Raw genomic sequence first — 244,102 nt, 5'->3', positions numbered from 1 at the left:
CTATGTACTGAGACTAATCCTGACCATCCTATCTATAGAGAGTGTTCCCTCACCCTGTCATGTGTGTCCTGTGAAATAGTTCACCTTACTTATTAGATTCCCACAAAATGAGGAATTTATATATCCAAATCAATGTAATTACTTTCAATCTGCTACATTGTCCTATTAAATCACAATTCTAAAGTAGACTCTATATTCTTTAAATTTGTGTTAGGAATAAAATAAGACAAGAAACTTTTAGTCAATAGGATATGTTCCTTAAGAGTAAGTTATGTTCAAGGTAGATGGTGATCAGAGAAACTGTTTTCTGTCATCCCTTAGACTGTCTTTTAAAAGGCAAGGGACATGGCCTTCTGTTCTGTTCTTCTTAGACACTGGAGAGCTGAAACTGTTATTACTTTCAACTCTGAAATGCCTTCTTTGAAGATGAATATACCAAAACATTAGGAGCTTTATTCTTTTTCGAATATTGCTTTTTAGAATATTGCTTTGATGTCTTTAAACATTCTATTTATGTTAACATGAGCATCTAGTTTGGTCTTTGACCTACTTTAGAAAAGACACATCATCTCCCTCGTTTTCCTTCACAGACAAAACCTGGCTACAATAAAGCAGAACATACTCCAGTTACTTCTTTGGACAACAACCCTACAGATACATCTAATTCAGGTAAATTCACATTTAATTCCTGTCATTTTTTTTCTTCAATTACTCTTTCTCAATGATGAATTCATAGTATGACTTTCAATAAGCCTTAAAGAAGAATATATTATGCTTTTCTTTTTCCTTCAGTGAATAAAAGAGCAAAATGAATGTATTGCTTGGTGCTTTCTGTTAAATGTTGACTTTTGACTGAAATTTATTTGAACACAGAGTTGAAATTTTAAGAAGTACATAATAATAATAAATTTTAAGAATTGTGTTATAATAAATGCCTGTCAAGTTGTAATAGTTAATTGTTGTAATCAAGTAATGAAAGGCTTTTATAGTCAAGATGTGACTTATTGCCCCTTTACTGAAGTACTCATGAGATATACGACTGCACCTTAGAAAAGACAATATAGATGAAACAGAACTGAAGAAAAATGGTTGTTTGTTTTAGAAAATATTGTATGAATATAAATTAGAAAGCACAGACATACTGACTTTGATACTGTTTTGAATTACCCTAAAATGACTTGGTGATTTTTTAAAAAATAAAATACAATAAAAAATGTCTAAGCTACATATAGAAAAGGATTTTTATCAAACCATGACCTTATTGTCTCAAATATCAAGAAAAAATTCCTCCACTGAAATTAACCCAGAAAGTTAAAAAGACAATTTAGAAACTGTATTTAATATAACTAAAAGGCTAACTAACACAATATGCTAAGTTATTATTCAAAGTGAAACCCACATGTATTAATTTTTAATGCCACTATTTTTGCTAAGAATTGCAAAATAAAGAGAACTAGTTTAGATTAGGTGCTACTAGGACATGGACAGATGGTATAGTTTAGTAGACGAGTACATGCTTACCAGGCATGAAGCCCTGTATTCAGTCCCCAGCACCAAAAAGAAAACAAAGAAAAGAAAAGAAAGGAAAGAAAAGAAAGGAAAGAAAACAGCCACCATCAGTCTTCACGGGATCTGTGCTGCGTTCATCATGTTTCCTCTGGTTGGGAGAAGTATTTTCCAATTGGTTAGTAATTTTTAACCAAAATAATATACCTTTTAATTACTGAGCTTTAGTGATTCTTGCAAATACTATTAATTAGTATTCCTTTGACGTAATTAATGTTCAGTCTCTTGATAGACTGTTTTTATTTTAAATTGAGAATTCACATGGAAAGAAGAAGATAGATGAATAAAGCAGGTAATCCAAGATGTAAGGTCAGTCCGAGTTGCTCCATGATGAAAGTCTGGGCCCTTGTTCCTTGATTATACTGTAAAGCCTTAATTATGAAACATGTGTGTAATAAATTTTCAATTTTTAGAGTAACCAAACTAATTAGTCCCTTTAGCCATTTGTTTAGTGTACATTTGCTAAATGCTACCTAGTTAGCAGTGAACACAGCACAGCAGGAATTCCAGAGAGATTTAGGATCTTTCTGTGAGTTACTTAATGTTATTGTAAAATAAATGATGAAGTTAACATCCTCAATGATGAGATTAACATCCTCATTACTCAAATCAGAAAACATTGAAATAAATATATATTTCTCCATAGATTTGCACATACATATGGATTTTCTATTGTACACAAGTAATGTAAAGACATCTACAAAGTAGACTAAGGAGAGTGTGAGCAGGAAGCTCCAGGAGATATTCAATAAAAACAGCCAGTGATTTGCATTTTGTACAGGAGAACACAGGAGCAACCGGGGAAGTCTTAGCCCTTGACCCTGGTTTCTTAGCTCCCTGACCCTGAACCAGTTGCCATAAGGGAAAGTTACAGATTAAAGATCGTTCATATCAAGCACTTAGCATTGTGATTGCTACATAGTATATGCTCAGCACTATTTTTATTATTTATTATATTGCAGAAACGTAAGCGACTATATACTTCAGATAGCATTCCAAAGTAAGAACATGGTTTTAGAGCAGAAGTGAGGGCTTCTTGTGGGTGAGTCGATTTTATGTCTTCCCTTCAACCTCCAAAGCTGGGATACAGCAAAGGACTCATCATAGTATGAAAAACCTATTAAGAAACTTCAGCTTCCCCAAAATCAGACATTCCCTAAGTCTTAAGGGAAGCAGGCAGAAGACCATCCTAATTTAAGGAGTTCCCAAGAGCAGGAGCACAGAGCCCAGAGAGGTGAGATGCTGGAAACCCTGAGAGCCAGCTCTGATGAGAGCACAGATCTGGCAATGGTAAGTAAAGTGAGAATTACACAGTGACCATAAGAAACTATGCTCAATTTTGGAATAAGAAAGTAGTTATTGAGAAATATATTTGAGTAAGTCATTTATAAAATTAAAATATTAACATAGAATATTTTTCTAGGATAGGAATAGCATTAACTCAGACCCACATTTTTATTTCTACATAAATGCAATAGGCGAGATTTACTGGATGGTGTTTTACACAGGACAGGAGGAGGACCCTCAGAATTGTCTCCACATAACTTACACATGTGTGGTTTCTCTGGTATAAGTCCATCAGCATAGATGTCCCATATCGGATCCTTAAGCATCACCATCTAGACTCCTTTAGTCAGTGGGTATTCATGTTAGTTAGTTTCTCTTTAGTGGACCAAATACCCGATAAAAGCCACTAAGAGATGACAAGATGACTTGGATTGATGGATCAGAGGAATAGTCAGCATCATGGTGGGAAAGACATGGCTAAGGAACTCCGTGACTGGAGCATGTGGCAAAACTTCTCACATGGTTATCCTATCAGGCTGCAGAGAAGGCTGAAAGCAGAACTGAATGTAAACCATCAAAGCACACACAGCCCTCCTGACTCCCCTCCACAAGCTAGGCCCCAAACACCAAAAGCTTCCCTAACTTCTGTACCTCCCCAAATAATCCCAACAGCTAAGGACCAATTATTCAAATTATGAATCCACAGAGATATTTCACATTCAAACCATTGCAATATTTATTTTAAAAATTTAAACAAGTTTTAATATTAACCTCAACAAAAATATATATAAGATGGCTCTTCTGTTTCATCTCAGAGTTATTTGCAAGTGTAAAATTGGTTTAGAATATTTAAGATCAGCATTATATATGAGTATAACTTGAGATTATCTGTCCATTATATAAATTAGTCTGAGAATTCAGAATTGTTTATATATGCAGTAAGTTGAACAATAAGCAAGTTTGTGAGTGAACTGCAAATAACGGAAGCTATTCTTACTTAGGAAGTAAGAAAGGGTGTTAGCCGGCGGTGGTGGCGCACGCCTTTAATCCCAGCACTCAGGAGGCAGAGGCAGGCGGATCTCTGTGAGTTCGAGGCCAGCCTGGGCTACCAAGTGAGTTCCAGGAAAGGTGCAAAGCTACACAAGAGAAACCCTGTCTCGAAAACCAAAACCAAAAAAAAGAAAAAGAAAAGAAAGGTTGTTATTATGTTAGCAATGTGACAAGACTTCATTCCTTTACACTCAGTTCTTTAAAACTCAACCAGTGCTGATGGAGAAAATGCCTTCTAAGGCATTTGTGTAAAATTTAAAAATTATTTTACAGTGTTGATCATATTCTTATAAAGCATTTCCTTTCTTCTCATCCTAAAAGGAACAGAAATAGAGGATCCCCAGAGAGAGAGCAAATGTGAGGTTGAGGGAGAGAGAGAGAGAGAGAGAGAGAGAGAAGAGAGAGAGAGAGAGAGAGGAAGAAAGAGAAAGAGAGGGGGAGGAAGGGAGGAGTCATTTATGGCTTAAACAACCCTGAGCTGTCCACAGGCACTGATGTTGTGCCCTGCCTCTTCAAGAATGAACCTGAAGTCAGTGTAGAGGAAGGTAGGCAGAAGATATCAAGCTTTGCCAAGGCACGGTGCTTGCTAGTAAACCAAGGTTGCATAGTTTTACATTACTTCCCCTTTTCTCTTCACACAGTGTCTCTTTTTCAGTTTTTGTAGTTCCCATGGCTTTACTGATTTTTGCCTTTATAGTCCTCATCAAGTATCAGCTTGAGTCTTTGTGCTTTGATGAAAATTTGATGATGAAAAATGTAGACTCATAGCAGCACTGGTTTTTGAGTCACTAGAGATTTAGACCATAGCACTGTGGCCTGGATATGAACCTGGGTCATTCTTTACCTTGTCAGTCCTGTTTTGGGGTGAGAATAACAACACCTATGCCATTGTGGTTATTATGAAGATTAATGAACTCCTCAAGTCTAACTCATTCACTATCAGCCTAGAGGTAAAAATAGAACTAACGTTATTTCCACCTTTTACCATGCCAGATTATTACACTGAATCTGTCAGAAAACAGTAAAAATGTGTGCCTTGTGTATGTGGCTGTCATGTGTGTCCCCTTCTCTCTCCTCTGCCCATTGCTTTCATCTATTCCGTGACACTTTCACACACTTGAATTGAGTCGTTCAAGCCAGTTAGTTGGGGCTGAACCACAGATAGGTTGGCTAGAGTTCACCTGAGGTTGGTGCCCTTAGTTGTAGGTCAGCCCCAATTTGAAAACAGGTCTCAAGATGCAACCTTCAAGTCGAGAAAAGGGCTCCTTAACTCTTCGATCTTCCGTTCCATTTCAGCCCACGATAATCTTTGCTACCACACTGCAAGTTCGCTACAGACTTTCTCTTAATACTTCAAAATAGGATTTCATCTTTATTAGCCTCGTGGCCAACAATTAGATGTCATGATAACAAAAGAGTCTTTCTTGCTGTTACCAGAATTGTAAAAATTCTGTCACACTAAAATCAACCCTTCTCAGGGTTTAATTCCATTTGGAGCTAAAAGTCAGTGACAATTTTTTTTATATATACTCTTAAACACTATAAGCTATATTAAAGATTTGCATAGAATGTTGAGGATGTGTTAAAGGTTTAGAGGAAGACTCTTATTTTCATATGTGCTTCTTATGTTTCTTAAGAAAGAGAATGCAAATCATTCTGTACTTAGAGACAGATGCTCTGAGAAATTAAAAAAAATTAAAACACTGCATAAAGATGTGACATTTCAAAAAGTTTTTTTCTCTTCCTCTTGTTTCTATGTAGAACTAGTAAAATACCATTTAAGAGTGTATTTAGAACAGTGACAACTTAGATAGGAAGATTGACATAAATTGCAGAAATTTGTCTTTAAAAATGTGACATATTAAATCGTTCTCAAGGCTGGTCTTGGTGCACCTAATTTCACATTCCTCAAACACAAAAAGCATATCTGCATAATTAAGCTGTATTGAAAACATACAGAGAAATGGTGAGGAGAGTATTTTCTTTAACTCTTAAGAGTCCACTTCTATTGCTAGAAATCCAGTCCTTCTGTAAAATGGAATGGGATTTTAGCTCAGAAAGTTGCATGTCCACATCGTCCTTTTATGCGTAAGTGTTAGAAGTTACACTTAGAGGTTTTCTAGACTACTGCCACCAGTTCCTGTAGTGTACTCTTTTCCAGTCAAGAAATATCATGGTCTTTCTGACTTGCTAATATTGTTTCACTTGCTTGAACAGCGAGGCCTTTGCCTTACAGTTACCAGGCATTGTGGTGAGCATCATAATGGCTAGATATCGTCTTTTAGGCTAACATTTCCATGAGACTTCATAATGCGTAATTTACTATGCTGTATATTATATCTTTTAGCACTCAAGTAAAGCTGATTTATATATACATTTTAGACTTACAGGGGAAAAATTCATAAAAACAAAAGTAAGACCTGCCAACTGTTTAACCAGAATTATTTTTGAACAGCAGGAGCCCAGAACACAGCTTGTCAAATGAAAGTTCTATTTCCAATTAGATCTCCAATTAATGTGCCCACCTGTTGTCTTCTAGAGATTGCTCCTGCCTGGACTGATGATGATTCTGGACCTCAAGAAAGAAGATTTCCCTAATCCTTCTGTTCGCCTGAAGCAGAGAAACTGGAAATGGTAAAATCCCTTAAAATTTCATTTTCTTCACAAGACAGCAGAAAGAGCTGTGTTGTGGAGCCATTGGGTTCTTGGAGTAGCTTAATTTAATTAAATGAGTGACAGTTTGGGTTTCAATTATTAATAACATTTCAATTTGGAAGTTCATACTAGTTCACTAGTGTGAAATACAACTCAAACCTTTGGTTACTAAACTGACATGCAAATGAGTTCTTTCTCTTTGGCTAGGGTAATGGCTCAGTGGGTGTAGGCTCGCCATGGAAGCGTGAGAAGCGGAGTTCCATCCTCCAGAACTCACATTTTAAAAAGCCAGGCTTGTGGGAAGCGCAGATACGCAGATCTGGAGTCCACTGGCCAGTTAGTTTACTGGTTGGCTTTTGTGGTGACTTGACACAAGCTGAATCATCTGGAAGAAGACTCTCAGTTGAAAACAAAACACAACACAATTGTCTTCTCAAGTTGGTTTGTAGGCAAGTTTGAAGACATTTTCTTGATTAATGATTGATGTGAAGGGTCCAGCCTACAGTGGGTACTGCTAACCTCGGCAGTTGGTCCTGGGTTATATAAGAAAGCAGACTGAGCATGTCATGGACAACAAGTCAGTAAGCAGAACCCCTCCATGGTCTCTGCTTCAGTTCCTGATTCCAGGTTCCTGCCTGGAGTTCCTGTTCTGACTTCTCTCCATGATATCATTTGACTTGAGGTTGTAAGCTGAAATAAAGTCTTTCTTCCAGAGTTGCTTTTGTTCATGTGTTTACCATAGAAATAGAACCCCTGACTAAGATACCAGCTTAGTCTATTTTGCAAGCTCCCAAGCCAGTGTGGAAGGGGACTGAAGAGTAACAGCCAATAATACCCTCTGATGTCTCTGCAGAGATGTGTGCCCATACATGTGTTACTCCCCACCAAATATAATATATACACACACACACCACACAATACATATATATGTTTTAAAGAAGAAAGTAGTCAGGTCCACATGAAATGTAAAGCTGAGGCAGTGCCCTAGGGACTAACAGGAGAGTAAAGCATTGAGCGCATCATGTACAAAAAACAGAAGACGATTAAAACAAAAGAAATTAAAGGTGAAAAGCACTTGAAAATGGATGAAGCTCCTGAGGAGCTAAGAAGAAAACTCTACCACATCTGGATGCAGTGCTAGAAACTCGACACCCCATTTCCTGTGAGATTTATAATACTGACTTTCATGTTTGTAGAAGAATATGAAACTGCATAGCTAGAATAAACACATTATAATTAGAATAAACATCATAATTATTCCCAGATCTACCTTTGCTCCAAGTTCCAAGTAGTACCTTCCTCATCACCAATTTAAATCTTCCTGTTGTTTAAATGATGGTCAAATCTACCTCTTTTCCCAGAATTTCCTGACTATGATTGCTTGGGCAAATACTGCCATATTTACATATTGTAGCACTGAACTACCATGCTGTACTGCCTTCCAATCTCTTTTTGTTTCTGTTTATATCAGTGAGATTGAATATTTCTTCACCAATAGTACCTACCTGCTTAAGCCCACATTTTTTGCCATCTAGACAAGAACATGGGCCTTTTCTCATGTAACTCATTTTTCAGGCATAATTACCCTAACGAAAGACAATTCAACAAGAGGAAACTATGGGTTTTACTTCTCACAGAAGCCTTCAGAAATGAATACCCAAATAATCCGGGAAATCTGTATACCATTTATGATTAGTTTAGAGCAAAGAGTGGCCAGTGTTGTAGGAATGACTAGGCAATGGGAATATGTATATGACCTAATAGTAATAATAGCGGGAACTTTGAAAGGCTCATTCAGTTAACAGTTACTATTAGAAACAAATTTCCAAAAGCATACAATAGATGCAAAATATACAACATGGTAAGCTGTGATAAATTTTTAGATACAGATAACTTTTAAACATTGTATAGAGTAAAACTTAATTGTAAAAAAAATATATAATAGTTGTAAGTTTATACACAGGCACCATATTCAGAGGAAAAAAATCTGGAAAACCATACGAATTGGTAATAGCGATTGTTCCCAGAGCAGTAGTTCTCCACATCAGGAGTATAATCTTCTTCCTCAGATGACCTTTAGCAATATCTACTGTTTTGGTTGTCAGTAGTGAAGACCAAAATCCAGATTCCCAACCAGGACTAAAACTACATCCTAAAACTCTATGTCCTGAAATTTAAATAATATTTCTAACAATAATGAGTCAATTGTTGCTAGCAAACATACAAAATGTGTCTCATTTTCTTGTAACTAGAGAATTCAAACTAACATATTTCTGATATCATGACAAAGTGAAGATGTGAAAACAACAAATCTGTTAAGAATGTAAGAAGTAAGATTGTTTCTATGTTGCTGGCATATTTAATGAGTACCCATATTCAAAGAACAATAGAGCGGTAGTAAAGATGACACTGCCTGTGGCTCAGCATCTCCTCTTACATGCATTACAGTAGAAAAATTTACATGCATCTATAAGAGGACATGTGTTGGCCCCATAAGGCCCAGGCATGAGGCCCAGCATAACTTCCTGAGCCTAGCTTGAGTTTGATGCCTGACCTGGACATGACTTCCACATACTAGTGACTCAGCACTACCCAACCTAGAATTGCCTCTGCCTGGTAACTGCTGAGATGGCATTGTCTCAGTGGCCCGCTGTCCTTACCCTTCCCCCCATCACCCCAACCTATATAAGTCCACTCCTGATGCAATAAAGCGAGTTCCTGCTTTGACAAAGACTTCTGGCCCAGTGTGCTTCTGTCCGGTGGAATGGGGTCTGGGCTATCCGACACTCACCATCCCTCTCATCCCCAGGGAGAGAACTGCTGGACCGGTCCTGCCTCTGCCCTACCTGTTGGTCAGACTGACAGACATGTATAGTGTTTTGTAATAAAATGGTGAAGTAATTATAAATGTCTATCAATCAGAGAATGGATAATAAATGAAATACCACAAAATAAAGTAAACTATGTAGGTAGGCAATACTGAACAACTGCAAAATCATTAAGTTAAGATAAAATAAAAAAATTGTAGTGATCCTTTTAGGTTACATCGTTGAGTAAAATTTTAAACGCACAAATTAAAGTGACATTATTTAGGGACATGTACTTGCATACTAAGTAATAATGAAGAAATGACAAGAAGAATGTAATGACCATTAGGCCAGCATTTACTCTGAAGATCCGTAGAGGAAGCTTTCAACTCAATCTCTAGCCTTATTTCTTGAAAAATATGTGTAGATTTTAAACAAATATCATTAAATATTTTAATATAGCCAAAGTACTTAGATGTTCTTTGTATTCTTTTAAAAAATATTTGTAACTTTTTCAAGAATGAAAAGAATACACAAATGCTAAAAAAATCTTTCTTGAATGTATGTAAACAGTACTTTTGGCTTTGATAGGTAGATGGATGGTTCTAAACCAACCTTAAAAACACTTTAAGAATCTTTTCTTGTCCTCGGCCTTCTTTCTGTTTCCTCCACTGTGCCCAGTCAAATTGTGTGCCATATATGTAAATGCTTTTAGTGATAGTGTGTCCTCTGTGCACTTGTATTAAGTAAAACATTGTACTTACTAAGATTATTTGTACATTATTTCTCACCCTAAAGACCATAAACTTTTAAGAATAGAGATTGTATTTATTTGTCGATATCATTGTGCAGAGGGTATGTGCCTGACAAATAATAAGTACCAAATGAAGTATTTGGTTCAAGAATTGGTGACTATTTGAACATATTCCAAATGGTGTAGATATCTGCCAGTATCTTACTCCTTTAACAAATTTTGTTTAGCTTAATGTGACTGACATTGTATCACTCTTGCTAGAATCCAATTATAGGCACCCAGACAGTTTTTATACATTAAAATTAGTTTGGAGTATATATAACTAGAGAATCCCAGGTAGCATTGGAAACTTAATGTTCTTACCATAAAGTCCAGAAGAAAATAACCAGGGAGAAGCCAAGAGGCTCCAAGTGTCAGGGACCCACATCCCAGCCATTCAGATAGACCACTTCTTCCATCATTGCTGAGGTTCCTGGTAGAGCGCCTATTCCACCATCATTGCTGAGGTTCCTGGTAGAGCGCCTATTCCACCATCATTGCTGAGTTCCTTGTGAGTCAAGATACCTGATCACTTCTCTTTCCCTTCTCCCTTTTTCTTAAGGTGAAAGGGAGAACCTCTTTCTCTACTTTTTTAGGAGACTTCCTGCATGCTCTCTAGCACCTCGCTGTTGTCTAGCACATATATAGCCCAGACCTCATCAAAGGGGAAAGTGGCTGCAAAGGTCTTTTAGCTGGAAATTATGGTTGCTTCTATTTAAGGCTAAAGATCATGGAAAAGACAGTAGAGTACGAGAAGGAGTATCTACACATTTTATTTTAAAGACAGAAGTTATTTACCGAAAGAGAAGAGCCTGATGGAGAAAATGGGTGTCAGAGAAAACTTTTCTTTATTTTGTTTGTGTTATATTTAACCCTAAACTAGCCAAAATTAAGAATATTTTCCATTTAACACAATTCTATCAACTTCATTTCTATCCTCAAGATAAACAGCTGAATGTTTTTCATGTTTTTCGAGTGTTATCTATAAACTTGACTTCAGTAAAATTTTTCTGTTATATTCTTCTGCAAAAGTCACATAGACTAGAAAATAATTTTATTTTTGGTCCTACAGCCATGTTTGTAAATATGGCATTTAGCCAAGATATTTGCTGTGGGGTCGGGCATGGCAGACTTGGGAAGGTAATCGTTTTTAGTAGTTAATCTACAGTCAGCAGACTTGCCATGGGATCTAATTCTGGTCACGGTTCCCCCTGGTGATTTTAATAAAATATAGTTCTAGTGAAATGTTTTACCCTTTAGAGGTTTGAAAATTGCTTCTCATAAGACCATTTCCTTCAGGCTCTCAATTACCTCGGTATTCAGCCAACAAAGGAACAACATGAAGCCCTGAGACAGCAAGTCCAGGCTGACTCAAAGGGGACAGTGTCTTTTGGAGGTAATGTCTTCAGTGCATCATGTTGTATTATCACAGACAGTTGGTGAAAGTTATTGTGACCCATTTTCATTAAGAGAGCTTGTTCCTCAGAGGGAGAATGAAAACTCACACCATGCTACTTGCAAATTCCTTAAACAGGTACTTTAAAACAGCTATTGATACTAACCTGGCTGGATCAGCAAAAGAGAGACCTGTATCAGGACCCATTAGCTCTAGATATCATTAGTCTATCACGTTCTTTTTCCATGTTTTATTTGCTGCATAAACATTGCTTTAATAATAACAAAAGAAATTAGTGCAAAATATACAAATTTTTAATTTCATACTAATTACATCTACTTCCTTTGCTTTCAACTAGTGGAATAAGAAGTTTTTACTGTACTGAGTAATTATTCTTAGAGATGGCATAATGCTCCAAGGTTTTATACACTTGGATATTGATGGTTTCTCAGTAGCTATTATTACAAATCTATATTTATTGCAGCTTTTATAAATCTGCATTTATACTTTCAAATTAGCAATTTCTTCTCTTTTGTAATAGGATAACCTCCACAATGGTTTGGAATTTCAATATCTATCACTAAGTTATTTTCCAAAAAACTGTTTCCTATTTGTATATTCTACTATTTGAATGTAATGTCTAGCATTTGTTCTATAATACACATAATAAATGCTACATTGTATCATTTTAAAACATCTCTATTAAAATAAAGAAATTCACTTTTTATATTTGAAATGAGGAAAAACATATTTGGGTCCCATCTCCTCTTGAAAATCACCCCAAATAATAGTAATAAGAAATAGAAATATACATACCACTATAACAACAACAACAAAAAAAAAAACCCACAACTTGTAAGGACAGAAGAGGGGTGCAGAGAAAGCAGTACCTACATTAGTGTGCAGAGGCCGGTGAAGCCCAGGCATCTGAAGATGGAGGACTATATGCAGGCAAGCTAGCATAGAGTACCAGTATGACTCTAGGCTGGTTTCGTCTGACATTGAAATCAGAGTTCTTAGAAATGCTGATATGGACATTTATCTATGCTGCCTTTTCACTTTCTCAAGCAGTGGAGCACCTATTACTTCCTTAAACTGTAGCACAAATCTTAAAAGGTCTTATTAATAAAATCAAACCCAGAGCCAGGTATTGGGGTGAATTATCAGAGAACCAGAACAACCACAGCTATCTCACCTCGCCAATTCCTCAGCTGATCCTGTTTCCTCAGTCTGGAAGCCTCTGAGTCCTCATCTGAATGGGTTTCAGCTGAACTGCTGCTAAAAGCCTGACTAGCCTACTTCCTGGTCCTCATGCCTTATATACCTTTCTGCTTCCTGCCATCACTTCCTGGGATTAAAGGCATGAGTCACCATGCCTGGCTGTTTCCAGTGTGGCTTTGAACTCTCAGAGATCCGGATGGATCTCTGCCTTCAGAATGCTAGGATTAAAGTTGTGTGTGCCACCATTTTCTGACCTCTGTATCTAGTGGCTGTTCTGTTCTCTGACCCAGATAAATTTATTAGGGTGCACAATATTTTGGGTAACACAATATCACCACATTAAACTTCCTGGAGAAGTACATATTTCATTGATAAATTAAACCAGAGACATTGTGAAACTATACTTGTTAGCAGCAAGGGAATTGGGGTTGTCTGTGGTGAGTCATTGCTCAAAACATGTACCCAGATGCTCACTGACATTTGCATCCGTGTTTTATAATCATAGCAGGGGATTTAAGGCGTGTCTCTGAGAATCTAAACAAAAATGTCAGCAGACACCAGATTGTTTGCCTATAATAAAATAATCCTTCCAGTTGACAAGGCAAGTTATGCACACATAATTTCCAGCCAACTTTTTTTTAGTGTCTTACTAATTGTTAAATAAAACTCAAAATCAAGAGTTGTGGACATTTGATAAGATGACATAAAATATGGAACCAAAAGTATCAGATAAACAGAAAAAAGAAAAGAAAAAAATGGTGCGAGCAGAAGAAACTTTAGATAAACTAATTAATACCCCTAGGAAAACAAAAAAAGATGATGCACCATGAAGTATAAGCAGAAATGGGTAAAGTCAGAACAGAGAACATTTATAAGGATCCTTTGAATTACAATGTAATAGCTACAGTTAAAACTTACTAAGGATACATAGGTGAGTAGACATCACAGTGTCTTTATGTTATGGATTGCTCTGATGCTCAGCTTGACAAGTGGCCTTGATAAGTTGAAGAAAGCCTGTCTTCAGCCCTAATTTGCTCATCTGTAGAGTAGAAGGAGGACCTGCCTCAAAGGAGGTGAAGAATGGTGTGAGGATGATACCTAAGCACATACAGCTGTTACATAAACTGGCTGTTGCTATTATGAAGCCTTAGATTCTTTAACCCTGAAAAGCCATGTCATAATATTGCCTTTTTTCCCCAGAAAGCATTGTATGCATAATGTGAGAATTAGAGAATTAGATGTCTGTGATATGTGTTTGCTTTATTGTTTCTTAACTGAACTATGTGACAAAGCTAAAGGAAGTGTGATAAAAAAAAAATGGCTTCTCTATTATTTAAATTTATATTTACCTGTCACTTTGGTCAATACTATTTTAGGATAATTTGTGTATGTTAATCTGAAGTTCATAATGTTAACTTCCAGAGAAGAAAGTAATATTTGTTTAGATGAAAACGAATACTATTTTCTTATCAAAATTTGTTAATTTTAGATTTTGTCCAGGTTGCCAGAAATTTGTTTTGTTTGCAGTTGGATGAAGTAAATGTTGGTGTCCATGAAATCTCCAGCATCTTGGACTCACAGGTAGAGTCAGCTCTCTATGTTTTATATTTTATTCGAACGTAGGGCACAATTCTTGAATGTTGGGGTCGTATGTGATGCCCTTTCTCCAGTTTCCACTGGCTTTTAATTTCTTAAATTATTTAGTTATTACTCATGTGGATGTGTAGAACGGAGCTTGGGTCTCTAGTACTCACACTCTAGTACTCACTCTAGTACAAGAAGTAGGACTTGAGCACCCCTAATCACAGCCCTCAGTAGGCAGACAGGATCTCTAGGACTTGCTGGCCAATTTGAGCTGAGTTGATGAATGCCAGGTTTGATGAGAGACCTGATCTCAAAAACAATGGTGGAGAACAGTTTAGAAATATACTTGATGTCAGCCTCTTATTCCATGTGCACACACATGCATGTGTGCATATATGTGTACACAGGTTCACAAGATATAAATACAAAAATTCTAAGAACAGTACACATTCTTTGAAAAATATGTAAAACTATAGATTAATCAGAAGTTTTTTGTCTCCTCTTTTCTCAGGCTCCTGTGCTATGTTCCACCCCTCAGTTCTGCAGCATTGACAGCCTGCCATGTAAAAAGGCATGCATTATCATTAGCTAGCAACACATAGTCGTGTGTACCCATTCGAATCTGTCTGGAATCATCATCATATATGCACAGAAAAGTGCCTATAAGTGCATAGCCTTTTATGTATTACAATCTGAACTATTCCCATGAGACATAATGTTAAGGACATACATTACTAAACCCACAGCTACTCTCCTCCATGTGTGTTCCCTTTCAGTTACTTGTGACAATCCCCTGCTCAGAAGTCAGGGCAGCCACACTTGAGCTTTCTAAAATAAAATAGTTTTGCCGGCTTTTATGTCTTAGTAAGATAGAATTATGAATAACACTTCATCAGTCATTTACTCTACAGAACTTTGAAATTTACCTCGTCAAATCTTTTAGTCCTTTCTGTTGTGGATTGTTGGTATTTATTGTTTAAGGGAAACATTCAGCCCAAATATATGCTATATGTAGTTTACACATCTCATTAACCCAGAATGTGTTCTTGTTTATGGATGTGTAACTTCTTGTCCTTATTCCACTATCGCTTAGCAACCTATCCTTCCCTGATTCTCCTGTTGACTTGAAATGCAAACTTAAAGATATAGCAAATAACTAACTATATGTAGATGTGTTCTTTGTCCCACTCTCTGTTCTATTCATTTATTTCTCTCCTAGTACATTATTTTTTAGTTACTTAATACTGGGTTCATATTAGTGAGCTAAGAATTTTGTTATTAGCTTCTTACTTTTGATCTGAAAATGATGTTTTAAATGATTTTGCCATGATATCAAATAAGCTATATCATAGCATTGAATTTATAGAATGATTTTTTAATTAACTAAGTATAACTTACTTTCCCTTATTTATATCTTCGTTCTTGTTTTGAATAGCAAAGAATATGACATGTTTCATATACATCTCAAATATTTCTATCAGTTTAATTGCCAAATATAGTATACTTTGTGATATTATTATAAAAATAATTTTTATTTTTCATTACAAGTTTTAATTTTACATGTCATGAGAATATACTGTTAGATGTGTATATTATATGTGTACAAATATTGAGTGTCTCCCTCTTTACAATACTTTCTTGTGTTTTCCTAACCTAACTCAATGGTATATTATCCTCGTGTTTTTTGGTTTCCAGTAATAACACTTTTGTAACACTTTACAATACATCTAATAGAATCCAAACACTAGTTTTTAGTACCTAAAATTGTTCTTTTAAGTTTATACATCACTACTTTATACTCAGAAATTGGTCCATTTTATCTGTTAGCTCTTCCATTCTCTACTCTATACACCTTGACTGATACCCTGGTAATAACTTTATATTTAGAAGTCTTATATTTTCTATTTTAGTTAAAGTTTATAAATAAGAAAATTCCCTTGTCTTTTCCTCTGAAAATGTGTACACCAACCCACTTTTCATAATTATATTTAGAGCTCTAACTGTAGTAGTGCATTTTTTTGTTACTATAATGAACTGCCTAAAGCCGGTTAGGTTAAGAAGTTTCTTTAGCTGCCAGCTCTATCATCACAGGTCAAAGTCCAAAGATTGGAGAGGGTCTGTGAAGGGACCTCGGGTGCGGGGGTGGGGAGGTCTCTAGGCAGATGGCATCACAAAGGAAGGAGCCCTCCTGAGAATAAGTGATCACATTTTGAAAACCAAAAAGCAGTGACCTTTCACTAGGCTTCACCTCCTGAAAACCCTCCATCTTATTACTGCACCATCAGGATCATGTCTCCAAAACACGAATCCTTTAAGAATGAACCACATTCAAACCTTAGTCTGATTGCTTTGAAATAATAGGTCTTATTGATAGGGAGCTTCAATACTGGTATTAGTTATGTTTCTAGAAATACACAGTGTAGCTGCATGACTAATTTATTGGTAAAAATAAATCTGATCCTCTCATTTAAATATTACTCATGCCACATTTTTTTTTTAACATTTCAAACCCCCTTTTTAATAAATAATTTATTTTACCACTGATCATTTTACTCATCACAGTCACCCCAAAACCTAGCTGCTCAGTTACTCTAAGGAGAGTACCTGGCTTTCTCAGAATGAAGGCACAGACTTATTAGAAGGAATCCTGTGGCATTTAGCCAAAACTGAACTGTAGAGCCCTCTTTGCTTCTGCAGATGTGGGTCTTGTGCACTTAGCTACGGAACATTCCAGGCAGATCTGTCTCTTACTGCTGCCAGGTTGATGTGCCCATTTCTCGAGCGAAGGCAGTGCTAGTTCATGATGTGCCAGTAATGTAGGGGCCTGTATGAGCATGCAGAGCTTTTGGAGCAGCTGCAAAGCAATGCACATACTCTGATGAGTAATTTGTTTCCTTCTTAGCACCAGGATTTTAGGGCAGATAAAGAGTGTAGTCAATCTGCAGTACTTTGAAAGCAAAAGCACCACACAGTTGTGCAAGATGCTCTGTGTGCCAGGATTTCCTGTTGAGGCTGTAGATCAAAACGTTGTGCAATAGTCATTATTAATTTATGAAATTCTATTTGTTGCCTTCTGCTTATCATCACACAGAAGGTTTTATTGTCAAGTGTAAGCTTTCCTTTTTTCTCCAATTGAATCCATAATAAGAATACAGTTTCCATCAAAGTAACGTGTACAATGAAAGACGTCTCTCAAAGCACACACTGAATTCTCATTTAATATTATTGAATTCTATTTCATTAAAAATTTCATCTTGCAATTCATGAGGGGATAAAAAATCACAATTTTAAAAGCACTATAAAAGTCACTGCTTGTTAAGTAGCTCACCAAAAACAAATAAAAACCAAGTTACTGTTTCATATTGTAAGTCCCACAAGTATTTAAGTTCAAGAACAGTGGAATGCCTACTCTGAAACAGTCAGTCTGTGTTAGGTGATGCTGACTACCTGTGAAGGTGGGGAAATTCCACTATGCCCCCCCAGCACCCTTAGTTTCACAATAATAGGGTCAAGTTTATACTTATTTTATGTGGGATGCCTGTGTTCTCCTTTTGTGGGTGATAAAGATGTTTGATGCATTTCTTCCCTTTTTGTGTGAAAAACAGAGAGAGAGAGTTTTAGTCAAAGGTGGCACATTAGGAAGAACACATAAAGGGGTCTAGTGATTCCCAGGTCCATCTTCCGGGTGTTAGAATGAGCTTCTGATTTGAATAGAGCAAGAATTGAATCGTGGCCAAGAGGTATAAATAGTTCAGTAGTCCTGGTCAATGCCTGAGCCTGCCCATCTGTGCCTGCCTGAGCTGTAGTACTACATGGTGGTCCTTGGACATCATCAACCTGGGAGACTGGTTGCTATAAGAGAATCTCCGCCGGGCGGTGGTGGCGCACGCCTTTAATCCCAGCACTCGGAGGCAGAGGAAGGTGGATCTCTGTGAGTTCGAGGCCAGCCTGGGCTACCAAGTGAGTTCCAGGAAAGGCGCAAAGCTACACAGAGAAACCCTGTCTCGAAAAAACCAAAAAAAAAAAAAAAAAAAAAAAAAAAAAAAAAAAAAGAAAGAAAGAGAATCTCCACCAGAGCACAGGCTCTGTATTTCAGGTAGTTGTTGTCATTCTGGGGTGGTGTGTCCTGTATGTCCATTGTTGCTTGGGAGTAGATTTAGTCCATTGTCCCTGGGCTGTAAGGCATTTTAAAAGGAAAGGTTAAGGCAATGACTTATCTCTGTACCTTCAGCCTTGAAGAAGATAAACTAGTTTAGGTAGGCAAAGTCAAAAAGGCATCTGAGCTAAAGTAGTAGATGCAGAATAAAATGAAATAAAGAACGAAAGACACATACACGCTTAAGCCTAAAAGTGGGAATATTACCAAGGGATATAGAGTCCTCTTTTCAGGTTCTTAGTCTCATAGCTAAAAGAATTTTAAAATGGACTCAGAAACTAAGCTCAAGGTAAATCTCACTGGCCTCTGAGAGGGAAAACACAGAGCAAGTGTATTGGTGGAAGTATTAAGGCAACTCCACGTAGTTAAAAGGGAAGTTTATTTTGTGGGGTAACTTACAAGTGAAGGGATAGGTTACAGGGTCCAGGAGAGGTGAAGTGCAGTCCAGTGGTGTTCTCTGGATCTCAGATCTTAAGGGCTCCTGTGTTCTCTGGATCTCAGATCTTAAGGGCTCCTGTCTCAGCCCTGCCTTGTAGGCGTGACAGTTACCAGAAGCCTCAGTGGGGGTAGTACTTGCAGGTCAAAGCTGGAACAGCTACCCGCTACACAAGTGAGTTGCAGGTCTCAGCTGCCATAGGGAGAGAGATGGGTAATAGAAGGCCAAAATGCCTTGACCTTCCACTAAGCTTCACCTCCTAAAGGAGTCAGGGGTCACAGAATTGGGTGTGGGAGAGCCTATGAGAATGAAAATGCCCTGAGTATCATGACAATGAGGCTTGGGATTCTGGCCAGTATCTAGAGAAGGGGGATGGAAAGGGAGCAGAAGAAAAAGTTATTGCTCTGTGAGTCAGAACTCAGAAGGTGAAGAAGCATGGCAGTGAGGGTCTGCAGGCAGCTGGTTGAAGAGGAGTTCATGGGGTATGTGAGTATGTATCTCATTAAGAGGATGCTAGTCCTCCCATTTCTGCCATGCCTCCAAGTGTATGTTTCTGACATCAGGGTACCCATCTTGAGGTTGTAAAACAGGGTTTTTCCCTTATACAGAAGGTCTACTGGCCTTGACTGGGCAAGGGCTTTTGCTGTCCACATCAAAGGGTATTGTCATCCTCTGATCAAACTGTTTGTAGGTTTACAATTAGAGAGTGTTACTGTGTTGGTATCCATATGTCTCAAAAGGGGTCTCCAACATAGGGCATACTTGCTGTGTATATTAGGAAAGATGTTACCACTCATGGATTATACCATTTTACCAGAGAGTTGACAGAGATATGCAAATTTTGTAATTGGAGCTGGAAAAGCTGATGTCCACAAATGGTCCTTTTCAGTCCCTTTCTCTCTACTTGTCATTCTCTACAGTTCCTCCTTGAGGAATAAGGACCTTCATAATCATAGAAGAGTAGGTGGGAATGTTCAGTTCTTCATCTCCGGCTGAGTAGCACTTTAGAATCTTCCTACTCCTTGCTAAATAAGAGTGGACCACAGGAGCAGAGGAGTAAAAGGCAGCCCATTCTCTCTCTATCCAAAGTAGACTTTGTCCCAGGGATGCAAGGATGATTCAACATAGGAAAATCTGTCAATGTAATATACCATATAAACAAACTGAAAGAAAAAAAAAAAACCACATGATCATCTCATTGCATGCTGAAAAAAGCCTAGAGAGATCAGGAATACAAGGAACATACGTAAACATAATAAAGGCAATTTACAGCAAGCCAACAGCCAACATCAAATTAAATGGAGAGAAACTCAAAACGATTCCACTAAAATCAGGAACGAGACAAGGCTGTCTGCTCTTCCCATACTTATTCAATATAGTACTTGAAGTTCTAGCCAGAGCAATAAGACAGCAAAAGGAGATCAAAGAGATAGCAATTAGAAAGGAAGAAATCAAACGTCCACTATTTGCAGACAATATGATAGAATAAATAAGTGACCCCCAAGATTCTACTAGGGAACTCCTGCAGCTGATAAACTCCTTCAGTAATGTGTTAGGATACAAGATTAACTCACAAAAATCAGTAGCCCTTCTATATACAAATGACAAATGGGCTGAGAAAGAAATCAGAGAAACATCACCCTTTATTAATAGGCACAAATAATATAAAATACCTTAGGGTAACTCTAACTAAGCAAGGAAGGACATGTATGATAAGAACTTTAAGTCTCTGAAGAAAGAAATTGAAGAAGATATCAGAAAATGGAAAGATCTCCCATGCTTATAGATAGATAGGATTAACATAGTAAAAGTGACAATCTTACAAAAAGCAATCTACAGATTCAATGCAATCCCTATCAAAATCCCAACACAATTTTTCACAGACGTAGAAAGAACAATACTCAACTTCATAAGGAAAAACAAAAAACCCAATATAGCTAAAACAATAAAGCAACCTCTAGAGGCATCATGATCCCTGACCTCAATCTCTACTATAGAGCTATAGTAATAAAAAACAGCTTGGTACTGGCATAAAAACCAACATGTGGACCAATGGAATCAAATTGAAGATCCTGACATTAATTCACACACCTATGAACACCCAATTTTTGACAAAGAAACCAAAACTGTACAGTGGAGAAAAAAAAAGTATTTTCAACAAATGGTGCCAGCATAACTGGATGTCAACATGTAGATTTCAAGTAGACTCCATATCTGTTGCAATGCACAAAACTCAAGTTCAAGTGGATCAAAGACCTCAACATAAATCCAGCTACACTGAACTTGATAGATGAGAAAGTAGGAAGTAGTCTTGAATGCTTTGGTACAGGAGACCACTTTCTAAGTATAACACCAGTATCACAGACACTGAGAGCAACAATTAATTAATGGGACCTCCTAAAACTGAGAAGCTTTTGTAGGGCAAAGGACATGGTCAATAAGACAAAACGACAGCCTACAGAGTGGGAAAAGATGTTCACCAACCCCATATCTGACAGAGAGCTGATCTCTAAAATTTCTAAAGAATTCAAGAAACTAGACATCAAAATACTGAACAATCCAATTGAAAAATGGGCTACAGAACTAAACAGAGAATACTCAACAGAAGAATCTTAAATGGCTGAAAGACATTTAAAAAACTGCTCAACATCCTTAGTCATTAGGGAAATGCAAATCAAAACAACTCTGAGATACCATCTTACACCTGTCAGAATGGCTATGATCAAAAACACTGATAACAGTTTATGTTGGAGAGGATGCAAAGCAAGGGGAACATTCCTCCACTGTTGGTGGGAGTACAAACTTGTACAGCCAGTTTGGAAATCAGTATAGTGGTTTCTCAGAAAATTGGAAACCAATCTACCTGAATTTGTTCATCTGTGGCACTGACTATATTTTTTGATGCATCATTATCCAAAAGTTGGGTTTTTTTGGATTCTGGTGGGGGCATTGGTAAATACAAATGCTATCAGATAGATTAACAAAAAGTCAAAATGATGGATCCTTGGTTCACAAATTCATTTATGTGTCAGAAGTCATGTAAAATAACCTATTCTGAGAAAATCTTCTTCAGTTCTCTTCTTGTGGCCCACCAAACAACAGTATAGAGTAGGAGACACAGGATCCCTGGTGCAAAGTCTTTGTTACAAATAAAACAATGTAAAAATGGATTCAGAAGGAAAGTTGAGGACCTTTCTAGTAGAGTTCAGAGAAAGCAACAGAGCAGGCTAACTGGAGATTTGGTAGCTTCCAGAAGGGAAGTGAGTAAGAGGATGAGGAAGTTAATGCTTTCGGAGTTAGAGTCAGGACAGCAGAGAGGCTAAGTGGAGGTCTATGATTGCTGTCCTGGGGAAGAAGTCATCAAAAGTGAATATTGCTAGTGTTAGGGCAAGAAGGACTAGGATTTATGTTATACCGAGGAAGGGAAGGAGAAAAGAACAGAAAACGTTGCAGGGAATTTCTGCTGGCAACTATGTCCTAGTTTGTTGTTTCTTAATCCATTGTTTTATTTTTATTAGTTTCATTTGATTTGGGGATTTTTTGAGAAGCTCTCATATAGCTCAAGCAGGCCTCAAATTCAGTATGTAGCCTAAGCTAGCCATGAGTTCCTGTTCATCCTGGCTTTACCCTCAAGTGCTTGGATTACAGGCATGCACTACCACATCCAACTTCCTAATATTTTTAATATCTATATTGAGCTATCATATGTATATATATATATATAATATGGTATATATTTTATATTTATATATATATATATAATGAGGTACAATTGTGATAAATTTACAGCTTGCTGGATAGTGATCATGTATCTCTTTGTTTTGTTTTCTTTTGTTTTTTGAGACAAGGTTTCTCTGTATAACAGCCCTGACATTCCTGGAACTAGCTTTGTAGACCAGGGTGGCCTCACAGAAATCCGCTTACTTCTGTTTCCCAAGTGTGGGAATAAAGGCATATGCCACCAATCTCCCAGCCCTGTCATGTATCTCATGTGAAATCACCACTCAAAGTCTCTCATATAGTTTGAAGTCAGCTTCCATTCTCACCTGGACATGTAGCCACTGTTTTGTCCTTATAGAGATGGAGTCCATCATTCTTGCACTTCGTAACTAGAATCACAGAGTGTGTGTCCTGTAAGTAGTTCTAACAATCATTGCTTTCTCTGATTCAGATGTCTGGCTCTCACCTTTGTAAGGAGGAATTGCTGAGTCAGTGTATGTCAATACTGCTCTTGTTTATTTGACAATGAACTTTTGGATTTAGGACAATGTGACATTTAGAACCCAAAATATAAGTTATCTTGCTGTGATTCTAATAATCATTTCTATATTAAAACTTCACACAGTGCTACACCTGCTGCCATTACAAGGTCATACACAGAAAGGCAAGGTTGGAGCCCACATCCATACCCAACACAACTCCAGACTTGGCAGCAGACTGTAGTCCATTAGAGTATGATGGCTGTATCAGTCTAATCAAGTATCATGAATGGATCATTTTCAAAGAGCAGTGAACATGCTGTAAATTCCCAAAAGTATATTTTTCAGTTTAGGCTCTTGTTAGTTTGGTGTATTGAGACTGTTATTTTAACAAATGACATAGAACTGAATGAAAATATCAAAATGAGTTATATGTGATGAGACTGTAATGTTTTGCTTACACTGGGTTACAATATAAATGGTAATTCACACTCTGTTTATCAATAAACTCCTTATGACTTCTAAAGACTCATGATATCAGATATGTACTGATAAAATACAATGTTGATAGCATTGTGTTGGGTGTCATGACACATGCTAATTAAGACAGATAAAATTTGCTTTGTATAGTTTATCAGGAAGCCAAGTACACAAATAATTACAATTTTGTAAGTGCATTATGTTGTAAGGCTAGAATAGTAAAAGAACTTAGAACATTCAGGGGAGGTATATAACAAGTTAGTATTTGAATTTTTTTTTTTTTTTTTTTTTTTTTTGGTTTTTCAAGACAGGGTTCCTCTCTGTAATTTTGGTGCCTGTCCTGGATCTCACTATGTAGACCAGACTGGCCTCGAACTCACAGATATCCTCTTGCTTCTGCCTCCCGAGTGCTGGGATTAAAGGTATGCAACGCCGCTGCCTGGCAGAATTCATTTGTAAAGAAAGGTTGAATTTAGTCTTCCCAGAGGTGACCAAGCAGTTCAGAATGAAGTTAGGTGTAGTGCTGTATGCTGTACTCAGCACTTAGGAGGTTGAAACAAGTTCATAACCAACCTGGGGTACATGGTGAGACTCTGTTTCACTACTGCATGTCACCAATAAAACTGTTAGAATAAAACAGAAAAAAAAAAGACAAAATGTGATTGTTAGCAGAAGGTATTCTTCAAAATGATAATTATATACATAAAGGTTATATGTTAGATCTTAAAGGGCCTAATCTAATATTTAATTTTATATGTTAATCAGTAGCAACAATCCAAGAAAAAGAATATTGTGCCATAATCAAAGTGACTTTTTAGAAATAGTAACTTTGGGAAAGGAAAAATTGGGGTTAAGATGTAGGGAGGGAATGATAGAGAAAATTCAAATACTAGATAGAAAGAATTAAAGTTACAGCAATTGTATCAAGAATGGATATGAAAGAGTGACAGATCTATGATATGAGCACAAAACAAGTATGTCATCAGTGATCTTGCTGATCACTGAACTTGCTGATCATTTAGATGTGAGAACCAGAGGAGAGGAATAAGCTAACAATAACTCCAGTTTTCATTAGTACGCTTATGAATGATGAGACCTCAGTATGTATAGGGAAATAAGAAACCCTTACTTAGGAGATTAAATTAGATGGATGGATGGAGGGAGGGAGGGACGGAGGGACGGAGGGAGGGATGGATGGATGAAAGAATGGATGGATGATGGATGGATGGATGGATGGATGGATGGATGGATGGATGGATGATGGAAGAATGGATGGATGGATGGATGAATGGAAGAATGGATGGATGGATGGATGGATGGAAGAATGGATGGATGGATGGATGGAAGAATGGATGGATGGATGAATAGATGGATGGAAGGATGGATGGATGGATGGATGGATGGATGGATGGATGGGTGGAAGGATAGTTGGTGCTTTAGAGCATGCAAGTTAAAGATCCTGACAGGTACAAACAATCAAAGCTATTTGAAATATCTGCATAGCAGGAGAGGGACTTGAAAGGTTTCTGAAGAGTCATAATTGGAGCATAATAGTGATTTTGGCCCCTTAGTTTATGGATGAAAGGGGGCTATCCCACTCCTCCCCTAGTAAAGGTGTAGGGCTAAGAACCCACTAGACCAAATGTGGAATTCCAGAAAGCACGTGAGACAGCGGCTAGTTCTCCATTTCAAGACAGTTTGGGTCTGGAGATGGTGTAGTGGTTGAGAGCACTGAGTTCAGGTCTCAGCACAAACATGGGGTGCCTGTAACTCCAGTTCCCCAGGATCCAGTGCCGTCCTCTGGCCTCCACAGGCACTGCACACATGTGCTACATACACATAGCCACGAACACATACACATAAAATAAAAATATACATATTTAAAACATAAATGCATATCTCTTAGTCATATAAATTCTAAGTAACAACAGTATAAGGTAAAGCTTAAGAGAGAAATCACCCCATACGTTAGTTTTCTTTTACCTAATCAGACAACCCCAAAGTAAAACCTGAATTTTGTCATGATGCAAAAGTTCAAGGGTAGGGAAAAAGGAATTTCAGTTTTCAAGGTTAGCCCCTGATACGTAACTTCTGTATTTTGATGTTGACAGCTTCTTCCCTGTGATTCTCTAGAAGCCGATGAGCTGGGAAAACTTAAACAAGAAAGGGATGCTGCTCGGGAAGAAGTGAACGCGCTGAAGGTACCCGCCTCTTGGGCTTCCTTACTTCTCCTTTGAAAAAGACGTGACTCCCGTACTGGATTTGGGAGGATTGAGGCTCATTTTGTTTTTAATTCAAGTATGTTAGTACCAAATAGGATCAAATCGCTTGTTTAATTGTCTTTAGAGAGCTATCTGATGGTTCCCCACTCACTTCTTTTCCCACTTTGTGATACGCACGTAAGATCCGATGTGCACGGTAGTTTTCCTCTCATGTCTGATCCGGCTTCTCTTCCTCCTTCTCTTCTCTCATGTTGGTGGCAACAGCAGATGTAGCTGAGGAGCCAACTAAGCAAGCTGTGACAATTTTGAATCCTCTGATGTTTGTAGGAAATACATTTTTTTCCAGGTGCAGGGCCGTGTCTGAGGGTTGATGTGTTTTGCTAATGCAATTTGAAAATGAAGGCACTGTGTTTTCAGAACAAATCACATATGCTCCAAATACACGATAACATTTTAATTCACTCTCTATAGTGGCATTCTGTTCTCAATGGAATATTGGGTCTAAGTAAGATCCTGACTTTTACCGGAAGTCATTATATGTTCCAAGGAAAGCAACAAAATTTAAATTATTTTGTTAGGTGATGGCCTCTAGTTATTTAATTTAGTCTAGTTATTCAAAAAAGAAGCACCATTTTCTTTCTTCTGTTGTTTTATAATGCCAGTCTTTAGAGAAAGCAAACATTAAAAATTTTTTAGCATATCTTCTCAGAGTTTCTGAAGATAGCCCAGCCAAACCACATTTTTAAAAATAAACATATATGTGCAGGGGTCAGAGACATGTGGGAACTTCTGTACCATTCTCTACCTTTAACTACAACCCTAAAACTGCTCCAAAAAGTGAATTCTTTAAGCAATTATAAAGAAGTGGATATGTGTTAACTCACGCATAGATTAGTTCTTATAGAGCCACTTTATTACAGCTCGGCTTCTGTTTCTCCCATGCTTCAAGATGAGTCACAGCATCTTCTACCATGGCTCTCCCGTGTCTGCCTTGGTAGAGACCCCCTACACCAGCTATTCATCTTACGGGATTTTAAGCCAGTTCTCTGTTAATGGATATTTAGGTTATCTCTAGTTTTCCGTAATCAAAACTAACTCCAGGGACTGGAGAGATGGCTTAGCAGTTATGAGAACTTTTTCCTAGCCCAGAGGACCCGTGTTAGTTTCATAGCATCCATGTCAAATGACTCACAGCTTCCTATAACGCCAGCTCCAAGGGATCCAACACCATCTTCTGGCCTCCAAGGACACCCACACATATATGACATACACACAGTAGATATACACACATGAAAATGAGAAAAAAGTAAGTCTGTAATGATAATAATAATAATAATTCCATTTTTAGTAACTTTGTAGATGTGTGGGTGGGCAGTTGTGAAAGTTCACAGTAAATCTGTGAAAATGGAATTGCAATATTAAAGAATACCAGTATAAAACATTCTGTATATTTCTCCCAATTTCCTTTCATAAGGCTTTAGTAATTTGTATTCCTTCCAAATATAAATGAACTTCCTGCAACTGTGGTTATATTTCATAACTCTGAAATCCCCACCTTTCCATGAATTTGTGTATCTATATGGAAATGCAGAATTCATTTTTTAAATCATTAGTTTCTTCTTACTCTTTTCGAACAGTCCTATAGTGTTGGTCATGTTAATAAGACAGAATTTTCTATGTGATTCATCTTTACACAAATAAAATCCACAGATATCAGCGGTTTCAGAGGTTCTTGGATATTTTTCCTTTCCCTAAATTTTATCACTGTTAGATTTAATGATATATTTTGTTTTATTTTAATGTCAATATTAACTGCTAAGATTTTAATTTGAAACTGTGTGAGCCATACTCATGTAACATTTAGACAAGGTCCCCACGAGGAGCCATTTAATCAAGATCACCTTTCAAGTTCATGAACTGTAATTGAGCATATTTTAATGTTGCAAAGCCCTGGAGTCCCAGAATAAAACAGACTCTGTTTTAAGTTTCCTCTGCATTAAATCTTTTCTCTGAGACCCATTCTCCTCTAAAGTTTTATAAGGGCTGGAGGGCTGTCTCAGTCGTTAAGAGTGGCTGTTGTTCATATAGAGAATCTGGGTTCTATTCCCAGCACCCACGTAATGGTTCACAACCAACCATAACGCCAGTTCCAGGGGATCCTATGCTTTCTTTGACCTCTGTGGACACCAAGCACATATGTGGTGCACATACATACATGCAGGCCAAACACGTATACACATAAAATAAAATGAATAAATTTATTTTAAAAGTAGTATATCAAGCAATAAATATTTTACTTGAGATAATGTTTGTATTTTCAGTTATTATACCTGTTGTGCTACAGGTGTGTACACACACACAGGGGTATGCACACTTGGACACACAGAGCAGCCGAGCTTGTAGAATGAGGATTGGAGCAGAAATGGTCTACTCCCACTCATCATCCTCTGACAGCTCTAGTCTCTGTGTCTCACTTGAGGTACAAATAGGCCATGGCTAATTTCCATTTTGCAGAAGTGATGCATCATAGTGCGTTGGGAACTTTTTAACGAAGCCTTTCACAGACTTCAGACCGCTCCTGCTTTTCAGAGAAGAGTGGAAATGTAGGTGCATTTCCCGTTTACAGGTGCAAAGGAACACAGAGCAGAGCGCCGAGCGTGAAGGTGGCTTGAGAGCATAACGCCACACAAGGACCCAGGCTCTCCGCTGCTGGCCTGGGGCAGTCATGGGACTACTCAGTCACACTCACTTCACTTGCCTTTATTTCCCCTCCTCGACCAGAGCAGGCCGAGTTATCCAGAGGTCAGGTTTGGCCTCTTCTAAACTCGGTGATGTTGCCATGAGTCTTCACCACTCCAAGGTCCAAGTAGCCTGTTCACATTTTCCGGAAGCTGGCTCCTGGGTCACTAAGCATTTCTGACTAGACCACTCAACACGGTGGGACATCTCAGAGTACATGCTTAATTTAATTTTAGGTTCCAAGATGGTAGTATTTCACCTTTATGTCGTAGACAACTATGTATTTCATATTTTGGCATAATATTTGTCTCCTTTTTGTGAGTTAATTGTTCGAAAATGGGCTAAAATTACATTAGGAAACTAAGAGTCGACCCAGTCTTTCTTTGGTATGATTAGAAGGTTTTTTTATGCCTAATTCAGAATAACAAGGCCTTTTGTCTGGTTGCTCTTTGGTAATAACAGCTGTCACTCAAAATTTAGTTGCTGTTTACCCATTTCAATCCTGACTGATTTCTTTTGGATCTCAGAATTTGACATCATATAACATTAAAGCAATAAAGAATGTTTTCACCAGAATTATACTTAGATAGCTAAGTACTAGAGAATGATATGTGAAACCAGAAAATGAGCAGGAATTGCATTAGGAGATGTTAACAGTTTGATGTTTGGGGAATAAACTTTGAAACAGAGGACTAAAAATCATGCTTGGTGTCACGATGACATGCTATTAATTCAGTGCTTTTTAAACACAGGAGAAATTACTTGAATCAGAGAAACATAGGAAGGAGCTAACAGAAGAACTCCAGAGTGTGAAACAGGTAAGTCTGTGTGGGGGTAGGGTGTGGGGGGATTGGGGTTCGTGAGGGTGGGTGCATGGGTCTACCCAAATTTTAAAGCGGTAGTGCTTCATCATATCTCAGAATCTGCTGCTGCAAACGACCCAGGAGAAAACTGGAGAACTCTTAAAAAAATGAATGTTTGGAATTTATACTCACTGGAGTCCTGATCTGTTACTCAAACAGGTTTTAAAACTCTGAAATGGCCTTCATGAACCAAAATGACCATCCCGTTGCTTTCCTGTCCTTTCATTTCCCTTTTCTTTCTGTCCTCCCTTTCTTTCTTTTATTATTTGTACTTCAAGATTTTATTAAAGAAAAACAAAACAAGCACTCCTCCCCAAAACTACACCACAGAGCATTGTTACAGTTAGTTGTTAATAGTGAATGATTAAGAATTTGCTTCCATTTTCCATAGTCTTCACCAAATTGGAAACAGATTAGAACAAGACAGATAGAAATATGAAAAAGTAGAAGCACAAACAGTGAATCCACTCTGAATGTTAATACTCTGAGTAAGTGTTTCTAGAACCCTGTTAGAGACCTGTGGTGGTTGCTTGCTTCTGAATCCCTGTCACACTGCCCTCATGGAAAGCATTAAAATGGCCGAGAAAACAAACGGAGCCACACGTGACTCCTATCCTCAATATGGCCACGACAGAGACCAGAATAAACCTCCAAAAGTACATATAAGGAGAATAAATTATTTTCAAAGTAAATCCTGAAGCTAGCCTGCCACTCAAACCCAGGCTACCTAGAACAGAGAAGGCATTAAGGACTCTGAAAAGAGTAGAGAGACACAAGAATCCATGAAATAGAAGTGAAATCAGCCCAGAAAGAGAAGGTGTAGTAATCAATGCCCAAATCCCAGACATCTGACAGGACTTGAAGGCTCTCAGCCTGGATTCAGAAGAGTGTGCCCCCCACCCCCGAAGTAGCAGCCACTGAGAGTCAAAGCTTCTGGGAAGAATCAGGTAAATTAGTTAACAGAATACAGTGAGACCAGGCAGTTACACACACACACAAAAAAAACCCAAGAGGAAAATGACGGATCTTACAGAAAGAGAAGACATATCAATCTGCCTACTTCTCACCCTGTTTCTATCAGTAATATGACCCATAATGCACCTACACAGAAGATGGTGCTCTTGACCTAAGACCTGTCTATGACATAATATTTTTAAAAGAAAAAAAGAGAAAAAAATTCAACATCATTACCAAACTGCAAAAGTTAATGTGAATTAAAGTTCAGTCCTGGTAAAATGTGCACAGCAATTGAGTAACAAAATGGTAGACAGCTGTAACGCAACATTCCACATTCAGCCAAATAAGTATTTGGAGCTAAGAGAAATATGCCTCAAATCTGAAATTTAAAAAGAAGAAGACAAGAAAGACTAGGGCCAGTGAGATGGCTCTTGGAGTCAAGGTACTTGCTACCAAGCCTGACAGTTGTGAAAATTTAGTAAAGAAATAGAAATGAAAATTAAATTTCCAAGATTTATATTCAAGTGCACTAGAAACGGGACAATAAATTGTAGAATTTCTTGGAGAAACCAGTCAGAACAACAACAACAAAAAAGGCTAAAATTGAGAATTATCCAGTCAAACTTTCCAGAATTAGAAAAGCTGCATCAAATGAGCAGCCCTCTTGGAGGGTCCAGAACCTCCTACCACCACATGTGTACACGCCCAGAAAGATGATGGCATTTTCAGGGCCAAGGGGTAAGTTCAGTTACTCCTCGAGCAACGTCACAAAGTAGGAAGTGCTCGAGTTGACAGAGCCACACCATGAGGAGCTGCCTGACAAGGACTTCTGTGCCTGCATCTGGATGAACCAGGACACCAAAGCATTAATCATAGTCGTAAATGATGCACCGTGGAATAATGATAACTCACAAGCCCGTACCATGTATAATTAGATTAGCTAATAGATGGGGAGAGAGCAGCACTGTGGCTCATGGTGATTGTAGAGTGCAGACTGGAGACAGCAGCAACACTGCTAGATTTGGAAAGAAGCATTTGAATGTTTTAGTAAGGATTGAATTAGGGAACAAATTAAGATGCTAAATTTAGGAGGAAATTTTAATGAACAAGATATCTACATAGTTATGTGGTTTAAAAGTAACTCTCCAAACCACTGCTAATTATAAGGGAGAAATAGTAATTATGCAGTGGAAAATTGAGAAAAACAGTTTGATGCTAAAAGTTGTCCTCACCAATGAAGAAGTCATCGTCACTCCAAATGTGATACCCTGAAAAGGACACAGTGTCACCTGTGTGCTATTCTGACTGAGAGTGTGTAGCCTAAGTCTAACCTCAGGGGACATCTGGGGTGTGTGTGTGTGTGTGTGTGTGTGTGTGTGTGTGTGTGTGTGTGTGTGTGGTATTCTTCAGAACCACTCACCCTAACCTGATACATGCTGGACATTAAGAGGAGTTAAGAAACAGGAAATCTAAACAAATGCCTGACCCAAGGCTGGATCCTGTACTGGGTGGGGGGAATAATGAAGGACATTACTGAGTGATTTGCCCAATCTGGAATGCAGAAGGTAGATCAGATTGATAAAAATATTGACTAGAATTTGAAACTCCTAAATGAACTATAGTTACATATCTTTATTAGGAATACTGTTGTACTTAAGGGGAAAGGGCTATGATTTATGTAATTTACTCTACATGGTTAAGTAACCATATGCATGCATGCATGTTACATACACATACATATACATGTTGAATATAGGGAGGTTGAAAACATAGTGTTTTTGCAACAGCTTCTAAATATCCATGCTTTATAAGAATACCTTGTATCTCATTCATCAGCATATTGACCAAAGGCTAAATCTGGTATGGTTGGGAAATCTGGGTGGAGAATATAAGAACATTCTTCTTCTTCCTCTTTATTTTTCTTTAAGTTTTATTAATTTATTTTATGTGTATGAATGTTGGCCTACGTGTACATATTGCAACACATGCATGCCTATTGTCCAAGGTCAGAATAACCCATGGATCCAGTGGATCTGGAGTTATATATGGTTGTGAGCCACCATGTGGGTGGTGAAACCAAACCTGGGTCCTCTGCAAGAGCAGCAAATGTTCTTAACCACTGAGACATCTTCCAGAATAATGCTATTCTTAGACCTATAAAAAAAATTATTATTTTTTTTGTTTAAACTTTTTCATTTTTACATACCACCCACTGTTCCCCTCCCTCCCCTTCTCCTGTCCCCCCATGTCCCCCAATCCCACCCCCTATTCACTCCTCAAAGGGGTCTAAGGCTTCCCTTGGTAGTCAACACATGCTGGCATACCAAGTTGGGGCAGGACTAAGCCCCTCCAATATTAAATCCTCTATAGTTCAGCAAGTTTTCAGACTTTTGTTTTGAGATAGCCTTACTCTGTAGCCTGGGTCAGCCTCAAACTAATCACAGTTCTCCTGCCTCAGCCTCCAAAGTGATAGAATTACAGTTTAAACACTCTTTTTTGTTGTTTTAGTTTTTAATTAAAGTGTATGTGTGCACGCACACCTGCATGCACATGCACACACACATACATGGTGCCTAAGTGCATATGGACAACTTTAGAGAACTAGTTCTTTTCATCCTGCCTTTGGGTTCTGGAAATGGACTGGCTCATCAGGCCTGGCCATGGACATCTTTACCCTCCTAGCACCTAATTGGCCCCAACCCTTATTTTATGAACTATTTGATGTTATGCCTTTTAAGTTTTTTTTTTTTTTACTTCTATGTCTTTAGTACCTGTACCTTCAGTATGCTTTACATTTCAGTGTTTCTTTGTGTTCTGAAAGTGGGATTTATGAATCTTCCTAGTTAAATTTATGTGTAAAATAAATTAAAGGATGTTCTCACTACATTTAATTAAAACTTTCTGTCTTCCTAAGTTCTTGGGGTGCATTAACTGTTGATTACCAACTATGTTTGATGTAATCGTTACACTAAAGCTGACAGAAGACACAAATCTGAGAAAGAAAGGAAGGGCGTAAGGAAAGGAACCAGCAGGTGTGCTGTCTTTGCCCGGCAATACCTACCTGTGCACATAAGGCCTTCTGGTATTTATTTCTCTGAAATGATTATTGTCCATTATACAAAAAAACATCAAATATATCAATAAGTCATCTGTATCAGAACTTAATATGAATAAACAGGGAAACAAGATAGATGAAAGTGTGAAGAGTCCAGATTCTTACTCTTCTATGATGGGTGAATGTGCAGAAGCACAGGTGTAGGAGATAAGGGGCTACTGAATGCATGTGAGAATTAGACCATGTAGGTTTGTACCCCCATCCTTCCTCATGTTAGCAGGTGGCCTCCAGCAAGTTACTTTGCCTTCCTAAGTCTGCGTTTGATAATAGGATCCGTCCCAAGAATGTCAGAATTGAGTGAGAGTAAATCCATACAGTATGCTGTATACCACCCATAGTAAACACTCAAGTATTATCATGACTGTTAGAAGTCATAGAAGGAATGTTAAAAGATGGCTGCAATTTGTTTTAGCCATTAAGTTTAGAGGGTAAATGAAATTCTAGCTGAGGGATTAGAGAACTTCTCATATTGGGCTATAAACAGTGTGAACATTCTTTCATAGCAGGAAGAAGCATGTCTGTAGGGCCAGAGGCCATTTTTGTGTTTGTAATTTTCACTGTGTTTGTTTCTTTGTGTCTGATGAAGTAATAATAAAGTCAACCTGTAATTTACCCGAGGACTTCAGAGTTTCAGTGTGATAACTTGTCAGCTGATCCGTAGAAAACAGCAGTTAAGTATTCTTGTAATATCATCACTGTAATTACTAAATAGAAACATGGAGATAAAGAGGACAGGAAATGACATTTAAGTTAAAAATTTGAGGCCAAAGCACATAGGTCGTTGAATACTAACCTACAGATTCAACAATCAACTGCCTCCAATGAGAAAAATGAGCATTTCCTCCCACCCTTAATCTGATCACATTCTTTTTCACGCCACATCCAACATATTATCCTTGTAGAATTTGAGGTCGGCTGAATGTTTTTTAATTGAATGTTTATAATTATAGTATTTACCACTCTTTAGCACTGCCCTCTCTGTTCCAAGCCCATCTTCCTGGTATTGTCAGCTTCCTTCTATATCATACTTCTACCCTTGCCTCACCCCTGAATAGTCCAGATTAAACGCTTTAAAAAAAAAAAAAAAAAAAAAAAAAACTTAACAAAAAAACTGTAGGTTTAGGGTAAAAGGGCCAGCCAAAGAGACATACATAGTCTGGCCCTGAAACCAGAGCCAGTGAAAGAAACACCCCAGCCCTGAAACCAGAGCCAAAAGCCTAAAACGGGCCAGTGAAAGAAACACACCCTAGCCATGAAACCAGAGCCAAAGAAACCCACTCTGCCTCTGACCAACTCAGCACCAAAACCAACCAATCCCGGAGCAGGAAAACCAACCAATCTCTGAGCTCGAAATCCAGCCAACCTCTCAGCTTGTCTAAACTCAGGGATTGAAATCTGACAGTTCCCACCCTGAAAATCTTCACCCTGGAAAAACTCTGCTCCTGAGAAGCCCTATATAAGTAAGCCTCTCTCTGCCTGTTCAGTTGGCCTCTGCCGTTTTCTACCCTGACGGAGGCAGCCACTCTCCTGGATTCTTCCCTCTCAATAAATCTCTTGAGTGAGGTTTGAGTGAGACCTTCTGTCTCCCAAATGGAACGGAGCAGGGAAGTAACAGCTTTCCCTGGAGCCAGAGCAGAAAGGAACAGAACTGTAGTAACTTCGCTGGGAAAACCTTCCCCTAGCAGAGCAGAGTTGTTACATTGGGGAAGCCTTTCCCTGAAGCAGGGCAGTAAGCTCCTTCGTTTGAGGTGACTTCATGGTACTCCTTGGCTCCTGACTGCCAGGGTCCCTTTCCATCTGATCAGCAATGCTTACAGTAGGACTTACTGTCATATCTAGTAAAAGCCAAAAATCTACCAAATAGATGCCAAAGCTGACAAGTTGGCCAACGGGATCTGCCATCTTGCCCAACCGACTCCTCTCATGCTCTCCTCACCTCCACCCCGCTGTGTTTCTCCATCCCTTCTATTCCGCTTTCTCCAGGCCCCTGGTCTCCTGTACCACCACCTACATGGTGGGCGGGAGGATTTTTGAGTAGTGCTAATCTCTTTTGCTCATCCTTTACAATGTACTTGTTAGGTTTTTCTTCATAGCTTTATCTCCTGAGATGAGAGTGTTTCTTGGGGACAGTGACCTCTGATTTCAGCAACAGCTGCCACAGACTATGGCACAGGTACTCCTATGTTTGGGAAAGTGAGGAAGGGAAGAAGGAAAAAAAATGAGAGATTAATTTAACATTGGGGTTAGGAAGTAACTGAAGAGCAAATAAAAGACTATTGTAAAGGTCCAATTTAATACCATCCAATAGAAAAATAAAAGCCACTTACAGACAGTTAAATTGGACTAGCAGAAAGAAACAATAAAATTACATATATTTAATCTGTTACATATAAAATATTTTGGCATGCAACAATGTTAAAATTTTTTAATGAGATACTTCATATTTTTTGCACTGTATCTTTACAATAGTATTATTTTCCACTTTTAGAGCATCTTTATAATATTAAATTTTGATTGGAAATACTGGACCTGTGTTTTAATAAAATTTATGTGAAAACATAAATTCATGTGCTCAAATTTCTCTAAGCTTACTTTAAAAGTTTCTTATAACTGAATTAAATCCCAAAGTTTTATAATATTTTTATCCATGTTCACATAACTTTTTTAGAATAATTTATTTTTTCATAACTACATCCGCTTAAGAATATTGTATAATTCTTTTCAACTCAGTAATATAGCTTCATTTTCCAGGAAATGACATACATTGGTCATAGCACTAAACAGTATCAGCTGCAAAACATTTTAAGATCCTTTTAGTTTTGTAGCCAATTCATATAATATCTATCAATAAGTAGGATTTACCTGTTGATACATATGAGGAAAATATAAAGTAATTAAAATTGTTTGTTATTATTACCAATTTCAATGGCAGTTTAAGTTCTGACTGTTTCATACTTCAGAATTCAGATCTCCCATTTGTAAGAGTTTCATGTGAATTAGTTCATTCATATGCAGTGTGATATTAATGAGAAAATGTAAATTGTACTGCCTTTGTTGTTGTTGTTGTTGATTACTAGATAATGGGACTAAAACTGTGCCCGCAGCAGTTTTACACAATGAGCACCAGAAAGCTAAGCACAGGTTTGTGGGGTTTTTAACCATATGTATCTTTCTTATGGTGTAATAAAATAATAAAACGCTTGTTTAAAAACATCAATAAATTCAGTGTTTTGCTCTGACAAAGCTGGAATACCATCTGCTGGAATAACCACTTGCTTTTCATTATCTAGCTGAAATATTCCTTTAAAATATCTATTCTAAACATTTTGAATTTTTTTCCTCAGCTAAAAATTAACATTTCACCAAAACTTTGGAAGTTCTTTGAGATAAATGATCTTGAAATCTCAGTCAGCTATTTTCTCTTTTGTTACATCATGTACCTGAAACTATAGAAAAGTAATTGGTTTACATATTTTAATTCTGCAGATCGCTAGTATTGTTAGAAAGTTTCTAGGGTATGTGGGAATTTGTTACTTAATTAAAGAACTATATCTATATTTACAAAGTACTTTTTTCTGTCCTTATCATAACTGAAATTACCAGCTTAATTTAAAAAAAAATGGTTTCCTTTGTTGCATAAACCAAATAGGTTCTCCCGCTGCCAGGGTTACAGATGTGGGGCATTTCCTTCTGAGTTAACGACGAATCCATTCGTTCTTTGCTGGTTATTTAAAAAAAAAAAAAAAAAAACTTTCTAGCAAACTCATGGTGCACTTACAAAAATATGTTTCACTATTGCTCAGTTTTTATATATTAAAAAAAATATTGTACTCCAAATATCTTTGTAAAAATCATGCTCAGTCTCTTTTTTCTGTCCTGGTCATATTGCTAGTCAGTTTATTCTTCATCAGTAGAATATCCTAATTGTATTCTTCTTAATATCTTGATATATTCTTTGACAGTATCCTACATGTGTGTAATGTATTGTGATCATTTCCACCCCCAACTCCACTCCACTCCGTCGTCTCTCCCCTTACCCTTTATACTTCCCCATCCCACCTTAATGTGTCCTCTCTCTCTCTCTCTCTCTCTCTCTCTCCTCCTCTCCTCTCTCTCTCTCTCTCTCTTTCTTTTTATAACCTTCTGAGTCCAATTAGTGACGCCTGCATGCTTGGTGGTTGTGGGGTCCTCCACCTGCCAGTGAATGCACCCCTGAAGATAGTGACTCCACCTCCCTCCGCAGCCATCAGTTGGGAATAGCTCCTTAGCTAGGACAGTGCCTTGTGAGCCCCTCCCCATGCATGCCTGAATCCCGGGGACCTTGGGTAACTGTAGCTGCTGTGAGTTCATGAGTACAGTGGCCATGTCGTGTTCTGAGGACAGCATGTCACAGCACTTTCCCATCCTTGGTCTCTGACATTCGCTGTGCTCTGCCTCCTCAGCAGATATTCCCGGAGCCTCGAAGGGGTTGATAGAGATGCTGACTTTAGGGCTGAGCACTCACTCAGCAGTCACTGAGTCTCAGCTCTTGGGTCAGATACAAGGCTCTACAATGACTGCTGCTCCCCGGGAAAAGGAGATTCTCTAACCAGGGATGAAAGCAGCACTAATCTGTGCATTGAAACAGATATTTAGCAGGCATCTGACACCGTGTGCGTTTAACAGAACAACATTAGTAAGCTCCCTCCTAAGGCCTATGGCCTCCCCAGCCATGTTTTGTTTTGTCTGTTTGTTTTACCAAAGTTACACCAATTCTTCCTGTACAGTGGGCCTCCAATCCAGTCAGAAAGTGGGCGGCTGTGCCCATAACCGTCATGCTGCTGCCGCACCAGCAGACACATAGTGTCCGGAAGGTGGGGTTGTGGCAGACAGGGTCCACTACTACTGGGGAAGTCCTCTGATGCTCTTCTCCCTCAGTCGCCTGCATGGCACCTCTCAGCACTATGGAAACTAGCCAGGGGGAAGTTTCTAGGTCAGCTCAGCTGGGTTTCTCTGTGTCCTACAAGCAAAGTGTGTTATGTCTTCAGCCATAGCATCTTACAAACTAGTTATGGTAGGGAAGCAAGGCCAACGGCAGTAGCATGTGGTGTTTGGGGGGCAGGGAGCTCTGGGGTCTCGCTGACCAATAGTTCATGGGGAAGGTCCCTTTATTAATTCATTTTGAGACTGTATCTTGTAAAATGATGAACCAGTCCTAAAAGCATCGTGGTTTCTCCTTTCAAAAGTTCTTCAGCTGTTTTAAATTACGGAAGCGGATTTACCTTTAGTGTAGTGACCTAAAAAGAAATCAGCGAGTAACTAAGGGGAAGAGAGGAGTAGTGGGCAAAAGGCAGAGAAAGAAAAGATAGAAGAACAAGCTTTAGGCATCGGCGTCCTTTTTCACTGAAAGGGTCTGGCCCCTTGTTTTTCTTCAACCAGGGATCACCATGACACTTCATACTCTTGCTTCTGTAATGAATTGACTGGTTTCTGAAACCCGGCCTTTTTTTTTTTTTTTTTTTTTTTCATGCCCTACAGAATAGCCCAGCCCTGCTGTTTAAATTATGAGGACAGTTTCCCATGAAGTTTTACTTGTCATTTTTTTCTTTCCTTCAAGTTCTAACAACTTCTAACAGGCATGAGGCGGTCCTGTAGCATCTTCCTTTGATCAACAACTTTCTAAAACCCACCCTCACACTCAAGCTGTTTTTTAAATGTCCTTCCAAGGTAGTGTTATGACCTCGGGCAACATGAATTGGTGAATACTCCAACGCCAAAATACTTGGCTTGTCTGAACCGGTCTTTGCCTGATGGAACACGGGAAGTTTGTTTATTTGCAGCTTGGCTAGGATCAGATACCTGGTCCACTTGTAGTTGTCTCACCTGTGCCGAGTTTGGGCTGACGACTTCAGAGGGGCAGGAAATAGGAGGTCGAGTAAGTTCAGGATTCTCTGGCGTGGACTTGTCCACAGCACACACTGCTGGCAGCTCTCTCTGGGTGTGTGGATGAGGCAAGACTGACAACTTTGAAAACAAGTTACCGATCTCTAAAAAGAGCGTAGTCCCAGGCTGGAGAGATGGCTCAGCCGTTAAAGGCTAGGCTCACAACCAAAAAAGAGCATGGTCCCAGTCCCACACTTCTCAGGAGTGTTTCCTTGTGGCTTTAAAAGAAACAAGGACACCTCTAATTTTTACATGTGGGTGACCTCCGGATATCGCCTTAGCTTTTGGTAATTTGAACTTTTAATAGTTTTTCTGTAGCAGTACTAGTAGTTATTCTAAAATACCATCTCATCATTGGAGGGAAGAAAATAAGAAAAATACAGATGTTCGTTGTATCAATCCTTCCTCTTCCCAAAAACATGGTATAGTAAAATGTTCCTCCTCTTAGACTGATAACTTCTGCTTCCTCTAAAGACCTTTTACAGAGAGATGCCTCGTGCTGCTCTTTTGGGCCGTGGCCACCTCCTACCTCACACTCTCCTCATACCTGACAACTGCTAATCTATTGTCCACTCCACGTTTTGTCATTTGGAAATCCTATACACATGGAACCATATATAGCAAGCCGCTTTTCATCATCTATTTTCACTAATCTTAACTCTTGGATCCATCTGGAATGTTGTAGCAATCTACAGGCTGCTCTTTTTTGTTGATGAGAGCATTATAAAACTAGTTTTCTCTAAGATGTCGGTGGACTGTTTCAACGTTGCCTTCCTGGTTGTGATTTTCTACTGCTAGCATTCAGGATGTGACTACTAGGTGAGATTTTATGAACATGAGATCGCTGTGTGGTATTATAATTGTGACTCAGTACTAACCTTAGAAAGGCATTTAAGGCTGGGTGGTGGTGGTGGTGGTGGTGGTGCAGGTGCACGCCTTTAATCCCAACACTCGGGAGGCAGAGCCAGGCGGATCTCTGTGACTTCGAGGGCAGCCTGGTCTACAAACGAGATCCAGGACAGGTACCAAAACTATACAGAGAAACCCTGTCTCGGGGGGGGGGGGGGGGGGGGGGGGGGGCATTTGTGATTCAAGAAGCTTATGAAACAAGTAAACTTGGATATATTTTTCAGCATTAATTCTCTTTTTTTTATGATCAGAAAATGACTTCTCTTTTCCCTACCATTAGACTGTCCTAGACACTGCCTAAGGTGAGGAAAGCTTACTTGACAAAAGGAGCAGGAGACGTGCTTTCCCAGAGTCCCAGTCATTGTCCTGTTTATACCTGGTGATTCACTTGAAGTGAATGCAGCACTCCAGGCAAGCTTTAACAACTCAAGTGTTGCTATGGCTACAATATGGATGAAGTATCTCCTCAGTTTCCTGTTGGAAGGCCGGTGTTCAGGGTAAAGATACAAACAGGCGATAGAACCATTAAAAACTAGAAAGACCCTTAGGTCATGGGTCACACACCCTTGGATGTTCTCCCGGGACCCTTTCCTCTCCGTGCAATTGCTCCTTCTCACACATGCGCCATGTCACTTGTACTTCCACCATAACACCATCCACCATGATGTAACACAGCCAAGTGACCTGTCAGTCATCATGCTGTTGGGAACTAACTAAACCTTTCTTTACAAGTTACCCCACTCAGTTAGTTTATAGCAGGAATGACTAATACAAGCATCTACCTCAGAATTTCCATTAGAGAAGATCTTGGTGTCTCAAGGACTCCAAGAGACATTTTTTTTTCTGTCTTGTCTGTACTATAAACTTATTTTAATTGTGCTGACTTTATTAGAGACCATTTTCAGTGTTGGAGGAACTTGGACAGAAAGTGATGGTATGGAGACCTGCAGTTAATTTGGTTATACCATTACCTGTAGGAGGTTTCCCTATGGGAAACTGGTGAAGAGAGCATTCCATACAATACGTCTTTTATGGTCTGGCTCAGCAAGGGACAACATGCCATCCTCCAGCCATCACTTTGCACATGCCTATAGTAACTTGCAAGAGAGAACTGACAGAGTCCTTTTAAATCATGTATTAAATATGGGTTTTATAGGAAGGTACCATGAAGGCTAACACATACAGCCTTTAGCACTGTAGGGAGAAAAAAAGAGTAAAATAGAGCAAAACCATCACTTCTAGTGAACTTTTCCTAGTAGGGACCTTGAAGCTGGTGGGTTGTTGAGACGTATTGTATACAAACAAGTGGTTTTGTAGCCTCACCCTCCATAATTTTCTTTATTTATCTAAGAACAAACAAATACATACCTCTAAAAATCCATATCATTTGCTGATGGAGCACCTTTAGGTTCCACTTTAGACATCTGTGTAGATGCCAAATTTTTTTAAAATATCGAGCAATATATAATAGTTGGACTGACAAACGAAACATTTGATCCAAGGAGGAAGTAGTGATAAGGTGGTTGGTACTATAAAAGTCTTATCTTGCTGTTCGGTTGTGAGAAACACCTTCAGTACTCCTAGTGTCATGTGGGACTCATGACATGGTACTAATGATTTATTCACAAATATTGAAGAGCTACAAAAAGACTCATCTAGTCTTGGCTGACCCACATAAGTAAATTATTCTATTTTAAAATGTACATTGGAGAGATTGTCTATGCCTGAGTTGGAGACTAACGAGATCTCCATTGTAGTTCTTGAGTGTTAAAGGCAGCACTTGCACTTGGTGATTCACTTGAAGTGAATGCAGCACTGTAGACAAGCTTCAGCAAACTCAAGTGTTGCTATGGCTACGATATGGTTGCAGTATCTACTCAGAGTTCCTATGTTGAGTGTAAGCCTGGTGTTCAGAGTAAAGATTAAATGAGCGATAGAACCATTAAAAACTAGAAAGACCTTAGGTCATGGGTCACACCCTTGGATGTTCTCATGGACTCTTTTCTTTCCAGGCAATTATCCTTCTCACCATGCTCCATCTCACTTGCACTTGCTGATGTGGCAGAAATGACATCTACTGGTCTCCACGAGCCTTTGTCTAACTGCTTCTCCTTTCGTGCCTTTTTATCTTTTTCTCTCATACTCTTAAGACCTGCCTCATCCCATTTCCCCCATAGTATATGAGATCCCTTATATGGTAGGTACCGACTCTTTTTTATTGTTTGCTTTTGGTTTGGTTTGGTTTGGTTTGGTTTGGTTTTTTTTTGAGACAGGGCTTCTCTGTGAAGCAGTCCTGGAACTCACTCTTATAGACCAGGCTGGCCTCGAACTCACAGAGATCCGTCTGCCTCTGCCTCCCGAGTGCTGGGATTAAAGGTGTGTGCCCCCATCGCCCAGCCTAGATATTGACTCTTATTTCTCCCAACCCATTTTAACCTGTGCAAAACATCCCTTCTCTCGTTGCATGAACATTAGTGGTTTTGTACTGTCACTTTAATGTTACTATCTTTTTCTTTTTAAAATCTTTGAAGAACTGTATTCCTGGCCATATATCAGATGCATATTTACCCAGATCCCCATCCTACCTTTATTTAATGCTGAAAATATTCTGTCAGCATGTAGTGGAAGATGAGAGTATACACTTTTCCCCCAAGTGGTTTCCTGTAGCAAACATTTATTGTTTTTTTGTGGTATCACCCTTAGTTATAGACTCATTTTTACATAGCCTAAAGTTTGTTTCACCTATTCCATCTTTACAGTACTTTTTCAATAATTATTTGCTAGGCAAGTGACTATTTTATTTACCTCATTGACTAGAATAAGATATTATAATTATTTATATGTGAATTACATCCTTAGGCTGTGTCCTACATTGTACCTCCCTTCTGAACTTCAAGATCTTAACAAGATTCTCATTCTCTCTCTCTCTGTCTCTGTCTCTCTCTCTGTCTCTCTCTCTGTCTCTCTCTCTCTCTCTTCTCTCTCTCTCTCTCTCTCTCTCACACACACACACACACACACACAACACACACACACACACACACACCAAAAAAAAGTTTAATAAATTTGTATTTCAGACTTAATTTGAAGTGAATGTACTTCTCTTTAATGACAGAGAGCCACTTAAACCCTAAAGTTTGGAAGAATTCTCCATGGTTATTATCTAAAGATGTAGCCACTGAGCTGCATTGTGTCTATAAAAAGAGTTTAAACTCTTATGAAAGGTTTTCAGTATTATAATATTCTCCTTGAGCACATTTGTAACTAAATGGCACGTAGATTTTTATTTGTCAACTTTCAGTACACTAAAAAAAAATACATGTTCAGGGTTAACCATTCTGATGTTAAAACATGGTGTTAAACTAGTTAACATTATATGTGTGTGGTGTGTGTGTGTGTAATATATATATATATATATATATATATATATATATATATATATTAAAGATTATCACTTGGTACAACTTACCTGAGTTATGTACTTACATACCTGTCCTGACTAGGAACTCCTCTTTGTGAAGGAGATTGGAAAGTATTTTCTTTGCTGTCCAAAGGCAGAAAATGGGTTTTGTACCTCTTAGAGTGGTAGCTACAGGTAAAGAAGTTGGCAACCCTAGGAAGGTTAATTAGAGCTAATTATAATATGATTGACCTAATTTTCCTCCAGAAAGTTTAAGTGATTCTTTCTTTGAACAGTGAAGATTTATTTTTCATATACACTAAACCCTGTTTTCTGAACTTACAATTATCAATCTTATACGCTTACAAAACAAAAGAAGTGTTGCTTCCTACATTGTAGAATAAGGATTAGGTGGGTTGGAACAAACCTTTAAGATTTTATCATCCTTGACAGCATTTACTGTATTAATACATGTTGAAAAGGGAATATAAACAAATATTTGTAATTTTAAATCTTTAATGCAAAAATAACATAATTGTCAAACAGTGGAAGTATAACATTTCTTTTAACTTTGACATTTGCTTCATTTTATTTAGATTTTATATAATCTCATTTGCTTGATAAATACCATAAAATGTACTTTTAATTTCTTATGTAGATGTGTATTAGGCTATGTGTGAATCTTTATGTGTGTCATCATGGAAGACAGTTTAATTATACTAAAGCTAGAAGCTCACTTGGATGCTGCTAGTGGAGACTTTGAAATATGGAGAGGAGGATATATTTTACTGTGGCCCATATTTGTTACTGAAGCTGGAACCTGACTGCTGACTGATAAACTGATCCTTCAGCAATGTGGAGAGCACATTACAATGACAGACACAGGAGGCAAGTCCCTTAGGAGTTTCATCCCGTGCACAAGATGGTAAAAACACAATCTGATGAGAGGATACAAAGGAATTAAAGAAATGGCTGCAACTGCATCATAAAGATCTCACAAGTGTTTAATGGCTGATCAAGTAAGGTGCTACAGTCCTTAGACCTGGATTGCCCATGAAGATAGGAAGAAAGGTGGGGGCGTAGAGACAGGTAATAAGTTTTCTGTGAGTGGTCTTGGTCTTACATGCTCTAGTCTAGCATTTCAGATGCTGAGGCGGAGTATCAACTCAGTTTGAGACTAGCCTGTTCTACACTGAGTTTCAAGTCCAGCTTGGGTTACATAGCAAGAGGGTGTCTCCAAAGTGTTTTGTGAATTTAAAGTCTTCTCTAAATTCATTCATGTTTATTGGGTGTGTTGTCCATTCATTCATGAATATATCTGCAAAGCACTTTGAGATCATCCTTTCAGACAACTAAAAAGTAAGTCAGATACACAAATTAAGGAGACTGGCCATAACTTGTTTTTAAACAATTCTCATTCACCGAACAGCCTTCTTCCTGCAGTAAACCTTAATTTTTTTTTTTTTTTTTTTTTTTTTTTTTGAAAAACTGTAAATGGGCCCCAAGACTCAGAAAGGCTTTCCAGTGAGCAAATGTCGGAAGCTGATGAGAAGCGTTCTCGGGGCTTGGTGGTAGCATAACTTACTGAAGACATATCTCCTTGCAATCTGCTGCTTTCCCCTGTCAGCCACTGACATTTGAAAGATTTACTGATTAGCTTATAAGTTATAGAGCTTGTAAGTGTTGTGGACTTCTGAGCTAATTGCACGTTTGCAACAGCAATTAATGCTTCTCCTACTTTAGAGAGCTGTTAGCACTCATACCTAGAGAGAGGATAGTTTCATGTAATTTTTTTATCATTAAAAAGACATGTGCAAATTACATTTCCAGACAGCTAGTATTACCAGTTGAGTACTTCAAGAAAGCCTTTACTTAATAAATTAGCTTGTCAGGCTGTATAATGGCATACATGATATGTACATTTTTTCCTGAAATAGTACAAAGAAACAAAAGGAAAAACTGTAACAAGGATGGTAATAATTCTTTAACCTTCTTGTGAAAGTTATTATGGTCTTGTAATTGTTAGAGCTCACTATATAGATGAACATGCTGAGTCTTAGAGAATTATGTAGGCAAAATGATAGAAAGTAGATCTCAGATCTAAGATACTGACCTAGCTAGGACCCATCCAAAGCATATGCTTTTGTACTAAGCAAGTGTTATTGTTTTGTTTTGTTGTAGATCATGTTACTTTGTGGGCAAAAATGCTACAGGTGTGAAAACATACAGCACAGTGGCCTTTAGCTAAGGCCTACAAAGATTATCATCAGCTTGAATTGTATTTTCAAAGAAGAATTTGGTCTCTCTTTCCTAAAGATTCACTGCAAAGTTGTGGGGAGGCAAACGTTTGTTTAACAAAGAGGCACTGTGAACTGAAGGCATTTTCTCATTATTGCCCCTAGAAAAATTCTGATTGTACTTCACACTTCAGGATTATACTAATTAATACTTAAAAGCATGTTTTTAGCTGGGTTTCCTGGCCTGCTCTTTTGTCTTTGTTTTCTTTTAAGATCTACCTTTGTAATCTCCATTTACCTCTAGCTCACACAAAGTGTATCAGTAAAAGGCTACTGTATTTGTCCTGACTGGGATTTCAGGTTGATGGCGAGGCACTGAGAGAATTCCAGCTCAGCTGTTACTGACATAGGAGGCTTTGCAGTTATTTATTAGAAGACAGCCTGGGAGGAAAAGAGAAAATGGATTGTTGTGATCCTCTCTGGCTAAATCCGGCCCACTGCGGTTATCTTTTTCTTCCTGCTTTCTCTAAAAGGCATCCTTTCGTGCACTAATCTTTTAAGCAGCCATTCAGTGGGAACTGGGCTAGAACCCTGCTAAGGGGTCACATTCACCAGCCTGACAGTTATACATTTACAAAAGAAATGGTATGAATTTATTCAGCATCAAAACCTCTGCATCTCTTACCACCCAGCCGTATTTCACACCGTATTACCGTCGCTGCGCTGCAAAAGCTGCATAAATCCCATCCAGATTCTTCATTTAATTAACCAGCGTTCTTTGAGCAAAAATAAAAGTGCTGTTTTTATAGAGGAATAAAAGCTGCACGACGCGAGTGTGAAGAGGACAGATCGTCAAATTAGTGATTCTTCACTGCAGCTGGGGTGATTTTCCTGCCCTTCCTCTCTCACTTCAGAGGCTTTTTTTTTTTTTTTTTGATTGAATAGAAAATGGGGAGCAGTGCAGTGTCCTCAAATGTGTTTGAGAGTCTGTTGTTATAACCACATCCTAAGTTAGTGCAGGGCTGGTGCTGGTGATAACTGGTACCTAGAAAGGATTTTTTTATAACATTTCCTGTAGTGACCAGATAGTGTGGACTAGCAACCAAGAGCGTAATCTCTATTAACTAAACTGTGTGAGTTCAAATCCCAGGCCTGCCACTAAGCTTTCTGTGCTTTGGTGCCCTGTCTTTGAAATGAGGATAATTCTAGACATACCTTATACTACCATATGCAGTTAGCTGGCTTGACACATAAACCTTTAGGACAGGGCTCTTATAGTGAACTGTTACCTCCTGTGTGTGCAGCAGCAGTCTGGTGTGAAGTTGACCCAGGTGTGTCACTAGGAACTTTCCTGGTCACCCGGCTGGACTGACAGGTGCTGGCAGTAGGTACATCCCCCTTTCTCATCACATGTCCAAAGGCACCCTTCTAGTATAAGACAAGTGCTTTCAGATACAAAGGGATAAAATCTTTGAGTGACAGGTAGAGAGGGCAGTTGACTTCTCATACCACTCCATTTTACACCCAGCTGCCAGGTTTACCTTTTAAAAGTAAGTTGATTAATTCATTTGTTTATATGTCTCTTCTAAAAACAAACAAGCCAACAAAAAGTTGTCTTCCAGTAGATCCCTCTACCTCAGTCAAAACCCGCCTGATGTCATTTCTCACAGGCCACATTCCCTCTTGCTCATTTGTCCACATTGATTTGATTGTTTTATCTAACACTCCTTACACCATTTATCTACATCACACCTTATGCTCTAGCCTGAGCCAGAAAAAGTATTATTTACCCCTTTATACTGTATTGACATGATATTCCCACAGTCGCCTGTATGAAGTAGATGCTAACTTCATGTTGATGACCTAGTCTGTTGCTCTACTCTCAAACTACTGGAGCTCTACTGCTTCATCTGTCTTCTCTCCTACAGCCACCCTGGCCAACCACAGTTGGCTTTACTGTTCCCTTCCCCCCTCTTCCTGCACCCACCTGTGTCCTTCCATACAGTCTGTTCTTAACTGAGTAGTGAAATGCACCCCCTGAAAACCTAAGCCAGTTCATATCACTTTCTCTACTCAAAAGCCCTCTGGTCACTTCCAACCTCGCTCTAAGGGAAATCAAGCTCTTTCAAATGGCCTGCTCTCCAGCTCATCCTGTCTCCACACTCACTGTTACGTCTGCCCTGGTATCTTCCCACTTCCCTGTCTTTCCCATACTGCTCACTGCTTCTGTCTCACTGACTGCCTTGATGTTCCCCCAAGATACAAAGCCCAATCCAATCCCAGGACCTCTGCACATGTGCTCCTTTTGCCCAAAAATCTTCTCTTCAGGAAATCATGGCATGGTCCCTTTTGCAGGTCTCTAGTCAATTCTTCTCATGGAGATCATAACTCATGCCTAAGCAACTGTCTATCTCCCCAAACTAGAATGCAGATTTTGAAGGGTGAGAGTTTTCCATATATACAATGCATGCATATTCCAGAGATTGACATATAATAAGCAATTATTTTGATGCTGAATGAAAACGGGCCCTTGCGACTACCCCACACGCTCTCCTTCTCTCAGTACTTCATGCTCCAACAAAAGCAAATGCTCCATAACAGCTTCAAGACATCAAAATAGCCATAGTTTAATATTAGCTATAGCAATTGGAGCAGAAAGTTCCATTACAGAGAAGAGAGATTCCTGCACCCTCTAAAGAAGAATTTATGCTATAATACTTGTCATGTTAAATTATACAGGTGTCCTAGGGACTGTGACCTAGCACCAAGGTACATTTTGAGAGAGCAAATGGCTTTTGCCACCCTAACCTTCCAAAGTGGAAAGTATAGCCAGTATTTGAAGCGTTTTTGTTTGTTTGTTTGTTTATTCTGTCATCCAAAGACAGTAAAGTGATGAAAAGAGATCATTAGTATTAAAGCCAAGCAGACCTGCCTGGGCTCAAAATTTGTGTCTATATGCATTTGATCACCTTGTTTATTCTCTAGGTCTCTCATTGCTTATGTGTAAATAGTTTTTAATCCATTTATCTGGACATTATTCCAAAAATTGAATGAGCAAAGACAGATGAAGCACACATTGTATATTTAGTAATTGTGTCTTGAACATTGTATCCAACAGATAAACAATTAGATATTATGCTACTACCAAAACAAGAAGTAACAGTCTGATGTCCAGGAAGAAAGCTTTGCCTCTGGTGCTCGTCGAAAGCCCTGCCGCACTATAAGCCCCCCCCCAGCCCAGCATCTGATGAAGCTGCAGGAGCCTTCTGAGAGAACCAGCCCCTCCACCTACTTGTTCTTCTGTAGCTTACTTTTACCTTTGAATCAGTTCCTACTCATCTATTTTGGATTTTCAGTTTTCTTTACCTTCCTTCATTTTTCCAAAAGTGATGCTAGATAGGTGATGCTAAAGATTCATACAGAATCTTTATACAGAAAAAAAAAAATATACAAAAAAAATTTTCAGGAAACCAACAAAAGGCAGGGCAGCTAGTTCATATAATGAGATAACGTGCTCACTAGTTTTAGGTGGAAGATAAAGCACACAGAGATGTAAGCTTTGGAAGCACAACTGCCAAAATGAGAAAAATACTTTGTATAGACTGCAGACATATGTTTTGCATTTTCTTCACTTGACATAACTTTTAACTTCCTTAGGAAGCCAAAGCTGTAGCTGAAGAAACACGAGCTCTTCGAAGCCGGATCCATCTTGCTGAAGCTGCACAGAGGCAGGCGCATGGGATGGAAATGGACTATGAAGAAGTGATCCATCTGCTAGAAGCTGAGATCTCAGAGCTAAAGGCTCAGCTTGCTGATTATTCTGACCAAAATAAAGTAAGCAAACAGCCCTCTCTAGTTACCATGGTTTCCTTGCCACTGTCGTGCCCTGTTTTCATTTTTTCTTTTCATCTGCACGTCTAAACTGGGTCAGTGTTTGTCTTCTGTTATTCAATGATAGGACGTTGTGTCGTGAAGAGGGTGGTGTGGAAGTTGTGAGCCTGCCCTTATCCAGAGAGCTTGGAGATGGAAAAGAAAGCACAGGCCCAGAATTAATTGGGTCGTTGGTCACCATTGTTCCATTCAGCCATTCAGGCCTGGAACTATTTAACATTTAATTGATGGCACTGGTTTTTTCTTTCTGCTTTTGAGCTTGCTAATTTGTTTTGTGGAGGTGGAAGGAGGCGATTCCCGGATGAGTTTTTGTTCTTTGATTAGAGAACTTGGGGCAGTATAGCAGTAGACACGTTAATGAATTGTTACACGAGACCCATGATGACCAATGAGAAGAAAACCAAGCTTGAATTTGTTTTGTTCTGTTTTGTTTCTTTCAGTGTAAGGAGCACTAAACTGGGCTCTTCTAGAAGAGCTCTTAATTGCAAAACATGAATACTCAGTACTTGCAGGAAGCAAGCTGAACATCTCTATGTGGAAAGTGTCCACAGTATACTATCTTTAGTTATGACTAACCTTCAAAAACCATAGTGTGTGTGTGTGGTGTGTTGTGTGTGTGTGTGTGGTGTGTATGTGTGCCAAGTATAAACTAGAATGAATTGAAGCAGATATTTTATAGCTTTGTAGAAATTCTTCAATTAATAATGAGTGTTTATATATATAACCCATTCAGCCTTCAAGAGAATACAAAACAAATTTGAGCTATTTATGAATATTTGAGCATATAAGGCTTATTATGTTCTTTAACCTACCAATAAAAATGAAACTAGTTTTAGAAAAGAAAATTCTAACAGAAAATGTGATATTTTCTTTGCTCGGCTCTAAAGAGCCCTTGACATTTCCCCAATATCTGCTCATTTAAACCAGCTCACAGAAGGCTGGAGGACCCACCCAGCACTGAGGAGACCATCAAGGAGCACATAGCACCTAAGAAAGCAACAACACTTAGGAATTTGTTTATATGTGTGCATTTTTCAGCAGCTGTGGCTACGCCATGTAAGACAAATTGCTAAAGGGTCTTATTAATAAAAGCCCAGAGCCAGATATTTGGGGTAAAAAACTGAGAGATCAGAAAAGTAGAAAGAAGCCAGCCATGTTCTTACCACTTGGAAATCCTCAGCCCAAAGAGAGCTACTTCCTGTAAACTCACACCTGTATGCCTTTCTGTTCTGCACCCCACTTCCTCACTCCACCCAGTGATATCACTTCCTGTCTGTCTGTACAGACCTCCAGACCTTTATGGTTAACTAGTGTTGGAATTTAAGTCGTGTGCCACCATGCCTGGCTCTGTTCCCATTTTGGCCTCGAACTCACAGAGATCCAGACAGATCCCTGCCTCCCGAGTGATAGGATTAAAGATGTGTGCTACCATTGTCTGACTTCTGTGTTTAATGTAGTGGCTGGCTTTTCCTCTGATCCTCAGATAAGCTTTATTAGGGTGCACTATATATTGGGAGACATAATATATCACCACAATGCCATGTAACTTTAACCTAATTATGAGAAATTGTAGAAATTACCAAATATTAAAAATAAAACTTTTAATAAAATAGTTACTTTTAAAGCAAAAGTTGCCAGTATTTAATAGTTTCAAATTTTTGCTATTGTTTCCTGTAGCATTGGAGATTGAAGCAGGACCTTGTATGTGTTGGGCAGTGCTCTCTTTTTGAACTCTCAGTGGCCCTGTATTTTGAAAATATACTTGTAAGAGGTTTACATAAAATTATCCAGTGGTTTTGTTAGTTTTTAAATATTATCAGCGTTTGTGTGAGGGGATATTTGGAGGTGAGAGGGCATGTGACCCAATGTGCATGTGGAGGCCAGAGGACCATGCTGTGGAGTTGTTTCTCTCCACCAGCCTGTATGTAGGTTCCTGGGAACAGACTCCGATCCCCAGGCTCATGCAGCAAGCACCATTACCCACTGAACCAGCCCTCCGGCTCCCAGTGTGGTGTTCTGTTGTATAAAGTTTAGGTTATTACATTCTCTCTTCTCCTAAGTTGCCTGGCAATATAATCATTCATGTTCTCCCTCTTTGTAGCTTTATGTGGGATCTCATAACATCCCTTTTAATAAGAGCCTAAACTACCTCTCTAAAATCAATTTTCTTTATTTTTTATTTTGAAAGAAGAGATATTAAATGTTAAACATCTCAAGATTCAGTATTTTCCAATTTTGATACCAGTGGGCGAAAGTAACCTTTTCAACTGTGCGTAAGACTGCTTAAGATCTGTTGACCTAGGTACTATAGAACAAGATTCAAATATTTAATTATCTTTATTTACTTATTTGGGAGGGGCAGAGTACATATCAACTGGCGTGTGAGTGCATGTGTGTGTGCACTTGCATGTGGAGGTCAGAAGTCAACATCAGGTATCTTTCCTAGAGAGCTATCCATCTTTTGGGGGTGGGAGGAGAGGAGTGTTCACAGAGATTCACACTGGGACCTGCACTACTGAGCGCCTCTTCTGGTCACCTTTCCAGAGAAGGATGACGCATGCGCGCCACTCCACCTGGCTCCTCACATGGGTGCTGGGAGGGAACTTGAGCCATAGAGTGCACAGGAAGCACGTTACCAACTGAGCTAACTCTAGGGCACCTAAATATTTATGTTTTAGATATGGATTCTTTCTGTCATAATGCTTTTATTTATTACTGTAATTTCCCTTAAATTATCAATATGTTCTCAAATTTGTATTTGGGCTTTTGAAAAAAATGCATCTGGCACATAAGAAATAAAAATATTCTTGGTACTGGAGAGATAACTCAGTAGTTAAGAGAGTGCTTGCTGCTCTTGCAGAAGACCCAGGACCTGTTCCTACCACCCAGGTGACTAGCACAACCTGTAACTCCAACCATAGGGGACCTAATGCCCTTTCTGACCTCATGGGCAACCACACCCACATGTACACTGCACATGCATATATAACACATAAGAAAAAATAAATATTTTTAAAAAACAAAATGAAGCATTACTAATACCTATGAAGGACCACAATACCCCTCTTCAGATTGCATCCACTGCCCTTGCTCACAGAGTGCGCTCCTTTCTTGGATTTAGTGTCTACCGTTTTATTGATAATTTTATTACTTGCATATCTACTCCCTGTTTGTTTAGTTTTGCCTGTTTAAGAGGTTGATTTGTAGCTAGTTAGTATCTTTTTCCGTCTTTATTCCTCATTGCAGGAATTACCACCATGCAGCTATCCATTCTGTATTTAATGGGAAGTCTTATTATTTCTGTATTATTCTCTGAATCATGCTCCTGAGAACATTCTGATACATATAACTTTCTCAACATGTGTAACTGTTACCTATGAGAAATAGTATTCCAGGGTGAATGATAATTGTATGTTCAGCTTTATAAGTAAATGCCTAATTGTGACTGAAAGTATTTTTAACTAATTTGTATTCCCATGAAGAATGGAGCAGAATTACCATTCACCCCTTGCTGATCCTTGGCTTTCTTTCATTTTGAATTTTTATCCATCTGGTTGGTATAATAATTGCTATGCCAGTATGGTTTAATTTGAATTCCCCTAGTTACTAATGACTAACATAGTGGTATGCTGGGACCCATAGACACTGGCTCATGAGAACTTGTCTCTTCTCAATGCCATGTTCACTGATGGAGGTTGGAAGCTTGAAATCAACCATGATGGAGTCATTTATATCCCCAAATGCCGTAAACCTGCAATTTGCCCTCCCTGCCTCAGATAACCAGTTGAGCATATATTTATGCATTCAATAGTCACTTATTTTTCTCAGTGAAATGTGCTTCTGTATCTTTCACTTTATTTTCCCATTGGATTATTTGTATTTTGCTTAGAGACATGCATTGATCTCTTGGTTACTAATACTTTATTAACTTATATGTTATAAAACTACTCTCTCAAACATGTGGCCTGCCTTTTCTACTCTATAAGGAAATAGAAAGGAGCTCTTAATTTTCATGGAAACTTATTGTCTTAGTTACTTTTCTATTACTGTGCTAAGACACCATGACCAAGGCAACTTATAGGAGAGTTTATCTGAGGCTTACAGTCTTAGAGGTTTGGAGTCCGTGACCATCACAGTAGGTGGCATAGAAGCAGACAGCAGGAATGGAATGGCACTGCAGAGTAGCTAAAAGCTTACATGCTGGTCCACAGGCATCAGAGAAAGCTAACTTGGAATGTCCTGAACTTTGAAGACTCCATGCCTGACCCCAGTGACACACCTCTGCAACAAGGCCACACCTCCTAATCCTTCACAGATGAACAGTTCACCAACTGGGGACTAACCATTCAAATATGAGCCTATGGGGTCATTCTTAATCAGACCACCACATTTATCAATTGTTTCCCTCTTATGTGTTTTCAAAAGTCCTTCAAGCTCCAAAGATACAAAGATATTTATTTATATTAGCAATATATATATATATATATATATATATATATATATATATATATATAATATTTGCCATGCCAGCCAGGTACTTTTCCATGTAGTTAACAAGGTTGAGGACATTAGGGCTTCAGTTCCTCTCCATTCATAGTAATGTCTTTATGTTCTTAAACCATCAGTATTCATAGAAACATTCTAAATATCTCTCTTGGGGTTTCCTTTCTTTAGTATTGTTTGTATATTTTGAAACAATGCTTTTAGATACATTAAGGCTTGAAATTATACAACCGTCTTTTATGAAAATGTTAGGATTCTATCTGTAAATCGTACCCCTTACAATTATGTTCTATTTTCATTAAAATAGCTACATACTTTGTTTGATATTTATTTATATATTTTTAAAATTTTATTTACTTTCAACTTTTTAGTTTCTATTTATTTCAGTTATGTCTGTGGCAAACATGAAGTTGGAAATTCCTATCCCTGCCCCCAGCACACCCATTTCTTAATTGTTGAGCTTTAATTAGAAATAACTTTCTATTTGTAGACTTTCACTTATTAAAGCACCTGGTTAGTCTTTGTTCTCTGACTTGTTAACTGCAGCTGTCCATGTATTTAAGATATTTAACTGGAGTTTTATATTAATTCAGATATCTTCTGTGTACCTCTGCCCAATTACATGTAATTCTCTTTGCTGTTTTCAAAATTATGTACGGTCTCCAATATTTTTTTTATTTAATTAATTTATTTATTTATTTTACATCCTGACTTCAGTTTCCTCTTCTTCCTCTCCTTCTACCCCACCCCACCCCAATCCACTCCTCTGTTTCTGTTCAGAGAGAGGCAAGCCTCCCTTGGGTATCAAATAAGCATAGCATATAATGTTGCTGTAAGACTAAGCACCTCCCCCTTGTATTTAGGCTGGGCAAGGCAACCCAGTATGAGGAATAGATTCCTAAGTGCCAGGGAAAGCATTAGGGACAGCCCCTGCTCCCATTATAAGGAGTCTCACAAATAGACCAAGCTACACAACTGTCACATATATGTAGAGGGCTTAAGTCAGTCCTATGCAGGTTCCCTGGTTGTTGGTTCAGATTCTGTGAGCTCCTATGAACCAGAGTAGCTGATTCTGTTGGGTTTCGTGTGATGTCCTTGACCCTACAATTCTTTGCTCCTGCAATCCTCCCTCCCTCTCTTCAGCAGGAGTCCCCAAGCTCAGCCTAATGTTTGGCTGTGGGTCTCTGCATCTGTTTCCATCAGTTACTGGATGAAGGCTCTCTGATGACACTTGGGGTAATCACCATCTGGTCACAGGAGATAGCCTGCTCAGGCTATGTATCCACTATTGCTAGGTGTCTTAGCTGGGGTTACCCTTGTAGATTTATGGGAGTTTCCCTTGCATCATGTTTCTGCTTGACCCCAAAAAGCACCCTCCCCCTTTCCAATCATCTCTTTTAGTGCTCTCCTGAGGTGGTATTGTGTAGCAGGAATCTTTAAAAGTTCTTATTAATAAAATCAAACCTGGAGCCAGTTATTGGGGTGAATACTGGAAGATCAGAGAGACAGAACAAGCCACAGCTAACCTCACCTGGCCAACTTCTCAGCTGGTCTTGTTTCCTCAGACTGGAAGCCTCTTTGTCCTCATATCTGAATGGCTCTCAGCTGAACCGTACTGTTCAAAACCTAAAAGCTTAACCAACCAAATGCTTCTAGTTCCTGGTCTTCACGCCTTATTTGCCTTTCTGCTATCTGCCATCACTCCCTGGGATTAAAGGCCCCCGCTTTCTGGGATTAAAGGCGTGTGTCACCATGCCTGGCCATTCCCAATGTGGCCTTGAACTCACAGAGATCCAGAGGGATTTCTTCCTCTGGAGTGCTAGGATCAAAGGTGTGAGTGCCACCATTTTCTAGCCTTTGTATCTAGTGGCTGTTCTGTTCTCTGACCCCAGATAAGTGTATTAGGGTACACAATGTGTTCCCAAAATATTGTGCACCCTAATAAACTTATCTGGGGTCAGAGACAGAACAGCCACAATATTAAACATAGAGGATAGGCAGTGGTAGCACATGCCTTTAATCCTAGCATTCCAGAGGCAGATATCCATCTGTTCAAAGGATACAGCCAAGCATGGTGACTCATGCCTTTAATCCCAGAAAGCAAGCCTTTAATCCCAGGGAGTAGTGGTAGAAAGCAGAAAGGTATATAAGGCGTGAGGACCAGAAACTAGAAGCATTTGGCTGGTTAAGCTTTTAGGTTTTGAGCAGCACAGTTCAGCTGAGAGCCATTTGGATATGAGGACACAGTGGCTTCCAGTCTGAGGAAACAAGATCAGCTGAGAAGTTGGCCCGGTGAGGTTAGCTGTGGCTTGTTCTGTCTCTCTGATCTTCCAGTGTTCACCCCAATAACTGGCCTCAGGTTTGATTTTATTAATAAGAACTTTTAAGAACCCTGCTACACTCTCCCCCTCTACCCACTCGATGCTGGCACAGTGGTCAAGGCTGTTTGTCCTCCTCTGCAGCCACAGAGTCTTGGGCCTCAACTAAAGGTGGTGAGTGGGCATCTGCTTCTTTGTGTGATAGACACCTTCCAGCACATCTGTGCTTTGGATGCAGCTTAGGAAGGAACTCCTTCACTTGGGGCACTATTTTGGCAAAAATACTGTTATAAACCACCATGTGGTTGCTAGGAATCAAAACTGAGTCCTCTGCAAAAACAGCCAGTGCTCTTAACTGCTAAGCCATCTCTCAAGCCCTGGGTCTCTAATTTCGTAATGATTGTCCTGGAATATTTGACATTTTGTATTAAATTGTTAGGAAATTCATCAATAATGTTTCCCCCATCTACATATTAAAAGCCCTTTTGAACATAAGCCTAATCACCTCCCCTCCTTAATTTCTGTTGCTGGTAGATTCTAGTTCTGTCTTGACTTTATTGCTTTTGCAGTTTGGTTAATGTGGTCCAAGTTGGTCTGGATAGACCCAGTGCCTGGACCTTTTGTTCATAATTCCTTATTACATCTCAGGCTTTCTTACTTCCTTAAACAGTTGCTTCAGATTCATTTAGTGAAGTTCTGCTGATGATAAACTCTCCATTTTGTTTCTCTGAAAAACATTCTGATTCAACTTTGAAAAGAATATATTTAGATACATTTAGAGTATTGTGTTACCATATAACTGTCATTGTTTTTATTTCATGCTACCATGCCAGCCATCAGTCATTTGTAAGGTATTTCCTTCTGAATGGTTTTAAGACTCTTTGGCTTTGATATCAGTGTTTTAACCCCGTGTTCATTTGTTGATCCGATCTACTATAAATTTTGCTGTTTGGGATTCATCCAACTTCCTCATCAGAGGATCACTATCTTGTCCTTTCTAGAAATCCTAAACCGTTCATCCTGATTTTCTCCGTCCCTCCTCCCTCCCTTTCTCTTTTCTCTCCCTATTCCCTCCTCTCTCCAGGATCTCACAATGTATGCCAGCCTACCCTTGAATTCATACAGGTCCCCTTGCCTCTACTTCCTAAGTATAGGATTAAAGGTGTGTACCACAATCCACAATGCTCACTTTTTTTTTAAGATTTTCATTTTGACTGCAGTTTCATAGCCAAAAAATTTAATGGAATAGGCCTGATGCACCACTTATATCAGAAACCAATGCCCACCTTTTAAAAAAAATGTCAATTTATTTTAAATGCATGAGCATTTTGCCTGCATGTATGTATACCATGTGTGTGCCTGGTGCCTGCTAAATCAGCAAAGGATGTCAGATCCCTAGAAATGGAGTTACAGCCAGTTTTGTGCTGCCTTGGATGTTCTGGGTACTGGACCCAGGTCCTCTGTAAGAACAGAAAGCAATCTTAAGCAAAAAGCCATCTCTCCAGCCCCCAGGATGTTTCCTTTGATTCTTTCTGGTAGTCTCTGTGCAATCAAGAGACTCGCCTGTGTTCTCTTACCTCTTCTTCATTCTTAGTTCAGATTTTATTTCTGTTTAGTCCTCAGAAATTTTACTACGTTTGTTTTCTAGTTTCTCCATTTTCTTTTCAGATGTATGAAATTGAGCATTATTGTGTTCTAACTTAATAACTATATTTTTTTTTTTTTCTTTTTTTTTGGTTTTTCGAGACAGGGTTTCTCTGTGTAGCTTTGCGCCTTTCCTGGGACTCACTTGGTAGCCCAGGCTGGCCTTGAACTCACAGAGATCCGCCTGGCTCTGCTCCCGAGTGCTGGGATTAAAGGCGTGCGCCACCAACGCCCGGCCTTAATAAACTATATTATTAAGATGACTCTGTCATTGGATCTATTTTGAGTTTCTTGTCCTTTTATATTTTCTTTATTTTGTTTTATTATTTATTTATTTATTTATTTTGGTTTTTCAAGGCAGATTTCTCTGTGTAGCCCTTGCTACATGGCTATCCTGGAACTCACTCTGTAGACCAGGATGGCCTTGAACTCAGAGATCGGCCTACCTCTGCCTCCTGAGTGCTGGGATTAAAGGCCTGAGCTACCACCACCTGGCCTATTATATTTTCAATTCTGTTTTTTAAGCCCACTAAACATAATTATCTTTATGTACCAGATTAATATATACATTGTTTTAGATCTAATGGTTAATTATCTGATTGTCAATTAATAAAACATATTTCTTTATGTTTAAGTGATTTTTTTTTAATTCTAAGTTCATGTTCTTTTGACACACAATTAGGGAAATTCTATGAAATCCCAATTTAAAAAATAGCTTCCAGAGAAGTTTCATTTTTGCTTTTCTTAACCTAGTACCAGTTAAGTAATAATTTCAGGTTATGGATTTTCATGACATCTAAATAATATAAATTCAGCCCCCAAATGTCCTTCTGTTTCTCTAGCAATCATTGTTTGAGCTTTACTGGGTAAGGACTTACACTTGGCAGTTACTCAGGACAGACTTTTTTTTACCAAATCAGAGTACCTGTTCTATGAAATCATATCACTCATTTACCCATCACAGCTCAGCATGCCATGTGTGTCTGATGAAACCCCCAATGTGGACCTCTAGGATCAGGATGTGCCTTAGAGCAAATGATGCTTCAGAATTCCCCTGCCACTGCGGCTCACTGGAACTACTGCTGTTCTTCATAGAATGCTTTTACTTCTCTGTTGTTAATAGTTTGACCTTACATTGGAGTGTGTGTGTGTGTGTGTGTGTGTGTGTGTGTGTGTGTGTGTTTAGCACTTTGGGCTGTGCTATCCATAGGCTTTCTGTTACCCTGGATTAAAACAAGTTCTTAAAAAAACATGTAAGCTGAATGTAAGTCACCTAAAAATCAATAAAAGTCATATGCAGTGTGTCATAGAACTGAAAGTATCTATGAGGAAATTAACTTTTAAATATTTAATCAGTTATATTCCACCTCTCCTCAAAATCAGAAACCCTTTGTAAAAAGTGAGACAATAAATGAAATGGTAGTATCAAATACTAGTGTATGAAAACTAGAAATGGGCAAAAATGTTACAAGTTGAAGAAATGTGAACAGTGTTGCTTCTGCCCTCTTTGTCCAGGAAAGTGTCCAGGACTTGAGAAAGAGAGTCACAGTTCTTGACTGCCAATTGCGAAAATCTGAAATGGCTCGGAAAACTTTCAAGGCGTCTACTGAAAGGCTCCTTCATTTTGTAGAGGTAAGTTCCCTCTTACATTGACCCTCTCTCTCCTTGGATTCCACACCAGTGAGTTCAGCTAAGCATGCATTGAAGAGACCCAGGAACAAAAACTCCAGGAATTCCCATAAAGCGCAGCAAGCTCTATGCCGAGTCTGTGTGAATGAAGCGGTGTAGTCACACCCGACAAGAGCACCATTGTCCTTCTCCAGTTCTCTCTAGAGTGCCAGTCACCTTACTTCTCATTTGTGTACTATGTGCTCAGGCCTGAGGTGGATGTTTCAGTATGAAACAAGGATAAAAAAAACTCGGGTCCTTATTTTGAATATAATAGACTATAAAACTATTTCCATAAAAGCTCTACTGTCTTATTTATAAGTCATTTAGAGATGATTTGAAGAATCCATAGGCTGTGTATAACACATGCAGACCTACTAAACCACTTGTGCATCTCTGGAGTTTTACTGTGGCTAATCATAGACACAGCGATCCTGAAACCAATCCGCTGTACTTAAGCTACTGAGGGATAACTATATTACATTGTTTTTTTATTTATTTATTTTTTGTTTTTTTGTTTTCTGTTTTTTTTTTTTTTTTAATCTTACCAGACCTGAAGGCACAGGTTGTAATCCTAGATTCTTGGAGTCCTGAGGCTAGAAGATAACAAGTCCAAGGCTATCCTGGCAACTTAATGAGACCCTATCTCAAAAGAAATAGTTAAAAAGAGGGTTGGAAATATACTTCTATGGTAGACTACTGGCCTGCCATCTGAGATCCTAAATTCAATCCCCAGTATTGAGAGAGGGAAAGAGGAGGAAGGAAAGGAGGGAGGAGGGGGAATAAGCACTGTCACAGAAAAAAGTTGTGGTGCTGGTAACTACAGAAAGATCTATTTCAAAACAGGAATTCTAACTTACAGTCAGATTTAGATTGGCCTTGATATATGAAAAGAATAGTTAATACTACATAGGTAGTTAGTGATAAATATACATATAATAAAATATTCTGTGTTTTAATAAATACTCTCCTAAAAATCCTGATACCATGTAAGCATAGTTTGGTAACTATTTTTGCTATCATGAAGTGCTAGAGAGAAGGCTTACTTTACCAGAGAGGAATGCTCACTGCTCTTGTGAAGCGTCTGAATTCCGTTCCCAGGACCCACATCAGGTGACTCACAACCACCTTAACTCCAGTTCCAAGGAACCCAACACACTTTCTAGCCTCTACAAGTATCTGCACACATGTACACACACACATACACACACACACAAATAAATACAAATATTTTAAATAAATAAATATCTTAATGATGTCCAAGTAGAATTTCATGTTAATGTAATTGATTCACCCACCATAATAGGAGCATCTGCATACTCAATGAAGGAGAAAATTGTAAAATATTAATCAAGCAGAGTTTTTGTTTTTGTTTTTAAGCTATTAAATGTACAAATCTCCTTTACCATTTTGTTTGTCACTAGGCTGCTCAGGAAGACTTTTGGATAGTTCTGCTCCTTTATCCAGTTTAAGGTAAGATTGCATTGCTTTCCACAGCATATGAACACTAATTTCTTTGTCTATAGTTGTTGCTAAAATACTCTAGAGTAGTTTTAGGATGCTGTGTGATTCCCATTGAATGCTCATTTTCACTTTTTGGAAGGAAGTGTACAAACATACTCTTTGAGTTCCATCTCCCTAAAAGAAACTGCTGAAGCATTTAGACAGCCATTGTGACTTTGTACTCTTAGATTGAGGATTCACACATCCTGTCTGTGTGTGGGTAAGCTGCTGGCGGCAGATGCACTACTGAAGACGGTCTCAGCATGGCAGATGCGTTATGTCAAATAGGATTTTGCAAAACATATTCACACAATCAACTCCTTTCATTTTCATCATTCGGTAGATATAAATAAAGAAGTATGTTTGTAGACTACACCTTGATTTGTTATTATTCACAGCATGCTGCTGTCTTCCAGATTCCTCCTCGGAGCTGCAAACATACAAATGTTGGTTTGTCTCAAGCCACAGCTTCCCATTCACTTTGATACATGATGAAGGGTGTACACAGAGGCAGTATTCCTACCGGTCTATGTTCAAGTACTTGTTTCCTTATGACTACCATAGTTCATACTGTGTCCATCTCCACCAGCACCACTTGCAGAAACACAAACTACCATTACTGTTGAGAAACACAGCTGTCCAATAGAGAAATAAGATCCACACACAGTGGCTTCTGCCTGTAATACCAGCACTTGGGAGGCTGAGACAGGAGGATCTCTGTTGAAGTCAAGACCAACCACCATGGCTACAGTGAGGCCTTCTCTTTAAAAAAAAAAAAAGAAAAAAGGAAATAATGTCTACAGTTGCTGACTTTTGTGTTCATTTTAATGTTTCATTTCTTATTATGAAAGAATCAGGCATTTTTGTTATTAACTGTTGCTTACAATATAATTCTGTGAATTCTATGAATATTGTTTTAGTAGGGATTTTTAAAACGCTCAGTAGCCATATTTCCATTTTACATGTTAAGTGTGCCACACCCCTTCAGTCTCATTTTGACCTTTACTAATTCAAATTTTTGGTACTAAATACCAAGTTTAAAAATAATTAGTTAAAAGCCAAAAGCCAATCCTTACCCTAAAAACACTTCTTAGAAGAAGAAGGGAAAAAAAAGGCTACTCTAAAAGCTACAGTAAGCAACTTTTTGCTGTGTCTTGAAAGTTAGACACTGCTACAGTCTCTTCTTCATATACTCCACCTTCTGTATGGATACTGGCCCTTGGTCATTTAACACAGAGTAAAGGCTGTGTGTCTGATTGGAGATTTCTTAAGTTTATCCTTGTGAGTTTATGTCCTCATGGTTAAGAAGATGGGCTGTACACACTGATTTTTTTTTTTTCAATACAAAGTCGTCTGTCTTTTTCAAGTGAAAACTTTAGTGTAATTTTTTTGAGGAAAACGTTTCATTTTAAATTATGTCATAATGCATTTATTTCAGATGATACCTTAGTTAAACTTTGGAACACAAAACAAAAAGTAACAAGTACAGCAAAGAGATTTACAAGTGAGAAAGGGCTGGCAGGTGGAGGTGAATAAGAAGGATGGGGGAGCATTACCAGAATGTACTATATATAGGTATGAAATTATCAGTGAACAAAATGTATTAATAAAAGGTAAAATCAAATGTCATAGTACAAAAACATATAAAGCCTTTAAGCTGTTTTGTAATTAGGAAAAAAAGGGGAGAATTTAAACGATAATTTCTTAAGTAAATATACATATATTGAATTGATATTTAATATTAGTATAAGCAATTGAAAACATCTGTTTAATAAACTAAGGTTTATATGTTTAGTCTGAAATTTTACAAAATGAAACAAAAAGACCCAGCAAATTATTTAGGATGTAGGCTAGCCTTCATTTACTACCTTCTTGTCTGTAAAGTCAAATATCTCTAAATATGCCTATTTCCTATATAATAAACAATAGGAAGAAGAGATACTACTCTGTTTGATTGAACTCTTGTATAACTCTATGAATGTAATGTTTCTAGAATTGTACAAAATACTTTGGTACAAAACAAAACGACACACACTCAGGTTTAGCAAAGGTGCCCCAGGGTCACTTTGCTGGCAGTGTGCTCAAGGCCATTTCCTTGCCCGTGCAGCGAAAGAAGAGCTGGGTTTGCATCACAGACATCGCTCCCACAGCTGGGAAGGACGGACGCAGCTTCCAGCAACGCTGCTTCTGGAATCCAAGGAGCTGGTTAGATCTGTTCGCCATCCTTGATATGGACTGTAAGTTATCCTCCTTTGTTTTGCACCTTTTTGATAATTCATTAAACAACGCACAACTACTCAGTTCTGATAGTTTAATTGCATAAAATGCATTTGTCTGCAGTAAAATTGATAGCTACTCATTTAAAAGCATTCACATGCCGATTATGGAAAAGAATATTGGCATCATTTAAAGTGCTCAAGAGGATGTCTAACTGAAGAGAGCTAATTAATACATGTCTTTACTTCTGTTTTCTTCCAAAGTATCTTTGACATTAGAAAATAATATCAAAATAAATTGCACTAGAAACCTGAAGGGTAAACCAATGCTGAGGAGGATTTCAAAAATATGCAACAGGTGTAGTAACATTGACAGGTTGAATGAGGTCTAATGGTACAAGGCCATAACACAGACCAGTGCAGACCGACTTCAACAGAAGGTGCCCAACAGCAATGAAATAGAAAGGACTGATGAGACATAGCCTGCCATGGTGGCTTCTAACTAAAATCTTAGCTCTTGGGAGCCTGAGGCAGGAGGATTTCTGTGATTTTGAGGCTAGTCTGGGCTACATAATGATTACTAACACAGCCTAGACTAAGTATTAAAGACCTTTCTCACAAGACCAAAAAAAGAAAAACAAAACACAAAAAACCTATTGAATCGTAAGTTAAATAAACTATGAGGGGAGGGGGGAAAAAAGACCACAAACAGGAATAGCCAGAACAGGTCTTGCAGCAGTGAACAAGGTAATTAATGAAAAGGCTGTGGAGAATTGGAACCAATTCCCTGCTCTTCAGAGCTGCCAGCTTAGGTGTCTCCTCCTGAGTGGGGGTCGAGAGAGTGCCACTGTGGAACTGTGTGATCAGTACTAGTCAATACTGCGGGGTCAAGAGAAGCAGACCAGTTTCTAAGTGACTCCCCACACCAAATGACCGGACATTTCTACTTTTCCCTCATCGTGTCCTCAGGCGCTTCTGCCTCTTCATGAGAATTTCAACTTTAATAACTATTTTCAACATACCATTTATTTTCCTGCAATGAAAATTATAGGTGATTCTTCTAACTCTTAACATTTATAGAAATCATAATAAATGTCCAAACTATAAACTAGAGGAAAAATAAGAGGAATGTGATTCATGACAGAATGATCTCAATAGCTGAAGTCTTGCCCAGCAGCACTAGGCGATGTGACGATGTAATGCTCTTACCTACACGTAGAGTCGCTACAAAAAAGTGAGAGCCATGGGGTTAGATTGACACAGCCACCTTAGGTTCTCAGTTTTAAGTGCACAAGTTCACTGGATCTGTGACAGGGTTGTCTAAAATGGTGAGCAATTCCCTGCAAAGTTTTGAACAAAGGAAGATGCTATGTTTATTAATTTGTTCAGTGGTTCCAAGCTTGGAACAGCAAGGACATATTTAAACTATGCAAATGTATTATGTTTATCTAAAAACAAGATCATATTCCCAGATCATGTAGCTTAAAATTTTTTAACAGCATGAATTTCTTTTTTTTTTATTTTTTTTTCCTTTTATTTTATTTTACAATACCATTCAGTTCTACATATCAGCCACGGATTCCCTTGTTCTCCCCTTCCTTCCCCTCAACCCTAACCCCCTTTCCACCTCCTCCAGGGCAAAGCTTCCATGAGGACTGAGATCGACCTGGTAGACTCAGTCCAGGCAGGTCCAGTCCCTCTCTCCCAGATTGAGCCAAGCGTCCCTGCATAAGTCCCAGGTTTCAAACAGCCAACTCAAACAACATGATTTCTTATCAGACATTTGAACATCATATGAGAAAGAATAATTCTTCAATGCTCAGGATTGTCAGATGTATCTGATATGTTAGACTGGGATGGGAATCTGACATCCTTCCTCTAAACACTAAAGTGTGCCCCAGCACTTTGCTCATAAATAATGCCTCGTGCATTCCCATAGATGCTCTTGTGTGACACCATGCTTCAGCTGAGACCCTGATACTCATCAGCCCAGAGTCACCTAGTAACAGTCCATAGGTGGACAGAGCTGTAATACAGAAATTTTAGACAAAGAGAAAAAATGGTCACCAGGTAAAGGAAGATAATATGACATTCAAAACATAGCTACTAATGAGTTATTATACTTAAAGATATGATATCCATTATACAAGAAGCATTTGCTATTAAAGAAACAAAATCCGAAGAGAACTTTATTTATTCCTGAAAAGGAATATTAAATATCTTTTCCTATTACATAAAAATAATACCCATTCAAAAACAAACATTTTGTGAAGATTTAAAAAAGCATTACCCATACTAGATTTCCTAGCATAAAACTTGATTTTAATTTAATTTTTTTAAGTTTTGAGGTTCTATATTATAGAGTAAATATTTACTAATAACCATGCCCATCTAACAATGATGGAGACTGAGGTCAAAGATGTTAGGTAAATACTGAAGTCATTCTTTAAACAGTACATATCAGGATGAGAATTTCAAACCTTGATATAAATATGATTTCACTTCATCTCTCTATCTGTCCACTGAAATAACCTACTACACTACTATTGTTCTCTTTTCCAATGTGAAGAAATGGGTTAGCCAATCAGGCCAATCGGCCTCTAGTCACACGATCAATTAGTATAAAGCAAGGATCTATAAGCAGCTATGACTCATTTCAGAGGTTATGCTCCCCTTATCCTTCAAGCTGGGAGTTCTGTTAGTTAAGGGTTCCAGATAGCTGATTCTTGCAGTGGTTCTCAACCTCCCTAATGCTGTGACCCTTTAACACTGTTCCTCATCTTGTGGTGACCCCCAACCATAAAATTATTTTATTACTACTTCATAACTGCAATTTGTTACTGTTACGAATCGTAATATAGTAATATAAATGCCTGACATGCAGGATATTTGATATGTGACTCTTAAAGGGATTGTGACCCACAGGTTGAGAACCACTGCAGTAGAGGATCTTACTGCTCGACACCATATTAGCAGGCAACATGATTGCATTTTAAGTTGCACACACTTCACAACTGTGAATATACAAACATAAAAGGTACAATGAAGACTAATGATGAAATGGAACTTTATACAATGCTAATGTTATCATTAACTATCCTATTAGTCATTACTCTATAGCAAATCACCCCAAAACTTGATGGCTACAACCTTTTGGTATTCTGCCTTATGGCCTATAGCATACCAAGGTTTGACTGGACAGTTCTTTTTAGGGAACTCTGATGTGGTTACAGGCAGCTGACTCCTGACATTACAGTCATCCTATGATTCTACTAGGCTGGACATCTAAATGGCAACTCAACTTGGGATGTCAACTCTAATCCCTGTTCCTTACACCTCTCTCCAACATGAGGGGCCTGAGGTAGTTGAGTAGTTGAACATACACCGTGGCACAAAGCTCCCACACAGATGGTTAAATGAGCATGTGGGAACTGCATCTCCTCCTTTGGCTTAGCCTCAGAACCTGCACAGTATTGATTCCACCATATTCTGTACATCTGTGCAGATGATTCCAGGGAGGGGCTAGGGCTCCACCCTGGATGAAGAGGTACCAAGATCACATTTTAAAAGATAGTGCAGGCAGATGTTAGTTTTGTGGTCACCTTTGAAGAATATGATTTTCAACATTCGAATATATATCAGATATAATTAAGTTGGTCATGATGGCTACATAACATCATCCTTGTGTCACTTAATATGTGGCATTTAGCAGAAGAGCATGTGGCCTTTGTTTCTGTCTCTTCCCTTAATATCACTACCTGCTGTTTGTTTTGCTCCAACATTCCACTGTCCATCCTATTCCCTTCTGATCGTCTCTAAGCCAGGAACCAAATGCATAAAAGGTGGATGGATGAATGACTGAATGGATGGTGAATGAATGATCAAGGTAGGAAGGATGCACAGATAGACAGATGAAAGGTAGGTAGGGATACAAAAAATAGCTAAGGAAACAGATAATTTCCTCCTAATTGTCAAAATATTAAGTTGTGGATACAAATCTTCTTAGTAAGTAGTATTGCTTGGCTTGATGAACTAACATTCACAGACCCTTTGGTAACTTTTGACTTAAAAGATACATTTTTTTTTTTTTTTTTTTGGTTTTTTCGAGACAGGGTTTCTCTGTGTAGCTTTGCGCCTTTCCTGGAGCTCACTTGGTAGCCCAGGCTGGCCTTGAACTCACAAAGATCCCTGGCTCTGCCTCCCGAGTGCTGGGATTAAAGGCGTGCGCCACCACGCCCGGCTCTTTTTACATTTTTTTTTTTTTTTTTTTTTTTTTTTTTGGTAAAAGATACATTATTGAAGATTGGAAACCATGCCTCTAAAATACTGTCTGTTCTCTTTATATGATGAATGTGTGTTTAAATTTCTATGTAACCTAATACATTTTTTAATAAAGTTATATGTCAAGAAAACATAACAATTCATTATGTAGAGAATTTCTCTATGTATTTTAGAAAGGGCTGAACCCAGTCGCTTCTAATAAATATGTGTAGACTCGGAATTCTGTGTATTAAACATTTTTATGTTTAGGTGGGAGCAGTAGAGGGAAACACCTGCATAGACATCGCCCAGTGGACATTGCTGCCATTAATTTTAATTACCTCACTAACATTAACCATTATCTCTGTCAAACATGATTATTCAAAAGAAAATATTTGAAATTCAGCAGAACTTCTTTGGAAGAGAACAGAACACTAACGTGTGCACTTTTTATCCTTTGTAAGATTATATGTGCTTTGATGTTGAAACCAGAAAACAGTTTCTACACTGACTGCTTATTTAAGGTATAGCTGCTAATGTTGGCATATTTTGTCAGTATTTTTCAACTTTATAGGCCTAGCTCTTTAGGTTTAATGAGTCTTTTTTTCTGTAAGCAGTGATTTTTTCATGTATATAATAGGAAACAGAAAATTACTAGAGTGAGGAAGCTCAGTCAGCCAAAACCCCAACCTCATTTCTTTTGCCCTTAGTTACCTGCATAGTTCAAGCAATGATTTAAAATATTCACTTGGGCAATTGGGTACAATATAAATACACTCTAGGATGTTACACTCAAGTTTTCCTCGAAAATCTGTAGGATAAGTTCTGTTGGACCTTTCAGCTTAAAAACAAGCTCAGAAGACTGTGTGGAAGATTGTGTCCCACCAGCCAGCCCCCAAATAATGACACACAGACTTCTTATTAATTATGAAGCTTGGTCTATAGCTTAGGCTTGTTCCTAACTAGCTCTTATAACTTAAATTAACCCATTTACATTAATCTATGTTCTATCATGTGTACATTACCTCTCTTCCATCTTGCAGCTCAAGTTTCTTATTTATATCTTCTAGTGTCTCTCTTGCGACTAGCTTCCTCCTCCTCTTCCTTACTCTGTCCAGAAATCCTGCCTGTACCTCCTGCCTAGTTACTGACTGTTCAGCTTTTTATTACACTAATCACAATACACCTTCACACAGTGTACAAATATACCACAAGAGAAGACAATCCTGAACCTGTTCTGGATTCTCAATTCCTGAATTCTGGTGAAATCCCCCTTCCAGAAATGTCAAATAATTGCATTTTGCATCCCATTTTTAGAGTATTCCTGAAACCTAAGCTAGGATCCCGTATGTAGAATCACAAGGATCACAAATGCTTTCTCCAGAATTGTAAGCATGGCCATCCCATCTCATCAGAGTGCCTGTGGAGACAAATGTCAAGACATGTGATTCTGCATAGACTGGAGCTCTGCAGGGTCTCTGGGCTCTCTTCCTGAGAGGTGCTCCAGTGAGCACAGGGGCTGTCTATCCACTCTGTGGGACAGATGACTTAGCCCTCAGCTCTGATGCGCATATCAGAAGTGGAGGGTATGGAATGCATGGAAGTGCTCCATGGGAGCTGGAGCTGGAAGATGGTCCATACCAGATAATGCTACTGTTGAGGTGACGGCTGGTGTTACATGGTGATGATGTACAGCAAGTAATCTAAATTCCCTTTCTGTCTGGTATTTGGTAGTTGTCTAGAGCCTCATTCAAGTTGGATACATTTGGAAAGGAGGTAGATGAGAGCTCTTCTGGATATAAAGCATTTAACATCACTACTGTGATGAACGTGGGGAACTGCAGCGAAGTGTCTTCATCGGCACCTTATCCTTCAACTATCTGTTGGTAACCATGACGGTCTTCAGCCTGTTCTCCTGTGTTTAGTAAAACAGTGTGGAGGGAACATAGACATCTTCAGTGCAACCCCGGAAACACTCTCCCAATCTCTATCAATATCTGCAAGGCCAATATCACTGTGGTAACATAGTATAATCTTCATGTGCACTAACTGCTGCTTCCTATGTTTGATTGACATATAGATTGACAGAAATTTATGAAGCAGAAGCAAAAACACCCAGGTCTGACTTAAAATAACTTTAAAACTTCTTGCCTGTTATCCCATAGGAAACCTTTAATAAAATGAGAGCTCATTGGGTTTCTAGTGTATTAGTGTAAGAACAAGCATTTAGGGCTGAAGTGATGGCTCAGCTCCTAAAAGCAAGGCTTACAATTAAAGAAGAAAAATCATTTAACTTTCTGCCTTCAAGATTCTCATAGAAATGAACAATAGGTTATAAAAAAGAGAAAAACTTACAGAGGAATCCTCATACCTTTTCAGGGTGGGTAGATAGGACCTCACAGTAGGAGAGAGCAGGAAAGGCTAACCTGTTACTCCCTCTCTTGAACAGTAGAATTATGGGAAAACTGGGCCCCTGGCAGGAATGTACTCCTACTGTGTTCTGGATGGAAAGGTAATGAGTAAAAGTAAAAGGTGCCTGAGGGGTGAGAAACTGTTGTTACTGTTCTGTTTGATAGTCTGTGGCTTCTTTGAAATCTGCAGACTTTACCCAGATTCTTTGTCAGTAAGAAGACCAAGTAGGTGTTGATCTTTTGAGAAGCACAGACAATGCTGTAGGTCCAATGTACATTGCACTATTAGTGTAGAAGGAGCTAGCACCAAGTGCATATGACTTTACACAGTCACCTCTGGTCCTGCCAACTACTCATGTATACCATTGTGTCATTCTTGTGTTCACAGCACAAACACACAAAGCCAACTCCAACAACCTGGTCATGTGTTTAGATACCCAAGAAGTCCCTACATCCTTTCAATAGTCAAAAGCCAGAAGTAGAAATATGTAACATAGTTACATACATATCTCATTCAAGCTCTTACAAACAGATATATACGACTATGTGCTTGTGGAAAGGCCCACAGCATTAAAACAAGAAAACATAGAGACTTGGGAGAGTTTAGAATTAAGATTGTAGTTGTGCTAAAGCTTCCCATTCTGTCTGCATGCTTCAATTGGTATTTACAATTGGGTGTGTACTTTAAAAGATTGAAAGAGAGATGTGTCTATACAAGAAAAAAAATGAATATATCATAGCTGGTGGCTTAGGCTTGGCATTTCACAGAGCTGAGATGCAGTTGGGGCTCAATTTTCTACACCCACAAGGACCTAAATGATGCCAGAAAAGGAAGCGAAAGGCATGGATCATTTTGTAAGGAATACACTTTCTTCTCTCTTAAATTACTCATATATTAGGCATTTAAAAAAAAAAAAAAAACTTAGGAGCCATCTGGGCCTACCACTAATTAAAGTTGAAAGTAAACATTCCCATCGACTACAGGTGGGAATGTAATTTGGCACAGCATTCTTGAGAATATATATAATAGATCTTTTAAAAGATCTTTTGAAACGTTTTTTAATGTTAAAAATGTTTTAATGTATCACATATTTTAACTCACTAATCTCAATGATTGGTATTTTTACAAAGCAAGTAATAAAAGATATATGTGTAAATATTTTGATTATAGAATTTCTTATTAAAAACATGAAGGTCCAACTGTTACAAATTGGTTGACTAATTAAGTTTTACTGAGCCATCTGAAAATAAGGAGAACCTTGACTTTATGAAGTACTGACCCTCTGATGATATACTTGTCTATGCAATAATCCTCCATCAGTTCTGCTGTATCTATCATTAATTAGCAATAGTTTAACTATTTTTTTAAATTTACTTGTATTACAAGTATATAAGTGTTTTATCTGCTTGTATGTTTGTGTACCTGTGTGTGTGTGTGTGTGTGTGTGTGTGTGTGTGTGTGTGTGTGTTACCCACTGAAGCTAGAAGAGGGCATCAGCGCACCTGAAATAGGAATCACAGGTGTGTGAGTGGCCATGATGGTGCTGGGAACTGAACCAAGTCCTCTGCTGGAGCAGTGGAATGCTTAACTGTTGAGCTCTCTATCCAGCCCAGGATTTGAACTCTTAAAAGTAGGATGTCAGTTTAGTATGTCTTTTCTTTATGTTCTGAGACAGTAACTAACACCCTTTGTCAAGTTTCAGAGCATCCTTTCCCAGATCAAAAACCAATCCTAGGAAGATAACTCAATAAAAAAAAAAAAAAATGTGTAACACCTATTGTATAGAAGCTACATGAAAGCTGCTTAAGCGATGAGAAAATGTCTCATGAAGTGAGGGAGAGGCAGTGGTGTGATATCTTAAATGCCCTCATGATTTTTCCTTGAGATTCCTCCCCTCTCTCAGATCCCAAGTTCATACTTCACATCTTCTCATTCCCACCATTCTGTGCCTCACACTCCCATCATTATTTATATATTTCTCCTGAAAGCATATTTTTATGATTAGCCTGAATTTGTCAGAGAAAAACCATGTTCTTTTAGTGGGAGTCAAACTATACTATTCAAAATCAGCATTGTGCTATTTGCCTGCCTCAGGGTAGTCACATGGGTTATCACCTGCTTTTCTTGGATCTGGCAGAAGTATGTTAGGGAGTGCTTTATTGTGTGACTGTGTCAGCTGAACCAAAAAATAAGCTGGTTTTGCAGAGTCAGTTTCTTCTCTGATGACTTCATTTTTTCAGAGTCGGTATTTAAGTCTATTGATAGTCATAGACTCTAACCATTCTAGAAATGGTAAACAGATTCTGCTGTATTATTGCAAATTGAAAGGTCAGTACTGATGGTTCTACTAAGACAATGCATCGAATTTAATCTTGGACAATTTAATTATTGTTAGCTTCAAGAAAAATAACTTCATTCTGAGTTAAATTTTACTTCCAGAAAAAAAGAAAAAAGCAAAGAGAAGCATACATCCCTTAAGAAAAGGCAAGCATTTAGATCACTTCATTCTTTCAAACTACTGAGTGTCTACAGTGGGACAGACTCAGATCTAGGCACTAAAATTACAATATAAAACACAGAATGTCTAAAGTATTATTCATATTTCCTTGCTGTCCAACAACCTAGATAAATGTACCAGGGAAAGATGTATAAACCAGTGATCAAATAAGCAAAATAACATAATTCCAGAAAGTGGTAAATGATATACACATCAGGAAAGCAAGTAAATGGAGATGCTACTTAATACTGGTAGACAAAGGAAGTTCTTTTGAAGAGGTAGGACTGGAGTCCCAACTCAAGTAGAAAAAAACCTATGGAAGTGCTTCTCCAGCCCAGTACAGAAGTTCTGTGGTAGTAACGACCTTGAAAGTGTGAGGGACAATAAAAACTAAGCTGTGTACCCACCAGATATGAGCAAGAAGATGAGGACTGTAAGATAAGGCTGAAGATGTAGGGCAACCGCTAGATCTTGCAGGCTTTAAATGACATGCAAAGGGATTTGTCTTTTATTTTAAGAGTCACAGGAAGTCATTGATGGTTTTAAGCAGTGATAAAATAATATGACCTACATTTGCAAAAGTCTTTTAGAAAAATCTTACACTGAAGTATAAGAGTAACAAGAATGAAGGAAACAAGACTAGTTGGATACAGTAATGAGAGTGGAGATGATGGTCACTTTGAGTAGCAAAGACACTTTATTTTAAAGAGAGACACTGGTGCTGCTCCATCATGCTTTAGATGTTAGAAAACCTGAAATTCACTATTAATGTTTCAGCTGGGTATTCATGTGTGTTACATTAATGAATGACCTAAAGCCAGTAGCAATAACACTTATCCCCTATCACCTTGTCTCTTAGATAACTACATGCCTCCCTGCTGATCCATCTGTGTATCAATCAATTGACAAATATTTGCTTTTTTTTTCATAAAAAAAATCCTGAGAAATTGGATGCTGAAACTATTCAATACTATCAGATCTATAGCAGCAATCCACAATTTTCTGTTGCGACATAGGAAGTAAATATAAGTCTTTAAAATCACCAGAAACCATCGTGTTTCTAGTATTTAATATATGCAAACCAATTTCTACTGTGAGTCAGTCCCAAACCTACCACAATATGATGGGTTTTCATAGAAGATCATTTCCAGGAATTTTATCTTAAATCTATACTTTAATCATGTATACTGTCAGTAGCCTCAAGTTATGAAGACATGGCTAGACCAAAAAATTTCATTTCTCTCTCAAGGCAGGAGTAAGGTTGTCAAGGGAATTGCAGGATATGCAAAGTCTAGGATTTAATCAAGTAAAAAACCTATAGGCCCTACTATGAACATGGCTAACGGATTTTAACATGAACTGGGTTCAAACAGAAAGGGAGAACAAATGCAGAAACTACTCCTAAGATCACAGAATGCATTAAAGGTTCCATGTTGATAGCAATAGACAGAGAAGAATCGCTCTTCCATGAGATGAAACACAATTATTTTCACAAAACTAATTTTAATCACAGAATGCCTAAAGTATAATTCATACTTCTATCTTGTAGCTAGAGAGACTGTAAAATGATGTCAGACAGAAATGGTTTTCCCCAAGACCTGAAAATGTCTCCATTGAAACTGAAGGCATTCTATTGGAATAATATTAGATGTTCTCCAGAATTTATATGAGGACAAAGAATTAGCAGTTCATCTAAACAGGTGGCAACTGTATTAAAATGTGTTCAGTAACAGCTTTCATAATGATTTAACATAAGACAGTTCAATTTAGACCTTAAAGTTCAGACCCTACCTTCATAACAGTATTAATATTATCATTATAGATATTACCTTTGAATCTTGTGACATCAATATAGAAGGTTTGTTAATGTTATAATTTATAGTCTTACAATTTAAGAGCTAGTTTTATTCAATACAACCTAATAGCAACCCCTTGAGATAGGTGCTATTTCCAATTTAGAAGAATGAGTTAAGAGTACTTGCTGAGCAAGTATGAGGATCTGAGTTCAAATCCCTAGTACCCACATAAAAAGCCAAGGCAGGTCTGTATAGATTCTATAGCCTTGGTGCTGGGGGTAAGGAAGAGATAGTGACAGGGGGATTTCTGGGAGTTGCTGGCTCACAGTCTAGCTCAAGGCTTAGGGAAGAGAGACCCTGCCTCAAGAAGCAAGGTAGAGAATGCAAGACACTTAGTTCTTCCTCTGGCCTCTGCAAACAGATGGACTCGTATGCTTGCACTCGTGTTGTATACACAACATACACTCACACTTTCATACACAGACACATCATAAAAATATGAAAAAGATTGAGGCTCAGAGAATTTACTTCAGTCACAAGCTTAGAACAGTGTTTTAAGTCTAGGGTACCTGATAAGTCCTTTGACTGTCACAAGGGTATAGTTAACAAAGTATGTCCCAGTTGAGTTGGTAAGATTTTTGTTTGTTTATGGTTGTTGTTATGGGGTTTGCTTTTGTTTTGATTTTCATTTTTAGAACTGTATAAAATTATATGGTCTTAGAATCAACGGCAGCTAAGAGCTGGAAAATACTATGAGCTGTCTCCATAGTCTAGTTTTTTGACTCCAAAGAAGGGACATCATCTTCATAAGGTCATCTCGAGGATTAAGGGACTTGGTATGAAAGTGCTCTGCAAAATGTCAAGCACTCTGTAAGATTGCATTGGAGAGAGGTTTCTAAATTAAAGTCCGTGAACAAAAGAAAGTGTGTCTAATTTTCATGACTTAGATGCCCATGCCCAGGATATAGCAATAGGTGACTCTGCTCTGACACTTCGGTGGTGTTAGATCCGATGCAAGGTCTCTAACTCAGTAATGATAATTGGCTTTCTCGGGAAGGAGGAGTGAAAGACTATTTGTTTTGTTCACCTTGGAAGCTTCTGAACTTTTCCTTAAGAGAAAATCATGTCTTATGTCTGCAATGTAAAAGCATCTCTTTAATGTAAAAAAAGAATTAAAACAGCATAGAAACCTCAGAGCAAGACATAAGTAACACTTTGGGGCCGTGTATGTGATCCATATAGAGCAGTGGTCCTCAGCCTATGGTCACGACTCCGTTGGGGGTCACATGACCATCAGAAAGCATAGACATTTACATTGTGATTCATAATAGTAGCAAAACTATGGTTATGAAGAATCAATGAAATAATGTATGATTGGGGTCACCACAACTGTGTTAAAGAGTCGCAGCATCAGGAAGGTTGAGAACCACTGATGTAGAGGGAATGGAAAGAGTGCCTGTGGGACACTCATAAAACTGAGAGAGAGGATGCAGAGCCACAAGGAATTCTTCTAGAATGTTTGCTGAAAAAATATGACTCTATACTCGCCAGATTTACATGCCATTCATGTTTAGGACCATCCTGCTCATTTCTTTTATAACCCCAAATGTTAATGAAAATTAAAGTTAGAATAGGAGAACAGGAAATTGAGGAAATCTGCTTCCTGGAGAAGATCATTCACAACCTTAGACAAAAAACTAAAACTTGCTTTTTATACATTTGTAAATTTTTAAATTAATGCATCTGGCTTCCTAAGCATCATGGGATTAAAAAGATTTATGACAGTTGCTTTTACTTCTGACATAACAATTAATTGTTGATGTTCTAAATGACATCTTTATGAAATTCATTTTTTTTTCTTTTGAGAGGCAGGGGGAGCATAATGATGGAAGACAGTGTGGTACAGGGTTCAGATTCCAGGCCTGCCACAGGTAGACAGGTGCTTTGGGTTTCTGTCAGCTCCCCCAGCCTCACTTCTTTCCCTGTGAAGAAGGAGAGAACAGTAACTCATGTTCACCATGAGGATTGAAGATGATGCATCTGAGGTGGGCAGCTGCTGCCACCCAACAGTGGCACTGGCTACACGCTCCTCCTCAGTCTCCATTGCGGCTTCCAGTGAGTCAGAAGCAAATCCCTTCTTTTCCCTTCTCTTTTTGTTTGCCCTAATGAGACCTAGAAGCCTTGGAAAGCAGTGAGGGTGTGTGTGAACACAGATTGTCAGGAAAGCAGTGAGGGTGTGTTGAACACCAGATTGTCAGGAAAGCAGTGAGCGTGTGTGTGAACCACAGATTGTCAGGAAAGCAGTGAGGTGTGTTGTGAACACAGATTGTCAGTGAGACAGTGAGGTGTGTGTGAACACAGATTGTCAGAAAGCAGTGAGGGTGTGTGAACACAGATTGTCAGGAAAGCAGTGAGGTGTGTGTGAACAAGATTGTCAGGAAAGCAGTGAGGGTGTGTATATGAACATAGATTGTCAGGAAAGCAGTGAGGTGTATATATGAACATAGATTGTCAGGAAAGCAGTGAGGTGTGTTGAACACAGATTGTCAGGGAAAGCAGTGAGGTGTGTGTGTGTAGCAATTGTGTGTGTGTGTGAACACACGATTGTGTAGGTGTGTGTGTGTGAACACAATTGTCAGGAGGGTGTGGTTGTGTGTGTGTGTGTGTGTGTTGTGTGTGTTGTGTGTGTGAACACAGATTGTCAAGAAGCAGTGAAGCGTGTGTGTGATTGTTGTGTGTAGGTGTGTATATGAACACAGATTGTCAGGAAAGCAGTGAGGAGGTGTGTGTGAACACACAATTGTCAAGAAAGCAGTGAGGGTGTGATGTATGAACACAGATGTCAGGAAAGCAGTGAGGGTGTGTGTGTGTGTAACACAGATTGTCAGGAAAGCAGTGATGGTGTGTATATGAACACAGATTGTCAAGAAAGCAGTGAGGGTGTGTTTGTAAATACAGATTGTCTGGAAAGCAGTGAGGGGTGTGTGTGAACACAGATTGACATAATCTATCATATCACACTCCTCCTCTAAGAAATGGATGAAAAAACAAAACAAACAAACAAACAAAAACCCTTGAGACTAACATTTACTTCCTCAAATAAAACTCCATGGAAGAACAAAATCACCTCTCTTACATCTGTCCATCCCTAGCTGGGTACCCTGCCCTGTGTGCTGGGCTTTCCATACAGCATGTCTATGGAAGGTTATGCCAGTTTTCAAAGGAATAGATCTGATAGAATGAAGGTAAGAAAGACCTCAGACAAGGGTTCCTGAGCAGAAAGTCGAGATGTGAGTAGATGATACGCCAAAATAGCACCCACTCATTTCTCCTCCCTAAAAATGAGAATAAACTCATTTAATCCAAGTTTTAAAGAAATACAAAACAGGATAAAACAATCCTGCTCTTGAGAGTCTGTGCTCTGTATTTGGATATGTCTATTATTAAATGATTGCCAGGCCTGCATGTTAAAAGCGCTAAAGACCTTCGTGATTAGGACGGCCTGGCCGGCAGGAGTTAGCAAATGACCCATTTGGGGATTTGTACTGTTTGTCCCAGTCCACTTGTTGTTTCACCATGGTCATTCTTTCATGAACTTAACATGTTTAAACAACTGAGCAAAAGATGAGCAGGAAACAGCTAGTCAAGAATAAACAGTGGACAAAATACGAAAGCTGGGATTGACTTAGTAGCATACTAATTGCAACACAATTAAAAATAAGCATATTTGAAGTAATGAAAACAGGTAAGTTCTGATGTGAAAAAAGTCTAAAATGATGTGTTAGACAGACAGTTTGGGTGGTTCTCATGGCCTGTGCTTCCTGTGTTAATGGTCTGATAAAATCCCTCCCCTAGAACATGCTCAGGACATGTAGTCTGTTGTACCTAGTAGAACACCTTCCAGGTAACAGGATGTGCCTGATTGCATTGCACATGATTTTAATGCCTGTTTTATGCTGGGCTTTCTTGCTCCTGGGATGCTTCAGAGTTGAACTGCTATGTTGGGAGACTGCATGGCCAGGATCTGCAAACCGTCTGGCGGCAGTCTTCAATCTTTCCTGAGACAAGCCACAGATTAGACCTCACTCATGCACTCCACACAGTAGGAGAGCCTTGTGAGAGCTTACAGAGAGGACTGCCCTGGGCCACTGCCAGCCCCCTTCACTGCAGAATGTGGAAAGACCATATATAGGTATTGTGTTCAGTAGCTGCAGAGTAATAATTGATTACACCACCAAAGGAAATTAATAGCACAGGACACTGTCATTTCCTTCTAACTCCCTAGCGAGAAATGACCTTTCTAAGCAAATACTGAATTTTCTTGGGAGTACAAAATTTCTCTCCTATTGCAATAAGAGACAAAATTATATTCTTAAAGCTTTGAGTCCAATTTCAGACTCATAAGTTACAAAACACCTCTCTATTCCCCTGGCCCTCACTATCTAATCAAGGGAAGTATGAGAAAATGAGAGAAGGTTGCCCCTCTCCAAGTTTAATTAAGACTGTAACCTCTAGAAGCAGACAGCCGCTGCTATATGAGAAATGCTGTCATGAATCTTCTCCGGAGACCCAGCTTTCCGCCTCACCATGTGATGTTGTCTCAGTCAGCTCAATCCTCCAGTACCTGTCATGGCACTTGACACATAGTTGATGCTCAGTGATTGATGAATGAAGTCCTTAATTAAGTTATCTCACCCATAATAAGGAAAATGGAGAAAAGTCACCTTTCCTACAAGGACACATCTCCTTATAACCCAGGGAGAGGAAAAACTATTTAAATTCAAGAAAAAAACAGTGACTCCAACTGTGAAAATACTGAAATGATTGGTTTGCTTTCTGCAAACGAAAAGAATTTTAATTCTCTAATATGAAAGTGAATCATTTCACAGTTCTCTTTATTCCTTTTCAGTCTACAGAACTGTGTTGACTTTTATATGGGCTTTTGCTTCAAATTAGTGGATGCCGTGAGCTTGTCAAAGTTCCAAATGATACTGGCAGGTGGGCTCATTCGTTCTGTCTCTGTTCTGTGCCTTCTCATCATACGAAGAAGGCACAAAGCTTTTATAATCTGACAGTCATTGAAATCCCTTTATCTTTTATTCACGTTCATTCTCAGTGCCCTCCTTTGAAGACCCCTACTGGAAACCAAATTCTTAGCATTTTTCATTTGTGTTCGCCACAGTGAATGCCTGAGTGTTATACCTCGCTATTAGAAGTTTTGTGAATTCTTAACAAATGCTTTCTTTAATTATTCCTAATTGCTTTGTTGGACATTGCTGATAACAAAAATATACCTCCAAATTTGGCCTCATGCACGTGACCTGTAAATAGAAAGTTGGCAAAAATATGTCATTGCTTTTGCTGTCAAATCATTGAATTGTTTTTGCTAAACTAGCAGAAATACACTTTAACTCATAGTGTGTGTTTGTTCAAAGCGTTCATTTTGGAGAGTGAGATGACAAGTAACTGATGACCATGTGTAACTAATACTATTGTAATTTTTTCTAATTTTCCAAATTTTATTATAGATTTTAAGAATAAGTTCTCATTTCCCCCAAATAGTTGAGGGATATAGTATTCAAGTCATGTGGATATTCTGATTGCTTGACCTTAGCCTATATGCTGCATTTATACATTTCAAATTTTCCAAAATACTAAACATTCATTAGTTTATCACTTCTTGATTTCTTGCTCTGGACAAGGCACTGTGGTTGTCATATAATGGATGCAAGGGTAAAATGAGCTGTATGTTCCTCCCTTATGGAGCTAGCCATTTATAGATAGAATCAAAATGTATATGAATATATATAACCATAGCATAGAAGGGCCCCAAAGAGTTTTAGATGTTGATGGATTTGAAAAGAGGGAAAATATTGTATAGTTCTGGAAGTAAAAAAGTTCAAGATGGGTCTCTTTAGGCTAAAACTGAGGTTCAGCAAAAAAGCTTTGTGCTCTTCCAGGGGTTCTTGAGGGTTTTGTTTTGTTTTTTCATTTCTTTCCTCATAGATTCTCTAGCTGCTCACATTGCTTGTGTAGTGTGAATTCTAATTGGTCTTAATAATAAAAACCCAGAGTCAGATATTGGGTAAATGCTGAAAGATCAGAGAAGTTAAGGAGCCAGCCACTAGAGAAACTTCTTACCTCTACGGAATCCTCAGACCAAAAATGCTGAGCTCCTGTCTCCACCCTACCTTATCACTTCCCGTTTCCTCCTCCCAAGTGCTGGATTAAAGTTATGTGCCTCCCAAGTACTGGATCAGAGGCATAAGATCCTAAGTGCTGGGATCAAGGTGTGTGCCACCACTGCCTGACCTCTAGTGGCTAGCTTTGCATTCTGATCTCCAGGCAAGCTTTGTTAGTTAGAGCACAAAGAAAATATTACCATGTTTGGCCTCTGGTCTTTCCATCCTCAAAGTCAGCTGGCCAATCCACCTTTTCTCATATCACTTCATTCCCAGTACTGGACCTCTATATCCCAGCACTCATTGTTAAGGCTCTCTGTCTTTATTTTGAGCCAACACAGTCTTGCTAATTTAAGGTGAGATGACTAGCAACCTGACTTCTCCCTTGCATATAATGTAGTGTAGAATAGGTTCTGTGGATTAGAGTGGGAACAGCTTCAGGGAGACATTATTCTACTTAACATAGGAACGGAAGAGAAGCTCATGAGGAGGGAGATGATCCTTGAAGGATGGATAGATTATAGGCTCCTGAAGGTAGACGGAAAAATACAGAAATTTGCTTTGTAAATGAAAGAATAATAAAGTAACAGGCTAAAACATCTAAAGTGAGAAATAAGTAAGAAATTTTAAATTATTTGCTTTAAACTTGGTTCAGCAAAATATTCCTTAGGTTTTGTATCCTAAAAACAATGTCCCTATGTCTGTGTTGCCACTGTTCAACTCTGCCATTGTGGCAGGAAAGCAGTCATTAATAATAAGAAATGGTTGAGGTGCATTCTGATACAACTTTATTTGTAAAATTAGGTAATAAGCCAAATTCAGTCCCTAGACTATAGTTTTTTCAAGTGTTAGTCTTCTGCACAAATAATATGAAAAGAAAGTCATTGAAAATAGGTTAGGAATTGGTGGGGATGATGTAAACGCCGGCAAAGTGTTTTGAAGGATTTGTGTTTTAATAGACAATGAGGAGCTATTGTGCCTTTTGAGCAAGGAGCGGGTATAATTGGAGCTGTGCTTCTGCTTCAGGAAGTTCTGTCTGCTCAGCGCTGGGTACTGAATGGCTTTATTAGGCCTTCATTTTGGGCCTTAACAGCTATTTGATGTCTTTGTCACCCTGATTACTCACTAGCCATATTCATCTTTCTGTAGTCCTTCAGACATGTCAAGCCTGCTCCAACACCAGATCTATGACACTGGCTATCCTGCCTGCCCAGAATAAAATCCCTCCCTTAGCAGAGCTCAGTGACTCGATGTCACCTTTCGATCATCGCCACTGTCAGTCACTCTTGAGCTGCTCACTTACTCTGTCTTCCCATTAGAACTACTTCTTCCTCACTGCAGATCCAGAATGTACCTTAGCCATCATTCAGTAAGGATTATTGAATAAATAAATCAGTAATTTCACAGAAGTGATTGTGTCAGAGCAAATATCAACTGAAAGAAAAACTGGATTTTTCATCTGGATTCTTGGAGATTGCAAGACTTGTAACAATCGAGGATGTCAACAGGAAAGACATATTCGGGAAGAAGGAAACACAAACCCTGGTCAGAGAAACACTGAGGAGCTTAGATGTCCAAAAAGGGTTTGGGAAAAGGTCAGGTATGAGCTCTTGATAAGAGAGAGGGGGTATGTCTATTCCTAGTGATTGCTGGAGCCCTGACATTGCTGAAAGAATGTACCAGAAGGAGAAGTCCTTTGAGACAGCTCAAAGAAGTAGAGGGTCCAGACATGGAGCATTCGCTGACAGAATTAAATGAATATCTGATTATTGGGGATGAGGATACTAGAGAGGAGAGAATTTCTAAAGAATGATTTCAGTGCTAAGTGCTGTTCATCAAAAGACGCATGAGAAAGGCCTGACATCGAGAGTGAGCATTTTGACCTACCTGTAAGAGACAAGTTCCTGTAGATTGCTAAGGGCAGAAATACATTTCACTCCAACACTGTTTTGAATGTCAGTTTAATCTTCTGTGATTCATTAAGTATTTCAGTATCTGCTAGGAATTCATTTATAAATATCAGCTGTGTAACTGTCGTTTAAAAGTTACAGGTAAAAAAAAAGATAAATTGCATATTGCAAAGTTGTATTCTAGATGCTTCACACACATACAATACAAAAAGGGGCACATACATTATTTCACTGTATGCACATGTCAAAAGATGTCATACATCATAAATATGCACAATAAAAAAATAAAAGAAAAGTTCTAGAAGATTCAGCTGAATCTATCCTGTGATCCTATAATATATGTTGAAAGCTACTTAATTGTAACAAATTCCTGCTGGTGTCCAGGTTCCTGTGACTCCAGAGTGCTATCTAGCGCTCTGACAGCTGTCAACGAGTTGACATTCACTGCATTCACACCCACTTCTAAATAGAGAATTGCTGAAATAAGAAGGAAAAGCTTAGGCCAGCAATATTTTATTTTGTTTTCTGCCGACAGGTAAATGGTGTTAGACTTTTTGTTGAAAGATTACAGAGTAGAATGAACCAGTAGAAAACTTGGGCATAGCCTACCACCAAGAGTCAGTCATGGTTTGTGACCTTTGGTCCTTGATTTCTACTTTTTAAAATATATTACTGGGCTTCTTTTGTTGCTGTTGTTGTTGTTGTTGTTGTTGTTGTTTGTATGATTTTAAAAAGTATGGTGGCTAATAACTTAAGACCCAAAGGCCTACTTTCGAATCCTGCTTCTATCTCTTAGGAGTTACATGATTCCAATGAGTTTCTTGATTTGTCTCTACCTCTGTTTTCTCATCCATAAAATGGGGAAACTTTAGCCAGCATGCAGACAGAGTTTGGGGCCAGGGAAATGGCTTGATGAGTAAAAGTCTTGCTGAGCACGTCTGAAGGTTGGAGTTGGGGTCCAGGAGGCCATGTGAGATCTAGACAGGACGGTGCACTCTGTAATCCTAGCACTGTACAGTGAGATAGGAGCAGAGACAAAAGAATCTCCTGGGTTCTTTGCAGGAACTGAGCCTGGTGTACAAAATGTATCAGCAAAAATCCTGCCTCAAAAGGGAGGAAGGAAATGACCAAACATCTAGGGTCGCCCTCTGACCTCCATGTAGATGCTGTGGCAAGCTCATGCCCACACACACCCACACCCACACCACACCACACAATCAAAAATCAATACTTTTTTTTTAAAAAAACAAAGCTGATCCCTTCTTCTTCCCACCTTTCCAAACTTCATGTCCTACTTTTTCCTTACCGGCCATTTTATTTATTTAGAAGGTTTTACATCTCATTTGATATTTATGATCTTTTGCTTCCATGTTGTCCTGTGGGGTTTTTTTTTACCATTTTTTTTCTTTATTTAAAATTATTAGACACAAATTTATTTACAAATATAATCTAGATTGGGGCCACCTTAAGAAAGCAGGAACCCAGTTTTCAGAGCAGCATCACACTGTGCCCTCATCAAAAGTCAGATATGGCCTGGATCTTTCTCAAAAAAAAAGGGGGGGGATGATAAACTAATTAAGGCATTTTATTGTCTGTATCAGAGTTATTATCCTTAAGAAGCCATTAACCATACAATGATAATCAAATGACTGGATGGGCCGTTACAGTAATATGTCCCTAAGGGATCCACACTGCACTGTGTGTGTGCCGGGCGCAGACATGGTGATAAAAGTGGCTCTGAGACTTCAGTGTTTCGCTGATGAAGATTCCATGGAGGAACAGTTTTCTCCTTTCGTTTGTCTCCTGAAAGGCTTAACATGGATTTTAAGTACAATGTCTTTAAGTAAAAGGGAGATTAGGAGAGATGGTCTCATGGGCCTTTTGGTTAAAACAACTGGTCAAATAGCATTAGACATCAGAACATGGCTATCAAAGACGATCTTTTCAGCTTCATGGCTGAAACAAAATAGTTTTCCCCATCAAACACAGTGGGTTCTTAGGGTTGGACAGTGCTGTGTTACCTATTGTCCCAAATCAACCTTGTTTTGAAGTGTTCAAAGAAGTCTATAATTCTCCTTTGTTACTGGGGAGGGATACCTATTTTTAAAGAGAACTGATAAAAAGTGATAAGAGGTCAATACAGAGTTTTGTTAACCTTAGCCTGTATAGAAAGCAGCTTACTCTACCCTGGCCCTGCAGTCAGTGATGTCATTTGAAGTTGGGCCTTCTGTATAAGGTACTGACAAGGTTCTGTGGCATGTATTTGTAAACTATACATTTTGTTTCTTTCTAAGCTATCATTTTATTACTCAGGTAGATGGTGAATTGTCATCAGCTTAAGAAAATAGACCACTGCAGGTTTTCTGAGTATCTTGCAGTAAATCAACTCCTAGAGACTTCCTTAGGAAACACATTGACCCTTTTAAAAAAATAAGTGTGATAGGCCCGAAAATAATTTTTTATTGAAAATAGAGTCTTCTCTCATACAATACATTCCAACCACAGTTTCCCTCCCTCCACTCGTCCCAACCACAAAGCCCTTTTGTAATCCAAAGATAAGAAGACTGTATCAAGATGAAATGTGGTTTGCTGTGTATTTGAAGAACACTCAGCTTAGATATTCCCCATGTACAGTGCTTTGCACGCTCTCACTTAGTGCTTTGCACACTCTTACTTAGTGCTTTGCACGCTCTCACTGCTCTGCCCACTCTCACTTGTACGAGATTGACTAAGAGAAAAATTACATGTGTGTGGCATCTTGCCTCTCATCATCTTGAAGTTTTCTTTTAAAGGAAACTAATTACATTTCTTCCCAAATAGAAGTGCAGATTTTGTTCATGCATTTTCTGAATTTTTAACTATACCTATATTTTTATCTTTGGGAGTAGAAACCATTATTTTTGTCTTTTACAAAATGCAATGACATATCATGAAATATCACAGGGAATGGAATGGCAAGGGCAAATGCAAAGCAGTGGGCCTGGAGCAAAGGCTGAAAACTAAGCTGGACCAGGAACACATGTTAGGATGCAAGGATGCTGCTGTCCTCCAAAGCTCAGACTAGTTCTTTAAATTTACAAGCAAGATTATGTCTGAGCTAAATTTGACTAATCAGACATGATTCATGGGCTAGATTTAACTGTAATAGGAAATGACAGAAAAGTCTTCACTTTCCTTCATGTCTTTTCTGAATTGCTGAAAATTTTAGTCTGACTAGGTGTCCAGTCTTAGTAATCCAATATAGACATAAATACAAGCTCTAGAAATAATGCCTGGTTGCATCATTTATATATCTAACCGTTATACCTTAGCCCCTTTTGTCTCAGGACCAGAAAAGCCCAATGAGCATATATATATTTTACCAAAGTTGTTTAAATGTTCAAAGGAAATACTACCATTTCCCAACAACCTGATAAATGCACTCAAAACAGCACTTTGGACATTTGCGTGGGGTCTGCAGCCATCTGAGTGTGGCACTGCAGTTAGTGTTGTTTCTGAAGGCTGTGAGTGCCTGACCACAGCACACAGTTATGCATGTGTCCTGCTGTCAATGCAGAAACCCATGAAGGCAAGGAATGTCCCAGGAAGCTCTTTCCTGTTTAGTTATTGACTTGACATGTGACAAGTCAGCATTACGGAAACTTAATTGGTATATAAAACTATGTTGGGGCTTCCAGATCTAACTGTTCACAGAAACGTAACTATTATCTAGCTTTCTGTCTAGTGGTTACCCTTAGGAGACACTGACTGTAAGCTTTCTTACAGATCTGACGAGCTTGTTAAAATCGTAAAAGGTCCAAAGATAGCTATGATAATAGATTGTTCTCATATAAGTTAACCAGATATAATTGCAGAGTAAGTCATTTTTCATTGTTGTTTAAACAAGATTTTCTTATCTTAGCAATAAGCAGCGGCAGCGGCGGCTAAGTGGGCGTTTGCACTCTTCTCTTAGAGCGGTGGTGTCTGACCTAGATTTCAGATCGCTGTAGTATTTCCTGTAGAAGACCAATGCCTTCTCTCTGTGCACCGACCACTAATAATAAAGCTATGTGTCAGCAGATAGAGGAGCTGTCTGTGTAAGGTGTTTAAGCAGTCCTTTTATTAATGAAAAACAAGTGCATGGTTTGTTACACTGCACATGAGTTAATCAGCTAAATAAAACCAGGAATATTTCTAGAGCCATTTCTTCATGGGAAATATTTAAACGCTCAGTCCTCTTTTCTTAAAATAATAACAATATGGTTTTTTATCTACATAAGGAATTTTTTTAAACAGAAATAAAATGCTAACTATTCATCAAACATTGCTGATGGCCTACCAGATAGCAGGCATTGACCAGATTCATGGTACATGAGAATGGGTGGGTATTTCATCCCTGCCCTCGTAGAACTTCTGGGGAGAGTTGGGAGAACAGATAGTAAACAAGAAACCAGAAGGTAGCATCTGAACGTGAGAAAGTGCTACGGATAGTGGACTGACTGCCCTGATAGAATGGAGAGGGTCAGCAAGGCCTGTCTGCAGAGTAAGATGGTGAGTGAGACCACCTTCTGGCAAGTTACGGACATGAGCCTTTCAGCACAGAGCTCCTGTTCAGCCAGAGGAGGTTCACTTAGTGACACCGGGGAGATGGAGAGGAGGATTGGAGACATCCATTAAAGCTTAATCTGGAGAAAGTCGTCTAGGCTGCCTAAGAGGCATCAAAGCGGAGGTGTTCTCACAGAGTCACTGTTCCCAAGTCTAGATTAAGAAATGGCTGGATTAGAGAAATAAATCTGAGAATCTTTGACATACATGTGATTTTTAAAATTATGAAAGTGGTGGATTCTCAGAGAATGGAAGTGTAAGTAGAGAGAAAAAGGATATTCAGACAGAATAACACTGGGAATATTTAGGGGTCTATACAAAAGAAGGTGCTAGACCAAGAAGTTAGCAGAAAGAAGGGAAATTCAGCAAATACATTTTGGCCTTTTGGAAACCAAGAAAAATATAATGTTTTTAACTGTATTTGTCTCAGTCACCCTGATAGTACTTTTATTTCTCGATAAATACTGAAAAACTCCATGGCTCTAATGTTTTCCTTTCTCTTCCACCTCTCTCTTCTTCACTTTCTCCAAAAAAAAAGGTGGGAGCAAGCAACTCTATGTTTAACCCACTTTGCCCATCTATTCACCTCACCAACTGTCTGTCAATAATATATGGACATGGCTCCTACCTGCATCAAATAAGCTTCTCACTACTTGTCATTAACTTTCCACAGCTCCTGGTTAAAGTGTTGGTTCCACTCCTTATAAATTAGTTACATATATTAAGTTGATGAAATAACATTTGGAAAACTTGAGACATTCTAATAATGACTGAAAAAATGCCACTGATAGACTGAAAAAATGCCACTGATTGGTGTGAGGAGTCATCTGGAAGATGCAGCAATTTATAGAAGTCTAGATTCTGCCCTGGATTGTTTTCATAGCTAGAATCTCAGTCCACTCTAAAGCAACCAACACTCGGAATAACACCCACTGTATCCTAAGTGGGGTTCCATAAGAGTAATCCAGAACCCCAACAGAGTCCCAGTCAGAGGTCTAATAGCAAGAAAATTATGTTGGCCTAATGATTAACAAACATATCTATATATTTAATTTAAACTAAAACATATAAACCAAAGTATACCCATCATTGAATAAAGTGGAATTTTCCAAGGTTAGTTTGCTCTTTCTTTGGTTTTTGATATTCACACCTCAAATAAGGACAGCAAGTCTCTGATAATTTCAGTTTTCTAGGTTACAAGTACTCTATTTCTGAAACTAGCCTTTCTTTATTGCCTCAGTTTCACATTGACTTTTTCTGTCTTTTTTGTGTTGTTCTATTGGTTTTTTGTTTGTTTGTTTTTTTTGTTTTTCAAGACAGGGTTTCACTGTGTAGTTTTGGTGCCTGTCCTGGATCTCTCTCTCTGTAGACCAGGCTGGCCCCGAACTCACAGAGATCTACCTGCCTCTGCTCCCGAGTGCTGGGAATAAGGCATACGTGACCACCACCTGCTCATGTTGACTTTTTCAATATATATATGTGACTTGTCCATCAGAGAAATCAACAATGTAGTCTCACTTCTATTATTGATGAATAATCACACTGAAGATAATAAAAGCATACTTTTTTCAAAGTAGAAAACATAAATATAAGGGTTCTTTCCCCAATTTCCTGAAGCTCTCTTTAGAATTAATTTTGAGCCTTTCTTAAGATTCTTAGAAGACAATGAGAAGCAGTGGTGTTTAATAGCCCCTTTCATGTGCCAGTTCATATTTTCTATAATTTAATCACTAGCATTTAATTACTTTTACACTCAAGTTGAATTTTTCATACCTAATATAACATCAGTGAAGAATGTAGAATGTCAAGTCATCCACGTCAATCCCAGAATGAATAGGTGCTAGAATGAAGGACAATAGAAGGTGATCTAATGATCTAGTGTGGAAGAGTAAAGGGGCATTCAGTCTCCATGTTATTTTCATCATATTCTTAAAGTAAACTTGATTGGTTGAATTAGTGGATCATTATATGCTGTTCTATTATGTGTGTTGCTTAGGAGGCTACTTTTTGCCAGAGACACAAACAAACAGGGATATGAGTCGTTATTATTATATCTAGCTATCTAGCACCAGAAATTATATTTGGGGCCCACAGAATCAGTATGATGATAAATTTTATCTCAAATGTGCAAGGAATGTGAAGTTCTGGTTCCATCACTGTTTTAAAAAGGCAAGAGAAATCAAGAAAAACAGTGCACACAGAATCAAAAGAAACTTCTGAAATCCTCTCTGTGTGGCTGCCACAGAGCACCTTCATTCTGTGCAATAAGTAGAACTGAGGAGTGTACACTGGGAACCTGAGTCCAGTCCTGATTGACTGCCCAGCTGTGTGCTCTGGAGCAGGACAGCATCCCTCAAGGAGGAGTGGAGCTACAGAGATGGCTCAGATGGCAAAGTGCTTATAAGACCTGAGTTTGGGCCTCAGAAGCTGTCTTAGTTAGGGTTACTGTTGCTATGATGAAACACCATGACCAAAGCAAAATGGGGAAGAAAGGGTTTATTTGATTACACTTCCACATCATAGTTCATCACTGAAAAAGTCAGGAAAGGAATTCAAACAGGGCAGAAACTTGGAGGCAGGAGCTGATGAAGAGGCCATGGAGGAGTGCTGCTTACTGGCTTGCTCCATATGGCTTGCCCAGCCTGCTTTTCTCATAGAACCCAGGACACCAGCCCAGGGATGGCACCACCCACAATGGCTGGGCCTCCCCCACCAATCACTAAGCAAGAAAATGCCTTACAGATTCACCTACAGCCTGATCTTATGGGAGCATTTTCTTAATTAAGATTCCTTCTCTCTGATGACTCTAGCTTATGTCAAGTTGACATTAAAACTAGCCAGACAGGAGCTATGTTTAAAATGCTGAACACACACTATAATCCAGTGTTGGAGAAACAGAGACAGGCAGATCTCTGGGGCTTATTGACCAGCAAATATCACCTCTCGGGGTTGATTTCTGATCTCAAATGTTCACATACACACATGGATTTGCACACACGTGTATACATGTCTTCACACAAGCATAAACAAACACACAGAAGTGGCTTCTTTACATTTTTCGCAGAAGGACCAATACAACAGTCTAAGTTAACAAAAGGAAATGAATGAAGTATTCTATTCAAAGAATCCTCTTTGAAAACTGCTGTGTGTGAGCATGATTTAGGGTTCTAATCCTCACAGAGCAAGCAGTCTAGGCGAATGGGAAACAAAATGATTGTAAAAGTAATCATAAGGCAAAGTTTAATAGATTAAATATATTGTCTATGATACAAAGTAAAAATAGCTCAGGGGAATAATGAGGGAAATTATTTTTAAATGGGGAAATGTGTATGAATATAGAAGAAACTGTTACAGATCTGAGCTCTGAGCGGTTTTACATGGCAGTGATAAAGCCAAAGTCAAATGGGAGTGAAACCATCATAATTTAAAAGCATGTGAGATTGAAACTCGTGTCTTATTTATGCCATCATAAGCAACCACCATCTCAGAAATGTCTCTCTCAATATGAACTACTCTCCATGTACCCATTTGTACTGACAGGTTGTGTTCCCCAGTGACAAACTCCTTCTGACAAACTCGGTAAGCTGAACATCTCCTATCTAGTATCAGGTAACCTTCAACATTAGGGTTACTATCCACCAACAAAGAGCTTTTGTTTTTCTTCAGTTATTAGTTGAGATAAGCAGATGAAATCCAGACTTATTTCGGGATCCTAGTACTCAGATGGCAATTTAAAGTTAAGGAATTATTGATGGGACTGGCCTCTGACTGTTTTTTGGAATGGTCGGCTGTCTATGTCTTTCTAAGCAAATCGGTATGCAGAACTAAACATGGCTGTTCATAATTTCTTTCCTTATACTAAATTATCAGTAACTGTCACTGATCAACCGAGAAGGGACTTACATTTTTTCTTTGATATGGGTCCACTTTGCTAATGGCTATCATATAAGGAGGGGGGAAAGAGGGTGTTGGAATGTCGAGATGGAATATTCCTTCTTAGGATGAACTAAGATGAACAGCCTGACCACATCTGGGGCAGACAGCAAGGAGAATGATAGAAGATAAAAGGACAGGGTAAAATGAGAAATCTACCATTAGGTTCTAATAGACAATACTCTCCCTCTGTTTACAGTGCATCTTTGTGTCTGTTGATACCTTTTAGTTGATAATTACGTGTTGTGAGTGGTTGTACACACAATACTATTGCTATTTCATGACTTGGCATGACTATATTGGGTTGGCATAAGGATACTACAGGAAAATTATAGGCAGGTCACCTTTGAAAAATCTAACCAAGCATAGTTAGGCCCCACTGATATAAAATAGATCTCCAGGTTTTGAATAGTAGACGTTTGGCAAATGTCAGTAGGAAATGTCCTGAATGGAATTTCTGACAGTTCCAGTGTCTGGACAGATGAGGGACTAGAACAACTGCTCCGAGTGGACCGGAGTTTTGCCATGGCAGACTTGTTGGGGAGATTTTGGCCAGTATTCCAGAAATATCTGGGATGAGAGTTCACAACTGATTGGGAGGTAAAATCAGGAAATGGAGTCAACCATTCAAAAACTCACTTGAGCTGCCCAAGTGTACTATCCTCCAGCTTAACTTCTGATAATCCTAGTTATTTTTTCTTTCTCTTTTCCTTTTCAGTCCATAATCTGCACACAACCATTTTTAAAGCCAATTCAGTTAAGAGCCATAAATGTTTTAAATCTCTTTCCCTACCTTCTCACCCTTCAGTTCCTTGTTTACCTCCTCATTTTCTTCCCGTTTTTATCACTACCTTTCTCTCGTCTACTAACCACGAGGATGGAACAGAAACCTTTTATTCAATATTCTGGATTTATTGTTGGGGGAGTTTTTATAATTCTTTGACTATTTCAAATTATATACTTATTTAATGTTTTATGCCTCTAAAGAAAACACAAAAGTTAGTTATGAAGGTTTTGTTGTTGTTTGTATGTGGTTTTTCACAGTGTTTTTCAATGACATGTCCCTTCCTGGGGACAAACATAGAAGGTTCCCTTCTCTGATCTGGACACTATTTGAAGTAACATGTGAGCACTTCAATAGACAGGATTCTAAGGCAGCCCTTCAAATTCCTGGCTCCTGGCAAACACACATGTACACACTAGTCAGTGAACTACTAGCCTAAGTGTGCCTGCAATGGGGACCTGTCTGTAATTAGTTAACCTGGAAACAAAGAGGTTCCCCTTGTGGATGTGACCTCCACAAGCTTTTAAGACCTAGATATCGGAGCCCTGGAAAGCCCATTGAAGTATAAGGCTAGTCTGAAGGTTGAAGGAGTCATATAGCAAGCAGTGCTCCCCACTCCTAGGCCTGGCAAAGCAGGTCTGGGGCAGCTCATGTTGTACAGCTACAAATTGAATTCTGTCAATTACAAGTTAATTTAGAAGCACATAATTTCCTAGTTCATCCAGAAAAAAAAGGTCTCCCAAGGCAGTATTTTCATTTCTGTCCATAATGCTTTGAACAAAGGACCAAGTCATACCCTGCTACACATCCTCCCGTGGAGCTCTGTGCTGATACATGTGTGTGCTACCTTTGTGAGAGTTTGCTATGCAAGAGGGGAAAACTAAAGAAGTGTGCACAGGAAACATATTTTTCTTAAAGGCTGATTTTCAAAATAGTTTTTTAATTATCTCTTTTTCCATACTTGAGCTTGGGATATCTGATGTGGTATACTCTCAGATGGAGAGTGAGGCAATCGACAGTGACACTCAGTAGAGATACTAGCATAGTCTTCTTAGCCTTTGAACTAGTTAACCTGTCTTCTTGGATAAGTTCGCCTCTACATGGTTACTCTCCAACAGCCTGTTGGCTGCGGAAGACTCCGTCTGTCTGTCTGGACTACCCGCCATGTTGTAACAACTACTCTGTTGTTACTCCTCAACAGAGACAGTGAAGCTTGCTGAAGAGCAACATTCAACCTCTACTCAGCAAACAAAGTTTCCCTGAAGGGAACTAGAAGGAGAATACACAGTTATCCAGGTGTCATCCCCTTGCCCTGAGTAGACCCACTAACTCATGTTCAGCAGCCACTCACCTCTTCACATCTCCATTATGCTAGTGAAACAGTATTTTTAAAGGAATCTTGCTTATCTTTGTCAGAACTTAGAACCAGACATGGTGGTGCATGCTCTAATCCCAGCACTTAGGAGACAGATACATGTGGATCGCTGTTGAGTTCAAGAATAGTCTGATTTTATGAGTTCCAGGCCAGCCTGGGCTTAAATAAAAAGACCTGCCTGAGAGAGAGAGAGAGAGAGAGAGAGAGAGAGAGAGAGAGAGAGAGAGAGAGAGAGAGAGAGAGAATTGAAACCTCTACCTTTCCCCTTCTGCTCTGTAACCTATAAAGAAGAAACTGTCAACTCATAGGAAAAGAATACAGATCATTGAGTACACCCTTACAGTACCACTTTTAAATTCTTATCTTAATTTAGCACCCTTTCAACACCTTTTTCTAACATCCTATCCTCTCATCTTGTGTCTGATTAAATAGTAGGTGTTTGTATTACCATAGACATTTGGCATAGTAAACATTGATTTCTTAATTCAGCAAATAGCAATTAAAAATCGTATATTGCACAATACTGCTGGCAGTAGGGTGGGGAGCAGAAACAAGGGGGGTTGGGAAAGAAGGAAAGCTGGTTAAGGCAGCTAATGTGTGCCAGAGGTGGCAGAGAGGGCTGTTTTATATTGAATGACCAGGAAAACACCACTGACTCGATGACAAACCAACCCCTGAAGGAATCGGCAGAGTGAGCTGTGGATGTGGGTGGGTACAGCTCTCTGGGCTGTTGTTAGCCATTACTGCCCTTTACACTGATCAAGTCAGACGAGTTGACTGGTCATGAGCAAAACTTGTCAGAACATGAAGAATTTTGAAAGGACCTTTTAATCCCTTTACTAGCCTGTCTCTTTAGGCTGGTTATACAGAATGAGGTCACATAACTTTGCTAGGAAAACGGCAACAATCCTTATACTGAGTTTGGTCAGTGAATAGTATAAAGTCTGCTGGATATTACTTGTTTTAAGCAAAGCAAACCCAAATCCCCAGGTGGCTCCCCTAACATTGAGTAAATGCCCAGGGACAACTGTGAGTGGTGTTCTACGTTCTCACCTACAGTTTTGGGCATGGGATGAGAGTGAACAGCAGAAGAAAGGACACTCAAGCTGGCTTGCCAGTTGTCGGCATGTAGGAGTTCAAGACGCTGAACCCTAACTGGGAGTAAATTTTAGGAAAATGCAGATTAAATGTGTTGAAAGGGAAATGTGGGAAATGGGTGCTAGCCTTCTCCCCCTCCACTTTAAGTGCATACTATTCTAGAATATATTTATTTGCCAAAAGAAGCGACACCTACCCGAGGAGGATTATGGACAACCAGGTTGCTTATGAGTGTATTTTCAGTGTTTTCCCTTCCATGTAATCATAGTCTTTCTTGGGTGGATGTGTGGCTTCTAATTTGAATAATGTAACATCTACATTGACATCTATAGGTGCAAATTCTTATCCCTGCTCCCCAGACAAGGGCAATATGTAACCAAATCACAGATGCAAAATCATGCCTACTGTTAAAGCATTTATACAAGTCTAACTATCAGGAGCACTTAGAGCACAGTTCTGAAACTTAGATGGTTCTTTTGGAAATTATTTCCTTAGAATTTTTTTTGCCCTTGAAATACTGAATTATCTGGTTATTTATAGGTCACAACCATCATTTAGAATAATAGATTTCTCTTTCATAGGAAAATTAAGTGTAGTTCCTTTAAAATTGGCATCACAGTTTAGACCTACAAATTAACTTGAACAATCCTAAAATCTAACAAAAATGACTCTAAAATAGACCATTTTGTCCCTGAGCCTAGAATCTAGTTCATTTCCACCTAAAAGATTATTACTTGGCACAGTAAAAGATAGATTGGGATGTTGGGGATTCTCTTTCTCTTCTTGTTCTAGTGAGTTAGGAAGAAGTATTAGTTAATCATTTTGCTGTTGGCTGTTAGCAATGCAGAGGCTGAGGCTGTGAAAACAGACTAATGCTTTAGTGACTGAGTGCCAGTGTCAGGGTGTCAGGTCACACATGATCAGACAGTGATTGCATCATTTACTAGCAACGTGACAATGAAGCAGAGACTGTAATCCCCTACACTGAGGGAGTGTGGGAAAAGTACGACTTCCTCTTAATCAAACTTGTCCCATAGGTATTGAAGTTTTTCCTGTGTTAGATGTCTGTATGACATCAATAGAGTCCTGGGCAATGAGGAAGCTCCTGTTTTGTTGCTATTAATAATAATGGCCTCCTTTTGCATATAATTGTATCATTATATATTAACTAATAATAGTCTCATAACTCCACAAGCTAGCGGGATAGCTGTGATCATTACTCATATAAATGAGAAAGCTGAGGCCCTGCACAGTTATTACCACGTTCTTCAACTTTGAGTCAAAAGCAGTGCCTGTGGATTTAGATTTTCTGATTCGAAATCGATTGAATATTCCTTGGATGGGATGCATGTCATAATCTTTAGTGAAGCTTTGCCTACTTATCTCAAAATCTCTCCCTCCCTTCCCCCTCCCTCCTCCCTTTCTTTCCTGCCTGGGATGTCCCATGGCACTGGTTGAGTCTCCTTGAGCTGATGAGGACACTAGAGCTTTGCAGATGAACTGGAGACCCCCTGCGGTGTGGTCCTTGTCAGTGTCTGTTTCCCTTGGCTGACTGTTCCAGCTCCTGCCTTTCTCCATCCAGACCTTTCCCCTTTCGGTTCCTTTTGTCAGGGTTTCTGTGCCCTCCTTCTGAAGCCCCTTCATGCCCACCATGAATCTTGGCAGCAAGAGCGCCCTGCTGACTCACTCAGACCTCACATCTTCCTAGATTACTACACAGTGATCGTCCTCACCAAGGCAGTCTACTCCTCCACCTCCCAATCCCTGTGTCTTTTCTCTCCATTAAAGGGCTCTGGTCCATTATTCCAGTCTTTCTCACAATCCCCTAAACTCACTTGGCCTTCTTTCTTTACACCACACCATTTAACAGGATTCCAGGCCTCGATAAATGCAATCACCCACATTCTGCATGGGATATACAAACAAAAGCATTGCTGTATTTTAATACACACTCTTATACCCATAGGCAAATGTGGCTCTCACTCAATTGGCTGTAGCTCTTCATCTAGGATTGGGCCTTGTGAAATCTCCACCATCCACAATGCCATGTCAACTGGTGTCATTGTTATGCAGGTCTTGTTTATGCAGCCATATTCTTGAGATATCATGGGTACAGCATCCCTGTCAAAGTATTGGGGGCCAAGAGCTGTTTCAGGAGGACAAGTGTGCTTGTGTTTAGAGCTCCCAGAAGCGCTAAGTTATAATGGTCCATAATCACATCACAAATGGGTTAGTGTCCATTGCTTTCTTGGCCATCTTCCTGGCAGCTCTTCCTCTCCTTTGCTCTGTCAAGAAAGAGTGTGTGCATTTTCTTCTCTCCCTGCAAGGCTTACTTCCCCTTGAAATTCAGTCAGGTAAAGAACTTGGGCTCTGTGGATCTCAAAAAAAAATTTTTTTAGATTATGTGGCCTTTTCCCAAGTGTAATGGGGCAGCGTTCCCTTGCAGCTCCTTCATCCTCAATGGGAGCAGGTCTTCTCTTGTTAGGAAACTGCCAGTTCAAGGTCACCTGCTCTACATAGCTGAGGCTATGAGACCCTGTCTCAAAAGGGAGCGAGGGAAGGGGAGGGAAGAGGAGAGAAGAGAGGAGAGGGAGTCCCAGACAGTCCTGCTGCAGCCTGCAAATCCCGGTGTAATTATGTTTCTGCACTTGTGGGGAGGCAGCAGGTCCCTCGGTTCTCAACGTGCCAGGCGGCCTCCGCCACGGGCCTCATGACTGTGTTCCAGCTACCTAGAGTATCCCCAGGTCTCATATAGGCTGACCTCAAGCTCCCTGTGTTGCCATGCATGACTTTAAACTGTCTCTCTCTCTGTCTCCCCAGTGTTGGGAATATAGGTGTGCACCAGCGCACCCAGCCCCTGTTCATGAAATGCTGTCAATCAGAGCCAGGGCTTTTTGCAGGCTAGGCAAACACTGCACTGACTGAGGTCCATCCTCATCCTTATTTTTAAAGCTCTGTGAGATCAAGGTGCATGTTTATTTTCCATCGTTATATATTGAACACTGTAGATGTAACCAACCGTCTTATTAAATAAGAAACACAGAAACAATGTAAAAGAGAAAGTCGAGAGGTCAGAGCTCAGAGCTAAATCTCACCCTTCCTTCTGCTGTCCCAGCTTCGCGAAAAGAGAGCTACTTCCTGTCGGTTAGTTTTTTTTAAAGTATGTTGTTCTGCCTTCTCATTGGTTGTAAACCCAAACACATGACTGCCTCGTCACCGTCTGAATGTACAGCCCCCTAGGTCTTAAAGGTATATGTCTCCAATGCTGACTGTATCCCTGAACACACAGAGATCTTATGGGATTAAAGGCGTGTGCCACCACCGCCACACTCTTGCTATGGCTCTAATAGCTCTGACCCTGAACACACAGAGATCTTGTGGGATTAAAGGCGTGTGCCACCACCGCCACACTCTTGCTATGGCTCTAATAGCTCTGACCCTGAACACACAGAGATCTTATGGGATTAAAGGCGTGTGCCACCACCGCCACACTCTTGCTATGGCTCTAATAGCTCTGACCCTGAACACACAGAGATCTTATGGGATTAAAGGCGTGTGCCACCACCGCCACACTCTTGCTATGGCTCTAATAGCTCTGACCCCCAGACAACTTTATTTATTAACATACAATCAAAATAATATTTCAGTACAATTAGATTACCACCACATTTCCCCTTTTCTATTTTAATAAAAAGAAAAAAAGCAAAAGGTTATAACTAACAAAAGAAAAACTATATACAAAAGTACAATAACTATATACAATATATACAAGTAATAAATACCTAAACAGGTATTTGACAAATCAGAGAAAATAATTCCATTTTCTATCCTATTTTGGTAAATCCAAGATGTATCTAATGCATTTTCTATCCTAATTAATTTTCAACTATAACTAACTGATCTTCAACCATAACTAACTAATCTTCAACTCCCTCAGAGACCCAAGAAGGGAATAATATTAGCTAACAAAAATAAAAACAGGAAGTGCATCCAAGCAACTTCCAAAAAATTTTGTGAGTTGACAGAAACAGCCAGCTGCCTGGGCAGTCACCTGAGGTTTCTCCACAGTGTTGGGGCATCATCTTCAGCCTATAGGCTTAGTGTATCTGACAGACTCATTTGTGAAGTAGGATGTACACAAGGTCAACAGTTCAACCTCACATTGGGTGAGAGCAGTCCACGTACCAGAAACACCTGAATTCCACTAGTGTCCTGTCATGATTCAGGATTTTAAATTCTGGAAATTGTTGACAGTTTTTAAATTCAGTTGTCCATTCTTCTTGGCTGTGTATATATGGCTTCATCTCAGCATCCCCTTCTTCTCCACATCCCTCTATTAAATGTCAGTCTACTTTCGAGAGGCATGAGCTTTCAGCTGCTGTTCCATTGTACAACAGAATCCATCGGCCCTCTGCCTGTTAAGCTGCTTTGAAGAAAAGGGCACCGTACCTTTTCCGGATGCGAAGCCCATTTCAGGGATGGGGCCGTATTGTCCTGGCCTCAGAAGATGCCTTTTGATAAAGCCATAACCACACTTGTTTTGGCAAGAATCAGTAGTCCCTTGTTTCGTGTTCTGTCTGTCCATTTTGTCCTGTTGATTCGAGGATACTTTGTTGTCCAGTGGCTAACTTTGGCCACAAGGAAAGTTGACTCCATATGCAGTTTCTTCAATGCCCATATTTTCTCTGAAGTAGATTAGTACTGCCAGGAGCTGACATGTCTCAAAAAAGAAAAATTTTCTAAGTTATTAAAACATTTTAAATGCCATATTCTGTAGATCTCTGAAGGGTTTGAAGATGACCTGTCTAAAACATCTCTGCTTAATTTTTTAAAACATATCTAATATGACTACAAGTTCTATTGTAATGTCTAACTACTAACTTTCATTTCTTTATATCCTAATAGTTGATAATAATAACATTCAAGGATCAGAAATTTGCATTACATTGTTAAATGGATGGAATAAATACAATTAGAAATATACATATAGCATTTTCTAACAATATCAGTTTCAAATTTGTATACAATATAAAACAATCCAATCCAATGTAAAGTATTTAAAATTAGTAATTGTCTTTTTCTTTTCTTTTTTTTTTTTTTTTTTTAAACAAGAACCTTAAATCTAATCTCCTTTGCTTAGCCTTTTTCCTAACCCTTGACAATAACTTGTAACCAACCCCCCTAAATACTGAAAATTATCCCAGACCCAAAACCCATTAAAAAGACCAAAAAACCACCCGCCCCACACCACCTCTTTGGGAATGTGGGCGTCGTATTCTTAAAATTGCTTCCTGCTGGGTATGGGCGAAGTTTTCTTTATCCTGAAAGAAAAATTTTAGGTTAATTGTCAAATTCTAGGAGAGGTAACTATATCCTTCATTATCCAGTCTGTATATAATGCCAAAGTTCAGGGTTTATCTCAAGTCCTTATTCAAGTAGTCTTTGAGACTGGATCATCTCAGCTAGTCATCTCAAATTTGCTCTGAGCACCTTGTAGTTCAAAGCTGATCTATGGATGATGTTTGTCAGCTTAATGATATTATTATTGTCCACGTGGAATTGTTGTTGTTGTGGGGCCCCATCTTCTTTCTGGAGACTTCAGTTGATGTTAGGCCTGGCCGTGATTTCCTGCAGAAAACTGGTAAGAGACTCGAGCACAAAAACATATATATGCAGCTAGCCTTTTTTCTAGAATTAGTTAGTACTCTATGTGACCATTCATATCTTAACAAGTTTAAAATGTATATATATATATTAATCTTGTAAATTTTGATATAAAATTTATACTTTGAGAAAAGTTTAAAGAATCAGAATAGAATCAAAGAGTTGAGATTAGTAATAGAATAGTCCCTTAATTAATTTTGCTTTTGTCCTGTACCATAGCAGAAGATGGCTCTTATTCTGGCATGATACAGGGAGTTTGCATTTTCCTTTTAACAACATGCTTGAGTTTAAAGAAGGAGAGAGCCATTCTCCAACTCCAAAGTCAGCTTTAAATTTTAATTGAACTGGGACTGTTAGAAGACCAATAGTGTTAAATCTTTAGAGAAAAGCAGAAACAAACATTTAGGAAGACATAAAATTTTTTAGATAATATATACCCATACACCGTTTCATTCTGTTTCTTGGGATAGATGATTTGTCACTTTTCTTCAGTTGTCTCATTTGTCCAGTGTTCTTCAGATTCCTTAACCTTCATTTTCCTAAAAGACAAAAACAAAAACCTTTCCCCAAGACTAATTTTGGGGATGTTCCTTTTTCGCAAGTTATTATCTGATTAAATGAAAAGGCATGTTTTATTGATACAAGTTAGTTTAAATTGGATGTTCATGCTGGTTGATGAACTATCACCTCCTCAATTAAGAGGTCTCTCTTGTTCAAATCGAACCTTTATCAATTTTGATGGTACCCACAGCTTATCTTCTCCTGTGGAAACAAAAGCAAAACCACGTCCCCAATGTAATACATACCCTGGTTTCCATTCTGAGGTCAGCACATCCTTAAAGTATATAGGCTGATTTAATTCTGTAGTTTTTTCTATTATCCAATGTCTCTCTGCAGCTGTTGTTCCTTTCTCATTGGCATTCAGAAAATTCAAAGTTAGAAGAGCATTATGTAGTCTATTTCTGGGGGTTTTTGTTACCCATTTCTGTTTATTTAGCATATCCTTTAGAGTTCTGTTTGATCTTTCTATAACTGCTTGACCTGTAGGATTATGTGGTATGCCTGTAATATGCTTTATATTGTAATAAGCAAAAAACTGTTTCATTTTAACAGAGACATATGATGGAGCATTGTCAGTTTTGATTTGTGCAGGTATACCCATGATGGCCATAACTTCTAGCAAATGAGTGATTGCAGAATCAGCCTTTTCAGAACTCAAAGCAGTTGCCCATTGAAATCCTGAATAAGTATCGATAGTGTGGTGTACATATTTCAATTTTCCAAATTCTGCAAAGTGAAACACGTCCATCTGCCAGATTTCATTTCTCTGAGTACCCTTTGGGTTACATCCTGCTGGTAATGGCGTTTGATTGTAGACGGAACAAGTAGGACATTTCTTTACTATTTCTTTGGCTTGTTGCCAGGTTATGGAAAAATCCTTTTTTAAACCTTTACTATTGACGTGATGTTTTTTATGAAATTCTGAGGCTTCCAGCACATTTCCTATCAATAATTTATCAATCTCATCATTGCCTTGTGCCAGAGGGCCTGGCAGACCAGTATGGGATCGAATGTGAGTTATATATAAAGGATGATCCCTTTTCCTGATTGTATCTTGTAATTGAATAAATAGTGAAGTTAATTCTGAAGCATCAGGGATAAATTCTGCAGTCTCAATATGTAACACCACTCTTTCAGCATACTGAGAGTCAGTTACTATGTTGAGAGGTTCTGAAAAATCCATTAATACCAACAGAATAGCATACAATTCTGATTTTTGAACTGAATTATACGGACTTTGAACCACTTTACTTAAATTTTCTGATTTGTAACCAGCCTTTCCTTCTTTGTTGGCATCTGTATAAAATGTACGAACTCCAGATATGGGTTTTTGCCGTACAATTTGAGGCAAGATCCATTCAGCTCTCTTTATAAGATCAATTCTATTGCTTTTGGGATATTTGCTGTTAATTTCTCCCAAAAAATTACTGCAAGCTCTTTGCCAAGGTTCACTTTCTGTCCATAATTTTTCAATGTCCTCCTTAGTTAATGGTACAACAATTTCTGCTGGGTCTATGCCTGCTAATTGACGAAGTCTCAGTTTTCCTTTGTAAATCAAGTCAGAGATTTTTTCCACATAAGTTTTTAATTTTTTATTTGGTTTATTTGGTAAAAATATCCATTCCAATATAATATCTTCCCTCTGCATTAATATTCCAGTAGGAGAACGCCTAGAAGGTAAGATAACCAAAATGCAATCCAGCTTTGAATCAATACGATCCACGTGTCCTTCATGCACTTTCTTTTCTACCAAGGCCAATTCTTTCTCAGCTTCAGGTGATAATTCTCTTGGACTATTTAAGTCCTTGTCACCTTCTAAGGTTCTGAACAAATTAGTCAGTTCATCATTTTTTACCCCAACAATAGTTCGTAGATGAGAAATGTCTCCAAATAATCTTTGAAAGTCATTAAGAGTCTGTAGTCTATCTCTCCGAATTTGCACCTTTTGGGGTCTAATTTTTTGTAGCTCTATTTTATATCCTAAATAATTAATAGAATCTCCTCTTTGTATCTTTTCAGGAGCAATTTGTAATCCCCAGCAAGGCAAAATTTTCTTTACTTCTTCAAACATTATTTCTAAAGTATCTGCATTTGAGTCAGCTAGTAAAATATCGTCCATATAATGATAAATTATAGATTTAGGAAATTTTTTACGTATCACTTCCAATGGCTGTTGTACAAAATATTGGCACAGAGTTGGGCTATTCAACATTCCCTGTGGGAGGACCCTCCATTGAAATCTTTTAACCGGTTGAGAATTATTATAAGTAGGCACTGTAAAAGCAAATCTTTCTTTGTCTTTTTCTTGTAAGGGTATTGAAAAGAAACAGTCTTTTAAATCAATAACTATGAGAGGCCATCCTTTTGGTAACAGAGTAGGCAAAGGCATCCCAGATTGTAGAGAGCCCATTGGCTGAATTACTTTGTTAATTGCTCTAAGGTCTGTTACCATTCTCCATTTACCAGATTTCTTTTTAATAACAAATACAGGAGAATTCCAAGGGCTGGTTGATTCTTCAATATGCTGAGCATTTAACTGTTCTTCTACCAGCTCTTCTAAAGCCTGGAGTTTCTCTGTTGTTAAAGGCCATTGCTGGACCCATACAGGCTTGTCTGTTAACCATTTTAAAGGTAGAGCTGTTGGTGTCTTTGGAAGGTCATCAGTTATTGTGCCCTGTTCTTGTATAATATGGATGGCTGGTGACCACTCATTAGAACAATATCTTCTAATATTTCTCTCAGTAACATGTGCTAATTTATGATTTGTTTCTGAGATTGGAGGGATGTTAATCTGAGTATTCCATTGTTGCAACAAGTCTCGACCCCACAGGTTCATAGTTATGTTAGCCACATATGGTTTTAATTTTCCTCTCTGTCCTTCTGGACCTATACATTCGAGCCATCTTGCACTCTGTTTCACCTGAGATAATGTCCCAATTCCTAACAGTTGAACGTTTACCTCCTGAAGAGGCCAAGTTGGATGCCAAAATTCTGGTGCAATTATGGTAACGTCCGCACCTGTGTCTACCAGACCAGACAACAAAACACCATTTATTTTTATTGTTAATTTTGGTCTTTGTTCATTAATAGAAGTTTGCCAAAAAATTTTCTTTATGTTTTCTCCTGAATTTTTTATTCTCTCTGTTTCATCATCCTGACCAGCATGATTTATTCCAATAGGCATTTGGTTATTTAATCGCTCTCCAGAGCAGGCATTTCCTCTATGGCTGCAGGAAAGGTTTGAACTGGATTTGCACTGGGGGCCTGCCTGAGGCCCCTCTGGGAGTTTCCCGAAGACTGAGGCAAAGGATTACCCTGTCTGTCCTTTGTTGATCTACATTCGTTGGTCCAGTGTTTTCCCTTACCACACCTTCTGCATACTCCAGAAGGAAGGGGCCTTCTGTTGCCATTGTTCCTTGAAGAAACATTGTTTCTGGGAATGACCTGTCTACAGTCCCTTTTCAAATGTCCTTGCTTTCCACATCCAAAACATCTAACACTCCTCAAACCTTTTGAAATTACTTCTCCTACCCATGTATCATCATGCTCATCAGCTTCAACATTAATTGTTTCTCTAATCCAATCTTCCATAGGTGCAGATCTTGCCCTTAATGGCCTGATTATTGTTTTGCATGCTGCATTCGCATTCTCAAAGGCCAAAGATTCAATTATTGCCTTACTAGCTTCTGAATCCGAGACCATTCTCTTTACTGCTGAAGCCAGTCTTTGTAAAAAATCTGTAAAAGACTCTTTTGGGCCTTGCTTCACCTTTGTAAATGACTCAGATTTTTTTCCTGGTTCCTCAACTTTGTCCCATGCATTCAAGGCTGCCGTTCGACATAAAATTAGGGTTTGGACATCATATAAACATTGTGTTTGTGCTGAAGCATATTGGCCTTCGCCCATAAGCTGATCCTGGCAAACTTGTATTCCTTTATCCCTCCATTGTTTTTCTATGTTTTTAGCCTCCTCCTTAAACCAAGTCAGAAATTGAAGTCTCTGGCTGGGTTCCAGAACACCTTGTGCGAGGTCCCGCCAGTCCTGTGGTACTATCCTATTATATGTTGACCAAGAGTTTAACATTTGCTTTACATATGGGGAATGCATGCCATAAGATACTATTGCCTCCTTAAACCTTTTTAAATCCAACATTTCAATTGGAGCCCAATTATTTTGTGTAGCCATTTGATCAGGCATCTGCTGTACGGTTACAGGATAAATTAAGGGTGACTGTGTGAAAACAGGCTTTCTTTCTGCAACCTTATGATCCCGACTTGAAACAACTTCACCGTTAATTTCTTCTGTCTGAATTTTTACAGGTTTAGCAAGTTCTTCTAAAGCTGTTATCCTGGCACTTAAATTGACTATCTTTTTAAATATTAAAATGTGGATTATTATAGTGATAAGGTGCATAATTCCACCAATACTAATATTATATAGTTGTTCCATTGCCAGACTGCCTAAAATTTCGAACAAAAACCAATTTTCTTCCAATGTACACATAAAACCCATTTTTTTTAAACGTGGAAAAAAATTCTCTTTTAGATAGTTTCCTTTAAAATATCTGATATATTATGACTTACCAAATCTGCGTAGAACAGTAGAAATCCGAGGGGATTTTCAAAACAGCCACCTAGTGTCCCAGGTGTAAATCCAAAGAGAGAGAGAGAGAGAGAGAGAGAGAGAGAGAGAGAGAGAGAGAGAGAGCAAGAAAGCGTAGCTGGCTAAAGTTTAAATGCAGCCACGTGTTCCCTCTTGTGCCGAATCAAGGCTTGGGTCTGGCTTCCTTAAGCTCCGACCACGTGCGTTGGCTTTACAGGCAGGGCCCTGTTCGGCAGGGCAACTCTGAGTTGTTTGTAGCACTGGCTTTAAGCAAGCAGGATTTAAGCAAGCAGCTCACCGATAGTCCAGCCTGAGGTCAAGCAGAACTAGACCCAGGCTCGGACTAAGAAGCCGATCGCCGCCGGCCGCCGCGTGCCACCGCCGCCGCGGGCCGCCTGCCGCCCTTGCGGGAAAGCGGACCTGCCGCCAAGCCAAGCAGTTTTTAATGGATTCTTGTCACGTTGGGCGCCAGATGTAGATGTAACCAACCGTCTTATTAAATAAGAAACACAGAAACAATGTAAAAGAGAAAGTCGAGAGGTCAGAGCTCAGAGCTAAATCTCACCCTTCCTTCTGCTGTCCCAGCTTCGCGAAAAGAGAGCTACTTCCTGTCGGTTAGTTTTTTTTAAAGTATGTTGTTCTGCCTTCTCATTGGTTGTAAACCCAAACACATGACTGCCTCGTCACCGTCTGAATGTACAGCCCCCTAGGTCTTAAAGGTATATGTCTCCAATGCTGACTGTATCCCTGAACACACAGAGATCTTATGGGATTAAAGGCGTGTGCCACCACCGCCACACTCTTGCTATGGCTCTAATAGCTCTGACCCTGAACACACAGAGATCTTGTGGGATTAAAGGCGTGTGCCACCACCGCCACACTCTTGCTATGGCTCTAATAGCTCTGACCCTGAACACACAGAGATCTTATGGGATTAAAGGCGTGTGCCACCACCGCCACACTCTTGCTATGGCTCTAATAGCTCTGACCCCAGACAACTTTATTTATTAACATACAATCAAAATAATATTTCAGTACAATTAGATTACCACCACAGAACACCAGGGCAAAAATCTGAACACATAATAATCCATAAATATTTAATAAATTAGTACATGGGCCAAACATAACAAAGAGAATCTGTGGTGGCGAATGGACTGGGGAAACAGAGAGGAAATCATTTTGTGTGGAAACATGATGAGTTTGAATTTAGATATGTTGAGTTGTAGGTGACAGCCAGGATTCTAAGTTCAATATGTTCCAGACTTTCACTCTGGCAAGATACTCATGCAGATTTTGGAGTCATCACCATGAAGTTTGTGATTAGAAACAGATGATCTCTGGTGGAAAGAATGTTATGTGAGAACTCACAGACAAACACTTCCAATCAGAAACAATTGCAGGTGCTTAGAGTTGTCAATAACAGTTTTTAAAAAAATATGAAAAGGAAGAATTAGAAGCAGCGTATATTTACATGTGAAGATTTTGTAACTATAGAACTATTTCCTTATTTGTAACAATGATTATTTCAAGATACTTATATTCTGTTATAATTACTTCCAAATCATTATGAAGAAATAAAATCATTACCATTGTGAATACCAAAAGATCTCTTTTATACGAAGTAGGCTATTTGTATGTCTGTCTTTAAAGTAGACAGTGATTGTGTTTCTATTACTTAGATATCATGGGGAGATTAATTACTGTCAGCTTAGTCTCCAGTTCTGTTTACAGATGATGTTAAGATGATTAAAATAAGAATCTTTGGTCTTTTAAAAAAATAGGCATTTGCTTTTTTCAGGTCAGAGAATGTCATTTTCATTTTTATTAGTTTTGTTATTTGACAATTTTATATATGGTATATAATGAATTCTGATTGCTCTCTCCCCCACACTATCTCTTGATTTCCTCTTCTTATCAATAACCCTGCCCATTCCTTATGAGTCCCTTTCTTATAATCATAACTTTGGGGTGGTTTTGTGACCCATTTTGTTTAAAAGTAGGGCCATTTTTATTATCACTGGATTGAAATTATCCAGTAGAGCCAGATGGGGTCATCAGTGGGCATACAACAGAAGGCAGTGACACCCCCTTCCCCGTCTATCTTAGAAAATAGCTCAGCAATGAAGGGTAGGGTTTCCTGAGCCCCTCCTCCATCCGACTGTGTATGGCCATTCTTTTTTTTTTTTTTTTTTTTTTTTTTTTCTTTTTTTCTTTATCTGGTTTTTTGAGACAGGGTTTCTCTTTGTAGTTTTGGTGCCTGCCCTGGATCTCTCTCTGTAGATCAGGCTGGCCTCAAACTCCCACAGATCTGCCTGGCTCTACCTCCTGAGTGCTGGGATTAAAGGCTTGTCCCACCTCCTCCTGGCGGGATGGGCTGTTCTTATGCAGATCCAGTGCAAGTATCCACAGCTGCCATGAGTTTCTTGCTGTAATGGCTATGTCTTTCCCAGAAAACAACTTTTTTTTGTTTTTCTTTTTATTAAGATATTTTCTATTCGTTTTACATATAAACCACGGATTTCCCTGTCCTCCCTCCTCCCACCCCCAGCCTTCTCCCCAACACAACCCCCATTCCTACCTCCTCCAAGGCAAGGTCTCCCCTGGGGTGTCAGCAGAGCTTGGTACATTCAGTTGAAGCAGGTTCAATCCCCTCCTCCTGCACCAAGGCTGAGCAAAGTGTCTCAGCATAGGCCTAGGTTCCAAAAAGCCAGCTCATGCACTAAGGACAGGTCCCGGTCCCACTGCCTGGGGGCCTCCCAAACAGTTCATGCTAAACAACTGTCTCACTTATCCAGAGGGCCTGGTCCAGTTCCATGGGAATTCCTCAGCTATTGATTCACAGTTCATGTGTTCCCACTAGTATGGCTAGTTGTCTCTGTACTTTTTCCAATCATAGTCTCAATATCTCTTGCTCATATGATCCCTCCTCTCTCTCATCTATTGGACTCCTGGAGCTCCGCCTGGGCTTGTCTGTGGATCTCTGCATCCGCTTCCATCAGTCACTGGATGAGGGTTCTATCATGACAGTTAGGGTGTTTGGCCATCTGATCACCAGAGTAGGTCAGTTCAGGCACCCTCTTGACCATTGCCAGTAGTTTATGGTGGAGTCATCTTTGTGGATTCCTGGGGACCTCTCTAGCACTCTGATTCTTCCTATTCCCATGGTGTCTTCATTTATTGTGGTATCTCTTTCCTTGTTCTCCCACTCTGTTCCTGATCCAGCTAGGACCTTCCGTACCCTAAGCTCTCTTTTCCCCCCGACCCTTACCTCCATTACCCCTCTCACCCCCAGTTTGCTCATGTAGATCTCATTCATTTCTCTGTTGCTGGGCAATCCCTGTGTCTTTCCTAGGATCCTCTTTACTAGCTAGCCTCCCTGGAGCTATGAGTTGAAATCTGGTTATCCTTTGTTTTACATCTAGTATCCACTTATGAGTGAGTACATACCATGTTTGTCTTTCTGAGTCTGGGTTACCTCACTCAGGATGATATTTTCTAGATCCATCCATTTGCCTGCAAACCTCAGGATGTCATTGTTTTTCTCTGCTGGGTAGTACTCAATTGTGTATATGTACCACCTTTCTTAATCCATTCTTCAGTTGAAGGGCATCTAGGTTGTTTCCAGGTTCTGGCTACATTACAAATAATGCTACTATGAACATAGTTGAGCATGTGTCCTTGTGGTATGATTGAGCATTCCTTGGGTATATGCCCAAGAGTGGTATAGCTGGGTCTTGAGCGAGATTGATTCCCAATTTTCTGAGAAGAAAACAACTTTCTGTAGCTTTTCTTCCATTCTTCCAGTTCTTATATTCTTTCTACCATCTTTCTTCAATATTCCTTGAATTTTAATAAGGTAGTATAAATATGTCTTCTTTAGGACTGAGAAAATGAATTCTCAGCCAACTCAATTTTAAATTGAACTCATCATTAAAAGACACAATGTTGGGCCTGCCAAGGTTGCTTGGGTAAAAGGGTTTCCATGCAAGTTTATGGCCTGAGTTCAGCTTCTAGAACCCACATAAAGGTGGAAGGAGATAATTCCACAAAGTTGGCCTCTGACCCCCAACATGTGCTGTATGTACAAGCCCACACACACATGCATCCTGCACATACACATTCATGATGATAAAGTCTAAAAATTTTTTAATAAAAAAGACTATCATTAAAGTGTACTTCTTTCTTCTATTTTATTAAAGAATACCTGTGACTTGAAGAATTGGGGAAACATATAGAATTGTACCAATCAAACAATTCACCCAGCAAATGAAAACCTTAGTCACATTAGGACAGCGGTTTGATTTCCCAGTGTTTACTATTTTACCCAAACACTAATCAGAGGGTTTCTGTCATATAAGCAAGGTCCTTACAGTCATCAGTCTTCTTTGTAGGCAAAGGGGCCCATCACTGTCAGATGAAACGATCTATTTTTTTTAAATGTGCACAAAGTGTAAAGACAGAAAGTAAATCAACTCAGTCTTGTAGCACAGCAACATGTATCATGGATGATCAGTGGACATGAAAGAACACATGCACAAGATGTCACTTCCTGTGTCACAGGATGTCACTCCCAGAGTTTTGCTTATACTGAGTTCTCAGAAGCTCTGAGTACTGCTAAAAGTAGGAATATACATTCATGAAGAAAGGATAGAGACCCAAGATGGCCTTGTTGATATATGGAAGAGACAGTTATAAAATTGTGGCCCACAGTCTTGGACTAGACTCAATATAAAGTCTTTCATTTGTTTTTCTTAAACAGACACACACACACACACACACACACACACACAGAATAATAGCCTCTTCTCAAAGAAATATATTCTCTAAGAATTAAATGGGAATGAGGTAAAGTTTTCTTTCATCCATATTGTTAAGTTTCCTTACAATCCCACCCTTGCTGATATTTATAGGAACGAAAGTCAAGTATTTGTTGTTAAGGCTCACTTACATTCCACATTCCACAACAGTAGCTGCCTGAGTAATGCAACCTTTTAAAAATGTATTAATGTATTTTATACCTATCAAAAGAGCTGTGATAACCTAATGTCATAAAACTTTTTGGAAAGGTCAGTTAAAATTTTTAGCAATAGCAGTCTATAAGACATACCCCAGTGATAGAGCAGAAATGGGTAAAAACCATTGCAGTCTAAAGAGATGCCGCCAACAATCTAGATGTAAGAAAATATGGCAGCCCAGCCCACTGACATAGACCTGTGATTCCAACTAGTCAGGAGACTGAGGTAAGCGGATCTCAAGTTTAAGGCCAGCCTGGGCTACAGAATTAGTCCATGGCCAACCTATGTAATCTAGTGTGACCCTGTCTCTAAAAAGAAGAAGCTGTGTAGCTCAGTAGTACAACACTTACAAGTGTATGTGTAAACGTTGGTTGAAACCTCCTCAGTAAACGGAGGAGAGAGGAAAAGCAGAACTCCTAGACAGAATATGCCCCCATGTTGCCTGCTTACTTCATTCCATATCTCTTTTTAGCTAACTATTCTCAACCCCATTACAGAAATGGAAGCTAAGTTTAGCAAATTGTTTGGCCTTTTATGTTTAGTGCACAAAATTCTTAATTAACAAAGTAAAATGCCACCATCCATTGTAAATCACTTTGCTAAACTTTCAAACTTAATAAGGAGTCTTGTCTTGTCCAAAAGCTACTTTCAAACCCCTGCTGATCTGGCACTCATGCCCGATTCCCTGTGGAGCTGAGTGAAAGAATGTAAAGGGAGCCAATTAAAGAAACTTTGAGCCAGAATAGACAAGCAGAGGCCATCTTGTCCATCCTTCTGCCTCCAGGCAGAAACCATCCGCTGCAAACACAGATTTCTGCGTGCATCCTGCTGACAAAAACGTTCACCACATGTAAATGATAAGTCATAATCCAGTTATTGCAACTAAAGCAGATTGTTAACTGTTCGAGACTTTATTTATTGGCTTGTAAAGATGCTGAGTCCCAGAGCTCATCTGAATTGTCTTAATTCTCCCTTTCAAGAAAATAATTTTGTGCAAGAAATGCACTCAGATAATTGTCAACGTGGGGGAGGTTTGTGTCCAGAAAATAAAGTTATCTTCATCATCATATTAAGTGTATTTTTGGTTTCCTTTCACTCTAGGCTTACCTTACGGGTGGGAGGCAGCTTACACAGCAGATGGAATCAAGTACTTCATCAAGTAAGTGCAAGCAGCTCGACCAAGTAAGCAGTTTTGCTCACATCTGGAGAGAACCTGGAAGTTGCAGAATAATCAGCAAAACCAAGAACCCCTCTTGGAGGTTACAAAAATTAGAACAAGAAATGAAGCCTCACCATCTTCATTTCATGTGATTTAAATGCTGATATCAGATGTCACAGGAGGGGGTAAAACCCTAGTAACAACTTCTAGGGAAAGATCCAAAAACTGGAACAGAATTGTGATTTGAACGTGAATGTTGCCTGCCTGAATTCACTTGCAGGATGATATCATTACCATTCTTAAAAAGTTAATATCTAATTAAAAATCTATTTGTCATGCCCTAAAACAATACCAACAGCAGTCACTGCCTTTAAATGCTGTACAGTATACACAGATAATTTATTCTGGAAACAATGTTTGGTCATTTCTGTTTGCCTGCAGTATTCCTGGTCATTAGCAGTGAAATATATAGACTGCATACCTGACATCATGCAATTCATGTGGCCATAAGAAATGACAGACAGTAAATAGTCTAAGATATAAATAGGACGGTATACAAACAGCCAGATCCCAGTATGGTAACATTAACCTTGAAGGTATGTGTACCACCTACCATTTTCCTTAATCTGTAGATGAAGAAAATCAGAAGCTTGAGTTGCTGCCAGGAAATCCACAGCTGCTCTTACCAAGCCAGAATCAGAAGCAAAGGCTCCTGGCCCAAGACCTTTTCTATTGTGCTAGACTGTCACTTACATTGGCCTTGAACGCCTGAGCAGGAAAAGACTCCCTTGTGTTGGACTGCATAGTTTTTCCCTGAATTCAGTGGGCTGTCAGATTTCTACCTTGTTCTGAATACATCCTTTGATGTCAGAACCAGTGTTACGAGAATGGCAAGGGGAAACCCACCTCCTAGCTGGGATTTCTAGAAAACCCCTTGTACATCCTTTTGGCAAAAGCTACAAGAGAAATGCCCTTGCTGTCCTTTCAAATGTGCACATACTTCAAGCAATATGCAGATTTTTACTTTCCAAATCTTGTGTCTCTATGTAAGTTCCTATGTTTTCTCTTAACTTCAGTTTCTCATCAAACAAGGAGAGTATGTTGCTATTGTAGAGTTGCTGATGTTAAGGATCGACCATGTACCCTGGATTCAGGAAGTGACTAATAACTACTTACCATTATTTTTCTTTGTGGAAAGACTATCATGTCAAGAAAGCGCAAAGCCTGCAAATCATCATCTTAAAAAGATCATAATTCAAAATTTCATGTTTGTAAAGATTTAAGGAAGACTTATAGATAAACCCTGGCCTAGTTTTATTGGCTTGTTTTTTCTTGTTCTGTTTGGTTGGGTGATAAAGCAGAAATGCAGTTTATAGTATGAAGTAGAGAGAAGTCTTGGAATCACATGTGTAGATCACACTCAGCAGCTCACTGCTCACTTCCAGAATCATTCCCCTTCTGGAGACAAGTGTATTCTCTGATAAACTGCATTGATCATGTCTGGTTTCTGGAAGAGTTTATGTCCTATAAACTATTGTAATTTGCATCAGGCTTCAGTTGATGTTCAGTGGCCAGGAGCACACTAAGTGTATTTGTCCATGCATTATAGCATTTAATCCTCTTAACAATGTGGTAAGTAAATACCACAGGGCGTCATGTTTATGACATCATGTCATCATGTTGATGTCAAGCTTCATCTCACCCTCATTCAAGCCTCCCAATAAGTCCCCAGAGGAAAGTCATGATCCAAAGAATTGGATCTACATTCAAACTGGAATTCTGCATTAAAAATATCCAAGTCTACACCCTGTAGACAGTTGTTCCACCTGAGCTGAGCTATGTCCGACCCATAACTGAATGGCAGGACCTCACTAGTGCTCTGTGAGAAAAGGGCACTAAGGGCAGAGTTGCCCATAACACAGGAAAAAACAGACCTAGATATGGCCAGCCAGAGAATCAGTTTGTCTCACTGGTCCCAACTTTTAAGCTGGACTTCTACTACAGAAATGAATAAAGCATATAAGAAAGGAAATAAATAAATAATAATAATAAATAAATAAATAAATAAATAAATAAATAGCCAGCAATCTCTGGCCACTCCAAACTCTAGCTCGATTCCTGTGAAAAGAATAGAAAGAGTAGATGGACATTTGCCCAGCCTCCTTTGCTACACTCAGAAAACAGCCCAAAGTGTGTTCTGGAAGCTCATCAGTTCTTTTATTGACCTTAATTATGCTGTAGGAAGAAAGCAAAAAGAAAAGAGAGAGAAGACAGACTTCTTTTCCAAAGGGCATGGGTGGGTATCATTGTCACATCACTGCAGCGGAAGAGACTGTCAAAGAGGCGAAACTCAGCAAGGTTACCCTCAATGAAACTGCAGGGTCCAGACACAGACCCAGTGTTCTCTGCTCCAAAACCACCCCTGCACACACACTGAGCTGCATCACTCCGCCTCCCTTGCTTTAAGGTCACTTGGTGAGAGGTGACAAGAAGGACATTTTAAGCAGATGTTGACTTAGGTAGAATGTTATACTTTGTCCATTTTAAAATAGCAGAACTTGCTTCTTCTAAGAACAAGTAGTGATCTTCTGTAGACTGGAAGGTCAGAGAGTGAAAACAAGAAAATCTAACACTGTGCCAGCCCCAGCCTCCTAGAAGAGTGGAATGCTTGCTATGAGTTAAGTCTTCCTTTTCAAAAGTGTAACCCTGTTCATCAACAAGAAGGAGTTTAGTCTATCTGTTATACCCGTGTTATATTTTTATATGTGTTATATCCCTACCTTCTTGTAGGGAGCCAGCCTATTGAACAAAACTGTTATGAGCACCCATCATTAAACAGATACAGTGAATTTTGCAGGGATTCTTAGGCTCCTCACTAGAACAAAGACTCAGCGCATCTCTCACTGACCTGGATGTGCCCATCTGTCTCTTCATCTTCACTACATTCTTCTTTTGTTTCTCTGCAGAAGCCACCCTCTTCCCAGGAGTGGTTTGTTTGAAGGATTGTAAAGGCCATATGCAGATGGATTTGAATTGCTCATCAATAGACTTTAAATATGGATTGCTCATCAATAGGCTTTAATATGGGCCTCTGGGAGGGCATAATGCTGGTTGTCCTTATGCGAGTCAAGGGCATCATTCTGGCTGCAGGTGGCTCTGATTGCAAAAGCCTTCTGATGTGGAGCGGAGAGAGAAGAGAGAGAGAGAGAGAGAGAGAGAGAGAGAGAGAGAGAGAGAGAGAGAGAGAATGGTCTGGGACCTGGAGAAACCTGGATTCTAATGCTGGTGTCTCCACAGAATAGCTACTTAACATACGTGTGCTTTAATTTCCACTCTATAAAGTCCTTGCCCACCCAAAAAGTTTTCGAATAAAGGGTACTCTTTTTACTCTTCCCCTCACTCTCTGACATTTTGATGGGGGTTTCAGCATGGTTCTTAGGCACAGTTAAGGCTGATCCCCAAATAAGCAACGCATACACAAGCCTACTGATATTTTCAGAAATATTAAGTTGTTGGTTTGTTTTCATTTTTATTTTAACCCCAGCCAAACTTTTGGGCCTGGGCAGCCTATGTTAATCTTTTGAGGGAGGAGTGATTCATTTATAGGTAGATGACACTTTTCAGGCAATAAATAACCTCACTTAAAAAGAATGACTAAAATTACCCTCCCAAGACTCTGGGGAGATGATGGTCTGCATACATATGATCTCCTGACAGAAATTGGCACCTGTCACTGTCGTCCCAGAAATGGAACTGTTACATCTGATGGAAGCCAAGCTCAGGCAAGGCAATGACTGTCAGTGCTGCCTCGAGAATGCCCAGGCACTTATGGTCCTTGTAGAGTATTCTGTCCATCCACATGACCATTACACTTCTATTAATACTGTGTCATCTACTTAAGTTCTGACAAGGAGAACAGAACTTCTTGCCCACCTGTGTAAACATGAATAATTGGTATTGGCATCCACTAGCGTCTTGTTTCATAGAACAAACAGACATCTGCTGTCTGTATTATGCAGTCAATACTGGCCTCATATAATATAAAATATGTATAAATCCACACATATATTTGTAAAAAATATGGCACTGCTTCTGGTTTTTGCCACCATAAAAGGTATCCTTAAGTGCTTAATGATAAAATGGCCAACACTTTAAGCATGCTGTAATGAAATTTTGGATGGATGGCCATTTTTCCATCTGACTTCCTTTTTGTTATTTGGTTTTTTATTTTTACCATGGGTAGGTGGGGCACATGCATGCTGTATTACATGTATGGAGATTGGAGGCAATTTTTCCAGGTCTTTCTTTGGGCTACGCTACCAAATAATGACACAGAGACTTCTTTTAATTATGAAAGCTTGGCCTTAGCTTAGGCTTGTTCCAACTAGCTCTTAAAACTAAATTAACCCATTTATATTAATCTGGCATTTGCCACATGCTCTTACCTCCTCAATTTGTACGTGTCTCTGCATCTTGCTCTCCCTGCTGGTAATCCCCTGAACTCTAGATCCCTTTCTGCCTCCGTCACCAATCTTTCTCCCTACTTTGGTATTTTGTGAATTTCAGACATCTCTTCAGGTAAGTGAATCCTCACATCTTCACACAATGTGATCTCCCTAGTTGCTTCTTCTGATTTTTTGCAGGGGTTCTCTTGTTCTGCAGCTGTGTTTAGCAAACTTCCTGAGGATTCTCCTGTCTCTTCTCCAATCTCACTATTGGGATTGCAGGTGTGAGCCACTGTATCTGGCTCTGTTACGTGGTTCCAGGGTTGAACTCAGCTATCAGTCTTGTCAGTAGGCACATTTATCTGAACTTTATCCAGGAACCATCTCCAGCCCTTCTCTACACAGCTCTTCTTTCTTTCATTCTCATGAAGTCATATACTAAAAAAGTTTATTGAGTTTTTTTATGATCTACTTTAGAATTACACATACATTTGATATTGTCATATATTCCAAAATTACTATGAGCTCTGCTGGAAACCAAATTTGTTGTAAATGGGATGTAGCTAACTAAGTATATTTCATTATACTTGTTATATCTTAGATTTTTGGAGTCACTGCTGTCAATGATGTTTAATTCTCCATTTCTGCATTATAAATTTTCTCCATGTTTGAGCTTAAATGCATATTTATGTTTTCAACCAGTTTTATAGAGTCTAGCAGTACAAGGGTGGCATACTGATTATTCTGGCACACTTGCACCTCACTCTCTTTCTCCCTCCTCTGCTCTATCTCTTTCTCATCTTCTCTCTCTCTCTCTCTCCTCTCTCTCTCTCTCTCTCTCACTCTCTTCTCTCTCAGAATTGTCAACTGCCTGGGAATGAAGCATAGATTTATAGAATACTTGCACCAAAACACAGTCATGATGTTATGACAGGATGCTCCCGTTCCTCACTATGTCTCAGGGCATTAGGGATACAGGGTTATTCTCACAAACAAGTCTTTCCCCAGAGCAAGAGATGAGAGACACTTCAGACAAATGCTGCAGAGTGTCTTCTATCGTCTATTCGCGCCATCACATGCCCACAAGCTATTGGTCACAAGGACCAGCCTGGTGCGAGTGTTATGGAGCAATGACCTAGGAATGTGAACAAGTAATATAGAAATCTCTAATATCAGGATACTTGCTTTTAATGCCAAAATTAAACTCCTGATAGCACACACTTTTACCTGGGGCGTATTGCTGCGCCTATTTTATAGAATTTGAATAATAGAAAAGACAATGAACGATTGACATTCTCAGTCTCTAGCCCCTAACTTTTTGCAATAGATATTATCCTAAGCAACCCAACAAAGTAGAAACTAGGAGATGGTGGAGAAGGAAAAGAGAGGAGTTGGTGTTTCTGGTTGGAAATTAAAAGATTCTTTTTTCGCTTAAAAACATAAATCCTTGGCAGATTATCTCAGCTTCACTTCAGTGGACATTGTCAAGAATTCTACCCCAGTCAAGGCCTTCAATGAATTAAACTGTTTTTGCTTCCTTTTCAGTGATTAGTAGTGGCCACTGACAGACAATATAACCTGTGCTCTCTTGCTAAGAGGTCAGCATGGGGTTTTATGCCACTGACCCATGGCTTGGTTGAATGTGTTGAAGCTCCTCGGGGATTTCTGCATGTGTAAGAATCAAGACTACCATAAATAGAATGCACAGAGACCTATGTGGGAAATGTAGCCTTCCCAAATGGCTCTCTCAAACCACTTCTTCCAACGAGTAAGTGGTGAGGCTGAAATAGTCCGGCACCCTATAGGGAGATCTCCCACTGAACTGAGCTCTCCAGCAGTACATCTAACCAAAGCTGAGTGCCAGGGCCAACTATCTCCATGTTAACTGTTAGAAGTAATCATGACATGGCACAGAACAGAGCATGTGTGAGGACTAAAGTTCAAGTGGATGAATATTGTTGACAAGTTGAAGAAGCCATTGAAGGGAAGAAAGGGTATCTGATAGGCTTGGATTTTAACATCAGCACCACCAAGTTTGAGAGTGACCTGGTAGGTCATTTCAGTCCCTCTGTAATCCCGATGCCTACCTAAAAACAAGGAGTGTTTGAGAATTGGATACATCTGGGGATGTGAAGCCCCTGGCAAAATCCTTGGTGCAGGGTGAGCACTGAGCAAACGTCAGCTTCCCATGCCGTCCCCACTCTGCGGCTATATGCCAGAGAAGGAGTTTTAAATGACAACATTGGTGCAGCTGCAAAGGGAAGACAGTAGCCAACACGTACATTTGCACTGCTCTCCAGCCAGTCAACAGCCCTGGGATGGGAGCAGAAAGGCTGCATTGATCACAAGCCCAAGACAACTTGCCCAGGATTTTCTATAAATACCTACAGAGAGGTGTAGGAATATGACGCGCTGGAGAAGAAATTGTCATTTAACTGAAAGGCCAGCCAGCTGGCTTGGGTTGTTCAGGATGGCAGAGCCCCTAAAATGAATAAAACATCTAGATCTACATGCCCAGCACCAAGCTCTGCCCCCACTTCGCCGATGACAGGTACAGCTTCACCTGAAGCATGTTTTCCCAGTGTCACATTCCCTGAGAGCACATGGCTACTCTGGACTCATCACCTTTCTGGGGTTGTTCTTTGAGCCTGTTTTAGAATGGTCTCTGCCTCCATGACCCTCCTTTTTAGATTTGTTTACCAAATACTGAATTTTTTCATCAACTTCCTCCGCTGGGTTTGGTTGCTGCATTGGTGTGCTAGTGCTCCTGTAAGGACACAACAGACAAGGAGTTTAAACAGCAAAGATATTTCTCACAGCTCTGAGTGCCGAAGTTGAAGTCTCAGCAGGACTGCAATCCTTCTCGCCCTGTCCTTTCATGGCATCGTTCTCTCTCTCTCTCTCTCTCTCTCTCTCTCTCTCTCTCTCCCTCCTCCCTCCTCTCTCTCTCTCTCCCTCTCTCTTCTCCTCTCCTCTCTCTCTCTCCTCTCTCTCTCTCTCTCTCTCTCTCTCTCTCTCTCTTTCTCTCTCTCTCTCGTCTCTCTCTCTCTCTCTCTCTCTGTGTGTGTGTGTGTGTGTGTGTTTCTCTGTGTCTGTGTATGAGAGAAAGAGAGCGAGAGCTCTCTTATCACGTGGACCCTGAGCAGAGGTCCCTTCAGGCCAGTAGTCACATCCCTCTGACTTCTAATGCTTCTTACCTTTCGCTGCACACAGTCTCCAAAAACAGGGCTTTTGATGAATTTTTGTAGGCCATGGCATTGTCCTCAAGTCACTTTTCCCTTAATTTACTCCTTTCCCTCACTGGGGCTTGAACCCCAGTTCCATGGCAATAAGCAAGCACTGAATTACATCCCCAGCTCCTCTTACCTGTCAGTTTGACACACGGTCTTGCTATATTGCCCAGGCTGGCCTTGAACGGTGATCTTCCTACCTTAGCCTCCCCAGTACCTGGGATTACAGGCTTGTGCCAAGACCTGGCTGTCTTAACTTAGTCTCCATCAGATCTACTCTTGCTGATATTTGCCTAGCTTTGCACAAGTTACAAAGAAGTTCTCCTAGCTCGTCTCTTTTCCTTTAGGCGCTACTCTGCAGAAGAAGCAGTTAAGAAGAATCCCAGAACCTGTCTGTGACAGCGTTAGGTTACTTAGTAAAGGGGAGTCAAGGTTCCTGATCAGCTGACCCTGAGCAGAGCTTGTCCTCCTCGGTCCAGTCTGACCTCGTGAGCCCTTGACATTGGAGGACAGAGGCAGCAGAGTCAGATAAGGACACGTGTTGATGGAAGTAGAACTGTTGCCCACGCTGAAGATGGGCACCATGAGCCTAAGACTGTGGGAGGCCCCCAGAAGCTGGAGAAACAAGGGACTGATTCTCCCCTTGAGCCCCAGAAGGCATTGTCGCCACTTGCTGATGTCTTCAGTGCACCCAGTAGGACCCACGTCAGACTTCTGATCATTAGCCAGCAAATGTAAGTCATTTTAAGTCACCAAATTTTTGGTGATAAATTATTGCAATAGAAAATCATACAGGGCTATGAGAGAGAGGTGAGAAGGACCTGTCTAACTGTATGTAGAAATGTGTCAGGCCTAGAGCTAGGGCACTAACACGTGTTATCTCTTAACCTATTGAGGAAGGTGTTATATGTCGCAGAGGTTGAAAATCTGAAATTCAGGGTATACATAACTTTCCAGAATTTCATATGCAAGCTGGAGTTGTCTACAGAGGTGGCCAATAGGAAAGAGTGATTGGTGCCTACATCTCAGTCCAGGCCTGCTCCTGTGTAACTTTGGACAGAGCACTTCAACCCTCTAAGCCTCGACTTGGTCAACTGTGGAAATTGTAGAGAAAAGTAATGTTTATGAGATTTTTATGAAAAGTAAAAAGGGGAAATATCAAAGAACGTTACAAACTAGAAAATGCTTATCTGACAGAAAGTCATATCCAGCTGCCTCATCCTGGAACATCTCTTTGAGGTTTTGCTTTGTGAGATGTGGTTTCTGTGTAGCCTACACAGGCCTCGAACTCACAATCCTCTAGTCTCAACCTCCCAGTGCTGGGACAGCAGGGATGCACCCCCACACCAACTTGAAGTCTGCATCTAATCTGTGATCCCATATCAAGGGGGCTTCAGTGGTCTCTTTGGATCACAGCTGGACCTTGCTGATGGATGTCAGCATTTATGGTTGAGTAAATCTCTGGCAGTGGAGGCCTTTGAGGTCTAGAAACATGGATGGAGTTTATTTGATCGCTTCAGAGGCTGAGAAATCCCAGTGTGGTGGTATGAAGGCTTAGGCAAACCATTCATCATCACTGTAATCTTTGGTAACATTGTAACATTTTGTACTCTAGTGGTTAAAACAAGATTTTTTTAAACTAAGGGTTGTATTCATTTACAATGAACAATTAAATCTTAATATCTGAGATTCTAATAAGTTTTTTTTAGACCACTGGCTTTTAGAAAATAAACTCTAGCCCAAATTATTTAAATTACCATACAATTTTAATGCTTGCCCCTAAATTAATGAATAGATCTTGCAAGTCAATTGGAATGAGACCATTGGTAAAGAGAAATAGCAATGCTAATTATTTGGTGATGTTGGTTTTATTTGGGTAACTCTAATTTCCCTGATAATGCTCAATTTCTATAAACACACATAAACCACTTAGGGTAAATCCACATCATTATCACATTTGGGAATTATCTGATCTTCAATTATAAATAAGCTAGTCTACCAGTTGTGTGTTTCTCCTCCATGGTGTGACTACAGTATTAATCAGAGGGGTTTATAGTGATGCATGCCTCAAGCATACGTTGATGCCACTCATGGTACGTGGGTACAGCTATGAGGAGATGGGAAAGACAGACATGGCCCTGCCCTGTTGAAGCCAGCAGCCTGGTGGCACAGATAAGATACATGACAACAGAGTATTACTGCTTGGAAAGCACAAAGCCTCTGAGTCAAGCTTCACACAAGCTTTATATTTTCTCGGTTGCTCACATAACATTTTTCATGAATTTCATAGGAAAGAATTTTTAAAAGACATAATAGCTTTACATATATAATCTATGATCATTGAATTAATCCTTTAATTAATTTCATTTTGCAAAGCTGAAGAGCCCCTTTCTGGAGGTCACTTAATCCATCCCAGAGTCTCGTCACATATTGCTATGGAAACTAGCCTGGATACAGAGGGTTGAACATAATGGTTAAATTCTCAGAAGTCATTAGTTGGATCTGGTCGCTGTCTGCTGTGTGCCAGCCCTATGACCAGGAGTAAACTCTGCTCCTTCTCAGATTCATTTCCTCCTATTGGTTCACCCACCTGGTCACACTTGCACAGGTGGCATCAGCAATATTTAAAGCTCATGGACCAGCTGAGCGTTTTCTTTCTTTCTTTCTTTTTCTTTCTTTCTTTCTTCCTTTCTTTCTTTCTTTCTTTCTTTTTTTAATCATCATTAAACGAGTATTTTTGCCAGGAATTTTCTTTCAGTATTCATCTTTTAGTAGTCTATTAACAGCAAATTTTCTAATATTACACACACACACACACACACACACACACACACACACACATACACACACATACATCTTTAGATTCTTGTAAACAATTTTATACCTAAGACCTAAAGATGTTTTCATTAATTGAATCTTAATATTGGCTATCTGTTATATATTGCATAGGAGTATCATAAAAACAGAATAAAAATAAAATTCTAATTTATTCCCTTTAAAGCAAATATTCTTTTAAGTATAACTCTTTTGCTGTCATTAATACTTGCACTTTGTGGCCACTTAGAAATTTCTCCAGTACTTCAACATTACTGGGTCCTGAAACAAATTATATTAAGAAGTCTTGCCTTTTTTTACTTTCTGATTTTATATATATATATATATATATATATATATATATATATATACATATATATATATATATATATTCCCCTAAAGTTATATTGGAAATGTATTACCTTTGGTTCATTATCCTGCAGCTTTGTCGTAGGCATGATAAAATAATCCAGGCAAGTCTTCTTATCTCACAGTGACACAGAGCCCTGTCCGAAATGGAGAATGAACAAGGGGACATCTTTCACCATCACAGTTAAGAACAGATTTTTGTAAAGCTTTTGTACTTTTTGTGTTTAAGTCACTTTTTTTCTAGAGACTGTCCTTAATTTTTATTTTGAAAGAAATAAATTTGCTTTTCTTTTTGAAAGAACACATTTTGATCCTCTAGCTAAGAGGTAAGAAACATAAGGAGGGTAATTATAATGGGATTTAAATAATTCACTTAACATTTCTTTGCCAATAAAATAGAGCATGTTCTCTTGGGCTTTTTTAAAATAAACTCTACAATATGTCTTTCAATTTACTAATATTACTTTTAAAAACACGCAGCACCGGCAACCTACTGCTCCAAAGCTATTGATTCCCAACAACAGATCTGGCAACCGCTCAAAACAAATGGCCTTTCAGATTTTCAAATACATCTGAATGACTGCTGATGACTCCCCAAATCAGGTCAGATGCAGTGTCTCTGCAGAAACATTTGCCAGGGGTACTGCGTGTTCAGATGAGGGCTTCTTTTGTGTCTCATAGTCAGCTTCATTTATTTACCAGCCCGCTAAATTTTTCATTCTGAACAGCAAAATCTCCCTTTATGAACCATGAGGTCTTTATTAATTAAACAGAGTAGTCAGCTGGACTGATTTATTCTCCATCCTTAGTTGAATTGCCCAACACGCAAATCAGGGGGAAGTATTTCTAATACTAGAATGTTCTCCAAGCAAGTAAATCTAGGATTATCTCATCATACTGATTATGTCAAAGAGCATTAACCACAGTGCTCACTAAGACATAAAACTGAATGGTGGACTCAAGCCTGGCTCCACTCCAGCACTACAGGCAGAATTCCAAGGTGTTCTTGCACTAATCAAAAAGCTCTAATTATCAATAAAACTAGATGTGATCATTTCTTGAATGTGTGTTCTTTGTCAGGCCCTTTACACACACCACCTGGGCCTCAGAAGTTCTGTCTCATGGGTTCTGATCATTTTGTATTCTTTTGTTTCCAAAGATCCAATTGTAGACTTTGAGGCACCAAAGCCTTTCTTTGTTGCATTGGTTTTATTTTTCCAGTAAACAGTTACAGGTATTACATGTTTGGTATTTAGAGATGTGTGTGCAGGTAGGGTTTGGTGGTGGTGGTGGTGGTATGTGTGTGTGTGTGTATTTCTTTACCAATGAAATCAAGCTATTATTTTAGGCATCTATCTTTGCCGAAAAGTATATTATAAACAGAAGATTAGTCAAACAAATATAAATTACAGTGTGTAAAATATAAGTTACAGTGTGACCTTTGAGTGAGGTCATATTTTGCATTAAAGTCTTGATGATTCTTGGGAGTTTCCCTTGCACCAAGTTTCTACCTGACCCTGAAATGACCCCCATTGGGACATCTCTTTCATTGCTCTCCTCCTCTAATCCCCCAACCTGATCCCTCATGTTCCAATCCCCACCCCCCCAGTTTACCCAGGAGTATTGGAGAAATTATTTGGCCACTACACGTAGTTAAAAGGATATTTATTTAATGGCGAAACTCACAAATTAAGTAATGGGTAGGTCGCAGGGTCTGGGAAGGTGTAATGCAGTCCAGCGGTGTTCTCCGGAGCTCTACACAGTCAATCTGCACTGGTCAGCGTCCCGGCACGAGAGAGTGCCCAGAGCAAGCGCTGGCCCATCCAGCTCTCGGGTCCCAGGCGCCTCCCCTCGCCCGCCTCGTAGGCGTGACAGTTGCCAGAGTCTCAATGGGGGTTGGAACTTCCATAACCAAGCTGGAATGGCTACCCACTACATCTCCCCTTTTTGTCTAAATAAGAAGGTTCTAAACTAATACAAGACTATATACAAAGGAATGGTTATCAAATATTGTCCAGAAATAATGAGAGATAATGACCTAGATAAGATGTAACTACAACCAATGCAAACAATATCAAGCAAGAAAACACATACTAAAATCCAGAGAAGTATAGAGCATAGTAAACAGCATGTTATAAAGATCATTCAAAGGTGTCCTATCCTAAAGAACCTGAACCTAATACTTAATAATGTTCTATCTAAGATATTATATATACTAAGTTGTAACTATAACTGCTAGTCTTCAATCCCATCAAAGACCTGAGAAGGAACATAATGGTACCTGAGAAATGGTAAGACGGATGCAAGCAACTTTCGGGAATCTTGCAAGAGTAGACCAAGACAGCTGGCAGCCTGGACAGTCACCTAATGTTTCTCAGCATTGTTGTGCATTCAAATTGGCTACAGGCCTAGAGTATCTGACAGACCATTTTCAGAAGCAGGATTTGAAGACCATCTTACCCTGTCTTGGCAGAGTACAGTGGTCGCTTTCCTTGTGTCCCGCTTGTCCAGAAAGGACAGCATTGCATTTGTACTGTCAGCCGTCAAGGCAAGGGCAGTTCTTTGCCCAGTAGGCATTTTGTGCCAAAAAAGACAAACTTCCAAATGGAAATGTCTTAGAAGCCAACATTCTCTCGGGATCGATTGGTGCAGCCAGGAGCAATTGTGTCTCACATCAACAGAATTTAAGTTATTTAAATGCCATATTCTCTAGGTCTATGAAGTGTTTGAAGATTACCTATCTATCTGAAATATATCTATGTATACCTAGAAGACTTAACTAACATGGCTACAAATATGATTATCATAGATGACTGATTATTAATCTATTTTTAATCATCATTACAATTTTAAATGAGTTATAACATAATACCTCAAACAAGAATAGAAATATATATATATATACAGTATAAAAAAATTAACTTCAAGTTTGTATCAATGAAACTTAAAACTTTTATACCAAATGTAAAACATTTTAAAACAAGTTGTTCTTTAAAAGTAGGTTCATTAATCTACCCTTTTATCTTATCATCTCCATATCCTCCTATATATCATATCCCCTTTTGTTTTTTTAGAAAGAGATCACATTTATAATCAACCTGTTTTAAATAAAAATATTGGTTTTTCTCTGTCCCACACCAGAGGGCTCTTCTGATTTGGGACACAAGAATCCTTAACCATTTTTTTTTTTTTAAAGCAATATGTCTGGGTTTAGAGGGGGAGTGAGCCAATTCCACTCTAAAGCCAGTTTGGTATATTTGGGAATTTGGGCGTAGCATCTCTTACTACTTCCTGCTGGAGGGGGCGCTGTATCTTATGGGGACGCAAAGAAAATTTTAGACCTATGGGGTAGTCCGTGAGGCTGTATTGTGTGAACCAGTTGCCTTGAAATAGATCTGGATGTTGGATCATCTGGGCCATGGTGTCATCGAGTCCTTTCAGGGGGTCTTGGCTGGTGAAACCTGATGTATCTTAATCTGGAACAAGTCCACAGCCTCTGGCTTTCTGTGGAAACAAAAGCAGAACCTCTTTTCCAAAGTAACATATCCTTATATCCAAATTTTGAAGTCAAGGTACCTTTAAAATATACATTTTGGCATAACTCAACAGGTTTTGTAATCAAATGTTTTCTTTAGTTATGAATATCAAAGAGAACATAATCCAGATTCTCTGTGTGGTAGCCATCTTTATGTGGCTTATGTTTTATATTACCTTGAGCCTTGAGCCTATTGCTTTAAACTGTACCATTGTAAGCCTGAAACGGCGCTGTGGCTGCTGGCTCCGCCCACTTCAGCTTCCAACATGGCAGTGGTACGTTTTCCGCCAGCTCTGGGAGTCATCAAGTCTCAGAAATAGTGGGTCTAAGCTTTTATCAAAGCAGCGTGTAGCCAGAAACCTCTTTTTTTTTTAAAAATACTAGTAAAGACTAAATCTACACACAGCTTAATTTGCCGCTGGCAGATGCCTCATTTCCGCCATACTGCCGGTCAAACGCACCCGCCAGGAACCCGCAGTGTTCAAACTTGCGTTTTGCGGCGTCTAGCTGCCAGTATGAGACAAGAAGCAGGAACCTGGTTTTTGGCTCTGTTTAGAATTGGTTATTAAATATTCTCAGGTTTAAGGTGGAAACTCGAGCCGTTGGGCGCCATTTGTAGCTGGAGGGCTTCTCTCCAGGTTCCCCAAGCCCCAGTCCACAATCCACTTATAAAATAATCACTCAGACGCTTATATCACTTATAAACTGTATGGCCATGGCAGGCTTCCTGCTAACTGTTCTTTTTATCTTAAATTAACCCATTTCTTATAAATCTATACTTGCCAACGTGGCTGGTGGCTTCCCGGCGTCTTCACATGCTGTTTTTCCTGGCGGTGGCTGCAGTGTCCTCAGGTCTTTTTGTTGCTATATTTGTGGTCATTGATCAGTGTTTATTTAACTAGATGATATAGTCGTAATTTTTCCTCAGTTATGATAAAAGATAAGTTAGCTATAAAACCTTAACACAAATATAAGATAGATAGGACATCTTCTTTAATATTGTAACTATAATTCTTGCTCGGTAATTGTTTTGTTATATGTAATTTTACCATGTTAAAGTTAAAACCTTCCTTTTTAAAAAAAGAAGAAAGGGGAAGTGCTGTGGATATCACTCTATGTAAATAAAACACTGATGGCCAATGACCAGGCAGGAAGTATAGGCGGGACAGAGAGAGAGAGAATTGGGGAAACAGGAAGAAGGAGGAGAGAGACTGCAGCCACCGCCAGGAGAAGAGCATGTAGAGATGCCGGTAAGCCACCAGCCACGTGGCAAGCTATAGATTTATAAAAATGGGTTAATTTAAGATAAAAGAACAGTTAGCAAGAAGCCTGCCATGGCCATACAGTTTATAAGTGATATAAGCGTCTGAGTGATTATTTTATAAGTGGATTGTGGGACTGCGGGCTTGGGGAACCTGGAGAGAAGCCCTCCAGCAACACAGGAGATTTCTTCTATTTCCCTTCCCAGGGAAATCCATGTGTCTTTTTGGGCCTCCTTGTTACCTAACCTCTCTGGAGCTGTGGATTGTAGCATGGTTCTCCTTTACTTTATAGATAATAATCACTTATGAGTGAGTACATACATGTTTGTCTTTCTGGGACTGGGTTACCTCACTCAGGATGATTTTTTTCAAATTCCATCTACAAGGATGACCCCAGCTAAGACTACTAGCAATAGTGGATAGGTAGCCTAAACAGGCCATCTCCTGTGATCAGATTGGTGACTACCTCATTGTCATCAGAGAGCCTTTGTCCAGTAACTGATGGAAGCACATGCAGAGATTCACAGCCAAGCACTGGGCCCAGCTCTGGGAATCCTGTTGAAGAGAGGGAGGAAGGATTATACGAGCCAGGTCATCACAAGGGAACCCACAAGACAACTAACCCAGGCTCATAGGAGCTCACAGACACTGGACCGATACCTAAGGAGACCACATGGACCAACCTAGGCCCTCTACATATGTGTGACAGTTGTATAGCTTGGTCCACTTGTGAGAACCTAGGGCCTATCCCTGATGCTTTTGGGAACCTATTCCTCATACTGGGTTGCCTTACCAAGCCCTAATATGAGGGGAGGAGATTAGTCCTACCTCCAGTTGATATGCTGTGCTTTGTTGACACCCATGGGAGCCTGCCTTTGCTGAACAGTAACAGAGGAGGAGTAGATTTGTGAATCTGGAGGGGGAGCACAGAGGGGAAACTGCAGTAAGGGTATAAAATAAATGAATAAATTTAATTTTAAAAAGTGTTGATGAAGGTTATTAGCAAGAACAGACTTCAGGTAGAACTTTCTAATATCAGTTGCAGAGAGTTAGTAACTATATCTTTTCTTAAACATTTTGCTTTTATTTACTCTGTGTTACCAACTTACCAAGGTCTATTTGGTTACATAGTTAATATTTCAAGGATGAGAGTATCACTTGTAAAATGTCAAATAGCAAAGCATGTACCTGAACTTATTCTGCAGATAATTATTCTTGGTTTTCTTACTTCCTACTCCCCCCATTCAAGTAACATTATAAGGGAAGAAGTAGTTAAAATAATTTAAATGACACTCTCTGAACTGCACCAATACATTGTAACTGTCTGTGCTGGTAAACAGTGAGTCTCTAGATACTGAGACTGCCAAACCCACAAAGCAGCGTTCCCAGCACACTCCTTTCAAACATGCACTCTGTGCAGCCTGTCCGTCTCACCTTGCAGGGGTGCTCCAGCCCTGGTTACACTCCTTAATGTTTCTTTACCAGTGCTTTCAGTTTAGGCCCCAAAAAAGGCCTTGAAATGAAATGAGTCGGGGCTAAGCTGATGCTCTACTAAGGCGAGCCTTTCATGAGAAATCCCTTTAAACCATTTTAAAAGAGTGGTAATATTTGCTGAGAGAGAATAATGATTCCTTTTTAAGGTTTTATTATTGTTGATAATTTCAGACATGCCTACAGTGTGCTTTGATCAAATCCGTTCCCCCATTCCTCCCAATCCTCCCTCACCCACCCATTCTCCCAACTTCATGTGCTCTTTTTTATCCCCCCCCCACCGCCCAAGCTCACTAAGTCTATTTAGCACTCTGTACATGCATGTAGTACAGTCCACTGGAGTGTGGGTGGCCTCTCAGGAGCCAAATCCCTGAAAAAAAATAAAGAAACTGACTCTGCCCTTCCCCACAGCCATCAGGTGCCAGGAGCTCCTCGGCTAGGTGGGACTTCACGTACTTCTCCTGGCTAGGCAGGGATTTCAGCTGGCCTGATCTTGTGCAGGTCCTGTGCATGCTGTCACAGCTCCTGTGACTTCATGAGTGCAACAGCTCTGTCATATCCAGCCAGTACTTTCCCACTGCAGACATTCACTGCCTGTGACTCTTTCTGTCCTCTCTTCCCCAATGATCCCTGCACCCTGTCGAGTGGGGGATGACGTCCCATTTAGAGCTGGGCACAGAGCTCTCCACAGACTCTTATTGTCTGCATGTCAAGCTGTTGTGGATTTCTGTATTCATCACCTGATGAGGGTTGAGAGATGTGCTGATACATGGATATGAAGATAAGACTTTAGGGGGCAGTTTTATCACTATGTCCATTTAGCAGAATAAGTAGAAGGTTCTTCTCTCTACAGCCTCTGACCCAGACAGCATGAGTTTTTAGCCCCATAGGCAGTACCAGGCATGAGTCCCATCTTATGGAACAAGCTTTAAATCCAACCAGTGACTGGTCACTCCTGTAACACCGTGTCACCAGCATGTGGATCTTGGCAGACCTGTCATTGTAGTCCAGGGTTCGTGGCTGGGTAGGACTGTTGATGACTCTCTCTCCTGGCAGCATGCATCAAACCTTCCAGCACTATGAAAGCTAGCCAGTTAGGGAAGAAGCTTCCAGGTTGGTACCAGCTTGATTTCTCCATGTCCTATGACTCAAGTACATAGTGTCTTCAGCAGTAGGGTCTTACTATCAAGTTCTGGAGGGAAAACAAGAGCAATAGCTCCAGCCTGTAATTTTTTTGGGGGCTATATGGAACCCCACTTACCAACAACTCAAAAGTAAGTCACTGGTACCTGACACTGGGCTTTTTATTTGAAAGTCTATTATGTACAAGATTGGCATTATCCCCCCAGTGATAAGGTAACATAATTTAAACACCTTTTATATATGAATGTATTTTAGGAACCGTCTACAATAATAGGTTTCATGTGGTTTTTCATTGATCTTTAGTATTAGTTATCCCTCACCATACTTCTCTCAGCACACTCACTCTGGAAACTATGAAGAAACCTGGGCCTTGTCACCTCCACATTGACTCTTAAACTACTTGAAGTCCTTTACCCCATGGTGAAACTATTAGTAATCTACTCTTATGGAAAGATAAATTCATTAATGTCTCTCCAACCCCAGCCCACCACTCTAAGGGGCTGGGCATACGGTAGTAGACGTGGAAGAATCATCCAGCTAGAAGCTAAGTCAGGGTAGGAAATCTGAGACACACATCCACTGGGTGGGAGTGTGGTTGGTGGCACTCTGCCACCCCCTAAATGTACCTCTTACCCTAGTACCCCTTCCCCATCTCTGCTCTGCTCTCTTCTTCCCACAGTGCTCTTCAGGACTAGTCATTTGTTCTGAGAATGCATCAGGCACCACAAATACAGAGATAAAAAACAGTTCCTGCCCATCAGGGAGCTTTCCGAGCAGCAGGGAGGCTGACAATAGACATGCATTTATAATGTAGAAAAATTAGAGCGAAGACTATGGGTTCAGATGGGAGGAATCTTAAGGAGAATTTGCTTCTTTGGAGTTAGTGTGAGGTACCTCCCAAAAGAGGAGAAATGTGGCCCAGAATCGTACTGTGGAATGTGTTTGACCCAGAATCGGTTAGAACCTAGTGTTTCACCCACAAGTGACAGTGTATGCTTGGTCATTTAGAAAGGTCCCTGGGCTGGAGTGGAGAATGAACTAGGAGAGAAATAGAACCGAAACAGAAGCTCTTTCAGTGTACAAGACTATTAACATTGGAAAAGGAAGAGAGGAGACAGACTCCAGAGATGAGGCTCACAGCTAGAGCCATAGGACATGCTCACAGACACCATCGGGTGAGGAAAAGGGAGTTTGAGGTGATACTATTCCTCTGCATTCATGGTTACAAAAGACCCTTAAGACATCTCCAGGATCCAGTTCTAACTGCTTCCTGTCCCCCAATCAGTACTTGTTTGCCTGGGTAGAAAGACAGTCTTTCACATTCTAATCGGCGCTCCTTGTTCTTCTCCAGTCATGTGACACAGACCACATCCTGGATCCATCCCATGATGAGTGTCCTGAACCTGTCCTGCTCAGAGGAGAATGAAGAGAACTGTCCCAGAGAGCTAACAGACCAGAAAAGCTGATGGCCTTCCATGGGAAACGGCACTTCCGAGTCTTCCGGCCTTTCAGTCCGTGTGCACAAACCAGACACAAGACACACACACCGTGAGAAACGGGAATCCAGCATATTCTCCCCGGCGGGGTGTCAAGTTGAAACTGTGCTGTTGCTGTGTACATGTTAAGATCAGCTGTCACTGCACTAGTTCTTTGAAAATAATGTAGTTGCATTTGTTGAAGTCATATATAATTAGATTTTATATGCATATAACTTTTCATATATAATTAGGTCTATATAACTTAGTATGTAGGTCATTGTTTGGTATTAGATGCAATGGTTTTTTATACAAAACTTTATCTTGGAAACTTATAGGAACATAGGGAACTACTTTTCTGATAATCCCCCTCTCTAATCACAGTTTAGGAGCGTGATCTGAGAAAGCCTGGGTGGGGAATGCTATACAGCTACCCCATTAGCTGCTAAATACAACTTTTTTTTTAACAGATATATCATAGGACACAATCTAACTTGCATCATTAGGAGATCTCTATCATTTATAAAATGCTTTCAAACCCCATTTTATTTAAACCAAAGAGCATGGTTATAGGGCTGATCTATTGACCATTTTCATTTCATGTCTTCAGCTGGAGAAACAGTGGTTCAGAGAGACAGAGCGTCCTGTCCCAGGGCCCAGACTAACACCTCATCTTCTGATCCATGTCCAGTCCCCTTCGCCCCGCTCCCTACTGTCCTCACAGAGGGAGGGTGCAGTCCAACAGAGCACCTTCATTCTGTTGATGCAGCTGGGTCCACAGCTGTGCATTCCACAGCAAGCCAGAGGACACCTCAGAGCCAATCATGGCCTCTTCATAACCCCACTCTTCTCCTTCCGTGGGCCCACCCCTCATCACCCCAACTGCTCACCAACTGCTCTGTGACCTTTCAGCAGCTTTGTCCCATGGCTTGCCATGCTTGGTACCGTTGCCAGTAGGAGCATCTAAGGAGAGCTGATAGAAATAAAGGTATCTTTTAAAGTACTGCCAGGCTGCTTGTAACAGATTGAAGACCTGGAGCCAAGGGAAGCAGCCCAGCATTGCTTAGGCAAGCCTCGCACTCCCGAGAACACGGTGTAAGAGTCTTCACATAAAGGCACTTTCTAAATGAGTCACCGAGTTCCTACACTCAGTTAGCTCCTGTGTCAGCATCAGGCACTGGCTCCTACGTCTTCTACTGAGTTTTACCTGGTACTTGGAATGTATATGGAGACTGCGTATGGGCATTGTGCTCACCCATACATTCAAGATTCAGGATTTGAGTTGAATAGGATTCCTACTTTATGTCTTGAGGACAAACATAAAGTCAGTCAAATACAGACTGACAAGGAGTTATTAACTCTGAGAAAGACAGAATGGCTGGAGCAAATGTACCCCCGTCCTCATTGCTGTCTGGATACTAGGAAGCTTCAGAGGGGATAGTTCTGAGAGCCATCCCAGAGGGAGCTGTTCCCTGTTGTCTCTGGGAGGTGAATGGGCACTCACACAATCTTAAAAGAGAGTACCTATGCTGTGAAAGGCAGACTCCTTTCAGGAGTGGGGAGCTTCCTCTTTTGTTTATAAGGAAAGCTAAGATGGGACCCTGAAGCATGCAGTCTCTAGTCTGTATGTGTTCATGTATGTGTGGGACTCACCACCTCTCTGCTGCTTGTATCGATTCCCTCCCTGTGTCTGTCAATACATAATCAAAACCAATAAAACTCATAGTGCTATTTGTGGAGCACCCTACATTGCAATGTACAATGAACTGTCTTCTTTGGGGAGGTATTTGAGGTAGCTTCTTCCTGTGTATCCCCCTGCCTCAGCCTCCAAGCAGTGGGATTTCAGCACCAAGTATCTTCTTAAAGCCACCTGTAAATGGAGAAACTTAGATTCCCCCACTTTGTGTAGAAGCCTAGGTTGAGAGAGAAGTGGCCATTGCCCAAGGGTCCCAGCATGCCTGTGTGGTGATACTGGACCTCAAAGCAAGTCTTTGATTGCAGGGCTTCTTTAAACCAGCAAGCAGAGCAATTGGATTTAGTCAGCTCTGCAAGGCTCCAGCACCCAATCATGAGGGACTTCCTAGTTCAGTTCGTCAGAGAATCCCCCAGGAGCAAAAAGCACTCCACAGGTTCTGATGCATCCGAGCTTCTCATGGGAACGAATGCTAAGGAGGCTCAGCCTCGAATTAGCTGAGTCAGATAAACACTCACTGAGACTCCTCCCTCTTTAGTCTCAATCAGAGACGGATGCTGGGAGAATCTCTGGAGGGCTCAGCATGAATGCTTTTCTGATATGGATAGAACCCTGAGTTACTTTTGGGGAAGTTGATATTCTATAACTTAAATTAGCCCTATCACTGGGGTCATCCATCAGACATGCTTCTCCACTGACTTCCCCCCTCAGATTCTGGGCCATAGGAACAATATGATGGCATCCCTCCCAGTGCATGCTTTAGTGGCACTGGCCGTCAGTGGTGCTCCAAGTGTCACTTTCCTAGAGTGACAAGGAAGGCCTAGCCGTCCTCACTCATTTGTTCCCTCAGAATGCTCATTAGCTTCCAGCAATGTGACCAGCACCAGGGCAAAGTAGGGCACCAGCTAATCGTTTCTTGGGCTGTTTTAGAAATAAAATGATTTTGAAAGTCAGAATTACAGTTACTTTTAAACTTCTGAATTTTACAAATTATTTTCCTTTCAAAAAATGAAAGTACTGTGGAAATAAATTGAGTTAAATAGCCCATCTCGATTTCTGGAATCTGCCATCACCAATATTTCAGTGACTATTTTCACTCAAGGGCAAGCATGCCCCCCCTTAAAAGTTCACCTGTGAGTTAGTATATTATGGTCATCTTTTTATAGCAATATAGGCCCTTCCATTGTGTTCCAAATGTCTGCATAAGCTGCCACCTCAGAACACTTATTGTCTGTGGGTTCAGCAACTTATAAATAAAGCTTAGGCTGTTTTAAGTTCCTTCCTGTAATAGCGTCACAGTGAGCATTTGTGTGTTTGTTAAAGCCCTTTCTTCAAGTATCTTTGCACTCAAGTGCTGCTGTCTATAGTGTGGAGACTTGTCAGGGAGCCACTGTAACAGAGTGCAGTCAAGGCTGGGTCACCTGAAGAAGAGCTTCTCTGTCCCTGTCTAAAAGCGTGGGTGTCTTAATCATTAGGGCTCAGTGTTTTAGCATCAGAGACGGCTGCTGTGTATAGGAGAGTCTGTCAGTGAAGAAGTCAGTGTTTCAAACACGTCGCTGTTCTCATTGTTTTCTACTGTATATAGAATGATGATGGGGAATTGCTTCTTCATTAGCATAGAGATCACACTCTTATGCTACATATAATACAAGAGCCTCCACGTCTCCATCCGTGGAACATGGCAATACTTCCTCATGCCTGACACTTCACTCAGCACTCATCAACTAAGCACCTACTGGATGCCTGGCCATCCAAGGTGTACTGATCATTCCGGGTAGCACAGATTCCCAAGTCAAAGAGCTCAGTGTCCTGATATTTCTGCACACACACACACACCACTACTGATTTGTCTTTCTGTATAGGATAAGAAGTTAGGAATTTGTTTCCTAAGAAACCCTTAAATTTGAATAATTCTGGAAAATGTCGACCCCCTCCCACCTTGGCTAGAAAAGGGTAAGAAGGAACGTGCTGGAAGAGGCTCTCCAATAACAAATGAAAGGCAGCTGTCAAAATAGAGAGTCAAATAGCGCACTCATAAAGTGCTTGCACAATCAGAAAATAATATCCTTTTTCTAGGGAGAAATGGGACATTTCTCTATGGTAAGCAAAATGTAACTTTGTGAAGGTCAGCACACTTGACATTTTTACGATACTTACACAGAAAGAACTGAACAAACATTACTACAGCTTTCACAGTCTTGGGTATAATTTTCAAGATGATGAAAGGCACAGAATACGCCTGTGGAATGTAAAGAATTAAACAGAATATGCCTGTGGAACATAACTTAGAAATGTTATACCGAGATGTTTTAGCCATAGCTGTTCACATATAGTATCGTTGTATCAGTAAAATGCTTTTATAAATACTAAATGCAGTGCCAGATTTCCTTATTCCCTTTCCCTCCCCACGCCCCATATGGGGAGTGTGTGTGTGTGTGTGTGTGTGTGTGTGTGTGTGTGTACATGAGCATGTGGAGGCCAGAATGGATGTCGAGTGTCTTCCTCAATCACACTCCCCTTAATTTTTTTTTTTTTGACACATTAGTCTCCCACCAAACCTGGAACTTGTAGATTTAGCTAGGTTGGAAGCCACTAAGCTGCAGGGATCCTCCTGCCTGTGTGTCTCCAGCACTGGGATTATAAGCATGCGGGGGGGGGGGGGGGGGGGGGGGGGGGGGCTTTTCCACATGGATTCTGGGAGACTAAACTGAGGTCCTCTTGCCTCCTCTTTTCTGAGTGAGTCACCCCACAGCCTCTTCATCTGCCTTTCACCTTCAACCTCAGGTGGCTTTTACTAATTCTAAGTTTGATTTTTAGTCTTCCAGGGCAGGCTGGACAATCAGATCAGTAGCTGTGTGGGAACCACCCCTGGGGAAAGAGACATGGTTTCAGCAGTTAAAAGCCCATCACTGCTCTAACAGGGTTGGAGTTGGGTTCCCAGCTCCACATTGGGCAGCTCACAGCCACCTATAACCCAGCTCCAGGGAGACTGGAGTCCTCTGGCCTCTGCCAGTATCCTCACTCACATGACAGAGCCATACATAGACATAATTAAAATTAAAAAATCTTTATGAATGAAATACCTCCCTTGTTCCTATTCACTCCTCACCAAATTCCTCGCTGCCTCCCCACCCTGTTTCCACAACTCATGGTATTCATCAGTTTGTTATGATGTTGTTTCATGGTCTTCCTTAGAAATGAGGCTAATGATGGAGCAAGCTCTGTGGGGGCAGGGACTTAGCCTAATTTACTGCCTTCAGAATACAACATAGTAGATTTCCACATGTGTTTGCTAAATAGTCTGTATAATGTGCCACCCCTAACTAAGACATAGTTTCCAGTTTAGCTCTCTCCCTTTGTGTTCCTTTACTCACTAAGACTCCATGAGCCACACACGGTTAAGTATCAGGGGTGCAATGCAAGACACATGTGACTGTAGCCCTTGAGTAATTTGCATTTTATGCAAAGCACATAAAACTGAAATTAACCAAAGTTTTTTTCACTTATCCCCCCCCCCTTTATCACATATTTAAATAACTAGTACTATTAAAATTCCTTGCCTCAAGAAAAGATGCCATAAAAGAAAACAGACAAAAGTATGATCCTTTAAAGAGTGCCAATATCGTAGCTAGCTGGGAAGATGGACATGATATGCATTCCAATGCGGATCTGAGAGCATTGACCGATGAAGATAGGCTTTCCTGTTTGTAGCTAGGAAATGTTCACTCACTGGCTGTGAGGGACTCAGAGAGGGACAGCTGGACCTCATCCCCCATGCAAACTTTCAAGGAACAAAGAAACCCATTGATGTGTCTTAAGGAGCAGAAGAAAAAAACTGCTTCGCACTGTCTTCTTGGAAAAGATAGCATGGTGTGGCTGGGCACTCGAAGATCCGGGAAATTTCAGCAAACTTCCTCCTGACTGATTTTCCATGAACCCAAAAGGATTGCAGGAGCAGAAAACACTGGGTCTGGATGAGCTTCTTCCACCCTAGCCACATGGCTTCTCAGTGAAGCAACTTTGGACAAATAAGTGTTATTGGCACTTTTACCCAAAACTCTGGAAGTTAAGTAAGTTAATTTGGAGGCACTATATTTTAAAATCCTGCCACTGTCCACCATTACAATCTGCTTTTGTTTTAAAATGTCTCTATCATGCTGGGTGGTGGTCGCACATGCCTTTAATCCCAGCAATTTGGAGGCAGAGGCAGGCGGATTTCTGAGTTCAAGTCCAGCCTGGTCTGGGGAGTGAGTTCCAGGACAGCCAAGGCTACACAAAGAAGCCCTGTTTTGGAAAACAAACAAACAACAAGAAAAGTCTATCTCACTGAATTTGCAATTAACTTAGCCAACACAGAACATATGTCTCACCTGCTACATGCTGGATCTTTAAGTCAAAGTCCACATATAGTTGTTGTTTTATCTCACACTAGATAAAACTCAATCAATACTTACAGAATAAAGTAAAAGGGTTATTTATAACTTTCAAAACCTCTTTGAACTGTTTCCTGCTTCTGGCAGGAAAAGACAGATTGAATAAAAGAAAAAATGAGCTGCATGTCTGTACTAACTAGCTCCACTAAGGTTGGGAATATAATGGATTTAACAAAGAAGTAAGTGTGTGGCCATAAAACTCACAGCTCGGTTGCCATGACGGGTTTTAAAGCACGTACTCAGACAGTGTGGATGTGCCCAAGGTTTTGAAAAGTCACAGTAGATTGACTTCGGTGTGCAAGGGCAGATGATAAACCCTAAAACCAAAAGACAAGGTTGGTGCTTTTCAAGGCAAGTGCAGGCAAACTTGTGTTCTTGTGAGTTAATTAGTCACCTTCCTGAAGAATTGGTTTGGCGCAGAGGAGCCGCGTATCGCCATAGTTACCTGAAATTGCAGAGATCACCCATATATAACTAGCCTCACTGGATTTCCTGACTGTTTTATTTCACAGTGGAGAAATTCACCTTTCATCAGCATTTTTTTTCAAGAAGGAAAAAATTCACAAATTGAGTGGACGATAATGTTTCCTTGGAATATGGACAGTCCAGGCGTGGAGTTTCTGTACAATAACAAATGAAAGGATATTTATAGTCAGATCTATTGGTTTATAGTGAGCAGCCTTGTCATCCAAAAGAGATTCCATGCATTTAATTTAGTGCCAGCTTTAGGTTTTTGTTTGATAATTACACACAAAAGAAAATCTGGTCCCCAATTAAATGCATGAATTACTTATTTAAGTGGTAAAAGCATTTAATATGAGTAACATCTGAAGGAAATAAGAATGTACATACCACACAGTAATATATTTATGTATAGATTATGTGCATGTATGCATGGATATATATACTATTCTTTCTCATTGTATGTGTGTGTGTCTCTCTCTCTCTCATGACATACCTTTGTTTGATCACATTCTCCTCCAAATTTTAAGAGTGCTACTAAGTCTAATTTTCATGTTCATAACAATACTTGAAGCTCACATTTATATAGAATTTAAAAATTAAAATTCATATGCTCTGATGGCCTGGTGAGAGAGGGCAAAGATTTTATTTCACGCATGAAAAACTGAAGTTCATATAATTACATGTCTTTCAAAGGCTTTGCTTGAGTGACTAATTGTTTCAGATTTTCAGAGTGTAGGTTCCAGCTTTAGGCAGGCCAAAGCCAGGAAGGACTCCTGTACTATAGGGGATGAGTCCTAGTTTCCTGCTAGAAAAAAAAAAAAAACAGTAGTGCTTTCTAAGCAAACTTCTCATTTTCCAGGGTGGAGAAAACACTTTTGAAGGTCTCCAGAAGTTCCCCAGGAGCTCCCCTAGAAGGGGGAGGGGCGTTGAAACACAAAGAGAAATAACTGTTTCTTCCCCAACTAAGTTGATAGTTCTTCCCTGGTGCTGGAATTTCCCAAAAAATATCAACGATGGAAAATTGTTTAGCTATTTTGTTGTTAGGTTGTTATGAAAAGTGAGTTCATTATTTTCAGTTACCATGAAGAGAAATGGACTTCTGACAGACACATACTTTCAGGTGAATTTAACACTGCTTAGATACATTTGACCATCACTATAGTCAAGATAAAGACGAATGTTAGCATCTAAAGAGTGCCGTCCCTTGCTCCACACTGTTCCTGTAATTTCTAGAAAAAGTGTCTCCTCCAACTACCATGTAGATCCCACATTTTCCTATTGTGTAAAGTGTATCATAATTTGGTTAGTATTTACTACTGAAGTTCATTAGGTTGTTCCAGTGTGTGTGTGTGTGTGTGTGTGTGTGTGTGTGGTTGCAGAAAGATACTTTTGTAAAAAAGTCTAATGGGTTTTTTGGTTTTTGTTTTGTTTTTTTTGTTTTGTGCATGAACATAAATGTTTATATCTCTAGGTGAAATACCCCTAAAGAATTACTCATCACATGCTGTATTTGTTTTCTATTTCTGCCATTGTAAATTATCACAAGCATAGTGAGTAGACAGTGCAGATTTATATCTTACAGTTCTGCAGGTCAGAAAACAGTGCTGGGAGAAATCCAAGGTATCAGCAGGCTGTGTTCCTTACAGAAGGCTTTGGAGGGAAACTGTTCAGGTTATTGGCAGACTTCAGCTCCCCGTGGGTGCAGAAGTTGGCCGATGACTCCTCTCCTTCACAGCCACAGCTAGTGATGGCCAGGCAAGTTGTCCTCACATCATCTCTGTCTCTGACTCTTTATCTTCTCTGACCTTGCTTTCATCACTACACTATCACACTCTGACCCAACCAGACCCTGACAATCCAGCATAATTTCACCTTCTTAAAGCCTATACCTTAGACACATCTGTAAAGTTTCGGGGGTTTTTTGAGTGTATCATATTCATGACATCTAGAGATTGTAAGTGAGTTTGCTGCCCATCTAGCTTTTCAGAAACTTCCAAGCTGTGTTCTAGAATGGCTACAACCATTTTCATTCCCATTGGTAATATAAGCAAATTCCAGTTGCCCATGTCCTTGTAAGCACTTGGTATTGTCGGTACCTTTTAGCTTAGTCTTTCCATGGGTGTGCACTGGTAGTTCCTATAGTGTGAGCTTGCCTTCTCTCTTCTCCAGACGTGCACTGTGAAGCACAGCCTCCAGTTCAGGGATCTGATGACTGGTCTCTGCAGGCACCTGCACTCATGTACACATCACACACATACACACACACATACACACACACTAAAAATAGCAAAGCACATCCTTAAAGAGAAATACTGGTGCTAAGACACATGACATCTGCAACTTCCATATCAGTCTAATTCCAACATAGTTAGTACTAGGATTTCTGAGTGTGGAGTGACCTCCACCAATGAACCACTAGGCCAGTCAAGTGACAAGTCAAATGAACTCAGGAACATTTTGGAATCACCAAGAAGTAATTTCAAAGGATAGGGAGGGATTATCTACCTGCTGAATCATATAGGTGTATAGATACCACACCAGTGTGGAAGAGTGTGATTTCTGAGATCTAAGGACAGCTGCTCATAGCAGAAATGCTGAAACTTAGCAGGGAGTAGAAATTTTATAGCAAGCTTCTGGAATTCACGTCTGTGTCTGTATAATAAAGCAGCAATCTGGGATCTCTTGAGATTGACTTTCAAATATCTAAAGTTGACAGAAGCCATCCCAGAGAACTTGGAAATCATAATTTTACATGTACCAAAAACCAAGCAGGAAATAGAATCCACCCCAGATGGTCTGAATGAAGACACGACTCTAGGTAGGTTGGTGGTGGTTCAGAGAACAAACAAGGGATGGGTGCTCTGCTCAACTATTAATAACTGTAATGGAGGGTAGAAGCCATTTCCACTTTGAGGACTGAAGGGTATGGATACACACATCACTGGAAGACATTGAACACTAAACTGCAGAGCTGAAGGCTTCCAGACTCAGAGCATCAAAGCAAGGGGCAGACAGAAGGAGCGGATACTCTGAGACTACTCCCTTTCTTTTCCTATCCTGTCTTCTTTGGATGTTTCCCAAAAACACACAGCAGGAAATTCCACGGGAGGTGGTCTCAGGGCTCTGCCTCATTCGAAGGCATGGAGATATGGAACTGAAGGTGCAGACAGATAACAGCCAGGATAAGTAATAATCCAGTCATTTCTGGTTTGTAAAGCCAGAGACATTGGCTGGGAACTAAGTATAAATGAGCCAACCATCTAGTCAGTCATTAGTGCATAATTACTGCACATCTTTTAGGTGCTGCTCATGGATGAGATGTACATAGTTCTCATCTTTTGAAAGTTTATGGCACAGCCTAACAGGCAGACAAGTAGGTGGACCAGCAGGGGAATACGGTGTGCTAGATGAACGCAGTGGAGGCATCTAACCAGAAACCAGAAATCAGAAGGAATTCCTAGAGGAGATCTATCTAAGCTAAAGAGGGAACTCATTTGTGAACATGATGCAGATGGAAGAATGGACGGCGACAGGATGCTTTGGAGAGATGGCTGGATCGTGAGAGTGTGATACTGTGTGGGTTAGGACAGCCAGAACACAGCTTTCAGGTGGATGGGGGGACAGTCATTGAGAGTGCCTCGAAGTAAGCTGAGAAAAGGGCCAGAGGTCATACCCCAGATGGCCTTGAAACTCTGGAGAAACTTGGGCACTACCCTAAAAATATGAGGAAAGCAGGGAAAGACATAAAGACATTGGTGGCTTTATGTGTCACTTTTTCCTGCATTGAGAAACATTCACAGAACAGGTGAAACATATTTCTGGATATGCCTGTGAAGGTGGTTCTAGAAGGTTAGCATTCAAATTAGCAGACTAAATAAAGGATGTTTACCTCACCCATGTGGTGGGCATCATTGTATATGCTGAATGCCCAAGTCCGGTAACAAAGGGGAGAGAAGGAAGATGATGATGATGATGATGATGATGATGATGATGATGATGATGATTTGCCTCTTCTTGAGCTGGCACACTTATCTTCTGTTCTTAGACATCAGGAGTCCAGTTCTTAAGACTTCAGCCTCAGGTGAAGCGTCCCACCAGGGCCTTTCCATGCCAAGATTATCCGGCTTCTGGCCTCAGCCTCAGCGTCTCACCATTGGCTTCCTGATTCTCAGGACTTGTAGACTTGGACTGAATTACACTCTGACTTTTCTGGATCTCTGGTTTGTAGACAACCTATTGTGGGAGAACTCAGTCTCCAAAATCATCTGAGCCATCCCCTTGTGTCTATCTGTCCATCTGTCTATCTATCATATATATATATATATATATATATATATATATATATATATATATATATATCAACTATCTCTATCTATCTACCTATCATCTAGCTTTCTAAATATTTAGCTTACTACCTAGTACATATCTATTTTTATCTATAGCTCACCTGTCTATGTCTATTTCTATCTCTGTAGTTATAGATATAGAACTGGTTCTATTTCTCAAGAGAACTACTACTAACAGATTAGGTAATGGCATAATAAAATGCATGTGTGTGTGTGTGTGTGTGTGTGTGTGTGTGTGTGTATACATGTTCATATTTTTGTGTATATATTTATGTGTGTGCATTTACATGTGTGCATGCGTGTGTATGCCAAAGGTTGATGTCAGATGTCATCCTCTGTCACCTTCAACTTCATTTTTTGAGACACTGTCTCTCACTAAATCCAGCACCCACCAATTGGATAGAATGGCTGGCCAGTGAACCTGGGGATCCATCTGCCTCATCCCCTACAACTCTAGATCTGTATATGTGCACAGCCACAATAAGCTTCTAACATGGGTGCTGAGGATCTGAACTCACGTCCTCACACTTACATGGCAAGCAAATTACTAACTGAGCTACCTCTGGAGCTCCTTGTTCTTTTCTCACAGGCATGGAGGACCAATGGGCAAGCGAGAAGAGTGCACGGAGATTTTACAGACCGTTCTCTGCCGTGGTGTTTGGCCAAGCATCTCAGCTTTCTTTACCTGCATGAGAACAGTCAAGTCTGCACTGTCGGCCCAGTGAACTACTGAAGTTGTGCATGGACATGAACAGGCTTTGGCAGCTGCAGGACACAGTCATAATTCCATCTAATGTTGCAATGAAAAAGCGAACGTGGCTGACACTTTTATGTTTTCCATGGAAATCTGTGTAATCCTCTGACCTATTTCCCAAAGCATAGAGAGAATGGAGAATGAAGCACACAGGAGCTGGTAACCCTCGAGAGGAATGTGTTCATCCCGTTGGCTTTCCCAGAATGGGAACCCTGTCCTCTTGTCTGTGTGGTGCATGATCGCCGTCCATAATACGAACTGATGCACAGCTGAGCAGAAGATTTGTTTTGTTTTGTTTTCATTTTGCGAAACCCTCTTATGAACAGAGGGGATAACTAAATTAATGCCATATGCCTGTGAAATCTCTCTGACAGCTTTTATTGTAATGGAAGATGACAATGGTTATCAGAGGCAGAAGAAACATGCTTGAGAAAAAGTAAATAGCAAACACCTTTTGGGAAACAGGGCACCTTTCTATGACCTTTGCAGCTGCCTGGCTCTCTAGAGTGTGGCGACTAGATTGGGTGATGATAGTCTACCAGGATTTCCTCTTGAAAAGTGTGCTTCTCCTCTCCACTGGGTTGTGCAGAATTTTAAATGTCACAGTAATTACATTTTCCCCCAGGATAACATGAATATCACTAGAGCTTAATGGAGATGAACAAATGATCGAATTTAGTTTGCTAGTGATATATAAGTTAGAGGAATCAGATCTAGCCCACAAGCTGTACAACTCTGAATTTTGTTAACAACAAATAGGAAATCAAGTGATAAAAATCTAGTGTTTCTGAGTCCCTTACCATACATACAATCCTGTTCCAAGTACTTTTACACACTTTCATTTAAACCCAACAGTCTCAGGGGAGCATTACATCCCATTTAACAGATCAGTTCAAATGACAAATTTGTTGACCTACACAAAGCCATGTGATTTGTAAGGTGTGACTGACTATCCTCATGAAAGCCATATGTGCTTGGCAAAGTTACGTAAGTGCTCTAAGCCTCATTGGCAGGAAGCAAATAACATCTTAAGATGGCAGAGGGTTGCATTAAGTAGATTACGTGCAGCACATTGGTTTAGCGCTTGCCTATATATTAATTGCTTGCTACATTATTCAGAGTTCTCCAGAGAACCAAAAGAAAAGGGAAAAGAAAGAAAGAAGAGTGTATATGTAGAGAAGGAGTGGACTAATAAGCTAGGTAGATAGAAGACAGACAGGCAGACAGATAGTAATGGATGAAGATAAACATATGAATAAATATGATGATAGACAGGCAAGCAGATATATATATATATATATATGTAGATACATAAATAGAAGGTAGATAATACATACATAGAAAATACTTACAAAGATTTATTGTAAGAATTGGCTTGTGTGATTACTGGCTAGTTTTGTTGTCAATTCGATATAGGCTAGACTCATCAGAGAGAAGAAGCCTCATATGAGAAGATGCTCCTTAAGATCAGGCTGTAGACAAGCCTAGCATGCATTTCCTTAATTAGAGCTTGGTGAGGGAGAGCCTAACCCACAATAAGTGTGCCATCCTGGGCTGGCGGTCCTGGGTTCTATGAGAAAGCTGGCTGAGCAAGCCATGGGAAGCAAGCAGTAAGCAGCTCCTTCCATGGCCTCTTCATCAGCTCCTGCCTCCAGGTTTCCTGCCCTGTTTGAATTCTTTTCCAGACTCTTCACTGATGAACTATGATGTGGAAGCAAGCCAAATAAACCCTTCTTCCCCAAGCTGCTTTGGTCATGGTGTTTTCATTACAGCAAACAGTAACCTAAATAAGACATGATTATGGGGCTGAGGATCCTGCAGACACTTTATCTTCAAGCTGGAGAACCCAGAGAGCTGCTGGGGTAGGTCTAGTATCTGGAATCTCAAAGCCAAAGAATAGAAAGCCAAGTCAAAGAGCAGCAGCCGCAGAATGTCTCAACTAAAAAACAACTGTGCAGCAAGAAAGAGCTCTTTCCAATCCACCTTGCCTTCTATCCAGCTTCAGTAGATCAGGCCTTTGTGACTTGGAAGGGCAGTCCCTTTAACCAATTCTACCCATTCGTATTACTCATACCCAGAACCCCCCCCCCCACACACACACAATATGGGTTTAATGAGATGTGTGAGCGCCTAAACCAAACCAGCTTGACACATAAAGTTAACCATTCACCACAGGGCACTTTGTTAACCATGTCACTGTTACTGTAGACTTGGCATTCTGTGAAGCATTTTCCACATTGTCTCAAAACCTGGATCAACCATCAGTATAATGGTAATGAAACCAAAGGCATAACTGATTTTTTCCTCCTCTACAAAACAATTTTCATTAGTTCTTTGAGAATTTTGTGCCGTGAGTTTTGATCGTATTCAGTCTCCTTCTCCTAACTATTCCAAGATCCACACCTTCTCCCTTCCCACCCAATTTTTTGTCTTTTTTGCTTTTTCCCCATCAAGGTCAACTTGTGCTGCCCAAATAGTCTCAGATGTGTCATCTTCCAGCAATTCACAGCAGCAGTTATACCAGGGAGACAATTTTCTCAAAACTCTTGGGAAAAGTTAAATGTTAATTCAGATAGGGGGATGCCACATGCTGATCCCTACATCAAAAATAAATACATATGGGTAGAGGTGGTTTGGTGGTTAAGAGCACTGGCTGCTCTTTCAGAGAACCTGAGTTTGATTCCAACATATACATGGCAGCTCACAACCATCTGGAACTCCAGTTCCAGCTGAAACAATGTCCTTCTCTGCACTCAGCTGGCATTGCACACACATGGCACATAAACATATATGTAGGCAAAATGCCCCATACATAAAATAAATAATAAGTAGTATTTTAATATAACTAAATAAATGCCAAACAAACAGCTTCTTGCTAGTCTGTTAGGCTAGGCCTGTTAGAAAAATCATAGATTAAGCTAAGATCACATAACCTTAGCATGGACATGTTATTAGATTCCACATCAAATTACACAACAGGAGAAAATTAACTCAGATATAAAGGCAAGAAGATCACACACACACACACACACACACACACACACAAACACACACACCACAATGTTCCATCTTTTCCTTGACTCCAGCTTGTATCTCTTTTAACCTTTTTTTTTTTTTTTTCTGGAGCTGAGGACCGAACCCAGGGCCTTGTGCTTCCTAGGCAAGCACTCTACCACTGAGCTAAATCCCCAACCCTGTATCTCTTTTACTAGAGTACTCAGTTTTTTCTGTCTATCTTCAATGATGAGGCAGAAAGAACTGAACTCCAAATGCAGTACTTCCAGATATTAGCCATGTTACCTTGAGCCAAATACTCATCTCTCTGTTCAGGGTCGTTCTCCTGTGGTCTCGTGAAGCCAATGGAACCAAGTTATTGTAAAGTTAAGAAAAGGTACCTAACTGTGTCTGGCAGCTAATAAGTCCTCCACACCTGCAACCTTCTTTCCACTCTCTATTCCCTGCCTCGATGAAAGAAAAGCAGCCTCTTCTTAAATAGGTACTGATTGGGAAAGACTGAAAGATGGTGTCCCTACCTCTCCATAGAAGGAGAGTGCTGGAATGGGAAGGCCTGTGGGAAGCATCAAATCTCCTTGACAGGACTGCACCAAGTTTCCTTAGGGACGTGGGGTGAGGAAGTGATTCGAGTAAGATGTCCACCCTGGTCCATCTCTCCAGACATTTGCTCTAAATTGAGATTTTAGTGACACCATATATCTACACCCTTCTTCAAACAATTGCTGTCACGATTTAAACAGCAATGAATTAATGTCCAAAAAAAAAGAACTGAAGTAGTTAGGGGAAAGTGCCTTTTATAGTGGACACCATGAATAAACTTTCAGAATAAAGCAATGTGTGGAAACAAAACCTCTAGCTGCAGTTTAAGCTAATATAAATACAGGAAATGAGTTTTCAAAGAATTAATAGTTTCACTGCATACTAAGACTTTCAAAAATGAATCATCTTAGGAGAAACTCGAGTAACTTTAATAAGTCAAAGCATGCAGGTCTGTGAAGGAAGGAGTGTGCAAGGAAAAATACACCCTTACTACGTGGAGAAAATGCACAATAACTCAATTTTAAAGGATTCAAGATATTCAGATCAAAGGAATACCAGAGTGGTACAAAGTGATGGATTTCGGGCTAAATAATGAATTCCCGACTTAGGGAAGAGGGAAGAAAATTGGTGAGCTGACTTTATTCGTGGGGGAGTGCATGTTCTTTGGATAGAAACCTAGAGAGTAATTCACAACCTCCTGCTGCCTTCTGTCAGTCCATTGATATCTCGGGGATCTGTTGTACATGCCCAAATCCCACCATTTTTATTTCTCTCTTTTATTTTTTGGTGCATGGAGGTAGGGGGTGCTCACCCATAAAGGCACAAGTGGAGACAATAAGTTGATATCAGAATGTCCTCTTCAGGGGGTTTGCTGCCTTTTTTGTTGTTGTTGCTCACTGTTGCTGCTGGATGGGCTGGACAGCTGGGATTCACCTTCCCACCCCCCCAGTGCCGGGATTACAGACACACAGCCTAGCTGTGACCTGAGCACTGGGGATCTGAACCCGGGTCCTCATGCTTCTGCAGCAAGCACTTTACCCACAGGACCATCTCCCCACCTCCCCCTCTCCTTTTTCTTTCTTCATTCTTCTTCCTCAGATTCACATGCTCATTTTACAGATGTTAAAAAAAAAAAGGTCAGGAAACTTCAAAATTGACCCAAAATAAAAAGAGCATATTCATCCCATCAAAAGAGACCGAAAAAGCACTCTGTGAGGCACAGGATGAATACAATGAATGTCCGAATCGCCTTATGCAGATGAGTGTTTTGAAAATTGGCTACAGACCTCCAGTGAAGCCTCTGCCCCCCTCAGAAGTGTATTGCTATCACTGATGCTTAGGAGTGATGAATTTGCCCTCCAATTGGCTGCTCACAAAAATAGGCAGCACACTCACTCCCCGAGAGGATGGTGTACAGAAAGGGACTAGACACAAGCATGCATGGGCAGAGATCTCGCTGAGGAGACGACTTCTTCCATGAGAGTGGCCAGGCTTCGGAAGGAGTCAAAGAGACCACTGAGCTGCTAAGAATTATGCACAGCCAAACGCATGCTGAGGTGCACTTCCTGCAATCTCTCTGAAGATGCTGCTTGCTGTGGTGGTGGTTTTTTCTTTTCTTTCTTTCTTTCTTTTTCTTTTTCTTTTTTTTTTTTTAATAATTCCAGAGCTCTACGGAAACTGTCAGAAATCATAACAAGTCACAGATCCTGTGAGCCAGTACACACCTGGCTGGTCTCAGAGACTGGACAATCCAAGAGCTGTCCTTGTCCTGCCAGGAAAGGATTGAGGAAATACAGGTCATACCATTGACAAAGCTGCCTCCTAGGGATGAGGCTCTAATGAAAACACATGGAATTCCCTCCAGAGGAAGCTGTCAAGAACCTGAAGGAGGGGACAGGAGTATCAGATGAGGACAGACAGCACAATATATATTATATAACTAAAGTCCCCGCCTTCCAGAACTGTCAATCAAGGATTTAGAGGGATTTAGAGAGAAAACACCGGAGAGGAAATCAACCTTTCCTATCATGTTTATAGCAGCCAAACCTAAGATTTAAAGACGCTGGCTATGACATAACAGCCTAGAAAGATTAAATCAGCGCAGCCTCAGTATTAAGTGTGCCAGATGCTGTGCTGAGCTCCGCCATCATTATCTTGTTTCATCTTTCTGACGTCTGTGATGGGTATGGTTACCATCACCCTGGACAGGCGTGGAAACTGAGGCTTCGAGCTTATGCAACTGTAAGACCAAGCAACGCAGCATTAAAACCACAGCTGGATGTTGCCTCTGTGATGAAGACATTTAACCACCATGAGCATCCGGTAAATAATAATTAATGATAGCTCATGTTGTTCGGGCCAGATAGAAGCATGCTGGATTAACAGAGAGCTGGGTCTGAGCTGTTATGTAATGTGGTGTATGTTACTGGATGTATCTGTGTTACGTTATCTTCATCAGAAAGGTGGGGCTTAGATTAGATGTTGTCTGGGTAAAGGATTCGAAGAGTAAGTCATATAGTGAGCCAACAATTCAAAGCCATGTATCACGTCTAAACCAGAATCCCACTCACTTCAGTCCAAGCTCCAGCTGTCTGAAATTGCTTCTCTCCTCCTCGACCCGAGATGCATGGGACTGGAAAGACACAAAACTTCCACTCTACAGTCCCCGGTGACTTGGCTGGGAAGGGCACCGCAGTGAACAGAATGGCGCTTCAGCACAGCACTATTGCATTCGCACTCAGCGCGTGATCTTATCGGTCCAGTCAAAAACACTGTGCCACTCCCGGCTTGAAAGGACCACAAAGGATTTTTCTCTCTGCTCAGCTCTATGGCTCTTTCCTAGCAATTGGAATACAGAGACATTTTCCACCAAAAAAAAACCACATAATGACAGGAAAAGCTGTTACAATGTGCCGCGGAGTGAAACCATCATCTTGAGTATTTTCAGACATTCCTTTGCTTTCTTTCTAAAAAGAATCCTCTCTTTTTCCGTTAAAGGCATTAAATAGGAGTGGTTGGTCAGAACTCATTGGACCACAGATTACTTTTATATCATTCATAACCTTACCCATTTTCATATTTACTCAGGAGCCATCTGCTCTCAGACCTACTCATCCTTCTCATCTATCCAGACTCTCAAGCGCTGTCTCCTCTGAGAGAGAGTATGTCTTCAAATTCCGTGGGTAGACACCAGCACAATCCACAGGAGTGAATCCTATACAAGCCAAAGTCCATTTCTTCCCTGTGCATTTTTTGTGTGTTTGTTTGATTGATTGATTTGTTTTTTGTTTTTTTTTTTAATTTTTGGTTTTTTGTTTTGTTTTGTTTTTATTACTCAGCTGGGAGCCTGAATCCAGGTAGCTATCCAACAGATACTTGGCCAACATTCTGAGAGTGAGCCTCAAAATACCCAGGAAAGCGCTAACTAATAGACTAGTGAAAATATATTATGATGAATATATTTTTAATAGAGGTTATCAAAGCTGTCTACAAACAGTAATTACAGAGATGACCATATTTCCTTTTGAAGTTTCATGAAATATATGCCCTGAACAACGTGTGTGTATAGAAAAGCCAAAGATAATTTATCTGGGGAGAGGAAAAGATAGATTTTTAAAAAAAAAATCCAAATGCATTTACATCAGAGCTTACTTTGAGTCTCACCGCAGTCCCAACAGATGGATAAAAGGATCAACCTTCCCATCTGCAAGCACCCAGGAGAAGCATCACTGCCTGGATCTGAGAGTACAGGAAGTTTTTCAGTCCAGGGTCAAATTACGTGTCCCCATTAGAAGGAGATGGGTTAGAGAGAAAGAATGGAGGTCAGCTTACACGATGATTCTTGTTGAAGATAAATCAGTACAGGGGGTTTAATGATGACTGCCACTCCTCTCTAGCTTTGGGCCGTTCCAGGGCCCTATTCAGACAAGATTCTCCACAAGGAACAGATGCCAGAGAGGACCTATGATCTCTTCCATGTGCGTGTATTGGGAGGAGTGGCTGCAAACTGAGCTTGGGATCCTCCCCTGTGTCTTAGGGGCTGTTTGACCCTGGTCACATGTCATTTCCTTGTACAGGAAAGTGGAGAAAGAACACTTCTCATGTATTATGAAAGGTAGGGACACAGTTGTTACTCTCCTTCCTCTGGGCAGTAGATCAATAAGAAAAACTGGCAGTGTGTTATGATTTGGGTCTTAAATGCCTCCCCACTCCACCCCTCACCCCCCACCCCCCGCCACCAGGCTCATGTGTTATGAGGTAGGAAGGGGTGAGACAGTTAGTCGATGTGACCAGTGGGAAGGAGTTAAGTCATTGGGGACATGACCTTGAAAGTGATGCTGGAACCCCCAAGCCCTTCATCTTCCTATCATTGTTTCCTGGCCACCGTAAGTGAGCAGCCTTCTCAACTGCTTGTTCCACTGCCGTAACATTTGTCCAAAATCAACAGAGCCAGCCAACCATGAAATGAGATATCGAGAACATGAGCCAAAGGAAACCTTTTATCCTGTGTGCTGATTGCCTCGTGTATTTTGTCACAATGACAGAAAACTGACTGAAAGAGAGAAACTTACTAAAACTGGAAGAAATTGGCCAGACTTCAAAAAGTAGAAGTCTTAGTGTTGAGATAAACTGGTTTTTGAATGGAACCACAGAGGCAAGATTTCGTTCAAGTCATTGGCTTTATCCACAAATAGTTATTAAGCATCTGTTTTATGGTGAGTGCTGTCCTGAGTCCTGAGGATATGAAGAAAAACAGGATACTCTCTATACCCTCAGAAGGTTCACAAGCTACTTATCAAGACATTCATTAAATCTGCACACACACAGGGGCTAGGGATGTGGCTCAGCTGACGTGGTCCAGTACTTTCCTAGCATTCAGGAAGCCCTAAGTTCAGTCATCAACACTGAAGAAAACCTGGCATGTTGGCTGGTCCATGCCTGTGACCCCAACCTCAGGAAGCAGAGGCAAGAAGATCAGAAGTTCTAGGTCACCCTCAGCTATGGAGTGAGTTGGAGACCAACCTGAACTACAAGTTCAAAACGGAAAAAAAAAAACACACATGCATGTGTGGGTAACATTTTGAAAGGTCTCCAGGGGAGCCTATAGGTACACAGCATCTTCTCTGTCCTGTGAAGGTGGTCTTATCAGCAAAGGTTCATCGACACTGAGAATGGATGAAAAGCAAGGATAAGAAGGCAGATTTTTAAAATTTCTTTCACAGGTGATTCTTATATTCTTAACATACACCAAACTCTCAAAAAAATAGATAAGAAAGAAAACATAATGTTGCTGTCTGGACAAGGCCTCAAAATCCATAGAAAAGTAACAAAATAAATTGTACTGATGCCAAATAGCATTATAAATAAAAGACCATAGAAATATGATGAGGAAATGGTGGTCCTGTCCCCAAAGGGAGCTAGCAAGCACACCCAGGTGGTAGTCCAACATTGCGGTTTAGGTGACAATTTTCATGCTATCCCCCGAACTTTTACACTGTGAACCTAAGTGATACTCACAGTGCCAGCTGGTATTGTTAACAACTCGAAGCATTAATGTAATACAGTGACGCCCTCGGAAAAGAAATAGAGCTGATAAAGAAATTAACGTGTTCAAAAATAAAGGCTTCATCTGCTGACACGCTCGCATCTTCACACATGGTGAGATTTACTCAGAACTAGAAAGAACACAGCAGTCAATTTAAGTCCATAAGCAATAGCCTAGGGAAAGGTCAATGTCTCCTCTGCAACATCATGAATTAAGCAATGGACATTCCTCTGGATCCATGGCCTTTGCAGTAAAATATGAGGGTCTGTGTGTGTGTGTGTGTGTGTGTGTGTGTGTGTGTGTGTGTGTGTGTGCTCATGGATGCCAAAGGGAGATGTCAGGTGTCCTGCAGAGACCAGTTTCACTAAACCTGAAGCTAGATATTTTGACTAAGTTGGCTGACCAACAAGTTCCTGGGATCCCCTATTTTACCCCTCATGCTGGGTTTACAGGCACACATGGCCATATTTGGCTTTATTGTTTTCTGGGGGAGAAATGGATGCAGGGGATTTGAACTCAAGTCTTGTGCTTGCTCAACAAATGTTCTTACCCACTGAGCCAACTCTTTGCCTTCCTTCAATGTACCTTTGCAAAGAAATTTCATTGCTTCTTCCCAATAAGTCCTAAAAACAAGGGTTGTGGATCTTTCATCCCCAATGCATGGAGAGGAGGATAAGGCTTGTGTGGGGGGAGGGTAGGTTATTTCTATAGTCATCTGGCTGAAGTATGGTGAAATGTTGGGACCTGTATTCCAGTTTTCACCCTAACAGTCTCCTAATGCACAGGGGCAGGATTTCTCAAACTATCGGGCATCTGAGACACCTGTGAATCAAAATGCAGAATGGGGTGCATGAGATTGTGCTAAGACAGGAGATTCTGCTTTTCCAGGTGACTCTGGGATATCAGTGTTCCCAGGAAAAGAACGGTCTTCACAGTCAGAGGCAATCTTTGCCTATTTCCCAGGGGAAATCATTTCAAATGATTATGACAGTGGATGATCCTTCATATTTTTCAAAAACCAAATCATTGCCTTCAATGCCTTTTTCTCAGCAGCGCCTATCTATATCCCTTTGATGTTTCTGGAGCCTGGACGTTCCCTGTCACAGTGCATCTATCACAGCTCTTTCCCTGGCTTTGGCTTCTTATGTTCCCTCTAGGAGTCTCAGTCTGTAATTTTCTGTCACTGCCCCTGTTTGGCCAGCAAACTCTGTCTTTGACTTTACAATGACAAGTTGAAGCCTTCTTCAGCATAACAGCTAAGTCTTGGATTCTCTGGACAATGTCTCTACAGCCAACAACTCAGCATAATCCTAGTGCTAATTACTCTGAGTCAGAACAGACCCCCCAGTCTCAGTGCTTGGTCCTCAAGGTTCCCCCAACTTCCTTTACCAGTCCCAAGCCCTGGGCCTTCCATGAATCTGACTAACTGGTTACCAAGTATGGGTTCTCATGATCTCCTCAGGTTCAAAAATTTGCTAGAAAATTTCTTAGAACTAAAGAAATCAGTATTTTACTGACTCTTGTTGGCTATTATTAGATAATTATAAAGAAAACATCCTAGTCGTGGCTGAATGGAAGTGAAGAACAGAACAGCAGTGCACAGAGCTCCCACACCCTCTGAGGACACCTGTCTGTTAGTGTTGATGTGTTTACCAACCAGAGGCTCCCCAAACACAATTGTTTAGAGAGTTTAATGGAGGGTTTCTCACACAGACATGAATGCGTAAACATTAACCATCATGGCTGAAATTAATCATCAACCTCTTCCCATTCCAGGCTAGGAACTCCAGGCACTAATCTTCTTATTAGCACATAGAAGACATTCCTGTCACTCTGGAGATCCAAGAGTTTTAGAAGTTATATGCCAGGAACCCAGGACACAGAAATGCATACTTCATTTATGCCACCCAAAGATTTTTCACATTTTGCTTTCTTCATTATGCCTTGCCTTCTTAAGCAAAGACAGAGGTACCATGCACCCTCACAGGTTGCCAGCCAGTCAACGCCTATTCATTAGGTACTACTGTGTGCTCCACAGGCTTAGTGTTTCAGGATCACCTTCCCAGGAATGAGACTCAAGTCAGTTTGGGACAAGATCAAGACACAGGGGACTAAAACACTAGGATTTTGGTGGGTTTCAAACACAGGACCCCAAAATACCTTGAGCACCTTGGCATGTTGGAACACAGCAGTGCAGGAAGTCTCCCTGACTTTCACCCTTCCCTTCTTTGAATCAATCTTAAAACACAGGAAGGATGTTTATGACCTTCCTCAGAGGAAACCCTGACCTCATGTCGGAAGCATCCTTCCTTCACTCAGAGGTAAGGAGCATCCTTGTTTCTGAAGGTGAAGGAATGAAAGAATACAGAGGAGAATTGGAATAAACAGGCCAGACTAACTTCCCCCAATTTGTTGCGATCAGATCATGTCTTTCTTTTATATTTGTCCAAAACAATCCACCCTTTACTAAATCTAAAGTGTAATTTATAAAATACACTCAGGTGCATCTTCGTGGGGGGTCTTCCTTTCCTTATGTAGGCTCCTGGACCACATAAAACTGACAAATCCAGCCAGCGCTTGAATGAAAATCAAATTCTTTTTATTGAATCCGTAATAATAATAATGCAGATCTTCAGACTTGTGGAGAGTGAAATGGATGCTTAGGGCCCAGATGGAGCTTAAGTTTGGCTGGTAAGTCACCTAGGAAACTATTAAAGCAATTTAACACCTCAGCCCAACCAACTAAATAAAAATCTTTTCAGGAGTGGGGGGCAAAGACCTGGTTTTTCAAAAGTGAACACTGTGTGATTAGAATGGCAAACAAGGTCGGGAACTGCTCTGGGGTCTTCTTCAGAAACTCTGCCTCCAGGGAACCACGTAGAGATTCAAGTGGATACAGGAAAATGTGGTTCCCTTCGAAAGGACCGCAACTGACAGCAATTTTTTGGCCTCACAAAGCCCAGGGGGAAGAAAGGATGGCCTCCACAATTCAATGCAAGTGTATGGCTTTTACCAAGGTACAATAAGGAAGCCATCTTGATCACTTTTAAAATTCCAGGCTTAGACAGGGAAGAGCATTGATGGGGAAGGCAAAACAGGACTGGAGATGCCAAACCCTGGAGAGGAAATATCTGTTGACTTGAGTTGGTCATGGCTGCTCATCCATGCCACATTGAACTAATGGTAGTGCTTAGAAACATACCACAGTCTCTGTTTTGACAAGACAGACTCAACCCAGGCTACAAAATCATCAAGACTCTGAAATGGGGTAAGGGGGGGAAGTCACTAGAGATAGATCCTGTATATTTTCTTTATATATTATAATTGCACAGGTGATTTTCAGAGGTCACTCATGATTTGCTGCAATTGCTTAAAACAAACCATTCTTCAACACAAAATTGATTCACAAATTCATCCAACATAAAAACAAAGTGGAAAGCCCATCTTCCCAGCACCCAGAATTCCTGCTTTGAGGTGGATGGTCTCCAGAGGCATCTATGGCGCACGCCATTAATCCCAGCACTTGGGAGGCAGAGGAAAGTGGATCTTTGTGAGTTGAGACCAGCCTAATCTAGAGAGTTTCAGAACAACCAGGGCTACACAGGGAAACCCTGTCTCGGAAAAAAAAAAAAATCCATTCCTAAATAAACTAAAAGATATTGTTTAGAGCCCAGTGTGGATCATGTTCCATCCAGGACACAAAGTGCATGGAGGTAGTGTTGCTAATGCCAGCATCTGCCCCGTGTTTCCAACTGAAAAGCAAACATTCCCCAACCAGGCTCTACCCATGGCCTCTCTGGAGCGCTATAAAACTGAGACATGGTCTTTCCATGCCAGAGGGAGGACTGGACATGCCCCTTTAATACAACTAAGATTAATTTATAGACATATTTAATTTAGAAAATTTCAAGGAAAATAAAGAGAGAGACTAGGAGACATTTGTGGATCTGAGCATGGCGCATACAGCTAACATCCTATCCCTGCCAATGGCCATTTGCTGTGCTGTTTTGGGTCGGCATCTGCTGCTGGTTAGCAAAAATTCCATTCACAGCTGTCCAGATGAATCAAATGTCAATTAGCTTTTTTTCCCCCTCTGTGAAAGGACTCTGCCCAGAAGGAAATTTTAAAACAGAAAGCATATTAGAACAGAGTTTTATACATTTTCTTGCTGAAAACATTATTCTGTAAACTCTTGACTGTTTTAGAAAAAAATTACAGAGAATTATCAAAATCCTCCAACAATGTCTTTTCCCCCCATGCAGTGAAGTTCAGATTTTCCATTCATTATGCTTGCTTTCCTGATAAAAAGCTTTGGTCTGTTTTTTTTCTTGTTCCTCAATTCTAAAAGCCACCAGCATGGTAAGCTTGCCATCTACTACAAATGGAAGCTGGAGAGACTCCTTGACACAAAAGAAAAGCCATCTCCTGTCTCCAGTGGAAACTTCCAAGGTGACAGTCAACTGAGCTCAGCCCGTCTATTGATGTCCCTTAGTGATGAGAGCCAGAGTGAATTTTAAAGGGTGTGTTAAGGAACTTCAAAAATAACTAGGATTTGAACTCACGAAAGCCTCGGAGGCCTAGCCCAGGAACGGGATGGATGTGCCTCAACAGTTTTAAATCTTTTGAAGGTTTCCTATTTCACTTGGAACAACACTGCTTGAGCCCAGCACTACCTGGGCCCTCCTCTCAAGCTGCATGCACCTTTCTTCCCTTGGCTCCCACACCCAGACACACTAACCTATTTCAGACCCTCTCTTTCAGTGAGCCGACATCCTTTTCTCTGTAGCCCTTACCAGGGTGTGAGATTCTGTCTACCATACTTTCAATTTTGTCTATCATTAAAGGTAATTAGAGCTTAATTAATTTCCTGGGACTCATCATAGGCTCATTCATAGCACAGTGACTTCCGCTTAGACATCTATGAAAGAAGTAACTTATGGAAGGCTCCCTCAATTCAGGGTGTTGCCACACCGTGTTTTGTGGCGGAGCAGGTAGGCTTGTTCTCTCTTCCCTAGGAAAAGGGAGCAAACACTCCAACAGGGCAATCACAGCCACACGGTAACTCACAAAGCATTTGCTTGGGCTTTTTACCCTATAGCCTTCTCCCTTTTAAAGGGGAAATGAACACAAAACACAGAGTTGTTATTTCTTCTAGGTGGCCTACGATCACCAGTTGCTAAGGAGGCAGAAGGACTCTGATGTAGGTCCTAATGTCCTGGTTCTTCCTACCACCTCCTTGTCCCATAATTCTCCTGTCTTGAAGTCAACTACCTCCTGCCAAAGTCTGGAGATGATTTTTTTTTTTTTTTTTTTTGAGGAATCTGCCCTAAAGGAGAAATAATACAGTTTGCTTTCAAATTTGATTGAATGTGCAGCTAAGTCAGCTTGCAAAAAGAAATGTGTTTTTCAGAGTTCATTTTTAACCAATTAACAAATGTGATGCATATATTAAAAACAAAACAATTACTTAAAAATGACCGTGAAGAGAAGTAACAAAGCTCCCTCTCTCCCTCCCTCTCCCTTCTCTCTCCTCTCTCTCTCTCTTCTCTCTCTCTCTCTCTCTCTCTTCTCTCTCCTCTCTCTCTCTCTCTGGAGTACTGTTCTATCCATCTTAATAAGGACAGTTGCAGGAACGAGACACATCTGTATTTTCTTCTGCCTCCAGAGACAGTTTTATATGCTTTGCTTAATGGAAGTTCCCCATGGTCAAAATTATTTTCCATTCACTGTCACATCCCCGTGCCAGAGTTGATTTTTCTGACAAGCTTCACCGTTAACACTGCAGCCCAGATGTTTCCATGGCAGCACATAAGCCAGGGCTGCAGAACCAACCATCCTCTCCACAGCCACACTGGTATTTACAGTGATTATTACAAGGGCAAGTTTTCCAATCACTTAGGCTTCCATGGCTTTTTTTGCATGGTGAATGTATCATTTTATATATAAACAAAAAACATCTATTCTAAATTATTGTTTGGTTGTTAATTTTCATGCAATCAAGGTTAAAATTAAGAAAGAGGAGAAAAAAGAGAGAGGAAGAAGATGGGAGAGGAGGGAGAGCTCCTGATAGACCAGAGGAAGGAGAGTGAAAGAGGCGGCTACTACTGCTTTTGTTATTAATGAAAATAAATTTAAAGATCTAATTCCTTTCTCAATATTAAGATACTCGGTAATTACAGCATTTCTCATTCCCATCAGCTTTCAATTCTCCTCTCAGCATGCCTAGGAAATTTGAACATATTCCAGGGAAGAAAGGCAATCGAGAAGAAACTGCCAAGGTCACCCAGGAGGAAACGTTCCCAGCAACGACGGGGAGAACGAGATAAGTCTCCTTTGGACATCTGCTCCCTCTGCATTTGCCTCCTCAGCAGTTTTCTGTCACTGTCAAATGTTCACACGGAGAGCCGGGTGGCAAGTGCAACAAGCCAGCAAGGCTGAGCAAGTGTGACCCCAGATAACTGTTGCTATCAATGGGACTTGCAGGAAACTCAGTCTGAAGCATACTTCATGATGACGTTTGAAGTCCTCATTCTGTTGCAGGGTAACTCGAATAAATGGCAATTGATTTACATAAAGGTTGGGGTTGCAATTGCATCATGAAACTCTTTCCTGTCATTCATTCTTCAGTGTTGTTTGTAGTAACAAGAACTTTTTAACTTGTTCAATATAATTAAGAGAAACAAGGGGTTGGGTTTTTAGCTCAGTGGTAGAGTGCTTGCCTAGCAAGCTCAAGGCCCTGGGTTTGGTCCTCAGCTCCGGAAAGGGGGGGGGAGGGAGAGGGAAAGGGAGAGGAAGAGGGAGAGAGAGAGAGAAACAGATTTACGAGAAGGACACACACACACACACACACACAACACACACACACACACACACAGGTGAAATGGTGCCAGAATCAACTCAAAATCTAAATAAAGCTCCCTCTACCCCACCCTACACTCTCTTCTTCATTGTAACTCAAATTTCTATTCTTCTCCCTTTCCAGTCACCCACAGGCTCTCCTGATCTCAGGGAATATACATATGTATGTGTGTGTGCATGCATTCTCCACCCACAGCATGATAACATAGATGCCAGAGAGTCTAAGAAGAACAAGAGAAATCTACCTAACATAGGTACTGTGCCTTGAAGTAACAGAGTATGTATTGATGATCTCATTTAATTTTTTCAATAATTTAGTCAATGTTGTTGACATGGCACATAATTTTGTAGACAAAGAAATCAAAGTGACTTCTTTGGGATGATACAGATGCTGGTAAGTAGTGAAATCATTCAGAAACACACATGCCGAATCCCACTTTCTCACCATGTTAAGCGAAAAAGTCTTGAGAATAGAATTGCAAATAGCACTAACTAGAAAGGGGCAAGAAGGGTGTAACAGATCTTGTTTATTTCCAATGAATATTTTATCCACTATGGTCCTGTCACTTCACTGCCATGTGTGATTCCATTGGAGCAGAAATTCTTGATCCTTTCCTACCCATAATGCATTTGGGAGTATACAGACTTCCAAACTATTTAGTGTTGGAAGTACATTCTTCTAGCACATCTTCTAGCACATGACACACAGGCAAGGAAGGCCATCCAATAATCATCTCTGGAATGTGTTAGGGAGAAAGCTCCACCCTCTCATTGTGTTACTCAGCTGGATACTGTCATTCTCCAGGCACTGGAAGCTGCATTGGGGTTGTGGGAAGAAGTTTAGCTACTGTAGTTGAGAATAAGGTAGACTGATCAGATGATCCACTCTTTAATTCTTTCTGCTCTTGCACAAGGAGTCTATTTTAAAGCTTAGAATGCTTGTTCTGCTTTTCCTTCCAAAGAAAGAAAACATAGAGCTGGAGAGATGGCCCAGCAGTTAAGAGCAATGGCTGCTCTTCCAAAGGACCTGGGTTCAGTTCCCAGAGTGGCAGCTTATAATTGCAACTCCAGTCCCAGAGAGTTCTGACCTCCACAGGTACTGCATGCACATGGTACACATACATACATGCAGGGAAAATACCCATACCAATAAATAATAAATAATTTTTTAAAAAATAAGAAAGAAAACATTCTTGGTCTGGTCCACTTTTTACTCCCTTAAGAGCTCGGTCCTCTTCCTGATTGAGTTGGATGACCTTGCTGTATACTCCAGTGTCTTACATTCCATAACTCCCATCAGTACACAGCACTAAGTCACCAGAACTACCTTTCTTATCCCTTTCATGAAGAGCTTGTCACAGAAAATGAATATGTCACCGTTATTATATTCACATCATTTAGGAAAGTAACTGATGATAATAGCCATTGAGTGTTTGAAGAACGGGTGGGTCATAGAGGACTGAAGTCAACCTTGAATGATGTTTTCAAACTCAATATCATTGAAAATGACCTTTCACACACAGAAAAATTAGCTCCATTTTCCATAAAGTTCTCATGAGGAAAAAAAATCGAACCAGTAGATATTAAAACCAGACACACAGACACAGCTTAATATACTATTATGTAATATAGAATAAGAATGAATCTCTATCAATTATACACAGGTCCAAATGGAACCACCTTTCTTGTACCTGATGACAGGTATTCAAGGAAAAGCTGCTAGAGTGCATATGGGAGGCTCTGGGTGATGTTCTGTTATCTTCCAGCCTCTCCTGTTTCTACTTGCAATATGCCGGCAGACTTCGGGGTGCATTTGGAAGGAACCCCTTTATGTCTTTCTTTCTCCACCCCTTCCTCTGTCTCTTTAGTAGTTTTACTCTGTTATATAATAGAGATAGATTTTTTTTGATACATATTATAAAAGCCTGTAGCACTACTTGAAAATAGGGCTTCATTTTCTGAAATCATGTGTGGAAAATCTTAGCCACTGTCTCTACAGAATGCTTCTTAGCCACATTTCTCTCCCTTCTTTTCAAGACTGGCTACATACACACTAGCCAGTTCTACACACCTGCCTGCCCATGCTCTTAATCTTCTTGTATTGTTCTGGGTATTTTCTTCTGATCTTTCAGTCTTCTGGTTTCCTCTTTAGCTATGGCTAATTTGTTATGAAACGATTTAGCTTAATTTCAATTCCTGTATTTGGTTAATTCAATGTGGGTTTTGTTGTTGTTGTTGTTGTTTATTCTTTTTCATAGATTCCAATGCTCCACTGAAATTCAGCATTTTGTCATCTAATTTTCTCAACACATTAATTATAAAATTCAAGTCTTAAAAACTCCAAGAACCTTGGAGTTTACACCTGTGGTCTGATATTCATACATACATATACATACATACATACATACATACATACATACATGTGTGTGCATGTGTGTGTGTGTGTGCATTGTGGTGTTTGGTTAAGCCTCATCGTTTTGTCTATCTGTTTTTGTTTTACTTTGTTTTGTTGAAGTCTAAATACTGTGTTTGAAAAATTATATCTAACTTGGTGCTATAAAAATGTGCTTTGCCGCCGGGCGGTGGTGGTGCACGCCTTTAATCCAGCACTCGGGAGGCAGAGGCAGGCGGATCTCTGTGAGTTCGAGGCCAGCCTGGTCTCCAAAGCGAGTTCCAGGAGAGGCGCAAAGCTACACAGAGAAACCCTGTCTTGAAAAGCAAAAAAAAAAATGTGCTTTGCCATACAGAGAAACCCTGTATTAAAACATTTTTTAAAAATTTGATTTTACTTGAGACCCAGTTATGATAGAATATAACCCTGATCTCTTAAGTCTTTATAGCTGGGCACTGGACTTTCCAAGAGCTATGACTACTCTACTTTTTTCTATACCTACTTCCAACTTGTAGGTCTGTGAGGATCTGAAAAGAAAGCCTCAGAGTATTTATTTACCAGGGCCAGTCCTCTTTGTTGGGCTTGAACCTGGAGTTTTGACATTATCTCCCCCATAGAAATAAAATGAAAATTTTAATTATTTTTTTTCAGCAGCCAAGTGACATCAACTGTGCTCAACTCTATGAACTTTCTTTTCTATGGATCTTTTCTCAAGCACTTGTTTCTTTGGTAGCCCTCTAATGCTGTTACAGTTATACACACACACAAACACACACACACACACACACATCACATGTATGCACACAGAAAGAGAAAAAGGGAGGGAGGGAGGGAGAAGGGAGGAGGGAGGGAGGGAGGGAGGGAGGGAGGGAGGGAGGGAGGAAAAGAGAGATTTACCTTTAAAGTGTATCATGGAACATTTCATATACAAACCACACATACAAAGTCAAGGATGGTGGCAAACAACAGTAATCCCAGTATTTGAATGACCTTGGCAACACGATTATAAATTTGAGGCTAACCCACGCTATATAGCAAGACTCTGTTTTAAAAATAGCAGCAATATATTCAACCACAACACTCTTCCTGCTCACATCAATCTCATAATAAAAGTGAAGAAGTCTTCAAAGTCTCAACTGTCACAAGATTGCTCAAAAGTTAAAGTCCAAAGTCTCTTCAGAGACTTGCTCTCTAAGCACCAGAACACAATGGTATACAGCATACATTCTAATCCCAAAAAGGAAGAATAGGAAACAATCAAGGAAGCATTGGACCAAAACATGAAGAAAACTCAGCAGAATAAATATTCAATCTGAAGGTACAGATCTGGAACCCAGGGCATCAGTGGCATGGTGTGAGCCCCAAAGGGGTAAGACAACTTGTGCCTTTGCCTTTCTGTCTAAAGACCATAGAGCTGTGTTTTTGGATTGGCTTCATTCATTGCCCATGGCTTTCCTTGACTAACAACCTATATCCCTGGGTCTCTAACTTCTGGAATATTGTTATGGTTTGAATGCAAATATCCTCCATAACTCATGCATTTAAAAATGTGTTCCAGTCATTTAGAATATAAGAGATATTTTCATAATAGTGTATTGCACAATCAAATATTACACTGTTCTTTTTATCAACCAAACAAGAAATTTAAATTACCTCTAATCTGTTGGAATTGGAATTTTCATTGAAATAATTAATTGTTGTAATTCATATCCCATTTTCACATGCACTTTGATTATTTTTATCTTCTTCTCCTTCCTATGCTGTATTATTTTCAGAAATTTTACTCTATTTTTGGTTTTCTATCACACACTATCCAAGCTACGGGAAGAGTGAAATCACAGTTGTTCTATAATTAAGAGACGTGAGTTGATGATCAGGATTTAGTTTACTCAGCTTCACTATGAGTCTGGAAATCTTTTTGTAAGTTTCACATAACACTCATAGCATTGTATTTACTCATCATTAAAATCTTTCTCTTAAAAATAAAAAATGGTTCCCAGCTGGTTGGACTGTTTTGGGAAGATCTAGAATCTTAGGAGATGAGGCATAGCTGGAGAAAGTAGGTTCCTGGAGTGGAAGCCTCATGTGGGCTAGCTCTCACCCCAGTCCTAGCCTGGGTTCTTTCTCATCTTTCTTATCCACAGAGATGTGAACAAATAGCCTCCCACTCCTACTGCCACGGATCTAACAGCTTCAGTCTCTCTACCCTCAAGCTCATATGAAATATTTTACTGGGAGAAACCCTGAAGACAAGGATAAAAAAGGAAACGATTGAAATGATTTGTGCCGAAGGTAACAATCGCTTGATTCAGGACAATGGATGCAAGAAAAGCAGAGAAGGCAAGGGTTCAAACACACTTCATGTTTTGAGAGAGATGAATAATAGCAAGGAAAGAAGTATGCCTCCACATTGTTCTCTATAGTTTTAGGAACATTTTATAGCAATTTCACGCAAGTAAATACTTTGAGTTTGCTCTGAATCTGCATAATGGCATTAATAGAACTGTAAAAACCCTAATAAACTACAATAATTTATATTTTTATTTAAGAGATATTTAATGAATATTAAATGAAGCAAAGAGTAAGCAACTTGTACTGGTGACTCATTACAAAATTTTATGACAGGACCATTTAAACCCATGAGTCCATCAGTTTGTTACTAGATATATAATACTAATGTCCTCTTTAATTAAAATGTTATATGCCATTAAAATTTCAAATTACATCCAAGTTTACTCATGAATTAAGTAAAATGTTAAAAAGTTTAGAAGGAATGAAAAAATTGATCCATATATCTAGGAAAAAAATCAAGAAATTTTGGTCATGTATACTTGTTACATATTATATATAAAAGAAATATTGCACACAAGACAAAATGAATGTCAGATGAATTCAAGATCTAAACCTTCAGTCATATTAAGATAATAAACTCCTAGAGGTCTGGACACATTGTGAAAATGAAGGACAAGGGCTGGGGATGCAGCTCATTGATAGAGCACTGGACCAGCAACAGGCAAAGCTCTGGGGTTTATCCCCAGCAAATTACACAAGAAAACCAAATAACAAACTCATCTACTGTGGTGATATATTGTGTACCCTAATAAAGCTTGCCTGAGGATCAGAAACAGAGCCAGCCACGAGATTAGACATAGAGGTCAGGCAATGATAGCACACAGCCTTAATCCTATCACTGGGGAGGCAGAGATCCATCTGGATTTCTGTGAGTTCAAGGCCACACTGGAAACAGAGCCAGGCAGTGGTGGCACACAACTTTAATCCCAGTACTGGAAAACACACTCGCCTTTATCTCAGGAAGTGATGTCTGGGCAGAGAAAAGTATATAAGGCATGAGGAAACAGGAACTCACTCTTTTTAGGCTGAGGATTTCGTAGAGGTAAGAACTAGTGGCTGGCTGTTCTGCTTCTCTGATCTTTCAGCTTTCACCCTGATATCTGGCTCTGGGTTTTTGTTTGTGTTGCTTGTTTGTTTGTTTGTTTGTTTGTTTTTTAAAGCCCACCTAAGATTCGATCAACAATCTACACTAAGTGAAAGCTTTATATACCAAATGACACTATGAGCAATACAAAAGCCAGAATATAGAACCAGCCTAGAAGCTCATCAACAGATAAATGGATATATAAGGCCTAGTATACATGCATGATGAAGTCGTAGTCTATCCTCAAGAAGAATCAAATCACATCATTTGCATAAAATGCATATCCAGAGAGACAAACATTGTCATGCTTTCTCTTACACATGGAATCTCCTTTTCAATATAAAAATTGACATACATGTATATGTCACATGAAAATAGGGCCTTCCGCCGGCGGTGGTGGCGCACGCCTTTAATCCAGCACTCGGGAGGCAGAGGCAGGCGGATCTCTGTGAGTTCGAGGCCAGCCTGGGCTACCAAGTGAGTTCCAGGAAAAGGCGCAAAGCTACACAGAGAAACCCTGTCCCGAAAAACCAAAAAAAAAAAAAAAAATAGGGCCTTTGAGAGGAAAGAAGGGGTCAAAAGGAAGAAGAATGAACAATGGAGGGTAATGAGGGAGAAAACAAAACATCATACATTTCCTCTCATAGGAGAAATCTTTATGTAACTATACATAGATGTGTATTTAGTATACTATATATATTACACATACACACACACACACATATATATATATATATATATATATATATATATTATATATATATATATATATATATATACATGTGTGTGTGTGTGTGTGTGTGTGTTCAGAAGGACACCATGTGGAGAAGGGGAAGGAACTAATGAGAGGGGACAGAAGAGAAAGAGAAGGAGGTGGAGCAGCATGTATGAGCACAGGAGAATTATAGATATATAAGAGAAAATGTCACCAGAAGCCCATTATTAACTTGTATGCTAAATAAAAAATTAACAAAAAGAATATTAAGAAGATAAATATAGCATGACTTTTCTCATATGTGAAAACTAGATTATATCCATATATATATAATACTGTATATTATACAGTATTAAAGGAAAAAGGGTCTACAGTGGGGGAACAAGAGTTCTAAAGAAGGGAAAGCAGGGTGGGGTAATGGGAGGGAAAAAAGACAATTGTGTTCCCTCTCATAGTCAGAACCTAGGCTTACGTGTGTGTGTGTGTGTGTGTGTGTGTGTGTGTGTGTGTGTGTGTGTGACGCGAAAGAGGACTCTTTGGAGCCAGGAAGCAGACTAAAAAGAAGAGAGGAAATGGGAATGGAGGATGTTTGGGGACCTGAAAAAAAGGATAATGATGTAGTGTGTGAAATGTAATAATGAAGCCACTAATTTGTATGCAGACTAAAAAAAAATAGAAAAATCTTAAGTAAATACTATAAGCAGTATTAAGCAATAAACAAGCAACAAATTGGAAAGATACGCAACACACACATTTACCAGCTATAGAGAGAGGCAAAGATGGAGAGAGAACACTTATACAAGTCAAGGAAAAGGAAAACACATTGTCCAATCGAAAAGTGAAACAGGTGAGCAGACAGTATGGGAAAGGGAAAATAGGTAATAAATCCACTCCAATGCTCAACTTCGTGACAGTTAAGTGATCTGAAAAGTAATGTAACAATAAGGTTTTTACGTTGCTTCCCCCTTGCTTTAAGTTTTTAATTATTTTATGTGTCTAGGTATTTCGCTTGCATGTCCGTCTGTCACCACATGCATGCCTGATGTCTGCAGAGGTCAGAAGAAGGCATTCAGATGATTGTGAGTTGCCATGTGGGTGTCAGGAACCAAACCCAGATCCTCTGGAAGAGAAGCCAAGGCTCTTCCTAAGCCATCTCTCCAGCCCGACCAGAAATTTTTAACCTTCAAGAAGAACAAATATTTATTTAAGATCTTGACAAGGGTATGAAGAGATATAGAAGTTCTTATACACACTTAGGGGAAAGATAAATTGATGAAAGTTTACAGAAATAAATTTGACGAACTTAAAATAAGTATACTACCTTATAGGAGTTTCTGTTAAAAAATATTGGTACTTGGATAAAAAGATGTATCAAGGTATCATTTCTATTAGCATAAAATTATAAATTACCTTATAGTCCGTAAGTAAAATGATTAGTTGTTTGTGCATATATTAAATGACATTATGTATCTATTAAATACAAGACATATTTATAAGTATTACTTTATATTATTTTCACTTGTTCTTAAAATAAGCAAATAATAAGAAATTTTAAGGTAGGTCATTCCAAAGATAAGAATGCCTGCTGTGCAATCATAAAACTTGGCTTAGACCCCCAGCACCCATCTACAGCTGCACACACTGATAACCTGGACACCGTGGAGAGCAAAATAGGAGAGCAGATCACTAGGGCTTGCTGGCCACCAGACTAGTTCCAGGTCCGGTGAAAAAAATCTGTCTCAAAGGAATTAGGGGAGTGTAACAGAGCAGGACACCCAAGTTCTTTGTCTGGCTTTTGTACACATACGTTATTCTTGTGTACATGCCACACATGAATACCACATATACGTTCATGTGCAAATATACACATAAAGGAAAATACAGTCTACATAAAGGAAAAATATCTGTGTGCATGTGTGTGCTGAGCTTAGTAACCAAGCTGTATGTGCTTCCAAGTCATCCCTTACTAATCATATACTACTTCCTCTACAGGTACTTTGTTCTTGGATCACCCTTGAGTATTTAAAAACTAGTTAGTTCCAATTAAACTTCTATTTCACTTTTAGTTTAAATATCTCCCCTCTTCCCAGCACCAGCCTAATCATAGTTTGGGGCCAGCATTGGGATGGCAGAAAAGTGTTCTCTCATTCATCTTTCCTTTCATCTCATCCTGGTTGATGACAACAACAGGGTCCCATCATGCAAAAGGAGATTTCAGAGGAATGCCTGTGAGCTGAGCTTTGGTTGCATTGATGACATCAGCCATTTATAAGTTTTAAAATACCAAGCTGCCTGTTCTACTAATACTATCCATGTTGATGGTACCCACAGCTCTATGGTTGTACCTTTGTCATAATAAGGAGTCAAATTATTTGCCCAGTTTGGTGAACATTCTAATCTGTGCTGAGCTTAGAAACCAGTGTCACATGTCTCTCAAGAATCCATGACAATTCTGCAGTGCTTTCTCATCCTTTGCACCACTTAGCTAGGATATGGGTAATGAGCACTCAGGGCTGTTGGTTTGATTTTGGGCTGTGAGCTGTCCCATTGCTTCTGGAGCAGCTGACAGAGTCTGAGACGATTTCTACTAGATACTTCATGTGTATCTATTGACTCCACAAACTTACCAGCTGAACCAGGACACTTCGAGTGCGAAAGTGGAAATCCCTCAGAAACCTCCTGACTTTGGGGGCAAAGATGATTTTGGTTCATTCGGATGGAAGAAGGGTTGGAGGGGGAAAGGATAGATGGAGGAGGGGGGAAGAGCAGAGATAGGACACATCTCTGTGTTCTGTATGAAGATCTTTGAATAATCAACTAATTCTTACACTTAATGATAAGAATCCTGAAAATAAAGTAGACCTAGGAAGAGAAAGCAAATTGAATAAATGAATGCAATTATTGGAAATCAGAAATGTCAAGTCTCATGAAAGGAGAGGGCTAGAGAGCCACCGACAGGAATAAGGAAGAAAGATACAAGGGAAGGCGTGAGGTTTTGAAGGAAATGATCCCACTGTTTTTCAACTCCTACAAACAGTCAGTGTATAAGGAAACTGAGGATAAATGGAAGACAAAATGACCTGGGAACACAGACTACTCATCTGTCTGGGAAGAGAAGAGAGCAGAGAGGAGATCAGACCCTTGGCAGGAGGGTTGTATCAAAGGCTACTGGAAGGCAGCAGAGACTCCACGTTCAGCTCAGATAAGCTAAGGCTCGCCTCATCCTGCCCATGCTGGCAGGGCCCACGCTGGAAGTCATATTAAAGACTTAAGCAAACTACCTGGGCAAGTGGTACCCACCTTTCTTCATCTGCCCGTTACATATGAGAATAGCTACTCTGGTGGTGAAAAATTGGGAAACTGTGTGGAAGCCACATATCTTTAGATTCTGATCACTGTTTTGAACAGCATCTCATCTGTCCTGAGTGGAGAGAGCAGCCACTGTCCACAATCAAGCTGTTGGTGTCGTTTATTGTCTGATGTTGACCCTATGGACATTGTGGTTCTGTTGGTCACATCCTGTTGAAAGATAGATGTAGCCTCCTGATGTGGCTTTCCATCTTACTATTTGCTCACTTTTTCTGAGGAGTTTCCTCTCTTGGGCCATTCATAAGTTCATTATTCTGTGGGATTCAGAGAATATAGAAGACAGGCTAGTGGGGAATGTGTTCGTATACATACAGAAGGAAAGTGGGGTGTGTGAAGTGAGTGAGTGAGTGAGTGTGTGTGTGTGTGTGCGTGTGTGTGTCTTTATTGGGGGAAAGAAGTGAGATAAAAATGATTAAGAATAAAATATCTCCCAAGCTTGCCTACCCTTTGTAGCTAGAACAGTGGTTCTCAACCTTCTTAATGATGTTATGGTGACCCCCAACCATAAAATTATTTTCATTGCTACTTCATAACTGTCATTTTGCTTCTGTCATGAATTGCAATGTAAACATCTGTCTCTTCTGATGGCCTTAAGTGACCCCTGTGAAAGGGTAACTTAACTACCCCCAAGAGGGGTTGCAACCCACAGGTTGAGAACGACTGATCTGGAATCGTCCCCCTTCCCAACTTTCAGGTGAAGAAACTCAATCAAAGACATAATTACTAAGCCTACATTTTAAAATGTCATCTTATGGCATTCAGCCTTAATGAGAGAAGCCTGAACAGAAGAGGAATCGAGCTTATTAAGCTCATTTTTTTTTTTTTGCTCTATTTTTCTTGTTCTAAAGAGATCCAAGATTCAAAGCCAGGACAACAAAGGAGCTCTCATTCCCCTTTATGGGGTAATATGTTTGTTTTGTTCATTTTAAATTGGGCTTAAATTAGGCTTCAGAAGGAGGGAATTCATTAAAATCCTGATTTGCGGCTGGCAAGTTGCCATCTCAAAGGCCAGCAGCGTCACTCTTGATACAGCTTAGCAGAGAAAAAACAAACCTTAAAATAAGATCGTGGTCCCACTTGCTACCAATGTATGTTTTCATCAGATGGCAGAATTAGAAAGATGAAGACGTTTTTCCTGATGGGCAGACTTTGTCCACTAAAAATAATCATAGATGTAAACCAGGTATGTGTCTTTCTAATAATTTTATGAAGATATAAACATAGAATCCCACAAATATGCATGCATATTATAAAATTGATATCATATATAATGCATAAATTTATATTTTGCTCTTTCCACCTAATCTTATATTGTTATCATTGCTTTTTTGCCACTGAATATATTCTGTAAAAAAACCAATGTTCTGTATCAAAATAATGTCCCATCGTAGGCCAGTCATAAATCATCAATAATTTGAGAGTTCCTTCCATTGTCTGCAGAGATGATGCCCACTTTTACCATTTTGTGAGAAGGAGACGCTGCTCGAATATATAATTTTGACACCAGATATCTCTTTAAACTCTCAGCAGTGGGGTTCTTACATTCAGAATGATGGTCATTCTGAACCCTTTGGAGCTCTTGCTGGGAGATGCTCCCCACATCCAGGGAGCTTGTCACTGTGACTCCAGGAAGGTTATGACTGGGTGGAAGGGAGTTTGGACATCAGAGGCTTTTCAGAGGCAATATCAGTCCTCACACTGCATCCCACCACAGCCTGCCTCACCTTCTACATATACCATAGAGAAAGGGAGAGGATGCTGTTGTCTACACATAAGAAGTGGCTTTATCTGGATACCCTGAGAACTTCATAAGTGTACCCTGGAGGTGGGGACCCAGCTATACGGAATCTAATCCATATTTTCATGTACCTGAAAATGAAGAACTGAAGATGAGAATTCTTGGCTGTGATTAAAAAGAAACTATGTCTCACCAATAGCAGTTTCTCCCGGGGCAAAGTGAGGATTCTCTGATTAGTTGGGCCATCTAGCAGTACAGAATTTGACCAAAGAGGCTGGAGGTAGGTGACATGACACTCAGGCACTGAGGGAAGTTTGGCTAACTATTTAAAGAATTCATCCTGTCCTCAGAACCAGGAGCTCCACAGAGCATCCTCAGAGCACTCCAACAGGCTTTAAACATCTGAACCAGACAGAATGATGAACATTACAAATGCAATAGGACATCCCCTGTCCCCTGACAGCACCTACTTCCTCTCTACCATGTCCCCTGCCTTTGGGCTCTAAAGAGCAGAGGGACAGAACCCCCAGCAGCTGATGGTATTTTCAATTCAATCAAGGTTCAGACATTAGACTAGGCTGAGAATGTTTAGATGTCAAATGTGACCCCAAAGACTTTTTAATGATCTGAAAGAGGCCTGAAGCATCATAGCGTCTGCCTCAGAATTCACCCAAAAGGGCAGGAAAGAGGTGCCCTCCTAAATGAAGATGTGGGAGCAGGGAAAAAAACAGGATAAGCTGTTTTCTTCTCTCTTCAAAAACTGAGGTTCAGTATTCCAGCAAAGATTTCTTTAAATTATAATGTTTATATAATAATAAATAAACCATAAAGGGAATTAAGCCTATTTGAAAACTGGAATTTGTCTAATTAATCAAAGAGAGTACAGATAGTGGTAGTTATCAAACCAGTCAGCCTATGGATGGTTCCTTAATGTTATCAACTTGCTTTCTGTGTCTGTGAGTTATAATCACACCATCCATGTCAGCGGAGACCTCATTGGAGACCGCAGTTAACTCAGTGGTAGAGTATTTGCTTGCCTGCCTGGCATGCGGGAGTCCCTGAATCTAACACCACAAACAAAAAACAAGACAATAACCTCTGATAAGAAAGAAGCTTAAGTGAAACCAGGAGTTATTGAGTAGTTAGTTTATTTTCTGTTTTGGCACTGAGAAACTATAACGTAAGTAATAGGCAGTAATTATCTGGCCACAAAATTCATAGACACAAAAAACATAATTTGCAAACTTTTGGTAGCTCAATTTAACAACTATCTGGACTCTTTAGTCTTCCTGATATAGAAAAATAAAAAATAAAATAAAATAAAATGTCTACTCAACCAGCGCTCGTCTGTAATAGGTACACTTCAGATCTCCCGTCATTTGACGAAACTCACCACGTGTATGCCCACTTCTGTTCTACTCAGAACCAGTACGAAGGAAGCCGGAAGTTCTAGTTTCCTGAGCCTATAGCAGGTGAAAGAGACTCTCTACACCCTATCTACACCAGACACACATCTCCACCAGTCACCAAAAGGCCCTTAGAGTAGATAGACAGTGACGGAGGTCAGCCAGGAGCTGTTTCCTCCAGACCCTGGCCCTCCTACAGCAGATGTATCCCTAGAAATGAAGAGTAGAAATAAGGGCAGTCAAACCCAAAAGGAATTACCTGTTTGCCTGGCATTTTAATTTCATGAATCTGGTAATGAGAAATGACAATGGAGAAATCCTATCCCCATGGCTCCCACATATTAGACAGAGAATGTATTTTAACTTTATAACAAAGGCAGATTAATATGCCTCTAGCTTGAAATGACTTTGGAATTGTCTAGAAAGTTAACTGGGAGCACAAGGTCCCACCTCCATTCATCAATCATTGTGAATTATGTAATTAAAACCCCTATGAGCCTCCACAAGTGAGGAACATTTTTAACATATGACTTAAACAAAGGTCTCAAAGGACAATTATAAGCAGGGACATAGTCTCTGATCAATCATAGAAGGAAAATGGAATTCATTCCTATCCCCCACCCCCTTCCATTTGAAGAAACAACAGATAGGAAAGAAATTACTTATGTGGGCCTCTTTCTCCAAGAGGCAGAATCAGACTTAAGTTCAAGAAGAAGATATGCCAGACAAGAGTTATCCCAGTGAGTGACACTTCCGGGCTAGAAGTTTCTCTTTAAAATCACCAACTTGTCCTCACTTCTCCCAAGTCTCATTAACATGGAAAGTAGGAGAGAGTGAAATGATAGAGGTCTTGTTCCCACTCAGGTGCAGGCAATAATCACAGAGGTTTGATATCTTCCTCCAATAGAATTATTGGCTTTTTTTTCCCTTCAAGATGGGTTTCTCTGTGTAGCCCTGGCTGTCCTGGAACTTGCTCTGTAGACCAGGCTGGCCTTGAACTCACAGACATCCACCTGCTTCTGCTTCCTGAGTGCTGGGATTAAAGGTGTGCACTACCACTGCCTGACATAAATTTCCAGTTTTTTAAACCCTCCTGCCCCCTCCGCTCCCTGACAGATCCTGGGAAAGCTGAGAGTCATGTACTGGTTTCTTGCTGCTCAACTGCCATTCTGTCCTTTTGTGACCTCAGTCCGCTCTGTGATGGCTACTGCCATTAGAGACTTTTCTTTGTCTCACTGCTGCATTCCTAACTTCCTGGCTAGCCCCTGGTTTGATCTATTGTCAACAAGAAGAGGGCCGTTTTCTTCCCTAACAATGTTTTGGCAAGCAGCCACAAGAGTTGCCTGGCTGTTGTTTTCATGTTGACATGCAGCAGGTACCCAAAACGCACTCAGCTATCAACTACCACATGCCTGGCACTAGGCTTTCATCTGGGACACCGGGGAGCAAGACATTGGTGGCAGCTGTGGACTTGGTGGAGTGCGTTATCGTTGTTGGTATTATCCCACTTTTGTGCTTAGCACCATTCAAACAAGCTGTTCAAGTACAGAAAACCTGGGTGGGGTGCACATGGGCTGGCATTCATACCTCTTCATCATGCTTAGCGTCTCTGGGCCGTCTCACCTCTCCACACTAAAATGAATTCAGGCACTTCCCTTTTTTCTGCACCTTTCTCCAAGATTTTTTCATCACCGGGTCACAGAAGCCAGTACTTCATCCATTCCTTACTGCTGTCCCCAAGAGAGATTGTGTATGTAATGGAAAATAGAGTTGTATATGTCCCGGTAGGACAAACTATGTTGATTGCATGTGAGAAGATAAGAAAGAATATTTAAACACAAGACCTGAGTATTCACAGTATTAAAAAAAATTGTAGGCAAGGAACTGTTGGAGTAACAACTGTTGGTTTTATATGCTTTGCTCGCTTTCTCCGGGGATGAAGAGTGAAGAAACCATGGATGATTTCAGAAAGCAGTGACATGACAAACATTTCTGCTTATCCTAAAATGTATTTATTATTTAGTGAGCTTTGAAAATAGGAGAACGTGTTCTATGCTAGGAGTTCTCCAGATTAAGGAGGTCAGATATCTAACTCACTTCCTTACCCTTTTCCTTTCAGAATAGATTTCCTCAGCCCCCTGAAACAAGATCATGTTATTTAGTCCAGGAAGGGCTACAATGTACAATCCTCCTGCCTTAACTTCTCGAGTGCTGGATTAAAGATGCATATCATCATTCTAAGCTCTTTAGGATAATTATTTTATTCTGCCCTAAAATCCTGTATGGCAGAGACAACCAAAGTTCCTTTTTGTCCTCAGGAATTTTGTCGTTAGGTAGTTGAGGCTATACTTTACTCTTAGCCATAATTGCACATTCTATTCATTGTGCATTCTGGCCATCATTCTCTGGAATAAGGAGGCTGGAATTTCAGGGTTAACTGTAAAAACAGGGACCAATTATTTCCAGTTACTCCCAACGGAGCACATCATGATCTTCCCACAACAAAACGAGACCTTGGAGTCAACAGTAAGAAGGCTTGGTCTTTCTATTTATTGTGAAATTCCTTTTACATATTGTAAGATGTAGATGTTATAGTGAGGTGAGAACGTTTGCAGAATGAACTAGAATCAGGGTAAGAATAGTGTTCCTGTGTAGACAGGATAGAGCCTGAGCAGCTATAAACCTTTATCATTGTGTAATCCTGTGAACTGTCTTTGACCTGCCTACTCCCATGGTAGGCATGTACTCAGGAGGTCAGTAAATCTGACTGAACAGAGACATACAGATCAGTGTGATCCTGGAACTTCAGATTGTTATAAACTATGACAGAGGCTACTGGCAGGAACAACACAGAGTGCTAACTTGACTGTCTTGAATGCCCAGGCGTGAAATAGATGTCAAAGACTATCCCAGTTTTCTGCAGTGATTTCATTGACAAAGGGCAAAATTGTCTATGTGAGAGAAGCAGTGAGTGGAATGGACCCCAGGGTTTTGAGAGTGTGAATGCAGAATCGATGGAAGAGTACAATATGGAAAATGTTCCTGGAAAAAGCAAATGAAAACTTGATCCTGGTCTCATAGATAAAAACCAACCTAAAGCCATACGTCACAACAGAAGTGAATTGTTTAGCTAGAGTATAGAAAAATGGATACCAGTAATGTAAACAATAATAGGTCCAGCCTATATTGTTTACTCCCGGGGTCCATGGAAGAGTCTAACAACCAGCTGAGGATTCTAATCGGAGGGGCTGGTGGAGGAAGCTTAGGGCAGCATAGATGCTGTTGATCTCTTGAAGGACGAAGATATGCCAAGGCCGGACACCTGCACTATCACTTCTGGTTCACTGTAATTCTTCTGAAGGTTTTGATCTAACAAGGCCAGGCACCTGCAATTCCACTCTGTGAAAGTTTTACGAGGACATTTTGTCTGGCCAATATTTACCTTGTCAGTGGCTAAGGATGGAGAGCAAGACCTCTAAGTGTCTACTGTCCACTTGGAACAATAGACCTAGTTATGAGCATGTTTTAGTATGTTTCTATTCATAAAAATTGTGCAGTTAAATAAGAAACCATCTTCTAGACTATCCACAACTATGTGTGCCCATAAGATTGAGATGTAATCATGAGATTACATTACATTACATGGAAATGCATGGTAAATGGGAGAATCATAGCTGTTATTGCACAAGTTTACAACAAGAGACAGCCAGTTCATTCAAAAGGAAGTAATTTCATAACGCCTTACCTGATGGTTTTCTCTAACAGAATCCTTAGTTCCAATAGGTTGGCCTTGTGAACTCTAGTAGTCACTGCTGTATACTCCATGGACTTTTGCTACCAGCGGCTCTCAATACATCAGAATGACCAAATTTGTCATTATGCACTCAGTCCTGCCCATGGGATACTCTCTAGAGCCCTCATGTAATAAATAGAGCACACAGCACTTGGCTAGGACTGTCTCTAAGATACTCACACCAACTCAGTTGAACACTAGAGCCTTGACTCACTTAATTAGCTACTGTCTTAAGTAGCTAAATTTTCTGAGCTTTGCTTCTTCATCTGAAAAAAAAAAAACAAGACAATAATAATGGTTATTTTTTCTCTTTGACCTGAGCACCTTGTGCACAGACTACATTTCCCAGTCTCCTCTGGAATTTTAGGAATGATCATGAGACTGATTTCTGTGCAAGGAAGTATGAGCTGAAGTAGTATATGACTCTTCCAAGACTGTACATACAATCTTCCTCTACATAATCTTCCATCTTCTTTATCTGTCTACTGAGGGATGTAACAGAGCCTCCAACATGCTGAGTATTTGAGTGACTACATGGTGTAAAGTCCCATTTCCAACCCAGAACCACCTCTCCTTTAGGAATTAATTAACACAGCATTTAATCATTTTACCTAATGTGGTGGCTTGAAAGAAAATTACCCCCAAAGGGACTGGCACTAGTAGGAGTGGCCTTGTTGGAGGAAGTGTGTGTGTGGGGGGCTGGTTTAGAATTTTGGAATTTTCATATATTCAGGATACTCCCAGTGTGGCAGTCAACTTCCTGTTGCCTCTGAGTCAACTTCCTGTTGCCTCTGAGTCAAGATGTAAGGACTCTCAGCTCGAGCACCATGCCGCCTGCATATTGCCATGCTCTCCATCAGGATGATAATGGACTGAGCCTCTGAAACTGTAAGTGAGCCATCCCTGTTAAATATTTTCCTTTATAAGAGCTTCCATGGTCATGGTGTCTCTTCACAGTAGTATAAAAAAAAAACTAACTAAGATGCCTAATTTTTCTCTTTTATTGTTGTAAGACTTGAAAGACATAAATACGTAGACTAGTCCCAAATTTTGTGCTGACTGTCTGGGTCTGCACTAGACCAGTATTCCTTGAGTGTGGGTGCATGTGTGAGAAAAATGAACTTAACCCAATTCAGCTGTTATTTCATTCATTGACTTTAAAAATACCATAGTAGCCAGAGAGCACTGCACACAGTGTGTGTGAGTGGGATACATGCTAATTCGAGTGAGCAGATAGTAGACCCTCTATGTCTTTAAAGGACACTCCAAACGTAGGGTGGCTTAACAGCCATACAGAGTGTGTGTATGTGGGGGGGGAATTGGTAAGAATAGCCCAGCACTGTACACACATCTTGTCCTTATACAATTTGGGATTGGGAGGTAAGAGAAAGAGAGGAGCTGGGTCAGATCATATCTAAGATATAATCTCAGTTTGGATGTGTGGTATTGTGTTCCCCAAAATATTGTACCCTAATAAACTTATCTGGGGTCAAGAACAGAACAGCCACTAGATATAGAGGTCAGAAATGGTGGCACACACACCTTTAATCTTATCACTTGGGAGGCAGAGATCCATCTGGATCTCTGTGAGTTTAAAGCCACACTGGAAACAGCCAGGCATGGTGACTCATGCCTTTAATCCCAGAAAGCAAGTCTTTAATCCCAGGGAGTGATGGTAGAAAGGAAAGATATATAAGGCGTGAAGACCAGAAACTAGAAACTTTAGCTGGTTAAGGTTTCAGGCCCCCAGATAAGTTTATTAGGGTACACAATATTTTGGGGAACACAATACCACCATATTTTCCCTTTTTGTCTAAAATTAAAAAAGCTTATAACTAATACAAGAAAATTTATCTAATAAGTATATACAATATATACAGTCAAGAATTACATTAATGATATCTAGTCCATTAACATTTGACAGATTCAGACAAAAACTCCATTATATATATTAACAATGTCCAGTTCATTAACATTTGACAAATTCAGACAAAAAAAACTCTATTATATACATTAACAATGTGCAGTCTAGTAACATTTGATAAACTCAGACAAAAAAAAGTTTTTTTACTTATCCTATTTAAAACAAGTAGTTCCTTTTTTAAAGTAGATTCAGTAATTGACCTTTTTATCTTATCATTTGGAGATACTTTTTCTTGCTGAACCACTTATATAATGTTTTGACTTTCATTTCTTTTTTGGTATTCTGCCATATCTGTTTAGCAGTTTCAAATGTAATAAGACAGACCAATAACCTATTGCATCCTTTTCTCATCATAGAGGTTACTAACTTTTCTTCTACTTAATTTTCTACCTTCATGTCCTAGAGTAAAGACTAATTCTCCTTACAGATAAGAAAATCCATATTAGAAATGAATATGGTGACATGATTATTAACCCTTCCAGCTATTACATCTTACATCATGCCAATTAAATCTGTGTCCCACCCCAAATTATTCTGTATGGCATTTGCAACTATCTGAAATTGTATTACTGTTTGTGGATGTGGATGTATGAAGATGTGTGTGTGTGTGTGTGTGTGTGTGTGTGTGTGTGTGTGTGTGTGTGTAGGTGTGTGTTTGAATGTGCATGCATGTGCACTCATATACTTATGGAATAGATATCATTCCTCAAATAGCATATACTGTTTTTTCTTTGTTTGTTTGCTTTTTTGATATGGCCTCTCTCCAAGTAGGCTAGGCTGGCTGACCAGTTTAGCCCAGGGATTGCTCTGTCTCTGTCTCTGTAGCACTGGGACTATATAAGTGTGTGTGTGCATGCATGTCCAACAGGGAACTGTGAGTGTGCACACACACACCATGTTCAGCAAGGGACTGTAAATGTGCATACATACACAATGTCCAACAGGGGACTCTAAGTGTACATACACATCATGTCCAACAGGAGACTCTAAGTGTGCACACACACACACACCATGTCCAGCAAGGGTTCAGGGACCAAACTGAGGTCCTTATGCTTGCAAGGGGAACACTTTACCGACTGAGCTCCCTCCACAACCCTGACATGTTGTTTTGACCTGTCTTCCCGTTTGTATGATTGTTCTCACTGATGGAAGCTCTGGGAGATGTAGGACTTCATGTGTTTGCCACTGTACTTCAGCAGCCTGAGCACTGCCAGTCGACAAGCAGAATCTCAAGGAACACTATTTTCTCAAAATGTGCTGATAAATTTTTTTGAAGGAGTCTATGATTTCTATGCATTGGTTTTCCTGGACTTTGGATTCTCAGAGATTAACCCAAGAATTCCTAGGAGGACAAACCTAAGTGACAATTCTGAGCCAAGTTTAGTGGAGAAGTCCAGTGCTTAGGTAGCCAGACAGCTGGAATCTGTAGGCAGTGTGACTGAATGGCCGTAAGAAATATTTGGGAATGAACAGAAATTTGCAAATCAAAGTCTGGACACGTATATGTAGATGGATTTAGCTTATTGCCACATACTGCAATTCATTATCCTTGTTGCTGGAGTCAGGAAAAAACCCTCAGAGCCCTTGGATTACCTTACATAGGAGAAAACGCCAAGGTGAGATATCATCCACTAAAAAATAAGTCTTGTCAAATTCACCTCACGTTTTAGGGGTTAGGGTTATTAAATGAGGCTTGTGAAATTCACCTCATGCTGGGTCAAGGTTATTAACTGATAGGGCCCAGGACTGATCTATACTAAAGGATTTTCTTACAAACAAAAAAGAAAAAGGTGTTTAAGCTGACATAGGATTGAAGAACCGTTATGGAAGATACAGCAGGGGTCTTTGGTGATGGACCTCAGCAGATTATATGAATGCCTGGAATACACACTGATCAAATTTGGGCCATAGAGATAGGAACAAGAACACATGGGTGACAGAATCATGCGCCCAATAAATGTCATTTGAGCTGTAACAACGGACTGAACATAGCAAGACTGAATTTAATGCAGATAAATATCAAGGCACGTACTTGGGGTTCACAGATCAATCATATATGTGATCCAGCTGAATTCTTCTAAATTAACCAAACCATTTCCATTCCACATAAGCAATGATACAGAAAATTCAGTCCCTAGCACCTTTCTTAGCCAAATCTTGAGCCTTAGTGGCCAGTGCCACCAGATAACTTGTGCTTTGCACAGTTCTGTGCCTCAGTGCCTGCCGAAAGAGTGTCTGCTGTCCCTGCCTATGATAGGTACCCCTCCACCAATGTGACTCTCTCGATGCTATTTTGACTTCTCTGGCTTATGCACCCTCATGCCTGACCTGAGCCTAGTCTCCAGGAGCCACAGCCAAGCACGCTCTGACTGTAGATAGCTCAAGGATATAAGACTTGATGAATTGGTCAATCTTTTCAAATAAGAAATGCAGGTTCTCACTTTGCTAGAAGTAAGCATAAACTGGATCTAAGCATTAAAAAAACACACCAGGGCAGCCTGCACTGTGTACAGATCCAAACCATCTTGTGATGGTTTAGAACTGAAATACTTTCCAGAGGCCCTTATGCTAAAGGCTTTGTTGTCGGTGGGCACCGTTTGGGATGGTGGAACTTTTAGGAGGCAGGCCTTCATTATTCTCCTGCCTCCACAAGCAGCTGTTGATGCTGTTGACTTTCTCCACCTATTCTGTGAGGACCAGACCTCATCTCCAGCTAGGACTTGCTTCTGTGCAAGTAACCCACAAGTGTACCCCAAAAATGAAGATAAGGAGACCTTACAGTCTACCCTATGAGTGAGTATTTCTTCTGATTACCAGGGGAATGAAGAAAGGAATCTTTTTTACTTCTTTAATATAACACACACACACACACATACATATTTACAAAAGCATGCTCGGTACTTAAAATTTGGAGAAGACAGGTAAGTTCAAATGGACATGTATATTCATCCACACACACATATATATTTACAGAATAAATGTTGACTCTTACTTGTTATCACTGCCATCCTCCTACACAGGTCTTTATGCTCAAGGCCAGTTCACTAAAGTATGGCAATATTTGAAAATTTTCACAGATAGGGCCCAATGGGAGGAAATTAGGTGTCCTTGGAGGGGGAGTTGGGATTTCTAGTCCCACCCCACAATCACCTAGGCTCCTGACACACATGTGCTTCCTGACCACTATGAGACAGGCAAGTTCCTCTGCCATGTACTTCCAGCCATAATTTTCTGTCTGTAGGCCCAAAGGCAACAGAGTCACATAACCAGGGACTGAAATCCCCAAAGCCACAAAGCAACATATAACTTTCCCTTTTTGAGACCAAATGTCATTCTGTAGCCCAGGCTGGCCCCAAACTCAGCATGATTCTCCCTCCTGCTGAGCTTTGGATTCCAGGCATGCACACCCACAGCCAGCCCTTTTATTTAATGTTGTTTATCTCAAGTGCTCCGTCACAGTGATGGAAAATGCAATACTTTGTTGCTACGTTTTGTGCTTTTATAATATATTAAGATGTTGTGTCCATGAAAGTATAGTTCTACTTCTAGACCATTGAAGAATGCACAGTAGAACTTTTTAAAAATAATTTGAACTGTTATAAAGAACCTGTAAAAAAAAAAAAAAACCACACAGCGAAATTAGCCAGTTCTTGCTTGGGCTTCCCAGTGCTCCGGAGTGAGGCAAGATTCTTACCAGCACACACCCTTGTTCTTCATGCTCGCCCAGCACCACCTTGACCTGCAGGCAAGGAGTGGTTCTAAGCAGAATCCATAAACAATGGCTCCTCCCAGCTCTTCCTTTCCCTGCTCAGTGAACCCATGACATGACCCTGATCCCTGGCTTCAAGGGGAAGCCAGAGCCCCTCTAACAGGTACCGCTGCAATGAGGTGGCTGGGCACAGCAAGCAATTAAGTAGCCACAGGTACAAAACCCAGGCTCTGTCTTAACTTTCTGAGTGTGATATCCTCAGAAAAAACTTCTCCCCTACAAAGGTAGAATTGGGCTGCCCAAACCATTTCCAGCTTTATAATGCACCATTTAATGAAATCTTGTATGAAAATGAAGACCAATAAGATAAGTGAAAATCTGCTGCCCTGGTTGAAGTTTAAGAGAATGTGATCCACCCTTCTTTATGTTTTTGCACCTGCAGCTGCCTCTTATCGCCCCTGGGAACCCCTGGAACCAAGTTGAAGGCCATTGAATGGACAACCTCTAAGCAGTTCTAACCAGAGTTACTAATATCACAAGGTAGACATCAGTGATGTCCCAACAAGGGAGAGGGGCTGAAGGGGAAGCAAAGCATTCTGGGGAGGATGGGAAGTCTACCCAGGGACACAGCTGTCTTTCTGTACACAGATCTGCCACACCCAGACATTCTCAGGGCTTTTGGGTTGTGGAGCTGCTCAAAGAGAGAGATTCGGTTTTGCTCATCTCTGAATTCTCACTTTTCAGCACTGTGTCTAGATCAAAGTTACGGGGCGTTTTACCCACCAACCCCACAGCTCCCCAGAGTTTTTTGAGTTCGAGCAGCAGAAAATATTAAATAGAAGGATTTAGATTAGATTATGGAGATAAACAGATAGAAAATAAAGGGTAGCCTCGAGAGGGCCTGGAACCCATTCCAACAGGCACTGAGTCTGAGTGTCTCTGCCCCAGGGTATTTATATAGACACCAAGGGGTGGAGCAAAAGACCTCCTCCCCACAGCACAACCAAGTGCAGATCATCTCAGACACCTGCACTCAGGCCCGTGGCCCTAATCATCCTCTATGCGGACCTGCTGGGTAAAGCCACAAGGAACCTGAAAACAGGCTCCCACACAAAGTTAGCATTTCTCCTGTATAGTTGATGGCGCTCAGGAGGGATGAGCTGCTCCCCATGCCTCCTCTAACAAAAGGCTTAAATTCCATCTGACTTCGCACCTAAACTAGTGGTCCATGTATCTGCATCACTGTTCAGTCAGGCAGCAGGAGGTGGGAAGAGTAACTCTTCCTTCTCTGCATCTCGGACAGCTGATGTGGTGATGTGGTCCATCGTGAGCACTCAGTGAATGTGAGCGAATACGAGTGATTGAAGATGTACAGATTCTTGATGCTGCTGTCTTGGCCATGAAGCTTGTGTCTTTCTGATGACTTTGCTGGCACTCTCCTACTTTGCCCCCCATGGCAGCTGGACTTTGTTGAGACACTGGGAAGAGCCACTCAAGCCACCCAAATGTCTGTTCTTCACTGACCCTGCTCTGTCCCTTCTTTGGATAGAAGGAGTCCTTTGGCTTTTCTTTTCTCTTTTCTTTTCTTTTCCTTTATCGCAGATTCAAGCTATCACCATTTCCTCTTCCTTCTACCTCTTAAAAATAACACATCATGAGTCAGGAGCATCAGCTCAGTGGTTAAGAGCCATGCTGCTCTTGCAGAGGACCAGGGTTTGGCTCCCTGCACCCACCTGCATGGCTCACAATCATCTGTCACTCCAGTTCCAGGGATTTAACTCCCTTTTCTGACCTCCATAGGCACCAGACACACCTGTTGTGCATACACATGCAGGCAAAACTCACTCATGTACTTAAAATAAATAAAATTCAAAAACTAAAATAACATGTAATGTAATGTAGACTAGCATAATATATGTAACATCATAATATAATAAATACAGCAGTAACATAATCTGTCCAGTCCTGGCTCTCCCTGTTCCTCTTAGGGCTGCTTACCTGGAGATAAGGATCTCAGGTTGGCATTTCAGCAGCCCTTAAAGTTGTGTAAAGGATTTCTGTGGGGATTCAGGATGGGGATCCTGTTCCGGTCCCACTCTAAGACAACATATACAACAGAAAGCGGCTGGGGTCAGGAAGGGGACTAAGTCAGAAAGGGAGAAGAGAGCCCAGGGAGCATGATGGGGCTGTGTGAGCAAAGAACAGCGATACACAGGTATGGAAAGGTCGGAATGAAACCCATTAAGTAAAGGCACTAATATGACCAACAAGCAAGGCAGCCGAGCTGCAGGAGGTGCAGACAATGCAACGCAGAGTTAACTATAAACAACGAGGCGTGGGCTCCCTGCTTTGCATTAGCTATGCATTTTTTTTTCCACTAGCAATGTGGGAAGAGACCCCTAAGGATGGGGGCAAAACCCTGATGAGGTTTAACAGGACCAAAGCTGAGTTCCTGCCTTCACTCCCATGATCTGCTCCTCTCCATCTCAGAAACCTCACTCTTACTGCTCCTGTGACAAACTGACAGCCACCCTTGGCCCCTTTCTGCTCCTCACAGCCCATCTGCAGTCTATTGAGAGATCCCACTGGTCCTACCTTTAAAACAGATTCAGAAACTGGTCGTCCTCCCTATTACTGCCAGTTACCACTCTATACCAGTTTCTCTGCCCCAGCTCTAGTGACATTCGGACCTGATAATTCTATGTAAAGAGGAGGTAGGGGTACCCTCTGAGGTGGCCTCTCTCATATCTATCTGCCCACTAGGAACACATACCAATCTCCCTTTCCCCTAAGGTGTGAAAAAAAGCAAGCCATCCCTAGACATTGCCAGATGTTTCACAAGGGGGGAGACTTGTGTAGTTGATAACCATGCTCTAGACTAAGCATTGTTGGCTTTCCTGTGCGTGGCTGCAGCAGTCAATTGTGTGACCTCCGTTTAACAGCCCTGACCTCCCCTCTACAGTCGACTGTCAACCCAGCCACGAGCAGAGCTTATCCAATCTGGACACCGCATCACGCTGCTCTTCTGTTCAGCACCCCGCCAACACCCCTCTTCATGAAAACCTTATCCTTCAGCCGATTAAAGAACCTGACCTGATGGGCACCAGCCCTGCCCACCACAATCGCCTTCTTCACTGTCCTCCTCTTGTTCTGTGGGCGGCAGCCACCGTGACCCTCCTGTTGCTTCTTGAATGCCCAGCACAGTCCTGCTTCAGGACCTTATCCTTGCTGCTGCTGGGGTTCTGTTGAGGATGGACGAGCATGATGTATGCAGAATAGCTAACATGGAGTTTGTCACACAGCACACTTAGAAAGGTCAGCTAATGCTGTTTCACGATTGTTATGTTCAATGCATGAAACATTTTCCCAAATCACCATCAGTTGCTCAAAAATATTTGCTAAGTGATTTCTGGCAGAGGCTGTGAAAATGGTCCTAGAAGAGAGGTTCTCAAATGAGTTCTGAGTAAGGTATAGAGAACATCAAGAGAAAAACACAGAGCCCTCCCTCTCTCTTTCTCTCTCTCTCTCTCCCTCTTCCCCACACACACACACACACACACACACACACACACACACACAACACACACACACACACACCTTTTCCATCTGTCGCTTTGATGGAATTCTACACAGCACATCACCCTCCAGTATGGTTCCCTGAGGATCAAACCTGAGTCAATGTGGATGCAGGAAGCATCATTGATGTTTCCCTTGAGAGTTTGTGGCTGCTCGGGATGAAGAAAGCCTGAGATAACATGCTGTGCATGAATTGACAGAGTAACTAATATCACTGTGGACAGCACAGAAAACAAGAAAATCCTTGAATGTACACCTCCATTGTCTCCTTTTATACCAAACCCAGTCTTTAGACAGTGAACATGGATGTATATCTAAAATCAATACATACCAATTCTTTTTTTTGAGACAGGGTTTCTCTGTATAGATTTGTGCCTTCCTGGAACTCACTCTGTAGCCCAGGCTGCCTCAAACTCACAAAGATCTACCTGGCTTTGTCTCCCAAGTACTGGGATTAAAGGCGCGTGCCACCACTGCCCGGCAATACATACCAATTCTTAACCTGGTTTATAAAATAAGTTAATTTTCTGCTAATAATAAAATCTACTTGGCTCCAAGTCTGCACTCCACTCTAACCTACAGCAACCTTTTCTGTTATCCACTCTGTCTCCGAGGTCACAGGGAAAGTGCTTAGACAAGTGTCTAGCTCCATTCTAAGTTGTGTCCAGTGAATACAATATATTATTATTCTACCGTCAATATCATTTCTAGTATTTCAATTTGCCCATGGAAGTTGGACTTTGTTGAGCCACCTTGAGGCAACAGACACACAGTTAAAGATGCTCACCAGAATTCCAGATCCTTCTTCCTCCTGGCATCACAAGAGCACTTACCCACTCTGGTTGAGTGAGGCCATGATCAGTTCTAGCCCAAGAATTGAAGAGTCACCTCCAAGCTGAGTGTTTCATGCAGTTGTGGTTCCTATGAGCTCGATTTTCATTCTGCAAAAAAACCAGATAAAGGCTGTGCCTTCTATCTCAGTCCCCAATGAAGAACAAAGACGAGATGGAGCACCAACCTGTAATGAACAAGAGATAAATCTTTACTCTTTCAAACCACTAGGATTTGAGTTTCTTTGTTACTGTGACTTACCCTGATCCATCCTGATTGACACACGTCAGTAACTTTGTATCTGAGAACAAGCTATGGCATGGCTGGTGTGTTATCAAAGCAGGGAGCCATCCCTTACAGGGAATGCAAAAAGAATTTTCCCAATGGGCTGAGGAAACGGCTCAGTGGACAAGAGCTTTTGCTACACATGCCTAACCGTAGTACCTGAGTTTGGATCCCTGTCATCCATATAAAGAGTCAAGTGTAGGAAGCTGGAACGATGGCTCATTGGTGAAGAGCATGGACTGCTCTTGCAGAGGACCTAGCTTCGATGTCCAGCACCCATATGGCAGCTAACAATCATCTATACTTCCAGTTCCAGGGAGGTCTGATGCCCTCTTCTTGCCCTGGCAGGCACTGGCACACAGACAAACATGCAGGCAAAAGTACCCAGACACAAAAAACAAAGATAAATCAATCTCAAAAGAAGTTTTCAGTTTTACATCTCTGTAAGCTCTACAAACCTCAGAGATGGTGGGCTGGGGACAGGGAGATCTCTGGGGCTTGCTGCCTGCTGGCCTAGCTCCAGGTTCAGTGAGAGACCCTGCCGCAAGGGGATAAGGCTGAGAGCGTGACAGGGCAGGACACCTGATAACTCTCTCTGACCACTGTGTGGGAGTGCACACACACACACACACACACACAGAGGGGGGGGGGAGAGAGGTGGGTATGGACTATTCCAGAATCAATGTATCTGAGGGTAAGGGTTTGGTTTGGCTTTTCTTTGTCTCACAGGAAGTGTAGAGAAAGGAAAACTGGACTCCTACTTAAGCATTGTGTGAAGCTCCTAACACTATGGCCATTCCTCAGCAATACATCTTAGAGATACCCTGTCCCACCCAGGAAGACATGCTTCATTCTCACTTTGATCCCTGATGTCCTGTTGACAGCCAGAGCTGTGCCATCACCTGGACACTCTAGTGCCCTCTCATGGCAATCTACCAGTCATCGGTGTTTCAAATACCATTGAACATCAAGAGGGAAAAAGAGAACCTCCCATCATAATACTTGCCGCCTTATGCCAATGTGGTTAACCCCACCCAGTACCTTTAATCTCCAGGCCTTATGGAATGTGTAGCTTTGCAATGCCTGAAACCAAGCTCCCATTTCCCAAAACAGGGATCTTGCCTGTCCTTCTACCCCTTGGTGAAAGGGAGTTCAATCCTCAGGTGGTCATCTCTTAGGATTTGGGCAATTTCTGCTTGCAAGCCTGCCCTAACAGCCTCTGAGGGTTTTTTTCTTTTTCTTTGTATCCAGGACTTAAATATCATTTCTTTCTTTACCCAGCTGTTTAACACAAGGTCTCGTAAAATTGGTGGTGGGGGGGGGTCCTCACCTCTGAAGACCTTACTCAGGTACCACATGTTGCTTGACTGTAGAATGTTGACTGTGGCAGAAACACCCATGCATTCTTCAAAGAAAAGCATCCTCTTGGAAAAGAATTTACAGTTCCTTATTGTTCTTATTTGTCTAGACACCTGTGACCCAGAGGGTACAGTATTAGCTTCCTTCTCTCTCCGCTGTGACACCACACCTCACCAAAGCAACTTAAGGAGAGAATGGTTTATTTGGGCCCGTCACAGTGTCCCCAGCCAGGAAGCAAAGATGAATGATGATGCTCAAGTCTCCGTCTCCCTTCCCTCTTCTTCTCCCTCTTCTTCCCACTCTCTTTCTTCTTCCCTCCCTTTCTCCATTTCTATCCAGTCTGGAATCCCAGTCTCTGGGGCATTGCAGAACACACAGTGTGTGGGGGTGGAGGGTGGTCTCCTCTCCTCAGTTAAACTTCTGTGGAAACACCCTAACTGACACATCCATATGTGTGTCTCCTAGGTGATTCCAAATCCAGTCATGAGGACATAAAGATGAACTCTCATAACCAGTTTCTCTACAGACTTGATCTTGGCTAGAGGCCAACAACTGGCAAACCCTGACCTAGCCTCTCACAGCCTTCTGCATGTGTGCTTAATTATTGGATGAGTATACAGATTTCCAGATTGTCCACATAAATCCATACATCCACACATCCATTGACAACTCAGCCTAAAGCAAGGCTTGCACCACAGGATAAAACAATGGATAAGAAGGACTTCTGAAAGACAGAGAAAACATATGAAGAAAAAGGTCTGTGTCTCCTGCCATCTGGTCGCTCCTAGGATGCCCTCAGTGCACTGTGGTCTTGGAGTTTCTAAGAGACATTTTCAGGTTACTATTACTGGTCTTTGTGGTCCACAAGACAACGACAGCAGCATGGCCTTTCTGTATAACTCTTGTGACCTCAGGATAAATGCCAATCCAGTTTTGCACCTTAGCTGCATCGCTTCCTCCTTGGTGCTGGCCCTGCTCTGCGCACACCTTGGACTTGAGCTGACAGTTGTTAAATGCTTACATGTTGGAATGTACTTCAGTGAGGACCTGATGGCTGTGGGGGTGCTGGGTATGTGTGCAGCTATGGCTCAGCACACAGCAAACACTCTTGGGTCTTCCCTCTCCTTCCCAAACAGCTAGCTAAGTGGTAGTGAGGCCTGTTTCATCCTGTTTTGCGTGGGCTAGGACAGGGACCAGATCTGGGAAAGGACAAGCATGACAGATACTCTTGGGGGTAATTTGTGGGCACATAGGAAAGCGCCTGCCGCTTCTGTGGTGTAACTGCATGAGCAGTTTGGGAAGACGGAAGCCAGTGTCTTTAAGTGCTTACGATGCAGCTACATCCACAGGAGAGTAGGACCTGGGTATCCTGGCTCCTCACCTTTCTCTCATCACCTCTCACTCCTCTGACACAATCTCCCCATGTCATGAACTCTGGCCTCTTTAACAGTCGACAGTGCTCACAGTGTCCAGCCATATACACAGCCATTTTCTCTCCTGTTTGCTTGACTGGATCCGAGCAATCCTTCATGACCGTCTCCCACTGGCTCTCTCCTTCAACCTCTCTCTGCCTATGCAACTGAACACCGACCACACGGCATTAACCTCTACAGAGACCCTTAGCTGCTTGGTGTCCAGGACTGCTTTAATAGTTGTCAATCACTGTCTGCATTATATTCATTATATTCCCTTTGGCTTCTGGGATTTAGTCATGGATGTCTTTTGGGCTTTTTTGTTTGTCTCTTTGTTTGTTTTGTTCCAATCTTTTGTTTTCCAAATGCGCTGGTGCCTCTACATATAGTAGGCACTGACTGCTTACTGTACGGGTAGATAAAGAAACGGCGTCTCCACTGTGGTGTCTGCAGACTTCCTTTTATAGAATTCTGCCAAATCAGCAATGCTGATTTCTCCTTTCCCGGGTGCTGTTTTCAGTAGCAGAGAAGTTCTTCTGTTCTTATGCTAAACTGGAAAAGTGTACAGCTCAGGGGAGAATGCTGGGTGCGGGAAGACAGGGCTGTCACTCAGTCCATCTCACCTCGCTGGAACAGCAGTGGTGCTGTGAGGGACACAGTGGCTGTCTGCCCGGCACTCCTACCTGGGGTCTGTTTTCTCTTGCTCCCCCAAAGTTCAGAGGCCAGTACCTTAACCCCAATGAGTCAGCACAGTCCCTAAGCCTGAGTTCTAGGAAGGGTTCAAATGTGTGTGCACCCCGGCCCTAGCGCAGGGCCAATGAGTATGAGGAAGATGTTCGCTTGATGTCTCTGGGAAGAAACGTGGTAGAAAATGAGGTGTCATGGCTGAAGCCACAGAAAGCTCTGGCAGGTGGAAAAAAAAAAAAAAAAGCAAAAAAAATACCCTTAAGTACTATGCATTGTTTAGCTGGTAACTCAAAATACCCAGGAAGGCGGTCTTACTACATATTTTAGTCAGACAGCTGTCTATGAGAGCTCTGGCTTTGGTTATCTTCTGTTCCTTGCAGCCAATCCCAGCCAGTATGGGAGTCTCTGTTAGCTACCCACAGAATAACTACAAAAATAATAACATCCTCACTAAGCTCAGAGCAACCAGAAGAGTGAAAGCCAATGGCAGGGTGCAAAAGTGCTTTATTATGCAAATATTTACCTCTGGGAATCCTGGGCAATACCCCTTTCCTCAACGGGCAGGACTTGACTTATGTGGTTCATCTGATGAGCTCAAAACTTTCCATGCAAATTATCAGAATACTTTAGACATTCAGAGGCAGGCCGAGTAGAGCTGGCAATGTAACAGATACTGTAAAAGGAAAGGAAATGATTTACATGCCCCAAATCAGGCGCCCCACACAATATTAAATTGTTCTGGTTTTTTATTTATTTGTTTTTAACTCTAAAAACAAGTTAGTCCTATAAAGTACAAAATTAAAGTTACTCCAGCGCTGGTAGAGTTAGTAAGCTAGTAAGCCTGTGTCCCCAGCCTCCCAAATCTTTCTCTACCTTTCTAGTTAGTGCCTTAGTGGAGGGGTGGGTGGGGTGGGTGTGCATGTAATCTTTCACTCAAATGCTAACATATTACACACTGTTTATAGGTGTGTTTTTAAAGCCAAGTCACATAATAGAGCGAGGAGTCTGTAATCCTAGCTTTCAGGAGGTTGAGGCAGGAGGATTGCCGCTAATTTGAGGCCAGTCTGTCCTCCGCTACAGTGTTAACTAACTGCTGCCAGCCTACTCCTTAAAAAAGATTAAAAGCACATAATGTATCTTCAAGATTCCTCTGCCTGGATGTCTACAGAGCTATTTCACAGTCATGCTCTTTTCAAGCGTGGTCCAGCCCTATCTTTCTGGTTTCCACAAACGGAGCCATGATGCTGTCGGGCACTGAAGTTATTTCACCCTCTTGCCTCGGCAGAGGTGCTATGATCCTTCTTCTAGGGACAATGCACAGGATCAACTCCGAATCACGGATTTCAAAGGGCAATGAAACTCCTAAAAGTCCTTTCCGAACTTCAGGTCCACGGTGATCACAGCAGCGCCCGCGCACGCTCCGCCTGCAGTTGCTACCCCAGGACAGTGCAGCCCTGGCCTGGATGCCCGGCACGTGCGATTCCACGTGAGCCGCCCGCCCGGAGCGCAGAAGCCCAGGACGCATGCGCCTCCCGCCACTGAAAGTAGGTCAGGCTCCTCCTCTCACGTGACCCGCTCCCCTTAGCTACCTCGGCGCCTCCCGCCAAGGCGCAGCCGGTGTGCTCGGCAGCCAACGTGATGGGGCCGAGCGCGGGCGGGCGCGGGCAGGGGCGGGCCGGCCGCGCGAGGATTTTGGGTTCTCCTTCCTTCAGAGCGCTTGGTCGGGAGTCGGGCGGGCAGAAGCTGATGCCGCGCGAGGTGGATAGAAGCAGAGCTGCAATTGAATGGGGGAGGAAACTGGCCTAGGAGCCCAGACTGAGGCCACTGTTCTCCATCTTCAAGACATTCTGCAAGGAAAGAGGGAACCTGGGTCACCTTGAAGTAGAAATAATCTCAAGGATCCTTTGCAGTGTCAGTGTGTACCTGGGGCAACTCCAACATTCTGGCAAACAAACTTTGAAAGAAAATGCAAAGGAAGTTAATGGTTCCTGGAGTTTTGCAGGAATAACTCACAGTCCCCATTTCTAAAGTCTCACCCACCAACCCCAGAAAACACTCATTTCAATGCACTGTTCCCCTTTTCTATACGAGGTCACAGGGAAGGGGGGTGACAGGCAGAAGAGGTTGTGAACAGGGCTGGGGTGGAGGGCAGAGGGGTGATCGCAACTCCTAGATAGCTGAAGCCAAGCTTGTATGTATTAGGAATAATTGATTCCTGCACCCTCTCCATGATTTTGAACTTGTTGCATGATACCTCTGTCTCAATGAGTGCAACCCAGAGAGGAGATTGGCAAGCCAAATCAATGGGTTACCACGCAGCAGGTTATAAATCTCTTGACAAGAGGTGTACCCACGAGTTACATAAGCAGGGGAAGAGGGGCGTCCAAATGCAGGGGTGGGTACCCTGAGTTTTGAAGGCTAAGTGGGAGTGAGCTGGCAGAGACGCTAGGCAGGGGGTGGGAAAGTGTTCCAAACAAAAGGAACTACTAATAGTTACATAATATTTCCCTGGGGAGTTTTTACGAGAATTGTCTTAGCCATGCTGAGATGTATATTATTTATGTGTATGTGATTCTAAGCTGGTCCGTGAGAGAATGTCCGTGGCCATGATGTTTCTCTCCTGGTTTTCTGAGTAATTCCTATGGACTCAGATTGCTATGAAAAATGCAAATATCTTTTAACCCTTTCTTTTCGATGCCGAGGATGGAGCCCGGGGTTTGCACATGCTAAGCAAGCAGTATACCACTAAGCAACCTCCTCAGCCCTAATTTTTAATTTTTGATAAACACTGTCAATATTTTCTTAAGTAGTACCAAGATAGCAAACATTGAGTACTACTGTTAATATTAAAAATCAGCATTGAGTTATTGTAAGATATTTAGCATTCGACTGGTAAATTGCCAGTTATTTCAAATCCACGAGAGCCAGTGAGATTAACACCTGATCTCTAAGAATGGCATAAATCTCAATGTATGCATTTCTGAGTTCTGTGAGCCATCGTAAGTCTAATTGGAGTGAAGTTTGGGAATTGGAAAATGTCCAGTCAGTTCATTTAATCCATACAGGGAATCACAACTGGGGGGGGGGTTGAAAAGGGGTGCACGTGGAATGCAGCCCTTGCTGTGAACCAAGGGTAACAGAGATGAGAGACACCCCCACCCCTGCCCCCGCAGCGAGAACAAGTGACATGTTAGTGTTCCCTTGCTGTGACAATCAGCTGAAAAGGAGACATTTTTTCTTTTGGCTTGCCATCTCAGAAGTTTCAGTGCGTGGTCACTTGACCCTGCTGGCATGTGGTGAGAGAATACTCTCTGGTTAGGGGTGCCTGAGGGGAATACTGCTTACCTCACACTGTTAGGGTTAGGACTTAAGTCTGGAAAGCAGAAGTAAGAAGGAGGTTTCCAAGAGTCCTTAAAGGACACACACCCAATGACAAGGGCATACCTGCTTTCCAGTACTTGCTACTAGTACCTCGGCTGTCAACCAAGCTTTTTAGCACAGGACATTCTGAGGACAATCCAGAGTTGTTTTAACCCCTACTTGAGGAAGCTACAGTACGCCCAAAGGCATCTGGGTAATTTGACCCAAGACATGACTGTTATGTACAGGAGGAAGGCTGGGGAAGCATCCGGTAATTTCCCAAAGCAGGTGTCCCTCCCAGGTTCATTTGCATTGATATCTGTACAAAGAGATAATGTGACATTCAACTTTTGGAGCTGGGCATGGTGGTGCACACCTTTAATCTCAGCAGAGGAGGAAGAGGCAGGCAGATCTCTATGAGTTCAAGGCAGCCTGGTCTACATAGTGAGTTCCAAGACAGCCAGGGGTAATAGAGAGACCTTTGGGACAGAGATAACAATGGCATTGAAAGAAGAGTATGCCTTGGATGGTGTGATTTTGCCTGCATCATACCACATCATCAAGAAAAACTGGAGCAGCTTCAGGTCCACACAACAGCTGTTTTCCTAATATCCATTCTGCCTCTTGTATATCCATCCATCATATACATTCAGAAGGGATGGGGAAATCTACCCCTTCAGAGTCAGGGATTGGCCTGAACTGAATTAGTATATCAGGGTAGTGCTATTGCTCCTTGGTTTTTGCTAGTTTTTTTTCTTTTATTGCTTTTAATTTTTTACTGTGATAACCCTGATATAAAATTCACGATTACTATGTTTTTTTATTTTACGGTGCTTTATCATTGCTTAGTATTATAAGATAGCTCTCTAGAGATTATTTCTCTCACTTGACTAAAACTTCATGTTCATTCATTTGCAGCGCCTTGCTCCTCTTTTAACCCCAAGCCACCTCCATCCCATGCCAGATTCTACAGTTTTAGATACATCCTGGATGTGCAGCCATGTAGTATTTGTCTTTCTGTGTGTAGCTTATTTGTCTACCTTGTCTCATATGGAAAATTTTCCTTCTGCTCGAGGTCACAGAGTTATTCCACTGGATGTTCATACCACATCTTTCTTATCCTTTCATCTGTCAGTGGACCATTGAGTGGTTTGCATAATTCCTGTCTCTCCTCACATACCATCACTCTTCATATGAGGACTGGGAATGAAGGCAGCCATCTATGGTTATATTTTATTTGTATTAAAATGTTATTTGTTATTTGTATGTTAATAAATAAATTGCCCGGGGTCAGAGCTATTAGCAAGCCATAGGAAAGCAGGGTGGTGGTGGCATATGCTTGTAATCCAGCACTTGGTAGGCAGAGCTAGGTAAGTCTCTGTGTGTTCAGGGATACAGCCAGCATTGGAGACACACACCTTTAATCTCAACACCAACCATAGAAGACCTGGAGGTCTATACAGACAGACCGTGACAAGGCGGTCATGTGGTTGGGTTTACAACCAATGAAAAGGCAGAACAGAAACTCTTATATAAAGACTTTAACACAGGAAGTAGCTCTGGTTCAGAGAGTAGGACCACCGCAGGAGGAAGGGTAAGGTTTTGCTCTTAGCTCTAACCTCTTGGCTTTCTTCTTTGCATTGGTTCTGTGTTTCTTATTTAATAAGACGGTTGGTTACATCTACAGCCAGCAGCTCTTAGAAAAGACTGGCACACACTAAGTGTCTCAGTGACTTTCTACTGGCACTACTGCTGCTGTCGCTTCATGGCTGCTCATTCAGAGGCGCTCCTTATGTGATATTTTATTTGTACTGAAATGTGATTTTATTTGTATGTTAATAAATAAAGTTGCCTGGGGGTCAGAGCTGATGGCAAGCATAGCAGAAGCCAGGCAGTGGTAGCACACGCCCTTAATCCCAATCACATGACAGGCAGATCTCTGTGTGTTCAAGGATACCACCAGCATGAAGACACACGCCTTTAATCTCAATACCAACCATAGAAGACCTGGAGGTCTGTATAGATGGGCAGTGACGAGGAGGTCATGTGGTTGGTTTTACAACCAATGAGAAGGCAGAACAGAAAGTCTATAAAAAGACAGATACACAGGAAGTAGCGCTCTTGCTGAGAGGAAGGACAGCAATGACAGCAAAGGGTAAGCTCAGTTCTCAGCTACTGCTCTGACCTTTTGGGCTTTTAACTCTGCAGTTGGCTCTGTGTTTTTTATTTAATAAGACTGTTCATCTACAGCTCCCGGACTTCTTTGGTTCCATTCTTCCTCCTGGAGTGAGGGTGAAGAAACATGGATGGTGTTTTTATGTCATCTTCCCACTTTTGGGGAAGGATAACCTAGCCACTGACCTAATAAACAGAGGGATGGAGAAGGCCACCCCTTGATCAGACTACACTTGCGGATATTTCTGTTGGTTGAGCCAAACACATGCTGTGTATTGTTCCCATCTGTAGGATTTGTTTTGTGTTACTTGCCCACAAAAATCACGTTGATGCCATGTACTGGTCTACATGTAACCGAGGCACTAAATAATGATACTGGCTTTGTTCTTTCTGAGCATAAACATGATAGAGTGAATGGAATCTCATCTCCATGCAGATGAATACACTGTCCAGTGTACACATTTCCTGGAGACTGGTAGCACAAAGTGCCAGGAAGTCACTGAAACTCACCAGATTTACTAGGCCCCTCCTTCCTCAACCAGAGATGAGCAGTGAGGACTGCTGAGAGACACTTTCAGACCAGCCAAGCTGTCTGGGAGAGCTACCTAACAGTAGTAGAGATCACCAAGTTGACTGGCAAAGGCTCAGACCAACGGAGTTACCTGGAAAGACACTCTTCAACCTGTTGAGTTGACTGAAGGTTGTCCAGTGTGCTCGTTTCCAACTTTCATGAGCTGTCACCGTGCTGAGGTGGGCTTTGGTGGGGCAGCCATCTTTGAGTCATTTCTGTAAGTAACCCTCACTCATACTCCTGTATGTAACCCCACTAAAACTGGCTGGCTCACTAAGATGAACTTTTATAGTATCCTTACGTTGGTTTGTCACTAGTTCCCTTTCTGGGGTGAATAGGCATTTGTTCATGTCTCCCGGGAATATGAACATCTGCATTTAATGACACAGTTTAGCCTATAAAATCCAGCCATATATATATATATATATATATATATATATATATATATGTGTGTTGTGTGTGTGTTGTGTGTGTGTGTGTGTGTGTGTGTGTGTATGATGTGTTGTTTGGTATCAGACATATGCCTGTATCTTAACTATCCTTAACTATCCAAGTTTTGTTTAGAGTTTGGAGACTGGGATTGGGCTTAGAAAGGTCTCCTCCAAGTCTAGATCCAGAATGAAAAGCAAACAAATAAACAAAGAGCATGGGAAGTTTTGGCCAGCCTACCACCATTAAATGTTTCCCAAGAGAGCAATTCATGTTGATGTCAAATGGGCAGCAAATGGAAAAGGCACTCTGGATGTCTTACTCCTTGTCTGTTGCTGTGATACTCCAGGGCTTGTCTCAGGATGATTTCTTTTTTCCCTTCTCCTTAACATTGCTTGGCCAGACTGCTGGTGTTGTATTTGAGCAGTGGGACCAGTTCTAGGCATGGTTAAACAACTGCCTGTGTGCGCTTTCCAAGTGCAGTAAGGCAGCATTCCCAGAGGAGTAAGAGCTTGGTTTGCTTTCTGAGATTAGCCATTGAATTGGGTGGGTTGTACTATAAGGACAAACTGTGGACACAAATCACATTCCACTTCAGTTTCAGTTTCTCTCCAAGTGAAACAAGCTGTTGGAATCCATGGTTTCTAGTTGACCTATTCATCAAATTAGTGAATGAAAAGAGGGTATTAATAAATGCCTCAGGTATTATTCACCAAAAGCTTTCCCAGCATGCAAGTGTCCATGAAGTCTTGCCTATGTCCATATTCATGATAGACTGTGAATGTTTGACCCTGAGAATGAGATGATCCAGATCGCTCATCTTTGTGCATTTTATGATCTTTATTTCATTGTGTAATTCTCTATTTTTCTGGAATGAGAGAAAGAAGACCAATGACTTGTAATAGAAGACAGACAGCCAAGGAAAGTAATTTATTATTGCTACAGTGTACTGTAGATACATCCCAGTAAAGGAAAGCTTAATTTCACAGCATCTTAACCAAAGATGGACATCGAAAATCACTTGGGAGATTTGCTAGATACATTTCCTGTGATTTCTACTCCTAAAAATTGTGACTCAGTGTGGTTGATATATTATGCACCCCAATAAACTTATCTGGGTGTCAGAGAACTCTACTTTTTAAAAAGACAACTACTAATTTGTTTTGTTTTTTGGTTTTTCAAGACAGGGTTTCTCTGTGTAGCTTGTGCCTTTCCTGGATCTCACTCTGTAGACTAGGCTTGCCTCAAACTCACAAAGATCCGGCTGCCTCTGCCTCCCAAGTGCTGAGATTTAAATACTTTACATTGGATTGGATTTCATATATTGTATACAAATTATATATGTATGTATGTATGTATGTATATACATAATAACATATATAATAGTTAAATATATATATATAGTTAGAAAATGCTGTTCGTATATTTCTACTTTTTTCAGGATATTGTACCTATACAGTTCATTTAACAATATAATGCAATTGCTAATCCTTGAATGTTATTTTACCAACTGTTAGGATATGAAGAAATGAAGGTTCGTAGTTAGACATTACATTTGAACTTGTAGTCATATTAGGTATGTTTTTCAAGGTCAAGCAGAGATATATTTTAGATAGACAGGTCATCTTCAAACCGTTTAGAGATCTACAGAATATGGCATTTAAAATGTTTTAGTAACATAGATTTTTTTTTTCTTTTTTTATGACTATGAGACACGTCTGCTCCTGGCAACACCAATGTACTTCAGAGAAGATATGGTCATTGAAGAAAATGCATGTGGAGCTAACTTTCACTGTGGCAAAAGTTAGCCACTGGGCAAGAAAATGCCCTCGAATCAACTGCTGATAGTATGCTCTCCGAAGTGGACAGACAGGACATAAAACAAAGGATACTGATCCTTGCAAGACAAGTGTGGTTGCAGCTTTGGCAATAGGCATCCTATGAGGCCAGGACAATATGGAACCATCACTGAATTGGCCTTTGCAATTTGGAAAAGGCACAGTGCCCCTTTCTTCGAAGGCAGTTGAACGGGCAGTGGACTGATGGCTTCTGGTGTGTAGTGGAACAGCAGATGAAACAGTTATTCTTGAAAGAGTAACTAGGCTGACAAAGTCTAACCTCTCAGTGTAGACTGGCATTTAATAAAAGAGATGAAGCTACCACATGCTGAGAAGAATGGTCAACAGAATTCCAAAAAAAACAGCAATTTCCAGAATTTAAAATCCTGAATCATGATGGGACACTGGTGGAATTCAAGTTTATCTGATACATGGACTACTCGCACTGAATGTGAGGTTGAGCTGTATGTAGGCCTTGTGTACATCCTACTTCACAAACAAGTCTGTCAGGTATAAGCCTGTAGGCTGAAGATGAGGCTCCAACATTTCAGAGAAACCTTGGGTAACTGTCAGGAAGCTGGCTATTTCTGTCAATTCACATTTTTTTGGAAGTCGCTTATTTCCACTTCCTGTTTTACTAGTAATATTATTTCCTCTCGGGTCTCCAAGGGACTTGAAGATTAGATAGTTGTAGTTACAGTTTTTCTTGTTAAGAAATTCAGAAAAGAAACTCACTAAGAGGTGTGAAGCATATAGATTTCAAAGACGTCATAAGATAACTCGTACATTTTGGATAATTTTCTGTTGAGGTTAAAAAGGATTAGGTACATTTTGATCACCAAAATAGGATAGATAATGGATATTTTCTTTGAATTTGTGAAATGCAAGTGGACTAGACATTGTTAATGTATTTATTGCTTATATATTATCATATATAGTTATTGTACTTATTGTATGTAGTTTTCCTTATATTAGTTATAACTTTTATTTTTTATTTTCATTAGACAAAAAAGGGGAAATGTGGTGATATTTTATTTGTGCTGAAATGCGGTGATATTTATTTGTGCTTTAATAAAATTTCCCTGGAGATCAGAGAAAAGAGCAAGCCATTTTAAGTAAAAAAGAAGTCAGGCAGTGGTAGCACATGCCCTTAATCCTATCACTTATCTGGCAGGCTCTCTGTGTGTGTAAGGCCACACTAGGGAACAGAGCCAAGCATGTTGACACATGCCTTTAATCCCAGTATCATCCATAGAGACCTGGAGGTCTGTACAGAAAGGTATAGACAGAAAGTGACAGAGCTGTGTAGGAAGAGGAAGTGAAGTAGCTTGGCTAAGATAGCAATGAGAGGGCAGAACAGCAAGGCAATAAAGGCATGAGTAGACAGGAAGTACTTACATTTGGAAGCTGCAGAGTTAGTGAGGTTGGCTGGTGGCTTTCCCTATTTCCCTATTTCCCTATTTCTCTGATCTTTCAACATTCATCCCAATACCTGGCTCCAGGTTTGTTTTTATTAACAAGACCTTTTATGATTCATGCTACATCTGGTATCCAACTTGTCCAGTATGAATTTTCAAAAAACCTATTTGCATGTGGCCTTGCAGTCCACAGCTCAAGCCTGAGCTGCATTCGGCTGGTTGTGGTGGTGCATGCCAGTAGGAATGCTGAAGGAGGCAGAGGCAGGAGGATCAACCTGGAAGGCTTGCTAAAGAGAAGCTGCAGCCGGGCCGAGCCACAAACAGTGGCGGTGGGACCATGGAGGCAGCAGCTGCTGCTCCTAGTTGCTGGCTGCTCATCACGTTGGTAACTGATGCTACTGAAACGAAGTGTTTACTGCTGCTTGTTCAGAGAACAATTGCTAGGACCATCGTGTTACAAGAAAGCATCAGCAAAGGACACTTTGGAGAAGTTTGATAAGGCAAGTGGTGGGAGGAGAAATTGCTGTGAAGATACTATCTTCTAGGGAAAAATTCATAGTTCCAAGAGACAGACATTTATCAGATTGTGATTGTTCCAAAATCAAAGAGGGGGCACATATACAAATTTTTTTTTTTTTTTTTTTTTTTTTTTTTGCAGGGAGACATGACCATGCTCAGAACAATTTTGTGATGGCTAACTGAGATGATCCAGCCTCACAGACTACTCAAACAAGGACTTGAGATAAACCCTGCACTTTTGCATTATGCAGAGACTGGACAACAAATGATATAGCTACCTTTCCTGGAATTTTACAATTAACCCAAAATTTTCTTTTCAGGATCCCTAAAGATCCTTTGCCCTAAGACAGCAAGAAGTAATTTTAAGAAAATGATGCCCACATTCCCAAGAGGTGGAGTGAGTAGTTTTTGGTCATTTGAGTTATGGATATTGTTATTGTTTATGATGGTTGGTTACAAGTTGTTAATTGTTAATTGTCAGGAAAAAAGACTAAACAAAGGAGATTAGATTTAGCGTTCTTGTTTTAAAAAAAAAAGAAAAAAGGATATAGATAAGAGGTAGAGTATTGAATCTATCTGAAAAAAGATAGAAATAATAGAATGAAAGGGTAGATTATTGAATTTACTCTGAAAAGAAAAAAGGAAAGATATAGAAATAACAAGATGAACAGTGGATTTTTTTATAAAATGGAAGATATAAAAATGATAAGATAATAAGTAGACTTTTGAATCTACTCAGAAAAGAAAAAAGAGAAAATGAATATGATAAGCTAAAAGGTAGATTATTGAATCTACTTTTAAAAGGAACTACTTGTTTTACATAGGATAAATAATGAAATTTTTTGTCTGAATTTGTCAAATGTTAATGGACTGCACATTGTTAATGTAATTCTTGACTATATATATATATTGTATATACTTTTACTTATTAGTTATAACTTTTTATTTTAAACAAAAAAGGGGAAATGTGGTTGATATATTATGCACCCCTAATAACTTATCTGGGGGTCAGAGAACAGAACAGCCACTATATTAACAATAGAAGTTAGGCAGTGGTAGCCCATGCCTTTAATCCTTGCATTCTGGAGGCAGAGATCCATCTGAATCTCTGTGAGTTCAAGGCACACTGGAAACAGCCAGGCATGGTGACACACACCTTTAATCCTAGCACTTGAGATCTCATGTCTTTTTTGGGAAAGACACATGCCTTTAATCCCAGGAAGTAATAGCAGGAAGCAGAGAAGTATATAAAGCATGAGGACCAGAAACTTCAGCTTTTTAAACTTTTAGGCTTTGAGCAGCAGTTCAGCTGAGATCCATTCAGATGAGGACTCAGAGGCATCCAGTTTGAGGAAGCAAGATCAGCTGAGAAGTTGGCAAGGTGAGGTTGGATGTGACTTGTTCTGTCTCTCTGATTTTTCAGCGTTCACCCCAATACCTTGCTCTGGGTTTGTTTTTTTATTAATAAGACCTTTTAAGATTCGTGCTACAACTCAGTAAATCTGGGGGAAGGGCTGCATTTGTGGATAGTTCCACAGTGCTACCTACCACCAGTTCAGAGCTGCACATGTGTGTCTAAACCATCATTTCCTCATTTACATTAGATCATGTCAATGTTCTTTCACTTAGTGATTCTAAAACATCATGTCTTACCCAGTACAGTTCACATTAATGGAAATACACAACTGTAATCAAGAGGGACAAACAGCTCAGGCCTGAGGCTGTTGCTCAGCAATAGAGCACTCACTTCGTGTATGTGAGGGCCTAGGTTCAAGCCCTGGTGCACCAACAATAGATGAACAACACATCTATTGTCCAAAGACACACAGTAGGAGCTTTAGTTGGTTGTAAGACATAAAATGAAGCAATTCAGAAAATGTTATTCTGTCGTTGCAAATGCAGTCAACATCTCTGAAATTATGTGTGATATTCTGCTGCAGAACTTACACATTCTAAGCAACAGCCAAAGTTTGTCCTTCACAATATGGGGAGCAATATTTGAAATCAATGCTCTTTGTTAAGTCACTAAGGAACATTCTGGAATTACAGCACTGAAATAATAAGAGTCTTGATCCGTCAACCCTCCGGAGAGTTTACTTAAGGAAATCGTATTTGTTTGCTGAACTGTAAATCAAACAGGTTCTGGCTTTCCATTCCTTCACACTCACATTTTCTTGCTATAATTAAGGAATCCAAAAAATAACACTGAAGGAGAGAAAAACCCCTTTAAACGCTGAGGACAATTACTTTTTTTCTCCAAGACCCATACTGGAGCAGCAGAGGCAGCAGTTTTGTGTCAATGCAATAGAGTTGACCTCCAGTTCTTCTGCCATATCTAGTCCACACCCATCATTCTTTTGACCTGAGCTTCTGAGCTTATGTGCCATCACCAGACTCCATGACAGGCTGCTATGAGACTCATAGGAAGAACGTTGTAGATAAAATGCCCAACACATACTAGGCATTCTCAAATGATTAAAAGCATCATCTTATTTCTTACACAAAAAAAAATTAGGCAGGTGCAAAGAAGCCCTGTTTACTTTTGCTTCATAGCTTCATCTCAGTGAGATGAATTTAGAAGGAATCAGACTAAATCTGGAAAATTCTTAATTGACTTTTTGTAAATAGAGCACCAACTCTGATATGTAGGCTTCTCTGTAGACTGAGCACAAAATGTTAGCGTGTATATGACATTTGCACAGGAGTCAAACTAAAAGACTTTAAAATGCCTTTAGATTACACAGTAGCTGTAAATTTGGTTTCATTTGCCATCTGCTGAAGACTCAGGTTTGGGGAGCATGGTGGTGCATGCCTATCATCCCAGCACAGGGAAGGCAGAGACCGGGAGGTTAGAGCATAGAAAATGACACTTGTGGAGATGAGTCACATGATTTGGCTAAGTCCTCTTCCTTATGGAAAACAATAAGTAAGATTGCAGTTCTTGCAGAACATAAATTTAAGTGTGTGGCTCTGAGGGCTGCTTAGTTGTTGTAAAGGAAGGTGAAAAGAAAATTCAAAACCTTTAAAGAATGAACATACTCAGGTCTTGAATTTGCTTGAGAGTGAGTTTTATGTATCATTCTTAATGTGTCCAGACAAGAGGAGCCAAAAAGGAATAATTGAGATCATAACATCAGACAGTTGGAATAGAGGGGGGACATTTGAAGTGTTTCATGAGTGGGCCTTTGCACCAAATAACATAGTAAAATATGCAAACATGGCTAATTGGTTGAAATCATGGAGCTACATAATTTAAAGTGAAAATAAATCTTTTTAAAGTATTGATATATTTTAAAGAGCTACTACATCTTATATTTAAGGAAGAACTTTATAAATGATCAACTGTGGACACAGAGTTTGTGGTACTTGACTCTTAAGATGGTTTTCCAAGCAGTCTTTTTTGGGGAAGGAGGTCTTCTATACCATTGGATCACCTTATCGTCAACATTTATCATGTCTATAAAGTTGTTTTCATTCAAAAAGAATATCTAATAATTACTGGAGACCCACATGGCAGCCTGGATATGAGTGGGAGAGACAGCATGTACAGTGTCTCCCTTTCCACCTTGTAATCTTTCTCATGTTTAGAATATGGATCTATGGACTGGAGAAACGTATCAGAGGGGAGATACATGCTGTGTAAGCATGAAGACTGGAGTTCAGACCCCCAGCATCCATGTCAATGCTGGGTGGGCTTGGTGACCTGCCTGTAATCCCAGCGCCTGTAGTCCCCAGAGCAAGTAGCCTAGCTAGACAGTGAGCTCTAGTGTCAAATAAGGAACCCTGCCTCAACATATAAGGTGAAGGAAGAGTGATCAAGGAAGACATCAGTGTCAGCCACTGGCCTCCACACGCACCTGCACACACTGCACCCACATGCAAACCCGTAAACACATACACTCATCCATGTGCAAGTACAAGCACTCATGATTGCACATCGCACACACGTATAGATTTTAAGAAGAACGTGGATCCAGGGGACTGGGGATGAGCCATATCCAACCAAGCTGAAGAAGGCCATCTACTTGGGAATAAGTAACAACAGAGGAAGCCTGTGTCTACCACCAAGAAACCCTAGAGCAGCTGTGGGATGTGAGGGTATGATTTTTCTTGGGAAGACGTGAATAATTCTCTCTTCATCCCAGATGGGCTGCTGATAGCCAACCAAAGGCCAACTTTGCCCAACTCCAGCTTAATGAACCAATGCATTTACTGAAGTTATTTCAGGAAATTGGGGTCACTCAGAAGAGAATGGGTGATTCCAGGAGCTTCATCAGTGAAACATTCACCCAGTAGGAGTGATAACCCATAAAAGCTGCATCACTCGAGTGCCTGGAGAGCAGTTTTCAGGCAATTCTACCCAAGAGTTTTCCCTCCCCCAGCAACTGCTCACTGCTTTTATATGCACTTGGGGCTTGAAGGGTTCATAATTATTGTAAGTTTCTTGTGAGTGTCACAGGCCTTCTGAACCTCTCTCCTCCTACCAGGGGGATTGTTTCAACACAGTAGTAATAGTGCTGCAACAAATGATTGCATCCAGACTATCATGAGAGAAGGGATAAACCTCTGTCTTGTTCACATTACTATGAATTGGACACCTGCATGTATCAGTCAACCTCTCATCACTGTAACAAAACACCCTAAAGAAACTATTTCAAATGTTCATGGTTTGGTTACATGTCAGAGGTTTCAGCCCATAGTCCTTGGTCTCATCAGTGTGATGCTGAAGGAAAGCTTGACATCATGATCAGGAATACATGGTGTGGCAAAGCTGCTCCCCTGACAATAAGGAAGGGGGAGGGCAGAGTTAGGGGACAAGATACCTCTTTCATGGTGTGCCTCCATCGACCTTCTTCACTTGACTCCATCTTCTATACGACTTAACCATGACGTCATCTTCACTTGTCCATGTCATTATGACTTTGTTAGAGGATTCATCCACTCACGAGATGAGATTCAGTGTCTCTGTTTCTTTCCCCGGTGCTATGATAATGTACTCTGAACAAAAAGAAGCTTAAAAGAGAAAGGGTTTATTTTAAACAGTTCAATATGCAGTCCACCATGGCAGGAAAATTGAGATAGCAGGAGCTTGAAAGAGCTGGTCACATCAAATCCACACTCAGAAAGCAGTGAGATGAATCCTCTGCCCAGAGAATAGCCTTGCCCACAGTTCAGTTGGGTCTTCCCACTTCAATTCAGTAATCAAGGGGAAAAAAAACCCAAGGCATCCCAGAGGCCTATCTCCCAGGTGAAGACACTGACAACACAGCCATCATGAGCCAAGTGTTTCCCCAAAGCCCGGCTTCTGAACATGGTTGCATTGAAGATGGAGCCTTTAGCACAGGAGTCCTGGAAAACATGTTGTAGCCAAACCACAGCACAGTGAGAGCTGCCAACTTTATATTCTGTTATTGCTTTGCATTGTGTAACTTTCCTTCTAAGAATGAGCATTTACGTTACATTTTATGAGCACCATTAGTTAAAATGTTCAGATTTTATTTTAGGTGTAATACATTTTAGTGCTCACTAGTAACACTGATATACACTTCAGCATCACACACTCCAACCACGCACAGAGGCCCTACGAATAAAGGAGTGAGGAACTTCCCGAATTCCTTTATGTGGTTGAATGATAATTTCACTGACTCTGGGCTCACATTTGTTTTCTCTTAAATCTCTAGAGACAGCCACTGGTCTTTTCTACTCGTCTACTAGATCTTTAGAAGGACAGTGTCACAAATATATGTGACAATATTAGTCAATATTTTAACCATCTTTAAAGAATATTATAAACCCTGCAGTGTGCAGAACCCTGATGATCCCATTTTCTTACTCTGTTATTTAATTTTTATTTTTATTCTGTTATCATCTTTAGAAACATTAACTATCTTTTTTTTGTTTATTTGTTTGTTTGTTTGCTTGTTCATTCATATAGCCCCAGCTGGCCTCAAACTCCCGTGTAGCAGAGACTGGACTTGTACTCTTGATCCTCCTGCCTCCACCTTTAAAATGCTAGGATTACAGGCATGCACCACCATGCCTGGTAGCTCAACTATCTCAACGCATCCATCCATCCAACAAAATATTAAATAAAGTTGGCTTCTGCTCCCCGTATCCCCAGATGTCAAGCACTGCTCAACAGGCCAAGACTAGAATAACGAACAAGATTGAACGTTTCCACTCCATGGAGCATGCCTTTTAGTGAAAGAGGCAGAAAGAATTAAGCAAACAGAAACTAAACAGGGTCACGTTAGACAGAGATCCATTCCAGGAAGAGAATCCAGGCGATACAATGGTGTGACTCCCGCAGAGCAGTGGATCACAAGGATGTCCCACAGTTTCAGTGGAACCACGAGAGACTGGAAGAAGCTATTCACCCAGATGGTCTTCCTTGGTCACATTCTGGGGCCGCCCGCTCAAAGTCCCACTGAGGAATTTTGAAAAGCGATTTCAAAATGCATCTTGAATCGGACCACTTCTCTCCGTGTTAGCTGTCCCATGGGCAACCAAGCTATACTCACTTCCTCTTGCTTTCACGATTGAGCCTACCCTCTGGAGTGCCCTTCCCACCCCGTATCCACAGGGACTTCGGAAAGACAGATCAATTATGTCTCTGCCTTGCACATAGCCTAGCCATGGCTTTCTACGACAGAGAGTTATTTTCCTGTATTTCTTTTTCCTTCAGGAATGGAATCATCCAGTTTGGGATGGACACACTTCTCATCTATCTATCTTTAGAGCCAGTTTTGGCCAAGCCGCTAAAGTCTGGCCGATGAATGGGTCTTGAGCAGAAGTGATGTGGACGGTTCGAGGTTGTGTTTGCAAGAAAAGGACCGTCCCCTCTTTTCCCTCTGTTGTTGGCTGCAATGAGGACCACATGAGAAGGCACTGCTGTCTGCCATGCATTCCTGAGATGATGAACTGAAGAGAAATATGGTACCACACACTGTGGAGGTGTCAAGCCATTGATGATTACACAGGAGAGAAAATATTGCTATGTTTTTCAAATCCCTGCCATTAGGAATGCGAGTGGTGGTTATGTGCGGCATTTCTGGGTTGGGTCCTTAAAAGACCACCTTGCCTTCCTGCCTCTGCACAATAATAACAGAGATGGCAGCCGTGTTGGACTCAGAAATGGAAGCAGCGCTTTGAGGATCTTAGAGACATCATAGCATCCTGGGCTGCCTCTCTCTGGATAGTTATGTGAGCAAGAAGCAAAGTTGGAAGGCATTGGAACTTGGGGACATCCAGAATCTCATGGCCACAGACTTAGATCCTGTGTAACTGACATATTTCTTGTTATACTTCAGTGAAACCTGAGGTCCTTAATTAGGAGAAGATTGTGTCTCTCACAGGAAGACAATACAGAGCCTGGAACAAGATTAAAAATAGATTAGTCTCCTCCTCCTCCTGTTCACCCAGCACATGATTTTAATGCCTGGGACTCTGAGATCAGTGTAGCTGAGTTTTAATGGGGCCCTAAGTAATACCTACCATTGGAAAACTGCTCAATAAAAGGATAACCTCACTAGACACGTGTGTCAGGAGGTATCGGGTTATAATCTGGCTTTTAAAAGATTCTACTTCTCTGGGAAAGTGGGAGTTATTGACTATATGCATTACAACTGATAGAGACATTCTGTCCAACATGCAGCTAACTTTTCCTCTCTTCTCGAAGTGCCTACAGGAATGAGTACACTAGACACTCAGCGGCAGAAGCTTGATGTGTTAGCAAAGCACAGTGCCGGCGCTTTGTTTAGATAGTTAGAGCCTATAAATGTCAAGCCCACTGCTAGCATGTCAGTTAAACTGTGCGACGATCAGCGTCTTGCTTAGGATATTCGTGGGATCCTGAGGAGAGGTTTTACCTTCCCCGCTTCCCATGAACTGCTCAAGCTGCAGGTGAGAAAGGAAACCCATGCTTTCTGCTAGGTCCCAAAAATGAGGTAGGAGTGTTGCATGCATTATTTCTATTATTCTCTCACAAGACTCCTGGAAAGGGCTATTATGCTCCTGGTTTTATTGGTGGAAAACTGACGTTGGGAAGCATTGACTATTTGATTAAGAATGGTGAACAAGATGATGGCAAGGCTAGCTTTACTTCCCTGCCTGGATCTAGCCAATGTCCATGCTCCTTCTTCCACCCCAGCTCCGCTCTGTCCCCTCTCGGCAGAAACTGGTGCCTCTGACGATGGGAGACGGAAGTAACAGCTGTGTATTGGAGTCTGGAGATGGGCGTTTCTGTTACCTCTGCTCATCACTTTGTGCCCTCTGGGCTTCAACTGTCTGAATACATGGGGTGCTAGAGTTGAGGCAGATGGTCTACATTCGGCCACTGTAGGGGAGAAGGGATGTGGATCCTGTGTCTGGTTCAGGAGTGACAGAAAGAGTCCCACGTTAAGCACTCCAGGCCAACTCCTCCTTCCTTCCCTTAGCATGCCCCACTCCCTTCCTTAAGTCCACACATACCTCCAGGCACAGCTTTCCTGTGTCGTTCAAGAAAATCAAGAGTCAAGCGCTTCAATCACTAGATACGGATTGAACAATTCCTAGATAGCAAGCGTTACGCCTGGGCCACACTGAAGGACACAATTCATCTGTTTTCTACCCTCACGGAGCTTCAGGACACTTCAGTCCTGGGCACAGGTCAGACCAAAACAATTAAGTATTTTTTAAGTATGAAAAAATGAGCCGGGCAGTGGTGGCACACACCTATAATCCCAGCACTTGGGAGGCAGAGGCAGGTGGATCTTGTGAGTTTGAAGCCAGCCTGGTCTACAGAGTGAGTTCCAGGACAGACACCAAAACTACACAAAGAAATCCTGACTCAAAAAAACCAAAAGAAAAAAAAAGAAAAAATGAGTAAATACAGATATAAGATGGAGAGAAAGGAGGGAGAGAGAAAAGAGAGGAAGGGTAGGTGGTTCACTGGGTAAAATGAGGCAAGCTGAGTTCTATCCTCAGAATCTTCATTCAAAAGGAGATGGGATAGTGCCTGCATGTTGTCCCAGCACTGTGGGAAAAGGAGGCAGGCAGATCTCTGGAGCTTGCTGTCCAGCCAGCCTAACGAAATAGCAGGTCGTGAGAGATCATCTCAAAGAATGAGGTGGACAGCTCCTGAGAAATAGCATCCAAGGTTGACTTCTGGCCTCTACATACCCACACATATATGTATATATCTTCATGCACATACATGAACACAACCCCCCCAACACACACCAACACACACACACACACACACACACACACACACACACACTCCTCCAAGTCACGAGTCTTATGAATCCTCTCCCAGGGTCTACTCCATTCACTTGCATGCCCTAACTGCCACCTTGGTGCTTCTGAGAACTAATGCTCACATTTTTCAGTTTTGGAGCTGATAATTACACACAGTCCTGTTAAAAATGACTTCATATAGACTCACAGTTAAATAAAGCATGCTAAATGCAGAGGTAAGAAATATGGAAAATGGAAAATGAAAATTAATATATAGTAACAAAAGTAGATCTGTGTGGCCTGGGGCAGGAGGAGACAGGGAGGGACCAGAAAGGGCCATTAAAATCTTTGGGAAAGGGGTTGGGCACTTTTGTATTTTGATTATAATGATGGCTTCATGGGTGTATACAGATGTCAAAACTAATCAAGTTGCATGTGTGGTGTTATATGCCAATTAAACTTCAGTAAAACTGTCAAGAAAGGAAAAAAGTACCCAAACTTGTTATTGGCATTTTTAAAGAGCAGAGTAAGTGTGTTTTAAACTCGGGGTAGATGAGAAAGGTGGTAATCAAAGGTGTGGTGGGGAATGAAAGCCAGCTTAATCCTGTCATCTCAGGTGACATGAGCTATTGAAGCATTGGCCTCAGAGTGAAAGGGAGTTGCTGGGAAGATCTTTCACCGTCTGGACGTGGGGTAAAATCACTTCAAATGAGCTGCGTCAGGGTTAGTGTAGAAAGGTCCACTGTGGTTCACGCTGTTGAGGTTGTTTTCCTCGTGAAACTGTCGGGAAGAAAGGCCTCATACTTCTGGGAGACAGCCTCCTTTTCCCAACTCCACATTAAGTGTGTGGCATTAGTAATTGAAATCAGCCTTGGTAAGAGCTTTGACACTGTGGGAACCTGACAATACCAAAAAAAATCATGGTTGACTTGCCCAAAGAGGTAGCTGTTGGGCAGACATGGACAGTGTGGTGGCTTTTAAATTCCTACAGACTGTTTATTGTTCAGGGCTGGGGGGATGGCTCAGCAGGTAAAGGGCTTGCCGCGAAGGCCTAAGGACCTGAGTTTGATCCCCAGCTCCCAGGTAAAATCCTAAGCATGGTGCAAGAGAGCGATTGACATCCCCCAGCATCAATGTCTGGTCTCCACCCACAAGCGCTGCATGTGGCACACACGCACACAACACACACACACAACACACACACACACACACACACACACACACACACACACATGGCAGGGCATGCTGTTTACAGTACATACTCTTGGGCTTTCATTTCTCTGGCTCCATCCACATCACTCAAGGTTCATCCCTGGTGTTAACATGGCATCAAGTCACTAGGAGGCGAATGGTTCCCTGCAGGGAGGCAAGGGCAGGAGAGAGGAACAGCGTGATGAGGTAGTTTGGGCTAGAGTTTTGCTACCAAGAGCAGGTCTGAGTACAAAGCTAGCTGAGGGAAGGGAGCTTTGGCCTAGGATGCCTGACGTGAGGGTCATCTGGGGGTCATCCAAGGACCCGGACTTGCTTTTAAAGAGGAAGTGGAAGATTTACAGAAAGTAAATTGTGTCTTGTCCCAAGAGAGACACCAAGGAAAGGATTTGTAGCTGATAGCTGGAGGATTAGGGACACAGGAAATGAATACCAGACAACAGAGAAGGGGCTCTGTGGACAAGGCAGATAGCAGACCTAGACTGAGTTTCCACTCTATTGCAGAAAGAGCCAGTGTAGTGCAGTTCCTAGGTTAAAACCTTGTTTGGATCAGCATGGAAAGGAGACTAAGGCAGCGGAAGGGAAAGGAGAAATCTTATCTCATTGGTAAATATATACTGATAAGACATTGGGTGATGTGTGTGTGTGTTACAGAGTGGGAAGGGGAATCTTTCTTCAACTTTCAATACACAAAATCCTGAACGAATGAAGAGAACTTTGCCCCATGCCTTTGTGTTTGCATGTTCAATTACAGATGTGGTATTTCTATTTCAAGTCACAGGCCCGATGACTTTGACTGGGGGACAATATCTCCCCCCAAAACTCTGCTAAAGATGGTGGCTGGGAAGGCAAGTCGCAACTGCTTGGGTTCCAAAGAACGAAGACAAGATTCCCCCTCACACGGAGCCAGTCCTTGCTGGCATGTTCAGTTTAGACTTTTTGACTTCCAAAACTGTAAGAGAACGCTTTCTGTGTGTTTTCAGACATCAAATTTGTGATGCTGTGCTAGGCAGCTCTAGGGGAAAAAGGCATGTCTCCAAGAGGCAGTCACCAGGCTAGAGAGATGACTCAGAGATGAAGACAATGTGTTCTTATCGAGTAGTGGTTCTCAATCTTTCCCAGTGCTGTGACCCTTTAGTACAGTTCTTCATGTTGTGGTGACTCCCAATCATAAAATTATTTTCATTGCTACTTCATAACTGTAATTTTGCTACTGTTATGTATAGTAATGTAAATATCTGAAATGCAAGTTATCTGATATGCAACCCCCAAAGAGGTCAGTACCCACAGGTTGAGAATTGCTGCTGTAGAGGATTCAGGTTGGGTTCTCAGCACCCACTTGGCAGCTCACAACCAGTTCTAGGGAATCTGATGCCCTCTTCTGACCAAGCAAGGGCACGGTGCACAGACATACAGGCACGTGAAACACTCCTTCACACAAATCTTGAATAACTATATATTTTTAAAAAGCACATACGCATCCTAATTCAGACAGAACAGACTCTTGCAGCAGACAGACCCACGGATCTGCACTCTGAATCATCCTTCTGAACTTTGAAACAATCTCATTTGACTGCTACTGGAAAAGAGCAACTGAGTATGGCATTGGTCTCTCTGGACTCAAATAGCTCAGTACTGAAAGGCATTTCAGAACTAAACATGGAAATCTCATAGGCTGCTTGCCATTTTCTTAACAAAATGCCCAAGACAATTAGGCAGTGGTATGAGATACCCAGATTATTAGCTACTGGACCTCTGTAACTACGTAAGCGCGGACTAGCTGGCAACTGGAGGCACACCCGAGGCGACACATTCAACAGTAGATCTCATTTGGATGGGAACCCATTGTGCTTGGGCGTGTTCCGAAAGGAATAAGGAAGGAGAGCTGAATGGTCAGGACTAAGCCCCAGCAGGTAAACAGAAACCCAAGCCAGGGAGGTAACGGAGAACTATGGGAGGCACTGATAACAAAACACTGCTAACCTTCAGGGCTGGGTAAGAACTGACAAGGAAGGAGAAGGAACAAGCTGCTCACTCTAGAGCGATAGTTTTCACTCCTTCAGAGGTGGGCGAGGAAGAACAGTTGAAACTGGAGAGCGAGAGAAAACAACCCTTCTACAAACAGATCCGCCCAAGCATATGGCCCAGGCAGATGACCCCGGACTTCGGCACTGCCCTCACCCCCTCCACCCCCGCCCTAGTAGAATCTGTATACACCTTCAAGCCATGAAGCCATGGCTTCCATGTGATTCCCAATGACGGTAACACCGCTCGGTGGATAGAGTGCTTGCCTTGCCAGCGCAAGGACCTGTGTTCAATACCAAGAATCCATATGAAACCCTGCATGTGGTGGCATGGGCTTCAAATCTCAGCACTGGTGGCAATGAGAGGGATATCTCTGGGGCTGCCTACTTAGTGAGGCTCAGGACAGTGAAAGACCCTGCCTCCAAACAAGCGTGATGGATGTGCCTGAGGACAGATGTCCAGTGTTGCCCTGTGGCCAGTACACACATAGACACACACATACAGAGACACACCACACACACACACACACACACACACACACACACACCACACCACACAAGCCAAAGCCAAGGAGAGAATTTTCCTGTCAGTGGAGGAAATCCAGATAAAACAAACTCTTGAACTCCTGGGTGTGGTGTGCCCCCGTGTGCGCCTCAGGTGAGTCTGTAGAGAGGGAATGAAGCATCAGGACGAGAGGTAACAAGGCAGAGGCTTTTGATACTCGCCCTGTGCTGCCTCAGCCAGTTTGACTTTGGCCTGTGATGCAGCTCAGAGTTATGTTTCATAAGGAATGTTAGCAGCTGATTCATGGGGTTGTTTTAAAGATGGATGACCACGTGGCATGCAAACCTCTAGCCAAGTGCCTCGCCGAGGCAGAGTATAGTAAACAATAGTTGCGCCTCTTACAGCCATCCGGTAAACCTCACGTTGCCGAAAACTGAAAAGCTTGTACTTGCAACTGTCCCATTCCCACCCGTCTGTCCTGACTGGACCTCCTCCCCATTCCCGGCCTCCTTAGTCCACTCCTATCTTCAAAGCCTTCCCCACAGCTGCCCTATGAAGACTTCTCTTTGTCTTTAGAGCTAATCGCCCTTTGTGACCCCCCCCCCCCACCATTGATGGTAGATTGCCAGAGTGCAGGGGCCTTGGAGCTAAATCTGTACCCTTTGCTCCAATCTTCAGGGCCCAGCCCAGCACCTGGTCCAGAAGAGCCCTCCACTGGTGGTGTGTGTGCGTCCAGAAGACCATGATGCTGCCATCTCAGGAGAGCCGTCCTGTTGAGAGCCCATCAATCTTAATGTTCTCTGCCTGGCATTAACAGATGGGGAATAGTGTGCTTGGAGTCTAGTAAAGCAGAGGCTAAAAACTCAAGAATGCTGCCTCCTGCGTGGTACAGAGACCAGCAGATGCCCGAGAGGCATAACAAACAGGAGGAAAGTAACCTGAGAATCATCCCATCGCATGTCAAAAGATCTAAATCACCTCAGGCCACACACAGTCTCTCCTCCCACGTCTCTCCCCCCAGTCCACGTCCCTGTGATGAATGCCCACATCCACACAGCTGCTCCACTAGAGAGAAACCAGCAAGGCTCTGCACACCTGGTTGGCACTAGCTCTTATCATTAAGGTGATGCTAGTCACTTCCGGTGCTCCGATTCCATGTTTAGCAAAAAGGCCCCCGCAAAGAGTAGCCCCACAGGGAAGAGAACATACTGGCCAGGTGACAGGGATTTTTTTTAAGTACTGCTTGAAGTTCCACATAACTGGCATGCTCCTTAGAAAGAATTCTTGTCTAAAGAAAAGCCGTGCCAGGCTAAGCTGGCTGCACATGGGACACCCATGTGTCTGAGTTGTACTGGCTGGCTTGTCATGGCCTGTAAAAAGGGAACCGATTACTAACGTGATCCAACAGAGATACCACATATAAACATAAAATTGGCCAATCACTCATGACATGGCTCACATGAAAGCCCAGGAACTTTATAGGATGGTGCAATGTTGATGAATCCAAACCTTCACTTGATTTTTAAGGCTCAACTAATAGAGGGGAGTTGGCCCTGAGCCTCTGCATGATTGTTGGCTGTGGTGGTTTGAAAGAAAATGGCCCCCGAAGGGGGTGGCACTATAAGGAGGTGTGGCTTTGTTGGAGTAGGTGTGGTCTTGTTGGAGGAAGTGTGTCACTGCAGAGGCGGGCTTTGAGGTCTCATATATGCTCAAGATGCCACCCATTGTCTGAGACCACTTCTGTTGCCTACAAGTCAAGATGTAGGACAATCAACTACTTCTCTAGTACCATGTCTGCCTGCACACTAACATGTCATACCATGATAACGGACTGTACCGGCTGGTTTTGTGGTCAACTTGACACTCAGTAGAGTCATTGGAGAGGAAGGAGCCTCTGTTGAGGAAATGCCACTGTGAAATCCAGCTGTAAGGCATTTTCTCAGTCAGTGATCAGTCTGGGAGGGCCCAACCCATGGTGAGCAGTACCATCCCTGGGTTCATGGTCCAGAGTTCTATAAAAAGAAGGCAGGCTGAGCAAGGTGGGGAAGGCCCTCCTCCATAGCCTCTGCATCAGCTCCTGCCTCCAGGCTCCAGCCCTGTTCTGACTCCTTCCAATGATGGACTATGATCTGGAAGTGTAAGCTAAATAAACTCTTTCCTCCCCAACTTGCTTTTTGTCATGGTGTTTCACCGTAGTGGTTAGAAACCATAACTAAGATGGTTGGCATGGCTTCAGGTCTCCTCTACCAGAAGCACTGTCTGCCTCAGTACTTGGTCTACGAAGCTTGTTTGGCAGTCTCCTCCTTGGCTTAAAAGTGAACTCTGGTCATCTGAAGTTTAGAAGTGATATTTTAGAATGCAGTTGATGAATGTTAACTTTGGTAAACTGTTCCCCTGACCTATCAATTGATCGAATTACACATTTGATTCTGAATCATGGTAAACCCCTGTGTCCTTACCTTCAGTCTCTTTCTTCAGCTATATTTACTCATTTTAAGCTGTTACCTAATCGACACAATTCTTTTCCGTCACCCCTTACTATGAACCAAGATAAGGGCAACTCTACCAGAATCTGCTGGATTTATTATTATTATTATTATTATTAAATTTTAGGTTGCATTTTTTTGAGGTTAGGATAAATATGACATGGCTACCTGGTGAGAGAGAAAGAAGGTGAAAAAAAAGTTTTCATATTTAGATGCAAAATAGTCACTAGCAATGTAGACTTAAGGAAATGGGTATGCAGGTTAATCTGTGAGTATACCTCAAAGGAAAGAAAATGAAGTCTCCAATAGCCAGGCCTCGCCTTAGTCTATCCTTCAAAGTTTGCTAAGCACTTGCCTATGCATTGCAGCATTTCAGTCTCCTAGTAACTGCCAGCTGAGAAACACAGGCATCTGTTTATATTTCCCCTAAAGAGCATGGAGATCAGATGGATTATCCAAGGTTACAGGACAGGAGTTGAGCCTGTTGGAAATTCAATGGTTTACTAAAGGGATGTATATCATTTATTCTCTAGATAGAGAGAAAGAACACAGGTGCTAGAGTCCAGCAGAGCTGTTTTGACTCATAACTTGTGTGTGTGCTAGCTAGTCACAGGAAAATACCAAGTCTCTCATTTCTGAACCTCATTGGTTTGTCTGTAAAATGGGGTTGATAATGCCATATACCCTATACTGTGTGATAAGTCATAGATAAGATGACGAGTTACCAAGATTAATACTTTGTATCACAGTTAAAGAACACCGCTAAGCACATTATAAACATGCTGCTGCCATGGCCTCTTTCCTCCTTTTCCTCCTCCATGCTGTTGTTGATATGTAGACTAGTGGCAGCAGGTACCCAGGAACCAATGTACATTTGGCCCCAAATTATGCTCTCACTCCGTGTAATCTCTACACTGTTTTCCTTTCTCCTTGCTATATATTTTTTTCTTTCTTTCTCTTCTAAAACAATGTCTTTGTCTTCTACCACACCTGTGTAAGTCCTGCCATCTGTACCTAGTGTTATTCTTTTACGCCTCTCTTAATATTTGCCATCGATGTTTGCCAGAGCAGTACAGTGCTTAGGGAAAGAGAAGGGCAGTCTCGCCATGATTCTTTCACTAGTCATTCTTGAAGAAGAGCCTAGCATTCCCAGTACATGTCTTAATTTTGTATTCCATTTTCCTGAGGCCAGAGAATCCATTCTTCAGTAGTTAGGCTAATTAATTATAATTGTCCTTTTCAATGTTTTGGGTGAGTTGGAGGCCTCTAGAAGAGCGGAAGGGACAACCCTTGGCTTGGCAATTCAGTGCTTTTCACTGAAATTAATTCCCCAGATAAACTGGAGACAGGACAAACAGGTTCACCTAGACCTTTGCTTAGCCATACAATGCACTTCATAATCGCTGGAAGTCCTACCAATGCACAGGTTCCCAGGCCCTGGGAGGCACAGGAACAGGGAAGGCACTGTGTGCAGAGCTAGATTTCACAGCCACCAGGAGTCTGAAACACAGACACTATTCACATAGCAAGACCCCCTCCACAGAGCTTCAGGGTCAGGGCCAAGATGGCTAACTCCCACCTGCCCTATCCACCCCATTCTCCTGCACAGCCCCAAGGTGTCCCTACTTAACCTTATTGTTAAGTCTCTTGAAATGACAACAGGTAGAAGCCACTGGCCAAAACCAGAGCAGAGGGCCTTACAGCTATCATAGAATCGTTCTTTCTTCCTATGGTCTATCCTATCCTCCTCTCTGAACAGCATACTGATGGATCTAAAGAAAATCAGCAAAGTTCTTAGGATGCTAAGGATGCTCAGTCATTGTCCACTGGAATTCAGAGATGGAGCCAAGAAGGAAGGGCATCCCAGAAATGAACAGCATGAATGAAATGTAAGAAACCAGTTGGCATGTACTGTGGCTAGTCCTGGCATAGCCCACTTAGACTGAGCTCCTGACCCTGGCTCAGTTTGATTTATCTTTGCATTTCATAGATAGCTGTACAAGTCATTGCTTAGAATGGATATGGAATGAATGGCTCATGGGCCATACATTCAACTAATGACTCACTGAGCTGATAGCCAAAGTATCTAGTGCTTACTAACTTCAACTATACTGCTTAACTTCCATGCCCTATGTACTCACCTCCCTTGTTGACTCAGGCCTAGCCACACACCTGATTTTTGAATGATGGGCATCAGCAAGTAAAGCTTCTGGAACACAGCACATGGGGCTTATCTACTTTGCTGAGAAAGGACATGGAAAAAAAACATCCAAGGAGGCCATGTGGGAAGAGAGAGAGACCTTGATATTACAGAGGGGGAAAAAAAAAAAAAAGAAAGGCCAACCATGCAAGCATCCCCGCTGAGCTTTACCCACAATGTAAAGTGATGAGAAACAATACATTGTTAGGTGTATATGAACCACCAGCTTTGGAGGCTATTGTCCAACAATAGAAGATTGGGATGATTAATTTTTAATCATTAATTTTTTAAATGGAATTGTCAGGATGAAACGATAGCATGGTGTGGAAAGGTCTTGAAAACGGACACGTGCTACTTGTAACTCAGCGCGTGGGTTCAGGTCAACCTTTACAATGATATGCAGGTCTGCATAGACTGAAGAATCAGCCTGAGGGTGAGAACCACCTTTTCCTGGCAAATGGAGAACATCACAGAAAACCACAGCTGGACACAATGCGGAGGTAAATGGATCATGGGGAGCACGAGCCCGCAATCACGGTGCTTACATGTATATGGCAGGGAACATTTCAGAAGAGGAGGCCGAAAGACTGTAAGAGACAGAATGCCAGGAAGTCTGCTCTGAAGCAGTGTCTCCTGTAATTAAAAATTCGGTAACACTAGCTTATACACTTGAAGTGAAGAGCAGAGCTGGACAGAAGAGAGAGTCACTATGGTCTAAGGCAGTGGTTCTCAACCTTCCTAATGCTGTGACCCTTCAATGCAGTCCCTCATGTTGTGGTGCACCCACACATTTTTTTTTTCCATTGCTAGTTCATAACTGTAATTTTGCTACTGCTATGAATCATATTGTAAATACTTTTGAAGACAGAGAATTGGCAAAGGGGTCGTGACCCACAGTCTGAGAACTGTCTAAGGGGATGGAGTTCCAGCGGTGCCTATATCTGGAGGTGACCACGCCTAGTGAAAGCAAATTAGATGAACCAACGTCTCAGTAAACTGAGTGATCAGTCACCACGCCAGTTAATGAGAACTATTTCAAAAGCCATGGTGTTAGGCTCTCTCTGGAGAGAAGGAAAAGGTTGCTCGGGCAGACAAATTCCTTGACTCAATAAGGGTTCCATATGCAGAAACACGGGGAAGTGGGAAGGCAGAGAACAGGTGCGCACCGAGGAAGGCTGGCGGGCTGTCACACAGGCCTGGCCTCCTTTCTTCGGCTTGGAATCTTCGCTTGCTTCTAGTCAGAATGCTTGCACCTCTCCTGGTCTATTGGCTCACAGGGGTGTAGGTTGGGAGATACCTCTCTCTCTGAAAAGATCATGGGAAGGGAAGCCTGTGTGTGTGTGTGTGTGTGTGTTGTGTGTGTGTGTGTGTGTGTGTAGTTTGCTTCTATGGCAGTCTTTACATGGCTCACTCTTAACAGATTCGTGCTCTTACCCATCTTCTTCAGACCAGACCAGGCACAGTCATTAGCATGCAGTGGTGCTTAGTAGATGTACACAGCACTCACCACGGAGGCTTGTGTTTTCTAGAATCCAGCATTCCAAGAGCATCTTGGTTAGCATGTTACTTTAACGTTCTGTCCAGGTTTTAGCCTGAGGAATGAGGGCCACAAAACCAACCATCCTTTTACCAGGAAACTTCTGCTCAGGAAAGAGCTACAGCTGGCCAAAGGCACTTGTTATGAGCTTCCTGTGCCCCTGGCCAATGGCCCCTCAGGGTTTCCTGAGTTTTAAGTTTCTTCTCTCCCCTTTCTTACCCTTTACTCTTGGCAGTGAGGCTTGGGGGTGGGCATTAATGTTTGCACCCAGGGACCCAGTCTATGGCCACAAAGGTCTTTATGTCTCATTGAACAGATTCTTGCAGACCCCTTCCCCACAGGTCTGAGAACACAGCTCACTGTGGCAAGAGCACTAGCCAGACATGGGTAAGGACTGAGTTCAATCATCACTACTGCAAAAACCACCACACAGGTTCCTTTATGGGGCAGGGGACTTAGCATTGGCTAGAAAATGTGTAACGGAGGGGCATAAAGGTGAAAGAGGCCGTGGGGATAGTTTGTGGGTCTCTCTGCTCTCCTGGCATGCGATGTTGAATGGCCACATTCCACCTCATCCACTCCACACCTCAGCGCCAATGTCAAAAGACTGGCGCTCTACCAGCTTTCAGAGGCCAGACAGAAGTGCAGCGGTCACAGATGACAGGATCCCCTTTACCTTTTAGCAAATAGTTTGTAAACTTATGTTCATTAGAATTCAGACCAATTACAGCTGTGCCCAGTTACCGTTGCGCTAGGTCTTGTAAACACTCATCAAATCTCATTCAGTGTGTAAGTCTCCATGCCATCCCTTCCTTTGCAAGCAAACGTCTGTCTCATTAATTCCCTCTGACAGCGTGGAGATAGTTCACTTCAGCTCAGTCTGCCACTCCCGTCTCCATTCTACATTTGCACCTTCTTTAGAATTCAGGAAAGTAGTTATTTTAGTTGGATATGAGTGGGCTAGAAAGAAGGCACAAAGCTCTCCAGGGCCCAGGAGAAATACTTAGAAGTCTTATGCTTTAGGTCTATCCAAACAGGAGTTTCCTAAACTTGCCCTCTGTTGAAGCCACCCAGGAGCTTAAAAAACCCACGATTGCCAGGACATCACCCCCGTCGGGGGTGTGTGTGTTGTGTGTGGTGTCTAATTTAAATCGTGGATGCCAGTGGCCATCTTTCGTTTTATTCTTTAAAAAGAATCAATGTCCACGCTGAAAACCACTGATGCGAATTCCTCATGGCTCTACTCACTCTGGAAAAAAAAAAAAAACAAAAACAAAAAAAAAGAACGAGCGCGCAAAAGGAGACGAGGTGGGGCGTGAGTGGGGTTCCTCAGAGCCCAAGGCAGTCAGTGAACCAGGAAATCTGCACCTGCGCTTTAGCAGCCCACCGTCGCCGCAAGAAGGTCCAGAAAATCAGAGCGTGCGGCGATGCTACACACGCAGCCCGGAAGGGCGGGATGGTGGGCGGATGGCCCTTGCTCCGCCCCTGCACGCCTATCGGCGCGCGGTGCGGCCCTGACGTCACTCTTGTCAGTGCAGCGGCACATGGACTGCCTGATGCGCTGAGCCCGGCGCTGCGGGGCCGCGGAGCGCGGGGAGCAGCGGCCGCGGCGGGGAGGGGGGTGGGGCGGGACGGCACCGCCTCGGGTGCTCGTGCGAGGGTCCGCGGCCCGCGCTTTGCCTTCTGCTCATCTGCTGCCGTCTACGTTTTTTTTTTTTTTTTCTTTTCTTTTTTTCCCCTTTCTTCTTTTTTTTTTCCCCTTTGCAATTTTGAACATTTTGCAAGTCTGAGTGACTGGAGGCAGGTGAGAGCATCCTGCACAGGGCCGGAGGATCCCGCGGCGCTGAGTGAGTGCGCTTGCCCGGACTGTCAGCACCGAGAACCCGAAAGTTTTTTTATTATTATTATTTTGATATTGTATGCTGGTGTATTTACAAAGACAGAAGTAATTTTTTTTTTTTCTTCCTTGTCTGCAACTGTTTTGAAAGCGAGTACTTTTGGTTGGCAAAGGACGGAGGAAAAAGCTCATCAACATTTCGGGGCGGCGATTGGCCTTTTTTAAAAGACAATTGAGTGCACCACGATGGAGAAAATGTCCCGACAGCTCCCCCTGAACCCCACCTTTATCCGCCTCCCTACGGCGTGCTCAGGTCCCTGCTGGAGAACCCGCTGAAGCTCCCCCTTCATCCTGAGACGGTGAGCGTTGCCTCGACAGCAGGGCTCAGGGAAGGACAACACTTCCAGGGACCCCCTGTTCTGCCGGGCATCCTAATCTTTCTTCCCTTCGCCTGGCTTTGGTGAAATTGGGGGCTCACTCATCACTCTTTTCTCCTCAGTGCAAAGGGGATCCCTCCGGGACAACATTTGAAATAGCGCTGGGGACCTGGCCAGGACTGTCTAGGTCTGTCCTGCAACGCAGGTGACAGGTGAACTTGACAGGTCTGGATCGCTGCCTAGAGTGACAGGGCATGGGAGTCTGCGGGAGAGTCTTGTCCCTGTGACTGAGGAGGGGAAATGGGGGAGGAGGGCTGGTTAGAGCCTGGGGTCCGAGTGAAGAGCTGGGGCGCGGGGGGGGGCGCTCACTCGGCAGCCTGGATATTTGGATTGTGTTACTGTTTCCGTTACTGTTTTGTATTGTGAACTCACGCGGCAGGAGCGGAGAGGCTTGTTCTCCGCAGCAGGGCAGTTCACAAAGCGGGGTGGGGGTGGTGGGGGGAGTGGTCTGTCGGCGGGAAGCGGTGCACGCCTCCAGCGCTGACACTTTCCCGGTGCACTCTTCCCGGTGGGAGGGGAGAGCTGAGCAGGCTCACGTGTAACCGCGTGCAGGAGCCGCCTCTGGCTTGAGCCCTTTCTTGGTAAGTCTCAAACCTTCCCTAGGCAACCATGGCTGGAGCTGGGAACAAGGATAGTGGGTAGGGGGCATGCATGTGAGACCGGCGGGGAAACCAGCTGATGCCCCCACGGATTTGTGTTTTGTTTGGGGCGGTGCAGTTTCTTGCCTTTGTGTATCAGAGTGACAAAAGCGAATCATGTGCTCCAGAATAAAGTCTGAAAGATATTTGGCTGCAAATAGCTTCGGGTGTTTGCATCATTTTCTCTGGAGAGAACCCTGTTGCGTTTGCAAGAGTTGCTGGTGCTTGATTGCGCTTAGAGACCTCTCCACCCCCACTCCCACCCCCACCCCACCACCTCCCCAAACCCGCACCCTTCCTGCGCCTGAAGGAGTAGCATTTGGAGAAAAGCGGATGCGGTGGCTTTTTGCGTGGATGTTTTTAAGTCTAACTCTCTAATGAGACTGTGGAGATTTGGAATTAGAGTGAGTGGCAGTGGGCTGCATATCTCTAAGGAAGAAAAAACTCAGAAGCAAATTCTGTAATCCTAGATTCCACCCACACCTGAATATTGGCAAAATGCAGAGAAGCTCTTGGTAAAGACCAAATCCGGGGGAGCTGTATTTCCAGGCAGGAAATAGCTGCATTCTTCCATCCTAGTGTAGAATACAGCACCTGTGCAATATAATAGTACCTACCGCTTCAGATGGATGCATCAATGTATACTTTTTTTTTTTTTTTTTTTTTTTTTGGTAAATTAGGTAATACTTAAATCTTTGGGAAAAGAAAGAAGAAACCACTGTTTAAACCGACTTTGTCTTTTGTCCCATGCTTTTCAAGCAAATGGATGAGTTTGAAGTTCTTGCCGTCAACCCCCCACCCCCACCTGCTACCGCTCCCACACAGGCCCCTGGCTCCTTCTAAGACAGGAGCTGCCTTATCTTCCTTGTAAATGGGGATAGTTGTAGTCTCTTGCAAGTTTATTGAGATAATATATGGAAAGGGACAGTGTAAGAACTAGATACATAATATTAAGGAGGGAGGGCTGTTTTACTAAGACTCAGCATGAACACCCTGCTGCTTATAAATCTGAGTGACCTCAGGTTTTTTGCTGTCATCAATTTGTGGAAGATAAAATCATGTCAGGTTATTGGCGGTTTCCTTAAAAAAAAAAAAAATCACATCATTGTACATAATCTTGGTGTGTTATTTTCCCAGCATAGATTCAGTGACTTATCCCTTCAAATAACACACCGAGACGACTGTTCTCTTGATTGTATTCCAAATCACCCTGTAGCCCGCACTACAGACTGGTGCTTTCTTTCCAAAGTAAATAGGAAGGTGCTGAAACTCTAGATCCACAAAAGACAGCATCCAGAGGGCCTTGGTGCCCCTGAGAAGTAGTTTGGTAACAGATGGCAGGAAAGCTGGTGACCCTTTTCTCTTCTGTTTTTAAAACAAAGCTCACCTTTGCTTCTCCTTCAGCATTTAGCAAAGATAAAGACAAAGGAAAGAAGCTGGATGATGAGAGCAACAGCCCGACCGTCCCCCAGTCGCCTTCTTGGACCCACCTTATGGACAAGACCCTTCCCTATGACGGAGATACTTTCCAGTTGAATACATGGACCTGGAGGAATTTCTGTCAGAAAATGCATCCCCCCCAGTCCATCGCAGCATGACCACAGCCCGCACCCTCCTGGGTTGCAACCGGCGTCCTCCACGGCTCCCTCGGTCATGGACCTCAGCAGCCGGGCATCTGCACCTCTCCACCCTGGCATCCCATCTCCAACTGTATGCAGAGCCCTATCAGACCAGGTAAATTCTGGAAAGTTCACCCATTAGATGTGGGAGTGGGGGGGCCGCGGGGAGAGGTTGGCACGAGTAGGAAGGAGACTTGAGCACACCTTCCTGGAGAGGAAGCCTCTCCTCTTCTGTTCTGAACATCCTTCCTCCTTCACTGAGCATGCCCAGCTCTCACCTGCAGAGTCAGTTAAATTGGGACTCTATGGACCTGCCCTCAGAAAGCTGGTGTTTTCAGATCTGGGGTGCGAACCCGGATGTTCATTTTAACCAGCTCCAAGGAGAATTCTGAGTAGTTGGTTCAAAGGCTACAGTTTAAGATTACTCCAGCCTAGAGTTAATGACTGGGCTAATGGTTAATGTAAACATCCATCCTATCTCCTGCCCCTCCTCCTGGGTCCCCAAACACAAAACATAATAGGATCTTGCTGGATAATTTGAGTAGACCCCAGAAGGCTGGGTTAACCCATATCCGTTCTTCTCTGGCCCAAAGGGGTCAACGCTAGGAAAGGGGTGGGACAATTTTTTTTTTCATTCATCTCCTCTTGTCCTTGACTAAGACCCAGAATCTAAACAAAAGCAGGCCCTCCCATTAGCTGAGGCTGAGCCTCTTTCTTCTTAGCACTCTGTGTTCCTGGGGGCCAATCTGCCTTTCTGTTCTAGCTTTTCACTGTCATCTGCTCATCACATTTATTCCACCTTTATCAAGGCCTGTGACAGGGCTGGGGAGAGAAGCTCCTGTCAATACGTGCTTGTGTGAGGACCAGAATTTGACCCCTAGTGCCCTCGTAATAAACCAGGCATAGTGGCACACTGGTAACCCTAGTGCTGAGGAGGTGGATACCCGAGGATCGCTGAGGTTAGTGGGCAGCCAGCTAAATCAAATCAAACACATACACACACACACACACACACACACACACAACACACACACACACACACACACTGCATTGAAACAGGCTCACACATATATGCAAATGAACAATGAAAGCCGTTTTTAAGTGACACAAAAACATTACCTGGAAAGAACTAGCCTTTAAAATCCATTGCCAAATGGGCAGGGATAAGCACAGACTGAGGCAGCCCTGGATCCATACCTTTACTACTCCACAGCACCAACCAAGAAGGAAGAAAGATCACTGTATGTGCCGGTTCCAGGAACAAAGATTCAAACTGATAAATTGACAGGAAGGTCACCGAACGGAAGGTCTTAGCTGCAGGAAAGGCAGAAAACAGGACAAGGAGAGACTTGTGTTAGCATTTGCAGCTGAACTCTGTGTCCTCGACTCAGGCAGAAATTTCTGTCACACATAGAGCAGGGCTTAAATGGAAGGGAAAGAGGGGGTAGAGAGGGCTCACCTACCTTTCTGGGTTAGTTCTGAGTTCAGATTCACTCTTTTGTACATCTCTGGGCTTTCAAATCTATTTTACCCCATCTCCCAAATCCACTTTGGTTGATAACTCTAGGCCATGGGTTCTATTGGAATGAAGTCTTAACCTGCTGCTACCCCAGGAGACAGCATCACCCTCTTGGTGTGAATTAGACGGCTTGCTATGAAGAATGCATAGCTCCACTGTCCTCAGTTTCTTCACTGGGAAATGTAGCTAGCAAAATACTATGCTGGATATAACGATGTACCACAGGGAGAGAGAGGGCAGAGTCTCCCCACATTCTGCTGCACATCTGAGTGACCTTAGCAATGGCAGAGCCTCTTGGAGCCTCAGTTTCCCCTTTAATAGAAAGGTGTAATTTCAATTTGATGGAGGTGATTTTGGAAGTTATAGACAATGCACCAAGGTCAGGTGGCTAGCTTCGGGTGTTTGTTAATTCACGTGGTTGTGACTGTTGCTAACTTTCCCTGTTAGGACAGTGTCACTTGAAATACCTTCCTAAAAGTCACTAGAGACAGTACACAGCCTCTCTCTGGAGGGAAGTATCAGGAGAGTTTGCTCAGTGTCTAGGGTGTTCCTACTGAGAGTGAGAAATTGAGACCTTAGAATTCGAGGCTCAAGTCATTTCTCAGAGCTCCCTAGAGACCACGATGGTCCATGACTCAGGTGATGGGGATTACCCACTCAGAGTTGCTGTCCTTAGCAAGGAACTCCCAAGTGTCTGTGAGTATCACTTCATTAAGTTACGGAAGAAACATGCTGAGGGATCTGGAAAACAACCCCTCCATTTAAATATCCTTTAAAAGGTTAGTTGAATTACATTTGAAAATGATTTTATTCTTCAAATTGAAAAATGCAGTGGTAGTTATAACAAGAAAAAAATCAAAACTCTTTTTCAAATGAGAATAGATAAAAAAATCACATTCTGCAATTCATACAATGGTGCTCATGATAAAGATTTATACTGAGAAATGAAATGCTACGGGACACAGCTTGATGGATGTGTTGTGTCAAGCCAACCAGAAAAAAAAAAAAAAAAGACAACGTTCTTGACTGTTCTGCATAGCTCACAGGGCTGACCAGAATAGAAATACCGAGTGAATCTTGAGGAAAGTAAGTCCTCAGAACGGAAGAGCGCAATGTAGCCATGAGCATTCTGAGAACTGTGTGATTTCAGCCCCAACTGAGATTTCTCAACCTTGGCACTCTCCCTGGAGGACAAGTCTTGTGTTGTACAGCCCTGTGGATTACAGGATGTTAAAGGATATCTCTACTCTCCCCGTTAGATGCCAGTGGCACCCCACCCTCCAGCCGTGGCAGGTAAAAGTGTCTTCAGTCACCTCCAAATGTCCCCCCGGAATAAAATCTTTCCTAGCTGAGAATTAATGACATGGACCTTCAATGTGAGCAGCAAAATCTAGACTTAATTTAAGTTGCTATCATACAAATGAGTACTTTTTTATCCCTATAATACTCTATGGCAAAACTTTGGGGAAGGTCCAGAGACAAAAAAATATATGGATATTAATAAGAGTGTTCTGCACTTTTAGGGGATAGAATGAAGTCATCAGGGTAGCCAGGAGATGGTGCAGCACAGTTCAAACATTTGCCTTCAACTGCTTGCTCAGTGTGCAGCTTTTGAGTTCTGCTCAAACAGCATCGTGTCAATAGCATTGCGTCACCTGTCTGGGTGAAAGGTAGGGAAGCTAGATGGACAGATCATGCAGGATGAGGTGGAGCTTGAGAGTATCTTGGAATAACAAGGTGAGCCTAGTTGAAAACTGTCCATCATGACTGCTCCCCAGACCCTTTCCGTATGTTAGGCATCCTGATCCAGTTCCTCCGTGTTGTACTCTAGAGACACATTGAAAGCTGTGGTGGTGGTGGTGGTGGTGGTGGTGGTGGTGATGCCATGGTTGTCCTGTCCATGAAGGGGAGAGTGGTGGGTCTTGGATGTAGGGCCCTCAGGGTGTCTGAGTGCAGCATGCTGGCTGTTCCCAGCCCAGCAGGATGGCAGAAAGTCATTCTGTATGCTTTGCTCTTTGTACATCAGATTATATCAGAGGTCATGGGGAAAGCATGCTCCTGGCGGTTATGTGCTGGGTACTTAGAAAAATAAGTATTGTCCTGAGAATTGAGTGACTGCTTTAAGGAAAGCTGTCCTTTAGGGACAGTCATCTATTATATATAAATATATATATAGCTTTGGGTGTCCTGCCTTTTTTTTTTTTTTTTTTTGAGACAGGGTTTCTCTGTGTAGCTTTGGGCCTTTCCTGGATCTCTCTCTCTGTAGACCAGGCTGGCCTCGAACTCACAAAGATCCGCCTGCTTCTGCCTCCCGAGTGCTGGGATTAAAGGCGTGGTGGTGTCCTGCCTCTTTAAGACCCAGATTCAGTTGAGAATTAAGAAGGTTTCTTTTCAGTTCTGAGCCCAGGGACTGAGCTATGATGAAGGCTGGGTGCACAGAAATGTGAAAATCCTTCTGTGTGGTCACATGTGGGAAGAGAAGGACTTTGAGTGAATGGTACCCAGAGAAGGGGATGGGACACTTGCTGTGGCTTTGCAGCCTGCAGTTTGTGTCTTCTTCTGCTTCGTGTCCTTGGTGGTGGGACTCTTGACATGGGAGGGAAATTCCAGCTTTGGAGTTTGTGTCATTATGTGGGGAGCTCTGGGCAGGTGGTTTCAGGATTATGGGAAATCCCACAGAGGAAAATGGGTGAAGCTTGCTTTAAAGGACCTGCAGATCATATCTTTTCCTACCCAGCGTATGTCCATTCGCTGGCTGGGAGCCGTATGAGTGATGGTGTCTTGTACAGCACTTTGAGACTCTTGGGAGTTTCTACTTCACTTAGATCAAGAAAATTCTGAAAGGGAGACAAAAAGTCCAGTTTGTTCTGAATGCAGTCTCTTAGAATTACTTACCTTGTCCACCATGCCCTAAAAGGGGACAGACTTAGCCTGTTCTCCTGTCCATGTTGCTGACATATACTGAATAGCAATCCCTTGCCTGGGGCAAGAGATACTCAGGGAGGGAAATGGAAAGCAAGACCGCTTGGCCGTAGAAATGAAGGCTTTGGTACCGGAGGTTGAGCTTTGCATCCTAGACCCACCCTTGGCCTGCCAGGTCATTTTGTGTCTGCTTCTCAACCTCTCTAAGCCCCAGTTTTACGGAGAAATAGAGTGTAGGCTATAAATAATCTTTTCCCCAGGGAGTTCATCAGGCTTAAACACGATGAGCATGGCAAAATGCGATGAATTGTGGGGCACAGGAAAGCTCGATGGAAAGTGTCCTTAGGAGAGCAGTGGCGGGGTAAAGGAATGACGGGGTTCCCTGTCCCCATTCTCCATTTCGGGATTTGTTCATCTAGTCCTCTTCCCTCTGCCCAAAAATAGGACATGCTTTTTTTTCTTTTTTCTTTCTTTTTCCCTCAGCATGCCCAACAATCATTTCTTGCAGCTGGTGTGACCTGTCTCTCCCTCCTGGGTTAGAACAAATTACTTCCCTGATGTTAACCTAGCACTACCATCTCTAGGTTAGCAGCTCCTCTTCTGCCTGTGGGAAACAACCCAGCATCCATCCATCCCCCACCCCTAGGTCTCATGGGAGCCCTGGACACCCTGGCTGCCCGCCTGCAGGACCGGGTGCTCCAGGCACGTGGCCATGCCCTGTGGAGCTTGCCCAACTCTGGGTGGTGTACCGGCTTGTTTTTTTTTTTTTTTTCCTTCTTCCCTCCTCCCTCTCGCTTCTCTTCCCAAGAGAACTATTCCAAGTGCCAGTGAGCCATTGTAATCCTGACCCTAGCATGAGAAAGCTGAGCTCCAAAGGGAGGGCCATTGACAGGCCAGGGAAACCTGTTCTGTCTAGCATCCAAGCCAGCCCCTAAGCCTGGCCCTCTGGCCTGCCTCTCAGAGGCCCTGTCTCCTCTGTCTTTCCTGCACCGTGGCTGTGGGCAGGATTCCTGGAGGCCGGCTGCTGCCAAGGGTCTTGGCAGAGCGTTTTCAGTTCAGTGCTGTGCCTACCAGACTAGAAAAATAGCACTCGAAAGACAGAATTAGGTGGAGAAAGGGGAGAGATGGTGAGGGAGTTGGAGGGAGCCCTGATGACATCCTAATGCAGAACGCCGGAGGGTGAGGCGACAGCCGTGATTTATTATGTGACTCTGACACCTCTCTTCCAACTAGCACTAATCACTTTTACCCAGGAATCATTTTTTATGTCTTAGCAGTGAAAGTGAAGGGGAGACGGAAGATAGAGGAAGTAATAAGATGGGAAACGCATTAACAGCAACCAGAAGGCGGAGAGGACGGGTGGTACAGGGTTTGGTTCTGTCATGTCAGGAACATTGATACTGACCCTTTGTCATTCTTGTGTTTCACATACGTGCCCCCCTGCAAACATCTTCACCTCAACCACGGAACCATTATTTTTGCGGTAAACCTAAATTTTCTTAAGACCTAATGGCCTGGTGGCTCACCACATATCGTGTGTCTCAGAATCTTCTGGGTCTGAAACATGGATGTCCACATACAAGGTAGCATGGGCTCTGAAAAACACAGCCAAGGATGAGTCCTGACGCAGCCCCTTCCGGGCTCCCAGCTGAGGTCGGGTAAGTCGTTTAAGTGATGTGAGCTGCTGGGTTCCCGTGTGGAGTTCTGGAATCATCACAGGGTTGTGAAGGTCCTCTGAGGCAGGGCACGGTAGGGCAGAAGCACGGAGCCTGGAACACGGCCACCAATCTCCGGGGAGTGTCATTCTCTTAGGGGACTGAGCCTGAGACTCAGAGAGTCTTCACGCTGCCCTCCTGACCAGAGTTCAGGTCAAGGACTCAGGATTTCTTCTGCCTCTCTAGTTTGTCTTACCTGGCCCTCACTTAGCCTCTGGCTTTTATTCAGGTGATCGGTCATGGCTAATGGTGACCTTTACTCATGTCTCCTCACTTACAGGATTAAAAACTGAAGCAAGCAAACAAAATGCAGCTTGAAGAAGTGCTTGCTTAGATTTATCTCATGAGTTATTGGCTAGTATATCTTCCAATGCCACAGCCTAATTTTTTATAGGAAGTTTTCATAACTGCACTTGACCCCAGGAGAAAAAAAGCAAGACTTCTTGGGAAAGGAGAGTTCAGTTGATAGTCCTGGCGACCCGCAAAACCGTTTATTAATCACCCCACCCCATGTTTTCCTTTAGTGTATACATCCTCAAACTTCTTTAACTTCCTTATGCAAGAAGGGCCCAGCAGACGCCATGTTTCCCACAAGTCAGCTCTGCTGCCTTTCTCTGGTGATACAGGGATTAGACTGGACCGGAGAAGGCTGCAAGATGCCAGGGGCAGGATGGACAGGCCCAGAAATAGCATCAGGTTTTGTTTTGTTACCATTGTGCTCCTGGGGGAAGACCGAGGAGCCAGGATCTGGTTGCTTGTCTCCAGAGGGTGGTCATTTCAGAAGGAAGTTCAAACTTCACACACATCAGTACCAGGACAAACTATGCTCTCAGTGCCAAGTGATGAGTTTATTGAGGCCTCAGGTGTCTACTGAAAAGAGGAGGACGAAATAGACACGTATAACATTTAAAACTACAGAAGAGATTAGTGCCAGCCCTAGCTGACAGACCCCACAGGAAGTGCCCCTGGCCTGGCTTCCTAGAAGAGCTGGACCCAGTGCTCGGGGGCCCCAGAAGAAATGGGAGAGCTAGGTTGGGGAGTGGGAAGTGGGAAGTGGCACAGAGCTGTAGAGGAATGAAGTCCTCGGTGTGCTTGGGCAACAAGGTACAGGTTGGGTGCGGCTGGTACAGAAGGTTCGTGTCTGCAGGCGACAGTGGAGAGTTTGTGGGAGAGGTCTGTGGTGGTCGGTCACCTGGGCAGCTCCATGCGTAGCGGGCTTCAGAGCCTGACCCGTGTTCCGGAGGCAGTGGGGAGCCACTGGAGGTTTAGGAACAGGGAAACAGCATGTGAATGTTTCTATTTGGGCTCAAGGTTAGATTTGAAACATTTTTAGAAACTTGACAATGGTTTCCTCTGGCAAACTAGGATTTCCTTTTTTTTTTTTTTTAAATTATTTTGAAAATAAACACTCTCCCTCCAACATCAAACAGCTTTTTAAAACACGGTGTTCTAATTGATCTAGATGAAGTAATTTCAAAACACAGGGTTTAAGTTTCACTTGTGAAACCCATAATTTTGGTGATTGGGGAAGCACTGTCTGGCAAGAAGATAGTTGGAGGGATTTGAATGGTTTAGAATTTAAATGTCCAAAAGCAGAGCCAGCCTCAAAGGAGTAAAAAATAGATTTTAATAAACTCAGCCCATTAGTGTTCATTGCTTTTAAATGCCTCTATTTTATATGTATTACTAGGTTTGCAAACAAGCATATTGAACCAATTTTTATGAGCACATTTGTGTGTGTGTGTGTGTGTGTGTGTGTGTGTGTGTGTGTGTGTGTGTAGGTGTGTATGTGATTACATGCAAGTGTGGGAGGAGTGAATGCCTCAGTGGTACAAGCAGTCCTTGATCGTAAGGGTTAACCACAACAGTAATAGCAAGCTAAAAATAATTACCCAAGTTTCTGGCCAGGGTATTAGTTTTACTTGAGAACCGAAGGAATCATCATCGTACTGGTGCATACTTGTTATCTGACCTTGTATCTGTGGCTCCCATCTTCCCTGAAACCAGAATAAACTGTGCCTCCTGTTTGTAGCATCCATATGTATTGGGGGGTTTTCTTCCTAGAGAAGGCTTGGTGGGAGGCGTTGGGATGGCAGGTAGGTGCTGCATGAGACAAGCACGAAATGACATCTTTGGGTCCCCCTAGATGGTGCACATATCAAGCTAGCATTACAGGAGACTGGACGATTTACTACAACCCAAACCAGTGACCTTTAGTAAAAATAAATAAGTTAGAGGCTATTTTGCAGTTTCACTTCCGGCTGCATGCAGTGGACAATCTCTGGGATGAGTCTACTAAAGAAGAAATTATACAGTGCATGCTTCTGTTCCCCTGTGACTGTATACACGAAATTTTCTAAAATGTTTGTGTTCCTTCTTTTCTGACACTAACCAATATCATTACCATCTGAAATCACCATTTACTCAGCCTCATGTCCTCTCCTGAAAAAAATGACTGGGCACACCAAGTTCTGAAAAGTTTTACTTTTAAAAGTTTAATCTGGCATGTTTATTATTGTTATGATCGATGCACGAATGCTTTGGAATTTGTCGGTCTTATAATGAGGTATGCTTGGTGGCTAATGGAAACCCTTGGCACTCGAGTCTTTCCATAGACCCTGAATTCCTAAAAAACAATGAGTGCGTGCTACAGAAAGATGCTCGTGGGACCCACAGCACTAAATCATCTGTGACAGAATGTTCTTGCAAAGAGTGGAATTGCATAAATGGATCGGCAGAAATAAGTGCTTTGGCACAAGTCCTTGAGTGCGGAAGAGCGCTGTTTGCTCTTCTAATTAGCTCTGGGTAGCAATCTTCCCTGATGTCTTCGCTGAGGAACCCAGGCTGAGGTCTCCTTAGTGGTCTGGTAGAGCTGCCATATATATATTTTTTTAATTTGTGTGTGTATGTGCATGTGCGCGCGCATGTGTGCATGTGTGAGTCAGAAGAAAACTCAGATGTCAACCTCATGAATACAGTCCACTTCCTATGAGACATAGTCTCTTGTTGGCCTGAGCTCACCAATTATGCAAGACTGGTTGGCCAGGGATCCCAGCAATCCCCCTGTCTTTGCTTCCCAGGATTACAACCACACACCACTGGCTTTTTATGTGAGTTCTGGGGATCCAACCCAGATCATCATGTCTGTGAGATAAGCACTTTACCAGCTGAACTAGCTCCCCAGCCCGAGGGCTACTGCTGTCATTGGAAAGGGTTAAGAAGACGCTGTCCATCCATGCACACGGAATGCCTCTTGAGTTGAACTGAGTGAATGAGAAAGAGGAGAGTTTGCCAGTGAGGGAAAGGATGCCACAGGGCCCTGACCCATGGGATTTAGTGCTGGAAACCAGCTGGGCAAGATCACCCAGGTACGCAGCAGTCAGCTTAGCCAGGACAGAGACCACCATACCCCTAGGTATTATACAAGCTCTGTTAAGGATGTGGGCAAAGAAAGCCCCATGCTTGGCACAGAAGACTTAATTCATCTTATTCATTATGCACACACCTTGCATTTTGCTCAAGAGAACTATGAAACAAAGGAAGAAGCACTCTTGAATTCAGTCACAATAGCATTGCGTTACTTTCATTATATTTAAAAATTACATTTACATATTTAATTTAGTGGGGTGTGTGTGTGTGTGTGTGTGCGCGCGCGCGCGCGCGCACGCGTGTGAGTGCTTACTGTGTGACACAGTTCATACGTGGAGGTCTGAGGACAGCTGCCACAAGTTCCTTCTTTCCTTTTACTATGTATGCCCTGAGGTCAAGTTCATGTTGTCAGACTCAACAAGTGCCGTTACCCAGGGAGCCATCCTGCTGCCCTCGCATTGCTTTTAAAAGTCCCAACGCCCTGGAAAGACCCAGGGGGAAAGGTAGAAAAGTAAGAAAGAAGAGAATGTGGAGAGAAACAAAGTCTGGATAGACATGCTGGGGATGACAGCCCTGCAGGGCCGACTTTATAAGAACTGCATAGGTTTTTTTCATTACAATTGAGGTGGGTTTTTTTTTTTTTTTTAAGATTTATTTATTATGTATACAGTGTTCTGCCTACATGTATGCCTGCATGCCAGAAGAGGGCACAAGATCCCATTACAGATGGTTGTGAGCCACCATGTGGTTGCTGGGAATTGAACTCAGGACCTCTGGAAGAACAGCCAGTGATCTTGACCTCTGAGCCATCTCTCCAGCCCACAATTGAGTTCTTTTTTTTTTTTTTTTTTGGTTTTTTCGAGACAGGGTTTCTCTGTGTAGCTTTGCGCCTTTCCTGGAGCTCACTTGGTAGCCCAGGCTGGCCTCGAACTCACAGAGATTCGCCTGGCTCTGCTGGGATTAAAGGCGTGCGCCACCACGCCCGGCTCACAATTGAGTTCTTTATACTGACCTACATTTTCAGGGAAGCCAACAGTTATATTTCTTCATAGAATCTGCAGTAGGCTTAAATGGCTAGCAATAAGCATAGAAATGAACGAATTTTTAAAGGTTTTGATCTGTATTAAAAAAATTTCATTTTTAGCTTATGAGTTAAACTTGCCCAAATAGTGAAGGCCAGTTAAAAGTATCCAGTTATTAGATCCCTTAGATGTTTGAAGGTGTACTTTATATAGTGTGGGTATTTTATCAACTAGACATAAAGAAACATTTGAGCCTGCTTGTGTCTGTTTCTCTCTCTTTTTTTTTTTTTTTTTGACTTTCAGCTTGTCTGGTGGTAGCATTGCATTGACTTAGATTTTACGACCATTTGACCTTACAGTCAATGATACTGAAATTTGCATTCTTTGCTTTTATATGTGTATAGTATGTGCATGTGTCCATTGTGTGTGTTTGTAGAGGCCGGAGACTATATCAGATGTCTTCCTCTATGGCTCTCTCCCTCACTTTTTGAGACAGTGTCTCTCACTGAATGTGGAGCTCACTGATTCTGCAGAGTAGCTGGCCACCGAGTGCCAGGGTCCTCCTGCCTCTCCCCTGTCAGTGATAGGGTTGTGCATGTCGTTATCGTACCTGACTTTGATGTGGGTGCTGGGATTACAAACTCGGGTCCTTCAGCTTGCGTAGCAAACATTTTGCTGACGGAGCCATCGCCGCCTGAGTTTCTTCTTAACCCACGAGTATGTATTAGTGAAGCCAAAGGACCTGTGACACGGAGACGTTTCTGTGTCACATTTGTGTCCCCTCCACATTGCTGCTCTTTGTCTCCAGCTGCCCCCTCCAGTGCTATTTAATGTAGAAGTGTTTTATGCTCCTATACAAAAGTTCCATACAGGGACCTAAAAACCAAATAGCTTTTTTTCCCATTGATTTGTTGTCGGAGAGGATGTCATAGACAATTTCCAAAGGTAATTTTTTTTCTTGAATTTTACTAATAAAAACTCACCTGTCAGAGCCACTTCTCAGTCAACTTTTTTTTTTTTTTTTTTTTTTTTTTTTTTTTTTTGGTTTTTCAAGACAGGGTTTCTCTATGTAGTTTTTGTGCCTGTCCTGGAGCTCACTCTGTAGACCAGGCTGGCCTCGAAATCACAGAGATCCGCCTGGCTCTGCCTTCCGAGTGCTGGGATTAAAGGCCTGCGCCACCACTGCCCGGCTCAGTGCTCCCTTTTTATTGAGAAGCGATTGCTAAACTTCGGCCCTGGACTTCTGCCTTGACTCCACTGTTTACCAGCGGCCTACAGCCTCTGCCTTTATTTCCTGCATTGTAAGAGAATGGAAACAGCTGCTTCCAGGACCCTGGGAGGAGCCAGTGAGGCAGCAGATAGGAAGGCACGTCTTATCTGTGTGACAAATGGTGGCTTCCAGCACTCTTGTTTGTGTCATACAGTCACTGTTTCTCCTCCTCTTCCTCTTCTCACCTGTGGACACACCCGTGTGAGTGAGGTGATGGATGGACACTGTTCCACACCTCTTGGGCCAACGTAGGGAAGAAAGGGCTGTGAAGAGGAGGCAGAGAGGCGACCCTGTGTGCATCTGTGCCTGTGGGAAGATGCACACGTTTGCAGTTCCATGACTGATCCTGTTGCCGTTAGCCCTTCAGGACATCACGTGCTTTCCTGGGCGGCTCCTCCAGTCCACCTCTTTGAAGGCGGAACTTGCTTTCATCTGTATCCTCCACCCTGCCCTCCTCCAACACGGCTGCAGTATGTAGAGGGAAAGAGAGCAGAGATACGTGCCTCTTCACTCTTGAGCCTTTCACCATGACGGGACATTTGCGATGCTCCCTTCTGTCTTCTTTTGGGGGACACCTCTGAGTCAAAGGAGAGATATGCTGCTCTCCATTTGGGGGGTGACACTCTTGTTAATGGGAATAAACAGGACAGTGGGTTTCCAAAGCCAGCATCCCCACAGGCCCATGTTCCCCTTCATAGGAATCTCTTCAGTGCTATTTGGGAGCACCATGCCAGACAGGAAGGTGACTAGAAAAGCTTACACAGGAAATGCTGCCCTTTTCCTGACATGAGATGGAAACATAAAGGGATTGCTAGAAACAGTTATTAAGAAAAGTGATGAACCTGGTACATCTTTGCTCTCATACCACGTTAGAGGTGTGAGGTTCTTGGTGTATTTATTGGCACCCTGTCATGTGCTGCATGCACATGTGGATGAGGCAGGGTAAAGCTAACGGAGGTACAGCAACCCAAAGGGATTACACAGTATTACAGCACCAGACCTAAACACAATGTTCCCCTCTTAAGAAGGATGTTGCTTTCATCTCAGCTAAAGCGCCCTCATCAGATCTTCTCATCCTCTCAAGCATCTCTGGCCACTCCTTTTATAAAAGATTAGATCTAATCCTCCTAAATTTAAACTAGCAAAATGCAATATGGAATCATTGCCATATGCACAAGGGCTTTTTTCCTTTGTTGTGTGTGTGTTGTGTGTGTGTGTGTGTGTGTGTGTGTGTGCGCGCGCGCGCGCGCGTGCGCGCGCGCGCAGATGCATAAGGAGGCCAGAGGTTGCCCTAAGTAGCTCCCTCAATCACTCTTCATTTTATTTACTGAGACAGGGTAGTCACCTTGCCCAGTGAGTCTCAACTCTGCTTCTGAAAGCCTGAACTCTGGTCCTCATGTTTGGAGAGCTAGTACTTTACCTGTCAAGCCATATACCTCTGAGCTCCCATGATGTGGGTAAGCCAGGGTCGTGCTAAGGATTCCATATAAGAAGGGGAGAGATTTACTCATACTAAGCATGAGAGTGCTTCTTGGAATTTAGCCTCTTCCTAGGAGGGTTGAATGTTGGAAATGCTTTGCCAAAATACTTCTTCTTTTGTTCTCTATCAGCCCTTCCATCTTGACTACAAGCAGCTTAAAAATAAGTTGGGCATATCTTAGTGGCCAGAAACCATGGCAATCAGGATGAAATCATTATCAAGGCAGAAATAACAAGCTCTGATAGAGCTAGCCAGAGAAATGGTCCTGAGGGCATCCTCACACTTGTATGGACCCTTATGTCACCAAATTAGACTGGGTTTGAAACCCCAGCTCTTATAGGAAGCCATGAAAAGTTGAGCCAGTTCTGAGCTCTGCCCTTCTCCTCTAGAAATGGTGGCCTGTTTCACGAAGTTGCCATGGGGGTTAAGTTACATGAAACATGATACCCGTGAAACAGCCTGGGGCTGGGCCTCCTTAAGAGTTGTGACTGTCATTTTAATTCAGAGTCACATTCTGTTGTTTAAAGAAAACTTTCTAAAATGAGTGTGTAGTTCCTAGCTTTGGAGTATCAGTTTCAGGTTGCTAGACTGAGTTTTACAAGTTCCGAGATGCTTGCTTGGGGACAGGAAGAGATCTTGTGTGTAATTCTTCTGTGTGACTAGTTATAAGAATCGTCTTACGCTAGCTACCTCTCTGGGTTTTACTTCTTTGTTTATAAAGGGACAACAACGCGGTGTCTTCTATGTGTCATCTAGAAGCCAGTTAGAAATCGGACCAAACAAAGCTCAGCGTGAAGTTCAAACTGGGTTGGCTGTATTATTTCCATTGGATTTGAAATGGCCAAGGGGGGAACATGTAGCAAAACCACTTCAAAGGTAGCATAGCCCTGAAGAACGAAGAACTTGGAGTCAGCCGATCCAGGCTTGGCAGCCACTTTGCAGGATGACGGTGTGTGTTTTTGGACAGGTGACCACTGCTCTCAAGGCCCCGGCGTTCTTGTCTGTGAAATGCAGGTGCGGGTTTTAGCTTTGTGATTCTGTGTGCTTAGACTCCTCTGAGCGGTGACACTAATAGTCATATTTGGAGGACAAAAAAAAAAAAAAAAAAAACAATTTCTTAAAAGCCTCTTGGAGTCATGGTGCCAGGGAAATGAGTTGAGAACCTGACAGCCTGCCACTCCTCAGAGTCGATGGTGTTTAAAAACTGAAGCTTTAGTGGCAGGCATTTGACACCGTTTGAGGAGGGGAGACAATTAAAGTGGGGTTAAAAAACAACCTCGATTCTGGATGAAAACCACTGGTTTCTTACACATTCCGGAGCTACTCCGAACCTCAGTTATCTGTCTGGAATCGTTGCTCCAAGGTTGACTGCGTCAGCCGTGGTTCATCAGCCAGACAGCTTACAAGGCAGAGGGGGAGAGGGAGCGCCCTCCAGGTCCTCAGCTACCTCTTTTGATGGCAATTTCCCACCTGGGCTTCAGCTGCTCTTTGGTGTGTCTGGAGGCAAGTTTCTAGGCCTGCTCGTGGTGGTAAGTTTCATCTCACAGCCTGGAATGTTACCTTGAAAAATTCAGAGGCTCAGCCTGGATCAGCGGAAAGAAAGAGTTCTGGGATTAATTAACAAGGTCTGCCATGCTTAGGTGTGGCAGTATTAGTGCCAGATATTTGCGGTCCGCGCCCCTCCCCCCCCCACCCAGAGCAGGTTGGGAAGATCCTCTAGGTCGTGTCCCCTCCACTGGCAGCAGATCAAGGACTTGGGCCGGTGTTTTCCGGTGTCCTGGAAAAAAAAATGTTTTCCAAGCCTCCAGCAGGTTCTGTTTTATTCTCTAGGGAGGTTTATTCTAGTTAAGTGAGCAGAGAGAATGGAAGAAAGGAAGTCGGTTGATTCGGCTCCACAGTCACAAGGCAGGAGCTGCAAGGTCAAGAAAGTTGGAAACTCCACCGTGTAACTCTGGAAACTCCAGTGAAGACCAGGCAAGGTGCCCCTGGCCCAGCAAAGGCCGCCACAGACCACAGACCACAGATCTTACCTGCCTCTGGCCAGAAGGTCAAGGCTACAACTTCCCTGGACACTGGGCCTTTGGTAGGCAATCAATCATATCCTCCACATCCCATGGCCTGGAGAATTTGCCAGTTCATTTAAAATTGAGGATACCTTTCAGTTATTCATGCTGATGGAACAGAGCATCTGAGATCTGTTTCTCTCCAGTTTTGAATGTGATTTATAGTTTTATACTGTTGATTCTGCTTTCCCGGTGATGTTTGAGCATTTCAGATTTCTTTCTTTTTTTTCTTTTTTTTTTTTTTTTAAGAACAGTGGAGGGGGTGAGAAGTGCTTTTTTGGCAGCTCTCGATGTGTTTCTCATAGCCAGCCAAATGTCTCCAAGCCTCCTCACTTTATAAGCCCATGAATGGTACCATTGGAATCCTAACACCTACCTTGTATTGCATTCTTACTATGTGACCCCTGGGATCCTGGTAACTGCGGAAAGAGGTATGTATATTCAGGAGGATGTTGGGCAGTGTTGGGAGAAGGGACGAAAGGCTGAACATTGTCTGTGAGAAATCCACTGAAGACCTCACAGAGTGGAGAGTGGCCCTGACTTCCTTTGTTCTTGCTGCTTCCTGTTATTTTCCAATGACTGCACTTGAGCTCTGCATACAATTAACTTTCAATTATCCTGAGCCTGATTAGTCAGGTTTGCAGATTAACTAAGTGAGGGCTCACCTGGGTCTGCGAGGTGCTGCTTCAACTCAGTTGCTCTTGCTGATTAATTAGTTGGTTATGGCTGATTGCCTGCTCTAGGGTTCTGAGACTCTGGGACTGGGGCTACTCACAGCAGAGGAGGGTGGTCAAGGGGCACCTTTGTCCACGACCTTTTTTCTTTCTTCAGCCGAAGGTTTTTCACTGGTCATGGAAAACTCTGGATTCTCCAGCCCGGTTCCCAGAGGTTCAGACATTCCCTGGGACCCTGCTCTTGGGCCCTCACCCCACCTTGTGTTGGAAGCAACCCACTTTCCAAATTGGGAAATCTAAGTTGACCATGGGGGTGCAGTGAATGTGAAAGTCATTGTGATTAGACATCTAATATGCTGAAAGTAGACCCAGGACTCAGCAATGGGACTGCCAGCCCCCTCTTCCTCCTCAGGCTGTAAACCTCCCCTCTCCACACATGTAGACTGACAGTCCCCGCCCCCCCCCCCCCCATCACTAAGCACTGGATCCCAGCAGAGGTCTGTGGAAGTTAAGGCCATAGTGACAGTGGGGCAGGGCTGCTTGCAAACGCAGGCTCCTCAAGGTCCCCATCTACCCACGGTGATGGTTCAGGATGCTTGTGATTGGATATCATTGTTGTCCTAGGTGACCACCGTGGCCTGAGTGCCCGTGGGGGTGAGAGGCAGACGTACGTACGTACGTAAGCTGGCCACACCTTACGCAAGGTCAGAATAGACCCTGGAACCTGGCTTCAAGCTCCTCACCACATCTGGGTTTGGGCAACAGATACCTTGAGTCTTAGGTAGATTTCAAAACCTTGAGAAAGTGTCCACTAAGGATTTAGGTCTGTGGATCACAAAGAAAGAGGGGGCCTATACACATCATATTTGATGGGGTTCCGTGAACTGCCCTTACTGCTCAAGCAAGCAGCACTCGCCCGAGCACCTGACTCTGTCTTCCTCTCTGGGTTCCCATTTCCCATCTCCCAGACCTTGGCACCCACCGTGGGTCCAGCATCTGCCGCCTCTTTCTAGCCAGGCCCGTCGATTTCTTTGGTCCTTCGTGTTTTCCCGGGGCTGTCAGTGTGTATTACAGTCTAGAGATCACATTTTATTAACACAAAGAAATCTGCTTGGGCTGCCTGGTTTGGCAGTCACGTGGAGAGAAATGTGTTCCTTGGTCCGCCAGCCTGCAGCGCTCTGTGCAAAATACAGCAGAGAGCCGGGCACCGGGCCAAGCTTACATTTCACTTCGGAACACACTTCGAATCACTCCTTGCAGAACATCCCTGGCGGTGTCTATTTGGGGAGTAAGTTAGAGAAGTGTTGTTTTTCTCTTAGGAGTGTGTCAGGAGATAGGACCTTTAGAACGTGTTTTACCTTTCCCATCCTCGCATCTTCAGGGTGCCCAGATATCTATAAGATCCAGCAAAAGGCAGGAACAGCAGGAGAAGGAGACGCCGCCCCCTTTTGTCCCTGGCTGCCCTGCATAATCAGTAAACACAGCCAACACGGCCTGGTTGGAGAAACTTAGGCCAGGGTAACAACATCAAAAGCTAAGTTCTGCAGCTCCGGGGCAAAGGGGCTCCTCTCCCAGATAAAACATTGTTGTCCAATTCTTTCATTCCAAAAGATCTGAGACTTCCCTACGGTTGGACCTCAGCCAGCCAGCGAAGGAAGGAACTCCAGCAAGCCTTTGGAATGGTAAATGCTATGAAAATAAACAAACAGACCTCTTCCATTCCCTTCTCCCTCCCTTGTCTATTTTTATTTCTTTCCCCCTGTTGTTCTCCAGCACGCTGCAGTACCCGCCTGCTCTATACTGCTCCTTTCCCCACCTTCATATTCTCCGGGACCGCGTTCACTAGTCTGCCTCCAGTAAAACAAAATGCCTAACTTCGAAACTGAGGAATCAGAAGAAAGGAAGTCTAATTGAGTAATCTTCCTCGGTTACCTCTTGCTCTCTACTTGTAAAGTGACAACCTGAAGCCAAACTTGAGTCTGTGTGATGAAGTTGGCTTGGGAATTTGAAATCTCCTTTAAGAAAGATCAGAATGGCTAAAAGGCATTTGCTGGCATAGTATGGACCTCTTTATTCCCTAATGAGCTAGACCCCTCTCTGTGAAAAGAAACTCTGTCTTCGCCCTCACCCCCACCCAGAAGCTACATAAAGATTTCTCAAGGGCCAAGCCTTGCTCTCATTCTAAACATTTGAAACTTGGGAAGGTTGCACTTTCTGTCAGTACTGTGTGGCCAAGCAGCAACTGATAGGGACCTAGAGAACCTTCCTTGGCAGATGCACGTGTCTGGCTGTTGTTTCCTAGGCCAGGTAGCCCCTGGGAGCCGCCCCCACCCCCCTCCTTCATAGAGGATGCCTAGACTCTCAGAGCCAGGCTGCAGCTTCTTGCTGGCCAGCTCCTGGTGAAGCCTTTGCTTTGCTTTGCAGAAGGCAGGTGCCAGAGACCCATCCACCCGCCTGGAAACCTGTTGGTAATTAGCTTTAAAAATAATGCCAGGGTTCACACATGGCTGCTGGGTGCGTTAACTCAGTGGGAAGGAAAGAGAGTGCTGCTTCACAGAATAAACGCTGTGGCCATCGCTCTAGTCATTCCCGGTAGGGTTAAATCAGGTTATCCGGGAGATGACGTCACCTTGTGCCTTCCACGAGATCTGCAAGTGTTGAGGAATAGTGGAAGGTCAGAAATCTATTCAGAGCCACGCCCCCTTCCCTTCATCTGTGAGACTGGGGCATTTTTAAGTCTTACTTTCTTTTTGAGGAGACCGGAGATTGAACCACGGTTCCATATGTCCTGAGCATACACTTTACCACTGAGAGGCACCCTCAAACCTGTCACATTGTTGGTGGGGGCAGGTGGGAGGCTATTTGACAAAATCTCTGAGAGAGGATGGAGAGTCAGTCACTTGTCAACATCAAGTGCCAATTCTCCACTGTGAATGTGTAGATTATCTTCTCAGTGTACTTGGCCTGGTAAATGAATACCTGGCTAGTTACTATTTGCCACTTAGGGAAAGACCATTGACCTCTATCCCACTTAGGGAGTGTTTGGGGAATGTAATTTCTTTGCAACATTATAGCAATAGGACAATTATTATTCAGACAGTGCCTGGACTAAGAGAATCAGTCATTAAGGTTGTAGGACTGGGATTGTGTCCTGCCTTTTACCAGTGTTAAACTTGAAGCTTGCAGGATTTTTGCCTTTTCATAAGAAAAGATTTGTGGAAACTGATCTTCTAGGCTCCCGAAGCTCTCCATACTTCATAATGAGACCTTGCCAATCCTTTGACTAGGTTTTTGTTGATAACTCCTCGGCACATGTTTTCCACCAAACTGGTAGCCGGGAATCAGTAGGTGAATGAGTGAAGGATACATCAAAGACCCCTGCTTTGGTTAGAAATGTTTTTAAGTGGATGCTTGTGCCAGTAGAAATTTTTTTTTCCAACACAGTAGGTGTTTACAAAAGGTCCTGAAGGTGCAGCGAGCCACTGGGTGCTCCTTAGCCGGTGGGTCTCGGAGGAGGTCAAGTGTAGTCTCCCACCGCTGATGCAATGACAGGCCCTGGGATCCTCCACGCATGACACTTTCATGATCTGCTTTTGTTACATGTCATTATTTTCTGATTCACTGTATAAACATGCAAGAAAGAAGAAACCTCTGAGAGTAGAGAATTTCAATGCTTGCAAATCTAGGTGGATATCCAACTCCAGTTCTCCACCTTTTCATCACAGAGGCATGTCTGGAAGTCAGCTGCTCCACCTGCATGTGCCCAGATCCCTAGTTAAGAGTTCTTAGAACCCACCCAACAAGTTCTTAGCTGGGATTTAACTGGGCAAGTAGACAGAGTGGGCTAAGAGAAGAGGATGTGCTTTTCTTTTCTTTTTCTTTTTTTAAGTAACTATCTACCAAGGGTTAAGAAAATGGCTTAATTGGTAAAGTGCTTGCTTTACAAGCTTTAGGACCTGAGTTCAAATCCCCTACCACCCACATAAAAAGCTGATATAGTCACACACATACACACACACACACACACACACACACACACACACACACCATCAAGTTAAACTTCTTTGATTAGTAGATAAAGGCAAGCACTTCTCTATAGACATGCCAGTTGCAGCTTCTTTGTGTGTAGGGTCTGACTGGTTTACAAAATGGTGAGTCTCTCCACACCATCCAACGGTTGACATGGGGAACAGATGTGCCCAGTGCTGAAGAGAACCATTTCACAATTTAACAGCGGCCACTACTGCAGTGTCCCCCTAGGTGGAAGGTCAGCTGCTTCTTTCGGATGTCCGCAGTCCTCCCTGTATCCATCCTGAGCCTGCCACTCCATCCCACGGGCCATGCCAGGGAGTGGAATGGGAGTCTCCGGCAGCAGCCGGAGTCGTTCATCCTTCCCACGTGCACCATGCCTCGGTTCATCCATATGTTAAGGA

The 244,102-nt window shown here is 41.3% G+C and overlaps 1 protein-coding gene and 1 pseudogene across 1 annotated transcript; both read left to right on the top strand.

Moving 5' to 3' along the window:
* Positions 1–545: 545 nt before the first annotated feature.
* LOC114692867 (syntaxin-binding protein 4) lies at positions 546–131,379 on the top strand (the record flags this gene model as incomplete). Its single annotated transcript, XM_037201879.1, is given in 15 exon segments — positions 546–669; positions 6,443–6,537; positions 11,458–11,554; positions 14,265–14,356; positions 25,742–25,831; positions 29,344–29,409; positions 49,652–49,828; positions 59,866–59,982; positions 61,443–61,458; positions 61,461–61,491; positions 63,629–63,682; positions 63,684–63,740; positions 63,742–63,758; positions 111,515–111,572; positions 131,213–131,379. Coding segments are annotated over 15 exon segments (1,206 nt in total), but the record flags the coding sequence as incomplete, so codon positions are not given.
* Positions 131,380–221,187: 89,808 nt separating this feature from the next.
* Positions 221,188–223,833, top strand: LOC119086167 (annotated as a pseudogene).
* The last annotated feature ends 20,269 nt before the right edge of the window (positions 223,834–244,102 follow it).

The sequence above is a fragment of the Peromyscus leucopus genome, unplaced genomic scaffold (assembly GCF_004664715.2).
Source record: "Peromyscus leucopus breed LL Stock unplaced genomic scaffold, UCI_PerLeu_2.1 scaffold_214, whole genome shotgun sequence".
Taxonomy (NCBI): domain Eukaryota; kingdom Metazoa; phylum Chordata; class Mammalia; order Rodentia; family Cricetidae; genus Peromyscus; species Peromyscus leucopus.
The sequence above is the reverse complement of the archived record's forward strand: the minus strand, read 5'-3'. Positions and strand labels throughout refer to the sequence as shown.